Genomic DNA, 286,863 nt, shown 5'->3' with positions numbered 1-286,863 from the left:
GTTTGGTATATAAGCAAAATTATAAATATTTTAACTTTGGACTGGAGACTCTGCTAGGGGAAACTTGATGGCTGCTGATGAGAAAGGCAAAAGAGTTAGATGAAATGGAGGTTTTTGGCCAGGAAAGAGAGTTTCAAAGTCGATGGCCAAACTCCCCTGGCTGCTGCCAGCTTTCACTTGTTCTTTGCTTACTGCCTTGGGTTTTGTGCACGGTTAGTGTCGAGTGGGAGCTTTGTAAAAGTGCCCCTGAAATGCAGCTTCCTGCTAAGACCCATCAGTGATTCTCCCACAGAACCCAAATGTTGCTCCTGGAAGTCCCAAGATAACACCGTACCCTGCAAGCCAGCAGGGCACTTCTCAGTCTTTCACACTGCGTGTTGCTCCACTTTCAGAAGTGTGACAAGGTGATTACTGGATTTATCTTGTCCACATTATTTTCCTTTGCACTGCAGGAAGGAAGTCATCTGTCAAAACGCATTATTCAGTGGAAAACAGCATGTAGTTAGGAAACCCCCAATTAAGGGAGGAAAAGTTTTCTTGCCTAGATCCACGCGCAATGATATTGCAAAAACACAGTTTACATTTCCATTTGCTCAACTGTGTGGCTGCTGTGGTGTAGATACGATCTCAGAAATGCTACATGTGAATGGCAGTGAGCAGTTTCCATTTCATTAGGGCAAAGCAATGCTGCCGAGTCGGTGTGTGATGGGGTGGCCGCAGTGAGGGCCCGCAGGTTCAGCAGTTCTGCGGCTTTCCTCGCTGAGGTCAGCCGAGCGAGTTGGTGCAGGCCACTGCTGGAGGGGGACCACGTGTGAAGGTTGGGTGACGGAGAAAATGATAATGCCAGAAAAGGGTCATCTCCTCATACATAGCAGAGGCTATCCAGAGATGGTTACGCTTGTAAGGCCATCTTCTACTGGCAAAAGTCAAACACTACCTCCACTGTCCTGCTGCCAAGGGCCGTGGTGGCACTGGGAGGGCAGGTGGGCTCCGAGTCCAGCCTCATGCATGGGGGGTGATGTGCTGCTCCATCTGGACACTCTACTCTCAGGGCTGGGCTTTGGAGACAGGTGGACAGTCATCCTCAATGCTGTCGGACCAACGGTGTTCACCACAGAGTTTCTGTCGGAGCAGCAGGTCCAGGTGGAGCTGCATGTGTGAACCAACGCTGGTGGGACCCTGTGGTGGGCTGCCACTACATCTAGTGCTTGGGTAAACGTGTGGACCTCCCACCAGCAAAGCAGGCTTCCTCATGCATGCATTTATTTTGGAAAGTCGTTCTAGAGCCTCTTGCTCTCAAATCTTCTAACTTTAAGCCTAGATGTGTTTATGACAGACTTGCATCCTCCTTGCTGTTGCACCGGCATGGTGTTCCAGCAGAGCCATTCGCTTTCCTCTTGGCCTCTCCTCCTGTGCAGAGCCAGCCCAGCCTCTTCTTTCGAGGGGCCGAGTCCATCCTGTGGCTCTGCCCGTCTTGCCTGGCTGGTGACAGTCACTCTGACATGGTTACCAGATCATTCAAATGTTTCCAGGCCATGATATCGCTTAAAGTAAAGCAGAGCCAGTCCCCTTCAAGCAGGTATTTTCAGTCTAGCATTTTCTCCTATGCTTTTATTGGTGCTGTTTCAGCGATTTTCTGAACACCCATCCTGTTGTACTTCCATATGTAGCTGCACAAAATATTCTCTTATTTTGCTTAATTTCTAATTTAAATAATAGATTTGTCATGACCTTTATCTCTATTCCTATAGGGCCCATTTCTAACGAAAGCTAAATCTATCTTCACCTTGATCCCCAAAGCAATAACCAGCTTCTTCCGTGGAGCTACCAAATTTCCAAAACACAGCTCGAAGAGTGACAGGCGCTGATGGAGGGGAGAGGGCTGCGTCCGGGCACTCGGGAGCCGCTGCGCCGCCCGTTCGGCACGCTCAGGGCTAGCAGACCTTTGCGTGGGAACCCTGCGTGGAAACGCTGCGAGGTGGCACCGCGCGAAGCCGGGCCGCTTCCTCAGAGGGTGCGAGAGCGTCCTGCTAAAGCATGTGGGGTTTCTTTTTTTTTTTTTCTTTTTTTCTTTTCCCTCTAAGGTGAGTGGCAGCTGGTCTATGCAGGAGCCAGTACTGAAATTACTAAACTATTTTACTTTTTTTAACTTTAGAATAGTATCTAGAAAGGGTGTAAATCATTGCTTTGTTTTAAAGCAATCGCAATCAGAAGCTAAATTTGCATTTGAAATAAAAGCTGTGAATAAATAACAAAAGGCTGGGATAACAAAAGACACGAGTTCAACAGATTTAAATGTCTCTTTCACAGATTTCTGCGTAGACCAGTCTTAGGCAGAAAAGGTAGAAATTGTTCTGAGGTTAGTTAGAAATTCTTTCACAAGGAGGGAAGCAAAAAAAGACAAAGATACTCTAGTCCCTCTTCAATTTGAAATGCCTTTTGCTTAGTATGTGCAGTACAGCTCAGTTCTAGATTAACACCATTATGCAGATGATCTAAACCAAAATTATTTCCTGCAGAAATGTAACGTTCTGCGGAATGCTCAGAGCACCCCAGGGTGCCACCACGCCCCCCACGGCATTTGTTGGTTGGCTACAAACGGTTGCAGGAGCTACACGAGTAACCCGAAGCGCTCCGAAACATTGCAGTCTTTTGCATGGTGTTTTATTTGATTTTTATGATGTTTTCAGTGAGTTATCCCCCCTACACTCCACATAGCGCTGCTGTAGGACATATGCCCTGGGGAGACGACAGCCCTGCCGGCGATCCTGCGTTTTTATGACGATTATCGGCATTTTTGGTTGGCACGTTGGTCATTACTGCAGTTTTTGTACTTGGCCTGCGGTGATGCGGGGCCGGGGCGAGCGGCCGCGAGTAACCTCGGCGCGGCGCCCGCCCGGCCCAGCCGGCTTTTCTCGGGCGAAGCAAAGGCTTTGCGCGCCCCGCGCCGCTGGGAACGGCCCCGCGGCGGCCGGATCCGCCGCCGCGCTGATGCCAGCGCGCGAGCGAGTCCCTTCCGCTGGCAGGCTGCGCGAGGGCTTCGCTCCCCCAGTTAACTCTTGCAACCTCCTCCGCCGGCCTGGGGAGGGCCGGGAAGGAAGGAAGGGCTTAGCGCCGCGGCGGGCGAGGGCTGCCGGCGGAAAGCAGAAAGCTGCACGCGGGGAGCAGCGTGCGACACTCGGCACGAACGCGAGCGCTTTCTCGGTGCCCTGAAAATGCCGATGAAAACAGGGTTTTGATGAAAGCGGAGTTTCAGTAGCGTCGGGAACACGAGTGCGCCAGCGTGCTGGGTGCCACGAAACCCAGCCTGCAAAGGGGCTAGAAACCAAAATACCACTTGGCCTAATTTCTGCTTGCATTACTTCTAAAACCCCTAACTCAACAGCAAAGATCCTGAAATGGAAACTGTTTTAAAATATCTGAACAGTATAATTGCTGGTTGCTATTATCAAAAAAATTGCATTTATGTATATACAGAAATGCAGAGGTGTGAAGCCCCCCGCCTCCGCCTGTTTTTTCACATGAATGTTTTGCTACTGGTGCTGTCCTGGTCCGACTGCCACGATAGCTCTGCACCCTCCTCGCCGTAAGCCTCGCTATGATTAACGTCCAAACTTAACCTGCATTTCTCGTTAATATTTGATGAGGTGTAATAATAGCGTGGAGAAATGCGGTGTTTTTTTTTTTTTTTTTCCTCCTTCTGCAGAAATCTTTCGAACGGTGTTTGCTTGTGAATGCTTTAAACGCTGTGACTTTTTTGGGCTGGGTGGGGTCCCAGCCAAATCCCAGAAAAGCCCTTTGGAGTCTTTTCAGTGACTTTTCTTCTTTTTTTCTCTTAAACTGGCCGTTGGGGCTCGGGGGGCTGTAGCCTGAGCAGCGGCTGGCACGGGAGGGGGAGGCTGGTTTCCCTTGCAGAGCGCAGGTTTCCCCGGGGCGCTGGTGGAGCCCGGGCGGGAGCCGGGGGCGCCTGCGCCCCGCGGGGGGCCCGGGCCGGCGCTGCCCGCAGGGAGGCTCCCCGGCGCCGCTCCGCAGCCCGGGGCAGCGTAGTGGGTTAAACCCGCGGAAGGGCCAGCCCCGAGCCGCCCGCGTGAGGCCGGCCGAGCCCGCTGAGACCCCGCGCAGCGGCCGCCGCTCCGCGGCCGGGGCTGGCCCAGCCGGACAGGCCGCCGCAGGGGACTGCGCCGCCTTCGTGGCTGCGTCGGGAGCAGCGGCCGGAGTGAAGCCGCCGGTTAACCCGGCCCGGTTTTCGGCTCAGACGCCGGTTGCCCGCGCCCCTGCGCGCGCGCGGCTCCGCCGAGCCCGGGCGGTGCGCGGGGGCGGTGCGCGGGGGCGGTGCGCGGCGCGCGGGGGCGGTGCGCGGCAGCGCCGGGCCGTGCGCGGAGGCTGCGCGGAGCTGTAAGTGCCGCCGCGTTTTCGCGTGCGTTTTTGCAGCAGCAGGAGCCGGTTTCGGCGCGGAGGCAGCGGTGCGGGAGGCGCCCCGGCGCCGCGGGGATGGGCGCCCGCTCTCCGCCCCCTTCCCCCCCCCCCCCTCGCACAGGTCGCCGTTTGGTCGGGCGTTTCGAGCAGCCCTGGGAGGGGAGCGCGGCGGCGGGGGGGGAAGGGGGGGCCTCTGGCCGTGCACTGCAGCGAGGTCCCACCATGGGGAGGTTCTGGTTATGTGCTGTGGTGCCTCTGGCCGTGCACTGCAGCGAGGTCCCACCGTGGGGAGGTCCTGGTTACGTGCTGTGGTGCCTCTGGCCGTGCACTGCAGTGAGGTCCCACCATGGGGAGGTCCTGGTTACGTGCTGTGGTGCCTCTGGCCGTGCACTGCAGTGAGGTCCCACCGTGGGGAGGTCCTGGTTACGTGCTGTGGTGCCTCTGGCCGTGCACTGCAGCAAGGTCCCACCGTGGGGAGGTCCTGGTTACGTGCTGTGGTGCCTCTGGCCGTGCACTGCAGCAAGGTCCCACCGTGGGGAGGTCCTGGTTATGTGCTGTGGTGCCTCTGGCCATGCACTGCAGTGTGGTCCCACCATGGGGAGGGCCCAGCATGCTCCGTGGCAATTCCAGCCACGTGCCGAGCTCTGGCCATGCACTGCAGCGAGCTCCCTGGCCGTCACGGCTGGGGCTGGCCGCTTGGGCAGCGCTTCAGCAGGCGGAGGTGCGGGGAAGGGGGTTTCCTGCTTGCCCCCGAAACCTGCTCGCTGCAGGTGGGGCGACGCTGCTCGTGTCCCCGCCGTGCAAGTCGGCTGTGGCAGCCGAGTGCTGCTCTCCGCTCTGCGAGGGGGCTCGTCCTGCCGCGCTGTCCGTGTGTCTGTCCTCCCCAGTGGCCCTGGACGGCTGCCGCGCTGGAGAATCCGACCAGGCTTTCGAAACGCTGATGATGGAAACTCATCTTTGCCAAAGCTTCCAAGCGGTGCCGGGCTGGAAGCGTTGAACGCGATAGGGCTTCTCACCGAAACCCGTGGGCATCACCCGGCTGTCGGGCACACGGGCATCGCGTGAAGAGCCCGTCACCGCGTGGCCTCCGAAGGCCCCGTGGGCGCCCGAAGCTCCGCTTGCCCCGCCGCGGCGGGCAGCGCCGGCCCCGCAAGCGGCGACCGCTCCTGCGGCGAAGGCGCTGCTTTTCCTGGCTCCGCCTGCAAGGGGAAAACTCAAAACTACGTCGCTTCCAAAGCGTAGCGCTCTCCGCGCGGGCAGGAGCCTGGCGAGCGGCATCCGGCATAGACGGGGCCTCCGGGAAGCTCCCTGAGGAATTTGGAGGGCGCTTCGCTGGTAATTAATGGGCTCTAATTATGGAAAGCCTTAAGTGAAGGGCGCAGCTGCGTTTATGCCCGCGGGGTCGTGGAGGAGGCGGCGCAGCGCGAGCGGGGCTGCTCCCACCGGCCGTCGCTCCTGCACGGGCGCTGCCGCGGGCTCGGGCAGCCGAGGTAGTGCAGTTATTTAAGCTGTTTGTTCACCGCCTGTCACAAGGCATCTGGGAGCCACGCGGCACGTGGGACAGTCAGACCCCACCATCGCTCGGGAAAAGCCCCTTCGCAGGAGCGAAGGAGGTTTACAGGTAATCGCGGTCGCTCGGGGAAATAACTGGGATTTGCAGGCGCTCCGGAAGCATCCTCCAGAAGGGAAAGCCGGCAGGTGAAGCCACGGGTTGAGGTTTTTAAGACCCTGGTCAATAAAACCCTGTGACCGTTCATCACGTTCTAGCCCTGGGTAGCAAGTGTAGTGACGTGAGGCTTTTGATCACCATGTCCTAGGTGATTGATAGACTTCAGAGTTAACAGGGCTCCGAGCGGCTGAGTTTCCCCTTCTGGTAGGGGGCTTCCCGCTGCAGCGTGCCAGGCGCCCCATCCCGTCCCCAGCGTGACGCTGACCCCTTGGGGCGTCGCTCGCGGCTCGTCTGCTCGGTGCTGGGAAGGTATTTTTAGGTGCTGCTTGAAAATCTCTCCTGTCCGTGAGCCGCTACCGCTGGCAGCGAGGGGGGCGGGAAGGGGAAGCCACTTACTAGCGGACAGCGGGAGGGTTAATCCTCAGTCACCCTGAACACAGGGAAATGCATCTTTCTATATAAATAAATAAATACATTTATATGTGCACATATACGCTACACATTTTAAAATATATATATATATATGCATATATAGGCATGCATGTGTGTATATACACACACACATATATATGCGTGTGTGTATATATATATATATATATATATATATGTTTATATATAATGTTCCTGGTTAGTGCACTGGTGTTCTGCGCCCCAGCTGCCCTTCTCCGCTGCCCGCGCTCGTCTCGGGGGCACTCGATCCCCCGCCGGCTCCGCAGTTCAGGCTAAAGAGGCTTATGCGCGGCTGAACCCCCCTCTTTAATAGCCTTGCTGGCAGGGGGCCAGCTTAACAGATTGGACCGGCCTGATTCCCCCGGGAGGAGGGGAGCCGGCCTTTCTTTCCTTGGTAAAAACGAAATATGGAAATTCTATCCGCCATCGGCTGGATTTCCTGCTCGCCGGGTTTCCTCCGGGGTTTGCTCCCGGGGAGAGGCCGCGGCGGCCGCGAGGACCGCGTCGCTCGGCGCAGGGCCGGCGCCGGCGGCTCAAGCCGCTGCCCCGCGCAGGGCGCCTCTCGCACCTCCCCGGGCTCTCTAAATCCCTGCGTAATCGTCAGCACAGGCGGCTGCGTGCGTAACTAAGCTGGGTAATTTCTTTTAAATTACAGCTCCCTGAGTTACAGCGGAGCCGCGGCCAGTCAGGACTAATACTTTTGCTTGGACTCTAACATAAATGCAGCTATGCCTTGACCCTGCAGGGAATTAAGTGCAATCCAAGTAGCGTTCAGTAACGTGGATCGTTTCCCTCGCAGTGGGTGAAGTTAAGCACACGCAGGAGTTCGTTTCGGGCCGAGGGGGTGCTCGCCGATGGAAGTTGTCCCGTCCCAGCGAGCGAAGCAGCGATACGTTACCTGGGAGCCGTGAGCGGCCGAAGGGGAGGCACGTGTGATGGGAGAAGGGGTTGTAGCGACAGCCTCTCGCTTCGCAGGGGCCAAAGCTCGTGAAGTTTAGGAAAGTTTTAAGTACTGTTAGCCTGAGGTTGGCCGCTAAGCCCGAGAGCTGCCGAATCGCAAGCGGCCGCCTCTGATCAGCCGCCGCCGAGCGCAGCGGGTCGCTGCGGGCACGGCCGGGTGCGAGGCGGGCAGCGGGCGCACGGCGGGCGCTGGCGCCGCTGGGTTTCTGCTCCAGCGACGCGTGGTGAGGCCGCAGCTCCGTGCCTCGGGCCGGCGGCACGCGGGCTCTCCCAAAGCGTCGTGGGCCGGGTAAAGCCTCTCTTCCCTCTCGCTTCCGGGCTCTCTGCTGGGTTTCCCTGCGTCGCTTCTGCCGTGGTTTCTGGTGCTTCTCGTGCTCGTGTGTGTCCCTTGATGCTTCTCCCCCCCTTTCCTCTTTCTCAAGCAACTGGTAGCACTTGCAAGTGATTTAATTCTGTTGGAAGGTTTTCCGCAGTTCTCTGTTGCAGTGGATGTGTGTCTAAGCCTGTGTTTCCTCTCTGCGGTTAACGCCGTTAAGCTGGCTCTGCGCCTGCGAGGAGCTGTGGCGTTGCCCTTTCCATAAGCACCGCAGCTTAAATACATTACAGCAGCGACTACAGTCGCTTGAATTTCAAGCTAGCTGAAAATAGAAAGGTGGCTGTGTCATCCGAGTGCCCTGAGCTCCCCTACGCTTATCCCGTCTTTAGTTAAAACAAATGAGAAATAATTTCCGGGTTCTGAGCAAAGCGGGTTTCGCGTTTGTGGCTGAAAGGACGCCAAGACTGAAGCTGAGATTTTGTGGTGGATATCTCATGGGATCGTTTGTGCTCACAAAATTGCTTGTATCTCCACGTAACTGAGCTTCGGTACGAGCTAAGTGTGAGCCCCGGTAATCCGAGCCTGCGCACAGCCCGGACGGGCTCCGGGGAGCGAAGGTCCCGGCTCGGCTCCTCGCGGCTCTGCGCGGGCGAGCAACGTCTGCGGGGCGTCGTGGCAGAAACTCGCCGGCGTCGTCACCGGTTGCGGTTTCGGCAGCCGCGGGAATCCGCGGTCAGCGTGCCGAGGCAGCGGTTAGCGACTCCGGTCGCTCGCAGTGCCGTTATCCCGCGGGGCGGCGGCGGCGGCGGCGGCGTGCCTTTGCGCCCCGGCTCCCTGCAGGGCGTTGCAGCTTGCAGAGGGCAGGAGGGGGCAAAGGAGCCTCCGAAGGGGCGGCTCGCCCGGAGCGACGCGCGCGGGGCTGCCGGCTCTCGTGGCGAGGCCCTGGCGGGAGGCGCCTGCCGTGGTGCGGTCGGGGGGCGGAAGCCGGCGGGTGCCGGGTGTTTTACCCCGGACGCTTTCTGCCGGGGAAGCGCGGCCGTCTGGCGCTGCGAGAGGTGCAGGGCGCGGGGCTGTGCCGCGTCCGGCGGGATGCGGGGAGCCGGCGGCCCGGGAAGGCGGCTCGGCTGCCCGGGGCACATCAGTTACCTGCGCGTCTCGCGTTTAGCGTTTGAGCTGGCGGAAAATTTCGCACCTGCAGACGTTTGCTCAGAAACCCGCTGATCATTGCGCTTAACTTCCATGTACATTCCCAGAAGGTTTGCGGTTAGGCAGCTGGGGTGGTACCTGCCCGATTAAAGTGTCTGTTCGGACACAGCTGAAGGTCGGGAGATGCAACCAGGAGTTTGCAGCACTCGTCCTCGCCGCACCGAGCGGTTCCCTTTAGCTCCCGCTCCCGCGGCGGCGCGGGAGGCTGAGCGGCTCCCGCCTGCAGGCGTTTCCCGGCGGCGCTTCCCGTTGCTGCCGTGGTCTCCGTCGCTGCGGCGTCCTCGGAGATGCCTGCGGCGCTCTCGGCGCGGCGTGCGCGGGAAGCGCTTGCACGTGCCTTCGGCCTCAGAGGGGCCGCGCTGCTGGCGGGCTCTGCGCGCGCGCGGATCCCTTCGGTTTGCCGCTGCAACGCCCCGGCCGGCGCGCTCCGCGCCGCGCTCCTCCGGCCGAACCCCCGCGGCGGGCACGGGCGGTCGGCCGCGCTGCGCAGAGCGCCCCGCGGTTTAGGCGGCTGAGGAGGGCCCCGCGACAGGCTCCGGCGGGGCGCTGCGGGGCGCCCGCCGGCCCTCTCCGGGGCGAGGGCTCCTTCCGCGCCCCCCGCCCCGCGCGCGGGGCTTTTCCCGAGGGGCTTGGGCGGAGGTGTTGCTGCCCCTGCCAGCACCTCGCAGCCCCTCTCGGTGCCCCCCGGGGAGAGCCGGGACGCGAGCGGGGCCGGCGAGGGGCGGCGCGCCGCGGGGGGCCCCGCCGGCCCGTGTCCCCGAGCAGCAGCCCCGCGCCGTGCTCCAGGAAACTTGCACGTCGCGGAGCGGAGCGCTTTGGGCTTGAATCGCCTTGTGATTGACAGCGACACCGATCGTGAGGAACCTGATGTCACGAATGCAAAGCTACAAGAAGTGCAAAAAGTTGTGTCGCAGGGCAGCTCCGCACAGCACGGTGCGCGCGGCTGCGTGGTGCAGGGCAGCTCCATGCGGCTGCGGGATGCAGGGCAGGACTGCATGGCACGGTGCGTGCAGCTGCATGGTGCAGGGCAGGTCCGTGTGGCTGCGTGGTGCAGGGCAGGTCCGCGTGGCACGGTGTGCGTGGCTGCATGGTGCAGGGCAGGTCTGTGTGGCTGCAGGGTGCAGGGCAGGACTGCGTGGCACGGTGTACGTGGCTGCGTGGTGCAGGGCAGGTCCGTGTGGCTGCATGGTGCAGGGCAGGTCCGCGTGGCACGGTGTGCGTGGCTGCGTGGGGCAGGGCAGGTCCGTGTGGCTGCGTGGTGCAGGGCAGGACTGCGTGGCACGGTGTACGTGGCTGCGTGGTGCAGGGCAGCTCCATGTGGCACAGTGTATGTGGCTGCATGGTGCAGGGCAGGTCTGCATGGCACGGTGTGCGCAGCTGCATGTCGCAGGGCAGGTCTGTGCAGCCTGGTGCCCGTGGGCACATGCTGCAGGGCAGGTCTGTGTGGCATCTTGCCTGCAGGTGCATGTTTCAGGTGCTGTCCGTGCAGCGTATTACCCTGAGGTGCATGTTGCAGGGCAGGTCTGTGCACGCGTTGCCTGCGGGCGCGTTGCAGGTCCGGTCTGCACGGCGTGTTGCAGGGCAGGTCTGTGCACGCGTTGCCTGCGGGCACGTTGCAGGTCCGGTCTGCACGGCGTGTTGCAGGGCAGGTCTGTGCACGCGTTGCCTGCGGGCGCGTTGCAGGTCCGGTCTGCACGGCGTGTTGCAGGGCAGGTCTGTGCACGCGTTGCCTGCGGGCGTGTTGCAGGTCCTGTCTGCACGGCGTGTTGCAGGGCAGGTCTGTGCACGCGTTGCCTGCGGGCGCGTTGCAGGTCCGGTCTGCACGGCGTGTTGCAGGGCAGGTCTGTGCACGCGTTGCCTGCGGGCACGTTGCAGGTCCTGTCTGCACGGCGTGTTGCAGGGCAGGTCTGTGCACGCGTTGCCTGCGGGCATGTTGCAGGTCCTGTCTGCACGGCGTGTTGCAGGGCAGGTCTGGGCACGCGTTGCCTGCGGGCGCGTTGCAGGTCCTGTCTGCACGGCGTGTTGCAGGGCAGGTCTGTGCACGCGTTGCCTGCGGGCGCGTTGCAGGTCCGGTCTGCACGGCGTGTTGCAGGGCAGGTCTGTGCACGCGTTGCCTGTGGGCGCGTGTTGCAGGTCCTGTCTGCACGGCGTGTTGCAGGGCAGGTCTGGGCACGCGTTGCCTGCGGGCGCGTGTTGCAGGTCCGGTCTGCACGGCGTGTTGCAGGGCAGGTCTGTGCACGCGTTGCCTGCGGGCGTGTTGCAGGTCCTGTCTGCACGGCGTGTTGCAGGGCAGGTCTGTGCACGCGTTGCCTGCGGGCGCGTGTTGCAGGTCCGGTCTGCACGGCGTGTTGCAGGGCAGGTCTGTGCACGCGTTGCCTGCGGGCGTGTTGCAGGTCCTGTCTGCACGGCGTGTTGCAGGGCAGGTCTGGGCACGCGTTGCCTGCGGGCGCGTTGCAGGTCCGGTCTGCACGGCGTGTTGCAGGGCAGGTCTGGGCACGCGTTGCCTGCGGGCGTGTTGCAGGTCCGGTCTGCACGGCGTGTTGCAGGGCAGGTCTGTGCACGCGTTGCCTGCGGGCGCGTTGCAGGTCCTGTCTGCACGGCGTGTTGCAGGGCAGGTCTGGGCACGCGTTGCCTGCGGGCGTGTTGCAGGTCCTGTCTGCACGGCGTGTTGCAGGGCAGGTCTGTGCACGCGTTGCCTGCGGGCGCGTGTTGCAGGTCCGGTCTGCACGGCGTGTTGCAGGGCAGGTCTGTGCACGCGTTGCCTGCGGGCGTGTTGCAGGTCCTGTCTGCACGGCGTGTTGCAGGGCAGGACTGTGCACGCGTTGCCTGCGGGCGCGTTGCAGGTCCGGTCTGCACGGCGTGTTGCAGGGCAGGACTGTGCACGCGTTGCCTGCGGGCGCGTTGCAGGTCCTGTCTGCACGGCGTGTTGCAGGGCAGGTCTGGGCACGCGTTGCCTGCGGGCGCGTTGCAGGTCCGGTCTGCACGGCGTGTTGCAGGGCAGGTCTGGGCACGCGTTGCCTGCGGGCGCGTGTTGCAGGTCCGGTCTGCACGGCGTGTTGCAGGGCAGGTCTGGGCACGCGTTGCCTGCCGCACGTCCATCCCTGGGGCCCGGCTGACCGTGCCCCTTTGGCTCTTGCAGAGTTCGCCCTTTCCATCGCGGAGAAGATGCAAGTGCAGGACGTGCTGCGGGGCCTGCGTCTCCCCGAGCTCGACGACCTGGGCCAGCTCTTCCGCAGCCTGCCGGCCACGGCGCTGGTGGGCCTGGGCGCCTTCGCGGCCGTGGTGGCCTACTGGTTCGCGAGCCGGCCCAAAGCAGTGAAGCCGCCCTGCGACCTCTCCAGGCAGTCGGCAGAAGTGGAGGTAAGGACAGCGCCGCACGCCGGCGCCCGTTTCCCGCCGAGTTTACACGCCTGAGGATGCTGGAAGGTGACCTGATTTATTCTAAGGGCTTCCCAACCTCATCCTGACATCAGTTAGGTAGTCTGCTGTGCCAGGGAGCATTTCACTCCATCATTTGCTATTTTTTTTTAATTTCTCTCGGCCAGGAGAAATGCGTGGCAGGTCCTCGTCACAGCGAAGTCATCGTTGCACTCTGTTGCTCTACTCATGCTCTGTGCCTTGGGCAAGGGTGTACCAGAGCCGCTGTGAACCCGTTGTGCACAAGTGGGTAGATGTTGCCTGCACCCGGGGCCTCCTAAACCCTGCTGTGTTTGGTGACCCCGTGTCCATGAGCAGTTGGCCCATGGAGCAATGGACTGTCATCGCAGCGGGTGCAAAGTTGCATTTCCAGAGGCACAGTTGTGTCAGCCTGGATCAGGAACCGCCAGCGCAGCAGTAGCTTCTCCCCTACACCTCCCCGTTTGACAGCTGAAGCGAACCTCTGTGAAGAGGTGCCGACGTGGCAGTGTCTTCACCTGGGCGGCTGGTGCCCCTGGCCGTGGCCCGGCGGAGCAACGCTGCAGCAGAGCAAAGCTCAGTGTAGGACTTGTAAGGGGAAAGTGATTTTATTTTTAAACATAACCGACACTCATCACTCACATTGACGTTTTCTTCCCCATCGTTAACTCTGAGCCACCTGTGTTCGAGCAGTTCCTCCGCGATCACTTGCAGGGATGTGCACGTACCCGTTCCTCATCCCCCATCCCCTCGGCTGCCGCCAGGTCCTAGTTTCTGAATGTGCTTTCTGTGCCTGTGAGGAGCTGGCAGCATCTCCTGATCTTCCTTTCTCAGTCCTAAGTTACTAGTAGCTACACCCTGTCTTTCTTCTCCTTTTCTGTCCTTATCTATGGCTTCTCTCCTTGTTTTTATCTGCACTTAATGGCTTCAGTCTGGAGTCTGTCCTCTGTTTTGCTCTGTCCTGTGCTTTGGTCTGTCCTTTGTTTTTTCAGGACGTAGCTTGAGAAGGTGTCAGAAGATGCTGGGATGCTAAACAGGAGCCATCAGCACGTGGTGCTTCGCTGGTCCCCCGCTGAGTCCCTTCCTTCTCCTTCTTTCTTCAGGCCATTTTAACATTTCCATCACAATCTCTGCATCACCAAGCCCCCTACTAGCAATAGTTTCAGCCTAGCAAAAGTTGTCTTCTGTGTGATTTGCAAATTTTTTTACTCCTCTTCAAGTCTCTTTGGGAAAAGTAAATTGTCTCCTCTGGCAACAAGCAGGGTCAAGTCCTCTTCTATTCTGTGAAAAAGCAGTTTGCTGGTGTTATTTGGGCTCCTAAGGTTCATTTCACAAGCTCATGTCCGTCTTTGATCACCTCCGAATGACAGTGCAGGAATATGATGGCTCTAGTGTTGCAGAAGGCTTTCCAGGCAGCATCTTGGTGCGAGGAGAGACGAGAACGGCGCTGTAGCGGCCGGCCAAGCGTGCTCAGCTTTCCTCAGGCTGGAAATGTAGTTTCTTTCTATTTGGGAATCAATTTGCGGGGCAAATAAGCTGATGTTTTCTCTCTTAGCTGGATGTTGTAGGTTCAATACGACTTTCAATGGCTTGTTTATTTTCTGGATTTTTCCATTTTTAAAATGTAATTACCTTCAATGGCCCTGAAGTTCTTCCATTAATATAAGATGTATTTGGGCAATACTTTAGAATAGAAAGTGTACTTATTTTTAGTTTGTTCAGAAAAAAATGTGCTTGTCTAAAAATGTTGGAGTTGTGGTAAGTGCGTAAAGACCGTCGGGGAGCAGGCGGTGTCTTTGGGTCTGGAGGAAGGTGAAAGACCTGTGGCTGGACTTAGAAGTGCCATTGGGTGAAAGCAAGTGCAAAAACAAATACTCTTTTTCTTTGTTTTATTGGTGGAGTTTAAGCTTTTGTTGTGCACAGTATCAGAGCTAGTCGCAAAATATGTTTGCGACCAAACGATGAGGCCATCTAATGAGCTTTAGGTTTGCGACGTTGACAGCCTGAGCTCGTTGCAGGTAACCACAGCTGCGTCTCAGCTCCTAAAGGCAGCTTTTGAGCTGTTGGGCTACTTTTCTTGGCTCTGTTTTCCTGCTTACAGAGTTCCCGATGACTCTGTGCGGTTCTGGTCCCTGCAGGGCTTGGACGGCGCGCGGAGGTCCGTGATAGGCGACAGCACCCAGCTGCTCACTCACTACTACGACGATGCAAGAACCATGTATGAGGTCTTCAGAAGAGGATTTAATATATCTGGTGAGTGTTTGGTGTGGACACATGGGACACAGAGATCCCTGCGAAGCCTGAAAGTCGAGGGGGGTCCTGGTCCTACCGCCTGCATTCATCACTCATCTCCGTGCCATCTAGCCATCGGTATCTTCTTTCAGTTTTTAGTTTCACAAATGACTCCTACACTCTATTAAACGCCCTCAGACACAGAAGTGGTCTTGCTCCTCTTCCACTCATCCTTGTCATACGTCTCTGTGCCCCCTTCGTAGCACTGTGTTACCCTGTGGAGGTGAAGGTGCTGGACCTGCACTGATTAACCAGGACAGAGGCACCGTGGGTTTATTCAGAGGTGTTATGAAGTTTTCCAATTTGTTTTCTCTCCCTTTGTAAACATATTAGCAACAAAAGTATCAGCTGACGTTTTCAGAATTACCCAAACTAATTCCAAGGGCTCTTTTACTGATGGCTAAATAGTTGATTTATAAGTAATCATTATGTGTTTATAATTAAGATTATTACTCCCAATGTGCATTATTTTGCATATAATGGCATTAGATTTTACTATATGGTCTCTTGGTATCATGAGATGTTTTTGCTGCCATTGGCAGACAGCTTTAGCTTTCACCCTGAGTTTGTAACGTGAGCCAGCCTTGTCGTGCATTATTCATTCCCAGACCACTTAGGGATGTGCTCGGTGAGACTGATGTGAGCACAGGTCTCTGGCACTCGGCAGCACTCTTCCTCCACTGCAAAACCTGATATTCGTTCCTGCCTTTGCATGCTATCTTGCCATCAGTGGTTAATCTAACTTAATTTTTACACCACATCAGATTTTAAGAAATCTGGGTAAGGGGCTCTGGCAGAAGCTCTTTGGGACGTGAAGCACACCGTATCCGACTGAACTTGCCAACGTGACTGATGATACCTTCGGGAGAGTCCTAAGAGACTTGAGACGCAACGTCCCGCTCCCAAAGCTGTGACTCTTCCCTGTTATATCCATACCTGTTCATGCTTACGACAGCTTGTGTGGGAGGAGGTCAGTGCGCTTTCATACTGGCCATGAAAAGCAGAGAAGTGTGGTTGTGCCCTAGAAGCCTTACAGCCTCTGTGCCTCGGCACTGGGGCAACATTTTGGATAAGCTGTGAGATCCTGAAGGACCTGCCTGTTATTCGGATGTCCCGACTTCCTGAACACACCAGTTTCATTGATGGATCATTATTTGCAGTGCTGCCAAAAGCCTTGGTGGCACTGCAGTGCTCTGCACTGTGCCACTACATTAGCAGAAGTGTATAAAAATTAATTAAACTTCTCAAATATTCTTCCTGGCATGTGGTGCTATGTATTGTCGTACTCCCCTTTGGAGTGGGCATTGATATTAGTATCAGTTTTCACTTTGAAGACTTTAAAGCAAAGGGCAGCTACAGCAGTAGGAGCTTGTGCTTGGGATGGAAGCATTCACCAGACAGCGGCATTCGCCCTGTCTTAGGGGCAATATGTTTTTAATAAGGCTGTTTCTGCACAAATTATTGGGGTACTCTGCAGTTGGGAGAGGGGGCTGGAAGCGGCTGGGCTGGGGATCCCAGGAGCCGGTCTCCCGCCGCGCCAGGCCGTCTCGCCTTTGTGGGATGGCGCTCGACGGGCGCTTTGCCTCCCAAGCGAAGCCGACCTCGCTAACGGCGGATTTATCCCGGGGGGGCTCTGCTGCATCGCAGCAGCCGCGCTGTGCAGCGCGCGGACGCTTGGCACCGGCCCCCGCGACTTAGTAGTCTCCGCTTATGTCTTTCAGAAAACGGCCCCTGTCTGGGATTCAGAAAGCCCGAGCAGCCCTACCAGTGGCTGTCCTATAAAGAGGTGAGCTTGAAGCGAGTTCTGCTTGCAGGCTTCCCCCGTAGTCTCATGCTGCCCGTGGACTTTCAAGGTGAATTTTTGCCGTAAGCACCAGCCGGCTGGTGACGCGTTGCCCGTGCGCTCGCAGGTCTCCCGCTGGGAACGCCCCGGCGGGGCCCGGGCACGGCGCCGTTCGGGCACCCGCGCAGGGCGAGTTGCCACCACCCTGCTCGTGGGCGCCGCGGGTCTGCGGGACGCGGCCAGGCAGAGCTCCCGGCCCGGCCGCTCTGCTCCCGAGAGCAGTCCAGCTTTGGGGCAGCCAGCACGATGACTTGAGAGCTTCCCTGGGTCACTAAGTCTTTGAGTATTTGCTGTTGCTCATACTGCTCTTTTTTATGCTTTTGTTTTCTCTTCAACTCCCAGGTCTCTGAAAGAGCAGAAGCTTTGGGTTCGGGCTTGCTCCAGCAGGGATGTAAACCATCCACGGAGCAGTTCATCGGGGTCTTTGCTCAAAACCGGCCCGAGGTGAGATTTTCAGTTTAACTGCACGCTCTGTTAACAGTGTTCCCGACCCGTGAGACCCGCGAGCTTGCTTTATATTTTAAGCTTGTTCTCAAATGTGTGAAATCTGCTGCCACTGCCCCCTTCTTAGTTGTGGTTTTTGGTGCCTCCTCGCAGTGGATCATCTCCGAGCTGGCTTGCTACACTTACTCCATGGTGGTGGTTCCCCTGTACGATACCTTGGGCCCTGGAGCCATCCGCTACATTGTGAACACAGGTAAAACGAGCGTGGGCGTGACGTCCTCCGAAGCCGGTTTTGTCGCGGCGGGTGGGTCGTCGTCTTCTGCTCTCCGCAAGGCATCGTTTTGCTCCTCAAGCATCTTTGGCTGGCAGTCGCTAGCTGACTGCGCAGTGACTCTGTGTCCTGCTGCAAGACACTTTTTTTTAACCAGTTAGCCTCAGTTTTATTTTATTTTTCCTACACCCTCCGTTCTTGCACTCCGTATGCCTGTGCCCAGAGCAGTTGGGTGTCTTTAGTTGCTCTGTGTTGTTGGTTTACACCTAAGAGGCGACAGGCGAAGGCTGAGCCGAGGCGCTCGTCCCCTTTCCCGAAACGTCCTTCCCCTTCGCTGCTCCGCGCTCTTCCCCGAATTCCCGCGCCCCGCTCCGAGGGCCGGGCGCTGCTGCCGTGCGGGCCGGGGGGGCCTCTCGGCTGCCTTCGCTTGGGCTCCCGCCTCGCGCCGGGGCCGCCCCGCTCCTCGCTTCGACGTCCCCGCTGTCCTGGACGCGGTTCGGCTCGCGCGCCGTCGCGGCCCGCGCGCCCTGCCGCTTCGCTACCGAGCTAAACCCGAGGGTGGTCGTAGGCGCCGGCTGCGGCTTCGGAGCCGCTTCGCGTTAGCTGAAGTCGCGAGGATTTTGCCAGGAGAAATAAGTCTGAAATGAAGATTACGATAGCAACGAAGCAGCAGCTGCTGTTGCGCTAAGCCGGGCTTTACTAAAAACGGCGTGTTTGGCTGCTTTCTTCCAGTGGACATTTCCATAGTCATCTGCGACAAGCCGGAGAAGGCCCAGGTTCTCCTGGGCCACGTGGAGCGGGGGGAGACGCCGGGGCTGAGCACCATCATCGTGATGGACCCGTTCGAGACGGAGCTGCGGGCGAGAGGGGCGCGCTGCGGGGTGCGCGTGCGGGCCCTGCGCGACGTGGAGGCGAGTTGCCCCGGCCCCGGCGCAGTCCTTCCCGCCGAGGGGCCGTCGAGGCGTCCTCGGCCTCGCCAGCCCGCCGGGAAGTAACTCCCGTGTCGTCTCTTTCAGGAGCGCGGCCGCGAGGGTCGTCGCCCGCCCGCGGTGAGTGCGGGCTGCGCCTTTCCCCGCGGCCGCGGCGCCGCGGCGGGATCCCCCGGGAGGTGCAGCCGGCAGCAGCTCCCGAACGCTGCCCGGCGTCGTGGCTTAACCACGTCTTCCCAGAATTTGTATGGCAGTTATTGTGCCAGTTTTTTTCCGGACGCCTGCGGGCAGAGAGGGAGAATATCTTTGAAAATGTTAATTGCAACGTGCAGATTATGACTAGGTGACAGTAGCTGCACGTTTTCAAAGAGGTAAAAATGCCTAATTCATTTTTTTTTGGATGTGTTCCGGTCTGATGCTTCTCAAATGCATGTTAGAATAGACAGGGATGAGTACAATACAAGTATTTGCATATATTTAATATTTGTGTTTAATATTGGAGTATTTGTGTCTGCAATTTGTATTTGTTATTTGTTAAGTGTTGGTACAACACAAGTAAAGCTCTTTCGTTTTCCTCTTTGAAGAGACCGGTACTATGTGCCGTGTGAGCCCCAGCGCGTGCCACGAATAACAAACGGCGTATTTAAGAAAAAGAATTTCCAAACAACCAATAGTCGAAATATCATTTATTGCTGTTAGCAAATACCCGTGTTTAGCAAACACAGGTTGTTACTGCAACCTCTGCGAATGATTTTCCGACTCGAAAGGGGTTGTGTTAGTGATGAACGGTATCGAATACGTCACCGCTGAATACAGTAGGAACGAATGCTATTGCATCAGGCACGACGTGGATTCGTTATCAGAATAAGGGGTTTGGTTGGTTTTTGCATGTCTGAGACACAAGTATTTCATCAATCTTGTTACACTAAAGCATGTTCTTAGTGCGGATGGAGCAAAGCGTAAGGGAGAAGGGGAGTCTATATCAAGTGAAGAAACCTGATAAAAACAGTTTTATGATGGTCTTTATATCTGCCAAGGGGGATAAAAGGTTTTTATGGGAGAGTTGAAAAATAATTGCTTAGATCTTTAAATTAATACAATGACAAAATCCTACCGTTGACTGTATCACATGGGATTGATGCGATTTTCCCATCTTCCTTGTGCATTTCTAGCCTCCTCGACCAGAAGATCTGTCAATCGTCTGTTTTACTAGTGGCACTACAGGTAAAAGAGCAAGCGTTTCGATCGTGAGGCGTTAGACTAGATTATCACGTTGATTATTAGCACCACCTCGGTGTGCACAGATAGACTGTTACACTGACACGGCAATGGTATTTGTATGCATTTTTTAATATTTAAGTGCATGTATATATATGTACATATATTTCTGTAGATATGCAAATTAAAAACAGCAGTATTTTTATTTTTAACTAGAATTCTGTGGCATACATTTTGGCAGTACGATTTTGTGGTTGTCTGGAAATCTGCCCGCGTTTCTCTGGGCTCTCTCTTTCCCATCTTGCAGTGTAGATATGGAAAGCTTGATTGATCGCTTTTTATCTGCTGCAGATTGCAGATCTTAAAAAAAAAAAAAAAGAGGAAAGAAAGAAAAGAAAAGAAAAAGAAAAGAAAAGAAAAAAAGTGCTGGTGCCCAGCACTGCTTTCTCTGTGTCCTAACCACCCCAACGTCCTAGCTCCACCATGTCCATAGTGCCTCAGGCTCCCCCTGCTTGGAGGCATTTCATGCTCTCAGCAGTGTGACCCGCCTCTAAGATCCACCAAAAAACGATGAGAGCAGGCAACGGATGGGCAGAGAGCGCAAGCGCACAAGACGGGATTGCTTCGGAAACCGCTTTTGACATGGCTGCGGAGAAGGACCGTGCTGGCAGGCCCTGTGGAGCTGCTCTTGCAGCTCCCCTGGCTCCTCCCGGCGCTGCCCAGGCTGTCCCCGCACGCCTGGGCCCAGCCCGCGTAGCCAGACAGGAGGTGCCGTTTGCCCCCCAGGCTGCCCAGGAAGGGGATCGCTCTTCTGATCAGCACAGCTGGCCAGAGGTGGAGGGCTGATCATCATCTCTCACCTCCTGGAGAAGACCTGTGCTGCACAACAGGTGAGCAAATGCTGTATCCGCTTCCCATACAAACCCTTGCTGCTCAAAATGTATGAAGAGGCTTTGGGTTTTGCCCCTTCAGGCATCATTTTTGCTTTACTTGGTGGGGTTTTGCGTTTCTGAGGGTGCTTGCCAGCATGCCGTGGCTGCTCGGGTTGGGTGGAGATGTTTTTGAAGGCTTTTTCAAATCTAAGTGGTCCAAGTGTTGCTTTGTGCTCACTATAGAGTGAGCAACCTGCAAATGCAGAGTTGGGAACAATTTTAGCTGGTTTGCAATAATCTCGGAAGTGCATTTTAATGTGTGTTTTCCTCTGCGACTGATAGGATCAGACGTGCAGATGCCTTCGCAGAGCAAAGGCGGAGGTTGAGATCGCTGCGCTCCAATCTCACACCCAACCCTCACTCGTTTTCTTGAGTATCATCAGAACTCCTAAATGAGCCAGGGGCATGCAGGTGCCCCCGAGAGAACAGACTACACTCGTGCACGCTGACGGCTCCAAGAAAACAAGCCTGCGCTTCCCCAAGGACTCGCCTGCAGCTAACGGGATGAAAACTGCCTCCCCGCGGTACGGGCTGGCGTTTCTGCCTGGCTAGCAGTGTGTAACCCGGGAAGGCCAGCCTGATGGGAGGCTGCACATGGCCAGGAGCGCTGGTGGATCACACCGTTGTGTCACTACTGGAGTGAATATTTAAAATACACATTTAGTGACACGGAAAATATTCTTCTGGCGCTTATGAGAATTGTTGAATAAGCTTCATGCTGGCAAAACTGCCACACTCATTAACTATTGGGATTGCTGTGCACCTACTTCAGTAACAGGACACTTACAAAGTGTGTCTTTGTGAAGAAAAACTAGCTTAAGAATAGTGTCACAGATCTGGCATTGATTTTTTCTTTGAAGAAGAAGCACTTTTACTAACAACCTTTCTCTCTAGAAGTGATAAATTCTGGGAAAGGGCCAGTAGCAAGGAGCACCGATTCAGTTAGGTTGCCTCTCCAAAGAGTCTGAAGAGCTGAAGAAGGTCAAGACTTACTGGAATTCCCCAGCCCAGCCCAGAACGCTCCAGTTCCCCTTCCCAGCATGGCTTGTTCTGGATTTCTCCTGAAGGAGGGTTCTCTTGGCTCTGAGAACTGGAGCTCTGCTTTGAAACTCCCAGCGTCACAGGCTGCCGGGGCTGCTGACTCCTGCTATGTGCAAGAAACGGAGGGAGGAGAGGGCTGTGCCCACGGGCAAGCGATGGTTGTTTGGGCAGAGGTACTGGATCATCTCAATTTACAATCAAAAAAAGTCAGAGGTGGAGTAAATAAATGAGTCTGAGCTCTTGGTCAATCTGGGGAATGTTCTTCCTCCACAAAGCTAGACGATTTCTGCCGAGGCCCTGGGAGCCAGATCTGCCGTGACATCGCCAGAGCGTGCCATTTGGGACACCTGTTAGGAACCAAGCACACGGTTTCGCGGGGTTTCCCAGCAAGGATTGAACATGTCCCCTCACCTGGGGCGAGACTGGGCTGAGCTGGCTGGTGACGAAGAGAAACTTGTGCAACTTGGGGAAGTCGAGCTACCTGCCGCGTCGCAGCAGCTGAGCAGAGACTGTTGGCAAGACGCAGCTAAAATACTGGGAACCGTTTCTGGGTCATCAGCACGGATTTACGGCTGGCGCTGGTTCACGGGATTTTCTTGCAGTCTGGCTCTGCGTGTGCGCTCGGCTGTGGAAGTGAGTGTGCTAGCACGAGCCGCGTCTCCCCAGCAGGTCTCGGCAAGCCGGCCCGCTCAGCGTGTTAGGGCAGGAGCGGCGCGGCTGCGGAGGGCCGCAGCGCTCGCTTCGCTTGCGAGTTTTGGAAGAGGACAAGTGTAAGTCAGACCAAAATGACCCTCCGGGCACTGTGTTCGTTTGCAAGTGTTCGGGAGGGAATTACTCAGCGGCACTGGGAACACCAAACGCGGCTTTTCAGTAGAGTTCATTCTGTGTTCAAAACATCCTGTTTTAATGCAATAAATGTATGCAACAGTTAATATTTTTGTTTGGGCAGTTATTTAATTATTTGGGGGATTGGGCAGGACCTGCGTCTGTGAAGCTGGAGGCGCTGGTGGGCACGCAGGTCCTGGCAGTCGCGGCCCCCGGGCTGGGACCCAGGACATGTCTGCGTCGAGAGGGCAGCTGCTGAGAGCTGACCTGCCACTGAGTGAATTAAGCGTGTTTTTGTGTGCTGAACTTCACTCATTACATGCTACCGCCCCTTCCTGATTTGAGGAAGCCAGAACCACATTCTGGCTGATTTACAGTTTTGCAGGGCTGTTGATACACTGTTAATGTGGCAGAGCTCCTGGCAGGGCCCGGCATGCCCATCGAGCGGCACTGCTCCTCTGCTTTCCGGGAGCACCTCTCCGAGCCGGTGCCACACAGGGACTCCGTTACAGAGGTGTCATCTAATTAAGACAATCTGCTTTAAAAATATGCTGGAGAGAGAGACTGGTTCCGTAATCTTTATTCAAAGTGAGCTGCACCTTCTTTTCTGAAATAAGCCCTTGGAGGGTGATGGAAAGTGGCTCTGGTGAGCTGCTCATCACATGCTCTCATAGCTTCCAGCACGGCTACTGCTGGTGTCAACAGAAATACTCAGGTTATGCTGCCCTTACAGTATCATTTCGTTGAATTTTGAATATTCCAAGAAACGCCTCTACTAGATGTTACTGCACAGAGGTGAATGTGAAAACTACGCAAGTTTTAAAACTCAGAGAACTTGAAAATATTTTCTAAATTTCCATTCTTCCTTTTAAGCTTCTGGAAATTCAGCCCTCGGGTCAGCTTTTGCAACGGTGCTCTCTGTTTCCTTGCAGGCAACCCCAAAGGCGTTATGTTGACTCACGGCAACGTGGTTGCTGACTTCTCGGGCTTTCTCAAAGTGACAGAGGTGAATACCCAAACGTAGCCAGCGTTGGGCAGCGCGGCGCGCGCGGGGCGGGAGCTGGAGACAGCAGGGGAGAGCTCGCCTGCCCGGCGGCCCCGTCCGTTGGAACGGGAGCAGGTCGGAGCCTCCAGCGCTGAGCGGCACCAGACCCCTCTGTGCCTCCCGCGTCTCTGTCGGTAAGGTGCTGCGAGCGCTTTTGAGGGGCGCCGCTGGCTCCCGTGACTCGGGGAACTCGGCTCAGCGAGCTGAAAGCGGAAACGAGCCTCGCGCTGCTGCAGCTGGTGCTTTAGAAAGAGCGCGGTCCCTGCTGCCAGGGGCGCCCACGTGGCATCACCATCACTTATCTGGAAGCTTCATGCATATGAAGTGTGTGTGTATATATATATATACACAAATATACATATATATATATATATATGTACGTATGTATATGAGAACGTACAGGTATTTACAAGAATGGTTTATTGATACCAAAGTATGTCTCATTTTTATTGATACCAAAGTATGTCTCAGTTCCAGTTACATATGTTTTAAAAAACAGCACTGGCTGAGGAGATGTATAATGTTTCATGCAATGCGTAAGCTGCTGTTTAGAAGCAGTACAGGAGGCAGAGCGGCGGCTGCACAGCGTGCGAAGGTTATATGCCGCTGGTGCCTCACGCACGTAAAGAGTCTATTTTTACATGGCAAATAGGCAATTATACGAAGCAGCAGTGTCCACGTAGGATGCCCGGTTAATTACAGTACCCCTATTCTCCTCTTATGATGGATGCTGAAAACATCGCAGTCTTAATCCTTGATTTTTCTGAGACTTCCAGGCCACCTTTGTAAGCAAACTTGGACCTGCGGTAGGAGCAAACCCGCCGGGCTGGCGTGCGTAGGTACTTGCAGGACGGTGGCTCCGGGGGCCGGCGTTCTGCAGCGGCAGCCGGGCGGTGCAGCGCAGCAGGCATGGGGAGGGCGGCCCCTCCGGCGAGGTTTTGTGCGGTAGCGCAGAGGGAGCTGAGGGTGCTCAGCATCTTCCAGGACTGGCTCCAAGAAAAGGATTAAGTGCTTGTTAATTGGGAGGCCTCAGTCACCAGCACGGTGGAGGTGACGGTGTATAATGTCCTCGGCCAGTCCGCCCTAGTAGAGCGATGTCTAACCTCAGTAACAAAACTGAGCCAAGTGCAAAAGCCCTGGAAGTAATATCAGTAAATAAAATAAAAATACCCAAAGCAGAAAAATACTGCAGATTTGCTATACATACTTTTGTGCCAGTTTTGCATAATTCAGTGATTTTATAAGTAGAAGCTTTTTAAAATTAATGTAGAGCTTTATTATAATGTTATTTTCGAATGCCAAGAAGCCCTTTTTATTTTTTATGTGTTTAACAGGACAACCAGACCATGCTTGCCAACTGTGAAATACTACTAAATGCCATCATTGGGGGTCAATTAAAACCAAATCGCTTTATCTTGAGGGCACTTAAAAGGGTGCGAGAAAGACGCATAGCTGGCGGTGGTAATGGTTTTACGCTACTATGCTTGCAGATAAGGGGGCCAGTTTGAAGCGAGGTGTAAATACAGCTGCAGGCCCTAATAGTTTGATTCAGATCGTCACGTAAAACACCACGGGGTGAGCTGCCGACCGCCCCCGGGCCCGCGGCGGTTGGCGTCGCTGGGTGCTTCTCTGTGCGGGACGGCGCTCTGTGTGCATCCTCACGCTCTCCGCTAACGCAGCTCCATCGACGCCGTGCCATACCGCTTCCCTCCGCCGCCGCTGCCTCCTCTCCTGGCAACCTCTGCCCTGTCGCTCCTCTTGGTGCCGCTTCTCTTCTGATTGTTTTTATGACTCTCTTGTTGTCTTCCTGTCAGTGTTTCTTTCCTTTCTGTCTCCCATGCCCTTCACCTGCAGAAAGTGATCTTTCCGAGACAGGACGATGTGCTCATCTCCTTCCTGCCTCTGGCTCACATGTTTGAGAGAGTGATACAGGTAAGAAGAGAAGTCCCCACTGACGAGGCCTCGCGGGGCTCCTTGTGCTTTCTTCCAGAGTCAGTGGGCTCCTACTTGTGCGGATGTGCACATATCCTATTTGCCTTTAGCGCACATGTTTGAGTGAATGGTGCAGGTAAGGTCCGAGGGTCGGTGGAAATCGTCTCTTTCCACCCCCCAAAAATAAATAAATTACTAAATAACCAGTAATGTCTTGTCTAGCTAGAAAAGTTTGTACCGCAGAAGTGCCACGCGTGTAGCGCCGGGACCGGACTCTCATCTCAGCAGCACGGCTGCAAACCCGGAGCGATCCCAGGATGCTCAAGCGTCTCGAGCTCTCGGGCTTGCGCTGGTGGCACTGAGACTAGAGACGGACTGCCGGGAGCGAGCAGCAGTTGCTGCCGGTGTGATTTGGGGGCAGTTTTTCAATCACTGTCGGATCAGTAATCATGGGAGTAAAAAAAAAAAAAAAAAAAAAAAAGCGCCCTTTTCTGTAGCAGCTAAAATCCATTTATTGCGTAAATAACCCGCTCTGCAAGAGCTTGCAGAAACTGAGAAACAGGAACCTGCGCTCGCGGCAGGGCAGCACGCTCCGGCTGGCAGGGCCGCGCACCCCACGGGCAGCCGTCCTCCCTCCGAGGCGGCAGCAGGCAGCGTCGATAACTCGTGCCAGCCCGCAGGGCTGACTTTTTCCATCTTTTTTTCGGATGAGACAGGTGATAATCTGTGCGGAAATGGCGTGTTTGGCAAATCAGATTAGATGATCGCATCAGTTCTGGCCTGGAAAGCTGCGGGCTGAGAAGTGAGTGTGTGCGGATTGGATCTGGCTTCAGCCGCAGCCCTGCGCCTCCCAGGCGGGACAGTTTGGGGCTGAACGCGTACTTTTTGAGTCAGACAAGCATCTGAACATGAGCCTCCCACTTCTTAGTAACGTTTGTGCCAGAAGTAACTCCTTGTGCCGCGTGAAACACTTGCAGATTGGAAGTGAAAGTCCGTGACAGATTTGGAGAGCGGCAGCCTGGCAGATTTTCCCTCGGAAGTTTAACTTTAGCAGGCAAGTTGGTCAGGCTCCCCCCACTGCTCAGGCCAACCGCTCCGCCAGCGCTCTAGAATGTAATTATTAAAAATCCGTCCGATGGCGAGAATGCTTTAGAGCCATCTGGAATAGCCTTGTTTCGCAGGGTATTGAAAGGGACGGGCCTCCAAAACCCTCGGTGAGGAAGCATAGTCGGGTTTATCCTCTCTGCTGAAAATAATATAAAGGTTTATCCAAAGGGCTAAAAAGACATTTTCAAAATTACTTTGAACAGCACACACTGAGCCAACTTCCCTCACTTTATCCAGTGTTTCTAGTCCCCGGAACTGGCAGATAAAGTTATGCAGGTACATTCTTCAGCATTAAAAATGTCTAGTCGTTATTTATAATCCCTGATGACCATAAAGGGATTATCTTTTCCATCTTCCATTCATGTGTACATGCAGCGTAGGGTATAGATTTGGCAGAGTGATGTTGGTTAAACCCACAGCATGTGTAAAATTCTCGTGGTTTCAATCCATGGAGCAGCATTTTCCAGGCGGTGATAAAGCAGTGGAGCGTTCAGATTAACGGAGATTTGTAGGGGTAACACAAAAAGACCTAGATGTTTCTTAAGGTATTTTTAATTATCCTAGCTAATTAGGGTGCAAACTGGGCCAAAAGGAGCTGGACGTTCCTTGGACGTTCTCCATTTACATCTTGCAAAGCTGAGAAATGCCCGCGCTGCGGCCGGGCTCGGCTCCGCGGGCGCCATCCCAGCGCCGCGGCCGCTTTGCGGGGGAGCCCGCTCCCACGGGTGCCTCCGTGAGAGCGGGTCGGGATGCTGCTCTCCCAAAGCAAGAGCAGTAAAACTTCCATTTTAACAAATTCCTCACCAGTTCTCTGCGGTTTCTTGCTGCCAGCACTGCAGCTTCGGCTGCCGGTTGGCTCCCCACAGCCTGCGGTCTGCCCGGCCTCGGGCACCCACTGCCGGTCTGATTTGGTAAAAACGTGGCCTTTTCTCTTTCCAAATATGCGACTTCTAGATCTAAAAGCGGGCTCCTGCTTCTGGGGTGCAGAGTCGTACACTGTGTTGCTAACGTCATCTATGTGATTATGTTTAAACAAAACTAAGTTATTAACATCTAAAAGCTGGCCGCTGCCCGGTGCGTTGTGCAGTGCGTCTGAATACGCGCTTCTTTGTCGGCAGCAGGAGCTCACGCTGCGAGCTGCCCTGGTGGCTCTGGGCTCCAGAGCCTGGTCTTAGCCGAGACCCCTCGGTCCCCGTACGCAGGGATGCGAGGAAGATCCCCCCCCTGCCCCGGCGCCGTCGATTCCTTGTTCTTCCAGGAGCAGCGGCCAATTTGGGGCATGCTAAATTCCCAGTTCCGATAAGTTCCCCTGAGCTCGCCGTGTGTTTCTGCTCAGTGCGCTGTTACCTGTGTATCTATTTTGCAAGCCCCGCTTCTGCCATAGCGGACAGCGGGAGTTCAGGACAGGCCTTTCTGCACGGGGGGGATGCTCTGCCGGCAAAAAGCAAAAATGTTCCAGGCGTTGCATTTTTCTCCCATCCCAGTCCGTAGTGTACTGCCACGGCGGGCGGATCGGATTCTTCCAAGGAGACATCCGTCTCCTGTCGGACGACATGAAGGCGCTGCGCCCGACCATCTTCCCTGTTGTGCCAAGGCTGTTGAACAGGATGTACGATAAGGTGAGTTTGACTTTGTGCTTCTTCTAGTAACGGCGCCTATCGCTCGCTAGCACTTCTCTGGCAGCGCTCCTGTGGCCAGGGTGTTTTCCAGTGTTTCTGCCTTATTGCAAACACGTCCGTATCCTGCGTAACCGGCAGAGCTGCTCCAGTCTGTAGATCTATATTACGGTGACTACGTGGACCACAGACCTGGCTGTTGCCCACTAATAGGAAATCCCCCTGTAAGGGACACGCATCCTGGTCCTGCTGAGGTTGCTAGCGACATTGCCAGAGATGAGGGATTTCCACCACAAAAAAAACATTAATGGATGTACTAAGGCCTTTTTTGGATCTGAAAATCTTTAAAAGCAAGAGATGGTCTTGAAAGGAATTTAAGAAAGTCACGTGCCTGGTCACCGTGTTGACTCTGTTTGACTGGTGGGGAATATTTATTCCTCAGAAGATTTGTCCTTTAACGATGGGCCCAGGCACAACCTGCTGATTTTTTTTTCCCCCCGGATTTGGGCGTGTTTGGGTCAGGGCTCCTGGTGCCTCGTCAGACAGATGGGCACCGGCGGTTTCTCATTTGCGGAGATGCAGTTTGTGCCGGTGTCCACTGAAACCTTGGTGCCCGCAGCCCTTGGCACCGCGTCCGCAAGCCGCGGTACCTGGGCTAGCTGGGAATGAGCAACCTGGGTGTTGGCAACCAGTCTAGCCAAAGCCTGATCCTCTCTCTCCTTTATTTTTCTTTTTTCCCCAAAATCAACAGTAAGTCTAACAGCAAACGGAGTGAAACAAATTGGAATTTGTACTAATAAAGCCGTAGGGTCGTCTTATCTAAGCACATTGCTAATATGCCTCCGCCCTCGCCGGCGTGGGCAGAGGCAGGCGGCCGTGATGGGGGCACGGTCGTTGCTATTTCCTCTCTCTCCCGTGTCCGTCCCGGCTGCCCGCGGCCCCTAGATCTTCAGCCAGGCAGACACCTCCCTGAAGCGCTGGATGCTGGAGTTCGCTGCGAGACGGAAAAAGGCCGAAGTTCGAAACGGGATCGTTAGAAATGACAGTTTGTGGGACAAGCTCTTCTTTAATAAAATCCAGGTGAGGAATTTAAAACGGGTGATGCTGAGGTTGGAGCTGTAGTTCCCGCCTATCTCCGTAGAGCTGGCGTGGGCGGATCGGCGGCCCGGAGCAGCTCGGAAGTGTGGGGAGGTGACGGACACGGGGCCCGGTGTGTCATTTCCTTGATATTTGCCATTGACTTTGGTGGGCTCGTGCACCAAAGCCTCCCTTCGCTGCGGGAGTGCCCAGCCGGGAACGCGGGGTGGCAGTGGCAGCGGTCATCTGCCTTAAAAAGGGGGTCATCAGTATTTAGGTGGCTTGGGAAATGACTTATTGAAAACAACAAGGTGCAAAAAAAAAGCAAAGAAAATGGGGAGGGGGAGAGTGTGAGAGTGAGCAGTTAGTCTGGGGAGAGGAAGGGGATTCCCACAGCCAGGCACCTCGAATGCTCCTGGCGGAGGGAGAGCGGTTCTCCCGGGTGCTATTCCTTTTGGGGAGCTACCCTTACTGCTTTTAATAATTATTTAATAATTGTTTAATGGTTAGCAGACTGCCTTCATTGCTAGGAGCTTGGGGGCGGGCTCGTACTGCCTAGCGCAGCCCCCGCTGTGCTCGGGTGGGGCTAGCGCAGGATCCCGGGCGCTCGCGGAGCAAGCGCTGCCGGGCGCTGCGCCCGGCGCCGGGCTGTGATCTCCCTTCTGCTCTCTCGTCCCGTCGACAGGCGAGCCTCGGCGGCCGCGTCCGCATGATAGTGACGGGCGCCGCGCCCGCGTCGCCGGCGGTGCTGGGCTTCCTTCGCGCGGCGCTCGGCTGCCAGGTGCGCGCCGCCCGGCCGCCCGCGGGGAAGCGCGCGCTCGGGCTCAGGCGGGCCGCGAGCGCGGGGAGGGCGAGGCGCGGGGAGGGCTGCCTTCGGGGGGGCTGCGCCGGCCGGCCGCCCCCGCGCGGCACCTGGAGCCCCCGCGCTCCTCTCCCGCGTTCCCGCACTCGGCTCCCGCGCTCCTCTCCCGCGTTCCCGCACTCGGCCCCCGCGCTCCTCTCCCGCGTTCCCGCGCTCGGCTCTCGCGCTCCTCTCCTGTGCTCCTCTCCTGTGTTCCCGCGCTCGGCTCCTGCACTCCTGTCCTGCATTCCCGTGCTCCTCTCCCGCATTCCTGTGCTCAGCTCCCACACTCCTCTCCCGCATTCCCGCACTCCCCTCCTGCGCTTCCATGTGTTCGACGCAGCTCTGCTACTGCCTGTGGTTGCCCCCCACAAACACGGAGAGTCTCCCGGCCCATGCCCGCGTGTGCTCCGTCAGATACGCGGCTGCGTACGCTGAGGCCTTGGCGACCCCGGGTTAGTTCTGTACGTACGTGCAGAAAGGCAGTCCCCTCCGGAGGGCACCGCACCCCCCTAAGACCTCAGCTGCGCTATTTCTCTTTCCCTAGGAAGCATTGAGCAACTAGTTTCTAATGCAAAGGCCTCATTCAGAAGCCTAAAATTAGGTGAAAAAAAAAAATAAAGGGTGTATTTTGAAAGCTCCCACAAAAATATCTTTTTTTCCACAAATAAGAAGTTTCTCTCATAGAGCAGCACGCTGCTTGACTCAAAAGCTAAACGTTGAACTTGTCTTCTCACTGTTTTCAGCTCTACACGGTAATAGCAAAGCACAGTGAGGCGAATGTGGTTTTACATGCACTGAGGGCCCGAGAAAATGTCCCCGTGTTATTAAATGTGTGCCTGCGCGCTGGTGGGCTCTGTTTGTAGGTCTGTGCCACAAAGGCAGTTGCTGGAATTTTTATTCTGTAATCGTGAAGTATTGTGCAGTTTTCAAGCTCCCCATTTCTTTGTCAGGTCTATGAGGGTTATGGCCAAACAGAATGCACCGCCGGCTGCACCTTCACCACCCCCGGGGACTGGACATCAGGTACCTGCTTTCTTCTGCCGTCTCCAGAAAGAAAAGAAACGCGTGTTTCTTTAGAAGACTCTAGATTGCAACGTCACAGGGTGTTATGCAGGGTTTACCCTTTGTGTGAATGATTTCAAGCAAATGCAATGTTCTCGAAAATACTGCTAGTCCAGCGTAAGTCCGCACGGACCAGATGCTATGCAAGTTTGCCTGAGAAGATTGGGAATTGTCCCTTGAACGATACAATTTGCAATACACTTATCTCTGTATTCCCTGTGCTGTTAGCCTTGTCTAGATCACTAGTCTCGTTGGATTTAAGAGAACGCTTCTCATATTAAATATTGGAGCAATGTAGTTCAAAAGCTTAGATGAGGAGATTGCTTCTACTCACAGGCAAAATTGCTGAGCATCAAACTTCACAAAGTGCATCCACAATGTTCAAGCAAATAATAGTAAAATACAAATTATTTTTTATAGGAGAGATGACAAATGATTTACTGACTTTGATTTCCAGGTCACGTAGGAGCCCCTTTGCCCTGTAATTTGATCAAATTGAAGGATGTGGAAGAGCTGAATTATTTTGCTTCCAAAGGAGAAGGAGAGGTAGCAACTCACATTTCTGTATAAAGCTCTTGGCAGTTCATACTGTACTGGGCTGCAGCGATAGAAGCATTTTAGCTTTTTAAGGACTGTGGGTGTGGAGCTGTTCCATGTGACAGGACAGGCAAGCTGCAGTCAGCAGTAGAGCAGCAGTGCAGTAAGTAACCAGAGGGTATAACAGTGCTTCCAGCTGTTGCTACATCCGATTACTTTGGAAGGCCTCAGATTAGAGCAGCTGAATTGCTGCTATTCCTGCGTTGTTGTTATTTCTGCCTTGCACAGAAACTAAACTTCCTGCAATAACTTGCTTTCTTGGTAACTGCAACCTAGATAAAAACTACAGACAAATCAGTTCTGCACTCCCTGCTTCATGTATCTATTAGTGTGCAAAAAATTTGTAGATAGTTTTATGCTTTATTTATTTCAAGTTTCATAGAGCCCAGTCATTATGAAACCAATAAATAAAATATTTAAATTTTAATGAATTACTGTTTAACTTGTTATTACTTGTGGCAGAATAGTAAAATAATTTATTAGCATCTCCGACTATTTTGCAGATATGTGTGAAAGGACCAAATGTTTTCAAAGGTTATCTGAAAGATGAAGAGAAGACAGCCGAAGCGTTGGACGAGGAAGGCTGGCTTCACACAGGAGACATTGGGAAATGGTTACCCGTGTGTACTGCTCGCATGCTTAGCGCTTACGTAATTTGTGTCATCTCCTGTAAATTTTCAAGTTTCGAACTTAAGTTTTCAAGCAAATGCTTCTTTACAAACGAGTTTCTGTGGAATAAGCTCAGCATGTCAGTGGCCAATTCATTTCTACAAATGGGTTTACTTTTCACAGAACAAGCTCCGCATGTCAGTGAAGCATTTTCTGGCAATTTAAACAGCCCTTCTGAGTAGCGGTTTCATTCCTTTGTCCAGATATTACTGAGTGTAAAAGAGAAATTTCAACCTACTTAAGAGAGTATTTTGCAATTGGAGATGCCATTTGTTTTAAGAAACTATCTTACAGGAAATGCTCCTGCTGGCTCCATTTTCCAAATGAAAGGTGGTTACATGTTGTTGAACATCACCTCACCTCTTATTTTCAAATGCATAAAAACTTGTGTTCCCGCTTGTTCTTGCTTTGCATACTTCGCGCCTGCTGGCAGTGGGGCGTATTTCGCCGCTGTATCATTACCTTTGCAGTGTGGTGGAGCTGGAGAAAGCAGGCTGCCTACTGAGACCCTGCGGTTAAATAACTTCTCTGGGAACTCTCATTTCTTTCTCCTAACAGAACGGGACTCTTAAAATTATTGATCGGAAAAAGCATATATTTAAACTCGCTCAGGGAGAATATATTGCACCGGAGAAGATCGAGAATATCTATATCCGCAGTGACCCTGTTGCCCAGATATATGTCCATGGAGACAGCTTGCAGGTAAACGTTAACCTCTTGGAAAATCTTAACTGCTTGTTCTTTTTTGCCATGGCCACCCTTTGGGTCTCTACTGCTCTTCTTTACCATGGCCACCCTTTGGGTCTCTGCCGCTCTCCTTTGCCACGGCCACCCTTTGGGTCTCTGCCGCTCTCCTTTGCCACGGCCACTCTTTGTGTCTCTACTGCTCTTCTTTGCCATGGCCACCCTTTGGGTCTCTACTGCTCTCCTTTGCTATGCCTCCTGCAGCAAACCAGCCAAAGGCTAAGCTGCCACCGCTCAGTGACCACTGCCTCCCCATATTGCCCAATCTCACTGCATTTTTCCCCGGCAGTCCCTCATGGGATCACAGCCATGTTTTGGGCCCATTCACAGGCAGGAGGCCCTGTGCCGGTGGCGTCTATGTGCTGTGCTGTGGAAAGGGGAGATTTAGGCCCTTACTGAGACCACAAACTATAAAGCCATGAATTTTTAGAAGCAGAGGAGCTCCAAGAGTAAGTGCCAGAGTTGCAGGGTAGTTCCGAGGAGTGGTCGTCACTCCAAGCAGAAGGTGACTCGTAGCTCTTGGTTGGTGGAGGACTGCCCAGAGCACCGGCGCCACTTGCTCTGAGCAGTGCTGTGGTCTCATAGCATGGAGGTGGCCACAGAAAGCCCAGCGCACAGAGGTCCACATGGGAGAAAATTCAGCAGGGTTAATTACTTGAGTCAGCAAAGTGCTTAAATAGTGTTCAGACTTCAGCTGAAATTCATTTTCCTTCACCCGCAGGCCTTTTTGGTAGGGATTGTGGTACCTGATTCGGAAGTTATGCCAGGCTGGGCCAAGAAGAGAGGATTTGATGGAACGTATGCAGAACTCTGCAAAAATAAGGTTTGTCTTTGTATCTGTGTGCAGTAGGGGCATTTCTTTCCACTGCAGCGTAACCTAGTTAAAGCCAGCCTTTGTTATTCGTGATCCCAGTGACAAGAACTATTTCTCCATGGAAAATTAACCCCATTAGAGCAATCTCTTAAGCAGGATTGACCTGGATACGGCGACGTGTGCCTGCTGCCATGACAGAGCTCTGGGCTGGCGCCGGCGGTGTTGTCGCTGCCGTGTGCCAGCTGGGAGCCAAATTCCCGTGCAGGGAGACCGGGATGCGGTGAACACTCACCCAGGCCTCCTTAAAGGCTTGTTATGGTGAAGTTAGGCAACATACCCTTGTTGCCTGTTTAATTGCCAGTTACCTATAATAGCAAGAAATAATAGCTATGAAATAATCATATGCTCAGGAAAAAAAAAGAAAATAGGCAAGGCATGTCTGAACTCCCTAACTTGTTCCTATTTATATAGATTCAGTAATCGTCAGCCAAGAAAAGATTTATCTTTAATTCCCTATCGTTGGAACTTTTCCAAGCATAAAATCTACACTTTTAAAAAATCTCATGAAAAATAACACCCTCCAGGTTTTGTTGAATTCAGTTAATGATATGATAGGAATTACGATAAAAATGGCAAGTTACAGAGCTTGAGCATAAACTGCCTTCAGTATAGCATCACTGAATGCTGATGCCACAAAATCAGCTCGCTGGCGTCAGCGGGAAACAATTCTGCATCTAGAAGTGTGGCAAACGGTTGAAGGATTGCAAATGCAAACATTCAGACTTTGCCATCTAAACTTGAAAATACTAGCCTTTATATTTCAGAGGAAAGAGTTAACATCATTGTACTTATTTGACCATTTTTAAAAATAAATTTATTTTTTAAATTATATATAAGCTGTCAATAATGCACTTTACTCAGAAAAGTGTTTTCTTGCTGACCAACGCTATTTTTGTTGTGTAAAGTTGTATCTTGGTATTTCATGGAGAATTCATGTGTTTTAACTCAGGAATTGCAGCAAGCAATAATGGAAGATATGGTCCGGTTAGGTAAGGAGAGTGGACTTCACTCCTTTGAACAGGTAAAATGAAACAACTAACACATTATCTACTGTGGTCAGACATGCACTCTGTCCATTCGTAGTGAATGGAGAACTGTTAGCATTTGCTATTCTTATTGTGGTTGCATACAGTGTTTCTAAAAGAGAGCTTTATTGCTGGCAAGTTGTATTCATTCCTTCGAAGAATATACACTGGGATTCTGCCTTCGCTCATGCTGGAAATTTGAATTAAATTTGGTGGAAATTTTGCGTGCAGAGGTGAAAATCCACTCCATGGACATGGGTAATCTCTGTGGTTTGATAACCAATGGGCAAGATAAATCTCTGTCGGAGTCTGATTCTTTTCCTATTGAAGCACTGTGAGAAATTGGGTCTTTAATTATCCTTCTTACGAGTGACAAGAGGAAATGCTGTTTTATTTATTTTCAGTCTGTGCTCTGATCCTTTTCTATGCTTTGTAAATATTTCTGCAATAGAGCTACAGATGTTTCAGAGGGAGAGATCTGAAATCAGGATTGTACTTCATGGCATTAAAAACAAAGTTAAAAAAACCACATTTTAAAAAGTAAAATACTTATTGCACTTGTATTAAAAATCAGTATCTTAAGAATTAATCATTTAAATGTAATTATCAGTGGGATGTTTTGTTTTTATTGGGGCTGTTTCTGTGCAGCAGTTCTCATGAGTAATTCACCATATTTGAGTGATGCAGAAGCACTACTGAACTTAAACGAGTTTAAACCTTCATTTTCCTGTGATGTATGAAAATGAAATGATATTCAATGGAAATGAATTTTAAAATGAGATTCAGTATGAAGTATGGTTTGTAGTGCACATAATTGTCTGTGTTAATCAGTCTGGTTTGCTCCTGCTGTAGTCCTCACCGTGTGAAATATTCTCAGCTAATCGATTCTGCTAGCATTTTGCAATTAATGAAGTAGTGAGGAAAGCTTTGCCACCTTCCTAAAAGTCAAGGAGAAATGTCTTACACTTCAAAAACAAAGGGCTTTAAAACTGGATCTCTGTTGCAACAGGTTATCTCAAATTCTAGCATTGAGCCAGACATTATGGCCAATAATTGTATGGCTTGGGACCCCCTTTACACAGCCGAGAGTATTCCTGCAACTCCCAGCCTACCAAAATGCAGACAGACTGGTTTGGGGATCAAGAGAGCAGCAGATGGCTGGGGAATTTTCTCTAGACTCCGTGGATGGTGAGCAGCTGTGCAGCAGTTCCTGCCTTCTCCAGCGCTAGCCTGAGCCTGCTGGCCATGGGCACGCTCAGCGCCGCGCAAGGGCAGCCCTGCACTGCTCTGCTCACCTGTGAGCAGTTGTTCTCTTATTAGTCGTTTAAATTAGTAATGCACCAGTAATTCTCTTTCTTTAAAGATCGTCATCGTGTATATTCTTCATATCTGCAAAGCTTTGTGATAATTTTGCAGGGCTGAATTAGCACTGCTTTCTTTGCAGTTTGGATAAATGTTCAGACAGATGATGTTTCTTAGCATCCTCCCTGCAAGACAGGTCCCTGGGGAGCCAAGAGAAGAGCGGGAGAAGGTCCATGGGGGCCTCAAGGGGCTGGGGGTCATGGTGGCAGAGGGAATGTGGCCCACAAATCCATAGCATTTATGGCTGCAGTATGTCTGCTGCTCTTGGAACAACTCATTTCTGAAGGATGTGCCATGTTACGTGTGCCACCACAAGAAAAAAGAGCGTAACGCCATGGAGGTGCTCTTTCTGTAGTGCCAGCAGTTACTTTGCAGTATTGCAGCAGGTCGGATGGGCAAAGGGTTACGGTGCTGATTCAAGCAACCGGGAGTTACTAATAGCCGCTGTGGGCACCTGCCAATTCAAATTTCAACTTCCAGCCTGCAGCGCCGGCTTTTCACGGTCTCCAGAGTTTGGTTAAGCAAAGACAGGCACAGTGGCTTGTGGTGTGATAGGTCTGCGCTGGGACCGGTGGGCAGAGGTGACTGGAGCAAGGCTGCGGTGATAAGCTGCACTTACTGCCTGGGCTGCCTGTCATTCTGTGCTATAAATATTTTCCTTTTTTTTTTTTTTTTTATTATAGGTCAAAGCCATTTACATTCACTCTGATATGTTCTCAGTACAAAATGGTTTGTTGACACCTACATTAAAGGCTAAGAGACCAGAACTAAGGGATTACTTCAAAAGACAAATCGAAGAGCTGTATTCAAGCATCTCCATCTGAAGTCGCAGGAGGACTCCTCGGAGTGGCGGGCTTTGTAGCAACACTAGAATAACACTCAAAAGTGCAGAGCCAGAATGGCACGGCTGAAAGGGATAAGCACCTGAATCTTATATTTGAGCCTTTCATTTTTCCAGGATTTCACCACTAACCATAATTTCCATTTTCCTCCTTTTTTTTTCATCAGGTGTGGATACACTCTGTTTTTACTCTATGTACACAGTAGGAGACTACTAAAAATTATGTTCAATACCCACAAAATACACAGAAATTTCAATCCATGACTGAGTAAATTATGGAAACTGATTATTAACTCCAAATGTTTCTGATTAAACAGAGAGAAGAATTTTTGGTATGTCTGATATTTGATTGTATGTAACTTAATAGATTAGGAACTAAAATTGTTGATAATTCAATAATGTGGTCTACCTCAAACAATCAATGATTGGTGGTAAAAGTCTATTTTTCCTGGTCTGGAGCTTCAAGCTGGATATTGGTTTATATATTAAGTGTTAGATTTTATATGCTGCAGGTTATAAATTACATTGATTTGATTTAATTATTAATGACCTAATTAACAACCAGAATAGAAATAGGAACAGATCTCCTGGCATTTATACTTAATAGGTCTCTTAGTATATTACACTTAAAGGAAATGGCCAGATTAGTATGACCTTGAAATGACAAGAGCGTGTTAGGAAGCCGTAGGTAGAATTCCCTCTATTTCCTTTTCACCCAGACTCAGTTTATATGGAGCATGCTGCTTTTTCATTAGGGCCACACATGAACATCAGCACTACTCAAACTGGGAAGGTTGCTAAAGCATTGCTGACTCCTGGGAGCATTTGAAAAAACAAAAAAACAAAAACACACCAGGGAGAGAGCGTGCAAACGAGTTCACACTAACCCATACACTCCCTGTCCCTCTGCTATTACTTAATGTGCTGGTGGCTCTTGGTAGCCCAGTCAGACTCACTCTCTTCTAGAGACAGCAATAAAGAAAAGAAGGACAATGCAATTTGAATGGGGCTTAGCAAAACAAGTTTGTTTTGGAGAAAGGCTAGCCTCCACAGTCTGCTGAAATAGAGTAGTGGAGGGCATCCTTTGGGTAGCTGTGGAAAAGGAAGAGTGATTCCTCCCTATGGCCCAGGGTGCCAGGAAAGCTTTGTCACCCGTTTCCATTGCAAGGTGTCCCAAGCTGGTGAAACGTTGGATGTGACTGCAGAAAGGCCTCCTAGGACCCCATCTCTGCATTTGGACGTTCGGCAGCCTCAGCTCCCACTGCTGCCTCTTCCACTGGCCTCTTTGGATAAAAAGCAATGAGACTGGACAAAACCACGGATTTCAGAGCCGGTGAAGCCTTTGGGAAGGGGCAAGAGCCCGGTGGGATGGGACCAGACTCTCACACTCTGTCCTGATGTGACACGTGATACAACAAAATGAGAAAACTGTAGAAGTCAGGTAGCTTGAATATCTGGACTGTTGGTGGCCTCCTTCTGCTAAACAGGGTCCTAACTGTATGTGCATATTTTAACAGCTGCTGTTTGTTGCACTAGTGCATACTAGCATGGAGCTGTGCCTGCTAGATCTTCTTTGCTAGGGCAGAGAAAGCACACTTATCTTCTCTCTTAGACTGGAATCCATTGTAGACTTTCGAAGCTAAGAGAGTAAATTATTAATCTAAATTATCTCTTATTTTCCCTCTGAAGTTCCATTGCATGCTTTAAAAAATGAAATAAATTGAATTAATGCGTTAGTCTTACAGAAAGACTGATTTATTGCAGTACTTTCAAAACAAAGTAATACAAAGGAAACTTGTTAATATAATCACTCACATAAAGGAAGTGGTGATTGATTAATCAAATACGGAAGTCTTGGTCTGAATCCCTTTTGTGTTTGAGTCTTCATTTACTTCCTGTGTAATCATTCTTGTCACTCCAAAGCAAGTAAGAAATATCAATACTGTGATCTGATGGTATTTCACATCCATTTTTCACTGATGTAGACAGTGACAGGTTTACTGAGGAATTTGAGTGTGTCACATCTACGGAGGATATGAATTACTGTTGCCCGCTACAGAATCTGGCTCTTTAGGTCAAGTCATAAAGAATTTTAATCTTTGAGGAGTCTCATTCATCCTATTTTCATATCAGCTAAAAGACGGTCATTACATACATATGCTTCAAAGCAATGAGGAGTTAGTGCAATTTCTTCCCTGCTTTAATGCAACCTATTTAAAAAGAAAAGTAACTAGTTATTTAAATAAATATAAAAAGCTGTTTTGCACTGACCCTTTTCTTGATCACATGAATTTAGTTTACTTTTCTCCTAAGGTGATTTCAGTTTAACAGACTTTTCTCAATAACGGAACTGTAACTTTGTGTAAGTATGATTAATGAGTTAGGCACAAGCATGCTTCTCCTCAAATTCCAAGAATATTGTCTTTTCATATACTTATTTTGACCACCAAAGAAAATGCCCAGAGTTGTCGAATAACAAGTTTATTTTTTTCTCAAGGTAACTAGTTGCAAGATTTTTTTAATATTTATTTGTCTCGCTGAAAGATTCGCAACTCAAGTGCCATTGCATTAATGGCAATGCAAGTTACCCTTCTCTGTAAACAGAACTATTCTTGATGGCTTAAAAATGACTGTTTTCAACTAATCACTATCAGGTAGGGGTTCATTCTGCTATCAAGAAAATGAGAAAACACAGCACACCCGCAGAAATCGGCAGCTCTCAGTCGTGCTGTGGGTGGACTTAGACCGCTGGTCAGGGTTCAGAGCAATCCTACACCCACTGCCCCAGAAGACTACGTATTAAGTATGTGTGGTTAGTGATTTATTCTTTTACCTATTCAACACTGGAGATTCTTCCTGGGCCCGGTGCTACGCCTTTGAAATCACTGGAAGATTGTCTACAGTGCTCATATATGAAAAGCAGAATAAAATACATCTTCCGGGAAGAGACTATTGCTTAGTTACAGACTTTGTATGTTCTTCACTCAGTTTATGTTGCACAGACAACTCTGCTACGGAAATGGTCAAAGACACACAAAAACGTGAACAGAAATCATACACGAAATCAGTATTGGTCTTAACTCCCTGTTGGCAGGAGATAAATGGAATTTTTCTGTACTGAAAAGGACATGTGCAGGTTAAAATGGTTGATATACATCAGATGAGAGAGAGATGGTGAGTTCTCTATTGATAAAATACTATTTTGCAATCTGTCATCACTGTTAATAAGTATATATCAGCACCAGTAATATCCAGTGTCAATTTTGCCATAGATATAATTTTGTTGCATATAGCAGAAAATAATTTGACTTAAATGATCTGGAATGAAACAAGTTAAGAATAGAATTTTTATTTTCTGTATGTTAAAAGCACAAACTTGTGAACTATATGTAAATAAACTGCTACAAGATGAATGTAAACTGGGAAAGAATACACTATTTTTGCATGGTAATGGATTACTTAAAGACCTCTTGAAGCCTTACAGAAGATTTGGAAAATAATTTTATTTAGAGGCAATTGATTTGCATATCTTTTGTTTCTCTAGCTTACTTTGGTTTTGTCTATGAAAAACAAAGATATCAGAATTAGATCTTTCTTTCTCCTTGGAATTAACTTATTCTTCAGTACTTTTCACATTTATAGGTTTCTGTGCTATATTTACTGCAGTTATTTCATGAAGCTGAGGCTATTCAGTTTGGATGAGAAATCTGGAAACTTGTAGTAATTGGGAAGGAAACAGTTATACCCTTCTGGGGCTGTTAAAAATATTTTTTTTTTCTGAGGCATCCAGAGCCCCTTTAAGCCCTTCACTTTATTACAACTTTTTGTTATGTATTTTAGCAAGTACATGCAGCAAACAAATGAGGCATTTTCCTACACACTGCCTATTCTATTTTCAACAGAAGGTGAAAGGGGTTAAAATATAATATTTGTGTAAAAATAATTGAATTGTAATTAAATATTTTTTTTCAGTTTTCATATATTAGTATGTATATCAAAAAAGTCATCCACGGAGACTTTTTAAAGAATTAAATTGTCACATTTCTCAAAACTGCTCATAAAAATATTCTTGTCGACTGACATACAATAAAATCTCTTTTATAAAAGCTGTTGTTACTCCAGCACTCCGTCCGCCCCGTTGCGATGGAGTCATCCAGAACGCGTGCCTATACTCAACACGTCGTGGAAAATAAGTCAAATAAAACAACGACCAAAGGAATACTGGAACCCGCGATCCATTTTAGCAATCTTCTGCAAATAAGCCGTTTCAAAGTTCGCCGAAGATTGCCATACGGCAGTCTTTCTGCAATGGTTTCAGTTCTTATTTTAAAACAATAATAACATAACCAAATGTATATGCTTGTTTAATATAATTTGACAATTGGGAATGCATAGTATTTTTTCAAACTATGTATCTAAAACAATAAAGTCTAAAAGCGTTCAGTCTCCGCTCCGGTTTTTGTGTGCACTTCCATGCATCCCTTCACTGCTAATGCAGGAAATCTGAAGAACTGTCTGAATTTCTAATGCTGAGAAGTAATGAGATTCATCCCTATGGACATAAGCTGAAGGACTAGCAAGGTCTGATCAGAAAAAGGAATATAGTGTACGCTGTTTTGACTGCAAGAAATTGTATTATAAAACCAAGTCCATATGTGTGTTTATTAGTCAGAAGGAGCGAAACCCAGCAGCGATGTCCCGCACGGCCCTGCCCAGGGGGTGCGAAAAGGCGGATTATTCCCGGGGAAGGATACGCTGCCAGATGACTCATTTTTTCCTCAGAAACCCCTGCCTGGTGTTTTTCTCGTTTAAGGAAAACGGTCATTGCTGAAGCGGCCCGCCGTCATGTCTTAAAATCTCTCTTTTTTTTTTTTTTTTCCTTTTTCCCCTTGGCCTTCCCGTGAGCTGCCCCGGGCTGGAGAAGCCCTGTCCCGGGTAAGCCGCTCTTTCAGCGGCCGGCTCCCCAGGCCAGACGCGTTTGTCGCTGCAGCGGTTAACGGCAGGACGGGCAGGCAGCCCCCTCCCCTCGGCGGGCGCCGGCAGCCGCCGCGCCGCCTCCCTCACGGAGCCGCCGCCTTCGCCGGGCCGGGCTTTGGCCGCCTGCGAGCCGCGTTTTTCCCTTCCCGCAGAGAAGGGAGGAGCAGCAGTCACCGCCGCCGCCTCAGAGCGCCGCCTCAGAGCGCCGCGAGGGGCGGGGCGGGGCGGGGCGGGGCGGGGCTTCCCCGGCGGGCGGGCCCTTTCCCGCCCTTTTCACCGCCCCCAACGGCGCGGAGCGGCCGTTGGGGTCGCCGCGTCGCGCCGCTGTGACCTGCCCGCGCTGCTCGCTGAGGGGCGGCAGCGGCGGCGGCTCGCCATGGAGCGGCCCAAATGGCCGCCCGGCGCCCGCGGCAGGAAGGCGCCGCGGAAGAAGCGCCGCTCTTCCCCGCTGCCGGGGGCGGTCGCCCCCGCCGTCCGCAGCCGGGCGGGCAGCGCGGCCGGCGCCCTCCGGCCCTGCCGCCGCCGCCTCTTCGGCGGCGCTGGCCCCGCGGGGCTGCAGCCGCAGAGCAGTAAGCGCTTCTCCGTTCCCCGCCGGCACCGCGGTGGCCCGGGTGTTGCTGGGTCAGGCCCGCAGGGGCGAGGCAAGGCCTTGTGCCGTGTTTGCTGCAATATTTTGTTCGTTTGTTTGTTTTCGTGACATTTTGAGAAGTGACAATAAGGGTGCTGCTCAAGAGACTTCTGCTTGGGAGAGGGGTCTTTTTTTTTAAAAAAAGATGAAGTCTAAAATATGCAGCTTGAGTGTCTTCTCTGCAGTTGCGCATTGGCTGGTCTTTTATTTACTGCTGTGCCCAAGCTAAGCTGGCCCTGCGTGAGGCTTTAAGCGGTTTGTTGTTATCCAGGTCTCCTATGATGTGAAGAAAGGAGTCAGCTGTGTTGGTATCTGGGGAGTATTTCTTTTAGCCATTAGTTAGTAATAAATAGGGGATTTGCCCTTTGTGCCCTTTAGTTAACTTTCTGGCTAATCAATTCCTTTGGAAAAGACAAGGCAAAGCCCTAGCCTGCCTTTGGGAGGATACTTTAAATCTTTGTATAAAGTTATTCCACAAAAGGACCAGTTTTACAGCAGGATACTATTTAGCAGCTCTCAGGTTAGGAATTGGAGGCTTTGAAAAAGAGGAGAGGAGAAAAAGGGTCTGAGAAGAAGGTATATGGCACTGAAGGCTGACACTAGTGGTGTAACTTGCTTTAGTAAATGGGGAAGATCAGTGTGGGAGGTCTCTGTCCCCTAAAGGTGAGACTTTAAAATAGTGTAATAGTGTGCAATGAACCTTGGTGTCCATCTCAGTCCTGCTCTGCTGGCTCCTGCTCTTACCTGTAGATGTTTTAGTACTTTTGCATCCTGACTGGTACCACCAGCAACCATTGAGGTATGTGCTCTTAATGCTTAGATACATCTTGGAAGAAAGAGGGAAAGGGGATGAATCCTGCTCATGCAGTGTCCAGCAATCTCATGTTTGAGGTGACATCCAGTGATGACAGATCTATGTAAAAATATTTGTGATACTACTGATAAATTTCATTAAAAATCTTTGAGCCTTGGTGTATAAATAGTAAAGGTCATTCCAAGGCATTTGTCTTCCTTTTAATTGAGAGATTTCTAAAATGCCTGAAGTATTTATCAAACTCTACTATTTTTTTGTCCTTGTTGATATTCTGATAAATGAAGCTCAGTAAAAATAATAAGCTTTAGATCAGACTTTAGGATGTTTGTGGTATTAGGATCAAAGTTTATTATGGGAGTGAAAGAGAAAGAACAGTTAAAGATGAGAATTGTCTGAATGTTGGTGCCAAAACTAAAGTTACTTAACTAAATACTCATTCTTCTCTAGGCCTGAAGGGAAAATCCAATGTGAAAAGCTTACCAAAAATTAAAGAAAAGTTTGAAGTGACCCAAGTGAGCCATTCATCCAATCAGAGGTCTGTTAGAACACGTTCAAATACACTGTTATTAACTGTAGCTGGTACTTAACATCATTTTGCCTGCATGAGGTGTCTCTTAGAGTCTGAATTCCTTGTATACTGATGTTTTTCAGACTGTTTGTTGACATCTCATAACTTAAGTATTTTTTTTGTTGGTTTCTCATAGAATGATGTGACTTTATATACTGAACTTAACTCTGTTCTGTTCTTTCAACTGCAGCACTCTAGTGAATGTCGAAGAGGTGACCACCATGGAAAAAACTGAAGAGAAAATGGCAGAGAGCACAGTACTGCTGAAGGTTATAATGTTGTTTGGTTCTTTATCTGATAACAAGTTATGGGGAAATAAATCAAAAAACTGGATGTCAGTTACTTACTAAATTCTTTTTCTACCTAAGTAGAATTTCCTGTGAGCTATGCTTGCACACATGCATTTTTTTTTTCAGGCTGAACTTGATCCTGTAACTTGGTGTTCTTTTCCTCTGTGTTTTTGACCAAAATAAAAAATATTGGATCTATTGGTAGCATGGTAGTATATATCAATACTAATTATTTTTAATGAGGAAAGGCCTTAACAGTTGTGTTGTATGGTGTATATATAGCTCATTAGGCTGTGATTCCAGAGAATTGCTTAATTCTAGTTCAGACACAGGCCTACTGTTTAATCTTTGACAAGTCACTGTTGTGCTATTCCTCGTATTTGTACAACTGTAAAATTAAAGTATTTTGGAATAACAGAGCAGAAAAGTTATGTGACAGTACTGCAATTGCAAGAGAATTGCAGAACTGTTAGAACTGTGGAATTGTTAGAACTTAAATCTGATACAGCAGCTGACTTAACTGAAATTGATTGGAACTATTTTTCTTTAAAATATTAGTTCTTATTTAGACTCCACCAATTATTCACACTTTCTGGAAACAATTTCGTAATATAATATCTAAACCACCTAAAGTTGTTTGTATTTATAGGAGTGCTCTGGGCTTCTGAAAGGGAGTAACATGAATTGTGCTTCTAACTGAAAATCAAACAGATGTGGAGAGTGATTACTGGACTGCTGTCATAGATAAAACTTCTCTTGATATCAGTATGGCTTCACTGGAAGTCTCACCCAGCAAAGATTAGGATCAAATCAATGGGTGTCTGTTATGGATTTTAGAACTCTTAAGCCAGATTGCAGATTTTTCTTAGTGATACATGAAAAACAGTGGTGTAGATAATGCTGTGAATAGCAAATTTAAGTGGTGAAGTACACAACAGTAGATTTGAGTAGATGTCTAGAGTAATGTAGGAATATACTTAATTGGCTTTCTTTGTTTAGATCCAATTTCATTAAGTTGTTTGTATCTAATGTTTAATTTAGGAATCTTCGGTAATCAACTTTGAAAGTAAAGAAAGTTTGACAAATGCTGAAGTGACTTCAAGTGAGTGTAACTTGTAATGAATTTTAATAACAGTTCTGTAAAAGCACTGGTCTTGCAATGAAAGTGTGTGCTGTTCTTGTACTGATTTGGACTGCCAGGTTATCAAAATGAAAAAGCTCTAGTTGGATTTCTGCCTCTTATCAGTACATGCATAGTGCATACTCTGCTTTTAGAAAGTGTCTCTGAGAAAAAGTAATTCATCTTGCTTTTACTTAGCTCTTCACAAAATTAGTCGTCTACTTCTTTGTATTTATTTTCCAGATTCATTCATATAAGAATGTAATTTTGTGGCATTATTCATTAATAGGAGTGTAGAGTACTACTTAGTCTTTATTTTCTGTTATTGACTTTTCCAGCGAAAACTCTATTTTTAGTTCTTGTATAATCAGTGCCTTATTTTTGAAACTTTGGCACAGCAGTTATTTTTGGAGACACGTTCAACATAATGAATGACCACCTTTGAAATGGAAAATACTATTCAGTAAACTTAGTGAACTGAGACTAGCAGCCCAAACAGCATAGGAAATAATTTCAAGCAGGTTGCTATCACCCTACATTTAAGGGTAAAACTTTTGTTTGCCTAGAACACTTATAGTAATTAAAAGAAGTTACTGAGCTCAAATTTTTTGATGTTTGAAAATATGTTGAGAACTGTCTAGCTTATTAGAAGAAAGAGAGACTATTAATACTCCTTCATACGGACGGGAAGGATGCAAGGTGAATATGTCCCGTAACAGACCTGAGAACTTTGAGTCGAGTCTGTTGGAAACAACGTACAAAACAATTGGTTTTATTGTTCACAGAACTATTTGTTAAGATGGATTCTTGTGTTTACAAAAACCTGCACTTTTAAAACAATCCTAGCTGAGAATTATCTTATGAGAGGCTAAACCTGTCAGGCATTTTAGTGTACCTTGGACAAGGAACATATCTCCTGTTAGCTTTTAGCTTGTTTTAGTGTAAATTAGACTGCAGGATGCCCCTTGGTTTTTAATGCATTGTGAATTATATGAACTTATACCCATTGATAGAGAAATCACTGTGGCTTGTAAAAGAGGATCCTTTTCTCTCTCTCTCTCTCTCTCTCTCTCTCTCTCTTTTTTTTTTGTATACTATATTTTTTTTCTTTTTGTAGGTACAGGATTGACTCTTCCCACAGGTGTTTCAACCTATCTACTAGAGTGTTTAGATGTAGATTCCACTGCAGACTATAACACAGGCTCTAATGACAACACGAACAATTTCTCATCCCCTGAAACATTCAGATATGAAGATGGTTCAGGTGACACTTTTTTTTTTTCTTTTTTTTAAGGTCTGTTTGAATTCGAAATGATGGGGGGGGGGCAATGTGCAATAAGAATACTAGTGACAACTGTTGGCTTGGCTTACCAGGTCAGATCTTTGCCTTCAGCCAAGCTGTGCTTAACATGGAATCTCTATATCTGGTTCTCTAATCCAGAGTGAATCAGTTCCTGGTGTAATTTGAAGCATACTGTAAAACTGAAGTATTTCCAGTTTATTGGGGATGATCAACCAGTCTGCTTTCAGCTATCTGTTCTTCCCAAACTTTTCTGCAACCGTTTGGATAGGGCAATGCATTCCCTCTGTTGTAAAGTCTCTGTCCTGCAAATATGATGGCTGTCAGTTCGGTCAAAGCTTGAGTAACTCTTCTACGTCCAGACAGAAGTAACCCTTGCCCTGAGGACTGCATCAAATATAAAAACTCAACTCTCCTGGACTCTAGCAAAGCAATGGCCATAGATAAGATGCCACAGATCTCCAATCTGTCAGCAATATTAGGTAATTCTCTTCTGTAATACTTCAAAACACGTACATAAACGTATCTCTCTATAGTGCAAAGAACTCTGCAAAGTTTCTGATGATCGTTTTATTTAAGTATTTCTGTATAATGGGAAACAGCTCCTTGTTAGTGTTCTGTTTACTTCTAATATTTGCTGTATAATTTCATGTGCAATAAAACATTCAGGCCTGCTTAGCTTTTTCTTTTAAAGCTTAGCTTTTATGTTTTTTAGAACCAATGCTGGAGGATTTTCAAGACCAGTACACTAGAAGGTAATCTTTAACATACCTAAATGTTCAGGTTTTTCCTCTTCTAAGCAGTATTTTGGCTGGAATGAATAAACCTCTGATCCTGCAAATCCTTCTGGTGAATTTCAGCTGCCTGTGTCCCCCCTGACTTCACTGAAGATAGTGCACTGAGACAAGCAGGGAAGAGTTTGTCTTACAGACTTTTGTCGTAGTCTTGCAGCTGTAGGAAAATCAGTGTAACAAAATTCAGTGGAAGATCTTGTGGAAAGGGGAGGTGATGTTGTGATATGTTTACAAAATTTCTGAAGAAGTTGATTTTACCCACACTCATTCCCTTTCAGATTTCATTCACTTGCAAGCACCTGGGTATGTGTGCTCAGGTGGTCTGTCCAGGATTGCTTGTGTAATACAGGGGATGAGAGGTGCCTGTTGCCAAGTCTCTGTCGTATCTCTAGGATTCTAGGTTTGTCCATGACAAAAGCAGTTTTTAGACAGATCTTTCAGATCCTTTAGGAGTCATCAGCTGTTATGAGGTGGTCCTTTGCCACAGAAGCAAGGTCAGATTTTGCCCATGGTTTTGCTTTGGAATGCATGTCTGTATTCTGGATGGGTTAACAGGAAGAGGAATGATATATGTGACAACCTTGTTGTCATCTTGCTGTTGTTAGGATGTAGGGTTTTCTGTTGGCCAGGTGTCTGTGCTGTGGTTTTATCGGAATGCTTGGTCTTCTATTGAATGAGTCTCTCATACTCTGATCTTGTCATAGTGCAAGTCTCTTGGTCCTGAAATAAACAAACATTTCTCAGCTTTTGTCCTAGCAACAATGTCTTCTCTCTTAACCCCTTTCCTGCTGCTTATTCTGGTCTTAGACATTTCCATTAATACTTCATTCATATCAGTCTTACTATGTCACAAATCTCCACAGAATTCAATCTGTTTTTTTTCTGTGATCTCTGTTTTTGCTGCATCTTTCTTAAATATGTTGTGTCCTCATATATTTCAGTGCAGTTTAGTGACTGTTTTCTGTAGCTTTTAAGTTCCAGGTATCTTCAGAATAAGCGATGTGACTTGATGATACTGTCAGCAAACTGTGAAGTATGATTGACTAAGCTAAGTAACATTTTTTTTAAGGATAAGCTTTATCCATTTTCATTCAGTCTATAATTCTTATATGATTTTGTTTTATGTCGTTTTTATGAATTTTAACAGTTTTCATTGAAAGTAGCTGTTCATGTTTTTTCTCTTTTCCTAGAAATAAACCATCAAAATACAATTACAGTTCTTCAGAATTAAATGTTTCAACTGCTCTAGCAGGTAAAATATGATCTAAAACAGTTGTGTTAGCTATAAGACAACAGAATTTTCTAACCAAATTTAAATAATGGTAAAAATAACAGAGCCAGACTTCTACTTGGCCATTTGTCCCCCTGGCATAGGCTAAGCTCAACAGTGGCTAGAAGGGAAGCAAGATCTGCCCTCTAAATAAGACCTAGTTTAGCCATAACAGCCACTAACTTGTTAGGAGAAGACGTAAACCATAAACTATATTAATCCGTGTAAACACAAGTGATGCTCAATGAAAACACAATTAGCTTTTCTTGTTTAACTTATCCAGGAATGGAACTGTTTGAGTCATGCTGCTTACTTTTGCGTAGTTCCTATCAGCCTTCACAAGTACTATCAGGAGTCCCCCATGCAACTGCAGTTCTGAACTGTGACATGCAGTTCTGGCTGTGGCCCAGGTACCACATAATTTTCCCATGCTTAATTTGGACTGTAATAGCAGCAGAAGCTGCCACTGGTGAAGACTGCTGTGATGATGTAATTCCTCTTCTCACACAGTATGTGTGTCTAGTAGTAAATAACCAGGTGAGCATAAGATTAGTAAGCAACCGTATTTCCTCAGGGAAGGGGAGAGGAATAAAGCTGCCCTGTTGGAAAGGAGGGAGATGAGGAATGCTACATGTGTTGAAAGGAGGAAGTGTTTGTGTGGGTAGCTTTGGAATGATTGTTTTGAAAATTTGTACAATCATGTAAGATGTGGGTTGGAGAGTAGCTGTGGTCTTAAAGTTAATTAATTTATTGGAAATTTATCACAGGGAAACGAGTCTGTAAAATTACAGCTACAAGAGAGAGAACTCCAGACCTAAAAACTGGTATGCGCTGTTCTTCACCAATAGGACCAGAAAGAAAGGTGAAAGATTTTTAATATATTAATATAACAGGTTGAAACAGAAATGGCTTGCTGCACTCTCATACAGCTGAAAGAGTGCACCTGGATGTGTAGATGCTGGTTCTTTTGCTTGAAAGAGATGCCTGCAGACGGTGGTAAAGAGTGAAGACAGCTTGCCCGTGGCTCTAGATAGCTGTAATAGTAATGGGTACCCCATAAGCTGAGTGTTCCTCGGACTGATTGTTTTAGTGGTACCAAGCCAATTGTGTAGATCTTAGTCTGACAGTGTCCCTTTGTTAGTACTTAGCAGACTGTAAAGGCTCACTTTATAATATGAAGTGCAATTGTTTCGCACTTTAGCCTGACAATCAAACTGCTAAACCCAAGAAGCTGGAGTGCAAGAAAAAAGCTAAATTGTCTAGTCCTTTAGAAGATGTATCATCATTCAGTCAGCTTGAATCTGCCCCAGAAAACACTTCAGCCAAATCAGTGGAGTTGACAGCACAAGTACTGCCATCCAAACAGCCTGTTGCTATGGTAAGAATTTACTCTGTGATCTGCTGGTTAACAAAGGTATAGAATTTTGACTGATAACAGAAGCTACATGAGAATATGAGAAATATTAGAAAGTGTTTTATCTCCTAGTTATAATGATGACCTGAAATGTATCTTTTCTGTCCTATAAAAGTTTCTTTGTCTTAATTCTGAAGAGCATGAGACAAAGTAAACGTACTGGAATTCAGTACTTAAATTCTAAGAACGAAGAATAATTTGTAATGGAATATAAGTGATATTCTGTACTATAGGAATACTACAGGAATTAGTGATAAAAAGCACAGATTTTGAAACTGCTATTAAATTCTCTGTTTCCATTTAGCAAATGAGTTCCACCATGCTGGTCGTGGAGAATAACAAAGCTCTGCTAAAAAAACCTGGTTATGCTCAGTCTACAGAGCTACATGTGAGTGTCTAACCTGATACTTTTTAATGATTAAAACCAAACAAAGAAGTCATGGTATAACTCAGTTCTGGCTATTACCTATGTTATAACAAAATTATGAAGCAATTGTGTTATATTCAATTAGCTGGTTATATGTTAAAGGTGTAGTGTAAAATGTGTTAAATTCAATCAGCTGGACAGTTTAAAAAAAAAATCTGTTTTATGTTTTTAAAACGACATCTGATCGGGGAAAAAAAAAAGCCTACTAGCCTTACTCCATTATGTTGTCATTCCAGATAAACTTGATAGATAAATGCCAATTTGGATTCTTTATCAGTATTACCACTTCTCTCCATGCAGGAATAGCAGTGACATCTCTGTCACTTTCATGCCATAGTTCTTTGAACAGTGTAAGCAAACTGTATAGTTTTGGAGAAAAGGGAAACTTCTTCAATACAAAGATTGCTTAGTTTAGCACCAGTTTGGAGGGAAAACATGGGCTTTCCTTGTGATGTTAAACTTAAAAGTTTGTTTGCAGTAATATATTAATTTCTGAATACTAGATTAGCAAATGAAAAATATGAGAGAGGTTGGAGGCTAAGGGTAGTAATCACTTAGGATTTGGAGAGAGAAGTCCTAAGTCATATTTTTGAAGCAATAGAATATTTGTTGCATGAGCCAACAAATATTAGACAATTTGAATTATTGTCTGTTATTTAATTGGGTGGTTATTGCTGTATATTTTCTATTTTGACAAAACTGTAGCTTAGCTTGTCACCAGTGTGGAAAGCCTTATCTGGGGAAGACTTATTCTTGAATACAACAGGTCCACATGTAAATTCAGAAGAAATTGTTCCTGCGTCTCTGAGCTCAGAAATTCTTCTTGAAAGACCAGAAGAAAAGAATATCTTTCAGATTCTAATTTTATTGCACTTTTTAAATCCAGTTTTGGTATGCTAGTTTGTAGAGTACAATGTATTCAAGCTTTATGGTATGACACACAGCTGAAGAGAGCATATAAGCTTTGAATCTTTCAGTCGCCCTTTCTTATAGCATATTAAGTATACTTAAGTAGTCTTAAATATTTTTATGACACCCCTTGAAATCTGCATGTCATGTTTTTCCACGTTTTTTGAATTTCCTTAGAAAAAAACTAGAAGACTGTTTCTTCTGTGTAAATAGTTGTGTGAATTAGATGTCATTAATCTTTTCAGCCTCCATGTAACAGAGAAGAAATCTGCTCCATTGTTAGAACTTCACCAGGTCATAGGTCTTCCAGGCTTCCTCGAATTCCAGTTAATAGAAATGTATTCTGCCTTCCCAAAGGAGTGCCTGAAGGTAATGGAATATAGAACTGGTCCACTGTGCAGATGGTAACTGGCTATTTGAGTGTGTAAGGAATTATTTTTTAAGTCTGAATATTTGCAAAAATCACTAAGTGAAAGAGTAAAACAGCCTGAAAACTTAATTTCTGACTTAATAGTATTCTCCTTTTGAGCAACAGTACTTCACTAAAACTACAGTAACATTTTCTCTTCTAAGGATCTTTAACATATGAAATCATACATTCTTAGGAGTATAAAGGCTGTGTGTGTGCACATGCGTGTGTGGAACAGTAGAGGAAGAATTTGCCAAACTGTCCATATGCTTGGATTTGACTGTGGTTAGATAAATCTGTTTCCCTGACTGACCTCTAAGTGTCCCAGTATGGACAGGAAGATGATATTTTAATAAAATCTTTTGCCTGTGTAAGCCAGTAACTTCCAACCCGTCTTGGTTATCTGTTTATCTTGTCTTCAAGTACCTGAAGCTTCATCTCCTGCTTGCGCAGTCAGTAAGAGCATAACCTATTTTGCTAATTGCTTAGCTGACACCTGAACTTCTTTGTGAAACCTTTATATTTCTGTTTCACTATCATAGAAGTTACTTCTATTTGGCACTGCTAAGGTAGCAGCTGACTGATGCATTTAGTTATCTACTGAACTGTCTCTGTTCAAACAACCCTCTTTCCTTCCCCTAGTATTAGCTTCAGTCTCCCCATTGTTAAGCAAGATACTGACAAAACCTCTGTGGAGTGTTTCCTTGTAATGTATGACATTAGCCGAATCCTGTACAGGACTCGGCAGAATGAGACTCTAGGTCACTGAAGAGGCACTGAGGGTTATGCTACTCTTTACAGGTACAGTGCAAAATGAATTAAAGGTGAATCGTGCTGAAGTATATTCAAGCTTTGTTATTCAGTGTTTGTAAACCACTGCTTAATTTAAACTAAGGTATGAACTTCTGCAGAGACCAGAAAGATTCCTGTAGAAAGATTCTGTCCCTAGGCTATTTGGGGTGGGGATGGGGGAAACAAACTTTTACTTGGTCTGTCACAAAGCTTTTAGAACCACGAAGGTTGTACTGCACATCTTTGGGTTACTTTTTACATTTTTTTAAAAGACTACTTTGATTAAGCTTCAGTTTATTCAAACCTCTGTTAGCGATGTTGCTATTTTATAGGCTATATGATTAAGGCATGAAGGAGTTACCTAGTAACTCTGGGAATAGCTACACCTCTTCAAGTTACTCTAATACAACTTATAGGCTCAGAACTTGTATGAAGACTCTCTAGAAAAGAGATCAGCTTGTTTAGCAAATTATTGTCCTGTGCCTTATTTCTAGGATGAGTATGTCAGACTTCAGCTTTCAGCCACTGGTGGTTCTTGCATCTTTCTCAATTAAACTGAGCTCTACTATCCAGATTTTTTTTTTTCTCTGAAAGTTGTTCATGTGGTAGATTCTCTCTTTCTTTAAAGATTGTCAGCACCTATCTAAAGGCTTCTGTTCTTTTTATTTTATTTTATTTTATTTTTATTCTGAGACTCTTAAGTAACATGGGGGGGGGGCTCCTGTCTTTGTTAAACATATAAATGAGATCTATGTACAAAACTGATCATTGCCATAGAGAGGAGGTGAAATCATCTTCCTTCTCGGGCTCTCCTGAAGTTTCTCAGTGTACCACTGGATGGCGTATCTCTTCCTAAATTAGCTTTTGCAGACAGCGTGTGCAAATACTCTGCAAGTTATGTTCACTGGTCATTTATGGTATTTTAATTATTAATGCTATTTTATATGGAGAAAATATATAAGCATAATAGACTTTTTAAAAATACTGAATATACAAAAAACTTTCAATGGAATTGTAGGCTCCTAGGTCTAGATATTCTTGTACATTTTCTCAGATTGAGTACCTACAGTATCTAAAGTGCAGGGAAGTGCTCTTAAGTGTGTGTATGTGTTAACTAGTGACAAACATCTGATGCTTCTGTATAGAACTCAGTTTGACAGTGATAAATCTTGTGCCCAAGAGAATTGGGATAATACAGAACATAAGTCATATTTGATAGGCAAATGAAGTTCAGCAATCAGCAAATATTTTTGTCAGAACAAAAGTTTGTATTTTTATTACTAGGTCTCTGGAGGAGCCTGGGAATCTGGAATTAACTAAGGCTACCTAAAGGGGAGATTCTTTGTATGATAGATGCATCTTTCTCTGCTCAAGAAATCTTACAGAAGATACTCTTTTTCATTAGGAATGTAAATGCACTCAAAACCGTAGTCTTTTTTTTTTTCCTCGCTAGTGACTGACATTACAAGATCGAGATTCTTCCAAACAAATGATAACATGGATTTCTCCTAAGCATCTAAAAAAAAAATTGTCAGATTAATGAGCTTTCTCTCACATTTGAGAATATGCAATTTTATGGTAATACTTACCATTTTTTTCCCACAGATACTATTACAAGTACCAAAAATTGGGTCTACAATAAACATAGATGAGATTTCTGGTTTTCAGCAAGAGTCAAAAGAAGAAAAAAGGTCTTGCTTCTGTGGCAGGGAGGTGAAATGAGGGCAATAAGAAGAATTACTGGCTGAATATTTTTGGCTTATTCACTTTCTGAAATTTAGTATAATGCTTTGTGGTAAGCCTGTAAATGTTTTTCTTGAGCACTTTAATATTAAAATTTTTTGTACAAATGACTAGATTTTTTTGGGGGGCATTATTCTATAAGTATGCTACAAATATGATTCTTTAGTTTATTTATTATTATTATTATTTAGAAATTGATTTAAGGGCAGCAGACCAGGTAGCATTGATGGAATTGGTTTTGGCACTTGCTATGCCAAGACTTCTAGATTTCTTTAGTAGTATAAGCATTTAAAGATGTGACCTCCAATTGAGCTAAGTGTTAACATTGTTCATAAAGGTAACTATATGTCCTGAAAACATAAATACAAAGCATTTATGTATTCTCAGTGACTCAGAAGTCAATATAAGATATTAAGCTACAATTAAACTATTTGCATACTTAGGTCTACAGAACTTGGGGATGCAAGACTTTTTGTATTCTAATGTAAATTGATTAATAATCATGAAAATAGGTCATCTTTGCCTTACCGTCACTGCAGTACAGCTGTCTGCTTATGATCAGCACTAGCATCGTGTACGGTGCCCAATCACTGTCCCCCAATCACTGTCTTCCCATTTCATCTCCGTCGTTCTGTAATCCCACCTGTCTCCACACAGCCTCCTTTCAGCTCAAGTGTGCTCAGTTGCCCCCAGAATCCCTGGTGTTGGGGTAATTGTTTTGGTCATCTGTAACTTCTTGTCATTTCTTGCCTCCTGCCACCTTAAACTTCTTTTTCTTTTTTCTTTTCTTTTTTTTTTTTTTTTTTAAGAGAGAACTTCATCAAGGAGAGAATGCATGTATCATTAAAGTATTCTGATGCAGCTCTTCATGCTTTTGGCTTAAAAATTATTAAATTTGCAACCTGCAACTGCACTTTATGTATGTCACATCAACTGTCCTAATAAACTCTTTATTTTCTAGTGCAGACTTGAGGCTTACATAGCAATGGACCTCCCCAATGAAAGAGTGACTGTCTATTGAGCCTTATTTGTGTTGCAGGCAAAGTGCTTCAAGTTCAGTTTGTGTATTGTTAATCTGTAAATGTCATTCTTCAAAAGGGTGCTGAATGCCTCAACAAAAAGCACAAATAAGAGCATAGTCTTCTCTATTTGCATTTGTTGCAGACTAAGGTAGTTTGGATACCTAGAATGTTCTCACTAACAACAACCCTTACTCAGATTCTCTTTTGTAGTAATAAAAGAAGCTTTTCCACATTTTAAAATAATAATGCAGCTTTCCAGATCTCTTAAAGTCTGAATTTGTTTCTCAATATTATAAACCAGAATTTTCATGCCCTGGAAAGTATTTCCAAATTTCCCAAATGAGCACCTCAGGAAGACATAAAATCCAAAACTTTAATTAGTTTGACTGTATTTGGAAGTACCTGTGGAAGTTCAGACCCTGAACCTATTCCCATTGCTCTGGGATAGAAGCAGAGGCAAATATATACTGTTAGATTTAGTCTATAAGCAAATATTGCATAAATATACTATATGGCTCAAGGTTAAAAATAATACCATTAAATTATTTTCCCTTTAAGCATTAGTAGAGTGAGTTCTGCCAGTAACTCATTGGAGTCCCTTTGGGAATGCTTCTGATTACCGATATCCTTGTTTCTACAAATACTAAACCACTCGTAATTAAGTATGCAAGAACCTAGAGCCCCTGGGTGATAGAGGTTAGCACCTTGACTTAACTTTTTATTTTGCTTAAAGCTGTGTATCTAATAAGCTGTGATTACAATGACTATTCAGGTAACATTTCCCACTTAAAGGATGATCCAGAATAAAAGAGGTATCTACTGTAAAGGTATTCTAGAAGTCCTAGAAGAAAAAACTTACTTTGCCTCAAGGCGATTTATAGTGACTCTGTAACAAAACAGACTATTACTGACAAACTAGTTGGGGAATACAAGACAAGAAGGTATGGTCTGTAAACGTGGTCTTGGCTGTAGCAGCCTGAAATTTGTCGAGTTGTGCTTTTGTTTTTCTCAGTGCAATAGGAATATATAGGAGGACAGAAGTATCAGGAACCACAATCTCTGTTGCCCTTTCCTTCAGTTATGAAAGTGCTGCTTCTTATTTTCAGCTTTTGTCTGACTCCTAGAGAAAGTATAATTAATTATTAGGCTAGCTCTCTGCCCCAGGGAAGGAAACTTTATTTGTTTTGAGGCCACAACAATATCTACTCTTGTTCTACTTTTTTCAAAGGGTAGGCATTTTCCCATGTTTTGGTTTTAAACTGAAGAATGACTACATATAAAATTTTACTCAAAGTGGAAACTGGCTTTTCCATATTAGTGGATAAAGGTTATGGGTCACAGCCATTTAGCGGGTAGTGCAGAAGAGCCTATTTGTGCAGTGATTCAGGAGAGAAGTCTGGTCAGTGTCAATGGGGCTCTTGTGCCTCAGATCTAGACATGACGGAGTCTTAATGGTTTGAATGGAATCACTTAAAATGAACCAATCTATGCAAGAACTGTGTTAATACTTTATCACTAGGAACTGTGTATTGTAGTTGCATATTAGAGTATGTATTGTATGTAAACCTATTAAGAGTTTTTTTTATTAATATTTTCAGTTATTGTTATCTGAAGCGTACTTTTAGGAGACCGTAACTTAAAGTGCTTGGAGGGACTGAGAGACGTTGTGCTTCGAGGCCAGGAGTACTCCAGGGGTATGTGTACCAGCTGCTGGAGTGCAGAGAGACCTCGTATGCAAATAGCTCGGTCTGTTGCTTCACAGGCTCTGAAGGTTGAAAGTACAGGCTTGGGGCCCAAGGCAACGCATAGTGAGTAGACAGATAAGTTGAAATTAATATGCTTTCCTGAGGTGTGAGGATTTGCCTACAGGGAATTTTTTACAGGAAAATGGACCATTAAACTTGTATTTGTCCCTTTTTCTCTATCCTCCCCTACATTCCCTGATTAAATTATCTTAATCAGGCCTGTAAGAAACACTTGCTGTTAATTTAGGAGCTTTGGAACAGATTAATATTCAGTTTTAAATGGACTCTATCAACTTGAATTTTAATACACTTGAATCGGCTAAATTTTCTTCAGTACTGTAAATTGTGCAACTGTTAAAGTCACTTGCAGATTTTTGGCCAGAAAATACTATTTGGTAGGATTCCGTATTTATGAGGATTTCTTAAACTTGAAACTGTACGGCTATGCCCACCTCGAAGCTAGCTGGCTTTTTTTTTTCACATGGTGAAAGGATTCATCCATAAAGAGCTATCCATAGCAGGCAGGCCTGTGCTCCATACAGAACCAGGGAAAAAGACACAGCTAAACTTTCATTCCTGTTTTCCGTTATAATTATGTTCAACTTCCGGTGGCTGAAAAATCAAAAGTTCTTACAGCTGGCTGATGGAAAGGTGTCATTTTAAATAATACATTTATTTATAATATTTATATATAAATATATATTACACATGCTAAATTACACCTTTTAAAAGAATCTACTCAAACTATTATCATTAATTTAATCCCATTTTTCTAGGGAAAGCAAATGAGTGACTTCACTTTTTATTTAGTCAGTTTTAAATTTAACTTTCTACTAGTCTTTTATCTGCGCAGTGCCTTGTCTCAGACGTTGATGGAGAATGTTAGCTGTAACTTATGTTTAAGTACTTGCTAATAAAATTTCGCAAGCCCCGTAGATCCTTTTCATTTTTTATAAAATCTATTTTTTTTGTGCTTTGTTTAGTCTTAAGGTGTTTTGGAGGGGGGATGTTTCGCTCGCGTTTCCCCCGGCTTCCCGCGGCGGCGGGGAGGTCCCGGCCGCGGGTGTTCCCCGCGCGCGTGTCCGTGTCTCCGCCGGGCGCGCAGGTCGCGGAGCGCGTCCGCGCGGCGCTGCCTCCGCGCTGCGGACGGCGCGGGAGGTGCTAGGCCTGCGGTAGGGAGAGCTCCGCGCAGGGCTGCGCCGAGACGCAGTGGGGAAGCGCGGCGAGAGCGGGAGCCGGGCGCGAGGCAGCGGCCGGGTTAGCGCGGCCCGGCCCGGCCCCCGCCGCGGCCCCGCGCCCCGCCCCGCCGCCGGCCCGGCCCTCCGCCCCGCTCCGCTCCGCTCCGCTCCCCTCCCCTCCTGGCAGCGCCGAGTGACTAATTTCTGTCATATGACTGTGACACCGAATGGAGTCGGGCTGGCGGAACTAGCCGCTGCGCGGAGCCCAGCGCCTCGGCGGCGGCGGCCGGCGGCGGCGCGGCGCCCCACCATGCCGCCCACCCTCTTCCAGAAGCTCTTCAGCAAGAAGCACGGGCTCATCTGCCCCGCCAGGGACTCCCGCGACGACTGCGTCTTCAGGTGAGCCGGCGGCGGGCGGGACCCCGCTCCGCGGCCCCGGGCCGCCGCCGCCGCCCCCCTTCCCGCCGCCGCCGCCTCCTCACGGCGCTTCTGCCGGCGCCGCCGCCTCGCGGCGCGGCCTCCCCCGCGCCCGCCCGCCCGCCCGCCCCGGAGCCGGGCTCCCCGCGCCGCGCCGCGCCGGGCCGGGCCGCCCCGCTCCCGGCCGGCGGCGAGAGGCCCCCGGGGGTCGCTGCCGCCGCCGCTCCCCGGTGCGGCCGCGGTGCTCGGGGCGGGGGGGAGGAGGCGCCATTCCGCTCGGCGGGAGCAGCCGTAGAAGCGTGTGAGGAGGAGGAGGAGGAGGAGGAGGAGGGTGGCGGCGGGGGCCGGGAGGGGCGCAGGGGTGCTGCTGCGATCCGCCGGGGCGTGAGCGCGGCGAGCCTCGGAGCCCCCCGAGGGCTGGGGTCGGCGGGGAGGCCGCGGGCTGCGCCCAGCGCCGCTCCGCCGCGCCCGAGGAGCCGGGCAGGGCGCTCCGCTGCGGCCGGGCAGCGGTCGTCGTCCAGGCGCCGAGCAGCGGCTTCTGTCGCCCCAGTCGTGGCTGGAGCAGCGAAAAGGTGACTGGAAAAATCATGCGGGGATCGCACCGAGGTGCCCCCCAACCCCACCCCGCGCTTCGGTGGTGAGAAACACGCAGCTCTCGAAAGGCTCCTAGCGAAATGTCTTCGTCTCCCCCGCGACACGCGCGCCTTGAAACTTGTTGCCAGCTGGGGCTGCCCTGTGGAGGGATTTCTGACTGAGGGACCTAAATCTGCAGTCGTGCAAAAATTAACTGCAGGAGTATAATTCTGGAAGACGCCTTAGGCGATTGGTAGTCCGGTAATTTCGACACCGCCGTTTTACGGAATACGGACGGATCTCTTGTGGCCTTACACAGTCGGAAAAGGCTTCCGAGCGCCCCGCGAAGTCCGGTGCCGTAGCCGGCCGGTCACGGCCTCCCGCACGCCTCCCCGGCGCTTACCACGAGGGACCTTGTGCCTTTCTTGAACGATGCGTTTCAAGGGGCAAAACTTGTTTTAATTGCGGCTGGGTCGGGGTCATCTCTAAATGAGCTTAATGCTGGGGTCTGACCTCTCGGCTGGGAAAGGGCACTGGGGTTTTTGTGTGCAACTGCTCTGCATTTCCCACTCTGCTGAGACACTTCGTGATGAACTTGCGTGGAGACCGGGTGGTTAATTTAGCAGCTGCAGTGCAGGCCCTGGGGCAGAAACGTGGGGATCCCACCTGCGCTGAGAGAAGTGAAAGCCAGTGCTCTCCAGTGGCTTCCCTTCCTCTTAAGGTAGATCACTCTGTGCCAGGCTGGAAGTGATCTTTCCAAATCATATGACACTCTGTCTGCTCTTACCTTCCTCTATAGCGTATAGCGTTGTCCTCTTTCACTTGTGTAAAATCCAAAGAGGATGCTCACAGTTCTTACTTGCAAGGCTCAAATACTATTTTAAGGACCATTGCAGATGCCCTTAAGATGTTGCTTAACTTCATTTTCCAAATGGGGATAGGTCTTTAGTTAATCTCACTGTGTATGGTGTTACCAGCTGCTGGTGAGACTTCTGGATAATGTGCAAAATAAAGACCCTTGTTTATTACAGCTGGGTTTTTAGAAGTGGGAAACAAACATTCTGGATTTTTAGTTTCTTGTGTTTTAGGTGAAGCTGAGGGCAACAGTCTCATCAGTTTCAGTGTTACCAGATTATGTTTGTGTTATTGTTACCTGCCAATTGCCAGTACAGTATTTGGTAATGTCACTGTTTGTCAAGTTCTTGTACATATGAGCAGTTTACTTTGCAGAAGCAGTCTTAGGAAATCATAAAAGATATACTGCATGTTAGTATTGTAGCTCTTAACTGAGGACAATTGGCAGACTATTATTTATTTTCTAAAAAGCAGAACGTTTTCCAACTATTTTGAGCACTGCTATGTCTGCTTCCCTTCGCTTTGAAAACCTAGTACTCTTACTGAGGAAACTAGGTGGAACAACCATTAAAAATACATGAATTCACTTAATATGTTAGAGGATTAAGGTATTTAGAGACAAAAGCTCAACTAACCTGGAAATTACATCAGTATAACAGAACACTTAAGGATTTAAGGATGATTTTGTTTTTCTTTTCTTTTTTTGGGGACTAAGGGTACATTTTGCATTTCAGTCAGACTTACTGTGGAAATTTACTAAGGGGTAAATTCTACTTCTCTGCACTTGCACTATTTCAATAAAACACTACTTTTCCTTTTTTTCCTGCTCAGAATCTTTTCCATGTTGTAGGGGTGTGAAATTTTATGAGGCTTAATCAAGCCAAACTGTGGAAAATCTGTCAGAACTAGGTGTTAGCAAAGTTAAGAATTCTAGTGATGTGACCGATAAGTTAACCTGTAAAGTATTCGGTAATGTCCCAGTTTGTCAATTTTATATACATAAGCAGTTTATTTTTTCCAAAGCTGTCTTGGGAAATCACAGTAGGTGTACTGTATGTTAGTATTTTAGTTCTTTTACTTAACTGAGGACAATTGGCAGACTTGGCCCTTAGAATGAAATCACTCTGTACATCTTAAAGAAGGAGTAAAATTTTTTTGCAGCAATTATGGAAACACTAGTAAGTTCTTCATTATCTTCATCATAGATATAAAATAATGCAGTTCATTATCTTCATCATGGAAAGATATAAAATAATGAGGTATATTTAAATGTCATTAAAATAAGATAAAGTGTATAGAGGAATTAAGTTATTGTCTCAAATTCAAACTTGTTCTTATACTTTGCATAAAGCACAAACATAATACAAAATTTCATATAAAATGTTATTTGTTTCAAAATTCATGCAGGTAATACTTTAGTTCTGAGCTGTATTCTTTTATCTTTGAGAAATGAGCTAGGATTTTCAGAAGAGCACTAGGATTTGTGTAGCCAGTGAACACTGGCTTGCAGTGAGATTTTTGATACCCAGTTCCCTTAGACTTCTTCAAAATTATAACCGACATAATGAGAGGAGAGAGAAAATGGGGAATGGCACGAAGAAACATTGAACCAGGAGCTTCCGTTTACTATTTTTTCCTACTGTAGGAGCTGGGGGGTCGGAAATTTGAAAGGTCTTAGAAGAAAATCGAATTCATTTTAACACAATGCACAACTAATTTTGAGAGCTTTCTGGGAGGCCACCTAGGTCAAAAAAGATAGCAGTATTCCAAGAAGGAATAGGTGCCAGTATGGATAGCAAGGACATCCACAATTTTGCTAGTAAAAATGTGTTTAAAAGAAACAGCTGCGAAAATTCTAGAGAAGAAGCAAACAAGTCCTTGTGTTCTAAGGTGTAGAGTAACCTCTGGCTACTGCAAATAATACCCATGTGAGTGCATTTTCCCTGAGGGTAACTTCTTCTATAAATAGGATCTCTTGGCCATATTGAAACATTTGACATTGGGCACTCTTGGTGACAGGATATAGGACTGGCTGAACTCAAGTTTGGGTTGTTATTAGGTTTATAAGCATTCTGTTATGTTGCTTTCTAGAATTTTAAAATCAAAGTGTTCATGTAGTATAAATACACTTACAGCTGTTCATGTGAATTGTGTGTTGTACATGTGTTTAAAATGTATGTGAACTTTAAATAACCCTCAGATGAACCCTGTTACAGAATTTTCTAATCGATTTCCCCAGCAAAATGCAAGCCATCTTAGAAAAACTTCCTTTAACTAGTCAGAGTGAGCTGCACATTTCTGCTAAGTATCATGTACACATGACAATTTTCCTTGCATATTTATATTATTTGCTGCCAAATTACCAATCACAGACTAGGTATTTCTTTTGTGGATTTCTAGTGGTACATTACAGTGCTTTGGCAAAGAGGGAGCTGATAAAACATGGATAACTTGATTAGCTTTTCTTTCTTCAAAGTATGCTCAATACAATGAGCCCAAAGCTTAGTAAATTAAACTGATTACTGAGATGTTGCTCCTTCATTTATTAAATATATGGGCAGTATTTTCAATGGCAAACTGAACTGTGAGGAGCTGCAGCAGAGTGCTTGCCTGAGAATGAGTTCACTGAGATCCTAATGACGGTTGCAGCACTGTTAGTTAACCTGTGCAGTGCGAGTGTGTGTATTTATCTGGGAGGAAGAGCGAGAGATTGCCCTGTAATACCGAACGATGGGACTGATACGTTCTGGGGTCCTATGTAGGAGGGAAAGTCCCTGCTCCTTTCCATCTTATGTATAAGTTTCGAGTACTGTTTTTCTTGTACGTCTGGACGTCCTTCCCAACGGGCTGGAGGGTAGTAGGAATATAATTCAGGAGTTCTTGTTACACTGAAGCTCTATAAAAGTTTCAGTGTCTTGTTTTATCTAGGGAGCTCTAAATAATCATCTCACCCTGAGGGGCATTCCACATGTGTTTGCAAACTGTGTTTTGCTCTAGTTAAAGCACCTGTTGTAGAGGTACAGCTGTGTGGTGGTTGTTGAAGCTTGAAAGAACTCCTTCCAGCTTCTGGTCTTACCAGCAGCATGGAGCATCTCTGTGCACGTGCTTCCTGTAGGGGTTTGCTTTCATCGTTCATGTATTTCTGAGGGAGAACGCAGTTTTCCAAATGGTAAGATGCAGGACTAAATAACTTTAAATGTTCTCTTCTTTGTACATAGAGAAGGCAATTTTCAGTTATTCTGGAAACATGTTTTCTTGGAGCCTTTCTGTAATACGTGCTGTCCCTTTACTGAGAACAGTTTGCCAGGTTCCCAAGGCATGAAGGGCCTAAGGCTGGCTGCAAAGTAGCATTTCCTGAAATCTCTCTAGGCAAGTATCCCCCATCAGCCCAGACTGTTTCTGTTCTCTGTGACAATGACTTTAAATAGCATCTTGAGAGTTGTTTCCTTTCATACAAATTTTGTCAGCTAGATTCATCAAAGAAATCGCAATAAAACTAGAGTTGGAAATGGTAGCATGATACCAAGATGCTTTACAAGCCCAGTTCCTCTGCAGACCTATCATTCTTGCACAGTAAAAATGCTAGGTATAATTGTTTCTTGAATCAGGAGCTAATTTATTTTAGTTTGAAATAAGCTGCAGAGAGACTTCGAGATATCTAACGAGATGTTGCTGGGTACATTTTAAGGAGGGTGCTGAAGTAAGGTAGAGGAGGAACATAAAAGTCTTTACATTTATTCTCCAGTCAAAGTTTTACCCACAAATTTCTTGATAGGTTTTCACAGTATTTGTAAAGGTGCTGGCGTGGACGACAAAAATGACATGGTGTTGTTACAGAGACTGTGCTGTGGTTCCTCCTGTGCTTGGAGCAGGGTAACCAGCAGTGAATGCCACGTTGCTGTGCAATTTTTAAGGTATGGCTTCATTAGATGCTTAAGGAGTTTAGAGCTGGTGGTGTCTGGGTGTTGTAATATCATCAGCCTGAAGTTGGAGTGAGAATTTTTTTTTAAAAAAAGAACTATTGCCAAAATTCTTACTGAATTTACCTTTTACAGTAAACAAAATATCCCACTCCACCCAGGCAAATCCATCCAGGAAAGGCTTTTCTGTCTGTATCAACAGAAAGTAACTTTGTGCATAGCCTGCTGTAGCCCAGAGAATCAAATCTCCTATCAAGCCAGGTTACCCTTTGTGAACAATATAGCTAGCAAATTTATTAGCCTGGCAGCACCTCACATAGCTTTTCAAAGGTGTTCCTCAGCACAGCTGTTAATGAGTCAAGCCAGTCTGACCAAAAACTAGTATTAATGAAACACTGTGTTTTGATATTTGTTCACTTCTAACATTCTGCAAGTCTTTCACCAATGGTTGTAAAATTTGGACCTCAAAATCTGTCTTCAAAAAGAGCTTTAGCTAGACTTAATTTTATAATAGCTCCAGGTTTTCATCAGTTTCAGTTAATTACAGGAATTTTTAAATTCAGTAGTTATTTTAAGACTCTGTATACAAATTCTTAAACATCAGAAATGTTCTTGCTTTTTTATTAAGCTCATGCCTGCCCTTTAATGTCCCTTAAGCTTTTATTTAAATCTATCTTTCCTGTAATGTCATTGGAAGAGTGTTTAGCTTTTTTGTTTTATTAATTAGCTTGGGTTTAATATGTTTTAATAGATGTTTCCCTTCAAATTATGCTCAGATTTTTTTTCTCTTGCTTGATGACTTTGGCTTGTATTTTGAAATACGTTGCTGTTTTTCTAACGTACTTCTTTTTGCCAAATTCTATTTTGCATTTCCTGTCATCTGAGCTTTTACATACCTTCCAGTGCTTTAAGTCAAGTTTCATCTTGGAAGCAGAAACATAGAGTCTAATAGGTTCCAGTAAGCAACTTGAGAACATGGAGAAAGTTTTGACACTTTCTGCTAAAGGGGCCCTCCTCCAAGACTTCCTTTATACCTTTCTGTAGTCTCCAAGAGTTTGAATGCTTCTCCAACTAGGAGTAAGTGTTTCTGCTAAAAGTGATAATTGAAAATTTTATGTCAGTCCCCAAACTTTGGGGCTTGAGGAGACCCCATAAAATAACAGATTGAGAGCTACAGTTACTAAAACTGAGAGATGGAGGAAATTTATTTCACTTCTATATTGTCACGAGCACTTGTTGGCAGTTTGTGTGTAATCAGTTTTGTATGTCCTTGCTTAATTTGTTAGGTCTGAATTTTGGCAGTGCTGCAAGCTGGATCCGCAGGATAACATTACGCTGCCTGAAAGAGCAGAGTGTGACTCAGAATATCAGAGGGAGATTTCCAGTTGTCCAGCAGGTGATTGTTATTTACTTGTATTATCGTGAGGTTCCAGAGAATTAATTTGGATCAGTACCCCTGTAGTGCATGCAGGCAGGCAAACGGAGAGCTAACGAGGACCCAGCACTTCACTTGCTTTGACGGTTGTTGGGGTGCTTTTGCCTACCTGACTTCGTGCCTTGGAAAGTTCCTCTGCCCTCGTAGGAACACAGCCTGCCTCACACATGGAGTGAGGAACATCGACAGCGGAGCAGAAAAACCCTTCGCTTGTTTTTTTTTCTCTCTCTCTCTCTCTTTTTTAGAAGGAGGTAAAGTTTTAAAATGAGCTATGTATGCAGGATGAGGGTCACCCTTTGTGCCTTTCATAGTGGTGTCTCCCCTTTTGGTTGGGGTCCTGCACGGACTCCGAGCACGCGGCATGACGAGGTTGGGCTGCCTTTGGCAGAGCTTACGAGGCCTTTGCAGTCGGTGTGTTCGTCAGCTTCTTCCCGCTCTGCAAAGTCACTTCCTCACCCAGGGATGGCACGAGTTTTCTGCGGATGGCCTGCGGTCTCTGTTCCTCACTAAGCTGCCCTCGGAACAGTCACTTTCTTTGTTCCCCTTCCAGCATTTCAACTCCTTCCTCTAAATTAAAATTCTTTTTGAAGAGAGGCTGTAGTGAGTGAATCATGTGGTTCCTTTTTTACCACTGGGATCTCCGCTGATCAGGCCTTCGGCCTGCATGATCTGAAAGGGGCCCCACTGTAAAAGCGGGGCAATAAGAAAGTTCCTCACAGTTAACTCGCCTTTGAAAAGATAGCGTAGTGCCACGCTCAGGAAGTACTTCAGTACTAGTTAAGATCTTGTCAGCTGATCAGGTGAATCATTTGATGTCTTTTTAAGATTTCTGATTGTACTGGCTAGAAAGATGAGATCCTTCTCCTTTTCCCCTGTAGAAAGCATGGATGTCTGCTATCCTCTTCCCCTTTGGCTTTTGCCTAAAGAGAGTAATGTAGACCTTCTTCTCATACTTATTCTGTGGAGACAAGCTGTGCTGGAGCATTATTTCTACCGTGGGAGAAAGGGTATGTTGACTTCTTGTCACTATTTCTGTGTGGCTGAAAGAGTATGCATATGTATACTAGAATAAAAATGCCTCTTTACATTTGCATTAGGGTGGATTTGGCAAGTACTTTAAAAAGGTGTTTCTGCAGACTTAGGGGTGCTCCTTTTTCTCTTCCTCTTCTGTCGGAGGTCTTTGGGGCATGAAATGGAGCTGCAGTGTGAGTGTGTTTATCCACTGGGAGCTCTTCCTTCTCCGTTCTGGAAGCAATCCCATCGTTTGTTAGTTGGTGGCAGAAGGGATATTTACCTGATTCAGGTCATGAACCCAACCCTCGGAGTGATCTTTGGTGGACCCATGGGTTGTCCTTCGTGAGTTTTCAAAGAGATTTACCCTTTGTTGCTTGTATGCTTCAGAGTTAGCCTGCGCTCGGGGAGAGATTGGTTGAATTGAGGCTTCCTTTCTGGAATAAACTGGTCCAGTATGACATGGAGCCTGAATCTTCTGTTGTAATTTTGGCTAAATTCTAGAGGTGGCCACTTTATAAGCGTGTTTTACAAGTGGAAAATAACTCATATGGTGGTTTCATGCGCAGAGGCTGTGTTCCCTCCTGTTGCTACATCTGGAACAGTGTCTGCAAGATCACATGTTTGTGAGTAAGGTTAGGAAAAATGCAGAACTCAGTTACACTACTAAAGCCACAAAGTAGTTGTGCCGAACTTCTAGTAGAGTCAGCTGAGAACAGAATTTGTCTCCCAGGAAATACATACATACATACATATATGTATATATATATATGTATGTGTGTGTGTATGAAACCACGCACTTGTGGTATAGATAGGGAACATTGTTCTATAAAGTATCTGCTGGAGGAGAAAAAAAAGTTATGCTCATAAAAACAGGAAACAATTTTAGTCACTCATAAATGACTTGCAAATGCATCAGTTACTCCACCTTGTAGAGAGTAGTAGCAGAATTCATATATGGGAAATATTCCTTTGAAAAACCTCATTTGCACAAAATACATTTGGGATTTTGCTATGCTTAAGGGATTCAACCCTAAAGATTCCATTTAAAAGGGGCATTCTCTTCTGCAGGATTAATCACCTATTTCTAAAAATACTTACCCAAATGTGCTTCATTCTGTGGAAGTGTGAATGGTTATTATGTAGTCTTTGGATCAAAGAGGACTTATCTATTTTTGCAACAATGCATTGTGCTGTTGCTTGGTGCTCAACTGAAGCTTTTAGTTGAGGTAGTTCTGTACATTTGTGTAAGAAATCCGACCTTTTTATTTCCTGCAGCTGATAGCTTCTGTAGACATTGTTATTCAGAATACAACATACTACAGAGAAACTTGTCCAAACATGTGAATTGTAGCACAAAATGATACTCAAACTGCAGAGAGAATTTTTAAAGTGCATACATACTGCATGCGTCCACAAATACAATTCTTTTTAATTCAAAATTTCTTTTTTGAAGCATAATTTTATAGCCCTTGCCAAGTGATAAACTTCTAGACTTAAGTAGTTTGACTACATGTAAAAGCTCTTTATTTTAAGCAGTCTTGCTTGATGGTTTAGGGGCTATAATCTAGTTATCCTCATTCATAGCTTTTGTACATTATCCGTCTTTGAAACTATGGCTGTGAAGAAAAACCTCATTTTATATGGGTGAGAGGACTTTATGGTGATGCCAGTGTTGCCAGTAAGCAAGACCTGCAGTAGATACCCTCTGTCCTTCTGTTCTTCAGCGGAAGCAGGTGAATGAACCAGCCGTACCCTCTGGTCAGCAGCATTGTGGTGGCTTTCATGGGCAGCAGCTGGCTTGAAGCACAGAAGTCACATGCCACTGGTCCTGCTCCATTCCTCCACAATGTATCTGCAACATCTTCAGCACATTTCAGCGTGGTTTTGGCCTGAAACGAGTAGAATGTGTCATGGAAACAATCGTATTTCCTTTAGTACTGGTCCCGTTCAAGCCCTGCTCTTTCACGGTGTTTGAGACTCCTCCAGATCTGTGTGCGCTTTGTTAAGTGTCTTCAAATGCCTTTCCCCTGTTCCAGCCAAAGTGTCAACAAAACATACAGCTCTAATAGTATCACAAATGCACTGCCCTTTCAGTTTGTGAGATACATAACTGGAAAGAAATAGAAGCCAAACTGCCGTCTTCTGCCATCTGTTTTAGCTGATAAATGAAAAAACTTTGAGCTCAGTTCAGCACTGACTTAAGATCTTGGCATTGTGCCTGTTTAAGCCACAGCAACGTCTTCCTCCCAAATCCTGTTGTTTTCCGCTTAAGAGAGAAAGTGCATTGCCTGATGGAACATCACCTGGAAGAGTTCTGTAGTTAGATATGATATATATACACACACACACCCCTTGGTGCCTATGGCAGTGGTGGCTTACGCAGTGGTGCTCTGCCTCTCACTTCCCTCTTAGTAACTTCTGAACCTTTTGGCTGATTTCAGTCACATATCATAGAGAATGTGAGAGAAGAGAAGTCTTGAGTGAGCCAAGTTTCTGCAAGTTTAGTGGAAATCGCTGTGTATGCTGCTGGGTTTTCTCTCGGGCACCTGCTGGGCTGCCCATTTGTACCCAGCAGCTCTGTGGCAATGCTGGCTTAGCAAAACCCCCATTTGCTGAACTGTCCTTTCCAGCTGGCACTGGAATATATCCCATCTACTACATACCTGTATTTCTCTTGCCTGATGCACAGTCCTTGCATAGCTTTATCCTGAGGGAAAAACAGGTCTCTGAAGTTTGTGGACTCGGTCTGTCATATTTGGGGAAGCCGTAAGAGAGGAAGGTAAATCAAAAGGAAGTGCACTGGGGCAGTTAGATAACAAACGCACATCAAATAGGAAAGACTTCCTCATCATTTCTTTGCTATGATGCCCCACTGAAGCCTTACCTAGAAAATGTTGTTCTTGCTGTCTGGACAGTTCTGCTAAAGTGTTTCTCTATTTCTTTTCATGAAGCTTCATACCAGTAATTGGTAGAAAAAACAACAGCAGTTTAGGTGTTAATGAAAGCCAGATGACAAATATTATTACAGGTGATAAAATATGTGTGCAGGGAACCCAGGTTGCAAAACGGAGTGAGGGCTTTCTCCTTCTCGGCACTTCGGACTAGCTGTGATGTTCTCTTAACAGCTAAGAACCTGTTAAGGATTGTCTGCCAGAATTATCTTGTTATTACAGGAAAAATAACAGTATTATCCCCATAAGACAGAGTTAAAGAAATGCCTAAAATGTTAAGAGAGTGAATTGGCTTATAATGCTAACTGTGCTTCTATTTAAGGGCAGTCTGAACTTCAGCATATAACTGAAATAGTCAGACAGAAAAAGGTGGGGTTTTTTTTTCATTACTTAAACGTATTTCAGTTGCTATGAGTTACTGGAAACTACTCTACTTTCTTAGTAAGAAAAGGAAATTGCTTTAGTGACAGCATGAATGGTTAAGAAGAAGCTGAGAAAGCTAACATGTTGATTTCTTAGCTAAGCATATCTTCTAGCCATACATGAAGCACTGATCGTGAGCAAATGACCTCTTTTTTCCAAAACAAATGTAATTAGAAAGTAAGTGCAGAATTAAAACGACAAAACATCAAAACAAGTTAAAATAAATACTTACGATGTTGTAACAGAATTTAAAATGCATTTTATATTTTTATAAAACTAAAAATGTTTCTTAAGCTTTCTTTTCCAGATAAGCAAAAACACCACTTTGGTATAAGACTGACTTTAATATACTTGCATCTATTTTAGGATTTTTTTTCCATGGTACCTTATTGTAGTCATTTTCAAATAACTTAATTATTCAGATTAGCCTAATGTAAAAATATCTATTTTAAAATGTGTTGTCAGATTATCCTTTCAAATTAAACAATTGTCAGTATTCCACAGAGCTTCTAAAAAGCTTGTATTTGTGTGTTGTGTAAGACTTTTCATACTGGGGTAAGATATCAAATTTAAGCATCAATGTGTAAAATGCCGTTCCCCCCTCAACAATAAGTATTAGGTGATTTTTCACCATTATTTTGTATATATTAATGTAAAGACTAGTCTCTTCTGTTACTAGTCAGCAGGACAAATAGGCTAAATTAAACTCAGGAGACAACGTTAATCCCGAATACCCAAATTGGAGAAAAAGCCATGAAAGGTAAAGTGAAATTCAAGATTGGCAGTTAATCTCATCTGGATGGATAGCCAAAACAGAGAAAAGGAAATACACAGGGAACAGGGAGATTTTTTGACAGGAGATTGTTTCTATAGAAAACACAAAAATTGAGAAACAAATAGAAATGAAGGCAAACACCAGAAGGCCCAGTGCTGTAAAGTGCTGAGCATCTTCAGCTTTGGCGTAGCTCAGAGGGGTTTGAAGGCTTTCAGTGCCACAGCCTTGAGCTCTGCAAAAGCATATTTATGCCAGAAAGAAGGGATCCGAAAGTGCAAGAGACCCTACCCCCGAGCTGTATCCCAGTCCCCTACCCCTCTGTACTATTTTTCCAGAAATATACCCCATATCTTTCTTTTGCTGTTGCAGACATGATTAGCTATGTGCACTTATATGAATCTGTCGTTAAGCGGAAGATCATGAAGGAAAAATATACGTACCTTGTTCAGCAGAGGACTTACCTGCTGTGTTTAAAGTAAGGTCTTCTGTGTTTCACCGAACAGATACGTGTGTGTGAAGAGAAGCCTGAATTGTTCTGATATAATGCTAGGTGGACTTGTTTTCTTCTTAGATCAGAACCACAGTCCTGACACTTTCGTGTTAGGATTTTTGAGGGTAACAGGTGCTTTATAAATATAAGGTAAGATATTAACATATTAACAAGAAAAGAGATGGAAAGACTTCTGAAAGCATAATATTAATTTTCTTTCGGTTTTTCTTGTCCTTTCCCTGTGTTCCTCAGTGCAGTGCTGGTTGCACTGGGAGCAGCTTGTGCAACTGCTGGTGACGGAGAGGGGGGCCCTGGCCAGTGCATGGCCTGGCTCCACCTTCTGCATGTCGGCAGCGGAGCGGAGAAGAGCGGTGCTGTGGGCGCTTGTTTGGAAGGTACAACACGAACAATGACAGCTGCGCATGCAGCACAAAAAATAAGTCAGACTGGATGTGCTGAGTGTGAAGTGGGTGTGAGGAGTATCAAGTGGTAGCATTTTGGAGCCTGTCCTGTTTTCATAAACGTATGTGGGCAAGCGTAACTGGAAGCAGCGGAGGGGTGCTGCCATGATTTAACTCATTCGTTTACCCGTGTTGGCCAGGATTCTTTCTGCTTGAGATTCTCCGATCTGCTTGCACAGTTCTCCTTGGTCACATCATTGTTCGGGTTGTTTGGTCCTGTGCTTTGCAAAGTAATATTACACACACACACACACAGAGGCACAGAAGGGTTGAAGTCTAGGTCACTTTGCCATCCATCCTTCTGCCCTTTCTAAGGTGCATCCTGCCTCTGTGAGCTCCAGCTCCAGCCCCTCCTTTCCCATGCCCAGTGCTGTACCATTGCCCCCTCCTGCCTCTGGCAGTGGGGTGCCTCCTGTTTGGGGTCACTGCTGCATCTCATTCTAAATGGCACGCACTAGCATGGGAAAGGGAAGGGAAAAGAAGAGCCAAGTGGGTGATTACTGTGCCAACAGCTCCTTTCAAAACAAGGTTTGAAATGTCCTGGTGGCTCTGACAGCTCTTGCTCTCCAGCACGTGAGCCTTTCTTTCTTTCCTGTTGATGCAGCAGAATAAATAGCTTCGTGTGGTGCCGTTACTGATTCACAGCAGGATGCCCACAGCACTGCATTTCTTCAAGTTCCCACATCTTACAGATGCTCATGTGGACGGACTGACTAAGAAGCATTTCCTTGCCCCATCTTGTTTCTTCCGAGTGAGAGCAAAGCTCAATCAACCATTCCATAGGGATAAGAAGACAATAATTGTTTTTTTATGCAAGGCAGACTGTGGTATGTGAACTCCCGAAGACGCAAGTGCTGATGCTGAGCTGGTGGGAGCTGGATTGGAAACAGCTTGTTCTCCTGCAACCCCAGGAGAGTCCCTCTAGGAGACAGTCAGGAGTTGCTGTAGCCACGTCTGTTGGCCAGCTACGTGGGCTGGAAGTGTACTGAACTGTGCTCTCATCAAATCCATTAGCTGGCAAAAAGGAAAGGGTTTTCTTGAACATATATTTTTAGTGTATCTTGATTAAGTACAACCTCTCCCAGTGGAACAATGTAGCTTTTATCAGGTTTTTCCATTGACTCTGCCCTGTGAAGGCAGCAGTGATCAGTGTGTATATTCCAGGAGGACCCTGCGATAAAGAAGGCGTGCGCTTGGAAGGAGTGTCGTTACTGATACCCAGGGACGGCATGCTGGCCTAACCTGAAATGTCTTTATCACAGACCAAAGACTTTAACAGTAAGAAAAGCTATGTGGACATACAGCGTCTGCTTTCAAAAGATGCTCAAAATGTGCATATTTATGTCTAGTAGAATTTTCAGTAAGATTTGACTAGTTATTTTTGCAGTGGGGAATCCCTCTAGATAGGTAGTTGTATACTAAAAGGCTTTTAAGATATCTTAGGAATTCTTCTCCATAGGAATTTGTTACTGACTTTCAGAAGTTACTTTGGAGTCCCATTCTCCTGAAAAATCTGTGGAATGAACTTCTAACTCATGGAAGTACTTTTAACATGTGGCTAATTGCTAAACAATATCTACACAGAGTCTATTTTTTTTAAATCATACTGTGTATTCAGTTCAAGCCACCTTAAAAAGAGGTTGATTTTTCAGAGAGTGGATACTCTGCATTCTCTCATTGCCAGTCATTCCTCAGGTGTTTCAAATTTACTTAGCATTTTAAATTCTTGGTTTTACACGTTGTAATTTTTGCAATTCCATTTTTTTGTTGTTTGGAATCTTAAATCCTCTTTTAAAGTGTGTTTTTTGAAGTAATCTTCCTATTACTGCACTGTTGTGCATGGCATAATTTAGGAGTTCAAGGCTGAAACCACCAATCTAATGCTGCTGCGTTTTCCAGGCTGTGCAGCAGTGTATACTGCTCTCCATTTCTTCATGTTGGAGTTTGCAGTTGGCCGAGCTCAATGAAAGGATCATATGAGAGGGACAAAAGAAATGTTGAGTGCCTTTCAAAAGTAGATTGGAACAACATTGTGATTCCTTAAAACATGTTGCATAAAGCCCATTCTGGCCATGCTACGCTCTTGCTCAGCATGTTTGACATTCAAGTCTATTTTTATATAGCACTGATCTGAAGAGACTGGATCTGGGTTAGATTTGGATTAGGGTTTGGGATAGATAGTGCCAAAATTTCATTTTCTTTTAAGATTTTGCCCTAAAAGAGCCTCCTGAATGAAAAAGTTTAGCTTTAGCTCTTTTTGGTCTTGGAAACTAGGCCCCTTTCTATTTTGGATAAACATTATCTAAAAAAGAATAAAAATGGAGGTGCAAAATGCCTCTCAAGTACTTCAGTCTGCTAATTTGCAGGGCTCTTTTGAGGGTTTCTAATGTCTTATTTCCAGTAGAATAGATGATTCTATGTGGGTAAGTACTTACGTAGTTCTTCTGTGTACCTCCTGAACCGTACGTAATCAACAAAAAGGAAGGTATGTCTAAGAAGCCCTGAGCTACACAGCTACTGGTGTGCTAGAGACTATAATTCTCCTCTTTTTTTAACCATTACAAGACACTGGCCAGTCCTATAGTGTATTTTCCATTCCTGCTGTTCATGGAAAGCCAAGGCTGCTAGCACACAGTGAGAACTAGAAAATCTAAAGGGACACCAGAAAATATGGGAAAATATGGCAGTGAACTCGCTTTCCCAGAGCAGCTGAATAATTTGAGTTAAGCCAAGTTTGAAGATTGAATAACTCCTTCAAAATCAGTGGACCACAAGCTGGCTCCTAGCTAAAAGCATGCTTAAGTCCTCTTCTGCTTTGAGGAGCTAAAGTATTCAGGACCTTGCAACTTTAGTGCAATTCCTTTTTGTTAGCTGCCAGGCTATCTCAGTTTTCTAGCAGACTACATACATTTTGCAAATGTTAAGTTGTATGACAATGTGACTTGTTCATGCATCTGCTTTTTGTTTGTCCTCGTGTCCTTACAAGTTACATAAAAGTGAAGCCAAGCAATGCCTTTTAGTGTCTGCTCTATATAGATCCACCTGAAATAGTTTCAGGTCACCTTTGCATTCTTAATTTGGAAAACAATTGAGCAGCATGACTCTTGCCTTGGAGAATTGAGCGGTCTGGGCTCCTCACAGTCGTCTAAGGACTCTTGCAATATCTATGCAAATCAAGATCTCATCCCTTCTGCAGATTAAGCAGGGGCATGTTCAACTTGTAGAGCCAGTAAGGGAAAGATGTTTAGGCCGTGAGTTTGAAACAAACTAGAAAAGTCTTCCCTCTTGGAAGGCAGTTGTAGGATGGATCTACTCCACTATTTGCTGCCTTAGAGTTCATTAGTGTTATTCCATGTAGATCTGTGAAAGTATTTATAATTGCTCATTTATGGTTCAGAGCCTGGCAGTGGTCTTGGCAATTTTAACTTCCTGGTCAGTAGTTTGGATTGTTGACTATGAAGGTTAGGTAGAAGCATTGCAGCACAGAGCTGTCACTGAGGTCAGTGAGCACACGGTGTGCAGAAGGAGCTGGGCCAAGCATCACCTGGAGCTTCCTGGCGATGTTGGAGGATGCTCAGAGGATGACGAAAACTACTGTCCAGGGCTCGCTTTCAGTGGTAGCAGACAGTCACCGTTTCACATGGAGAACATGTATCCTTAGTGCCCGTGACATGTCTCTGCAAACGACAGTCGTGTCAATAGGCTGGGCTGGGGTTTCATTCCTTGGGTATTAATTTGTTACACTTGCTTTTATTCAAGCATCCCCTGGCTTTAGATTGCAGTTGTTCTTGTGTAACTGAGACTGATTTTGGTGAAATCTCAGGGGCAAATAAGACTAAGTCAGCACTCCAAAGCCACGTGCTTTACTATAAGTATGCAAGTAGTTTCATTGCCCCCAGTGAAACTGCTCATGTGCTTGGCATTAAGCATGTGTTTTAAATAAGTTGCTGATCCAGAGTCTTTCTGTGTGTGTGTGTGTGTAAAATCTACACAAATGAGGATAAGACTAGAAACACACAAATGTTTAAAATGTTACAGAAAAAGCCTTATGGTTGCATTCTTCAGGAAAAAGGCTTTCAGCATTTAATGTATTCAGCATTTAATATAATGTATTAATATATTTGATGACACACTGAGCTTAAACGTAGCCTTTGTTTGAAAGATGGTTGTCTTCTGTCAATTTTAAGTGACTGTTGTTATAAATGGCCTGATAACGTAAGAAGTTCAAGTTCCGTGTGTAGTCTTGTACAACAAAAGGTTTTAGACTGAAAGTAGTGTTTTGGGATTATCGGTTCTTCAAGCTTCAGTAGAACTGCATATATAAAAATAATTGTCCACCAGCATTTCCTGTTACAAATATGCACAGTTTGTAAAATGGGTTTACCATGTGCTGAAGATTTCTTTGATATTTTTAAAAGCCTGTTGCTATAGCAACTGGACCCCATAACAGAAAAGCTCTTTGGTAATAGGAAGGCTAAGAAATTCTGCTACACCCAGGAATAAAGCTACAGCAAAATAACTCAGTGGTCTTAAGGAAAATAACCGGGGGAGAGGGAGGAGCATCGAGCGGTTCGGAGCCGGGCTGCGAGGGAGCGCGGCGCAGCCCGCTCGGAGGGCTGCAGCGCTCAGCCTGGCTCTTACGGTGGAGAATACACGGCAAATTCACGAGCGTCTTGCTCCAAGATGCTCCAGATTTCTCTCCTTCCCCCCCCCCCCTTATGGAAAGGTTGGAGTGATCTGATGGTTGGCTTGTGAGCAAAGAAGCCGGAGTTTTGCTTTTCAGAACTGGATGTCCTCTTTGCACCCTGCTAATATAGAAACTGGCAGAACAGGCATTACTTTTTCTTTGACGTTAGGGCTTGCAGCCCCGTTTGCTTGTGTCTCATGACTGAGTGAATCAACACCTAATTAAGCAGTCACATGAGGGACAGAGTAAAATGCTGCTGATGCACTGATCCTTGTGAATCTTTGGAGAATAACTGCTTACATCTGTCTTCCTCCTTCTCCAAGGAACCCTGAAGAGCTTGCAGCTTTTATTTTCAAGAAAAAAAGTGAAGATCACAGAAACCTCTGATAGATCTGTGCCGTCTGTACAGATAAATGAGACCCGTGATAACAGGAGGAGAAGGATTAGAAATACCTGGCGGAATTTCTGAGTGATCCAGCTGGTTTGAGTTAATGTCGATGATGGCTCTAAGCCTGGCACTGTCCTCCTCGCGCAGCGGGTGCTCCTGGTGACTTCACTGAAAATGCTGGACGAGGAAGTCCCCTAGGCTATTCTGAGTTACCTGGGTGGTTTCTTGGTGTCTTTAAAATTAGTTGCAATTGTTCTGGTGGCAGCGTTTTGTGAAGAGGTGGCGGCGCCGCTGCCGTTGAGCCCCAGCGCTAGCGGTGGCGGCAGCTGGAGTGTTTCTGCACCGTGGTGGTTGCAGGTGGTGGACACCGACCAGGGATCGTCCCCAGCAGGCACCACCGCCTTCAGCAGCGCCCAGTGAAACACGCAGCTGGTGCCACGCTGCCTTGCCCAGCCTTCGCAGAGTTCCCTGTTTGTTATCCATCTAATGAAAAACGCGTGTTTAAATGCAGTTACTCAGTCTCGGTGCAGAAAGTACATGGTATGTCAGGCATAGCTAGAATACATGAGCAATTTTTAATGCACTTTTTCTTTTTAAAACTTGTATTCTGAAGTACTGCCTTTAGAATTGCAGATTGCTTTTGTTTGAAAAGAAGAAAATTGCCATAGTCCTTATAATTGTGGGGAAGTGCATGAAAATCTGAACCGGAAGGACTCTTTGGGTTGAAGATAAATACAGGGAATCCAGTATTAATTTATTAAAAATTGAAAACATAAGGCTTCCTCAACCAAAGCACTCTTGTTAAATTAGGTGTGGTTAGAGATTTTTTAATTATTATTATTTTCAAGATTGATAGCACTATTGGAGCTATGTTGATCCCCCTAAGATATCTCAGTTTCATGGCAGCAGAGTTTTTGTAGTTAACTTTGGCTCTAGTGTATCTTCCTGTCTCTTCATTAAATGTGTGAAGTTGTACATATGGGTGATTTCCAAAGGGTAAAGCATCAGTTCACCTTTATCTAAGCAATGAGCTTTGCAACTGCTGAAGCTCAGCTCCTGAGCTTGTTCTTGTTCTGTCCAGCAGCGTGAAACAGCCAAGGTTTTTTTCATATTAATAATTCACAGCAGTGGTAGTTCAGATGAGGTGTAGATGCTGGCTTTACTGGGGGAAGTACACTTTATTGCCTACTGGAAACCCTCATAAATCAAGCAAACAGGGATGCTGCGTGTCAGAGGCTGTCGCTGTCATTCCTGTTTTTAAGAGGGGATGGCAAGTAGCAGTTAGTTTTGTGCATAGATTTAAATATTATAGAACAGTAGATGTAGATCTAAACATTGCCAGAATTACACAGCATAAATGGGAGGGAGGAGAGATCCCACCCCCAGCAGCCCTCCTGTGCTGGACTAGATAATCTTGTGCGATTAAAAAAACAAACAACAAAAAACCCCACCAACCCAAAAAACCTTTATTTGCAACCTGTATCTGTGTATATGGAAAGTAGTGTGTACAGTGTGTATTGGAAATGTCTTCTCCTCAACTTTGCATTAAACACACGTAAAACTGAACTACTTATACATTATTTTTTATAGCTACAGGGAAAGATTATTCTGCTCTGAACGCCTGAGCGTGCACAATAAAATAACTGTTTGGCCGGGGGAAAATGCCCTGTTGTCTTGCAGTACCAGTTGGTATTATGGAGGTTTGTTTGGTGTCTTATTTATAGTAGATTGCAATTGGAAATGTGATACAAAACAAACACCAATGTTCCAGTAGCTTAACCATGCATCAGATTTTTACTTTGATAGTTATTTTTATTTTAGGCATCTTTTAACATGACTTAAAAATTGAGACAGCAAAGGGACAGTCAATCTCCTGAGGCCTGAACATCCACATTCTTAATATATTCCGCATAGCTTCCTTCAGGAATGCCCCAAGATAGATTATTTTTGCTAATGCTACTTAATGCTGCCCATATAGGCCACTTACTCCAATTGTGAGACCTGCTGATGTGAGAATCACACATATGAAGAGTTTTTTATAAGATTTGCTTCTGTGTGGGGCTTTTTGTTTGTTTATTTTGGGTTTTTTGCATATAAAAGGCACTTTTATTCAGTACTTAAGAATCTGGTTTCCATTAAAGAAGACAAATGGGGGCTTGGATTTTGAATAATCTGCAGACTGCTCGCAGTGGTCTTCCTCATCGTTCTGGCTCTTGCAGTCCTTTGGCTGTGCTTGTGTTTGTGCGTGTGTGTCCGTGGTACGTGCAGGTATGTGTGTGTGCTCCAGCGGTACAGGGGTGGTTTGTGCTCTTTACTGTCCACTCTTCTCTTTGAGCAGTGAGGAATTCAGTGGAATTTTTTGCAGGGATACAAAAATGCACAGAAAGCACATTTTTTGAAGTCTAGCTCAGTGGTAATTCCACTAAGGCGAATATTTTGTAAAGAAATGCTATCCAAGTATTTCTAGTCAGGTTTCAAGTAAAATCCTAATTGGTTTTCTCTCTTTTTGTCTGGTGTGGCTTCCAGCTCCTGTCTTTGTGCATTATTAAGCCATAAACATTTCTTGGCTTAGTGACTAGTTTTTTGTTGTGTGCATTTACAACATGTGTGAAGGAATCCTCTTGTAAGAGATAAATAGAAAAAGCTTATTAAGGCAGTGGAGAATAAAAATGATTCTATTTCATTTATTTTTTACAAATCATTGCCTGCTCACTTTAAAATCAGATGATTTGTACCAAAAAATTGCATGTGTACCTTGGCTGCAGTTTTGAAAGTTTTCAGAAAGGCCTTTGGATAAAATGAAGAAAATAAATTTTATTTTCTTTGGTGCTATTGTTTGCTTTGAGGATTCCTGTGGTTTGTGTGTGTTTAACAACATGCCACAACACCAGCCTAGTCCTGAGGTCCGTGCTGAACCCCGTGGGTTCGTCCTACAGAGCCTGACACCGTTGCCCATACGGTCCCCAGCAGAAATCAGGTGGATGTGCAGGGGTTTGAAATGCCTGGACCTCTCTAGAAGGTGATGGGCTAAGAAAGAGAAGAAATCTGATCTTTTCATTTTCTGCATTTGTTAATGTTATCTAGCTTCAGGAAGCATATATCAGCTTTGTTACTCGAGCTTAAGTTTTCACTTTAAGTTACTCGAGCTTAAGTTTTCACTTTAAAAAGAAAAAGGCTGTGTCCTTTTTAAAGAGATGGAGAGTATTTTTATTCCCTGATAAAGCCAAATATTTGCCTAAATGGTAAATGTGGCACTTCTTTGGAATACGAAAGAAAAGAGCTGCCTTTATGGAGACACCTTTCAGTGACAGATGCTGTGGGTTTGTTGAAAAACCTCATAAAGCATTCCCAGCATAGATGGAAGCAAGCTACTCTATCAGGAATACAACCAGTATTGTAATTATAACACTTTCTACTAACTGCAGGCCGAGTTTGGTTTTTATTTTAATTTTTTTCTACTAAACGCAGTGTAGATAAAGCAGTGAGCTGGAGTGGACTGTGGGGTATACCTTGGCCCTCTGTGTTGTAACCTGCTGCGCCAGTCGGCTAGTGTGAGTTAAAGTTTCATCCTCCATCCCCGGCTGGCCTGAATCTTGCCTGAGCATGGATTTATGTTTACCCAGGCAACCGCAAGGTTTGGGCTGGGTGCACGCTTGCACCCGAGTTTGAAGTCCTGTGTGTGCACGCTCGAGTGACCAGAAAATGTCTTTGTTCGCAGAATTTTATAACCAGACATCGTTTCTGGAAATGTGTCTGTTCTGTTCCACACTGGTGAGAAGGAAGCCTATTTCCCTGGATATACGCCTAGGGAAGAGGCTGGTGCATCTTCAATCATTCTTTCTTTTTTTAAGATTAGTTTCTTGGATATGGGAGATATAATGATGTGTTTGTACCAACACTGAACATATGAAGTCCTTCCTCAAACATGAAATATTCACTGTTCTGGCTAAAATACTATTTACTCTCCATATAATTTGAGCCTGTGTTTATTTGAAGGGAAATTCCTTCCAATATTTTTCCTGGTCAGTTGTTAGATGGAGACCAGGTCCTCTTTCAAAGCATTTGTCTTTAACGCGCATCAGGTTTCCCTGAGGTAAAATGGAAACTTTGGCTGTTACTCCTGTAAATAAATGTTTACATAATGCATTGCTCTGAACTTCTCACCATCGCAACTCTGAGGAAAAAAAGGTCACTTTTGACATCAGTAACCTTTAGAGAGCAGTGCGTTTGCTACGCAGGTAAAGAAAGTCACTGTGCCCGGCACATTCCTCCAACTAGATCAGCCAGGTAGCAGAGCTCAAACGTTACTGCTTGCAGCTCCCCCGTGCTTGGCATTTTAAGCTTTAAAGGTAAGATTTGGCTGTAAGACATGGGTCGTGTAGTCTTGCACATGCTTTTTCTACTCATGTAAATAATTCCATTAAGACCTCTGGTACTAGTAACGTATGAAAAGGCAGGTCTTTACATCATGGGATCAGGGCCTCGACTCCTGATTTTTAAATGAGAGGGTTCCTCAAAAACCACTTCTGCTCACAGAAGACTCTTCTCCTGGCTTTGTAAACAGCTAGGTATCTATGTCTTAATTTCACAGCTTTTTGCATCAAAACACTTGCACAGCACCAAAACCCAACCATCCTAGTTTGCATCCTGGGATAAAAATATCATAATTCAAGTCAGCGGCTGGTGTCAGATCCAGGCTTTCACCCTGGGCTCGGCCCCAGGGCCGCGCAGCCGGAGCGGGAGCTGCGTGTTCTCCTGTGGGATCTGTCCCCGAGGGCGAAGCCTCGTCCTGGCTGCTGGGGTGGGCGGTTCGGGGCCGAGGCGTGCGGAGAGGAGCGGTCTGTCGCCCTGAACGTGGTGCTGTGCAGCAGGAGATCCTGGTGAGGGAGAAACGGGTTCTGAGCTGCCTTTGTGTTAGAAACGTCGGGGAAAATCTTCAGGTTTTTAGACACTGAAGAACACTGGAAGTGGGGCTATGATGCTACGGTCTCCTGCCTTTATATATTTCATGGTCTTTGTCCAAAGATAATACAATAATGTGAATAATTAGCCCAGCATATGCCTGTGATAGTACTTGGTGACTTTTAATGTTACCCTGCTCTTTTTGATGACCGTTTCCTTCCTGCCCCTGAGGACTGAGGGGAAAAAGCTCTTTGAGTGGCAAGCCCTTTGCTTCTGCGCTACGTGGGACGGCCGCGCTGCGTGCCGGGGGCTCGCGCAAGAGCCGTCCCGCAGCCCTGGCTGCAGCTGTCGAGCTGCTCCGGGTCTCTTGGCGAGCCTTACTTCGCGTCTCCTGCTCTTGAGCCGTTCGCTGCCGCGCGCTTGTCCGCGGAGCTCCCGGCGCCTGCCGTGCGACGCGCGTGGGCCCGTGCGGGTGCCGCCCCGCTCGTTCGGGGGCGCGGGGCGAGCGGCCGCGGGCCGGCGCGCGGACGGGACCCCGTGCCGCGGGGCGTCCGGAGGCCCCGGTTCTCGTGGCGAAGGCCGCGCGCGCGTGCACGGATCCCGGGTCCCGGTGGCAATGCCCTGACAGCTCGGGGTCGCGCGATGGCCGGGCGCGGGCCGGGGGCCATCGCCCCCCTCCCCGGACCCACGGAGCCGAGTTCCTGACGGCCCTGGACGGCGGCGGCGGTGCAGGAGCGCGGCCGCGGCTGCCAGGGACTCGGGTCATGAGACTCGGCTCCGGTCGGCTCCGCCGGAGGAGGAGGGTAGGCTGAAGTGACATGCACGCCCGCCGGGGCCGGCCGAGGCGGCACTTAGCTCTCCCGTGAGTTAATTGACCTCTCGGCCGCCGCGAAGCGCTTGGCGAGACAAAGGAGCTGGGAAGACGGGCGGTATTTACGGAGTAGCGATCCCGGACTATGCAGCCGAAAGGAAGGGCAGGATTTGGGCTACAAAACTCCCGGGCGGTGTAAATGGATCCTCGTGCAAATGCCTATATTGCGCTGCAGCGAACTGATTTCTTTAAGGTGTTTTTCGTGATCCAGTTGCTGGGATTAAGCCTTTTGCATTGCAGCATGGAGAGTCTTTTGTTTGAGTTAAATTCAGACCTCTTGATATGTCACCTGACAGTCTTGTGGTTTTGGATGAATATGGCTCATTGCTATTATTAACCTGAGCTGGCAGCCAGGCACAACAGGAGTTTATAGGGATTTTGAAAAGTGGAACTGCTCGGAGGACAAAGATGCTTCCCAGGTACGATAAATACACGGTTTTCGAGATTATGTTAGTGTTTGAAAGGTTAATATTTTCAATGTGATGAAACCATTTCTTTCCCAGAAATGTGATGCTTTTAGAGAGATTTTTTTTTAATGATTCTTCTTCTAATTGTATTCTAAAAGGCACTAATTTTCTTTTTTTCCCCTAAATTAATTCTATCTGTTGTAATTTTGCAAAGAGGAGTTGCAGTCAATTTGAATAATATGAAGCATTGTTCTTTATGCTAGTGAATGTAACTGAAAGGAGCTGGTTTTCATTTGTGTGTGTGTGTGTTTTTATTAAAGTAGATAGAAGACTACACAAAGTTTGTGTGTGTGTATGTATATATGTTTGCATGTGTGTGTGTGCTTAAATCATCTAGAAACTGAGCAGGTGGATTTTTTGAAATGACATGCATGAAATAGTCCTGAAAATATTTTATGAAATGACAAGTGTTGACTGTAAACTCTGAAGCAGTGTAAATTGCAAACTTACTCAACATGTTATGTCTGTAACAAAATCTTTCAACCTACTTATTTTTAATATCACAATCCAGATTATGATTAATGTGGTGACTACACCTAACCTGTGTGCATTATGTCTTTTTGCTTGTGGAAAGGCATCTGGCTCATGTATTGGACTTCAGTGTGTAAATTATGAATTTTAATGAGAGCCAAGTGACTTAGAAGGAAGGAAAAAAATGAAAACAAACTGCAGTCAGCTTCATGTACAGTTAAAGAATTGAGCAGAGCCAAGGACAGTGGAGAAGCCAATTGAAGTTTAGGTCCAGGTTTGCTATACTGAGCACGAAATACCTGACTGCCTATGTAGCTAGTGTGCGATATGCGCTTAGTATAAGCAGCAGAAGTTTCCTGGAGCTCAAGTCGTGCAGCTATTCAAGGTGAGGATTGCTAAGCTGGTAAATGAATGAGACAGATTTATAGGTGTAACACAGAGCTGACCTCTACCCTGCTGCAGCGCCTGCCATTCCTGCTGGGGTTCAAGAAGTGAAAAGAGGAAGGCTTGGAGATATATATATATGTGTGTATATATATATATATATATATATATATTTAAAGAAGCATTGTTTCCTGGTGATAAACCATAAAAACGTAGCCTCTAAAGGCAGTGGCTAGTGATGGGTGGTTGTCATCCTACAGTGACTGGTTATCTAGCAGTTCTTTGAAGCGACCCGGAGTGCAGAATCTTTGACTTCTGGAAAGCCCCAGCTGAGGGCGAAGTGACAGAGGGCAGCGTCACCCGAAGGGCGTGGGTAAGTTCCTTCGCAATCAGTTGTCACAGGCTCCCTCGGTGGCCTTGGTCAAGTGGCAAACACCAGTTTTCTCTGCAGAATCAGCGTGCATTCACCACAACTGTCACACAACCCTGAAGTGACCTCAACTCTTATAAAGAAAATTGTCTTGCAGAATTTTTTCTAAGTATAGGCCCCGTGGTTTCTCTAGTTCTGGGATCCCCTTCCTCCTTGCAGCCTTATGGTCGTGTTGTGTCACTAGCATTTAAATGGAGCCTCTCACTGAAAATGCCAACTTAGGAAATCAGTGATGCAGTTTGGATCATCCTTATCACTTGAATCCTGATAATGTCCTTCTGCATTTCAGGTGTTATTAGTAGAATAAAATATAACCCTTCCAAATCTCTATTAAAAATGCTCTGCTAATTGATCCTCTTCCAAAACTGGAGGAACTGTATGGGTCATTAACATACCATACTTTCATGTTTTGGTTGGTTCCAAAACAGTTGTGCTCTTTCAGAAGTATCTGCACAGCTGTGTTTGCGCAGTAATGGTCAAATAAGTGAATTACTGAATCATAGTAAGAAGATACTCAAGTATATAGAATACCCTCACTGAGACCTATATACTCAACTTTTTTCATATCTTCTCAAAGCCAAAAGGAAATGAAAAGATCCAGTTAAAAGGTAGTAGAAACATGCACAGGAATTTGGAAGAGGGCTCTCAATCAGAGGTGAAAGTTGTGTAATATGATGGCTGGACCAGAGAAGGACCATTTGCCTTCTGCTACTATAATAAAATAAAACAGCTACAGGATCCTAATAGTATTGGGCCACAAAGTGAGTATACACCTGTATCGACATGCATCTCCATGGACCTTGGAAATAATCTGCATATGTAAGATCACAACAAGGGCATCAGAAGGGTCTCACACTTACGATGTTAACTCTTTGAGACAGTATTTCTGCCTCACGTTTCTGTGTGGCAGAGGTTGGGTGGTTCTAAGCACTCCCGTAACGCCAGTAATGGTAACGGATAAGGAAGTGCATCTGCAGGCTTTCCAGCAAGACTGGCGGGTCTCTGTGCCCAGTGCTCACCTACGGGGAGTCCAGGAAACATTTCCCTCTGTGCTGATGGAGGTTGCCAGTGCCTTCAAAGCCGGGGTGGTGGAGGGTTAGGTAGACCTGCCGTCTGCTCGGGGATGGCTGTTTCTGTCAGCCTTCTAAAAAGGTGCTAACATGAAAAACATGCAGAACAGATAAGCTAGCATAAACTATAAATATCATTTGCGTAGATGCTTTTAAAAATAGTTCGAAGTGATTCATCACCAGGCAGTTTTTAAAAGTATGAAACATGATGTAGGAAAACAATAGCTTGACTGATAGTTTCAAGTTACTTTTTCAATAGTTAGTCATATTCTTGTTTTGAGCATTTTTACTTTTTAGCAAACTCTTGCAATTTCTATCTGTTGAATATTTTAATTATTTTGCTTCAGTTGCTCTTCTTTTAGACTTAAAATCTATGTTAATTGTTAAAAAAAGAAATAGTTGGACACACGCCGGGTTGTGTTCATATGAAATTGTTTTAGAACTAAAGTCTTAGCCAAGAGGGGGGAAAAAAAAAGAAAAGTATTAAAATAAACCCTTACTGTAACAAAAAAGTTCCATTCATTTTGTAGTGGAAAGGAGGAAGGAATGTACTTGTTTCAATTATGGAGGAAGTCTTGTATTTTAATTGGTGGAGTGTTAATGGGGATTTGGGTGTCTGTTGTTTCATCTATTAGAGCTTGCAGGAGTTTAGTAATATCAATTTAAGAGCATTTGATTGCTTCTTACTGAGAAATGTCTGTGACAGCAATAAATCCCAGGAATTAGATATGTGACAAAATCCATCCTTGGAGAAAATCTGGAATTCTGGATTGCTGTGCACTCCTTGCAGTGCTGTCAGGAGGCGTTTAGTGGCTCTTCGAACTTGAACTACCAATAATTCTCCTGGTGGCTGAGTGCGGAAAGGCAGCAAAACCAAACAGATGAAAGAGGGCTGAACAACAATGTGGCCTAAGCGCAAACCTGCATTTAAATATTATTCTTCAGGCCATGGTTTCATTGTTATCAATTTCGAATAATTCCCTCGTCAGTCCTGTGCAACGGAGCCGTGAGCGGGAGCGCCTGGCCGAGCTGGGAGCGCACTCCGCCGCGGAAGGGCTGGTCACCATCCTGGGTCCTGCTCGCTCTGCGGCCACGTGCACGGCGCTGCTTGCTCGGCAGCGCTGGTGCACGTAAGGAGGGTGGGCAGGTCCCTGTAAGCTTGGGATGGATTTATGGCAGATTAAAGTGACTGTAAAGCCACAGCCTAATAAGATTTGCAAATATTTGTAACTTGCTGAAAATGCATTTGATTAGTGATCCATGCAGACTGGATTCTGCAGATTGCTTACACTCTGGCTGGTCCCATATTTATTCAGCAGCCAATAGGACTGAAATTTGGGTATTCTTTTCCAAATATTTGTTACACTCCATTTTAGCTACCTGTAAGATTTGATTGCAGCAATTTCCAACGAAATTCCCTCTGTTAGCTTGAAGTCTGCGAGGAGAACCTCACCATGCTCCGTTGCCAGGCTCTGGAGTCCAACTTGTTCTGCATAAAATCTAAAGAGAATTTATTTTCTGCTGCATTTTTCAGATTTAAAGAGATTGGTTTTACATTATTTGCTTCTGAAAAATCCCACCCAGCACTTACATTTCAATGATTTAGGAGAACCCCATTTCTTAACATCCCTTTCTGTATGTATGGTTATTTTGCACAGTAGAGATCTCCACAGGACTGACGTCCTGCTTAGAAGTAGTTTTACTTTTCAGTACTTCTCTTGCTCCATGCACAAGCTCGTAGTACTAACTTTGAGACAAAGTTGCACTTTCACCTGTAGAAGTGACAAGATTTTTTGTTTTGTTTTTTTTATAAATAAATAAAAGAATACACACACACACACACACAAAATCAGTTCCAAGGGAAGATCAAACAGCAGTAGATATAGGTCATGCAGGAAAAACACTGTCATTTCCAGAACAGTGTGGGAGATGGAGATTCACCTTTCATTAACGTTACTAGAACATGTGATGCTGCATCTCCTAGTTTGCCTGTGAAAATCTCAAGAAAACATCAGTTAAATGTCAACGTTAGTTTCCATTTATATACAGAACTAATTATATTCAGAAGATCTAGGTCACTTTCCATCCAGCTGAAGAGCAGTGCTGGAGCATTGCCCTGTTTTATTTGTTTTGAGAACGTGCCCTGCATATTGCACATGAGCATTAATATGTTTCTGGGGGTAATCTATCTAGATATAAGACTTAATGGTGCTTCAGAGCTGCTAAGAACAAAAGCAGAGCTCCTCTGCGGTGTTTCCGGCAGGAGCCCGTGCTGCGTGGCGAGGAGGTGCTGGTGGCGTGCTGGAGGTGCTCGGCTGCCTCTGTTTACTGTCTGCCTGGACAAACTTTCCCCCAGCTCTCCCGGCATGTCTTCTGGTTTGGGAAATGGCCCGCTCTTGCCAGGGAATATTTTTGCAAGGCTGAAATGTGCTTAAGGACTGTATTATGTAACCTAGATAACGCTTGCTTGGAATGATCACAAATTATGATTTATAGTATCTGCTGAATACTTGTCTAGAGAAAGTTAGAATGTCATATGAAGAAACTGAGAAGTAAACAGGCTCTTGTTACCTTGGTCAAATGTGTTGCCAAATACAGCAGGAGTTTTATATTTAGCTTTCTCTCCCCTTAGCGTGTAATCTGCTCTTGGAGCTCTTGGTGAGTGGACTTTCCTGAGATCTGGAACAGTGACTGCCCTTCTTTGCCACTAATTTCAAAGTCAAATATCAAAAGTACTAGGTAATGGAAGACGTGCTTTTGTCTGAGCGTGGAGGAAATTCAAATGTATTGCAAGGGTGGAGCGAGAGAGAGTACCTTTTTGGCAAGCACTCCGTTGTTATTATCACATGCCGTTTGTTTATAAGAACGGCAGCGGCCCAACTCACGGAACGAGTTTCCGGACTTCCACTGATTTCACTTAAACATAAGGAGGTGGTTCCTCCTGGAAGCCAGTTTATCCAGCAGTATCGCTTGCCCTCTTATCTCTAGCCAAAGTCAGGCCCTTCTCTAGGCCCTTTGAGCGTCTCGGTTAATAGCACTCTCCAAATAGGCATGGAGCAATATGGCTCTGGTTTATTATCTCTTCTGAAATGTGGGATTGGGCTGGTTAGCAGAGGCCCCTGCTGTATGTAAACTCTTCTCTGAGTTTTTTATCTTGCCAAATGCTTTTTTCTTCATATAGAACTTGTTTATTGCCAGTCTGCTCTTCATGTGACCTGGCCCCTACGGGATGGTGCTTGGCTTTAGGTGCCCTCCCAGCCAAATTGGAAGACTCCTTGCTCCTTGATCCAGACACTGAGTTATTTCAGTTTCAAATTGCTCAAGCTTTTTTCTTGTAATAAGTTGCTTTTGACATTTGTTGCACAGTGTCTTCTCTGCAGCTTCTGTTTTTCTCTTCTGTTGCTAAACGATGGGGCTGAGCAGATTAGGAAATGAATTTCCTCTTCCAAGAGAGTGAGTGACTGTTTGTGCTGACACTTAGTTTTACTCAGCTGGTACTACACAAGTTGTAAAGCCTGTGAATTTGGGTTGGACATTCTTAAAAATGTTTGGTAGGTGTTGGTGGCTTTGGCTATCAAAACTCTGCTACAACCACGTATACAACTTGTCGAGATGAGAATCTTCGTTAGCATACTGATCACGTAAAGTGCAGGCACAGGGAAGGAATTCATCCTTTTGGTCCGTGAATTAAAAGGACAGAGGAGAGTAAAGCTTACCATCATCTTGTGGCCAAGCATCCTAAATTTACCATGTTATCAATTCTGAGAGTCTTTTTGTTGAAAGAAATTACCACACAGCTCTTTGTCCAAAGCTGGGAGCCGGTATTCTTCGTTAAAGGCTGGAAAGTTCCAGGTTCTCATTCCGTGCTTCTTCGTGTTTGTTCCGTGCTAACTCGGCTTTCCTGATGGCCAAGGATAAGGAGATAAGAGTTTCATTTGATCTGGGAGAAAAGGTTCTTAATTCGCTGAAAGGTCATTCCTGTTATTTCACCTATAAAACAGGCATCTCATTTCTTAGCTACCAGGAACAGAGAACATATCAGTAAGCCTGGATGTCCAAGTCCTTGGCTAACAGTCTTTGCTGGGCTGGCTGATGATATTATAGGGTTGCCTGGTGTGAGATTGGTCTGGTTGTTCATTTTAATGTGTCCTATAATGTCATAGTACATGTCCTTTGCCGTTCTGCTTAGGATGCAAAGAATTTTGTTCTCAGCATTAAAAATTTAAGATCTATGATGCAACCATAAAATCAAGATCACATGCATTAACATTCAAGTATGAGCCCTGCGAGTTCTCTCTTTGCAGAGGAGTCTGTGGGGACTAGGGAAGGAAGAGGCTCGTGACAGGTCCTTTCCTGTTACTAGCTGCAAGAGTGGTTTGGGAGTAGGTATGCTAGAAGAGGACCACCGCATGTGTTCTCACATGCATTCTGCTGTCCCGTGTAGGAACATGGCTTTGCATCACAGTAGCCAAAGTGGAGATTATTCCTGTGTCTGAATATAGCAATTATATCATCTGTAGTCAGGACCAGATTACATCTGGCCATCCATTCCGACAATATCATGGCATACATATTGGAATAAATGTTGAAGTGCATATTAATGCAGTTATTTTTTAAATGTAAGTTATTGCAGTGTTTTGGATACCTGAGGCAGGGCAAGAGAGGTATTTTGTATTTTTTTCATATGTGAGGTTCACTGCTGATGGTGCTTTGACAACCCAGAGATCTAAAAATGATGACTGCAAATGAAAAAATTCATTATTATATATTAAAAAAAAACAATCATGTTGGCCTTTCAAGCTAGTCCTTGCAATGACAAGAGACTATTTTTTGTCTTTAAACACAGAAGCTGAGTTCTTCTGTGACTTTGATTCCATGAAGCTGGATCTTGAAGAAATCATTAAATATCGTAAGACAGAGCTAAACATCATTGCTGAATAGCTGCAGTGGAGTGGCACCCTTTATGCCAGTGTAATTTGTCTACTTACAAGCAATGTGTTTTCTTAAATAAATAAATAAATCCCAAATCTAATACAGGATCAAAGGGTCTGATGAAATGACATTGCATTTACTGGATTTTATGTTCAATAAAGTTGACTATACAGCTAATGTAGAAAGAGCAGTGTAGTAAAAAATTGTTGTAATTAATACTTCTAATCTCTGATTTTTCATTAAAGCTGGCCTTTGCCGGAGTTTGACCCAAGTCAGATCCGACTGATTGTGTATCAGGACTGTGAAAGAAGAGGGCGGAATGTCTTATTTGACTCCAGCACTAAAAGAAAAATAGAGGATGTTTCGGTGTCGGTGAGTATTTTAATAATTTACATGGTTACATTCTGTATGTTTTTTACAATTATGATTAGTAAGTCACAAATACTCTTTTATTCATATTAACATTTAAACTTTGATTATATTCAGGGCTAAATGTAGATGCATATTAAATTGCAAATTATTCAAGCTTCACTGATTTCACCCTAGCAGCTCTAAATATTGTAGTGAACTGTTTATTCTTGGGCTCTTCTACTTTCTGCCCTTTCAAAGAGAAGGTGTCTTCTGTGGCTGCAGCAGGCAGTGCTGGGAGGCCGAGGCAATGCAGAATTTGGTGTTTTTTGAAAGTTTTTTGTGGCACAGCCACTTTCTGTAGCCGGGAGACTGCCTTCTGAATTGGAAAGTCCTCCTAGTCCCATCTTGATCAGCTTTTACCAACTGTTGTTTCTGTGCTTTGCTGACACAAAGTTACTTGTAAACTTTTCTTTTGGGCTTTCTGTTTGGCGTGGTCTGCTTGATAATCTATTAATTGAAATTATAACTGATGCAGCCAGATGAGGATATTTCTGTGTAGGGACTCTGGCCAGAAGATCTCATTTCTAGCTACAGTGCTATTATAAGTGGTTTTGTGAACTTGGACACTGTATTTAACTGCTTTGAACTTCCTTTTCGCCATCTCTAAAAACATTTGCAAAGTGTTTTAAGCTCTACAAGCCGAAAGGATTGTGTAGATTGAATTTACGCTCACAGTTGCTTTTTCCCATAGGACCTCATGAAGTCCTGTAAGTAGGAATACACCAAATAACATTTTACCCCCAAGCCCTGATTTTCATGTTAGATATTGGAGTACAGCCAGAAGATTCTTCATCCAACATTGAAAACTCTTCAGGCTGTTGCTGAATGCTGCCGGCCTGGGGCTTCTCATCCTGATCCTCAGCCCTTCGTCCTTCCACGTACCTTATCCTCTGGGAGTCAATCTGTGCGTCACAGGCACTGACTTCCAGGATTCTCCATAGCTTACGTGAGCACATTTATAGACCCAAATCAAGATCTTATTTTCCTTGTTCTTTTTGAGAATTTGGGAGGTATGACAAATACTGAGCAAAATGCATCTTTTTTTTTTATATAATTTTAACTTGTTAGCACAGCTTTATTACTTCGCAAGGTCTTATTCTTCTAGATGTTCTTGCCAGGAAAACAGAGGTTTTTAAAGACCATCTAAAGATCTTTGAAGAGGTTTACTGGTATGAATTATTGGCCTTGCTTATTACTGCTTTATTAATAAAAAAGACTTTGTGTAGTATGAATCCTCTTGCCGTATTTCTATTGATTTCTTGAAGGCCTAAAACCTCTCTAAGATAGATCTGTACTTGCATAATGAATTTGAAGATTTGACTGCTTGGGTTTATTTCAGAAAGGTGGTTGACTGTGACAGCTTTCTCGCAGCAGAATAAATGGCTGATAAGTAATCTAATATGGTTCCATATGATTATCCTCTTCATTTTTCTTCATTAAAGGGGAGGGAGGGTGGGGAGGAATAATCAGGTACATTCACAGTCCCCATGAGATGACTATGTGAGGTTGGTGGAGGAAGACTGGTCTCAGACTAGTTGAAATGCTCAGTACGGGTCTATGGTAACTTGATATATTTCATTTTTTGCCATATTATCAGACTTTGAAACGGAATATGTTGAAATATTTTTTTGCCCTGATAGCCCTCTTCTGCAGTGCTCAGATAATGTCATCTCAGGCAAAACTGTCCTCATAAAACAAAACTTTGCAAGAGTAGAAGCATTATGCAGGTAAAAACGTGCAGGAGAGTCCTCTGCTGAGCTTGCTGTAAGCTTAGTACAGACTTGTACAGTTAGCAGTACATACTGGCCATTCTCAAGGAATTGCATTGTTTATTTTTCTCGCTCTTTATCATGATTTTCATTAACAAAGACACACCCTGCCTATACAAAGCCAGATCTTGGCTCTAAGCACATTCCAAGGCACTCTTGCCCTTTTTCAGCAAGATGTGTGTGGGCTGGGCGCTCTCCCTAGTGAAAGGGTATCTGTTAACAGCCTCACAAAAGCCAGTGCTTTCTGCATTTTACTCCCTCCAGTCTCCTGATGTGATTTATACCTTTAGATTTACAAATAGTCCAAGGGGGATATCTGCAGAAACTCCAAGCAGTGACCAAACTATTCTGATTGCAGTCTAATCAGTTTAATGCAGGGAATTTGTATGTAAGGTCCCATATTTTTGATATTGCTAGTTGTGCAGGAGCTCTTTGTTTTCTATTTTCTGTTGTTTCTGAGAAGTATAATGAAACAGTTTCACTGAAGGCAATTATTATTTAAGAATCGTATGCCTGAAGCTCTATTTTATATATCTATAATCTCAGTGTACGTCAAGAGTTCTGTGCAGTAGACCAAGGCTAAGTATGACTCAGCCATTCACATTCTGTAACTTACAAAATTTAAGGAGTATCAGAGGAAACTTTCCAGAGACATATTTCAAGATGCAAAACAACAGGTTTCAACTTTTAGATGGGTGAAAAATGCAGAGCTTGTCTTGAGATTTGTAGTGTCCACTAAGCTAGGCTCGTTACTGGGTGCACATGATTTTTGAAGGGCATGTGAATATAAAAGAAATGAGGATTTTGTGATTTCATTGCATATTAAATCAGCCTCTTTTCTTCTTGTCTTCAGTAAAGCTAAATATTGGGTAAAAAAGAATTTTGGGAGGGCATATTGCACAGAGAGACAGAAGGCAGTTGAGAGGTTTCCGGCATCTCCACTAAAATATTTTAGTTGTAACAAAAGTTGTGGTAAGGAAAAATGCAAATATTTTCATTAAATTTTCATTTAAATAAATAACTCTTTCATTATAGAGATTGTAGCTTTGTTGGAACTGTAATTCTGAAATGTACATAGCAACAATAAAATTCTTGGCTTTTCAGGATTTCAGAACTGGAGGGAGATACGAACAGTAAATAAGCCTGCTTCCCAGCTGGATCCTAATGCATGTTTCCGTATTTTGGGGGTCCTAATACAGTAGGTACGTAGGGTCCTCCTACAGAAGGGATGTTTTCCCTGTGTCTGGATGACGTTAAACTCAGGAGTGAAGCTCAGCAGCAGCCTGGTGACGGGGAGGCTGCGGGCACCAGAAGGGTCGGCCGCGTGCTGGGCCGGGCGAGCCACGCCGGGCTCCTGGGTGCTCGGCGTGCCGCGTGGGGCTCCCTTTGGCGAGGCCTGTTCCGTGTTGGTGCTAAGCACAAGAGGTTCTTCCCTCGGTTTTCAGGGGCGGCCGTTGCTTAGGCAGGCTCTGTGAGCAGGTGTGTGACGCAGGGTCTGCAGCAGACCGCTGCCTCTGCCTCGCAGGCACCGGGACGTGGGACAGCTCTCCCACCTGAGGTGTTTGCCAGGGCATCTCTTCACAGCCCTGTGACTCGAGATCATGAGCAAATGTATCAGAACAGGCGTTTGCATAGCGAGTGTGTGAGGGCAGCATGTGACAGAAGTGAGCATTACTAATGCCTTCACTGAACAGCCCTGGTCCACACCCAAACACCTACCTCCCTTGGATTTTCTCAGTTACTTGGATCTTGAAGTACTTTTGCTGGCAAGCTGGTGGGTCTGATCCACAGTTTCCTCTAGAGAATTATTTCGTTTTGTACCTCATACAAATGAGTGTCTAGTTTCTGATGGCGCTGTGTTACTGGGTGTGCAGGTGATGGTATTACACCCAGTGACTGATTTGTGCGGGTAGACTCATTTCTGAATTTGTCTGCTGCTCTTCCTATAGTATCTCCCCACCTGTTTCTGCCTGCATGTACCCACTAGTCCCGTCAGCTCCCCCAGCGGCCTGGTTCCTCGTGGCTGTGCGCGGCCCGCAGCAGGCCTTCTTGGGCAGGCGTGTCTTCGTTGAGTTGTACCGAGTGCTCAGGCCAAGAGATGTGTATGAACCCAGGTACTCCTTCAAGATCTGCACTACTGAGCCTGCTTTGAATTTCCCATCAAGCATGAGAAGCAACTCCTTTTCCTTTTTAAGGTGCAGACAGCAGGTGGCCCAGCCAATGCGGAGCTTTCAGCCTGCGTTTCCTGACACTTTGCCTGAGTGCTTGGCTTGTCAACCTTGACACTGTGCTCACGCTAGCCTGGTGCAAAGGCGGTACGGTATGGTACCGTGCCGCTGCTGCTGCCCTGTGGCGCGTGAGTTATGCAGCTGTAAACGCCAGTGTGCAAAGATGGGTTGAAACGGAGGCATTTACCTCAAGGGGCTGGCAGTCGAACGGGCGAGGATGCCACCGGAGCGGCGCCGCGGGAGAGAAGTGAGGAGTACACCAAAGAAGAAGCTGCGAGGGGAACAAGGCGTCCGTGCCTTCCTCCAAGCAGACTGAATGAGTTTCGTTTTTTTTTTTTTTTTTGGTGTATTTTTTTTTTTGGCTTTCTAGTTTAGCTACTCGTTTTGTGTTGTCTGCTGGTGATTTATGGCAAGAGATCAGTCACCCTTAGAGATTTGACTGAAGAGAGGTGCTGGCTGACATGTAAGAAGCTGAAAGATTTACTGAGTCTAAAGGTCAGCTTAGAGGAAGGTGTGGAGACCAGTGGGGAAGGAGGAGTGCAGAGAGACCAGAAAAAAAGAGAAAGAGTAGGGAGAAGGGGGAGCAAGAGCCCCCCAGTGCACGGTGCTGAGCTGGGATCAGGAGCCTGAGTATCATATGCTGCGAGTGGGAAAAGCCAAGGGATCGAAAAAGAGAAGCAGCTTGTTTCCATGAGGCAGAGAGAGATTTTCAGAAGCAGGTTTTTTTGGAAGAAATGAAAGAGATTTTTAAGGGGAACAGATAAGAAAAAGTTTCAATAGCCCAACCAAGGGATTTGAGATCGTAACCAAGAGTTAGTGTGGCAGAGCTGGAAGGTCTTTGCTGCTGTAGAGGGGGAGAAGAGAGATTTCAGCAGCAGAGCTGCAGAGGAGAATTACTTTGCAGCTGATGTTTCTTTAAAGATGCTTTTCTATAAATTATCTTCAGTGCTACCTCGTAGGTGGCCAAGATTTCCAGCAAATGGTGACCTTTAATGTAAGAACTGTGGCTGTCAGAAAGTCTCCAGGACTACGGCAGTATCTGCAGAGCTGGCAGAGAAAGCGCAAAGAGCTCGACCCTAACGGGGACTCCGGCGGGCTGCCTGCCACCTCCTGCCAGCCCGCGTTCCCCCGGCTCACAAAAATCTGCCTTTTGGGGTTCACCAGCAGCACTTTGCCCAGAGACCTGATTTATTGTAACATTTGGAAGGAAAATCCACAGTTCTGAATCTGTTCCTTGTACAGTTCTTAAATGATTTGGCTACCTTTTTATTTTTGAAAACTTGAATATGTTTGGAATATTTTACTGGAATACAAGTCATCCTGCTCCTGTGTTGCACAGTGTCTTGAGATATGCTGCATCTAAAATTACATTGATGTTTAGATGCAGTAACTACAGAAAAAAGGGACATTGCAGATACTCCATCTAATAGCCCAACAGGTTATTCTTACGTACACATGAAGTTTCCTAAAGAGCAAATATCAAAATTTGTCAGAGTCCTGCATTTTAGGAATGATTTACTGTTTGCAAGGTTCTGGCAGGTGGTACTGGAAAGAACCTGAACATCTGACCTCCTTTACAGGCTCCTGGCAGTAGTCTTGGTTCATTAAATTCCCCTGCGAAGACCTAACAGCCATTTCCCTCTAGTTTTTTAATTAAGCTACTATTACTGCAAGCCATCTTGCTCCCCAGTAAATCTAGGGGAAGCCGCTATGAGGAAAAATGCAGCACTAATGACAAGAAATTACCAAGAAGTCAATGGAATTCATGGAATTTTCTTTTTCACCTGTAGAAATGCATTTACTGGCCTCACAATCTCTAGAAAGCTCAAGTAAAATAGTATCTTTTTAAGGGAACTCTGAACACCCAATGAAAAATGCAAGCTGAAATGCGGTTCGCCTGCAAAAGCTTCTGTAACCATGTGGATTTTGTGTGGTTTTATCACATGATGCTTGCCTAGCCTAGGACATTGTTGTTTGTGTCAGAGATAAAATGCAATTCTGGTTCACGAGTTCCTACTAAAGTCATATGATTATCATTCACATGTTCCAGCCATTGTGTACTGTGCTCAAGCCACGGATATTAGCCATTAACAAATCTGCATATTGCAAGAGTTCAATCCTCGCCAGTCTGTCGTGCGGGGAGGATACCGCCAGGGAAGGGTGTAGATGTAGATAAAGCACAGGACACGGAGCCTGGTGCATGTTTCCTTTCCCCTCTGCCGCAGAATTACTGGCTTGTCTGCACATTTTTCCTGAAGGCTTTCTGTGGCAGCAGCTCTGTAATTGGAGCAGCAGTGCAAACTGCTGTGTAGAGCTAGATAATCCCTGACATTTTCTGCTGTTTTGTCTAGATCTCACCCACAGTTAGGGCCAAATTAAAGCCACCTGGTATCCAAGGTATTCCGCAGAAAAATGTAACTGGCACAGCCAAGGCCAGAGGCTTGGGATTCCCATCTTCTTCCTCAGCAAAATCTGCCATCCCTACAGGGCAGTGCAAGCTGTGGTCTTTTCTCACAAAAGTGAGGTTGGTAATACAGAAAACAGGAACGTGTCCACTAGATGCGGAGGTGCCTTTGCTGAGTGATTCGGGGTAGGGATTTTTTTTCATCCTGCCATATATACAGTAGCTGCTGACACTGTTGAGCAGTCATGAAGTTAACGCCCTCGTGAGATGCATGGGGGATTTCATGCTTTTCCTATTCTACCCTTTCCTTTTTTTCAGAGCTATTAAAGATTGTGCCGTACTTGCATTTTTGAATGAAGTGGGAGCTTGTGATGTAAACCTGTGAGTTCAGAGGCGAAGCCAGGCCATATAGCGCCTTTGTGTTTCTGTGCATCCCTGAACCTTGCTTCCAGCTCTCTTTGCTTCCAGTTTGCTCTTTCTGGTTAGGTGATTGTAGAGGAAATTTTAATTGAGAAAGTCTTGGGGAATAGTTAGTATGTAACTTTGTGCAGTGTAGATGTATTTCTGTCTCTTAATGCTGCCTACTAGTAAATGTGTGTAATGTCAACCTTGTGTAGGTGTTCTAAAGTTCAGCAAATATATGAAGAGTACTCTGAGATCTTTAAGTGGAGAGGATTACCTAATGTTAATAATGTTAATGGCATTGACAAATGTGTACTAGTTCTTGTTGGGATGCTGGGATTCACAGGTGAAATCACAAATGGTTTTAAATATTGAACAAAATAGTGGTGTTTCATCTCCAGTGACAGTAATTGGGAATGTTGTGTGTACGATGGTATACCTGCAAAGATCTGATGGTCCTGCATTTCAGTTCCAGTTCCTCTTCTGAGCCTTGTTTTCCTCTAAGTCCTATTTTTGCAACTCTTTGCCTGAATCACATGTCAGGAATGGACCTTTCCTGCTTGGACCTTCTTTCCTGTGCCCTTTTGTGAAACTTTTCTCACTTCTCCCTGCCCCTAAGTGTGGCTTTCAGCTTTGTCCATTTGCAGTGTCATGAAGCACTCATAGTGAAAATGAAATGGAAAATGTCACCTCTGTGCCATTCTTTTAAAAGACATGGGGATGTAGATACAGCTGGGAGGAGATCTACAAAAATGACTTTTCTCCCCACTTTTCCCCATAACATAAGTCTGTTCTGAATTCTCTGTTGCTCTTGCTCGATTATTCCTTATCTGTGATACAGTTTTCCAGTGCATAGTGGAAAGCTCCAGCCATGGTCTGGCTGACACCCCAGGGCCATGCACAGCGCAGAACTGTGCAAACTCTGCCCCACTGAGCACCCAGTGTGGCAAGTGCAGGTGGCACCCGTTGTCGCCACCCTCCACTGCATGCTTTCTTTCCTGCCGTCCTTTTTCCTAGTCCTGGGCCTAAAATTGAGGCTTGTAAAGCTTTAGAGGCAGGTATCTACTTAGGAGAATGGAGCTGGAGTGACCTATTAGCTCCTTGCTATGTGAAACAGCCCAACTTTCTTTTCTGCATCTGGGCTGCAAGAGACGCTAATAAATACTGTTAACTCTTCTCCTGAGTTACTTTTCTGCTGTTAAATGTCTTACCTAAAGAGGAAAGTGCAGCACTGCTAAGCAGTGATTTTCTGGTTGTAGGTCTTTGTGTCAACGCACGTGTTGTCTCTATTTCAGAAACTCTGCAGCGATGCTCAGGTGAGAGTTTTTGGGAAATGTTGCCAGCTGAAGCCCGGAGGAGATAGCTCTTCTTCCCTGGATAGTTCAATCAATTCATCCTCCTCATTCTCTGATGCAAAAGAACAATGTCCAAAATATCAGGTAAGACACCTTTCTTTTTTCTTTTTTGCTTAATGACGTCAAATTCTTACAACAGGTGAGGTACTGAATGTTTTAAAATGCCTGAAATTAGAGGTGGGTTGTGGAGAGCTCTGAGTCAGAATTAGATTTTGGTTCCAACTGAATCATGTTTTAATTTTATAGTTTGGGGTCTGAACAACTCTAAAACCAACTAGCTGGTTCTCTCAGATATGTCTTGGACAGGAGGAGTTTGTCTAGGGCGGTTATCACGTCTTGTGACCGTGGGGATGGCCTCCTTCAGTGTGGTTGGCCTTAGGCATGATGTTGGGCAGTCTGAAGGATGATTTTCTTTCTTGGAAGCAGCTGGCCCTAAATCTTCAGTAACTCCCTTTCTTAGGAACTAACTTCAGCAGTTTGAGGTGTAGTTTCGAGCAGCAAGTATCTATACATGGTATAGATGAGGTGATTCATTGCAAAGTACCAGGGAAGTAATAAATGCACTACCTATAGGGATGGGCTGGGTAACAGCTTTATGGCGAGGGATTCAGTGAACTTGGGTTATGTTTTACATAAGAGATTTTGGCCATGAGAGTAGCTGGAGTCATCTGACACAGATATATTCCTGTCATCTCTCCTTCCATGGATCACAAGTGTTTTATATTAAGCCAGCCTAAAATAGAACTAAGCCCTTCCACTCTCTGTAATGAAGTAGTTGTGCGTTTGAGGGAAGCTGCTATCTGCATGACATATTCTGAAGTACAGTACTACTGATGTCTTAATCTGCTGTAGATATAAATGAAGAACCTTTCAGGGTTGGCTTTCCCACTGTCACATTAGCTGTTGCTGTATTTGGTGAGCTGCATATTCTTCTTGTTTTCTCTTTCTCATCATGCTCTTTGCCACAGCTTTAGTAAGGTGGCTGAAGCTCTGTTTTCTATTCCTCCCTTCCTGGAAGGGTGTTCAGCTGTGGTTAGGAAAGGAAGAGGCATGTCATTTCTGTCAGCAGCTTCCTTCCAGCACAAAATAACCTCCTTCATGCATTGTGCGACCAAGAAAAACGATGCCCCCTCGCTAGCCAGAAATTATCCTTCCTACTGGGCAGGCTCTGTGTAAATAATGCTCAACATCATTAAAGGAAATTAATGTCCTTGGTTGGCATGACAACATCTTTCAAAGTTGTCTGAAGTTTTCCTGTGCAACTCCCTGTTTCCTCATGCATGTCACCTAGTCCAAATCTTGCTGAGCTGAGCTGTCGTGCGACTGCGACCATCCTAGCACAAGTGAGAGACTTCCAGCGTACGTTGGGCTTGCACTGTGCCCCCGCTGCGGGATCCCTGCTGCGTTCCCCGCACTCCTTCCGGGCTCCTCCAGGAAATGAGCAGAGATCCATAAAAACGAGACTTCTTCACTGCATGAAAAGATTTATATCATAACGTATCATGTATACAAAAGGGCCATAGTAAGTTTGTCCAGGTGTCAGCCAGCCTGGTATTTCGTATCTTCTATCTGCTTAACAGCTGGATTTTGAGACCTCAGAAAATGACTTATGTTTTAATGCATTTACAGTATGTATAAGGTATTTTTCTCTTCGTGTGTGTCGGGGGTGCGGGGGGAGTTAAGCTACAAAATGGAAATCACAATGTTACAGTGCTAATAGAACTTTTTAAGCAGTTCTTTGTATGCTTCTTTGTATGAATGCACATGACTGTACATGGGTTGTTCTAATTGTTCTGTGGAAGATGAAATACCGTGTTTTCTTCCAGGCTTCTATGTGGTATTTTTAATTATGCTCTATCCAGATATCTCACAAATGTGATTAGAATCCATTAAGATGAAGCTGAATCTGGTTCTGAACTTGTGTGCAGTTATTTGCATGTCATTACACCAGTATTACATCTGGATCTGCTTGTCAATATTTTCAGGACTGTAAATCTTTTCCAGGCTGACTAGTTGATCATGACATTTGAGATTTATTTCTGTATTGCATTTTTAATTTATATATGTACTTACTTATTGATAGGACAAACATGTACAGTAAGTGGAAGATTAAATGCTATGAATTTTATATTCAGAAATGTTAATTTCCAAATCATGTAAATTTTACTACCTCTAATATGCTAATGTGCAATAACAAACACTCGTGGGTATTTTATGATCAGTTTTTATGTGAGCTCATAAATATGACCTAGGGAGTTGGTTTGTGTCCAGCCTGTCAGTGCCTGGGGTTGTGCCCTTTTTGCCAGATGCTGTTTGGCTATTTTTCATTTGGGTTTTTAATTTTTAACCCCTTTTCTCAGTTGATTGCATTCTACTTTGGTCTTGAGCGACCTTTATTTTGTAGAAATAAAGGCTCAAAGAGTTGAGCTGTAGCGGTGTTTCCGTATTACGTATAGGCATCTCTCGTTATGCATGGTAAAATCATTGTCCTTAGGTGCAGACGAAATGCCAGACTGACACAGACGATGGCTGCCTTGTTGTCTTCAGTGTTGCTGATCTCTGTCTTTCAGAGGAAAGGAAAACCCCTGTAATTAAATTTGAAAGCAGCTGATTTGCACTTTTTTTTTAGTTCAGTTTCTTGATAAGGAGAATCGATAATTTATTTTTAAGTGTTTTTCTCCAGCTTTAGAATTAAATATTCACGCTAGCAGAAAGTTGAAACCAAAACCAGCCATCAAGGGCTTGACATTTATTCAGAATGACTTTTTCAATTTGTGATCTGCAACAGATTTAAAAATATTAATCATAATATTTGGCTGTAGTAATTGGCAATGTTCTTAATTTAAGATGCTCACAGAGCTATCATTTCCTAGAGCTGTTAACATCCATACTTATGTTTCCTTGGAGCTTCTGAGTTGTATTTTAAAGTCTGTTTTTTCCAGTACTACCTGCAGCGCACCTGGACAGTTAGGCAGTATGATATCTTGGAAGGTAAAGATGGGAATTTCTCTGTGACAGCTAGTGATCAGTTTTTGCCATGTCATAGGAACGCTAACAAAACTTGCAATTATATCCTCCTTTTTATAACTATGGCTGCTACTTTTCTTTCTCCCCTATCTTTTTGGTATTAGTAGCAGATTTCAGGGGTTGACTGTATGTCTGTTAAAGTACTATCACCTTAATTGAGAGTGCTTGTAAAGAAATAAAACCTGAGAGGTGTTTCAAATCTGTTGCCTTCTAGACTAGCATTTTCCTGCTCTTGCGCTTGCCCTGCGGGCTTGGGTGAGCAGGGACAGCGAGTGGCCGTTTCGTACCGGTCCTTATGCCTGGTAGGAATCGGTGGTGTGGACACCCTGTCCTTGACGGTGCTATGAGCTCACTGTATGAGTCGAGATAAAATATTTAGATATATTCCAAGCCTATTTAGGAATCTGGGTGAGGATTCTGGTTGTTCAGAGCTTGGATAAGGGACACGGAGTCATGGCACTTAGCACTTTCTGAATACGAGGTTATTTCTGTGGCTGATTTTAGGACTTCCTTTTGGAAGGGTTATTGCACACCACAAAGGCGATGTACTGCTGCCCTGCACAGTGCCAAAGTATCTCACCTATGAAGTATCTGAGAAGATACACCCTGGGTAAAGGGAGATGCAAAGCGTGCAAATAAGAAGCTGACCTCTGTCGGCTGGGCAGCCGTGTCCAGTTGGTCACTCTGAGTAACTTTTTAATTTTAGTCTGACGGTTCTTGCTCGCAGTGCTTGATGTGGCCCCCGATGCTGCGTAGCGACATTCCTCCTTTGTACTTGGCCAGCGCTGCTGACCACGAGCCCTCGCCACCCGAGCCGCAGGAAGCGCTCGGCTCGGCCGCGGCTTCGCTGTGCCACGACTCCTTCCTGCTGCTGGCACGAGAGCGGCAGGGGAAGCTATGTCACAAGTCAGCCAGCATCCGTGGGGAACTGCGAATCAGTCCGAGTCAAGGAACCGCTGGTCCAGCGTGGCTGCGGGCCGCACTCGGCGTAAGCAGATCACTAGGGAATTTGCAATTCTTGTTTCTGTTATCTCTGCTCAAGCAGATGCAAGGTTTCGGCTCAGTGGTTCTTACTCAGGAAAGTGTGTAATCATCCTCTAACGCTAAACTTTTTTGTCCTGCTGACTCAATGCAGTTTACGTCTGCAGCTCCCCGGTAGGTGGCTTAGTTTTGTTGGCAGATTTTAGTATTTAGTTTGCAGCCAATTTGAAGATCACTTTCTGAGCTAGTATTATTTTTGTTGAACCATTTAATTTAGGAGTACAAACAGTGTTAGAGCAAGAGAGTGAGTATATATTTTTTCTGAAACAGGAATATTTTCCTTAATCATATATTGCCTTAAATGGAAGTGTGCTCCTAAAATGCTTAACATCAGATGGATTTTTTTTTTTCAGGGTTCTCGGTGCTCCTCTGATGCTAATATGCTTGGAGAGATGATGTTTGGCTCTGTGGCCATGAGTTACAAGGGCTCCACATTGAAAATTCACCAGATTCGGTAAGATTCATTTATACAGCTAATCTTTTAAGAGGATTAACTCCTTAGTGCTAATATTTAATGAATTGAATGTGACAACTGCAGAATAAAAGGAATTTCTGGGTCTGCTTTAAAGTTATTCTGATGTCACTTTTGATGCAAAATGTGTTTGTGTCATGTTTAGGTCTGTATAATATGAGGATATATGAAATGGAAATGAAAGTCTGTCTCAGCACTGTGTTTCTGACCAACATCTTTCTTTTTGGCCCCTAGCTCACCTCCTCAGCTCATGCTCAGCAAGGTTTTCACAGCTCGCACTGGAAGTAGCATCTATGGCAGTCTAAATACGTGAGTACATTGGAAGTGATACTGGTAGATATGGGCAAAGGAATGTAAGAAAAACATTATTAATTAGGAGCCTCCAGATTCTTTTTCTAGAAAAGTAACTTCTGGTTTCCTATTCTGTTATACTCTGTCACTAGTGTCCTCACCTTTTCCTTGTAGTTGTCTTCATGTTGGTGTGCTTTAAGTGAAAGAATGGACCATTCCTTTAGAGCTGATATGGTAGAGCCTAATGTTGTAAGGTGCAAAGTACCTTCTCCTGCCAAGGGACAGGATGAGGACAAATGGCTCCAGCTGGGGGCTTCAGCTTGTGGTGATGAAGAAGATGTTAAAAAATGTCCATCTTCAGACTCTTCAATGTTTGATTTTCTGTATGTTAATCAGCCTAGCTCAGCATATGGTCTAGGCTTTGAAAGCTTCTTCTAGTGGAAGTCTGAGTTCTTATCTTGTGCGTTCCGCTGGGGGCAAAAAAAGAAGTAATGCTGTATTGTACTGAAATGCAAATTACTGGTTTTGTTGTGTGTTTTATTTTCTGGGTTTTTTTAGGCTGCAGGACAGTCTTGAGTTCATTAATCAAGACAGCAATACGTTAAAGCCTGACCACAGTACGATTATGAATGGACTTCTTGGAAATATAGGTAATTACAAACAGATTTGATTTCCTGGTATCTTTAACTGAGTAATCACAGATTCTAGAACATGAAAGTCTTCTTAAAAAAAGAACAAGAAGGAAAGCTAAAGACTCTACAGAAAATTAATGTTGGCAGGGCTTGGGGGACTGTAATTCAGACACTCCAGGGAATTAGCAGTGGCTTAGCATATACCCTCTTTTTATATACAGCTATATATACATGTGTATATAAAAATACAGTTAGATATATTTAAGTTCCAATACAGAAAAAGTTGGAAGACAACAGTCAGTAGAACTCTCTTCAAGCAGCACAGCTCAGATCAGGCAGGATTGATTCTGCCTAGCTGTTTCCAATTTTTACTGAGATTCTTCTATATTTTCAAAAAGGAAACAGAATTCTATTCTTGTTAATAATTTTTTGTGTGTCCTGTATTCTCTGTTGGCCACCTTGAGTGTATGTGGCCACATGTTCCATGCTAGTTAACCTTGCACAATTGTGCTTTAGTTTTTGATCAGATCAGACAGACTACCTTTTTGGGGTCTGATCTTAGAAGTTAAGATAACTTGAAAAACCATCTAGAATCTTAGGTTCTCAGCCTTTGTTGCAGAGCTGTGGATGAAGGCTGGCTGAGCATTAGATCACAGGAGGAGGAAAGTGTTGGGTTTTCCCCATGGAGACAGTGGGGCTGATAGAAAAGATGATGCCCTGAGGGCTCAGCTGTCCAGGGTAGCAGCCTGATAAGGTCTTCATCAGATTCTGCCTTTTCCTTGGTTTAGGTTGTATGCTTTCCAATCAAATGTCTTTAATTGTAGCTAGAATAAGAGACTTCTTTTTATCTTTGCTTTCTAGAATATTGCTGTATGTAAAGTATGCTTTTTTTTTACTAGGGTTTGAGGAAGTATCAAGTGAATTTGATTACTTCAGTATTCTAAGTGGGTTTCTGGCTTTGATATGGTCCTAATTCTTGTTGGGTCCAAGTGTTTACTTCTCTCCTTCCCGTTGACTTTGATAAGACAACACTGTTTTCAAGCTAAGCATGGGCGTAAACTCTTTCCGGGCTCAAAAGCTGCATACCTCCTTAAAATCATTCCCAATAGCTAAGTTATACAGGAAGCCAAATAATGTTGGAAGATACCGTTATCTGTTAAATACTTGCTGCCTTTACTGAACCAAGGAAGTTAAAAAGATACAATTAATAATCTCCTTAATAGTCACTATTCCCTTCAGACCTCAGTTGTGATTTTTCCCTGTGCCTAACCGAGTTTGGTGCCCAAATTTGTGAGGGTGAGGAAATAATTCATTCACTTCTAAGGGTTGTGCTATGTGGCTGTGGTGTGTGCCTGACAAAGATCAGTTTTATCGCTGAAATGACCTAAACTGCAAGTTCAAGTATGGCTGGTGCAACAAGTAGGCACGGGCTGGGTATGATACAGGCGGTGGCAAACGCTCGTACGTGTCCAGCTTTGTAGAGATGGTGACTTTTCCCCGCGTGCGGAAAAAGTAACTGGCCCGGGAGCGCTCGGGCGCTGGCGCCTGCACGGTACCCGGGGCCGCGCTCCGTTTCAGCGCGTTCGCAGTTCCCCTCGCAAAGCGGAGGGCAGCGCGGGGTGAAGTTAATCTGTAACTGCAGCGGTTCTGCCGCGGGGGCTGAAGGCGAAGGAATGCCCCTGGCTCGCGGCTCGACCTGCCCTACGAGCGTTCCTGTGTGCTTTGCTTGGGAACGATTTACAGGATGCTTTTTTTAGACGTGCTATTAAAAAAAACAACAACAAACAAAAAAAAGAAACCTCGCCAGTCTGTGTCCTTTCCCTTAATGAGGAATTAAGGCCTCAGGGACTCCGGGAGCGGAAGCGCAGCCTTCGTCTTTTCTGTAATCAGGGGGCTCTGAGTGAGCAGTAGCTTCAGATTTGGGAGAGACACTGGCAATTAACTCACTAAAAAAAAACCCATGCATTTTTTTTCTGGCTCTGTGTAGAGTAAATACACTCAATTTCCCGGATGTATCTGCAGTCCAAAATTATTTTTAATAGGGACTACTAAGGCTGCTGACATTGATTTTCTGTACGACCCCTTTGCTAACCTGATGTACCCACTCTGTTCTCAGAACAGCTACTTCAGCCTCTTAATTTTCTCATGGGTCTGCTAAGGCGAGTTTATGCCTGCCTCGTCTCCCTTCCTCCCTCCCCCATCTTCCTCAGTGACAGAGCTCCTCGGCCATCCGGCCAGCATGGATGTTAAAACAGACATTGTATTCCACGATGAATCTCCTGTTTGTGATCGAGTTAGGCTTTGAGCCTGCATAAATCAACCATTTTCCAAAAAAAAAAAAAAAAAAAAAGGCACTTGCACAGAAACCTCTCCTTGTATGGGAGACAGTGTAAAGTTGGGTCTATTATGATTTTAATTCTATAAATGCTATGTGTTTCAAGTGTGAGTTGTACTCCTTGAATCACCACTCTTGCTGAGTGCAAGGGCGATTCCCCCGTATATGCGAGTGCGCGTTTATGTTGGCTTCTTTCTCTCCCTGCCCTGGACCCTCCCTACGGACCGTTCTGCTTTACTAACCTCGTTCTCTCCTGTGTATTTTACATTTTGCCGTGTAGGTCTTTCGCAGCTTTGCAGCCCCAGGCGGGCGTTCTCTGAGCAAGGTCCGCTCCGCCTCATCCGGAGCGCCTCTTTCTTTGCAGGTTTGCAGTGTGCTGTGTGCTGTGCTGTGTGCCTAGGCTAGCTGGTGTGACACGACGGCGTGGGTTTGTAGTTCAGCCCTGGAAATAAGATTTTTATTATTACTGTTTTTTGGGGGAAACAAAACGGGTAGTGATGTCTGTTTCATGCCTTTTTACGTCTGGATACGTGTTTTAAATCCCCGGAGGACAGCAAGTGCTTTAATGGTCCTGTTTGGGGTTCTCTCTCTTTTTTTTTTTTTTTTTTTTTTTTGGTTGTTTTGTTTGGGAAACTCCTATGCTTGATGGTGGATTTCACATTTCTGGCAATAATAATTCACAGTAGTGTCAAGCTATTTTAATCTGGACTTGCCTCAACCAAACTAAAAACTAAACATAGCCTAGGTTCATATATAAAGTGGACATTTCTTGCTTTTAATGGCTGTCTCTTATTTCCATGGCTGAGTAGCTTTTATTTCACGGACATATTTGTAAAATGTATCACGTTTAAGCCTCAGACACTTTTGATCTACTCTGTATGCAGTCTGTGAATCCAGATAGCTTACAGCTTTGTTGAACAACCAATACACTGCTTATAGTTTAAAAATGTTTTTTCCTTCAAGACAGCATCGTAAAATCCTTCTTTAAATTGTGTGTACATATATCACCTGCTAAAGCTGGTGTATAAATGCAGCCTTGTTTATATTGTTTTCAGTGACAGTTTTTGGTCTGTACACTGAGTGCTACCTATGTGTTTAACACTCTTTCAATGCACTAAAATTTTACTGAAAAATATCTGTGTAAAGAAATAATGAATACCAGGCTGTGCTGAAATGGATGTGGGGACTTCCGAAGAACACATAAAGCTTTTCAAATAAGTGTTTTGGCTTGTTCAGCTTAGCAGCCTTTCTTGGTGATGGCCTTGTGCAGTGCTGTTGATCTGAATTAATGAGCATGTTTTTGTTTCATTAATTACATGGAGATCTGCAAACAAGAAAGGAACTATATATTCCCTTGCTAATTGGTATTCTGTGTTTTACAGTTCACAGCAACCCTATGGATATGCCCGGGAGGGAGCAGAACGAGGACAGAGACAGCGGTATAGCAAGATCTGGTAATGTCAGGTTCATGTGTTAACCCAATAGAAATTGGAAAATATTTAGTAACATTCACTAGATGTTCATCCATCTTGTCAACGATACCTCTAAAACGAAATCAGATAATAGTTCTGTGCTGCAATGTGAACAATTCTTTTTGTTACATACGTGCAGTAGCACATACCAGTATGGGTATGTATGAGTGTCCTAGGCATCAGGTTTTCCATGAGGAACCTCGCAGGGCTAATCTGAACAGCAGTGCAGTTTATCAAAGTGCACTGCAAAGGAACAAGTCACATTAAATATTGAAATCGATTTCCAGTATTTCCAAACAATACTCCATGTCATTGTTTCACAGTGATATGGAAAATAATGTTAAATTGTGAATTCCTCACCTCAAAGAAATCAAGATTTTAAATGATGTGATTAAAGTTACAGCTTCCGACAAAGAATTTATTTCCTGATACACATGGTTGATGGAACAGAGCAAGGTGTAGCCTGCCCTGTGCCTGTTACGTAAAGCTGCAGGACTGTCCCACCCTTGTAGTGCTTGTAGATCTTGTTATTGTTATTATAAACTGGTTATTTTTAGATAAGAAACATAGATATGCAAAAGAGAAGACACCTGATTAGCAACATCCAGTTATCTCATGGGGCTTCATTTAATTGCTGATATTATTTTCTAAATACTCTTTGTTCTGGAGAGATTTTTATTTATTCCTCTTATTATTGCAGCCTCTCTTAGCAGTCTGCTCATCACTCCGTTTCCATCTCCTGGCTCTTCGTTTAACAAAAGCTGTGCTAGCAGTTACCAGCGGCGTTGGCGTCGCAGTCAGACTACCAGCTTGGAGAATGGGGTCTTCCCTCGATGGTGAGCTGGGAATGATAATGCTGGTTGCTTCCCATGATTTTCCACCTTTGTCAGCTTGATTCTGCTCTTGCATACATACATCTGTTCTTGCCGTTGCTTTCTGTGGGGTATTTACAAAGGTGCAAGTCAGACTGCAGTTCAATGCCTGATCTTCTTAGTTTCTGTTCTTTGTGGCATTCATTGTTTTTCACTAACTAGAAAACCTTCAGCAAAATTTTTGAGGCTAACAAGCCCTAAAATCCTACTCGAAACACAAATCCTTGGCAGAAACAGGAGAGATTAGAAACTATATTCTAATCCCACCAATGTTTTGAATCTGTTTCCAGATTTTGTGATTGCAGGATCAATTAATGGTTGCTCTAAGAGTTGCAAAATGGATATTATCAAAGGTGATGATTTGACAACAGCTGAAAACAAAAGGTGTTCATTGATGTTAAATGTCCTAGAGCTTAATTACAGAAGAAACCAAGGTACCATTTTAAGCAGTGGATTACATTAACTTTCTATTTTTTCCATGCTTCAAGGTCCATGGATGAAAGCTTTAATTTGTCAGATGACAGCTCTGGTCCTAGCCCAGGAATTGTTAGGAAAAAAAAGATAGCCATTGGAGTCATTTTTTCACTCTCAAGAGATGAAGATGAAAATAACAAATTTAATGAATTCTTCTTCTCGCACTTTCCTCTTTTTGAGAGTCACATGAACAAACTGAAGAGTGCAATAGAACAGGTAAACACAGGGTTTTTTTGGATTTTTGCATTTGTAATTGTAATTTGCACTTTCATTGCCATGTGTTCCTCCTCAACCCTTTCAGATTTAATTTCTAACTCTTGCTACTTGCCTATAAAGTGAGATCAGCTTGGTCTCTGGTACTGGAATTGCACCAGAGAAGGGCTTTACTCAGTACCTTTGATGCTGCTTCTTATTGCTAGCAAAGGCACAGCATGGGTGGGGTAGATTGTGCTGTATTACACTACACAGACTGCTGAAAGCTCCAGCAGTCACTAGGCTTTGTTGGCTCCTGGCAGCCCTGGATCAGCCAGAGTGGAAGGGTGCTTTTAAGGCCACCTTTACCTCCTTGTTTCAGCTGTATCTGAGTCAAGTGGATTGCAGGATCAGAACTTATTTCTAGGCTATTCCAAACTGTGAACAAATATTGTGCTTCTTGCTTTCTCTCCCCATTCCCTGATTCTGATGTGTAGGAAGTTTTCAAAGACTGAATGAATGGTTTCAAATATGTAGTTAAATTTGCTTCAAATCCCTTCTCTAGGAAATACTTAGCAGTTAATTTGCCATTCCAGTGAAAACTTTGACCTCTTTTATGCATTGAATGAAAAGCACAGAAGAGAGTCTGCAAATGCATGTGCCTCACCTATCTTTCCTCAGATATGAAAGCTGGCACTTGTACCATCGTTTATCACTTAAAAAAAAAAACTATTTGCATGACTGGTTGCATGAAAGATAAAGTCAAGCACATGACTTTGTTTTCCATTTTCTGTGCTTCTGTAGCTATACCTGGTGTTACTTATCTGTTTAATGATTGTTTTCAAGGCTATGAAAATGAGTCGTAGATCAGCTGATGCCAGTCAGCGGAGTTTGGCATATAACAGAATTGTTGATGCCCTTAACGAATTCAGGTGAGTGGTTTGTTTTCTTTCTTTCTTATGTCTGTTTCTTCAAAAGCACTTGAGTCTGCTGTAGAAGGATCTTCTGCATAGTGTAGGTTTTCTTTGCCCTTGGAGGTCTTATCTGAAATGGAAGATGGTTTTGACCCTTTCTCTAGAAGTAACATATAATGTGTAATTATCTTCTGAGAAAGTAAGTATGATAAAGGTATTGGCTGGTAACAAGTTATAATCTGTTTGCATCTTGAAATTTTGAGAAGTGTTTGTGCAAACTTGAGGTACATAGGGCATAGATGATCAAGGGTTTTTTTGCTTTAGGTAGTATTGAAGTTTCCAGCAACCTCTTAAAATGTCTTGTATGTCCCACTAAGATGAGAAAAGAGGAACTGCAAACCCATGGTTGAAAAATCGTGCGCTAGTGTCTATTTTCCTGATGTGTGACTAAAGCAAGACCTTTACTCTACATTAAATTCTGCTCTAAAGGAATTTCAGATAACCAGCTACTATCTCGTTCACACAGAGAAGTGCAGTACCGTAATCTCCTGCTATCAGTACCTGCAGAGACGCCTCTATTCTACAGTTGATACACAGAGTAATGCAGATAAGCACATCCCTGGCATTTAACTCTGTTTTCTTTCCATAGTTTAAGTAATGGGGAGGGAATTAAAATGAAATCCGTCTGTTTCAAGTGATTCATCTCCTCTTGGATGGGAGTGGCAGGGTGCTTCCTTTCAAAACGGGGGTAGAGAAAGACGTTGTAGAGGGCAATGCTCTGATGTCTTGAAAAGAGAGTTCTGACGTATTTAGGTTGCAGGATGTGTTTTACCTGACAGTGAAGGATCCTGAGGGCTCCCTCAAGTTTCTGCAGTCCTACTTATTAACTGAACTCTGCGGATTAGGTGATGTTTCTGGATGAAGGCACGCTACTTTTTTTTTTTTAAGAGTCTCCCTTCTCCTCCAAGCACAGAGTAAGCCAAGAGTCCCAAAGTGGAGGGTGATGATTGCACGGCAGGGAAACTGGGAAGCAGGCAGAGGTTATGTTCAGGAGGAAACAGGAGGCGAGGAACGGGCAGTACATGGGCCTGCAGTGCAAGGCAGCTGGGAGAAGCCACGCCAAGGGTGGGAACAGAGGGAGCCGGTGACTGGCGAGAGCTGCGAGCTGCAGAGTCTGCCCAGGGGGCCTGAGACGAGTTCGGCAACTCAGCACAGCCACGGGCTCCTCTGCTCTCCTCCTCCTCTTCCTCCTCCCCTTTTCCACCCAGAGCGAGCGCTGCATTCCCATCCCCTGATAACACCCTCTTCCCAGCTGCTTTCCCCAAACCCCCCCAAAACCCCCTCAGGACATGTTCGGTGGACTTTATCCATTCTCCTTTGCCCTTCCAAGTTAAACAGTCTCAGAGTGGTGGGAGGGGAGCGTACGCCGAGTCGAGTGTCAGAAAAATAAGCCTGAGAGCTGCTGGCGTGGGCCGAAGAGCCCCCGACGGCTTTCCGCTGCGCGGAGGGAGGCTGGGCCCGGGACGCGCCGAGCCTGCGCTGCGCTGCGGCGACGGAGGCTGCTGGCAGCCGGGCCGGGAAGGAAAACACCGTCTCGCTCGGCGGCGCGAGGTTGGCAGCCTCCTCGTCTGGGCCATCGCAAGAGGCGATCGTTCACGTGACGCGGGGCTTGCGAAACCGCCGCTGGAAGCAGATGTGCAACTACCAGCTCCGTGCGGAGGTTTCCATGGCGATATAAATATTACTCTTTAATAGTGTAATGAGGTGAATTAAATCCAGTATAATTTAATGTAAATTAATTTCCTGGGGCAGCAGGCTTTGGCGATTCTGTTTTTAGCTCCGTCCGTTCGGAGCCGTGCGAGCAGGGAGCGCCCTCGACCCGGGCGGGCTGGCGGCCCTGCGCCGGGGCAGCATCTCCGGTGCGGCGCTCGCCCTCCTGGCAGGGAAGGCGTTTCTGCCGCGTGCAAGAGCCGCTCGCTTTTGAAAGCAAAGCGATACGAAAAAAAAAGCGTATTTAAATACTGAAGGCTGGACGCAAAGATGTTTTGGCACCGACTCAGCAGACCCATTTAGGCCGCTGTTATCGGCTCAGGCGCCTGCTGCCCCGCTGGAGTCACGGGGCAGTCAGGAGGCAGAGTCGTCCGGCGCACCTGAGACTCGCCTTCGTTTCTACCCTCTTAGCAAATTCTGCTGGAGGGAAGAAGGGCGCTGACTGCAGCGGGCTGGTGTTTCTAAAGCAACCACGTGCCGCTTTAACTCATTGTAGGCTCTTTCTGAAGGAGAAAACTTAAACTTGCTTTTCAGCAGTAAAGCTCCCGGGGCGCCGCGCGTGCTGGCCGGGCAGACCCCGTCCGTCGCCCCGTCGTCTCGGCCCGGCAAGGGCGAAGCTCTCCTCCGTGGGAGGCAGACCGGTGCCGTGGGTAAATACGCCGTCCTGGTCTACCCTGCATCGTTAGTCACTTGAAAGCGATTTTTAATTTTCGAGAGCGCTGATGAATTTAGCTAGTAACACTTGCCTCAGAGGCTCAAGGCTGTCTTTGGCTGTCAGATGTGCAGGCACATGACTTATGAAATAAGCTCCTGCACTTGCATAAACATTTCGGCTGCCTCCGTCCCCGAGGCCAGCGGAGTGCCCTGATAATCCTGACCGTGCAGCTGAGCAGGACCTGCGTGGCGAACGGGCAGGCTGGCAAGGCAACGCTGAGCGCGGGTCCGGGGGACACCTCTCTTTGCATGTCCCCCCGTTTTCTGCCAGTGATTTTTAAGCAGTTTGTATTGCTGTGAACTGAGCGGGGAGTTTTGCTCGGGGCTGTGGGCTGGCCCCTGGACCCGGCGTCTGCAGGGGTCCCTGCGTGGGCAGCCTCCCTCCTGCAGTCATTTTCTTTGCCCTGTATAGGAAAAAAAATCTATAGCATGAGGGAAGGAGGATAGGGAGCAAATTCATGTTCAGTTTTAAAAACCACTGGTGTTTTCTTTTCCCAGATAAAACAGTTCTTGAAGAGAGTTGGGATTTGCACTCGAGTTTCCGGGTAGCAGAGCGAGTCTGCTTTGGACGGAGAGCTGCTTTCTGCAGAGCTTCCCCGGGGGCCCGCAGGTCCTGCCGGGAGCCTCACGCCGCCGTGCGCTCCAGGCAGGAGCTCGGCCTCCCGGAGGCGTTTCCAAGCTTAAACCCTTTTTTGTGTGCTGGACCCTCTGCAGGAGCAGAGCGTCCTGCGGACGGCAGGTTCCCCGGCCGCCGGGGCCGCCGAGGGAAGGGGCTTCGGCTGCAGGCGGGCGAGCTGATTTCCCATCTGTTAGCTTTTTAAATCTGGTTAACTTCCCTGCTTTTGATTACTATTATTATTTTTTACACAAGGAGAGCGGTGCTGGGCGCCCGCCGAGCCGGGAAGCGGTTAATCCTCGCCCTTGCTCGCGGGGCCAGCGCCGCGCGCTGGCGTTGAGGGTTCCCTTTACTGCAGTCACATGCCTGCTGGCCGCCTGCCAGCCGAATCCGATCCCTCTCGGAGGAAACACTATCAGTTGCAGATGCAGCCAGGGTTACCAGAATAGTAAATAACGAATCACAAGACTCGGTCTATCTTTTCAACGAAAACAAATATTTTAATACGCTGGTTTCAGTATAGAAGTAGTTTCTCCTTTCAAAACAGTTGCGCTGCTGGCTGCAGGAGGCTCCGCTGGGGTTCGTGTGCACACGGAGCAGGATGAGCTGTGTTTCGCCTTCTTAGTTTTATCTTCAGCCTCTAAGGCCAGCCATGGCCGCAGCATGTGAACGTTGGTTCTGGCTTTGAAGCTCTGGCCGTGGGATTTCTCCCCGTCTTTGGGCCCCTCGTGCTGGGTGCCCAAAGCCGCCGATGCGCGGCGGGGCCGGCGTCGCGCGGGTCAAGCCTTCCTGCGGTGCGGGGAGCTGCGTGTCGTGCAGAGCAAAAATACTTCTGCTAGAAAAAGTAGCGGGGGGAAACCTGAACGGATCGGTTGTTTCCTTTGTTTTTTTTTATGACTTTACATTTTCAGTGTGATGAAAATGTAGGTTCCCACAGTGGCCTAATGTGGGCGTTGCATTTGAAACAAAACTAGTCGGGGTTAGACAAGGAGTTTAACAGTAATCTGTGGGATTTTAATCCGGTGGTTTGCTGCAGAGCCAAAGTTTCAATGTGACGTTTACTGTCCTCTGCAGAGTCAGAGAGGATGTGGGTAGGTGCGTCGTCCTTGAAACCGTGGTGGCACTTTGACTCTTGTACCGTGCGTTTAAAGATAAAGGAGCAACCCGGTCCCCTTTGGTAAACCAGAGGCACATAAAAATTGCCCTGGTCACGAATGAGGCAGGAAAAAGGGGGGATTTACGTGTTTGGAAGGTAGAGAAGGGAAAGCAGGGCAATAACAAGAAAGGAAGTGTTCGTTTCTCCCCACCTCGGGACAGGGCAGCTGTTGCGTTCTGACAGTGAACGCTGAGCCTGGGACCGGCCCAGCTGGGTGCCTGAAGGGTCTGCGGGGTTTAACTCTCCCAGGTGGAAAGGTGAATTCATACGATTTGATAGTCAACATGATGGTTGATGAGGGAAAGTTTCCTTCTGCCAGAAGCAGCAGCTGGAATTAAATATGCCAATAAAGTCTCTGAATAGCAATTTCTGCCTTCCATTATTTTAATTTTCTGGATTTTGTTTGCTTGTTTTTAGAACAACTATTTGCAATCTCTATACCATGCCACGGATCGGGGAACCCGTCTGGCTCACTATGATGTCCGGGACACCTGAAAAGAACCAGCTTTGCCATCGCTTCATGAAGGAGTTCACTTTCTTGATGGAAAATGCTGCGAAAAACCAGTATGGTGGATTTTAGTTTTAAATGCGTATCTATTCATGCCTTTTTACTTAACGTCAGTTAATTTTTTTTTTAATCCTAATAATAATGTGAGAAAGAGGCAAAAGCCCCTACATGTGTTAGTTTTAAAACTAAAATGAAATAAGAAAGTATCTCATTGAGTGCCTGCTTCCTCACGGTCCTGTGAGTCCTGGTAAGGGCTAAACCTTTGAAACGCGTCCCCAGGGAGCACGTGATGGGTGCGGATGGCTGGAAAGGGGCGAGCACACCTGGTGAGGTGCGTTCAGCTACCTTTCAGAGTCAGTTGTCGTACGACGAGCAAGGCTAGGCAGTCGGTAAGGGCTGCGTGTGTAATACTGTCTTGCCACAAACTGCCAGTAAACCCGACGTGTGTGAAGCACCACCAAAGAAATTGTGCACTTCGTTAATACTTGCCATTTGCCCGCAGGGTGTAGGCAAGGGCCAAGCTGTTAAAAATCGAGAAGGAAGCTGTTCTTGATCAACTCTGTGCAATCTGATAAATCCACTCTTTTGTCAACGCTTCAATCTCTTTGCCCAAGGCGGAGGGGACGGTTTTAGAGCGTTTGGCCGTACTGAAACCCGAAAAGGAGCACAAGCGGGCAAAACTGGAGCAGGAATGGAAATGCCAGAGCGGCTGTTGGGGGAGGAAAGGTGCTGCAGCGCGGCCGCGAGGGGCCGGGGACCGGCTGCGCCCGGCGGCTTGGCGGGCTCGTTCCCCGCGGGACGGTCAGCGTGCAGGTCCTCAGCCCTGCCTTTGGGTTCGTTTCAAGCTTCTCCGCTTCAAGTAGAGCGAGACTCGCACTGCTGGAAGCAAAGAGGGAATCGGCGGCGGGGCTGCGTCCTAGCCTGGCTTTAGCTCCCCTTCCCTGGGGCGGCCTTCGGTCCGGGAGCCTTTGCGGGGCTGCGTGCCCCCCGCAGCGGAGCGTTACCCTGGGCCTCGTGCCCCACGTGGCACCGCGCGGCAGCCGCCAGCTCCGTCTGCCGGTGCGCAGACGGGCTGAAGGGGCAAAAGCTGCCTGCACCCGGCAGCCAACACTGCGTGCTGGGGCTGCAGCGAGTCGCAACGTTCACGTCTTTCGGGAAGCTTTCCAGCTTAGTCGCGTGGCCAGTGAAACCTGTTTTTGCCCCTGAAAGGACACAGCGGGCCCATAGCCTCGGCCGTCGCTGACTTTCTCTTCTTGCTGCTATTTCAGAATATGGGAGGGGTATTTACCTTTGAAAAGGAGCCGCTGTATGTGCCTGAATTGCCTAACAGTTGCAGAGAAGAGCGCAGCACCTAGCTGCCTTAGAGGTTTGGTGGCAAAGCGCTTAGCCTCCCTTGCCATCGATGCTCTCTGGTTGTAAGGATAGGGGATCTGCTGCGAGAAACCTGGCACGTAATCAAGGCCGCAGAGTGTCACCTTCTTCTTAGAATAAGCAAACTATTTTTTTTCAGATGTTTTACAATACAAAGCTTGCAAAATAGGAAGTCTTGTGATGCTTGCCAAACTGAGGAAATGAGATGGCCGCAGGTTTAAAATATTTCATTTTACTTTAAACATGTGTTCAGTGCAGGGGTTAGGGGTGGGGAATACAGCCCCCCCCCCCCCCAAGAAGAAAAGAAGATGACAGACAGAAGGAACAGTCTCTGCTGTGCTCGTTGGGTTGTTTTGGTATTTCTGATCCATGCGTGTTGTAGAGTTGCTGTCACTTCCCCATGTTGAACATGTCCCTGGAAAGAATGACGCTGAGTGTTTTGTTTCCAGGTTTTTACCAGCTTTGCTGACTGCAGTCCTGACTAACCACCTGGCCTGGGTCCCTACCGTCATGCCCAACGGGCAGCCGCCTATCAGAATCTTCCTGGAAAAGCACTCTTCGCAGAGCGTGGACATGTTGGCCAAAACTCATCCATACAACCCGCTGTGGGCACAGCTAGGTATGTGGCAAGCGTCTCTGGATGATGGTATAGCTTTACATAAATGGGTATGAATGTGGTGATTTTTACTGATGTGCGTTACTTCCTTCTCCCAAGTTAAAACTCCTTTTTTTTTTTTTATTCCTTTTTTTATTCAAAACGAGGCAAAACTCTGCATTTCAAGGTTAAGGCAGGTACAGTATTTATTATACATGCTGTAATTTCTTAAGGCAGTGCCAATTATAAAATGACAGCCCAAAAATAAAGCCTTCTTTTTAGTCATTTACAGCAGGTTTCTTGAGATCACCTGCCTGGTGGTGATGGAGGACTCTGGTCCTCTTGCTATATGGAAACTCTATTTTTTTTTACTTTTTGGGGTGCTGCTATCAACAAGCCCTATTCTAGGAAGAGCCAATCAAGGAAATCATCTTTTTGATGGGAAGTGGACTACTGGCAGCACAACAGACAAGGAGTGACACAGTGCAGGAAAACATGAATAGGTGGAGCCCCTGGGTAGTGTTTCAAAGCCTCGCTGCTCATACTGCCTTCTAAGGGCTGCTGAGGAGAGGAGAGGAGCTTCCTACTTCTGGTCAGATTGTCTTGTCCTGTGCACAAGCTCTCGTGGAATTTGGTTCGAGAAGGGAGCAGACAGTTTTATGAGGTTGCCCTTTCCTGATACAGGCAGGGCTGGCCAATGACTTGGCAAGGAGACACCTTTCCAAAACTCATGTGACTCAAGGGATCCACTGTTTCTGAGTAGGCTTTCAGTGCCTCTTGCATCCCTTGTCCCCCATCCTTGCATTCACACAGTGCCCTTGTACCTCCAAAATAAAACACAAGCACTGGTTCTTCCATACGCAGATGTAGAATACGGTCTTAGAAGCTGTCAGAAACCACCTATCCAACCTGTAGTGGGGTTCAAGGGGAGGGAAGAGAAAAGTTGCTTTCATCTCTGCATCCTCCTTGCCCCTTTTTGCCTTTGGTCTTGGCAAAGGTTTGCTTCTGCTTGCAGCTTTCCTTAATAGTTAAAAGTTCAGCCCATTTTCCAGACTATCCAAGGTAATTCAGAGCAGATGCCTCCTCTCTCCCATGACTATATAAGGAACCTAGGAGTCTAGCCTCTAAAGCTAGGGACTGAAGTAAGGTGGTGTGAATACTCCCTAATATGTGAGATCAGATGTCTCCCTGACCAGCGGGTCATCTTACATACGATACCAACAGCATCATTAGGATTCTCTGTATTAAAAACAAAATACCAGCACAGCCCTCCTCGCTCTTTTGCTTCAGTGTTTTCCCGTTATAGACCTGCCCTTTGAAAGCTTGTTCAAGTTTTGTTCCCGACATTGTCTGTCTGAAGCATGATTCAAACAGAGAAAGATGAAAAATACTGGTTGTTTTATTTCCTATTCTAGGTGACTTGTATGGGGCTATTGGATCACCTGTGAGATTAGCAAAAACGGTTGTGGTTGGCAAAAGGCATGACCTGGTACAGAGACTGCTTTATTTCCTCACTTACTTCATCAGATGCTCTGAACTTCAAGAGACGCACCTTCTAGAAAACGGGGAAGATGAAGCCATTGTCATGCCTGGAACTGTTATAACGACTACGCTGGAGAAAGGAGAAGTAGAAGAATCTGAGTATGTGCTTGTCACAATGCACAAGAACAGGGGCAACTTGCTACCAAGGGAATCTGAAGAAATGAGAACTTCTAACTGTAGCTGTAAATATTGCAAATGTCCGATTGCCCTTGCACAAAACACGGAAAGTGTCTCACAGCAAGAGAGAGAAGATGCACAAAGCACTCCTAAGGCAGAGCTGGAAACATCTTCAGATGAGAACAGAACTGTTGTTTCTAATGATTGCCAGGAAGATACTCTTGATGTTCAGCAGCCCAGAACCTGCCTGGACACTAAGCTAGAGACTGTAGTCTGCACAGGGTCAGCTTCACCAGAAAAATGTGTATTGACAGAATCTGGTTTAGAGCCAACAGCAAACACGTGGAGGAATGAAGACTCGCTGGAATCCAGCAGCCAGGTCATCAGTGTAGCAAGGTCACCTGGTATAGCTGTGGAAAAAAAGCCTCCAGATAAGCTCTTCTGTGATGCCTTTCCTTGCAATGCTGCTGAAGCTCAGACAAAAGTGACTTTTCTTATTGGAGATTCCATGTCGCCTGATTCAGACATCGAACTCAGAAGTCAAGCGGTAGTGGAACAAATTGCTAGGCATCACAGCCAGCCAGCGATGGAGGGAGGAGTGTCCGCTGATCAGAACTGTGAAGCTAAACAAACTGTTGAGGACCAAAACAGAGACTGTGGGACAGCTGAACCCTTTCCCCAAGTTGCTAGTGAGCATCAGAGCTGGAATCCAAATCCATACAATGCTGAGAGCATGAGTCTGTTTGATGAGTATTTTACTGATGACAGTTCAGTTGAAACCCGGACTATTGATGATATTCCAGGGCAAGCAGCTACAGACCTCCTTGCTCACAGCAGTAGCTTAGACTTTTCTAAAAAGCTGTGCATAAAGACTAGCAAACCACCCAGCGAATTTTGTAAGTTTATGGACTCTGTTCAACAGGAGACCTACAAAAACTGCTTTGCTGAGCAGGACCAAAGAGAGAAAATCTCTATTCGTGTCCCCCATGGGGATAGAGAAAACATAGAGAAAAAAGTTGCTGCAGGAATTGATTGGGACATTCCAAGAAATGAGAGCTCAGATAGTGCCCTGGGTGACAGCGAAAGTGAGGATACAGGTCATGATCTAACTAGACCAAGCAGTAACTATTATGCAGGAGAGCAAGAAGACTGGGCAGAAGAATATGAGATCCCTTTTCCTGGGTAAGTACTATTCGGCAGTTAGATTCCAAAACACACAACCTCTTCTCATGTCACATGTTTGGAGGAATGTAGCCTAACTTGGCATCAGTGGTTGGAAAAGTGTCTTGAGCTTGTTGGTTGTAAAAGAATATAAAGAAATCAGTCGTCTGGAAAAAAATATTATTTGTGCATTGCCATTTTGGCGCAAATCCTTTTCTTCCACAGTGTGCTGACTGTGAAAGCTGACTTGAAAATGTTTCTTTTTTAAAACTGCTTGGATGGGAGATAGAGGAGATGCAATAAATATGAAAATGCAACCTCTTTGTAAGCTGCATTTTGTGTTTTCTATTGTGTATCTCCATGATATGCCTTTCTTGCAGGTCAAAATTAGTTGAAGTGAACTCTGTCCAGCCCAGTATTGCCAATTTTGGAAGATCTTTACTAGGTGGCTACTGTTCGTCATACGTCCCTGACTTTGTTTTGCAAGGAATAGGAAGTGATGAAAAGCTGAGACACTGTTTGGTGTCAGATTTGTCGCATGCTGTTCAGGTAATTAAGCTATATTTGGTAAATGTATTTCTCACAGTAGGGAAAGGCAAATGTTTTTGAATCAACAAACACACAGGAAGTGAAAATATTTACTGTCACAGCTCTCTTCAGGTTTCTCCAGTCCCAGGCCACCAATTCTTTTCTCTTCGCTCAATTAATGATCTGAAAAGCATGGTTAATTTTGCGTGGCTGCAGGTTCCCAGTGCAACTTAGACTCCCACTGAAGCCACTTGTGAGAGGCTCGTGCCCTTGGGAAGACAGATCCCGGTGCTAAGCCTTAGAGAAATTACAGTCTCTTGTAGACATTGCAGCCTGCTGGCGCTGGCATGCCCCAAGCCTGAAAAGATGTTAAGACTAAACATTGAGATTGCTGCGTATCTCTTCCTGGGCACGTCGTCTTGGTACAGCGGTTGCGCTGAGGCACCCTTTGCTCCCGCAGTTCATTTTCCCCCGTCGATGCGTGTCTAACCACCACACAACGTGTCCTCTGTGGAGAAGCCATCAGGAGTGCTCGCTGCTGCAGGGACGTTACTTCTTTTTCAGGAGTGTAAGCAAAGGGTTCAACAGTGCTGACTTTGTGGGGAAAGGAGAGACTAGAAGATAAGTGCACTTTTTATAGCTGCAGGAATTCAACTCTTCCTCTCTGAACCTTTTCCAGAGATGAATTGGGGCAGGGCTGGGAAGGGCGGTATTTACTACCCCTTTTCTAGCTCTCAGGAAATGAGTGGAAAACACCGAGAGAGGCAAAGGGTACCAGCTGGCCCTGAAAAGCGTGTTTCTGCTCCCCACTACTCTACTACTCTCTCCCGAGGGAGTGAGGAGAGACACACAGCCAGGTTGCAGAGCAGTTTCTCCGAGGGCTCTCCATGGATCCTCTGCAATGTCTCCTTCTTCCATAGCTCCTGAGTTAGCAACGTGCATCGCTTCTTACGCAGTCGGCACATCCACCATCTCTGTGGCCATTCCCCAAGTTACTATCTATCCCTTTTCCTCGCACACAACCCTCTGAGGTGGAGTTTCACTCAAGGAGCGATCCTGTGTGTCTGTTTTGGGGGGTGTCTCACGTTAAGCCATTTGTGAAGCATCGAAGTTCAAGCACCAGCGGCAGCAGTAGGAGGTAGCTGCTGCTATGAAACAGATATGTCCGGAGTATCGCCTGATAACGGTGCATTTTCACCAGGAGACTTGCGCTTCAGCTGCAAAAGTCAAAGACTGAGAGGATACAAAAAAGGACTGTGCAAGGTTTTATATGCTGACTTTCAAGCAAAATAAGATGGCCTCCTGGCCCTGCGTGAAGTGAGACTCTCCGGAGAGAGATGGTTTCTAGGAGCTCAGCCCCAAAGGTGCAGCAGGGAAAGGACAGTGGCTTCCAAACACTCCCTTTTTAAAAACAAACACGTGCGTGCGGCTTTAGAGAGGACTTGAAACACTGCTTGAAGGGAAGGGAAGAGTTGAGTGCTTTAGTTAGTTGTTTGCTCCCTCTGCTGGTCCTCCTGTAAAGGAAAAGCAGTGACAAAGGGGAATAAACCCGACCTCGTTAACGCAGCCATGTTGAAAAGCAAATGAGATTTTTGGTGCTTTTAGTTTTAGGGGTTTAAAATATACTTTTAATAGATGTTCATTTTTATCTTACCATATAAAGAGTTCTGACTGAATATGAAATATCAAAAGATAAAACCACTAGCCAGTGACACACTTTCAAGCTTGGAAAAAAATGTGAAATAGTGACTATCCTGCTAAGACTCTGCCTCATTTAAAACCAGTTTTGAGAGGTTGAATGTGACTCCTACAGATGTTACCGTAGTTTAAATGAGGCAGCAGCTGGGATGCCGACCTGGCTATCCAGGACGGCAGCGTTTTGTAAACAGACCGTTGTCCTTTGTCGTTCTCAGACTTGTGCTATTAATTTTTTGTTTCTAGCATCCTGTTCTGGATGAGCCTATTGCAGAAGCTGTCTGCATTATTGCAGACACAGATAAATGGACTGTGCAAGTGGCCAGTAGCCAGAGACGAATGATTGATAACAAGCTGGGAAAAGAAGTGTTAGTCTCTAGCCTCGTCTCCAACCTGCTTCATTCCACTCTTCAGCTTTACAAGCATAATTTATCTCCAAACTTTGTAAGTATGCAAGTCGAAAGAGCTATGTTCTTAAAGCATCCTTTCACGTTGTAGGTTAATGTTTTGTAAGCTTCTGCCTGGTTTATTTACCCCTAGCCATGACATCAGTAGCCGGTGCATCCCCTGCTGTAGCTCTTTGAGCAGCCCCTTTAAGCACTGCTCAAGACAGCTGTCTCGTTAATTCTGATTTAACGTGCAATCAAAAACTTCTGCTCAGAAGTGGGAATCTTGCCAGCGAAAGCAAATTGCTAATAACTAAATAACTGTTCACCTAGACACAGCTGAGGAAGAGGCGGTAGGTGCATGGGTCTGTTCTGCTTTGCTTTGACGCTGGCTGCAGCTCGGGTGAAGCACTGTGTCCTGTCCCTGATGCGATGTCTTCTCTGCTTTCTAGTGTGTGATGCACCTGGAGGACCGGCTGCAGGAGCTGTATTTCAAAAGCAAGATGCTGTCTGAGTATCTCAAGGGCCAGATGAGAGTTCACGTCAAAGAGCTGGGCGTGGTGCTGGGGTACGCTCACAGCGCGGGGTTCCTGCTGCAAACCGCTGCCGAGGCTGCTCTGAGCCCAGCAAAGCCGATTCCGAAGCGGGGCTGGAGCCTCAGGGCGGCATAAATCGCCTGTGGCTGCGGGCTGCTCCGTAGCCATTACTTGATCCAAAGGATGCCCCGGCCTTTTGCCCATCCCTTCCGGCGGGAGGGGGCTCAGCACCACAGGGCTTGTCAGGATTGTCCCGCCTGGTTCCTCCAGGCTGGCTTTTCCGTGCCTGGCAGAAAACACCCTCTGGGTCACGTCAGGCACGTAATACCTCTCTGGGTGGGGGCACCTGCAGAGCAGCTACTCGAGGGGTGGTCATAGGGAGGCTCTGACTGCCTTACTGTGCACGGATGAGCAGGAAAGCACCCGGAGCCCAGGTGGAGCTGGGGGCTGGGAGCAGCTGTGCCAGGCGAGCTGCCGTGCCACCCCAGCGCCTCCTCGGTGGCTGCAAAACGGTGCAGCCTCGTCCCCTCTGCTCCCGTGCCTCCTCGTGCCCCAGCGAACGCTCCCTGTGCCTAGAGGATGGGAAGGACTCTGCTGCTTTTTCTCCCTCAAGCTGTTCTCTCAGCAGTTAGTTGGCCCTTTGGAGGAGGGAGGGGAAGGCAGGGAGGTAGGTAGGAGCCGAGCATGGTGCAGACTCATCCCCGTCTGTCCGGGCAGGCCCGTCTGGAGCAGGTGTTAGAAGCAGTCTGATGGCTGCAGTTTGTAGCCCGGCTGGCAGGACTGCAACTACACGCTTGGCTTGAACTTTGCCTGAGGAATACGCTGCCGCTCAGGGCTGCGAGTCGTCCCCGTCCCGACACTTCGGCAATGCGGTCACTAACGCGCGTTCGGCCCCGCTGCGTTTTGGGATAGATTAAATGTGATTCTTTTGCTTCCTTTTAGGATTGAATCCAGTGACCTCCCTTTACTGGCAGCTGTAGCAAGCACTCACTCTCCGTATGTTGCCCAGATACTACTTTAAAATGCCAGAGGGCATAGTTGACTTTTTTTTCCCCTGGAAACAAAATGGAAGGCAACTTGTTCTGGCTCCTTTCTCTTGGAAGCAACTGAAACAAACTGCTCACTGAGCTGCAGCATCTCCATATATGACTACATATTATGCAAACATTTGGAGACTTTTCCTCTCCCACATGGCCCTTTATAAAAAAGGATAAAGAAAGGAAAAAGAAAAATGGATAAGCCTGAGGTTCCAAGCACAGAAAATCCAAGATTTTAGCAAAAGCTGAAGATCTACATCTTTTATCAATTTCTGCCACAACGGCTAACTGTAATTTGTATTTGGGAATGCAAGGAAAAACTACTTTGAACTATATCATGCTATCACCAATTACAAGCTTAACAGGAGAAGGCAGCAGCTGTCTCCAGACTGGCTTGTACTGAGCAGGATCCTGTTAAGCTCTTCAATTCTTGAGCTGCAATGATTTGTAAACAACTTCTGCTTTTTCATGTAATAGTCAAATTCTGGATACTTCCCAGAGGAAGAACGGGGTTTGGGGGGTTTTGTTTTGTTTTGTAAAAAGCTTATTAATGACACTCAGCTCCAAAGTTTATTTATAATCTTTCTCCTGGGGAGAGGGACTGGCGGAGGGGGGACGACCAGGAGGGTGGAGGAAGAGGCCAACGGACAAACTAGCAAATGAGATTCTCTTTCCCTTTCTTGGCCTGATGTTGTAACCAGTATTAAATGTTTATAATGTTTAAATGTTGCTTTATACTAAGTGAGGCTTTTCTTTCAGAACTTAATCAAAATGTAAAGAGAAGAAGAAGAAAAAAAAAAAAAAAGCTAAAGACACCTAAAGCGAGAACGTTGGCTGACATTTCCCCAAGGGGTCCCCAGAACGGCATGACTATTACCTCTAATTTTTTATGGTCGGTAATGTTCTTGCAACACCATATTCTTTTTACAGCAGTCGGTCACCTATTGAAATAATGAGCTAGAAGTAATTGTACCAAAGCACTGGGGAAAAAAACACATAGAATATGACCCTTAATTGCTCAGGTAACTAATTGATATCTTTTTTAAAACCATTCTACAAAAAATGAACACTGATTACACCATAGTATAGTAATATCAACATTATTTTTTGACAAAATATACCCTTGATGCAGAAGACTCTAATCCCTTTTCTACTCACTTGTGTAATTACTAGCAGGAAATGTTGTTTATTTTATTCTCAGCATTTCTCCTTTACTCAGCCATCGCTGTTTTGTCATTGTATATACAATAGTTGTAAGAATAGCTGATGGAACCAATCTGGTGTAAGTAATGTAAATATACAGTGGTAGGTGGATTATGTTTTCAAAGGCTCTACTACCTCAGTTTAACTGGACACTTCATTACAGGCTTTTCTTTGCTTATTTGTCCTAGCAGCCAATTAATGTTGCTAATTTTAGATTCTGTTTCCATCAGTTGCCTTCAACATATTGAAATCCATGGATTATCCACAATAAAAGTAGGAGATACTTGGTCACTAAACTATGTAAACAGTTCTATAAATATCTCATTCTGTAATCATTTTTTCAATAATATAGCACGCCTTCTATTGTTTGCAGAGTTATTTTAAATACAAGCCTATTTTAACTATTTGATAAACTTGAAAACGATAGGCGAGATCCCTGCCCCGCTGCTGCCAGTGACGAAACTCTCCTTCCTTCTTCACTTGGGTCAGGATTTCACCCAGCGTCTTTTTCAATAACATTTAAAAGCTGTAACTTAAGACTCTTCCAGGAAAGATCTACATGGGCAAACCCTCACCATCTGCCACGTAGGACCGAGTCTGCATTAGCAAGTGAACCAAGCTTTAATATAGGCAGTGCCATTTGAAACTCTCTTGTATGTAAAATCTATTGCTGACTGCTGCAGGGAAGAAACTCGTGTTTAATATAGTCATCGAAGGATACGTTTCTCCCCTGTTCTTTGAATGTCCCCTCTCTACCAGCCGATTATACTGCATCTGCCTTTTGGAATGAGCACAAAATGCAGGGGCCCAGTTCTGTAAACCCATTTTTAATGAAATAGGGGATTGAGCTCTATGATTTTTTTAACCCTTTGCTATACTACATTATGTAGCCAATAGTCACCGTTCAGGCACTGTACCTGTGTCTGCAGTCGTAAGCTGACGACGCTCGCGCCCCTCGGCCCGGCGCGGTGGCGCTGGGCGGCAGCGGCCCGAGGGTGCGCTCCGGCCGGGCACGCGCCGGCAGCTCGGGAGCTCTGCCCCGTAATCGTGGCGCCGCGTGCAGCCGCGCTCGTCGCCTGCCGCCTCGCAGGAAGATGCTGCGTTCCCCTCCGATGGCGAGCGAGCTGCGGGTAGCGCTGCGGAGCGGATCTGGCGCTGCGGGAGAGAGGCCCTTGCGCAGCCTGAAGTTGGTACCACCCTGGGGCGGGAGGGCTGTTGAGAGGAATCCTCCTCTGCTGTCTTCTGCCTAACGCGACTCGGAAACGCGTTTCGTGGGATGATTTGTCCCCGGCGAAGCAGCCGCGGATGCGGCTTCCTCGTTGCCCGAGCCCGAGGGGGTTCCCGTGAGCGCCGCGGTCTGAGCCGCCAGCGCGGGCGCCCTGTCGAGCAGCGCTGCCCTTACGGTGAAAACGCAAACAGCAGTGGGGTACGAGGGGGAGGTTCGCTCCAAGGGAGCTTTTAGGGTACAGCAGCACTGTGGTGCACGTGTCTGTTTGCTAACTAACGCAAAAAGGGATCTTTTACAGGACTACAGCATTGACTTATAAAAAGTATATCATGACCGTTTTATGTGAATAGGAAATTGATGTGCTTGATTTGTTTTCCACTATTCCCAATCTCCTTTAACATGTCTTAATTTTCTGGCTGAAAACTAAGTGTACTAGTCATACAAATTAGAAAATTTATTTTTATTGCGATTGGCAAACACTGGGCTGCTAAGAACAAAAAAAAAATATTTAAAAGAAAGGATTTTACACCTTGCATATTTTTTCCCTATTAGTTATTATAGATATTTTATGACAATTTTTTGCTTTCTCTAAATTATTTAGATGGTGGTACTTGTAAAATGCTGGGTAAAATGTACATACTTGTTATCTCTTCTGTTTTTGTATATATCTCCCAAGATGTGCACTTGTATTATAATAACCATTCCCAATTTTAGGGGAAATTTGTGCAATAAATACAGTATGTCAATTTACTTCTTGTACATTTTCCTCGTCTCTTTTTTTCCACTTGCAGAAAGGGAGTGTTGGTGAATATATAAACCGTAACCATCCCAAGACTGAAATCCAGGTGCCTTTCCAGAGATGCTTTGTAGTACTCAGAGGTGCTGCAACCAATTACTTGGGGTCTGTTAGAGGTGGTTATTCCAAATAGGAACCTGCGCTGGGACTTGCTTCTCTTCAGCTGCGAACCTTGTTGGCCCAAGAAGCGATCGTGCGACGGGAAGGGAGTCCTGACCGTCCTCATCGGTACCTGACTTTGCTGGAGGCGAGCGGGCGCGTGCGGGAAGCGGAGGTATCCGCGCTGGTCCGGGCATCACTCCGCGATGCGCCTGCCGAGCGGTCCGTCACGGCAGCAGTGTTCGTGATTGCTCTCTTGTAAATTATCATCTCTATGGCTGTCGCCCCTCCTAAAATCCCAGCAAAAACAGAGACCTTGCTTCATCTGAAGTAGCTGCATCTGCTATTTTTTAACAAGCTTTCTCAGCGTTTCCTTCCCCGGCTGGCGCGAGGCGGCCAGCGGCTCCGACCGCAGCTGCAGCGTGGGGAGGCTCTGCCAGCGCCGCCCCAGAGCGATGCTGCTCTACCTGCCCGTCAGACCTCCGAAATGCTCTGCTCGCAGTGGGCTGGGGCCGCCGGCTGCTGGAGGAGCCCCTGCCCACCACGGAGCGCGGAGAATTCCCTGTTACCGGAGTAGAGGATCATGAGGTTCCTCCCAACACGGCTGGCCGAGGCTAGCCAGCGATCAGCTGTCCCTGCACAGGTATTCAGCAAGAGACTACGCTAGCAGTAAATGCAGCAGTATAATCACTGCAGCATCTAGAAAATGCCGAGGCTAATGCACAGAATGGATTTCCTTTTCAGCACTCTAGCTAGACCAGGGTATAACAGTCATCAGTATTTTTTTAATGCATCGTTCCTCCTTTTCTGTAATTCCCTGCATTTTCCTGAAAAGTAGGGGAAGACTACTTAACTTTTTGCCTCGCCCAAGCATGCAAGCAAGCCAGGAGCACGCATGCACCACAGCAGCTCGCCCCCCGCGTGACTGCCAGGGTCTGCAGGAGCGTCGGTGATTATTTTGTGTGGCTGACTGCAGAATGAGCCCAGTGCTATTTATGGACCCACAGGATGAGAAGCAGCTCACGGCGTCTCCGTGCTCTCTGCAAATGCAAAGAACTGAGAGGCTTGTTGCTGTTCTGCTGTTATGCTCTGGTCTCTCTGCAAATGTAATGTTCAAGCTTTAAGACTTGCCACTAAAAAACAGTGGCTATGCACCTAGAGTTAGAAATGAGCAACGTGAGATAACACACGTCTGTTCGAGCCAGTGTTGCAAGTAATGCCTCTGTTCACGTGTGCACATTCTTTTCCTGATTTTTCTCTTATCTCAGTTAGCTCCTGATTTTTTTCATAGTCTACGCTAACAGTTACAGGCTTTTTAGATGAACTGTATGTTTTTCCTGTTTTGCCTGTGTAGGATAAAGTAATCTTTGCTATTGCCACATTTTTGGAAAGTGCTGCTAGAGCTCATTGGAGCTTCTGGCTTAATGGAATCGGCACTTCTCAGCTTTGACAGTCGAAGACCCACAAGTCGAAATCCTTGTAGGATCAATCTGGGCCTTTATAACATAATCCGATCCCCTGGCAGCGTGGCCCTTGCTGCAAGACCTCTGCTTCCAGAGCAGCTACAGCGCAAACTGGCTGACTGATGTGCCTGCGCTTGGTGCTCCGGTGAAGGCCCTCTGTCTTCGTACAGCCCCGCTCCTCCCATGGAGCACAGTAGCAGGCGGAAGCATGCTATTCCCCTTTCCTTGTTTATTTTCATTACTGAAAATATTTGTACAGAGGCAGAATTTAATTTCTAAATGTCCGCCTGTTCCAGCTGTTTGTTCCCCAGCTGGAGCTGAAAACATCTGCTCTGACGAGCACAAAGTGATGGCGCAGGGCTTTGGCTTCAGCAGCCAGATGCAACGGGGCCACACTCTTCGTGTGAATCGTCAGTAATTGCTGCAAAGAAGAAAAAGGTGTAGAAACAGCATAGCAGTTAGCGGCTATTCCTGTGGTTTGAGACGTGCCCAGTGATGCAAAGGCTGCGACCGGATGAGCACTCGGAGGCAGCGACACCCCCGCTCCCGGAGCGCCGCGTTTCCTGCAACTGGGCTCTTTTGGTTGCATTTTGCTCCTTACGTGCCTCTTTCTAGCAACCTGAGGAAAGCTTCGTCACTTCAATCATCGCTGCCGAGGGGAGAGGAGGGAGGGAAACTTCCCGTCGTTGCTAACGCTCTTCCTATTGCAAAATGAGCCCCATGCGTGAGCTAAAGGGCAGCGTTTCCCCCAGTGCGTGGCGCAGGCGGCGGCAGCCTCGGCCCCTTGCTGCCTCCGGAGCGGGGCCGCAGCCGCCAGAGGTCGGGGCCGGCCCGCGCGGCGGCCTTCCCGCTCCCCGGCTGCCGAGGCGTCGCTCCGCGCTGCCGGGTTTTGCTTTAAGATCTCCCATGCGCTGCGCGTCCTAAACCACAGGAAAGGAGGCGCGTCTTCCGAGCGCCGTGGGGCTGGCTGGGCTTTCCGTTCGGTTTCCAGCCGCCGCAGCCAGAGCCTCTGTTTAATCTGTCGAGTGCTTTTCCCCCGCGCTAGCTCCTCTTCCCCAGCTCCGACGCTCCAAGCGAAGAGCCTCAGCGTTTCCCTGGAGCCAAACGGCGGCGGAGGAGGACGGGGAGGGCTGCAGGAGCGTGGCGTCCCTGTGCCTCTGCTCCCACGACAGGCTGCTGGGCCCCCTCCGCGGCCGCCGCTCACGCTGCAGGGCTCGACGGGCCCCTCTGAGTAGTTACCTTTGGTGGAACCCAGGGCAGTTTTGTATTCCGTCCCTTCTCAAGTAGGATGGGCGAAATTCACGGCCCCGGTGGGCGCGCACGTCACTAGTGACATCACGTGGGCTGTGCCGATGAGCTGACGGGGGAGCTTGTCCAAGCCTGTTAATAAAAAACAAATGTTTTCCTTAAATGTCATGGAAAATGAAACTGGTGATTGCTTATGGAAGTGTATGTAGTCAGGCTGAGAAAGGTGGAGTGAGAATATTTATTTAAAAATGAGTGTCTTATTTGCTAAAGGACAATTATCCAAGTTTTCTTGACAAATAAAATGAATTTATAGAAAGTTTCCAGTGATCGTGTGCTGTGTTGTCACTTATGCCAGAAAGAGGTTTTATAAACTGCCCAGAGCAAATGCAAAAAGCAGTGGTGGGATCTCCTGGAGAAAAGCCTGAACAAGGTAATCACGACAAAGTCGCTCAGTCGGCTCTCGATGCTCATATCAAACCACTCCAATTTGCAACTGAACTTTGCATGGGACCACTTCTTAATGAACGTTACCATCATTTAAAAGTTCAGGTGTGGGGATTAAGGTATGTCATTGCTTAATTAAGGGTTTATAAACACCGACTTTTGGGAAGAGAATACAAATCAGTTTGTGCATTTGATTTTCTTAGTAGAGATACTTTTTACCTTACAGAATTTAGATTCATTTGCAAATAATACATTCAGCGATTCTGCTATAATTGCTTCAAAATTACAACCATGGGCAATTATGCTTTTCAGTAGCTCACTAAGTGCACTGAATGCTAAGAAATTAACTACCACATTTTCAAGGAGTAGATTTATTAATAGCAGCTGTAACTGGAAATCTTGGATAATTTTGATCACCACCAGAAGAGCAGAGAAAGCATAAGGGCTCCGTTTGCATGTATTAACAATATAACTGATAAAATTTGAGGGAGACGTTCTCAGAGAACAAGATAATTACAGCTGTGTTGCTTGTGCTGCAATAATTAATGATCATGCAATTTTTTCTAAGGGCTTGTTTTTCTTTAAAAGCTCAAATGCTTTAAATAAAAGGTCTTGATCTCTTGTCATTTCAAATGACATTGTTCTGAAGCTGGTTGGGCTGAAAAAGCCATCAGCCTGGAGGCAAATTTATTTTTCAAAATATAGTTTAAATCTGTTAACCATTTCTTAAATTATAGGTTAGTGAAAAACAGGCTCTTCCCATGGTAACAAATATACTTTTTAAAGAACTGTAGGCTTGAACTAATTTAGTATTAAAATTAAGGGCCCTATTCTCAGTGCCTGTGAGCTCATGTTGCTTCTGGGTAATTACATCTCTTTACAGCTGTGAATTCAGACCCCCAGGTTTAGGAGGGAAATAGTCCTTAACCTAAATATAACTTTTGAAATACGTTGTATTTGATTGTCACATCCACATGGGTTTTTTTGCCAGGCTTGCCGTTGGGGACCTTGCTGTTGTTAGATCACAGCTTCCCCGGGCAGGTTCCCCTTTCGCCTGTGGAAGAATCACGCACTCCAGCGACACTCTACGGGAGACCAAATGGGCAAAGTGTGAGAACTCATTAAGTGTTTGTAATTAATTTGTGCTTTGGCTGTTTCCTGTTCAGACTGTCAACAAGAGGCAGCTGAGCATCATTACTTGAGCACGTGGTGGTCTTGGTATCTGACTGATGAAAATATTCTCTTTAAACAGAACTGTAGCCCCTCCTTGCTAGAAACGTGCTCATGATACTGCTGGTAGTTTCATCTTCTTCACCACCTTTCCTGGCAGCCTGGGCAATAGTCACCACACCTTCACTTTTGCGTTGTCACCAGTGCTCATCTCCAGTCACAACTGAGTGCCAGCTGCTGGCTAGACCCCAGCAGATGCCTTTGCTGTTGCTGGTGACTCCCACCTTCTCTGTCTCGCGGCCCTCTGGGTGCAGGCTTCTGGGGAACTCTATTTCCCTAGCTCTCTTACTATAACAGTGTTACTGCCATTTTTTGGCTGCTGGATTCTTCACTCACTTGTGTGCCCCTCTTACTTTTAGATCACAGTTGGAAAAATCTCTGCCTGGTTCCTGCTACCTCAAGATCTCCTTAACTAAAAGCCCAGAAATTGTTTCCATTTATCTTAGAACCTTCTTAAAAAGTGCAGTACATTTATAATACCTCCTGGAGACAGACTCAATTAGTAGTTCACAAAATAGCAACTACTACAGAGACTGATTTATATATATATATATATATATATGTGTGTGTGTGTGTGTGTGTGTGTATAAATTTATTGCAAAGGCAATTTTGCTTTGGAAGAAGAGAGCAATGAAAGCCAATTGTTTAAATGTAATGCAGATTTCCATGTAAATAATCTGCCCACTAGCCAAAGCTCTAAGAAATGTTATTCACTAAAACAATTTGAAAAACTCAGATGTGCAAGGAGATATGTGTTGTAACATCCATGGCTTTTAGCATGTTGGTTTGCATCTTACAGTATTCCTAATGGTTTTCAGTGAAGCACTTGGAAGCCAACTTATTTGTGATGTGTCAATATAGTGAGCCTGATTCAGCCTTGTAGAAAAAGTCATAGTTTGCTGGTTCAAGCTGCACAATCATTTTTTAAGCAGTTATTAAAAATTCTCTTTCCTTGACCATATTGTTCTTGGTGTCACAGTGTCTCTGGAATTCAACGTATTTCCTTCAGGCCAGACAGGATCTCTGTATGACTTTCTTTGGGTTTCCCTTCTAATGGAACGAGTAAATACATTTCCAGACATACCTCCACTGACATCCAAATACCAACCTCCATCACTTTTTGAATATTTCAAAATTGGGATCTCAACTTTCACTTAGCTGGAATTAAATGCCTAAAAAGTCTAAAGAAATGCTTTCTGGCTCAATGTCATTACTGCCATCCCACCTGATAGATCATTTCTGATTTTTAAATTCCCAGTATCACTGTAAGAAACAAAAAGCAAAAGCAGCCCATTCTGTTCTGAGCAAGAGAAATTATTGGCATCTAAGGTAAGCGACAGTAGGAGTATATTTGTGTACTTAGGTGGCATCTGGTTTTAGTGGGTGGTGCACTGAGCTGCACGTTTGATAACTTGCATCAGCATATGATTCATACAGTCAGCTGACCTTCATCTAGCTTCTGCTTCTATTTCCCGTGTTCATTACCAGTTACAGGAATGGAAATTCTTCCTGTGTTTCACACACAATGCTTCCTTTCACTCAGGGAAGACCACAAATGGCTGCACTTCTAGCGTTTAAAAAACCCCAACCGATACAATCATCTGCTTGAAAAGCACAGTATGGAGTAACACTTCCCTTTCCCCTCGCATCCGTATCTACCCACGCACACCATCTGAGCCCCAGGAGCTGCTTTGTGTTAGTCATCACATCTCCTGGGTGAAATTCCTCTGAGGGAGACACTGTTCCTGCTACAGACTCTTGGGGTGGGATGACAGGGTTTGCAGTGAGGGTCGTGCCAAATCCTGTGAGCTGCGAGAAGCGAGACAGTCAAACAGGAGGAGGCTGTAACTCCACGCGCTGCCTGTTGCTGTTGCAGTACCTTCAGCCCCCTTGTTCCGTTCCTGGGGTCCCACTTGTGTCCCTCCCCCGGAATTGGGAAAGGGCGGCACGAGTCCCTGGCTGTCTTGGCTTTTTGATGAATTTACGTGGTAGGTAAAAGAGAGTCTGTTAGTCTCTCAGCAGGCAATTTTCAGTTCTTTACTGCAGGAGAGGTTCTGGACTGTGGGAAAGGGCCACCACAGGCTCTGGGATACTGCTGTGAATCACAGGGATTATTATCCACTACTATTACATCTACTGCGATATAGAATTACTGTGTGACTTCAACAAGGCCCAGGCCTCCGGAGGGAGTGGAGGAAGGGAGAAAAACCACACAGAGTGGAAAAAGAGTCTTGCAGATCCTTTTGGAGTTAAAAATAAACAGAATTTTGCATGCAGACAGTTTGTTCTTTTATGCTGCTGACATCATGTGAGCATACTGTATGCTTCTGCATTTGAAGACTAAATGAGCACACTGAAAACAGGAACTTTCTGGATATTCTGCATGCCTGAGATTTAATGGTTTCACTGAGCTGCCCGGTATTATCTTATCCATATGGTTGTGCCTGGGTGGGGGAACTAAACAGCTTGTTAGCTCTATAAGGTCAAGAAAAGCTGGAGAACAGATCATAAGGAATAAAAAGGATGCATGTCATCCTGCAAAGATAGATGATAAAAGCAATTGTCTCTCACAATGACTGTGTCAATGCTGGGTACCCAGCTTAAAAGTGCGGAGCTGCTGCTTGGAGGAGCTGACCGCTTGCTGCCTCTCTTATGTCAGTGGGAGCTGTTTATACTCCGTTCCTCAGAAAAATCAGGCCCACCGCATCTAAATGTGACTGAAACCAGAGGATGATACAGGGAATTTTGGCCTACATAACTTTGCAATGAGTTCACAGTACATTCCTGGCTCCCAGGCCTCTACCGAGTCTACTAAACTATGAAACATTTCTTTGTAACCAAATTATAGTTCATGCAAACACACAGAGAAACACCAACACACATGCACATATCTTCCTACAAACACATTAAATATGTACATGCAGTGGAATGCTGATGAGATGCTGGCTAAACTGCTACGCCGGTATCAGATGTGATAGCAGTAACCACAAAGTACCCTGTGACCCTGACGCCAGCAGCAAGGAAATTGTTAAAAGCATTCCCTTGCCCTGGTCTTTACTCAGGTGTTGTAATGGTTCTTCATAGGATTTCACAAGTAAGTAGCATGTATTCTATTGCATAAAGCAGAAAAGTAGTATGTATGTCAGGCACTTATTAGTAATTTCTTAATCTAGTTGACTGTAAATTAAAAAGTTGTCTAGACTGCTTGCCTATTATTCGGTGATAGAGGTTGTTTATTATTTTTCCACATACTCAAAGAATTATTCCATTTACTTAAAAAAAAAAAAAGAGGTAGGACTGAAATTCTGTTTACTTTAATCTTGGTCTTATTTAAACTGGCTCCTCTCTGTAGGCATACCCTGTTCTTTTACTAGTTCAACATTGCCAAATGAAGTGTTGTCCACTTAAAAATGTCAGAGATACACAGAATGATAATATTCTGTTATGCAAGTGTTTGGCTTTTTGCCTCTGTAAATAACCACTTGATAGGAGAATACAAATAACATTGCATGTTCTCTCTGGGTTATGGCAGGTCATAGTCACACACAAAAAAAGTGTCTGTGAAATTATCTTGCAATTTATAATTGTACTATTTTAATGGGACACCAGAGATTAATGAAAGAGACCCTATATTTCTGCAGTAAGGTGTGTTAAACTGGCTACTGGATGCCAGATTACTGGTGGAGAACTATCCATGGAAAAACTGTCCATTCATTTTTTTAATATGCATATTTATCTATGCCAAGCCCGTTTTCTTAACCAGTCTTCCTTTTCTAGTGTTTTTGGCATGAAATTTCCTATGCGCAAATGAAAATCTTTCAGGTAAGGTTAAACCTGACTTTAACAGTAAAGAAAATGCAAATGATATAGTCAATAGACTCCAGATTGTTTCCTATCTGTGCAGGTTTTCCCCCCTCCTCCACCACCTTTAATTTTTCCAGGCTAGGGATTGGACATCTGTATACTGTTGCTGGATACCTCAATTATCTAGACAGGTCCATATGCTCTTTTAGGTTTTGCCAACAAAATGCTGAGGCTGGAATCAAATATTTGAAGGTTTTGTGTAGTAAAATTAAATGGCAGAAAACAAATCATTTGATAAAAAAGCCTGTTTCAGACAAAAGAAACAGAATTGTTCCATTACGATGTGTGTATCTCTGTTAGGGCAGAACTTCTGGATTTGAGCAAATCAGCTAGTTTTATTTTAGATAGTATTTTATAACATCTTTAAATATTTTTGTCAGTCCTTTTCCTGTTTTATCAGACACTTTTGATAACGTGGTATACTATAACATGCCTTGGGCAGATTGGATGATTTGGGTAATTGGCAATAGTCCTTTCACTAGTTATCCCACTCATTTAAATTTGACAGAGCTTGGTAATTCAGCAGCAAGGTGTTGGTAAGTATGTAGTGGGCAGATGGCCATTTTTCAGTTACAGTTGCAATTTTACTTTTGATTGACTCATCAAAGGACAAGAGAGACTAATACACTCCTTGATACTTGTCTTTTCACATTTGGACATGCAAGGAAAATAGTAAGATAGATGGGAATATACGTGTAAACAAGTAGTATTGGTCGTAAGATAGCCAGTACTGTTTCAATACAGATAGTTTTCACTGTCCTCCCTGGCAATTTGCAGACAGTCTGCATCATTGGGCATCTTTGCCTTCATGGAAACATTAGTAGGTGAATAACACATAACCTAATTCACTGTTTGCTTTAACAGATTGCTGCTGACTTGAAAACTATTATTTAAAAAACAATTCACTACATGATTGAATAACTGTTACCTTAAACAATGACCAGAGTGTTATATTCCTAATCTGCTATGCATTCTCAAGTACAGCCATTTGTTACTCCGTAATTTCCACCTGTCCTGCTGGAAGCCTGGGACACGCCACATACTGCCCTCAGCCTAGAGGATACATTTCCTTCTCTCAGAAACTATGATGTATGAAATGGTTAATCACTCCGTGCCAGAGTATGGTTTATTCTTCTTCCAGTGAGCAGCTGCAGCTTATCATCCCTGTCTCTTTGCATATTAATATGGTTTTAAGACCTTTCAATCCTAAAGCTTGCGGTATTCACAGTACATTCACACCAGCAGTCAGCACATGAGAGAACTTTAAGAATGTGTGAAAGGGAACATGAAAAGCAAGCAAAATTGCCACTGGAGGTAAAGCGTAAGTACAGAAAGCATTGAGTGCCAAATATTTAAGAGTTGTTAGGCCTCCCATTTGTTTCAGTTTTATTGATAAAGGCTAAGAATAAGGGTTTGACTGTAATGATGACTTCCATAATTGCTTAGATGTAAATGGCTTCCTAGTTTTACTCTTCAGGAAAAATCTGTATCTGGAAGGAAAACTCTGTACTGTTCAGCTAAACAGAAGAAAAGAGAGGGATTTTTAATTTTAGAAAGTTTATTATGATACGGCTGAAAGACAATGTTAAAGGTCTCACAATTCTAATGCCTTTTTTTCTACATTTTATCATTATTCTTTGCACTGAAACTCAAAGAACCTATGCATGAGAATAACCTTGTTTTATGAGATCCAGTTGTACCTAAATGAGGTAAGGAAGAATACTTACATGCAGTTACTTGCCTGATTTTGGTTTCTGCACTGACTGCTGTGTGTTTCATTTTTAAGACATTTTGCCTGTTGACTCTCATACTAACATTGTCCATCACATCTGTGAGCTTGTATGTCCACAAATAAAAGACAAATAAAGAAAAGGACTGTGAGCTGCAGAACTCCCTCCTTAAAGGTTTTTGTTCTCTACCTTAACTAGTTGTAACTGAATGAATCTTTGAAGGAGAAATTTTGTTCAAAGCTAAGAAGTCAAGAAGAATAGCATCACAGCCTAATTGGGGAGAGGAAGGAAATTGCCAGACTATAATAAAACTCATGGGAACAGAAATACATAGAATACATAAAAATACATGTAAAAATATTTTGGTATATGATGAATGTGTGTTTTTCCCACTGGGAGAGGCAAGGAAGTTGTGTCTTACCCTTAAGAATCTGGGATGTGTGCTTGATGCTGAAAGGCGTGAGATTTAAAAGACATCATTGAGAGTGTCAGAGAAACTGAACAACTGAAGGAACATAAGTCCTATTCTGTCGGGAGATGCCTACCAGGGTGAGGACATGTACTTCATAATTCAGCTGATCTTCTCAGATTTGCAACCATCTGAAGCAGAAAAACTTAATCTCTTGATATTGTGATCCATCCACGTACACATAGCAAGACATCCTTGTATGTAAGAAGACTACAGATACTACTCTTTATTTTTCAGTAAGTACAGATTAAAATGATAACTAATGATGCGTTATTAGCATCATTATTAGTTATTAGATTGATACAATCCAGAAAAAGGGAAGTAATTTTGCCCTCTACACAAACAACAGGCATCCTGCTTGGCCACATCCTTTAATCTCAGCCCTGAAATTACTCTCTTATGAAAGCATCTTAGTTGTAGTTAGATATCTAGTCCTTCCTATGTGGACATATATGCTTTATATCAGTAAGCAATTAAAGACTATGACACTCATTTCCATTGTTCACAAGATATTTGGAAAAATAACCTCAACAGCTAAAATAGTCCCTGGAATAATTGCAGCTATTATTAGAGCCATTACCTATACAAATTCAGGTATTTTTGCAGTAATGAAACCTTTGTTTCACATGTAAGTTGAGGCAAGTAACTAAATTGAAACATAAGCTTTTCTTCCTCTTGAGTACTTCTACATACCCACTCAACGATGCGTCTGTTGGCTGATGTACGCAAAGTAACATAATTTGTCTGCAAAAGAAAAAAAAAGAATTCTTAGGCTATTCATTTTATTCCTATGTTGACTGCCCATTTCCACGGTAGTTTGATCGCAGGAATGCCAATCAGCTAGAATAGGTGATAGAAAGACTTAAATTCTAAAAGTCAGGATTAGGATTAAAACTATTATAGATTCATGGGAACTTTCAGAGTATAGATTTCAATTAACCCTTGTTCTAGTCCTCCATTAAGATTTTTCTAGTCACTTGCACTTGGGGAATGTTAACTAACTTTTTACGTGATACTTTTTAACTATAAATTAAACTGACAAAGAAGAATTATTTGATTCACTATTACTTCTCTGGTTAAAAAAAAGAAGTACGAGGAGGAAAAACAGGAAAGAACAGATCACTTCATAAAGGAGGAGTCATGTTTCAGTTCTTTTCCACTTGTTTCTTCACAATTACTTAGGAGCATTCTTTTTATCTACAGCTTTTAGATTTGGGCTTCTGGCACGAAATCTTAGATGAATCCCACAGTACTGGAAATAATGTTTTATGTATTAAAGTTGAAAAAGGATAGTATGTTCTGCCAAATAACTTGTACAAACTTCTGACCTTTAGAAGAATAATAGACATGGTAATTGGAAGTTTTAATTTCACCACTGCAGTACAAAAGCAAAAAAGTCTTTCACTTTACAGCAGTGAAACTGTGTCCTTACCTGATTGTAATTTCAGTGTGTCTTATATTGCCCTTCTCTAGCAGGAACAGTGTAATGACTTTACGGTGTTATGAATGGTTGCTTTTAAGATCAGGGCTATCAATTCAACTGTTGCTGTGCTTGCAGTGATACTAGGCAGAATACCAAAAAAAGTCTACAGTTAAGGAAATGTCAAATTTCCTCAGATTTTTCTTAGAGGAAAGCCTAGAAATATTATAAAATAACTTGGGATGACCAGTAAAGTCCTTCAGTATAACAAAGGCAATTGTGCCATAAAGGGCAAATGATAAAAGAGAACTGGAAGGAATAGCAAGAGAAAGGGGAGAAACAAAAACGCTCTTGTTTATTAGGAAGGAAAGAGAAAAAAAATAGCAAAGGACAAACACAAGTTGTATGCCTGCATAGCTTTGATCTCAAATTTACAAAATTGGACTTTGTGCAGTGAAGGAAATTTTCTCAGCGATCTTTGAAATACTGCTGTTTCCCGTTGTCCCTCGGGAGCAGCAGTCACTGGAGATGCAGGTCTTGAGGACTTAGAGCATAATCCAAGTCTGCTTTGCAGAAACCTCACAACACTTTTGAGCAAGGTAGCTGCTTTTTATATAAGGTGAAACTCCAAATTTGGTAGGTATGGTCTTCTTGCTTTTCACCCCGAAGCAATGTTCTGCATACTTGAACTGTGCGTGTTCCTCTGAAGAGGCAGGCGCATTTCTGCAAGGGCCTGAGCTTATCTTGATATAGCTGATACCAGCCACTTGTGCCTACATAGAGCGACACGCTGAAGCATCTTGAGAAATGTGAACATGTTGATGCCTCAGTACCACAAGGAGGCTCTTAAAATACTCAAAGATGACAACTATTTTATGAACTATGGGGCGGGAACTCACTCGAAATATAGGGGACCGCGAGGAAGCCGCGCGCAGCCTGAGCGGGAAGGGGTCAGTTCTGGGCCGGAGGCCGCGCCGGGCGCTGCGGCCTGAGGGGAAGGCGCGTGCTGACAGGCGGCGCCGCGCGCGAGGCGCCCCCGGCTGCGGCCGCGGCCCCTGCCCCGCGCCCGCCCGCTGCGGGACCCGCCCGGCCCCCTCCGGGGCCCGTTTGTTCCGCCCGAGTCCTGGCCGAGCCCCGCAGCCCCACAGCACCCCCCGCCCGAGCCGCGCCCCGCCTCAGCAGCGGCGCGATCCCCGCCCCGCCCCGCCCCGCCGGGCGCATGCGCAGAGCCCCGCCCCGACCCTCGCGGGCCTTCCCGCCGCGCGCCTGCGCGAGCCGACCCTCCCGCCCCACCCCGCCGAGCCGCGGGGCGGGGCTTGCGGGAGCCACGCCCCGCTCCGGCTGATACTCTGGGTTAAAGAGCCCGCTCTCGGCCTTTTCTGTGGCAGTGGGCTTTGCGGTGGGCGAGCGGGGGCGGGGGCGGGGGCGGGGGCCCGACGCTGCGGTGGTGGCCGGCCGGCCCCCTAAGGGGGCGACTGCGTCGGGCCCGGGGCGCGGCGCGGAGCGGAGCGGCGGAGCCGCCGGCGCCGCTGCGCGAAACTCTTCGCCCGCCCTCGTGGCTTCTGGCGGGCGGGGCGGGAGGAGCCGCTCGGCGGAGGGGCCAACCGCCCTGTGCGAGCGGGCGGGCGGGCGCGGCGAGTCGCGCTCCGGCCGGTAACTTCCCCGCGCGGGACTTCGCCTCAGCGGCAGGGCCGCGGCGGCGGCGTGGGCAGCGGCGGCGGCGGGAGGAGGAGGAGGAGGAGGAGGAGGAATGCGGCGGCCCCCGGCGCCACCTGCCCCGCGCGCCGCTGCTGAGCCGCGCCGCGAGCCGGCGGAGCCGCCCGCCTGGTGAGGAGCCCGCGCGGGCCGGCGGCGGCGCGGCCTTGGCCCTGCCCCTGCCCCGCCGCGGCGGCGCGGCCCGCCGAGGGGGCGAGGCGGCCGCGGACCGCGGGGGCTCCGCACCGGCTCCGCGCTCGGCCTGCGCCTTTTCCGCCGCGAGGGATCGCGGCCCGCCGGCTGCTTCCGAGGAGTTGCGTAACTGGGGGAGCCGAGCAGTAGGATGAGCTCTCCTGTGGATCCCAGGATCAAACAGGCGCTGCGGAAGAAACCTTCGGAGAGGACCCAGGAGGTAACGCGGCTTCTGCTCCGCGCCCCGGGCTCGGACCGGCCGCCCCGCGCGGCGCCGCGTGTCTGCTGCGCGGCGTGCGGGCGCGCTCGGGCTCGCTCCCGCGAGCTCCTGGTTCTCTTCTCGGTGATTATTTAATTTCGCGAAGTTGGACCTTCCATTTCAAACGTGAAAGAGACTTAAAACCCCTCAGAAATAACTTAGGCAAGTGTAGGAAGAAGGACGTGCGTGTCGCTGGGGAGCAGACGTGTCTCAGCGATGCAGAACTGGGGGCAGTTAGCGAGCTGGAAAACTTTGCTTACCTGTGCCGCGATGCAGACTTCTGCAAAACCGAGTAATTATGTTCTACAGACTTCATAAAGACATGTTTCCCCAGTGAGTGGGAGTGTAGAAACGTGCATTGGTAGCTACAATAAAATGTATTTTCCAATTAACTCCTTCCTCTGTCCCCTCTGTAGTCCCATAATCAACCATATGTTTTAGAAATGGCAATGCCACGGAGCTAACACTAACTTAGTAGTGAAATGTATTTCATAGCCTTCACATTTCACTGAAAGGCGGGGATGGAGTGAGTTTGCTTGCATTTGCCTTTTTTGTTTGTTTGTTTTCCTTACTGTGATTTTTTTTTTTTGTGCTCAGGAATTAGTGGCATGAGACGATAGGCTCTTGAGTTTGTCCCTTTGAGACAGGAAAACATCTGTTCTCCCTTGATACTTAATGGAGAGCAAAATATCCTGCCTAGTCTTGCCTATAAGCTAATTATCAAAAGGCTCCTCAAGGAGAGCTGAGATTGACTGGGAATGTTTGGTGGCAGGGCAGAGACCCCAGTGCCCCTTCAGGGCACTCTTTGGAGTCTTCATCTTCAGCTCCAATGTTTAGCTGTATTGGGATATCTGATACATTCCTGCTTCTGCCTCTGCTTCCTTAAATAAATGATGAGGCAGCTTCTAAGAAAACTCTCTCTGTTCTCTCTCTCTCTTTTTTTTTTCCACTCGTTTCTTGCTTCTGACTTTTTTTTTTTTTTTTCTGTTCTGCGCTAGTCTTCACTTCCAACATTACTTTTCTAGTATGGTTTACAGTATTGGGCAACTTAGCTGATCACAGAAGTGTCATTCATAAGCTAGCAAGCCATGCGTCATGTAGTCTACCTTTGGGAATAGATAGCCTGCCATGGGCTGCAATATTTAAAGATTTTTTTTTTCTTGCAATATTAAAGTCTAATATCTGTGTTCCTGCCTGCCCCATCCCTAATTTTTCCCTCCTCCAATAATTGTTAATGATTTTTTTTTTGTTATTGTCACATCATTTTGGCCAATGCTGTCATCTGAGGTTAGACAAAATCTGTATTTTAACATTAAACCAAACTTGGGTATAATCTATGGCTAGATTGGACTGTGCTCATGGATTCTTGTGGTGGTGTATAGATTCCCATTGATCTGACATCAGAGTTGCGCAGATTTGAACTTTCCATGGTATCTTAATAGTGCAAAAAATCCAATCCTTTGCTAATCGATCTAATAGCAACTTGAAAAATGCTTTTTAAAATCTTAATTTCCTTATCATTCCGGTTCTTTTTTGGCAAGTGCTTGGAGGCACTTAACAGTGAGACTGTTCATGATGAAAGTTAAACAGGTACTTACAACTTGGCAAGATTGGGGCCTCTGTTCTTATTGCTTGTTGCAGAGTGGATAATTACAATCAAATTGTTTTTTTTTTTTTTTTTTTTTCTTTAGGTGGGTTTGTTTTTTTATGTATTTAGAAACTGATCTAATTTCAGGAAGGGTTCCCTTTTTTAATAGGGCAGTGCTACTAGTAGCACTCTTTGTGGATCTGTTACCTGTTCAGGCACAAAGCCAAAAAACTACCCACTGCCTGCCCCCCTCTGTCAGGTTTCCCAAGCATATGCTCTAAAATGAGATGATAGATGGATACAGGCTCTTGAGGGAACAGAGGAAACAATTGCAAAAGTTTTCTTTGTTTGTTTGTTTTTTTTCCTGTAGGAACCAAGATGTAGGCTGGAGAGGTAAAAACTTGCTTATTGTAGCCATGACTGTTAGATCCCAGTTTCAGGTCTTTGCACAGGGTACATGAGCTGGTGACTCCTCTCCTGAAGTATCAGGTTCTGCACAGGCAAAAAGCGTGACTTCATTTCTTCATTCCTACTCATGTAGAGAGGTATCATCAACTCCTCCCAGATGAAGTCAGCTGCATGTGGCTGGTCATGTATTTTGACTACTTTTTAGTAAGTTTTTAAACAAGTTCCCTTTCCCTCTCCTATCAAAAATCCCAATGATGGTTTATATTTCTTTTCTTTTTTTCTTTTTTTTTGATGATGACTCTAAGCTCTTTGTACTGATTTGTTTCAATTGCTTTTAGTCCCTTTCTGCCCTCTCCCTTCCATTTTTGTTCTTGCAGTTTACATGAACAGTTTACTTGGGTATTACAAATTACAGGGTTGGGACCGCACTGATTAGTAGCGTGGTCTTATGCTTCATAACCATCATCTGTACAGCAGTTTCTGGAAAAACTCACAGACAAATAATTATCTGCATAAATAATCCACATGTCAATTTTAGCTTATGAGTGGTATGATTGTGTGGTATGTGTGTTTTTAAGTCTGTCTTGATTGAAGTGTTTTAATTTGTAATTGCAAAGATACCTTGCATGGAGATATTAAGGTATTTCTGTAATTATTTTTGAGATTTATCTCAATGGCTTGTTGAAGTATTTTAATTATTGATGCTACAAATACAATTTTTTTGGAAAAATTTGTTAGAGCAAGTTCTTGGTGCTGTGGTAACATTCCAATGTTTGTTAATTATTGAAGTGTATAAATTATGCATATTAGACATGTAGGTACTTGATTTCTGTTGTTGTAGCTCAGATACTTCGTGTATGATAATCTTTAATTTCTTTGTGTAGGGCAGAGGGGTTATTTTGAGCTCCTGGAGATCAATGTTAACACTTCATGATACACATTTTTATTTAATGGGTGTTCTGCTACTCTGTTTAGAAACTTTCCTGATAACACCCAGATCAGGAAGACCTTTTGGGTTGCTTTCCCTTCCCATAGTACATTGTAAAATTATATAGATACGTGATGCAAGCCAGCCTTTCTTATGGAAAGTCTCTTTGAAAGTTTAATCATAGACTGATACTCATATGTGGAAGATTACTGAAGTGGGAGATGTGTGCTAGAGTGGTAAAACTTAGGATTCCAAGATTCCAAAGGATTTACTTTAGCAGTTCAGATGTGTGTTGTGTGTGTATTTAAAAAAAAATCAATCTAATATCTACTATACTAGATATCTACTAAACTGTACTATATCTGATACTGTGTAGTATCAATATGCTATATAGGTAATGTGTATGTAAAATAGATATATAAAATCTGTGTGCAGGGGGGGATTTAGGTATTGTGTATGTGCACACGCATGTGTTCTGATTATCCCAACAAATGTTCTTTTTAACATCTGACAGAACTCTAATGAATCACTTCTAGGTAGAACATTGAGTAAATATATATCACCCCACACTTATATGCACTCATATACGCCTCCATACTCTCTGTATTTTTGTTTTTATCTATATAAATTCTTGTATGTATGTGTATATAATAGTACGTGTATATAGTATCAGATTATATATAGTATATATACTGATGTGGGGTGTGTGTATATATGAGTGTATATTTTTCTTAAGGTTCAGCCTGAAGGTACTGAAGAATTTGTTAGTGTTCTGAAAGTGTTATAGATATCATTTGTTGGAATAATTTATTTAAATTGTGAGTACCATCTCATCAAATGGATGAAACCTTTGCAGTAGTGGATGCTTCTTTGCTTATAAATCATATCTGTATTCAAACTAAAATATTAAGTGTATGAAATCTTAAATATCTGAATGAGTATTGCAGGGTTACACTGATAGCTCTCTGGTTTGAAAAGTGGGACTATCTATTTATGTGGATACTGTAATTCTTGGAAGTACATTAAAGGCCATACTCTCAACTTCCATGTAGTGTTTTAGCTTTTAGTCTAGCACGTAATCATGCATGTTTCTTATGTCACAGGTGGGACTATTAAATTAGCAATTCGAGAATATTTTAATAGAAGGAAAACACTTCTTCAAAATAGAAGGAAGGGAGGACAAACGTTTATGGCACCATGTGTGCTCTCTCATTGAAGGTTTAAATTTTTGAGGCCCAGGGTTCCGTATCTGATCCATACAAAGGCTGTGATGTTAATCAAAGTCTGTTGGGGAGTGGTTTAATGGCTGCAGCAGATAGGCTAAAATAGCATATGATTATGCTACTTGTGTATTCTTTTTCTTTCTCTTTTTTTTTTCTGTGAGCATGCTCTCTTCCATTTGTAATGGATCCTCTTCCCAATGTAGTCTCCTCTGAGTTCTTCATGACTCTGTTCTAGACAGCATTTCCTTCCATTTCCTTTGCCTTTATTGGACTTCAAAGACTTAGAGTTTATTTTTATACTGTAAGCTGTTGTATTTTCCTAACTTTTCAGTATGTCTTGTTTCAGTAATTCTCAACTAATGTTAATTCAACTGATTTTGGCAATAACTCCTCCTACTCTTCCTGTTCCCTTTTTACTATGACAGTGGAAAAGGAAAAAACCTAATTTGCACAACTGTGTCATAACAGTCTGCTGTTTGGAGTGTGTATATAATGCTTTTTGTAACTCTTAGAATATATCTGCATTAATCTAAATCATGCACAGATACTGCAGTGATGGGCATTATAAAATGGCTGTAATAAATAAAAATAAATTATTGCTGACAGTATAACAAAGGCACTCTTGTGCTGTAGCACAGCTGAACCAAACAGAGGAGAACATCTGCTTCTTGTTTCCAGAAATAACTGGTATTTTGAAGTGGTTTTTTCATCCTTTTAATAATTTTCTGTAAACTCAGTAGGTGGAACAGGAGATTAGCCTTTGCTAAAAATCCATTGTTTCTGCAGTTCACACTGAGCTCTTAGCAGTGTTAATGTAACTTATTGTTGTTGAATAGCCATGTAGCATAATTACAATTGTAGAATACTTACAAAAAAAGGATGCTTGCAATTATCTTAAAACCAAACTGAAATTGTTATTAAATGAAGTAGCAGATGCTGGTTTGTATTTAATAAAAATTCCTTACTGTTAGTTTGGGGGCCTCCAAAACAGGGAGAGAGTAATGATGGAAACCTGACTCCTGCCGTAATTTTCTGCTACCTACCCTCTGTCTTATGGTTTCCTTCCCATTTTTCGGTTAATGATATGTTCTTCTGTATCCTTCTAAAGCTTTATCATGCATGTTACAACTTAGGAGCTCAGACTGAAGAAGACAGGCAATTATCTAGTGTGGCAACTCTAGAGATTTTTCTGTAGTTAAGTATCTTTGCTATATAGATGGGAGAGCCCCTATTGCAAAGAAGAACTAACCAGTGCTGCTTAACCTTTAATCCTTACTCTGCAGAGGCTTGGGTCCGCATTTATCTTTGCATGTGCCTGAGCAGCCCTGTCTGTATATACAGCTGAGGGTATGAATTTCTCACTGGAAATGTACGACTTGGTTATATTTTGGAATGATGTCAAGTCAGCAGGATTACTTCCATAGGCAGGTCCTCCGTTTGTAACTCCCTTGGTCAAAGTTTTGTTGTAGGTAAGCTCCAAATCTGTGAAAAGGATGTGTGCAGTGCTTGGCTTGTTCCTGTACGTGTGCTGAATCTATTTGGCTTAAAGGAATGTTTTTTGTTTTAGCTGTCAAAATTTTGTAGAAACCCCCCTTTCTTTCCTCGTACAATCTATAACCGGGGAATGTATGACTTCAAAACCTCCTATGTTTAATATTTATCTGTAAGCCAGTTTGTCACTATGGCACAAAGTGTTTTGTAACCAATATGGCTTGAAGTCTGTGGATTACTTTCTTTCAATGATTGTGTTCACTGAAATGTATTTGGCAACATTTAAGTACTTGGGACTTGGAAGAAACCTTTCAGATTGTGTTGGTTATCACTGGGTTAAGAAAGTGATTGCTAATGTATACTGATATGCCTGCAATTTACTACTAATAAATTCCTGGCAGGGTTGTTCTGTACCATATGTGGATTGCCTTTCTTTACTTCTATGACAACAACTATTATTTACAGCTACAAGAACATAAAACCTTGTAGTATAATAACGAATACTTTACAAGCAGCTTTGTGAAGGTGACAGATACAATTTTTATTTTATTCTGTATGATTGGAAGACCAAACACAAATTGTATTAGCAAAACTGTTAGGTAGCTGCAACTTCAGAGAAAGACAGTGCGTGTACTCCAGTCTTGTTCTCCCTCTAGTAGATGCTATAGTCTCTCAGTATCTTTCCAAGGCATAAGTAAACATCTAGATTTGTGGGGTTTCTTTAATATCAGATTAATTCCTTATAATGCTTTTTTTTAAAGCTTTTCTTTTTTACAATGTTCAGAATGGAAGCACATGCAAAGGGACATCCTAGATGCGTACTGTATTGATAGCTGACAACTATTAAGATTCTTTGACCAAGTCATGAGAAGAATGTAGTTTCCCAGTGAATTGTCTTGAAATTCGTCATAACTTTAATGAAACATTTATAAATCTTCTCTTTCCCTTCCATATTTGTTCCACAGTTAATTGTTAATGCAGTGTTTACCATAAACTTAAATACATTAAATCAGTCTTGGAGACTGACCACAGTTCAATAAAACACTGGATTGGAGCTTTGGTAAACCTGAATCTCTGTCAGCTTGATTTGTTAGGAAGGCTTTTTTGTCTACACTTTCTTGTATCTTTTCTTGGGTAACTAGATGTAGATGTCTATTACTGTTCTTTTTTTATATATATTTTATTTATTTATTTATTTATTTATGGCTTAGTATTTTAAGTCTGCATCTCAATTGGATCTGTGGTTTTCCTGTAACTGAAAAAAAGCTAGGTATGCAAACTCTTGTACTGCCTCACTAAACTTCCTCTTGGTAATTCAGTTTTGATAAACTATTTTGCATCTTGTTTTCTGAGATGATCAAGAAGGGTGTTCTCTGGTAAATACTTTCCAATCTTTTAGTTTTGGTTTAAACATTTGAAATAATCAATGAATGGTTGCTGCTAATGAATCTTGTTTAGCATCCGTTGGAAACCAATGAAGGTGTTGCACAGTCTCCATCACTATCCCTGTAAAATTGGGTAGGGACAAATTTATATTCTGGATAACTAAAATTAACCTTTTTTTGCATTATTAGTTTGTTGTGGTTCATATACTACCAATCTCAATGAATTCACGAGGACAGAGTGCAAAGTCAGTGTAATTCTGCTATTTTTCTTCAGTCTTTCATTCGTATCTAGACTTGCCTTCTTGCTTGTGTCAATAATAGAATTTATTTGCCTGCTTCTTAGTCAGAAGTATTTTTAACATTAAATCTAGCATATGTTTCAGTACTCAAAAAAATTCAGATTATAACTGATTACAACCTTAAGTAAAATACATGTTCTGAAGCTATAATAAACTGTTAACTAGGTAAAAAAGAAAAAACCCTGCCTAAACTAAAATAAAACATTTGAACATCTACCACTTTAACTCTTTTACACATTAATATTGTTTTGTGTCTTGCTTCGACTTTTTTAGTCTTGCTACTGAAGAAAGCCAACAAGAACAAGCTTAAACTGTCAAAGAAAAAGTGTTCCTCATTAGTCTTCTGATAATTTATGTCTTAGAGACACAAATAATGTTATGTTGAGACTTGGACAAGGTACCGTGTTCATAGAAGAAGCTTTATGGCTGTTTTGCAGCTGTTGTCTGTCTGGAATACCTGCAAGGAAACTTTGCTAGTGGTTCACAGAAATAAATATTTTTTCCAGCTTTCTTAACAGTTAAGGCCTGTTGAGTTCAGTCAAATATAGATTCAAGGTTCTAACCAAACAAATCGGATTTCAGAGCACTGTTTTAGCTGTGAGTACATATACTGGCTTTACTGAAGTGTCATTGATAAATAGCTATTTCTTAAATTTAGTTTGTCTAACAAAGTTTCCTTGTTTAAGGAATTCAGTGTTAAACAAGCAGATAATGTGGATGTTGCTAGTTAGCTGAGTGTGGTTTTTTTTTTTTTTTTTTGGTGACTTTCCATATTAGCTTGTATTATGGGTGATCACGTAGAAGGAAAAAACAAACTTGGAGACATTGTGACTCTTAAAGTTCCCTGAAGTAGGAGTGCAAATTCTAATTTTTTTTATTTATATATAGTTCTGTAAACAGTGTTACAAATGAAAACTTTTTTTTTTTAAATGAACCAGAATAAAACTGTCCATTTTATTTACACTTTGGGTGAAAAGCCAAAGAAAGTAAACTTGTAATATAAACTCAGAAAAGTAAATTAGAGCGAAAATTCTTTATTCATCACTTAAGGAAGTACTGGTAACTTGGGAGCACACTTGAAGAGTTCTTTCATGCAGCAGCTGTGACTACTAGGTTTTCTGATGCTCCTGGCACCTGAGGTCCTACCAAGACCTTTTCACTGGCTAAATAGATACTCAGTGCTTACTTCCAGAAGTATTGTTGATTACTTTAAGCTGAACTGTCACAGAGGTTGGTCTGGTATGATGTGTTAGAACTACCTAGGACCATATGACTGACACTGGTTTCTAGAATAACTTCCTTTTAAGTACAGTTCCGTAAGGAGTCATTGGAATAACTTTGCCGCTACTTTCCCTGGCTTACAGGGAGCCCTGGGTTTTCTTCTCCCCTCCCTTGAACTTCTCTGTAGTTCCCCCCGGCCCCTTCCCTCCAAACTGTTGCAGTCTGTGTCTAGGCAGCTAGAATCAGTTGTTAAGTCACTTTTTAGTGTTTGATTCCTAACTGCTGCTCTTCTGTCATGACTGTTGCCAATTCCTTCAAGTAATGTGAAGTCTGCTCTACAGAGTATGTATGTATTTTAAGAGGAGATCGAGTTACGGTGCACTAGTAACTCTCTGGACGGTGGCTTGCGTGCATCGGCGTTGTCTGCAGAAAGGACAGGCTTTGGGCTTACTGAGTCACTGAGCTCCCCGTGACAAGGTGAAGAGTCTTTTGACCACGCTTGTTTGTCTGCTGGATGCAATTTCCAATTCTGATTCATTAAAATGAAGTGGTGAGCAAGAATGTGGTTCTGTTACAGGATGCAAGTGGATAATATCTTCAGGCGTTTTCTTGCATCTTTTGAAACTTAGTTGCTTCTGTCTCCAAATGCTGTCCTCTCTTACCTGACAAAAAGAGTGCTCGGTTAAATCTAGCCTAGCTAGAATTACAGTTCTGAGCCCCAGTGAGTTTGAGGAATGATGCTAATAAGAACTATTAACACATGTTGTTGCTTACTGGCTGATCTCACGGCTTTAAGCACTTCTTGCTTTTAAAATATCATGAAATTCTGGAATCTGAACATCCTAATTAAGTATAATGAAAATGTGGTATTTCTCTTCTGTGTATACTTGCACAGAAATATCTGAGGCTATTACTGCCTGATCTTTCTCTGCTCCTGCTTGTTGAAGTTCACTTGAAGGATGGCCACAACAAATGCAGTATCAAAAGCATTTTAGCTTTATAATTTGTGTGGAAATATCATTTGCTTTGTTTGATCGATGTGTGCACACGTACAGGTATCTTATGTGCTTTGTATATGTAACATTTCAAGTACCTTTTCTGAAAGGTGTATATAAAAATGGATTTTAAAGGAAATTCTACTCATAAGATTCTTCCATAGAAGAAAGTCATAATGGAAGGAAGAAATGTGTTATGTTATTTGATGGAAAATGTTTTACTTAGCCATACAAAAAGTTGAATTTGTAAATCACTTCCTGCTAACATTTGTTAGAAATAAGCTTGTATTTTTCTGACATTTAAGCTGTGATTAGTTTATAAAAGTATTCTTGAAACAAATGTTATATTTATCTTTGCTTCTGGAGTATTTGAGCAACAACTGATCTTAGGTGGACTTTACCTAGTGTTTAGACACATACTGTATTTCCTGAATTTCTAAGGTTTAAAAAAAGTGTGTGTGTATGTAATAATATGTACACATATATGTATATATAATCATAATACCTTACTGATTCTATGAAGGATAATGTTCCCTTTGCTTGGATGCATAGAATGAACTTCAGTATTTTGATTAAAATAACTTTTATAGCAGTTCTGCACTGGATAGTGTGTATAGTATAGTAGTAGTATAGATAAATTCAAATTTGGATCGTCTGAGGGCGGGCATGCACTGGTGCTGGCAGTGCTGCTAGGAGATGGTTCAGGTCTCTGTGCCTTGACACTTCTGCTGCTGGAACTCATGGGTCTGCCTGGGGAACTGAAGCGAGAGCGCTTGCGGCGTCTCTTCGCCCGGATCCGCGGGGGAGTAACTTCCAGCTAGGCAGTGGCAACAGGTGGCAGCTTCTTCCTTCAGATCCTCTAGTTCTGGAAGATGTGTGTCCGTACTCTAAAAGAAATGCTCCTGAGCTGTGGTATTGTGCTTTGCTGTGTTTGGAACGTGAGGCCGTGTAGAAAGACTGTAGTCTGTTTTGAAACTCCTATCAGGTGCACTTTATTTTCTCCCTAAACTTCATGCTCTTACACCCTGAATACAGGGGGATACGCTAGCTCCAGTTTCACTTGCGTTGTGGCTATTTATTCAGCGTTGTTTGTTTGTTTAGGGAATTTGAGAAATAGGTGTGGGTAAGAATATTTAATTAGAAGTTCTTAGTCCTTTTATGAAATTACTTTTATGTGTCAAAATACTAAAATTTCTCTAAGTTTACCCTCTGTTAGTCCTTTTTTTTTTTTTTTTTTTTTTTTCCTGCTTCACTTTGCTTCAGGAAGTGTCTCTGTGAGGTTTAATGTTGCAGCCTGATTTTTGACAAAGGGGGTGCCTTATTTTGCTCAGTCCCATACTGCAGCTGGACAGGGGAATTTCTGGTGATCCATGTGGTGTCTTGCTCTCCTTGCTTGGTCTTCCTAGTGGCCTCTGCTTTGGCTGTGTCCTCCGACTTGGAGGCTGTGACAGCATTATTGTGCTCCTGCCTTCAGATGTGAAGCCTCTTTCTCTGTAGTAACAAGCTTTTTGCTCGTGGTCAGGATGCTGTTAAAGTGAGGCACAGTCTTCCAAATTTTTTTGGTTGTTGTTGTTCCAAGCAGCTGTCTAAGATCCACTTGGTGGTTCTGGGGTTTTCTGCCCTAACTGTGCAGCTAGTTCAGGTCAGAATAAGCCTTGATAGCAACTCATTGTTTTCATGAAGTGACTGTGTTGCAGTCTACTGGAATCTCCCACAAACTGTATTATTATTTTTCTTCCAAGCTGTTGGCAAAGGTGACAGTTTGATCACAAAACTCTGACTGTAAAGAACAGATCACAGCATCTTGGATCATAATCTTCAGAGTAAATGTGGGATTTAGGGCTCAACAGTCATGATTTTACATATTCAGTGCATCTGGAAAGGGCCTAGATCCAAAGTTATTGTTGATCAAATACTTCGAGGCCCAGTTCCACAAACTGTATAATGACAGGGTGGCTATAAGTTTAGTTTGTAGAAGGTTGAAAAGTGATGTACGTTTTCTGAACGTTATTATCACCAAAAATATTGGCTGCGAAACAATTTAGGGCATCCTGTACACTGCTGAGTATGGTAATACCAGAATTATTAGTAGGCACTAGTGTCATTTGTATTCCAGTCTAAAGATAAACTGGTGACCAGGTAATGCAGTATCTGAAACTTTCAAGCTCTGAAGTTCTATTTGATTCTTCTTAGTAGATACCAAGGTTTCTACTCCTGTGAGCCTTAAACATTGCTAAAGGAGCAAATGAAGTTGAGAGACTCAAGATTGCTCTTTGCTGATGATCTTCCAGGGAGCACATGAAGTATTGCTGCTGTAAGATTACTTTTCCTATTCCATGTTTCCACATAACTGTTCCTGGAAAAACTGGTTTTTCATTTTAGTGGCAGCTATAAGTGACAGCTCTGAGAGTCAAACCAGAAGTTACCATTGAGCCCTGGAATTCTTTATTGGAACTTTATTTCCCTTAATACGTGTCTTTCCCTATGCTGTAGGGTCATGCACTTAAATTGTTACTCCACAGATATAACTAAAAGTCTTCTGTGATGAATAAAAATCAACTATGTAATGTAACATCACCCCACCCCACCCCCATATCCCCCCCCCAACCCACTTATTTCCTGTTGTGTTATCCAAATGTAAACAACAAATTTCAGGGACTTCTTACTGTCTAAGGGTGTGTTTTACGGAACTGTTCATTTGAACTAAAAGGAGAGTCTGGGGCCTCATTACTGACTTTGGAATAAGAACTCCTTAGTGATATTAGAATAGTAAAGAAGGGCAAGAAAAGGGTGTGGAAGGAGGTGGAGGAGTACTTCAAGTACTGTTGGCATTCTGAAGAGTTGCTAAATAGAAATATGCGGTTCTGTTCTGCTTCGGTTCTCCAAGACTGCAAAGGGATTTGGAGGTGGAGGGCAAGTGGTGAATATACGTAGATGTTTAATTCATTATAGAAACAGTATTAAAGCCCTAGAATAATTCAGCAAATTCAAACCATAATAAAAATGAAAAGCTCTCCTTTTAAGAGTATTTACAAGTTGTGTGGAAAAATATTGTGCAGGTTTTGCAGAGGAGTCTTTCCATAGCATTATTTTGACAAAACTAATTCTATTATCACTTTTATTAAAAAACAACTGTGTACCTGTTTTTAGCACAAATACTATAAAAATAATAGTCTTAATGAGCTTCTGTGTATGCATTTGGAGAAAGCTGGGGAGCAAATGCCCAGCTATTGCTCACGTAGGCTTCTGTAGCACTGTTTCTGAGGATGGAAAAGAAGCAAGCCATGTGTCTTAAAGCAGTTGTCCATAGATGACATGCTGCTGGTATTGTCCCATTGAATGGCACTGTCTAGTAAGACTTGTTATGCAGGTGTATTTGTACTCCCATCCCAAGAGTGTGGAGGGCTGGGAATCTTAAGGTGGAAACAAGTTTGTGGTCTTGTAAATGATAAAGCTAAACATCTCTGAGAAATGTACATCCTGGATGAATTTTAGTTTGCAGACTTTTTTCTTTTCTTTTCTTTTCTCTCTCTCTCTTTTTTTTTTTTTTTTTAAGCATGTGTGAAAATTTGTGTTTTCATTGAGAAGTAAATTGAAGACAGATCTGTAAGAGGTGTCAGGAATCCTGCTCTCTTTTTAAGAGGCCTGCTGTTGCCATAAGATCAATTTTGCTACTAGTAGATTGCCAGACAAGCTGTTTCTAAAACAAGAGGTCGTCTTGTTCCAATGTCCTCAGGCTTAATTTTTCTTTGTTTGATGAAACTGTGATACACCCTTCTTCCCCTTTTGATGATTTCAAGACAGTATTTTGGAAATACCCTTATTTCAGGGAAGCATACACAAATTATGTAGTATTTTGCATTGGGCTTCTCTAGGTTCCTTAGTCCTGCTCATTATTGGTTATCTTTTTAGCATGTTAAGAGTGTCTAGCGAATTCTTCCAGAATAGAAGGAAAATTACCTGCCTTAAGGGATTCTCTATTTTTAATCTTTCTGTGCCTGGTTAAACCATCAACATTTAAGCAGTACAGTCCTCCAAAGACTGATTAATGATGAGCCTCCGATGTTGGTTCTTTTCATCTGGAGAAAAAGAATTCTTGCGTTGTGTTGCAGGTACATACAGCCAGTGAGGGTCTTCTGACCAAATATAAATTCCTACAAAGAGATAAGTTTGAGTCACATGTAGTTCCAGAACTGCCTTTAATATTTTTCACCATGACAATTTGTGTTTGGAAGAGCTGGAGAATGATGACTTCCGCCTTAAACTGTGGTGTGAACTTGGCATTAAAAGGCCATGCATTAGCTTCTGTTGCTGAACACTGACTCTGGGAGGTTTTTTACCCTTTAGTCAGAGTTGTTCTTGCCAGTGACCGCTAGATATTGTGGCTTATGTAACAAGGATGTTCTTAAGTCTGATTTTGTCTAGCCTGTATTTTCAGGGCCCTGCATAACATTGCCAAGCTGAGCAAGCCGCTATTCCTACTGAAGGCTGGATAAAGTAGAAGTTGTCTTTCCAGATTGTTGTAGAAGGAGGTTTCTGTTCCTGTTTCCCACTTGAAGTAGGGAGGAAATTGGCTGTCCTATGTTAGACTCCTGACCTTCCGTCAAACCAATACGTTGCTTCCATTTCTGTCAGATGGTAGTGCTTCCTTCAGAAAACTCTTCTGTAAATACCATTTTATGTGACTTACAAGATGGCTCGTGGAGGCTTCACATTGTGCTCTCCAGACGTAATGGTCTGTTGCTTCTGAAAGAGAGAGTCCTTCTGCCTGCTGGCTCCTTGACAGCCTAGGTCTACTGCCTCACACAGCTGAGAACTACCCACACCTTTGAGAGGGTTTTCTGCCTGTTTACCAAGCTAGCTATTGACAGTGCTGGTGTGAAGGAGGAGGCAACAAAACCTGGCACTGAGGATGGGATGTGGTAGGCTGGCCCCTTAGCATGGCAGTAAATTGTTAGACCATTTCAACTATGCTGTGAAATCTTGGTCTTATTTCTTTGTGGGAATTAATTGATTCATCACATGAGAGAGATCTCTTCCGTGGTCAAGATTTTGGTATTAATTCAGAGTCCAATCTTACAGTTACTCTAAGTTGGGGAAGAAAAAACCACCTAAAATGAACTCAATATGAGTACCAAACCTAAGTTTCTAAGAAACAATGCAATGCATTAATTTAAGAAACAGACTTAGTAGGAGATTCCCTGATATCTCTTTGATAGCAGCTTCCTTGTCTTTATTTGGTTTATTAACAAAGAATAAGAGCTATTTGGAAACAAATTTTCATGGTGGGACCATTCAGTGGTGTATTCAGACTCCTGAATCTTCATGCTTTGGCATTGTATTTCTGTGCTGCTGTAGTATCAAATACTTGGCTAATACCTGTTTTATCTCCTAGTCAGAGGTCAATTGTTACTATTTTTCTTAAATATCTGTCCCTCATGCAGCTGAGACTTTAAAAGAATGCACTCTTATGTCTGTCTGCTACCTAAACCTTACTCAATGTGAGATTTTTTTCATACATTTTAGTGGTATGTGAATTTATGGCGTTATAGTCCATTTCTCTAAAACAGCATGTTTAGCATCATGTTTTTTCCTCTAGTCTTAAAATAAATTAGATGCTAGCTGCAAGAAAGCCTCCGTAAGCATAAAACTTAAAGCTTTGTTATAGGAAAAAGTCTATTTTCATATCATTGCTCTCCTTATAAAATTAAGGCCTTTGAAACAACAAGAACAGCAATATAATTGATAGCGTCATGTATCCAGTAAATTCTAGTTGTGCCTCTCATTTTGTGTCCCCCCCCCTTATAAAGCCATACTACTATGTCAGTGAGTATTACCCAAGAAAAATGAGGCTATGCTCAATTTCTGAATTTTAGTGTTGAGGACTTTAGAAATTTCAATTAGTTCGTTTCAGGTATGTGTATACCTGAATTGAAGACACAATGGCTCTTCCTAACTAATGGACAGTCTTAATCCAGAGGTGAGAGGCATAATTCAGCTACTGCGATCGTTAGGAGAAATGTCTTAGCTTGCATGTCTGTGCTAGCCTGCTATGTCAGACTGACTTGAGTCCATAGGTTACCCTTCTGGGTGGAGCTCGCAGCTCGAGAAGAGCTGGGATTTTTTTTCTGCGCACATTAGCTAAAAGGGAATTATGTGGCACGATAGACCTATAGGTAACAGTCTGGGCAGCATGATGCTGCATAGGCAGTCACAAAGCCAATCACCGATCCTATTAAGAAAAGCTGAAAAATTCCTTTGTACCTAGCTTAGGTCTCTTATCTTGCAGATTTGACTATGTAGAATTCAGAGGTCAGAGTTCAGCTTTTAACACTGCCAGTGGTAATGTTACTTTGTTTTCCCAAGCTCTAGTCAAACATGTCTTTATATATTTTTATCTGAAATAATTACGTAGCTTTAATAGTAATGAATGCTTATGCAAAACAGAAACTTTAGATAATAGGTCTTCCAGTTATTCTTGCATTTGTTCAGATGCACCTAGAAGATGCTTAAGTCTGGAGTTCAGTTGACTAGGTATTTGAATGAGACTCATATGTTATAAATGCACTGCTTTTCAGCAGTGCAGACAGCAGAGCCACGTAACCTTCAATGTTGTTATGTAAAGTGTCTGAATTGCAGTATTGAATCTTCATCTTAAAGGGGTCTAGTATGTGTATATTCTCCATTTATGCAGGCACATGCATTACTGTCCAGAGATTGTTATGTTGTAATCTTTTTATTGCAGCATTCTGCTCCTGGTTCTAGACTTTGCCTTTTTTGCTGTGTATGTATCTTTTTCTTTAATGTGAGCTGATGAGTCAAAAGTCTGTTTCTTGAATGAATGCATTGCATTGTTTCTTAGAAACTTACGTTTGATACTTGCATTAAGTTTGTATTAGGTGTGGTTCTTTTTCCAACTGATGATGATAAGTTTTGCTATCTAAAAGCAGAAATCATGTTTTTAGCATTGTGTTCAAACACTCTTGATATTTATTTTAATTCCATATAGGGTATATTTGAGTAACACTGAAAAAGTGAGGAATTGTAGAAATCTGTGGGGTATTGCAGTGCAAATTAGTGTTGATTATGGTTTCAGAAGAATGACAAAGCTGAACGTGGCTTGTTTCGGGCTTGTATTTGTAAGTAATTACAGCCTTGGTAGTTTCTGGCCTCCTTGATGAGGATGGAATGGTTGATTAGAGAAGAGATTTCCACATTATTGAGTATACTGTAACTCAACCAACAGCCCATGTCTCGCATGCAATCAGTTAGTGTGTGCTTGTGATGCAGTACTGGAGGTGGGGCAGGCAGTGGCTCTGCGTCTCGCTTGCAGTCCTTTGCACGCTATTCATCGGGTATGTCTTGCGTTGGGAAGCAGGTTGTCTAGCGGGCAGGCTGCAGGATTTAGAGCTGGAAATTCCTGAGTACCAAGCTTGTTGCGGAGCCAGTTTCTGGAAGTACGTGTCTCTTGTTTTTTCTGAGGTTGAGGCTGCTAAGTTGTTTTATTAGGATTATTTCTTTTGTAACATTTTCCATAAATGAGCAGTCAAGTATTCTTCTCTCTCTTGGTCTTTTTCTCTATTTGAGGTGTCTGTCGAACAGTAGCTGTTGCTATTCTGGAACCTTGGTAGTAGTGTTCACTGCCTGCCAGTGTGTACTGGATAAAGCACATTTAGAAAGAATGAGGAAAACGCGTATGATGCATTTTTTGTCTGCGTTAAACATCACGGAACAGTTAGTTCATGCTTTATTTGTGAAATAAAGCAAGCAGTGGTGGCTATTAGAGTAGCGTATCTTCCTGCCTTTGTGTGCATTACTTTCTAGTGATATTTGTACCTGATCTGGTAAATGCCATATTTGCCACGCTGCTATGAAAAGAGGAGTCCTCGCTGCCTTATAGAAAGGAGTGTTAAGGTATTAGCTATAACCTTCAATCTGAGTACCACCTAGGTGTATGTTTTGGTCTTTGCTATCTCTGCTGGTAGTGTGCTGTTGCAAGTGTTATCAACTTCTAGCCCTGTTCTTCAGCATCTTCTTGCTAATACCACCAAAGGCGAGAGTTTAGCTTTGAAGGAGTCTGTAATAGGTATAGCACATCTCACTTGCACACACATACAGAAATTTTACAGGATGCACAAGAGAGCACAGATCCACATTGGAATCCTGTGCTCATCAGTCTAGCTCTTTTTTCTGTAACAAACTCAAATATTTAAGATCATCAAGTTGCATATAGATATGCTCCCAAGCCCCCAAGAGTTGATTTGAGCTTTTGGATTTCATTTTTCATCTCCTCTTTCCTCATCCCCATGTTTCTGATACGAATATTTCTTAAAATAAGAACGGATTTTTCTTAGTGTCTCAGTGTTCTGACCTCCCCTATCGTAATTTCCTCTACTTTTTTTTCCCCTTTAAAAGGAAAATTTCAGATGTTAGTACTTTCTTCCTGATTACTTTTAGAAGAGCAGACAGTTTCTTTTTGAATCACGTGAGCTGATGTTTCTGGAGTTATGACCAAACCCAAATATTGCTATTTGATGGATGCTGGTCCTCTGGAAGAGAAGTTGTTTGCAAGTGGTCAGTTCCTCAGCTAGCAGAGCCTCTTTTGAACTTAAAGTGGGAAATTGCAAGCTTTACTTGTTGATTTCAGGGGACTCTTCAAGAGTTTCAGTTAAGTGTGCTGCTTTTATGGTCTTTAATCTCATAGTGGAAGATCTTTGATAAAAAATTCTGCTCGTTGACAGATGCTGCCCATGTGATCACTTCTGGATATTCTGAGCTTCCCATCCTGCTGAAGTCTAAGACTGCAGTCTTTTCAAGACTGCTTGTTTTTAGTTTTCTAGTATTAATGTTTAAGTCTGAAATGTTTTTTAAAACTGAAGTAATGAGTGTCTGGGAACTTTATGGTAATGTTTTACTTAAAGATGCTTTTTCATAACTATACTTTTGTGCTGAACTAGGATAAAGGCTGAACTCTGCTTCAGATATTCAAAACTCTTTATAAGCCGCTCACATTGAAGACATGAGATTTAAAGATTTTGACTCTCCAGTTCAGGGTCCTTGGTATTCAGTCTGCAAAATCAGCTTTTCCAGAGGAAGTTCTTTCTCTGACTGAGACAGAGTTGCAGAAATGCTGACTCAGTGTGATGAATCAGCAGTAAAAATAACTTAAATTCTCTCCCTCATTCCTGCAAATGCCTTTCCTTCTACCAAACTCTTATATCAACATAGTCCAGGGTCCTTAGATGGAAGGTGTTTATCTGCATTGGGTGTGGGGAGCTATTGATGAGTAGAGAAAACTTTTTGTTTCGTTTTCGTGTATAAGCATTTTGCTTTTTTTATTTTCAGAATTATTTTGCTGAATAGTGGTACTCTTAGTTTATAAATAAACTGTAATAGGGGGTCCAGGGCCAAGGTTCTTAAATCAGATCTGCCTTTTTCTGCTTTTGTTATGGAGACTTCTATTCCTTGGGGCAAAATGGAATTTTTCAGTCTGTGCTTGTAACCATGTGTGTATGTTATAAGGAACTACATTTAAGACATAGGAACAGTGTATTAGACTCATCTAGAGATGTGGTACTTCTGCAGTTTAAAAAAAAAAAAAAAAAAAAAAATCCAAGCCTGTAAATGTAACTTTTGACAGTCTGAAAAACCAAAGCCAGAATTAGGATTCCTCTTTGTGACTATACAGTTATTAATTGTTGTTGTCAATTGTAATTGCTTGCTCAATTTACAAAAGAGTAAAATGAAGTTCACGTTTTGTTTTTTCTCCTGTATTAAGATACTCTAACTAGGCTGATGTTTCCTCAGTTGGAAAAAAAAAAAAAAATCTGTCGTCTATGGATAAATGTAAAGTTGAGAAGTAGTAGTAGTAATGCTTGCATATTCAGGCTAGAACATAGTTTGCCCCTGTAACAGGTTGTTGCTGGTACTAACTAGCAAATTCAAGCTAGCAAACCTTTATGTTGCCATCTTATTTTCTTAATTTCTGCTTTCAGAGCTTTTAAAAAGTCAGCTAAAGCACTTGCAAAGTGTAAGCAAGGACATGGTGCATGGTGTATACCCAAATCACTAGATATCCCAAAAGCATAGTGCCAAACCCACCCATCTTCGAGTGATGTGAGAACACGAATGTTCTCCAGTTAATATGTGAAATTGGTCGTATTTGAAAGAAAGTGGAAGTATACGATGAAAATATTCCTGAGTAACATTCATTTCAGTGCCATACGTGGGCAGCAGTAGTGGTGTAGGTTCCTAGCTCCTATCTTCCATTACTTTTTCCCCTCAGCCCAATAGAAATAGGTGGAAGCCGGGCAAGTTTGTGCAATGTTGTACTCGCTTTTTGTGGATCACCAGCTGTTGTATGACTCACATGCGTTTGTGTGTACATTGCCTTCCAGAAGCGTGATAGTCTAGCTAGAGATTGCATTATTTTTTGATACAGTTTAGGTTTTGACTCAGAAATTAATAAGATGTGAGCATTTAATTGGGAGAGAAAAACGTAAGGGAGGCAATACTGCTTTTTGGAGTTTTATTCTTTGTGCTGATAACTTATAATCACTGGATATACGTCTCTTAAAGTATCTGCTATAGAGATCAATGTTCCTGGGTTTTTTCCTCAATAATGGAACATGGCTTTGAAGTGGCTGAACCAGTTTATTTTACACAAATGGTATTGGGTGGAGTCTCGGGCAGTGATTTAAGACCATACTGGAGTTTATTGCTAGTATGTTTTATGAGAGGTACTTTGATACCATAAATTCAAAAAGCCAAATTACTTCTTATTTTTTGAGTTCTATGGCATGATAGTGCTTAATTCCTTATTAGTGCTACATAAGCCTCAGTATTTATATTTCAATATGCTTTAAAAAAAGGCTTCCAGATAAATAGGAGGATGTTTTAAGGAAACTGTCACTCTGTGTTATCCAGCTCTGGGGGAAGAGCTGTTGTTCTTTTGCACTACTTATACTTTTATTAATGTCAAATACTTACACCATGGCACCTCTTGTGCTTTTTATGTCTGTGCCACTGAACAGGGAGAGTAAATAATTAACATGTAGGGTGAAGGAGTTTGAGATGAACCAGAAAGTTCCTTTTAATCAAGAGATAGTATTATCTGCTACGTGTGCTTAGATGTAGTTGACTGCTCCTCTGGCAAACTTAAGGGGCAGCTGACAGTGTGTGTCTCTGGCGCGGGGTGTGTAGGTTAGGCTTCTTGAGCTAGCATCGCTAAGGCTTGTTGGTTTGCTACATAGATATCATAGAATCAGTAAGGTTACCAGGGACCTCTGGAGATCATCTGGTCCAACCCCTCTGCTCAGCAGGGTCACCTAGAGCATGTTAGTCAGGGTCGCATCCAGGCGGGCCTTGAACAGCTCCAGAGAAGGAGACTCCACAACCTCTCTGGACAACCTGGTCCAGTGCTCTGTCACTCTCACGGGGAAGAAATTCCCCCTCACGTTCAGGCGGAGCTTCCTGTGCTTCAATTTCTGCCCATTGCCTCTTGTCCTGTCACACGGGGCAACTGAAAAGAGTTTGTCCCCGTCTCCTTGACACCCTCCCTTCAGGGACTTGTACACATTGATAAGATCCCCCCTCAGTCTCTTCCCCAGGCTGAAGAGGCCCAGCTCTCGCAGGGCAGATGCTCCAGCCCTCTGATCATCCTCGTAGCCCTACGCTGGACTCTCTCCAGTAGCTCCATGTCTCTCTCATGCTGGGGAGCCCAGAACTGGACACAGTACTCAATGAGGCCTCCTCAGGGCTGAGTAGAGGGGCAGGATCACCTCCCTTGACCTGCTGGCAACACTCTTCCCAATGCACCCCAGGATACAATTGGCCTTCCTGGCCACAAGGGCACGTTGCTGCCTCATGGTCAGCTTGCAATCCACCAGCACTCCCAGGTCCTTCTCTGCAGAGCTGCTTTCTAGCAGGTCAGCCCCCAGCTTGTACTGGTGCCTATGGTTATTTTTTCCTAGGTGCAGGACTCTACACTTGCCCTTGTTGAACCTCATGAGGTTCCTCTCCACCCAGCTCTCCAGCCTGTCCAGGTTTCTCTGAATGGCAGCACAGTCCTGTGGTGTGTCACCCACTCCTCCCAGCTTGGTATCATCAGCAAACTTGCTGAGATGCACTCTGTCCCCTCATCCAGGTCATTGATGAAGAAGTTGAACAGGATGGGACCCAGTACTGAGGCCTGGGGGACACCACAGGCCTCCAACTAAACTCTGTGCCACTGATGACAACTCTCTGAGCGCTGCTTTTCAGCCAGTTCTCAATCCACCTCACTGTCCACTCGTCTAGCCCACACTTGTGGAGCTTCTTTAGGACGGTGTTATGGGAGACAGTGTCAAAAGCCTTGCTGAAGTCAAGGTACACAGCATCCACTACTCTCCCCTCATCTACCCAGCCAGTCAGTCCATCACAGAAGGCTGTCAGATTGGTTAAGCAGGATTTCCCCGTGGTGAATCCGTGCTGGCTACTCCTGATCACCTTCTTATCCTCCATATGTCTGGAGATGACATCCAGAATATCTGAATAACTAAAGTGTGGATCAGAGAATGTAAATGAGCATGTTTCTATTTTTATTTCTGGTATTATATTATCAGGAAAGAATTTGGGAGGACTATTTTTACAATTGGCCTTAAACAGGGGAAAAAAGGAAACAGGGCAGATTCCACCCTTCAGTGAAGTAACAGGAAGGGAAGCAATGAGAACCATAAACCATGCTGAGCAACATTTCCTCTCTGCTGCTACACCCCCCGAAGGGTGACAAAGTCTTTATTGAGGCTGATGGGACTGCCAATAAAAGATGCATTCAAGCTATGTAAGCCTGCTGAATCACTGTAAAGCAAGTAATATGAGCAGACTGGAGGAAAGTTTGCTTTTTGCAATTTATATAACCTACTATCTGTGTTCCACGAACTATTTTTATTTGCTTTACTGAAATATCTGCATTAAAATAAGGAATTTAATACAGAGAAGTTCAGCCACTGTCTAAGAGCATGTTAGATGCTTGATAGAAAATGAATATTTGATTCAGCTGAAGTTTGTTTCCAGTCTTGTTTCCTGCTTGGTACTTTTTCTGATCAAAGCATGGAAGAAAAGGAACCAGCAAAATAGGGAGGCTATGGCAGCTTTCAGCTGTGTAACTTCCTTCCCAGGAAGGTTTCCTACCTGGTGATAGTCTTGAATGCCAGTGGAGTTGATTACTCTGTGGCTTAACCTTTGTTTTTTAAAGGCAGAAACGTATGTTTTTTCTTACCTTGTTCTTTGAAGTATATAAGCTGTAATACAGTTGTATCTGTAACAGATTTTAGAAAAAGCAAATATTTCTTTGCTCTTTAGGCATATAAAATCATGTGTCTTGGCAACTGTATTTTCATACCTTGGAAGAAGTATAGATGCAAAATCCTGTCAGACATTCTTTGTGCTTCCTTAAAAAGCAGGTTGTCTGTGCAGTAGGGAATCCTGGTGGCTTGGCAACCTCACTTGGGTTGGGTGTGGAGAGCCTTAAATGAGCCCAGCATATGTTCTTGCAACAGGAATTTAATGTTTGGGGTGGAATCGAGAGACAGGTTTTGCATAGCTCTCTGGGACAGGTTTGCAGGCGCGAGCAATCTGTCTGGAACTTGCTGACACAGCTGTTTCTCGTGTGGTGCTTTGAAGTGCTCTTACTGCTCTGCAAGTTTCTGCTGCTTTCGCATTCCCTGTTCAGAACTTTGGCTTAATACATGCTAGTCTTCTCGTGCTCATTTTTGAGACCCTTCATTTGCTTCTTGGTGTGGATCTAAGCAATGACTGAAGCCCAAAGCTGTAGGGACCTAGTGAGTTGGAAGGAATCTACTGGATCATTGAGTCCAGCCCCACGCTGCTGCAAGCAAGTGCTGCATGGTCAGCGTGGTGTCATGGCTGGAGGCAGCTGGCTCGGACTGTGCTGCCTCTCCCCTTGCATGTGACACAAAGCACATGACATACTGGATAGCACTAAAAGGACTCTTAAGGGATTTATAGTTTCCTCAGCGTTCTTCCTATCTCTTTTCAGTTGCTTAGGATGACTCTTTTTTGAGATTTATCAGAACTTGCACCTGGGAGGTCACTTTGGAACAACTTACTCTTTTAAAATACTGAGCAGGAAATCTATTGTATTTCTAAGTAAAATAATCCTGTGTTCCCATCCAGGTGTTCCAGCAACACTTCATGTAAAGCATCAGGACTTCATTTAATGTTTAGCTTTGATAGACTGCAAAGTTATATGCAATAATTTCATCCTCATTCCAAAGCATCATACTTCTCTTGCCCACTGTAAGACTACATGTGAATTTGTTTTGGAAACCTTATTGCTAACCTATAGCATATCAGTATGACTCATGATTTACAGTTGTGCTGGCTGTTTTTTCTTCTGGTTCGTTGTGAACAAATATTGTGTGCAGATGTATATAAACAAGACCTACACCCTTTCCATTAGATTCTTTACTTCCAAATTTTGAAGTTACTCACCAGATCAAAGACGAAAGATAGGGAGAGAAAAGGGTGAAGAGGGAAAAAAATGATATAAATTCACCAATGTTGGGCATGCTCATGTGGCTAGGCAATGGTGAGGCAGGGATACACCCCTCAGTACTGAGAGGGAGCCTCACTACTGAGGGGAGACATTAAACTGTTAACTTGAAAAAAAACTTTGAAGAAGGTTGCCTAAATCACTTTAGCTATAGGGCACTAACAGCCTATGCTTCAGCGAGTTTCCTGGTTTAACAAAAACGTACACGCGCCGTTCTGTGCTGCTCGGCCCGCCGCTGAAGCCGAGGTGACCGTGGCGTGAAAGCATCGCTTCCCGCAGCGCTTGTTGCTTCTGCATTACTGTACTTGTTCTGATGATTCTTGGTCATATAGTTTAAAGAAGATGCTGATAGTTAACTCTCTAGTTACTCTAGATGCAATTTTGAGGTTTGATTTTTAGTCTCTTGATGAGTTTTGCTATTTTCTAAAGTTACAGCTTGGCAACTAAAATTAACCTGTTTCACCATCCTTGTGAAAATTAGAAGTAGCAAATTATTTTTCAGATGAAATGTTTTGGGGTAAATAGGCACAACCTTCCACTACAGGTGATTGTAATAGTTATCTGGTTTGTTTTCATATGATGAGTTTTCAATTAATGCTGCTGGTGGTGCTTTTGTTTTTCTCTAATGTTCAGTTGCAGTATCTTGTGGTAATTATGTGAGCTCACATCTGGCCGGAAAAATAGACCGAATGATAAGTGGTCTTGTTACATTGCCTGCTGATAACGGTACTATCAACAGAGTGATCCCTTGCTTCGTGCGCTCCTGCCTTGTGCACGTTGTTTCAGACAGCACGACTCTTCGCGTGAAGAATAGCAAGAAGCGAGCGTCTTGCGCTTTTTAAACGTAGCAGATGTTTTGCAGCCTTCCAGCTCCTGCTTGTGTTTGCACTCTCCAGTCCGGGTAGTCGCTGGCTTCTTGCGCCTTCAGCGACGGGCACGGCGCGTGATGCGGTGGGTCGGCAGCCGGCGGTCTGCCGCGGCCGCAGCGAGGCGCGAGGGCGGTGGAAGTCAGCCGTGCCGAGCAGCTCGGGGCAGGATCGCCGCAGTTGCGGAGTTCGGCCTTCGGCTCTCTTTAGTCCAGAAAACCTCCTTCCTGACGAGATTAACCACTGCTTCCCTCCACCCCTTCACCAATTCCCTTCATTCTGTCAGCTCACTGGAACTGTAACTTTTGCTGTTTCCTGATCTAGCTGGATAGAAAACGTGAGCTAATTTATCCGCTACTAACCTAGGCAGGCAGTATTCTGTGGCAGGTTGAGCGTTATGTGCGGGCATAGTATTTAAAGGCAGGTAACAGGCATCGTGCTTTAGTTTCAGTGCCTGAAAGCACGGGAAATGGACAGACTGCAAAATAAAAGAACTTTAACCTTCTTGATTTTGTGTATATGGAAAAATTTTTCATCAGTAATTATTTCAGTTGTTCTGAACGTAAAGAGATTCAGTTGTTCAGTATGTGAAGGTATTACAGAGAAGGATATGGGAAGACTTAGCTTTTTAGCAGGTACATTGAGTTCCACTGTTGTGACATTTATTATTGCCCTCTGGTATGCTCATTTTTATAGTAGTCTTGTTTCATAATGGGTGTCTCCTTGAAAATAATCTCTGTCCTTTGTACTATGGTTACATGATCGTCTGGCATATATAACTGATGTATGTTCCAATGTACAAAATTCATTAAAAAAAAATAACAGCTTCTAATCCTGCTTTCAGTTTTATAAAGATTGAATAGATGAAATGAATATTTTCGTATCTGAATAAAGTTTACTTTTATGCGTTTGGGTGCCCTGTTTAAGAAACTCAGCATCCAGACAGACAGCTTATTTCCACTAGGTGGCCACACAAACTGTAATTAATCTATAGTTTACTTCCTTGAATAAAAGTGTAATTAAATTATGTTCTTCACTTACAGGAATACAAAATGAACCTTTAAGTGTAGTCTCCCAAACACAGTTTGAGTGCTATTATGGCAATAGCAGAAGAAAGTTTGCAAAACATGGCTGAAGTAGTATTTCATTTTGTCGGGGAAAGATTAGTGTAGACAAGGTGCATGTCAACCTCACTTATCAGACTTTGATGTGGATATGCAAGGGAGAGGAGAAATTCCCCTGCCCCCCCCCCTTTTTTTAAGCAATGTTTTATAAAGATGACATTTAGAGCGTGTTGAGTCAGTACATGCAGTATAGCTTAGCCAAAGAGAGTTTGCCTAATTCCATGGAAGATGTGCTCTGTAGGTTAACTTCTGTGCTCTGTAGCATCCCATAAAATTGCCTGCTATATACACTTAGGAGAGATGATTCTTTTTAAAATAGGTTAGTCTTAAGGGAGGGTGTGATAGATGCCGATCTAAAAATTAGCTTGTAGGAACTTATGAGTAGCTGATATGTATAGCTCGCTGAAATGTTGCTTAGTTTTGTAGTAAACAATGTTTCTTAGTTTAAGAGGTAGTTCTGGCCACCTGAATTTAGATTTTCTGCTGTAATGATACTGAGAGAACCAGAAGTTTTGCTTTCTTTCTCTGTTCTGTGCTCTGGCACAGCTGTTCACATCTCTGCAGCCGTATAGCTCAACATCTAAAATCTTAAAGTTAGTCTGGGTGCATCTGAGATAAGGCATGTTTTACAGGCTTCTTTTTCAGGCTTCTCTCCTTTTAAGCAGTTTCTCATCAATTTGCCCACTGTTTATCCAGCTCCTAAATTAGCAAGGTAGGATGGTTTGCACAGGGGTATAGTAGATCTGTTCTGGCGCTCTGTTATTCTCTGAGCATCTGGCTGAGCCTTTGCAGTGCCAGTGTGTATCTGGTTGGGGGCTGAAGTAGGCTGGATGGAAGTGGAATGAAGGAACCAGCCCAGGCTTTCAGCGCGTGGGGTAGAGGGAAGTGGTGAATGTAGCAGGAGGAAGGGGCAATGAGGACAAATATCCTGCCAAGTTCAAATACTCCTTGTGTCTTGGAAGAAATGTGCTGAATTAAGCTGCTAAGAAGCTGTAGCTCTGTAGCATTCCAGAAAACTCTGAAGAAAGGATGTGGTAATTTCTCATCTGTATCACTTAAGCTTTTTCATAAATGCAAGCTTTTAATCTGGTTAAAATTTTCCGTTACTGATGCCAGTAAGACTGTTAGTGTAAAATGTATTTTAACAACGTATTCTGTTATATCTTAACATAAACAAAATTTAGAAAAAAATCAAACTTGGGGAACAGTGTATAGACACAACGAGTAATGAAGAGTGAAAAAAAATTAGCTTTACTTAATTGTAACACCTACTACTAATACCATCCTGGTTGCCTACCAGCCCAGCTCCAGCAGAAGTTGAGCATCCACACCTCATCTCCTTCAGTCATCTTGTCTGAGCACTCTTCTGGCCTGCGAGATGCAGACCTTAGGATGGTGGAGAAAGGACTGAACACAGGTTTTTCAGTTGCATGAAATCTTCAACTACCAAGATATTTAGAGTAGCAGGTGGATATTGTTGCCACTTACCCACCTTATTTTTTTAAGAAACATTGAAACTACTCAGCTAGTCTTCATGAGTAGACTCATGCTTCTAGGAAATGCATATGTTGATTACAGTTGCTTAACATGTATGTCAGTGCTGGATGATGAAATTCCAGAGAGTCATGGGAATTTCTACCCCTCCTTCCCAGCCCCCAGTCCATTCCTGTGCCTGGTATTTTACGATGGTTAAGCCTAGATAGTTCTCTGCTCAGAACGTAGGAGGCCTAAATAACCTCTCTGGAGACCCCTGACTTCTTAAAAAGCCTTGAATGACCCAGTGACCACCCACTCCTGTCCCTTACAGACTCTGGCGTTCATATTTGATCATGACAAGTTGGTGTTATATTTGGATTCTGATTCATAACTAGGATTCTTGGACATTACAGTAAGAAAATCAAGTAATTCAGATCTGGAGGGTTAAAGTAAGATTGAACTGTGTGAAGTGGATGTTTTATCTTTAAGTATATAAGTGTTAAGCCATCAGACCTTAATTTCTATGGGTTTTGGTAGTAACGTTTAAATAAAAAAATCTGAGTTTTATTGGTTTTGATATCCTGCAATTTATGTATGACCTTTCATTTGGTATAGCAGTCTATATTCATTATATTGCTAAACATTAACCAAAGAACTTTCCTAGTGTAAATTCTGAGGCTAGCATTTGTATTGCTTTCTCTTTTGTAAATGTTACATAAACGCAGTACGGGGAAAGTCCAGAGCATATTTTCCAATGCCAGGCTGGAGGAACTACTCTGATTTATAATGATTTTGTTGTGCATGTATTTAATGCTAACAGCCCACCTGTTCAGGATAGTAAATTAAATGATGAATAGCTCTAGCGAGCTCTTTTCTTAGTATGTGGTCTCCACTATAAGCACAAATATTTTTGTGATGAAAGAGGATTCTGTATAGTGAGAAGCTTAAACAGTTGTATTTCCTAATTGCTATTTCTGTATAAAGTCCAACTGCTGAAGTGAAACAATCTACATGTTTTAATGCTGTTGCTTCCAAAAAAGGTCATCTACTTCAGATATATAATTTCTTTTAATTAAAAATACAAGAGTCCTCAGTGAAGAACACTGACAATGTAGTAATTTTTTAGGAGAACTGAATTTAAAAGCGAGTGATTTATTTTGAACTGTATTTGGCCCAAACTCTGTCTGGGAGAAGATTGCTTGCTTCAGTGGTTGCTAAGGAATGGGACTGGTGTAATCCTGAGTCTTAGTAGCAGGAGGTGGGAGGAGGATCTGAAGCAGCCTTGTTTTGGCCTTTGCTGAAGACTTCCAGTATCTTCGAGTGCTCTTCTCCCAGCAAGGGCTGGACTGAGTTGGAGAGGAAGCAGTAAGGAGCAGAGTTTGTTAGGGGACTGCCAGCTGGGTCTCGGATGGACACGAGGTAACCGGTTCCCTCCACATAAGGCTCCCTATAAAAAGGGGTTGTAGTCCTCTGCACTGTGTGTAGTGGATAGACTGTGAGGCTTAGGTTTTCTCATAGGTTGCTAGCAAACTGATTTTGATAGCTGTTAGCAAACTGACTTTGCAAAATCTCCTTTTTCCATTTTAAAGAGGTATTACAAGGTTTCAGCAATTTTTGATGTTGGATGAATAGAACCGTCTTAGCTGGTGTATTCCGCGTGACATGTGCTGCAGTCTGTCCATGCAAGTGATCTATTCACAGATACTTTTAATAATAATCTAATTCAAAATCTGGTGCAGGTAAGTGCTTGTGCATCAGTTGGGATTCAGTTATCGCTTCAGCAAGTTAACCATGGACAGGATTCTTCAAGTCTGTATCTGTCCTGACCTAGTTCTAATCCATAATTTGTTTGTCTCGAATTATGTCTTAAGTCTGAGGAACTATATTGCAGAATTTGAGGAAGTACGGCAAAGTAATTGCATGCTGTGAATGAAGTTGCTCATGTAATCTTTTTTTTTCTCTCCTCCCCCCCCCCCTTTTTTTTTAAAGGACTTAAATACTATCTATTCTTTCCTTCATGGACTGGACATACTCTCACATTTCAGGGAACATCAACTAAGGTAAAGCAGGATGAAGCTAGTTAGTGTTGCATAGTACAACCAGTATCTATGAATGTATTCTTGTGAAGATAAGCAAAGCTTTTCTTTGCCCGTGCTTTGGGGTGGTAAAGTGTGAACCAAGCCCAGTTGCTGAGCCAAGTTGTTGCAAGGGCACTGCAAATGCTTTTTAATAATTAAGACATTCAGATGATTTCGGAATATATAAAGTGGAAGGCCAGCAAAGCACAAAAGGAGCATTGAAAGTATTTTAGTTCTTCAGTTCTGTTGCTATGGGTAATTCCAGTGTGTAGGAGTGATTTAAAGACTTGGAGAACATGCTGTATATTATCTATCTGGATAATGAAGAATGCCGAAATAATTTGGATTTTTATAGTTAAGCATGTCCTTTGTTTAAATCAAAAAATAGTTGAATTTGACATCTTAAAGCCTTAAAGTAATTCTGCTGAAATGTGGTGATTAATGGCTTGTGATCTTTGTGGATTCACATTGAAATTAAACTTCTCCTCTTCCCTCAGAATAATGTCATCAAGTGCCCGCTATGAAAGGTACAAGGGCAACCAAGTTCTCTTTTGGTAAGTACATGTAACCTGTTAGAATTCTCCAGTAAAACTGTAAACAAAAACAATATTTTGCATGCAGGTGATGAATCTTTTAGTCTTTCAGTAGCTGTACATATAAGACTTTAGAATGGTTAAAGCTGGCCAGACTGGTTAAAAGCTTTGCTGAGTGCTGATTGTAACAGCAGCATGATGCTGAGGTTTCAGAGGTGGCCCCACAATTAACAGCATGGCTTCCACTGGCAGCAGAGGAGCCAGTGCACGTGCAAGGTAGACGGAGGCATGCACTGACAGCTTGTAAAGCATCCAGAACGTTTATGGAAGTGGTATTGGTGACTCAGTAGGTGGCACTCTTCCCCTGGAGTTGGTACCAACTGTATTGCCAGGGACTTAATTACTTTGGAGGAGTGTCCTCCATTGGAAGAGGGATGGAGCTCAAATTTGCTTCAAATTGCCAGAATTGGCATTTTAGTCATGAGGGCTTTCCTTAGGTTCCTGTTGGGTGACAAATACACCTTTTTCCTCATGTTTTAGCATTGCTTATGGTGTATTTTTCCTCTCAGCAAATCCTAGCCTTCTGTATAAAGCATGTCTTATACACTCATGCTTAAATTAGAGATACCACGTATTAGTTCATGTTGCAGGCGGACTATCAGGAACCCGTTCCAGTAGCAGATGGCTGTCCGTGTGTGGGGTTGCGTGCTGGAAAATAAAATTGATGTTAGGCTGTAGCTGGGAAGCGCGAATACAAGTGCTCTGTGAAGAGGCACACAGTCAACTGCCGTAAAACGCCGTAGCTTTGTCCTGGTCTGCAGCTCCAGGCTGCGGGTTAAATGGTTGTCAGGTCACCTCCCAGGCCATCTAGGACTGTTTGTCACCTGAAAGACAGCACCGCATCTGCGTGCGACACGAGTGCAAGGGTAGAGGAGGGCAACGCAGCGGTCGAATGTATGAGTCTTGTATCTTATCCGTAAGACTGGACAGGTCTATGTAGTGTTGCTGTATGTGTTGAAATGATGATCAACTTAGGCATTTGATAAAGGCATTCCTATATTTTTAGTTTTATATGTTTTCATTGAAAGGAAAACTTTTCATTGAAAATTAATAACTTTATTTTGTTAAATGTCTTAAATTTGACAAAAATATCATTGTGAAGTGTAAGAAACATTCTGGATGTAGATACTGAAAAATGTTAATTATTGGTATTGTTCCGTTAAAGTTCTTAGCCTTACAGTCTACAAGTGGAATTGGCAGCCTGGTAGATCATTATTTTACTGCACTAATGTTTAGATAATGTATTTTTGAGTCACTTTAAAAGGAGTCTATTTCTAAGACTTGGTGCCCTTTCTTACAGCTCAGAAACTATTGCAAGATGCTGGTATATACTGCTTTCGGGATCTGTGCTGATGAAGGATTCCATGTTTTTACCACCTTGCAGGTATGTACAGGATTTTTTTGCACACCATGATCATATTTTGGATTTAAAATGTTACATATTAATATTACTGTAACTTTTTCACAATTTTAAGATCAGTTTTTCATTATTTTGTTTTTCTGAGGTTGAATAATAGAAGCAAAAAATGTTCCATTAATTTCATTTAAATTCCTTTTCATTTTCCTTGCGTGTTGGGATTCCTATATGCATTTTGATTTTTTGTTTTTGCTTTAAAAAAAAAAAAAAAAGGCAAAAACAAAGTTCCTTAATAAGGACCTTATGAGGAATTCTTGTTGTGGAACAGTTTAATACAAAGGACTAGATTATATAGCTTATAGCTTTATACTATTTGGTCTGAGTCTGTTTAATGGCATATGCTTTTTTTTTTTTTTTAAAACAAAGCAGGAGGATAGATGCCAATAGTATTGGTTACAGAGAATGTATGACAAGATTTTGCATTTCATAGTTGCAGAACAGTGAACATTGTCACATGCTTTAATTGAAGCACAATACTGAACTTAAGTTGGACCTTGCTGCACTATAGTACTCTGACCTTGTATGTCATTCTGAATTTTTGCTTCACTATATTTTGAAACTGCACATTGTGTATTTATGTTCAAGTTACATTTCTAGGCTTTGTTGTTCCAAAACAAAACAAAAATGTTTGGATGAGGAGGAGGTAGACTTAGAGTAACCACTTCTGTGTTTTTATTTATTTTATTTATTTATTTATTTATTTTTATTTTATTTATTTTCTAAAGTATTTTGAACTTAGGTTTCGGAAAGAGTAAATACTTCTGCTGCTGCTAAGATGCTTTTGTATATCAAAGATCTTGAGTTCAATCACAATGACACAATGCCAGCATGAAATGGGAGAATCTTTAGATATTATTGTTGCTGTAGCAACATGTCAGAATAAGTCCAGGAAGGCTGTACTGGGAAAGGATAAAAGTTATATCAGTGCAAGGTCTCTTACCGCTTCTTTATTTTTATTGTTTGTTTGTTTATTTTTAAGAAAGCATGTTTATTGAAACAAATGGAAAGTATTCTGAGGTTTTACTCATTTAAAAAGTTTCTAGTGTTGGCATGATCTGTTTTGTGACCACTAATATCCATCGGCAGTTAAGATACTGGGCCCTACTCTAGCAAACCGATAAACATGAACTTCAATATAAAAGAATTTCTGATTTTTGGCCAAGCTTGGTTCACTTGAAAAAAAATGTTAGAGATGCATTTGTCTTAATGACTTTTTGAGACTATAAAAAGTAAAAATATGGAATGCTAACCCCCCATTTTTTGAGTTTGTCAACTTGAGCTGCTGAGTTCATTAAAATAGAATGTGTTTATTAATATAGTTACGATTATCTCAAATTACATTTTACTTTATTACTTTATTCTGGTGAGTTCTTTTGGTATTTCTGTTGGTGGAAAAGGTTTACTAATTATAACAATTACAAATTTAAATCTGTAATTTAGTTTGTCCTTTTTCCCCCCACAAGAGAAATGCTACCAATGTCAAAGTTTGATAGATGTAGACTTGTCTGTGTGCCCAATTTGGATAGCTTTTGATAAGGATAATAAAGGGAAGTGCTGCTATGCCTCTTGTAAAGAGGGCAAATGGAAGAAAGACTTCCCTTATGGTGTGGTTGCTCGCTGATGAACTCCTCATCTCCTATGGTCAGTTGGGTGTTAACTGACCTAATCTGCAGTGATCGGTGCCTTTCACACTCTCTGGTGTTGTCTCATTTCTTGCTTTCTGCTGGTGCCTGGTCTGGGACAAGAATGCTTCACTTGTGACTGTAAAACAGTATGCTAAGATAAGTAAACAACATGTACGGATCCAATGCACGTGTCTTCCTTCACGAATGCAAACATACCCAGTTACTTATGAAACTTGGATTAAGTAATCAGGCAGCACTTTACTCAGCATGAATTGGCCATGATTTGATAGGCTTAAAAAAGGTTACTGTGGTTCAAATATGTATCCATATACTTGAATTTCATGTTAAGTGCCAATAAGAAAACATAGGACTGAAATTTTCAGCTCAGTTGTTGATTAGCTCTAGGCTGGATGTCACGCTCTTAACCCTCCTAGAGAGACTGAAGTTCAGAAGTGCTAAAAGTAAGGATGTGGCAAGATGATCTTTTCGTAAAGCCAAGTTAGATCTTTATTTACCTAAACTTTAGAAGCATAGGATTTAAGTGCATCATTAAGTGTTGTTTTTTTTTGTTTAAGAAAAAGGTGTGTGGAGAAAACAAATCTGTTGCTAGTTTACACGATTTCACCTGGCTATATTGTGGATAATGAGCAAAAATAGCTCTTTGATGATAAGTATCCCAAAGTTTTGTTAAATGAAAACCCCTGGAACCACACCAGTTTATTGCTCACTTACATAGCAAGATCACGTGAAAAGGAAGTACACTTCTGGATAACCAAATTCTTCTCTAACCACATTTTCATAATGTGAGTGGTAAGGGGTGGGGGGGTGGAAAAATTCAAACATGAGGAGTCTTGATGTGTGAATATTTGGAGGAGAAATGCACATCCTTATAACTAGATAAACTAAATTTATTGGTAATTAGTCAAGAGTTAAGGTGTGCAAAAGGATGCTGAAATTCTTTGAACCTTTCTGTTTTTCACCCTTGCTTCGCTCTTGGACCACCTGTGCTACTCCCCTCGCATTCGCTTCCCCCCAGGACTCCGGCATCGCACCCGCCTATGGAGAGGGAGAGGTGCCGCTTGGACAAATGAATTTACACAGCCAGCTTTCCGCTTTTTTCTAATGTACTTGTATGGTTGAACCTCAGTTTATAATTTAAAATGAAATGCTATTTGTGATTTTGGTGTCCTATAGTCATGTGATACGCTTGGGTCGCTCTTCCTAGTCTGAATACTTCACGTCATGCTTTTCCAGTTGAAGGGGCTGCACAGGCACCAGTCCTTTACAGGCTATTGAATGAAATGGTGCCTTGGATAATGTAGCATTATTCTTTTATAATTGTAATTAGCAGCATTTTAATTACATTTAAAGCAATACTTAATGTTCTGCATTATTCCTTATCCCCAACCAAGTTTCTGATTGCATGAGTCATTCTCAAATGAGGTTTAAATCAGCACATGTAAGAAAAAACATAGCATTGCCTTCATTCTTGTTGCATTAGATACTACAAAGCTGTTCCTCTTTTGACAGAATTTTACACAAAAACATGGTTTTATGTTTTTATTTAAGCTGTAACAGTGGAAATGACCTGTAGTATAACAGTAGGTGTAAATCATCTTTCAAATACAACTTTTTATATCCTTTCTTGAAAAGTGTCTATTCAAAGTTGATAACATAATGAAAATAATTGCCTGAAATGATTGCTGTAAAGTTATTATTGCTATTTATTTATTTATTTATTTATTACAAAACCTCTTGCTGCATTTTGATATTCTCTGTGCTTTCATGATTTAGGAGTAAAACAGTAGTGAAAACATTTACCATAATAGGGGGAAAAAAAGTGTGAGTTTATCACTTAAAGATGAACTCTTTAAATTGACAAGTGTCCTTTATGTCCTGTTTTAAACAGCTTGATGCTATGCTCTGTATGCTTAATGAACATGTGATGTTTTACTTGTTCATTATTAATAAACTTTATGAAAGACTACTGTGTTCAGAGTACTGATTTATCTGTGCTTTTCCTCTATGGAAATAAAAAAAAAAAAAAAAAAAGGAGGATAGATATAGAGAATTAAAGTCAGGCTTGAAGAGGGGAATGGGGGTGTTGTTTCAGCCAGCTGTGTTTGTGGTAGGACACTGTCTGGACACTGGCATCAGATAAAGCTTAGTTTGATTTGTTGAATGTGTGGTGTAAGTGCATCAACACACAAGCGGAGGTGAGAGATGTTAGAGATGGGTGTCATCTGCACAAAAGTGATGTAGGAGACTGCTGATAGTTTTGAGTCATCCCATGAAGAAAGTGGATGAGAACCAAACTAGAATCCTTAATGTGAGGAAGATTATAAGTACCATGGGTAAGAAATCAGGCTCTGATCTGGAGATCAGCCTTGTTCTTTGAGTTGGTCAAGAGCCAAATTTGAAGTAATTCCTTCTGGAAGAACTGGGTAAGCAGAGACATTTTCTAAGATAATAGTTAGCAAGTGGATTCTAGCTTGAAACTCAATTCTTGCATATACTTCATTAAACTGTTGTATAGGTGTGTGTTTGTATGCTGGAGGAAAAAAGGTACTAGCGTTTCTCGGTTGAAGTGAAAGCTGTTTTTCTGCTCAATGGGAAATTTAAGTCCCCCTTTTTTGTGAAATTGTTTTTATCTTCTATTATCCTTTGTTTGGCATTAATTCTAAAGATTCTTTCAAAATTCAGGATTGTTTTGTCAACTAAGTGCCTAGCAACTATTGTTTGAGAATTGTATGTGCAACTACTGTTAAGTTGTTTATTAGCGAGATGTTTTCAGTCTATATAAGTAAAACTAAAAGATGGTGGGTTATTGACCTTTTCGTCTTGCCTTCTTATAATACCTGTCCTTTTCTTATCTGCCCTAGCAGTTACCTTGACAGATACAACACTTTAGACAGCTGTAAACTTAACCTTGTTAAGATGTTGCTTAAGCTCTCCTTCTCTTGCATGCCTTGTTTCATCCATTACCCAACATACAGCCGTTTCAGAACTGGAGCTCAGGAAAAGCTTCCTTTTTGTACTGTAGTGCTTTTTGTAAAATGTTCATATATTCCAACTTGACAGAGCTATAGCCCCACTGAAACATAAGAATGTGGGTGGGCACTGCTTCATTCACCTCCTTACAGGCTGGGTTTTCTGTTGGACTTAAACGAAGTAGTAAGCAAGCTGCAATTCAGAAATAGGCTAAAAATTGGAGGAGCAAAACCTGTATTCAGGTAGGATAATGTTGAATCTTATCTAGTCAATATGATGATACGGGTGAAGAAAGCCCTGTAGGATTAAGGGAAGCAGCAGATGAGTAAGTAGTGTTTGGTACAAAGATGGTATCATCTTGATTACCCTATTATCTGGATTTATCAATAGATTTGGTATAGTAGGAAAAGAATATACATCTAACATGGCAATGATGACCATAACAAAAGATCAGGAACGGAGGGTTTTGTGTAAAGAAAACCATTTCAGGAAGTCAGAGGTTTTTTGTGTTAACTTTGCTTGTTAATCAAGGTAATTCATGTGAACAGGATATTTGAAGGAGATTACTCACAGCAAGACTAGCCCTAAGAAATATATCAAGGGCCTGGGGAAGCTTTTGAAGCCAATTATTTGGATGACAGCCTCCTACAGATGTGAGAATTGAACCTTGACGGGAAAAATACAGAGTCTTGAAACATTCAAGATGTGGTTTTATTGAAAACAAACACTTCCCTTTTCCTATCGCCTCCAAGAAATTCATGAGCAGCCCTTCCAAAATCTTGCAAGTGGAGAAAACTGGAATTACTCTCCTGTTAAGGTAGTGCATTTGTTGACTAATTTTTTTTTCTTTTTTTTTTTTTAAGCCAGAGACCTGTTAACTTAAAAGGGACTGCTTTGGAAATACAGTTGTTCAAGGATATCTGGTAGGAAAAAGGAGTGATTTTTAACCACATGGAGAAGTGGATAGAATTGGCAGTTAATGAGGCCACAAGCAGTGAGTAGGCAGCTCTGGAGATGTCTGCCTTACTGTGCTGTGAACTCTGGAAATGAGGAGCAGTAACACTGATGGCATCTGAGAAACTCTGAACTGCCTTTTGAAGCTTTTAGCATTGCTGCAGAGTCAGGTGATGTGAGCGGCTGGGCTAGCTGTCTGATTTGTGTGGTGCTATCTTTCATGTGAGTTATAAAAACATTGGTGGCTCGATTGGCCCGTCTTTCTCTTGTCTTGGGCAAAATTAGAAAACTGAAATTCTTGGTTTGAGAAAATTGTCATAATAAGAGGAACTCCATTTTTACATCTTAAACAGTGGCTTGGGTTGAAACTATTTTAGCTTATTTTGTATTAATATTTGTGGATAACGATCTTTTAATATAATGTGCAATTCACTGTGACTGCCAGTGTTTCAGTCCATTCTGTGTGACAATATGGGAAGTGCAGAAAACTTTGTATGTGCACAGGACTATGTATTGGTGAATAAGAATACAGGATTAAAGACTTGCAATTTGAACAATTTAAATTTCCTGTATTCTAGAAATCTTAATATCATGTATTAAATTTTGGTTTTGAATATATTTAATTTATTTAATCTGATTGTAGATGATATATTCAGTTCTATTTCTGTATTACTCTTTCCCTGAACTGCACAAATGCAGGAGAGTTTTCAGAGAGGAAAAAAAAAAAAGCAAGTTGGAAGCTCAGAGTTGTTCCATTCCCAGCCTCTGAGAATGAAAACTATACTGACACTATTTCCTGCTACGGATCTTCTCTCCCAATTTAACTTTCTTAAATAATGCTTTCTGCTTTGATTGTACCTGCTGTGTCCAAGCTCTGTCCCAGAGTTGCTTAGTCTGCACTTTCTTTTCTTTCACATCCTGATCGCAGTCTCTAGCTGCAGTATGGAATATACTCATTTTCTCCGCTGAGCTCTAAGATTTAGGTAAATATGCATGCTTTGTCCACTATAGGAATATACTAAACTTAATTTTTGACAGATCTGCAGTTGCCACTAAGGTTCAGAATTGTGATGCTCATTGAAACTGTTGAAACTTAAGAGATTTAAGTTTTTGTGACTGTTGCAAAAATTTTTGGGATAGAAACTACATAAATACATGTTCATTTTACACTCAAAAGCTCTTCGCAACCAGCTTTCCAAGAACTATTTTTCTACTTTCAAGAAGAGAGCCTAAGGCTTATGGCCCTGTGCTTATCAAGGCTAGATAGACTTTTCTACTCACCATTACATAAGAAGAGATGATTAATTCAATGCATCTGTGGTTCTAGATGAGGTGCTGTTTCTCTGAAAACTTCTGAGTGGTTCCTGTAAAGTCAGTATTGCTGGATATCGATGAATAAATTAAAACTAAAATACAATTTGATAATGCCACTAATGAATGTATTTGGTAAAATTAATTCCTGTATGTGGCTGCTTACACTGAAATTCTTCAGGCAGTGCTAATGCTGTGAAGGAAGTAGACGGTGCGAAGCAAGGAACGTGTCTGCGAAGGCGGCGTGCCAGTGGCAGAGTGCGTGGCCTGGTTTGCTGAAGTGCAGGGCTTCTTACTAGAAGTACTGCTGCCGATTTAAAAAAAAAAAAAAAAAAAAAAAAAAAAAAAAAAAAACGGAAGGGTGTTACAAAGTAAGACAGCGCACGGTGCGTCTTTTTGGACATGGACTAATGCTCTAAGGAAGCCGAAAGAATAAGTAGTGAGGAAAGAAGACGATGTTTAGATGGACCTGACACGAGTACGTGATCAGATAGTCCTGTCCGCTGCTCCTCCCTTAGCAGTCGCCTCTGCTTCTGTTTGTAGTTTCGTTAGCAGCTGTCCTTTAGCGCTTTTGTAGAATGCAGCGGATACTGCGTGGGCCACAGAAGTGGCTTTTTATTAACTAAACAAAAAAAGCATGAGATGCAAGATTGGAAGCCAAAGGTAACGTGCAGTTTGTCTACATCTAAGTGTAATTTATTCTAGGCCACGTGACTTAGCCTTAATAAAAGTTGCACAGCTTCACACAAAGTGCTAGGTAAGATACAGACTCCCTCAAAGCAGCATCTTTTTCAGAGGAAAAAGTAATTATTATAGATACCTTGAGTCTGCAGCCTGCAAATAATGTAGCATGTATGCAGCCTCCAACTTCAGCCCCAATTAAAACTTTCAGCAGGCTTAAGAGAAACTTGCTAAACTTACTATTTTTTGAGAGCTAATGCAAAAATTGTTTTGATGACCCAGCATTAAATGAAATTGATATTTTATATTCAGCCTTAAGTCTTGTAGTTTCAGGCCTTAAACACTTTTCTGATGGAGTTAAGTGTTCTAATAATTTAGAATTAAATTACTTTGAAATGCTCAGAACTTAGTATCTTGAAAAACCTGTCACATGCATTTGCTGACTTTTCAAAAATAACAAATATATGAAGAAGAAAACACTTTGACCTTTATTAACCCTAGTCTTCTATTGAATTATCTGTTAAAAGTGAAGTATTTAGATTCTTATTTGTCACTCCATTTTTTTTTCCTTTGGAAGGGATATAAGAGTAAGTTTGATTCTTTGAAACTTTTGACTTAGTCATGCAACTTTTCCCCATCTAGTTATGCTGTTTTGCAAACAGTGCTTATGGGGCTCTGCAGCAGTTGGAAATGCAGTGGGAAGTGCCAAGCTTTCATTGCTTTGCGTCTCTGCCAGGATTTCTGACGCAGTAGAACGCAGGCTCTCGTTCTGTGTACTCTCAAAGTCAGGTTAGAGATTTCACAGCAACCTGGTTTCTCAGGTGACTGTAGAGCTGATAAACCTGGAAAAATCAAGACCTCTGTGCAGATGCCCAGAAATGGGGTCCCCCGCCCCACTTTGTTATTCCCTGCCTAATGGCAAAGAAATTAAGCTTAAAATTACTTTGTTTTAGACTGTTTAAGCTGATGTTTAATAATACAAATGGCTGTTTCAAGACATTCATAATATGCTTGTATAGGATATTTGGTGTTAGCCCCACCACCACCTTTTGAAGTTATCTTGGGTGTGAGAACGGCTACGTTGCAGCAGGTGTCCTGGATGTGCACGGGGACGGACGGCTGTTCTGTGTCAGAAGCACTCTGAGGAGAATAAAAATGATATACTTCTCAAATGAAGACTGAGCTCTGACTTGGGGAAAAACTTTTCTTTATTTAAGAGCCTAACAACAGAGAACACTTGCATTTCATATGCAACTCGTATCTTCCAGGGCAGAGTGTGCACCTGTGTGAGAAATGCTTTTGCGTTTGAGAAATCCATGCGGGCTACTGGCTGAGATGATTGAATGTGTGGGGTCACTGGGTTCTCGTTGCAACGGCAAAAAGTACAGCTCGTCCTCATCTGAGGGGTTTTTTTTGTTTGTTTTTCTTTGCTTGTCAAGCTGCTTTCAGAACAGGCAGATTGAGAGGCAAAAATATATCCATAAAAACATAATAGTTGCAGAAAATTACAAGCCTTCTGTTTGTTATGCTGCTGTAGAGCTGTATCGCGTCCTACCCCAGTCCTGCGTCTAATACAGTGCAGATCGCTGCAGATAGCTTTCCGTTGTTGTTGATAAGCTATTGGCAATATTGATGCCAGCTTGCAGAGCCTGTAGAGTTTTATGATTTTTGTAGTTCCTGGACAATAGAGAATGAACTTTTAAAGTGCCGGACATCCCTACATTGAAGGATTTGATGCACCAGATATCTGAAAATACTCTTTCACAATGTAACCAAACCAATTTTGCCAGTTACGTGGTGCTCAACCAATTAACATGGTCTCCAGTCTTAATTTCCATCTGTGTTTATAGGCTCAGAGTTTCTCAGGACAAGCTGTGTGTGTGTTTTTTCTTACTTCAAAGATTAAAAAAAAAAAAAGAAAGATCTATTATGTTTTGATAATTGCATATGAAAATTAGTAATGAAGAATTTCAACACACTAGTATTAATAAATTTCAGTGTTAATGTGGTTGCTATTCCTTAAACTTGTAATTCTTGAAATTCCAGGTGTTTTAGGACCAAATAACTAATTTAACAGCTAAGTATTAAGCATTTTTGAATATTTGTATGTAGAAAACTGTAAACGTTTATACACACTCAGTTTTAAATAAATAAATTACATTCAAAATAAGATATTTTGAAGGATTTTAAAGGCAGCTTACCTTATAAAAGCAAGGTTTGCTGTAACAGTTCCTATGCCTTATATTATAAAAGTTATAAAGCTTTTTCTTGTGAAGTTTAAGGTTATGTCAGAATGCCAGCAGTTTTGGGAGTGGGCACAAGTTTGAAACTGCAGTATTCTCAAATATCAAAGGCTCTATCCAGAGAGTAATTTTGGTCAATGAAGTTGTCTTGGTTAAGTCAAGCCTTTCTGCAACTACTTGCAAGTTTAAGATTTTACAGTTCCGGTTCTAGTTTTGAATGGTTATATCTGTATTAGCAAATCATGCAGTGGAAAAAGAGCATATGTACAAAGTGAAACAGTTGATACTAATAACCGCATTATGTGTAGTTCTGGGATTTTACTTTTCAGTAGCTCTAGTCTGATCCCATGGCCTGAATGCCTGTTAGTGGTTGATGTATGATATAATGCTGGTTTAGCTTACATTCCTTTCTCATATGATATGTTTGCTTAAGCATTTTTAATTACAAGTAGCAGTGAATCTGGAGGGAAAAACAAGATTTCTTACAAATGAAGCATACATAAATCAAGGGAAAAGAAAGCCTTCTTTGGTATGTGGAAGACATTTTTCTTGTGACAGTGTTGCAAGCCAGTGACTGAGTGCCTGCGAATTTAATGATGCAGATGTAATAGATGGATGTTAAGTGACAGGAACACACATTATAAATTCAAAAATGCAATCAAGTTTACAGTATTCCCTCTTCTGGGCTTCAGAGGGCGAGAAACTGTAGAATAACTATGTCAGATTTAAGACCCTGCAAAAATAAGTTTGATTAAAATATCTACAGAAAGCAAAGTGTGTGTGTGTGTGTGTGTGTGTGTAAATCTGATGTAAATACTGAAGACTATGATGCCTGGATTACATGCTGAATGGAAAAAGCATGAAAGACCTGAAAGCTTTGGCAATCAATTGCTTAGTCTAAGTGCCTTTAAGTGTTTAGGTGTCCTGAAGGTAGTACCTTCTTGAAGTGAATCAGCTAAAGCCTTATCTGATTGACTTTAGCCTCTTTCCCTCTCGTTTTGTTACTCTTTATAATATGTTACTTAGATTTTTTTTTTAAAAAAAAAAGCAGAGTTCATGATGGTATGCTTATGGTGACGATACAAGAACCAACATACAGACAGAAATCACAAGTTTAAGGCTAAAATTTACGGAAGATTTTTCCTGGAGGAATGAATGGTGGATGTGAAGTTAAGGGAACTGACTAAAAATACAGTGTAAAAGAAATAGTACACAGTCCACCAGGAGTTCTTGAAATTTGTCTGTTTGTTTTTACAAAGCCTGTATCATGCCTAATTAACACTTACTAATATGTTCTTGTCAACAGTGAAATGCACTGTGAATGTTTTTGAGTATCTGCAAATAATAATGATCTTGCAGAAGAATATTGTTTATGTTTAGGCTTTCTATAATAGGCTGTGATAGGAGGTGCGGAGTATTTTAAAAATCATAATGGTGTACTATAGTGTTAGAGTTTTTAGCACAATAGCTTTCATAGTTCCTCTCCTTTTTTGGGGAGGAGGAGTCGATATTGTAATATGCACCATTGTCAATTACTTTTATTACTGAAAAGGTAAATTAAACTGTCTGTCTCATTCTTTTTGTGTGTTTTTCTTTTGTCCCACTCTAGTTTTGGCAAGCAGTCTGGAGGAAAACGAGGATGCGAATGTATCATATTGGAGCCTTCAGAAATGATTGTGGTAAGACAGATTTTTTTTCAAGTATATTTAAATCTATTGCAAGTTTCAGCAGATTCTTTCTGTGTCTTGTAGCAGAGAGCTTACTGTAAAGTATTTTATAAAAACTGCAACAAAATTGCCTTGATTTCAATTATACTTAGGGCTACTTTTGTAACAGCAATAGATATGTAAATTTAATCTAGATGGGTAATGATGATGAGGACGATTGTGTCATTCTTTCTGAAATTATTTACTACTTGAGTTTCAGAAGCCGATCAGCTACGACTGACTTAAGTATTCCTGAGTCAGGCAGCAGTAGTGTGCTATCTTCAATATTTACACCCTCATCTCACTGTTTTTTGCTAGACGTGCCAGTAGTGCTGGGTCTGGTGGGAAAGGCACTCTGAGCTTTTGCAGTTCTACCTAGTGTGAAGGCTTTTACATGAGGGAAGGTTCCTTCTACTTTAAAGGAAATTCTGTGGGAAATTTCCATAGGAAGTTCTTTAGACTTGTTAATATTGCCAAGTTCATATGTGCTTACAGATTATAATTCAGTTCTCTGTAGATTGATGTACATATACTATCAGCAGCTGGAATACTAGGATTGCTTTTTCCGTAGTACATAACTACATTGTATTCTAGCAGAGTGCAGCTGGTCATACTTGTGACTCAGGAAGGTCTCTGTCAACTTGGACCTAATATGCTGCTACTGACAGAGCTGGAACAAAAATGTTCATTGTACTGAGAAGCAGCATGCCTATTAAGTAGGCTTAGGTCTCCAAACTGCTATTTATTTAGCTTCCTTCTTTCTTAATACAGCATTATTAAAAGTAGGATTTGATGGTGCCTCTTACTGACTATGTGAATATTCCGCTTCTGTGAGAAATTAATTCAGTTTTTACAGTACAGTAACAGCAGTGGACATCGCAGATGTCCAGTATTCAGTACACTTGCAGTCCTCTGTGCTTTCCTTTCTGTGCAGTGCCAGTCTGATTCTGCTCATCGGCTTTGATAGCATCAGTAATATTCTTTGCTGTAGCAGATAGTTTTAAGCTACAGTCTGACATGTTGTGAAGCTAATACCATAAAATCAAAGATGTACCTTAAGCTTATCATACCATGTAGTGCTTTGTTAGTCCACCTCAACTATTTACCCCATTTTAAACTAGGCATAGAAAATGGATCTGGGCAGCATGCCGCAGCAGCTATTGTACCGTGAGGAACCACTTACCTGACTGTCGGGGAGGTCTCTTACCCATGTTGTCATGAGCTGATTTTTGACAGTTAGGTGGTGTTGAAGCAGAAGTAGATCTGTCTGCTACCTTCTGCAGCACCTGCTTGAGAGCTCTGAGACTATGTTGTAGTTGGTGCTAGCTCCTGTGAAGTAGACAGCTATGGGACTTCAGTACTCTGCTCATGCAGACGTGGCCTTTAACAAGCAGTGCCGCATCATAGGAGCGGTTCCTAGAGTGAAAGGGTTGGTACTGAGGATCCAGTGGCCATGTCCCTTTTGTTTCGGGATGTTTTGCCTCTGACTAGTCTAATCTAGCCTCACGTATTGAATGGCTGTTAATGGCTGGGAGCATGGTAAATGTGCCTCTGAAGAGCATCTTCCAGCTTAATTTTATCCAAAGGGGAATCGAGCTTGTGTTCTCAGAGACTGCTTTGCAGTGTGAATCATAGCTTTGCAAGTTGAGAAAATAGAGAGATTTGCTTCAAATGACACTCCAAGCTAAACTGCTAATACAGGTGCGATCAGAGGTGTTGAACAGATTAATAAACAGCTCATGACAGTTACTAGGATTTCTTTTCAAACAGTTCACTGCATTTTGAAACACTTTGGTTTCACTGAGGATGATTTCAGTGCAGTAGACTTGTTAAGCTTTTGCAGAGTGTTTGAGTCTCTCCTGTTTGCAGGTTCCTGGAACACTTCTGTTTTTCCTGCCCACTGTTTTTCTTTCATGGTGTGAAGCATGCCATGCTACATGCCATGCATGCCACATGGTAAGCAGCTTGAAGTATATGGGCATGGGCAAAATTTATGTAATATTGTAAAATTCTTAAGAAATGCTAAAATTATTATTAGACCTTATGGCCATTTTCTTTATTAAAAAACCCACACCCGTGAAGATATATGTAGGAGTAGCTTCTCTGTAGAACGTGCTATGACCTTGTCAAAATACCTTGTGAAGAACATAAAGGGATGTGTGCATATGTAAGTGTGTAAGCTAAAACACTGAGGATTTTTGGAGAGAAATGTATAGTCACAGGCAAAAGGAGAAGTCAGTGTTGTCAATGTCAAGATCTCAAAAGTTATGAGTTAAGCCCTAGCACAAAGAGATTAGAAAGTAAACAAACAAAACTTCCCATCAATTTGTGTGTCATTTGAATGAAACACTTTCAAAGATGGTAGTTGTTGCTGGAGACATATGCAACCTGACTGTCTTCTGTGCTTTGAAACTCTTTATTGAATTTTCTGTAATTAATTCCACTTCAGAGTATAGAGACACTTAAAAATATCCTGAATTCTTTTCTGGATCTTCAGTGTATTTTTTCCAAGAAAAATGGAGAGTAGTTTCTTCATTATTTTTAAATTCATATTTTACAGGTAAATGTGGCTAAAGCAACTAATTACTGTCACTTTTCTTTGTAGGGCTTCAAATGGGGAGAGAAAAGGATATTAGGCTGGTGGTGTGCATATTGCTAATGAGTTGCTCTGACACCAAGAGTTTCATTTCCCCGATTAATTCTTACTAATTTCTTGTTAATTTCTTTAATTTCTCTGTTTCTTTCCCCCAGGAGATAAGCTTTTTAATTTGCAACATACTGATTGAGGTATAATATATGATGAATATTTATTTTCAAGCAAAAGAATTAGCCATTTTAGCATAGTTAGTGCACATTAGTTCACTGATTTCACATCATATATATATATATATATGATTTTTTTTCATCTTCTTTCTCTCTTTGCTTTTAGAATGTAAAGCAGTTTTGTAATGGGAATCCCCTGGAAACTGACCCATTTTTTGAGAGCCATAAAATGTGGTCAGCTTATGTTAATGAGAATAACAGATAGTATGGGAACAGGCATTGTAGCTCGTATTTTGGAGACTGAACAATATATTGAATTAATAGGCCTGTTTATCATTTAAGTAAATGGCCCAAAATTGCAGCATATTTCAGTGTATTGAAGTCTCTCTTTTCCTTGCTGCTTTTATTTTCTTCTATAGATTCAAGCAGAAGATTTCAAAGAGCAGCATAGCGTTTGGAGATTAAAATATTTCATTGCTAGTATTGAACACAGAATGAAATTGAGAAGAATCATATGATCCTACCCATTTTTACATGGCAGCACGCGTTGTGGCTGAAGCTGTTTGTACCGAAGGATTCTGCAGATGTCAGTATTCAAGATTAATAAAACACCCTGGATAAGAAACTAGCCAGTTAGTATGTAACAAAAAGCCTGGAATAAAATATTAAAATACTGGGAAGTGTATTGGGACATCAGTTCACCAGGACAGGAGAAAAGGTGTGTCCTTAGGAACGCAGCACTGAGAGTGAGCTGGGAAGACGAGCACAGTTCCTTGCTATTGCACCTGCATTTTAGCATCCCTTCTTTTTTTAACTTAGAGCCTGTGCCAGAATAGGATGCAGAAATCAAAACATGCCAGGTTAAAAGTGAGGCTTTTCTGTGATGAGTTTGCCCTCCGTTACCTGTGCTGTTTTGATAAATGCTTGTAACTGGCTCTTACTCATTTTTGCATATCTCTATGATAACTATATCATGATATATCAAGCTGCTCTCGGCACCCGCGGAGATGCTTCGTATCCCTGTGGCAGCATCGGTCCTGCCCGGGGCGCTGAGGACCTGATGCGTTAAAGGAGTTTGTAAGCTGATGGCGTCCCGCGTTCCTGCCGCCCCGGGCCGCTCCGCCTGCGGCACCGCCGCTCCTCGCGGCTTTGGTCTCCGAACAGGCAGAAAAGCTCTGTGAAAAGCCCGGGGGTGCATCCAGCCAGAGCTGACGGCTTTGGGGAGAACGGTAGCGCTATTACTCCGTTGGCTAAACCCGACTCAGAACGGGGCCGAATAACGAGAAATGCCGCGGAGCCCTAAGCTGCCCGTGTCGCTTCTGTGCTGTTAGCATGCTGCGAGTCGGCGAGTGTTGTGCAGGTCGCGGATCTGAATGATCTGACGGTCAGCTGGACTCAATGCTGATGAAACGTCTTCAAAACCTTCGTTAGCAAGCTACAAGTGAAAGCTCATGTAACGCGGGACACGTGCCTATTCTGAGACCTCTGCAGCTTGTGCTGGAATTGATTCAGTAGGAAATAACACCACATACATGTTCTAATAGTACATCTCAGGTTATGTAGTATAAAGGTCTTTTTCTGTGTGCGTGTTGCTCTTTTTTCCTTTTTGTCAGTTATACAGTAGCGGTAGTAACTGAAGGAAGCAGGTGGTCTCAGTTTCTTAGTTTCCACTAGCAGTTGGTTGTTTTGACTTTTGCGCTAACAAATAATACATTTATGTTCACTTCTTAGTTTTCAGTTAGAGTTGTGGGAGGAAGAATAGCTTTATCTTATAGTAAGTACCGTAGCCTTAAAAACAGGAGGGTCTGCAGGGTTGGAATAGTACCGACCTGGCCGTTCCAGAGAGCCTTCGGCTTCCAGCTTAGCTCGTTCGGTCGGAGGAGCTCGGCACTTGGTTTAGTTTCTATGACCCTGTAAGATTGGACCCGAAGAAAAAAGTAACGCACTTTTTGAAGCAGTTCTCCTTACTGTAGCACACTTGTGCAGAAAATTAAAAGGGAGATCAACATCATTTCTGTTACTTCAGTAACTCTAAGACACCCAACTTAACCCATCCTAAAAGAAGGAGAGTTCTGTATAATTCGGGAGCAACGTTGTTGCTAACTAGTCCATATTCTGTTAGCGAAGAAGGGCTTCCATGCACAGGGTGATTACTTTGTATGATGATACTAAATGGCCTATTTAAAGTTATTTTGTCAACCCACAGGCCTTGCGTTTTTCTACATCCTTATACCATCATGCTTGCTGCAGCGCTGCTGCTAGATAGTTTCTGCTGCTTGTTGTCCTAGGCCTTTGCAAATATGTAGTAAAATTCTAGTGCAGTGTTGCTCTTGCTTGCTAGTGGAACTCAGCTTTGCTGCTTTCCTTTTGATGAAGCTGTGATGTGCAGTTAGCTTCTCTTTTTTAACTAGTGTATTTTTAAGCTGCATTGTCTGTATATATTCTTTGCGAAATTAAAAATAACCAAGAAGGCTCTGCATCTTCTTCTGACCTCAGATAGTCCTATCTGCTTAGAAAAAGCAATATAGAAAGTAGTGAGATTGTTGCTTCTGTGGATGGTTTAGGTATTTGTCATTATGCTTATTACTATCTGTTAATTCTTTTTTCATGCTTTTATAGCTTTTGAATTTGAGTTTTGAGCTAACTTACCCAAATATCTTAGGTGAGGGCTGCATAAGACGGAACAGAGGTTCTTTTCCTATTTCAGTACAAATATCAAGTCTATGATTTTTTTTTTCAACTAATTTTTTTAAAAAAAATCACATAAGACAGTAGAAACTCCCATACAGTAAATATATTACAGAGAAAGTTCTTGCCTGGATGCAGCCTATTTGTATGCATTGTCTGCTCTGTTTCCTGCTAGGATATATTTTTCCAACACATCAGAAGGAAATGTGGAAGGATGGGACTGCTTTTTATAGAAAAAAGGAATTTGAACTAGTCAGATAAGTGTTTCATGTTGACTTTTACTGACAAGGTAGATTTACCTCGCTTTTAATGTTTAGTCATGAATAAAGTTGAACATCAACAGATGAACCAGATTTCAGTCATTTCTTTATAATCTTTTGGAAGTGATCAGAAATAAATATGACATAGGTGAAGTAGGGCTGAAGATTATTTATAAATAGCTAAGACTTTAAAGTTGTTTGTCTGTGACTGGTACTAGGAATATCTTTTGCCTTTTTTTTTAAAAAAAAGTGATTACATAAATAAAGTTTAATTCAGAGGCTTTAATTCAGAGGCTTTACTGCATTGGAGGTATTCAAACAAACCTAATTTTTTATGTTGAAGCTATCCTTGAAATGAGCCATATATCTATCTCTTGTTATAGAGGAGGTGTGGGTACAAAAGGGTTTCTGCTGGTAAGTGACATTGTTCAGAAGATACGTGTGCACGCTTTTTTTTTTTTTTTTTTTAAAAAAAAAAGACTGTTTCCTGGAAGGAAGTTGTGGCCTCTAGCTCATTGTAATAACATAGTTTTGAGACATGTAGCGCTGCTTTTCTGAGGCCTTTGTAGTCTGTTTCTCAAGAAAAGCTTAACTGTTCTGAACTTATGTTAGTTCCTTCCTCATGAGCTTAATAAGACTCCATCGGCTCTCGGTGATATGGAAGAACTGGATGTTTAACCAGGAGCCTGAACATGTGTTTCAGGTTGAGAACTCCAAAGACAATGAAGAAAGCATCTTGCAAAGAGAGGTTCCTCTCAGGCAGTCTCGCCGACGGTTCAGGAAGATCAACCAGCGGGGAGAGCGGCAGACCATCACCGACAATGTGGATTCCAGTAGTTACCTCTCGGTGAGTCCGCTCTCTGCTTCGGGTTTGAACACCTTTGGTGGTGGTGAAGAATGGAGCGAGTGCTCTACTGAAAAAGAGGTATTTGGCTCATGGTTTTTCAGTTGAGCATTGCAGTGATGAAACTTCCATCTTTGGCCAGAGAAATTTTCATTCTTGATTAGTGTTTGTTACAGTTAACTGAAACTCTCTTAGCAAGATGTAGTGTGTTTTTTTTTTTTTCTCCCTCCTCCCCATAGTTACTTGACTCTGTTGAAATTGAATTAATCACAGATTCAGTTCAGTACAGTATTAACATTATCTTGATACTTCACCTCATGTTTACTGGCTTAAAAATAGAATGTTAATTCAAGCATTGAAAAGAGTAACGGCAACTCATTTGCTACTCTTAAATAACCTCGCAAACTCTACAATCTGTACTGTGTGAAGGCATGTATAGCTGTGGTTTGAAAGCTGCAGGGCTTTTTTGAAGGTTTTTTTCTTTGCTGTTAACTATTTTTTTGCATGTAAACTTCCTGTTAGTAGCAGGATATGTATCTGCTTTAGACAAATTATTTCCATTGAAGTAATTGTTATGGATATTTTAATTTGCCTTGAAAATCAAAGGCTAAAACATGATATTAACTTTGAAATATACAAACCTTCATACCCAGAAAAGCAAAAAAAAAAAACCCACCCAAATCTAATTTCTCTTTATTTTACCCTCTGTTCTCTTCATCTCCCTGAGAACTACAAAAACTCTCCTAGTTAATATACTTCAAAATATACCTGCGTGCACATGAAGCATGCAATTAGTTAAAGGCTTAATTTTTCTCTGTTTTGGAATAAACTGCTATTTTTTGCATGTTACTAATTGTTGGCATGCAGGAGGTGATTTTAGACTCCCCAGAGCATTAGCGTTTCTGGCAGCAGAGGTTATTGGCATTTGTCTTCCAAGCAGAAAGGCTCTCCCTGCTGTAACACAACATGAATATGCTTCTCAAGGTTCAGCATCCTCTGCCATCTCATTTCAAGAACTGTCACATGTGTTGGTTTTATCATTAGTGTGTAATCTGAATTAGTTACTGTAGAAATGAGATATTGTATCCTCTAGCTTTGGGCAGTCATGCAGAAGGCTTCATTGGGAATTAAATTCAATCCTTGTATGACAAAATTTCTTATCTCTTCTCCACTCCCACCTTGGTATTTCAGTAGCTTTGAATAAATGCCCAGTAATTCGTAGGCTTCAGGTCTTTGGGCTATTTGATAGGGGAAGAAGGTCTCAGGGACAGCTGAGGCTGGTGTTAGCTGTGTGTCTTGTCTGTGGGAAACTTCATTCTGAGAACTAGCATGTTACATGACTTCTAAATGATTTCAGAAATTGTCAGTTAGTGATGCAAGGTGTCAGTGGGGTACACTTGCCAATTGTGATTAGTCAACATGTTATGTCCTTGTTAGGGTTTTTCTTCATGTTGACTTTTTCCTACATGTTAACTGCCACAGGGAGTGTGTGCCTATTTCTGCACTTACAGTTTCTTATTGTGAATCTGACTTTTCTCCAGTTTATAAGTGTATAGATAATTTGATCAGTATTTGATGGAAAGTGGTATGAACTTCATAAATCACCACCATGTTCCTAAATCTGTTTTTATATCAGGAATGTATAAAAAAAATGTCCTATTAACAATGCTAGATGTTTTCCTAGATGTGGCAAGGAGTAAACAACGACATTTCTGATACAAAAATCTGCAAGCTCTTTGGCTCTCAGTTGTCTGAATTGCAATACCATTTTTTTTAAGACCGTAAGCTCCTAATTGTGAAGTGTCATACTCGCAGTACTTTGTGTAGTGAAAAGTAATTTGTAACTCCACAGATGACTAAGAAATCAAAACAAGATAACCAGCTGCATATTTGATGAACAAACAAGAAGGGTGCATGTATTTTTTTTTTCCCCCATATTCCATCGTAATCTGGTAAAATAATGAATTTGTCAGAGGCTTGGTTTGCTTGCTGTGTCTAGGTTTAACTCTTACCTATGTTAGCCTGCTTATCTGTGATCATTGGTTCCCAGTGGTTTTGAAAAACTCAGGCTTTATAATGTAGCCCTGGATTTCAACCCATTGAGCATGGCCAGGATAAGGAAGAGGGACTCTGAATGAAGCTTTTATTTGACGCATTCTTGCAGTAATGTTTCTGGCAGAGTGGGAAAACTGTTTACAAACTCACCAGCAGATTTCCTCCCTGGTATAATGCTCATGAATAAATGCAGTGATGTATTTTGCTCTCTGGCCTGTTGCTAAAGGCTGCTGACAGATGCTGAATGTGGCTTGATAGACCTTTTGTGAGGCCTTTTTGCTCAGAGTGGGTCACTGCAGTACAGCTAGTCCATAAATGGGTCCTTCGGGTGCCAGTGGTATGATCCTATAGAGTTCACCGCAAACGTTATCCGAGTTTTTAATGCACAATCTCTCTGGTGCAGGTAGTTCTCTGATTTCTGAGGAAAACTGAAGTCTTGTGGGTATCAAACACAATGTTCCTTCATCCCTGCTTAGAATTCTTCTGCGCATGATTGATTAGAGGCTTTCTTTTCCCCCTTTTTAAGGGGAATTTAAGGGAACAGTTGTGTATTGATACATCAGATAATATTTTAAAATAGTTATTACAATATTTGAAGCTCTTTCTTTCCCTTATGCCTATCATTTAGGAAAAGAGCCTTAATACTTAGTTTATCTTTAGAATAACTGGCACTGAAATTACTGTTGGTATTCCCCACTCAAAATGAAGGCTAACTCAGTAATGTTAAAAGTGCACCATCTGTTTGGTTTCCTTGTTGGTGAAGGAGTTGCTGTTTAAATTCTTGTGCTATCTTTTGTGATTTTGTAAGAATATTGGTTTCCTACAGTATAAGTATTTTTTCTGCAGAAAGAAAAACACAGTGACCATATGCTCACAATGTTATTCCTTTCTTCCCCCCTCACTCAAACTGAACAGGTTTATGTTACTGTTTGTCTTCAAAGTGGATAATGACACGCATTTGTTCTCGCAGTACATATGCAAAGTATGGTAGACTTGCTCCCGTAGGCCAGTGAAGACTCTGAGGGCCGGCTGGCCCTTGAAAAGTTCCCTGTACAGCCGCGAGGGTCAGGCTTCTACAGGCAGTGGGTTTTCTCCTTCTACAGCGTAGCGAGCCCAGCAAAGTCCTGGGAGTACATGTATGTTTAGTGAAAAAAAGTTCAGATTTTTAAAATTTAATTTTTTAATACAAAAGATAAAACAGCTGCCGATCAAGTGAGTGATGGGGGATGCCTCTGACGTGCTAGGTCACACGGAGGCAGTTCGGAGCATCTGCAGTGGTTATATGGTGTCTCTGTATCCCCCGTGCATTTCAGGCTTGTGTTGCCTCCTCCATTTTGTCACTTGATAATATCTGCATCTTCATGCACACTATGGAGGGCCCTGACTGCAGGAAACATGAGGCTCCAACACTTGGTGAAAGCTCTTGCTCAATCTTACTGCATTAGAAAGACTTGTGCTCGTGGTGTTCATTGTCCTTGCTCTTGCTTTCAAGAGCTTGCTTGCTTGTACTTTGCTTTGAGGCAAGATTGGCAATATTGCTCTTCCACCAAACTCTTGCTGATGTAGGTAAGAATCCAGGCAGGAACTGGAATCATGCAGCAGGTCGTCATCAAACTGAGATGAATATTTAGTCATTTCTGTTTTAGATTTGTGTTCAAGCCAATAAACAATGCAACTGTGGGGGCTTAAAAAAAAAAAAAAAAGCCAAAGAAGGAAGTGAGTGTGGTGTGATCATTCAGCTATGCTCCAAACTGTAGTTTGATTTACAGCCTCATTACACTACCTGTTGTGAACTTTCAACAGGTACTTAACAGCACCAAAGCCAGTCTAGAAACAGGTGGCTATTTTCTTACATCAACACCTTTATGGAAAAAATATTTATTTAATGGTAACTTTGGTGCTTTATAAAAGTTATACTGCTGTGTCATTCTTGGATCAAGTATTGAGCACGTTAGCAGTGCAGGTATTTTATCTTCACAATTAAAAAATAAAAACCTGAGCTAGCAAGTTTCATACTTACCTGTCTTGCAATAAGCAAAAACAAATGAAGTTTAAGTCTGATGTAAATTCTGATATGACAGTCAAGCTTGTGAGCTCAGATCTCTTAACTTCTTTTAGTAAGATTTTTCTAATTTATTATATACATAAGTTTTTGTTTTTGTTTTCCTTCTCTGATTTTTTTTTAATTGTAGAACAGAGTTGTCCCCCCCCCCGCCTCAAACTTTAGTAGTAATTCACTTCCTCAGAGATGCAAAGTTACCTTTTTTTAAACTCTTGTAAGGGGATGATGAGGTTTAAGAGATTTATTAAAAAATTAAGTTTTGAGGGCAGTTTCTTAATACTTGCATCATGCAAAAAATTTTCAGGAGCCTTGTAGAAACATTTATCTTCAGAGGAGTCTGTCATTGAAGATTGCTTGAGTGGCAAGTTTCTTGTTCTTTGATCATTACTTAATGTAATCCTGTTGGAGGCTGGAGTTAGTATAGGATATCTCACAATTGAAAGGAGCTAAGGCACATTTTAATATGCTGGATCAGACCCGTTAGATTCTAATTCTTTCCTGTTTAAATGCTATAAAACACTATGGGTGTTCTATAATCTATTTTTAACTACCAGGTAAATTTGCAGAGATACCTTTACTGATCTAAAACAAGTAAAATGATTTACAGCATGCCTCCAGACAAATTTTCTTGAACTTTGATGCCGCATTTGCTAGCATCTGTTTATTGGGAATATTGGTTAGTTTTAATGAGTGATGTGGCTAATCTGTGAGGGGCTAGATCACTTATTCTTAAGCTCTTTTAGAGCTGGATGGCTATTCTGCTTGCATCTTTAATGTGTTTTTATACTCTCAGTTCCTCTTTTTGACACTTAAAGAATTTGACAGAATCTTAGCTTTATGTGAGGAATCAGAATGAAATTTGAGTGCGGTTGAAGTCTGTGAGCCTTGCTGTTTACTTAAGGATACCAAAACTTTGTTGTTTATAGCTTCCTTAGAGATGATGTATGATGCAGAGAAATAATTTCAAGTTCCTTTTTTTTCTGATCCTGCCTTTAAAATTCCCCTGTTGTAAAAACAGTCCAGCCTGTTTGTCTGTTCTGCCTTCAGCTCCGTGCCGCAGCTCGTCTCCCGTTTGCAGCCTGTATATCCTGATGAACAGCGGAGCGTACGTGTTCCGTCCTCGCCGGGTTGTCTGGGGAGAGCTTCTGCCAAAGCCTGTGCCCGCCCTCACCTGTGTGCCGTGGCGCCGTACTCTGCCGTTCTGCAGGTTGCTCCTCTTCTCGTGATCTGGAAGGAGCAGACTGCTTCCGGTGGTTGAGCCCTACGTCTAAATAAAGCCCGCAGCGCTGCACGCTGTGCTGGCGCTCGGAGGGGAGCGACTGCCTTGTACGTGTGGTCACAGGGCCTTTGGCAGAAATGCCAAGAAAGAGAGGGGAGCCAGCAGCCGGAACCTCTGAGCTTCCTGAAAACTAGGATTGCTGTCAAACTGGCACAGCTGTCCGTGGGGACAGGGGAAGAGGATGGGCGAGCGTCGTGTCACCTGAGCAATTCTCTTAGCTGATGGCGTCGAATGCGAGAGGAGACCGCTGCTGGCTCCACGCCAGCTCACGGGCTGAGCAGAGAGGCAAACGCCACGGGCCTAAAATGGCATCGAGCGCGAGAAACCGGGCTCGTGTCTAGCGCTCGCGACGAGTGTGCTGAGGTGGCTTCCTCGACGTGCTTTTGTTTGCCTCTGCAAGCCGGGGTAAACCACCGAAGGCACGTCTGCTCGCGTTTTGTTGGCATCGATGGTGTGTGCTGCCTTTGTCAGCCACGCTGCTGTCGAAGGCTTCCTGAGAGAGCGTCTGTCACCCGTTCCGGTGGTCGCTAGCAAAAACTCCAATATTCAGTGCGAACAGTACATTACAGTTCTTCCTGGTAGTTTCTGTAGCTGACCGGTGCTTCCCAAACCAGTGAGTGAGTGTCTTCAGTTCCCAAAGGGTAGTAATTTTGATATGACTCGTGTGGTATGTATAATATGTAAGCAATCAGGAAAACATGCACTAAAAATGTATGTTGCAGTTCTAAAATCTGTAACCTCAGATTTGAATTGTGTTTTAAAAAATAACAGCATACACAATTTGTAGCCCTGACATCCATAATGAAAGTGGCAGTAGTTAGTAAAAACTTCTGTTCAGGAGTTTCCCCTCAAGACTTTACAGACTTGACAAGCAGACTATATATAAATTGAATTACAGAAATCTCCTCAGCTTTGAGGTGAATTGTGCAGCTGTTCAGCAGCATTTAAGAATGGTGCACAAATGAACCTGAAACTACAGAGGGTTTATTTTAAGTAAGCACCTGTATTTACTGAGATTTGGTCAGGTTGCTGACAGTTTTGTATAACCATTCCTTTTTTCTTTTTTTTTTCTTTTTTTTCCCCCTTTCACCTATGAGAAAGCACGTGGCGGTAAAAGACGGCACAGTTTGCGACATGCCGTGTTTGAGGTGTCGTTCTCCTGCAGGACATTGATGGTCTTTATGGTTTGCCAGATTAGTAACTTCAGTTCTTGAAAAATATATTAGGTTGCTTTTAGTAAAAGGAGCTACGTTCCAAAATTGCTAAGAGGGCGAGCTTTACCGCTCTCACCTCGGCGCTTTGTCCGCAGTGTATGTATAAAATAACCTTTTATGTAGCTGAAGAAAAAGCTAATTTTTGCCACGTGGACGTGCATCCTGCCACCTGCTTTAAGGGAGAGCAGCTTTTCCTCCTTTCTGTTTGTACCGGCTAAGCGCCGCGGCGCGCCGGGGCGCGGGGAAGCAGCGGGTCGGCCGGGACCCCGCGTCCCCTCGCAGGCGGTCCTGCGCTCCTGCGCGGTGCTCCCCGCCGCCGCTCGCGGGAGAGTTGCCTGAACGGTAACGCGAGCGGAAGCGGTGGGCGTTTTTGCACCGATTTCCGCCCCGTGTTCGGAGCACGCTAGCGTTCCCACAGCCGAGCGCTTTCACCAGGAAGTCGGGAACTGTTTGGAAATTCCCTGAGCGCCGAGTCCTCCGGAGAGCTTCGCGCTCGGGTGCTCGCGGCGGGACTAGCGAGCTGCTCGCGCCCGCGTTGCTGCGGCGGGCTCGGCCCCGGGGCCTCGTCCTGTTCCGCGGCCGCTTGTGCCCGAGTCACCGTTCAAAGACGCTACGTGGCCTTGTAAATTAAAGTGCCTAAGAAATAAACTCATGTCGTTACTAATGCGCTGTCCGCACAATAATTAGTTATCTATTTCTCCCTCCGCCTTTCACCAAATAGATAAATTTACACCATCGTAGGAATTAACTAACTTCCTTGGAAAAATCCCTGAGAAAATATTTTATGTAGCATATCCAGAAAGTTAATCTTTGTTTTGATGGCCCCTGAGGGGTTGGGTGGCAGTTCCAAAATCATTAATTCTTTATAAGCAGCCTCTTAGGCAGAATATACTGACACTGTGTGGGTGTGAGTGTTGTCCCCACTGATCATCGCAGTATTATGTCATTCTGGTTGTAAGTGGTAAAAAGCAGTGCTCTACACCTGATAAATGTGTTGTCAGCCTTTTATGGGACTTTAAACCTTTCATGTATTTGTTGTCATTTTTTTCCAGATCCTTCTCATTACTTTTTTGTATTTTTAAATGGCATCTGAGTGGCTTTTGTAGAGGACGGTGATGGGGTAGCAGCCATCAAGCTGATAGCCTGTATGCGGTGAGGGAATATGGATCTGGTTTTGGTTTCGTATCTTCAGCCTGGGCTGTTTCTGTTCAATAAATTATGTTGAACTACACCAGCCTAATAATAATCTCATTTATAGCCAGCTCAATCTTACACTTATGTACAGGCTTAGCATACCTTAACGGGAAGTTACCATGTGAGAAATTATTTTGTATTTTGACCTAATGAACTGGAAATTCGGGTTGTTGAGCTGAGCATTACCTGACGTTGAAGGGCTGTGTTAAAGGACTGTGATATTGTTGTCTTCAACTTTAAATAAGAATGTTTCTTTTACAACTTAGAATATGAAAATATTGTATTAAAATTTAACCCAGTAATGCTCTTCTGAGACCTTCTGGACCAAACTTGAGACTCAAGTTATTCTGTTCAATTTTCAGTTAAAATCACCCTTCAGAAAGTAGGTCAGTCTCTACGCAAGCATTTGGATGCCCTGCTTTGCTTAAACTTGGCATGAAAACCACTACCTGTATGGTGAATAGCTAGAAGAGTATCTTTTGGTTTTTGGCATAGAACTGATCACTGTTTCCAATGAATTTTAATAGCAAACCTAATTTTATATTTGATATGGAGAAACTCTGTTAATGGGGAAATAGTTGACAGATGAAATAGTTGAAATATTTGATTAAAGGAACTCCTGTCAGTAAACGGGACAATCGGTGTAGCTTAATTCCTTGTTGATACTTACTTGTTTTCTTTCAAGTCAGAGTTGCTTATTGTTAACTATTTTATTAAAGCTTTGGGTTTTTTTGTTGGGTTTGACGTAAGTTTTGTTTGAGGCACTGTAGCCTCAAACTATGCATTGCTGTTAAAATTTTCATTTATTTTTTTTAAAAGTTTTGTTAACGGTTGTGATGAAATACCTGCAAAGGTTTATCAATTTGAAGCATAGCTAATTGTCTAGCCGCTCTTGCTTTATCTGTTTTGATCAGTTTTTTAGATTTGGTATGAATAACTTGTTGTTTGTTTTCAGTTCTCAACAGAGGGAGGGAAACTGAACTATGCCGGAGCGATTTCTGCGAGTGCACCAATCTTTCCATTTTGAAGGCAATAGGGGCTGGATCACAGCAGCTGATGGGCAAGCTTGGGAGCTGCTGTGCTGAAATCGGTGATCAGAGGCAGTAAGCCCTATTTTGGGGGCTGTGCTATGCTACCTTGCAGCTTTGGGGAGCGAAGGCTGGACTCCAGACTGATCCATGCTTTGTGCTGTGGTTGCCCAGCTAGTCCAGCTGTTGAAGGTCAGGGAATATAGCACAGCCGTGCAGCGTGCTCTCTCTTCTCCCCTCCTGGTCTTGGGGACACTCTTGTCAGTGCTTCTCCCTCTTTCTCATCCACCCTTTTCTCTACTGTTTTTACCACTCAAGATAGTAGGCCTGGCTGATCCCAACATGAAGCTAGAGACAGCTCAAATTCTTGTGCATGAGGCAAGCTTGAGCCCAAACAAGTCTACTGATTTAGATTCTAATAGGGAAAAAAAAAAGGAAAAAAAAAAAAAAAAAGAAAAACCAGGGGGGTGTGTTGCTTCCAGACGTGGATCTGTTGATCTGTTCCTGGAAAAAACATGTCCATGAGATCTCAAGCCTGAGGTAATGCTCACATATATAGTACTCACATATATATAATCTTTACATACTTGCAAATCTTCAGCGTGGATAACCTGTCTATTAATAATGAAAGTTGACTGTTCAAAATCACCCATGCTTAGAAATTTCGAAATGTTGCCGATAGTGGTAGAAGCAATCAAATCCCTACCCCCCTCTTCTGCTTTCAGGCTTTCAGCATGGTATTAATCCTTAAGAAAAATGATAGAGAAAATATTTGAAGTGGCATTTTAATGATTTTAACCTCATCTGTGGAGTTAATGTATTGCTCTCAAGGTCATTTAGTCAGGAGGCTTTTTCTTCCAAGGGATGTGCTGGTACCTTATGTTCTAAAATACTCTGAATCTGCTCATTTTATCTTGAGACAGTTTTTATAAATGGGGCAGAAAAAGTGGTATTTTATATTTGCTCTCAAGCTTAAAAATAAGTGACTCTATACAATGGTGGTTTTTGCTGTTTCCAGTTCTGAAACTGTAGCTACTCTACCAGGTAGATGGGAGCTCAGGAAATTCTGTTCGGACCTGTATTAGGTTTGGGCTGTGGCTTCAGCTCCGAGACTACGTCAAGGTAATGTTTTAGGTGAGCAAAACTGTGAATGTGTTTGAGATTCTCGTGTGGGATCTGTGAGTTTTCAGCGTCTGGGGGGATTCAGTTGCACAAACCAGCCCTTCTGCTCTCTGGGTTTGGCCTGGTGTCTGCCCATGCCTCCACTTCTCACTGGGGGGGGATTTTTTGGTTGTGTGTCTTCTCGAACTTCACCCCACCCCACCGAAGCGAGGTGTCAGGAAGGAAGGGAGGAGTGTGAGCTGAATCATCTCTGTTCAAACTGCATAAGTGAACTTTTTATTTGACCCCGTAGCTGAGGGGCTTCCCCCAGCGCCGGCATTGCTGGTGTTTGTTATGCTGATCATGCCGCCGCTGGGCTGTGCGGAGGGAGCATGTGTGCACGCCGGGGGGCTGCAGGAGGGCCGTAATTCACAAGCATGTGTAAGTAAGTATTATAAAATACATAAATCTGAAATGCTGCAAATAGGAGGTGACCTTTCCATGCTTAACACAACAGCTGAAAAAGGGTGGTTAGGGCAGTGCTAGAGCAAGGGGGAAATTGAATCCACGGTGCCTTTTTATTGTTCCTTCTGTATTGCTGCTGCTAAATTTAGAAGCTTACATCACTTTAGTTATGATGACAGGCTGCCTCCCTCCGCCTGCCTCGCCGGCTCCCTCCCCGGCTCCCTCCCTCCTTCCCTGAGGATGCATCATATTTTCATACTCCTTATGAATCCTGCAGATCTTTCAGTTGGATTTTTCTACAGCCTGTTAGTAAGTGCTACTGTGGAAAGTGCTGTACGCAAGTAAGCAATGGCACTCCCTAATGTCACCCTAAAAGAGGAATCGAGGGCACCTTACAGTGCTCCTTCCATTCCCTTCATTTGTTTAAAAGGGTCAGGAACAGGGTGGAGAGGGTTCTTCTTTCTTTTTTTCTTTTCCTTTTTCTTTAAAAAACCAGGAATTCCTGAGAAGCCCTAATGAGGGCTAACCTTGCCGCAGAAGTACAGTAATGCTTAAGTTAAATGGCAGGGAAAAATCTGACAAGCGTGCCAGTGGTACTAAATCAAGGAAGCTTTGCCAGGGTAGCGGGGGGATGCATCCAGCTCGCGTTGCAGCTGGCACTGCATGCAGCACTCCACGGCTGTCGTTACCTTCCTTTAGAAAAAGGCTGAAAGTACGCAAATATATTCAAGTAATTGCCTAATGCAGGTACTGTTGATGCTGAAATATTTCTGTATTAGGGTGTTGTATTGGGAAATTCCCACGTGCAAAATGGGATCAAAATGAATTATTTTAACCTGAAACGTTTTTGCTTCAGTGTGTGTGAAATGACAGCTTGCTTTCCAGGCAGCTGCTCTCATTCCCCAGCCCCCACCCTGTGCTTAGAGTCACAGTGCTGCATTAGCTACTGCCTTTAAAAAAGGAGGGGGCACACGGAGAAGGTGCCTGCTTGGAGCTGGGCGCCGTGGCAGCGTCCTCGCGCTTGCACGGGAGCCCAGGCGCACCGGCAGTCATCTTGGTCCGCGGACAAAAGGGGATGGGAAAAGCCAGCAAGTCCCGCAGCCGGCCCCGGCTTGCTGCTGGCGGAGGGCAGCTCTGTGCCTTCGCAGTCGCTGCGAGCTCGCTTCTCGATCCGCTGCTCGTCTTCACTGCAGTATTTGCACAACGGGCTTTCTTTTTGTTTAATTATTATTTTATTTTTTTTATTGATCAGGAAAAAAGTAGGGCTGTCTGATCAGGTGTCTTCTGCTGGCAGTCGTGAATGATTTACGATTCTGCAGAACTTCAGTTTGTGGCTCTTTAATTTAGAGAAGTCTCTAAGGCTGTTTAACTGAACATACATTTAAATTATGAAAAGGCCTTACAGTCCTCCTCTTAAAAAAAAAAAAAAAAAATCCAATTTTCAGTGTGTTAGTCCTTAGACAATTAGGACATGTGGATTCAGGAGGCTTCTGATAGTGTTATGGGAGGATAAAGAGAAGATGATGCATAGAAACATCAGGAGTGGTACTTCAGGCATAGAAAGAAAGCGGTATTAAGAAACAAAGATAATTTTTTTTCAGACTGTAGACCAAAGGTGTGCGTATTTCCCCCCTTCCCCCCCCCCCCCCCCCCCAACATTCTGTGAAAACAAAATCCAGCTTAAAATGAGAATAGCAGTTCAGTGTTCCTGCCTGGGACCGCAATTATTTTGATTGAGATCCTCATGGAACTGTTTTTATATCAGATTTTTTTCATCTGCGGGTTGCTTTAGTTTTGAGATCTGACGTTTACTCCTTCAAGCAATTATTTATGAAAACTTTCCGCGCTGTGCTGGGGGGAGCCGGCGGGACACAACCTGCGCCCGAGACCCCGAAGTGGGGCGGCGGTGCCGGCGGAGCCGCGGCGGAGCCGGGCCAGGTTTGCTGGGCGGCGCGGCGGGATGCTGGCGGGCCCGCGCGCGGTGGGTGCCGAGCCGAGCTGGGCCGGGCCGGGCCAGGCCAGCGCTCGCCCCGGCCCCCCGGGAAGCGCGGCCGCCGCGGCCCCATTGGCGGCGAGCGAAAGGGATGATGTCATCCGCACTTAAAGGCAAAACTAGAAGGAAATAGAATTTTGTTCCCATTATTGAGCTGGTGTTTACAGTAGTTGTAAAATATGGCACCCACGCCAAAACCTTCAGCGGATTGGATTTCATGCACAATGCAGCGGCTTTAAAATGCAGTTGGGAGATGAATATCTGCCCGGTTTAGCTGACGGATAGAATTGGTGTGCTATCAGTGTGCGTGCAGGCGGGGGGAGAGGTTTCCTTTAGCTGATTTTTATGTTTTGTTTTTATTTAAATTGTGGTAACTTTAATAAAACAGGTAATGGCACCTTAAAAGTAGCTGGACACTAGTTACTGCTGAAGATTTATCTGTTTGTCTGTATTTGATATTTAAAATGCTTCTGAGTAAAATTTTGTGAGTTATCTGGAAAGATGTAAGGCAGTTGCATGTAAGGTGAAGCTGAGATTCAGCCTATTGTATTGTGTAACACTGAAAGAACAGTAAATGAAAATGGCATTTATGTAGTTTGACCATAATATATTTTTAAAAACTGAAGTAATTATTTAAAATCCTGATTTTAGAATCGGAATAGACTTTGGGTTTACCTTGTGTTGTAAGTGGAGGAAAGAAATTTAGTTTTTCCTCTTATGCTTAAATATGAATTAATAACAATTTTATGAAGCCTGGTTGCATCCATTATTTTCATTGTCATGCAGCGGTTAATAAATTCATACATCTATGCTGACTTCTAAGACAGTGTTGGAAGGTGATGCAGGAATTTTTTCTTAAGGTCAGACTCTAGTCAGACCTTGGATTATACTATGTGGAAAAACATTACTTCTAGATGACTACCAAAGATTAACTTGGCTTTCAAAATGTAAGACTCTTCTTCCGTGTGCCACTGGCACAGTAGATGGAAAAGGAGCTTTCTGTGGATCCCTCAAAGCCCAGTTCAGCTTTCAGGAACGATGACAACAAGCAAGGGATTTTGGCCCTTGCTGCCACCAGGCTCCTCTCTGAAGCTCTTCTCTGCAGAAGGCATGACCTTCAAGTTGTAGTTCAGTTTAGGAGAACTAACCTCAAGTCTGGTGAACACTGGGAACAATGAAACATAGAAATGAAAATTCTTCCCAAAGAGAGCAGAGTGGAAACAGTGAATGCCCCTTCTTGCTGAAGAAGTAAAATAACAGCTTTAGCAGGGCGGGCATGCTTCTGCTCCCTCTCCTGTTCTCCCTTTCTGTTTTCTTCGCGTTTCCTTGCACCTTAGCAGGAGTTGATTGCCTTCTAGGAATGGAAAGCATCCCAGCAGTCCCAGCTCCAAGGTGTGGGTTCTCATAGGTGCTTCCTCAGAGTAGCTTTCTAGCAGCCTGGGCTGCCATCCAAGACACTAAGCTGCTGACAAATATTTCATTTTTTTAGTTGCAGAAAGAAATTAGTGTACTAAGATGACTACTGGCAATTTTGGTTATTAACAGAATCGGTCTTGATTGGAAAAATATAATACAACTTTCAAAATGCTTATCATTCTCATTAGTTTTAGGGGTTCTGAAACATCACTTTTCAATAAGAAATTTATTCTAGGCAGAAGTGTCTTCATGAGTGCATAGGGTGAGATAGAAATGTTGAGATTCTTGTATCACATACACATGTAAAAGCAGAAATTATTTTATTGTGACTTGATAATTGATGTATTTGTATGCAAGCATGTGAGTGTTTGCAGATGCATATTTTACCTTTCCTTTCTTCTAAATTTGAATAGAAAGATGAGAAATGACCTGCCTAAATACTGTTAAAAATGTTAATAGACATATGAGCTTCATTTTTAAAAGAATGATTCAGAAAAGAAAAATATTCAGAGCATTATATTATCATTATATGCATCATAAAATGATACAAAATATAATGCAGAAGAGGGGTGTTTTGCTAAGCAGTTGTTGTACTGATATGTGTGTTTATATTAGGTCAATAAAGATGCTCTGTTGGCTGCATCTGCAGATACAGTAGCCAATTGATCTAATGCAGTTTCTAAAGGCTTTCTATACAGGTGATGTCATCCTTTTAGCTCAGTTCCCCTCCCACTCTCTTTCCTCCTTATTAGATATTTCATCTTGCTGCGGAGCATCCAATCGATGGGAGCTTCTCCTGAGGGAGCTGCTGAGAAGCAAGCAAAGATAGTAGGAATTAGGACTCCAGCAGTCAGTCTTGCTGTAGCCATGGACGTGCTGTTTTGTTGTGCATTACAGAAATGTTTTAATTGGAAAAGCTAGGCGTGGATTAACCATGGTATCTGACTGATGCATTAGAATACTAAGCAACACTGCAGAGTTGTAAACTGCATAAAAAGAGGAGGGGGGCAAAAGAGAAAAGGGTTTGTATTGCAGAGGCTTTTAATACATTCCATAGTGCAAACCTGTTAGAGCATATATCCTGCAGCTACAGTCTGGACAATAATTCAATTTTTGCAGCTGTGATGGACAAGAGTATAAAGAAGAAACTTTAATATCCTGGGTGTGGGATTCCTGAATTGCCTAAGATGCTGAAGAACCTTTGCAAAATTTGATCTGCAATACGAATGTGAAGTTTCTGAAAAGTGGACCTGAAGATAAGCCACTCTTAACTGCGTTTTAGTGAAGAGAAAAAAGGAATTGGAAGAATTCATATCTCACCTTTTTAATGTCTTATTGCTTTAACCTGTAATTCTGATCTATTTCAGAATTAATTCAATTTTAGCAGCACTTTTCAAGTACATGCCTCTTGCCTGGGGGAATCTATGGATATTTATATTTGAAAAGCTAGGAAGCATTCACCTTTGAATTTATGTGCTTGTTAAAACTGGAACATTTCTATAGGAATTGCTGCTGCTGCTAACTCACTGCAACACTGAAAACTAATCAGATATAGTAGAAGCTATAATCAAATTCAGTGTGAAAATCAAGCCTGAGAAGTTGCATACATGTACGTTTACTGCTTTGATTTATGATTTTTAAAGAGAATCCAGAAAGGGTTTTACTGAATGTTTTTCTTCTGTGGCTTTTAATTGAGAAAGGAAACTTTTCTTCCTAGCCTGAGAAATGGCTTTTCTTGTTCGATGTTATGCCAACTGTCTGCAACCGTGGGCCTCCAAAGTAAGTAAAATTTTGTCTAATGCATTTCTCTGAAATGTATTGACAACTATGCTGCTATTCGAATGTTTACTTCTCAAAAGCCTTAAATGCTGTTTGGATGAAATGCTGGACTCCTGACTGTGCATACACTATTCTTGTGGAATAATTTCTAAATGGGAAAGGGAGACAGAAATCTTGAAATTGTTTTATATATTGATAGCTGATAAATTAATAGGAAGTATATAAAAAAATCTCACTTGGTTATGAAATCTGTAAAGCTTCCCTTTTAGCCTATAAATATATAAAGCAAATATTGTTTAAGTGTAACATTTTTATGACTGCTTGTACATATTACTAACTTGAAAATACTGGTGTACCAACCCACTGATGTTCTTAATTTTCAAGGTATATTAAGCTCTGCTGCTTATTTCCTTTGTGTAGAATGGTGGAATTGGTTAATTATTTAGCTGAACTGTGTAACTGCAACTTTAAATGGCATAAATTATTTTGTGTTTTTTGGAGATGCAGCATTTGTGTGAAACTGGGAAGGCAAGGGTGCTCCTTTTAAAGGAGGTAATGCAATCTAGAACATTCGAGCAAACTAACCTACTGAGATAAAAGTCTTTAAAAATATATGTGTGTGTGTGTGTCTGTGTGTGTGTATATGCATATTATATATACAGTTTGTCAGGCTCTTGCAATTTGGTATGCTCTTTCAGAAAATTACTTGAGTTACTGGTGTTTTGTTAGTGTGACTGCCTATAAGATTGAAATAATCATCCTAGACACAGGAATTGCCTTATAAACCTGAGATCAGACACATATATTTATTATTATTTATTACAGTTTTGTATATGTAATGCAGAAGCTCATACAGGCTAGAATGAGGATTGTGAACTTTCTTGCCCAGTAAAGTACCCAGTGTTTGAAGGCGTTCGGGGAAATCCTTGTGCCATTGAAATCAGGAGATGTGGCATTGACTTTGGAGCAAGCAATTGCTCTTGACTTCCGTCCCCTGAAGTTTAGAGTCTCCGTGACACTGGAGCATGGAGAGGCATGAGAGAGAAACGCAGTTAGTTGTGGACAGTGTTAACGTGCACCATGGTTTTCCCTGTTTGTTTTTCTGCCTGACAAAGTATAAATGAAAGGTCCCTGTGTTTAAAATAGGGGGGAGGGGGGAGAAGGGAGAGTGCTGGGGTTTAGGGTTTCCATATGGGATCCGTGGAATGAACACGGAAATGCATGTGTGTACCCGTGGCCCAACTTTGGCACTTCCAGGTGCGCCGAGCACCCCTGCCATCGGTTCCAGTGTCAAGAGCTGCAGGTACTGGTTACCTTTGAGAGATGGGTCAGCTTCATGTGCTGCTGTAGGTAAGCAGGGTTCCTCACCTTAGCGCTCACCTGGCAAATTTTGGCCTATTGGGATCATCATCAGTGTCTCTAGTGTACGTGTATACTAAGGGATGTATAATCCTCTAGTATATAGCAACACCCTTATTAAGAAGGTCTGAACATGTAATACTGCTTAAAAAACGGGAACACTTAGTCACATTTTGTACTTCAACTGAGATTAGTCTTTCAGTACAATTTGGATCTAGGTGAGAAACTTGGGGGACTGGGGGGGAGTACCCTTGTTGGTTGAATAAGGGTTCAAAAGAAGATACAGGGAGCCAACAGCCCTTCTATGAGCCCTGTGGACGGTACCCAGAGGATTGCTGCAGTATCAGTTGAGCTGTTTATTCACTTATTTATTGGTCCAGAAAGAAATAGTGTAGAAGTTGGAGAGAAGGGGGAAAGGGGTGTGTGTATGTGTGTTTTCTTTAAATGATGCAAGCTTTCTAACTGATTTTGCGTTCTAGCTGCAGCTCAAAGGTGCTTGCCTCTAACCTGCAGCCCTCCACCCCATTTACACTACAGCTATTACAACAACACGTATTACAACAAGCTAACTGACTTCCGAATTTTAAATGTACAAGTTCTTACCTTTTAACTTGAGAAGTCAAGTATTTTATAATATTGTTTTGAAACCTGAACCATTTCTTGCTGTTGAGTAGTGAACATCTGATTTTTCGTTTACTTTCTCAGTGATTAAATTTAAAAATCTTAAATGTATACGGTTATCTACAAGCTTTTTCCTTAGTTGTTTTAAACTAAGGTATAGGTACGTCTGTAAATGGACTGCTGACTCGATTGTAATTATAGCTGTGCTGAATGTGACAGTGTAGTGTTACATCTATTTAATTAGAGCAAAATGAAGTCATGTTTTGTATGACTAATCAGAAAGGCAAGCTTTCTTGAAGATTCCTAAAGGAGAACATTTCTGAAGGTTAACCTTAACTTAAGGAGATGAATTTTTATGGTTTTCTAGTGACCCACAGAGAAAGTGGCTTTAGGAGCTCTGAATCGCCTCCGGGAGGAGGTGCTCTCAGGGATGTCCACGCAGGTTGGCTTTTGCACTTCCCCTCATCTCCCGGAGTCCGTTCCTTTTGATTCCTGAAAGTAAAAGGGATGGAGTAGACATCCATAAAATAATCAATGCAAACTATTTAACTGCGTAAAGAGCTGCCCAAAGGAGAATATAATGAGAGAGAAAACTGAACATTGTGCATATCTGACATTCACCTGAAGATGGATTATGTGAGCTGTTCAGCAACTCATGTGAATTCTTTTAGAGGTCACCAGTATTTCTCAGGCCTGTGTCTAACAGAGATCACTGGTTCCTCTGCAGGATGGTAGCAGCTGTTGCTTGCATCTGTTGAGTCTAGAAGCACCAATAAAGGATGAGAATCTGTCAATGGAAGCACATTAGAAATGGTCTCTGCCCTGGGGACTGTACACTTCTGAGAACAACGGACTGAAGAAGAAAAATAGATGCAGGCATCTTTAAGCAAACGTGGTGGATGAGATGAGCAGTGACGGTCTGGTAATCGGTGATCAAAGCAGTACCAGATGCCAAACTGCTTAGACTTTGTAGGAGTTAGGACACAGGAGAGTTCCTAGGAGGAATATGAAGTTAGGAGATTTTTGTATGGATTTTGTGGAGAAGTCCTCCAAAACTAAATGCATCTATAGAAGATATTTTAAAAAGGATGCTTCCTGAGATAATACGCTTTTTGTAGAAAGTAAAGATTTTGGACTTAACATCCAAACTTCTAAAATGTTTGATCATGAAGGAAGAGTTTCATTTAAGATCCAGATGCATTTTAAGCTTGTAAAGTAGATAACTTATTTTTCTGCTTTTTATAGCTTTCTGTGTTCTTTTCCCTCTTTGCTGTTTAAATAAAATCTAATCAAACTAAGGTTAATAACAAAAGATCTAGTTGCTGTGTAGAAATTTGTCTTGTATTTAGAGTGGAAGACTTGGAGTCTTCTCATTTCTGTTTTTGCTGTTGTCACAGGATCTTTTGCAAGTTCACTTAAATTCTGTGTCTTGTTACTTGTTAGCAAAATAAGTACGACATCTTCCTATTCCAAAGGCCATAAATTTAATCTTTGAGATCTTGAGTTGAAACCTTCATGCAATTACAGATTATTTTCAGCTCATGAAAAGGAAAACAGAGCTTGGATAGTGTGTCCTTGATTTGATTTGATGTCATCCTTGTCTCAGCTAATGCACTTGGTTAGTTACATGGAAAGTAGTCCTGATGGTATGAATTTTTAATGTTTTCAGTGCAAATAGAGTAACTGACCCTTACAGTTTATTTTCTTCAGACTCTTTTAAGTGTTTGTCCCTTCCTCTTGGCCTCACCTCATCCCCCAGCCTTGGAGTGTATGTGTGTGCGTGTGTATGAACGTACAGCTGTCAGTCCAAGTTTCAGAAGTGCTGAGCAGCCCTGGCATTAGGTAAAGCTGATAGGAGCTGCTGGTGCCCATGACCTGAGCACACGCGTTCTTGTGTGGATGGGCAGACACAACAGGCCTTTGCCCTGCAAGCTCCTCTTCCTCAATTCTTGATGATTCTCTTTGCTCCTGTAACTTTGCTTTGGCATGTTTTAGCGCTGTCCAGAGTTTTTGGAGTTTCAGCCAGCTCTTCAGAATATGTAGCGGATTTTCTTCTCTTTTCTGATCATCTTCTCCTTCCATCCTCTGCAAGAGAATTGCCTTGTTTCTCTATTTTAATTGATTTGTACAAGCACAGCCTCTTAGTTACTCAATACTCTTCGATCTCTAAGCAGTCTGAGAGTGACCTTCAAGTGCTTGGACTGACGTGTGCCAATTTCTGTTACACGTCATTAGCATTTAACTTTGTTTTCTAAAACAATTTATATGATACCAGCTATAAAACTTTCATGCACTCTTTGCCTGATTGTTTATTAAGATAAAAAGAGCTTAGTATCAGTTGTGTGCCCATTTACTCTAGAAAGCTTGAATCATGCTTATGCTCCAGCTTACAATAAGCTGAGGTTAAATGCAAGTACAAACCTCCCTACTTTTCATCAGAAAAAACTTTTCACTGAATGCTCTTTTTATCTGGAGTTGGCTCTTAATATGCAAATAAACATCTATGTTTTCTTTTTGTCTTCTAGACTCCGCTTGTTTTAAACCTATTATGATTATAATTCTGCCTGCAGCTACATCCTAGTTCAGGACCACCTAGTTCAGGACCACCCTGTTTTCTTACTCTTGTTTCCATGCATACTTTTTTATGAATGCAGGAAGAAAAGGTGGATGTAGAATTTGTACTTCCTTTGTTTTTTGCATATGTATGGTCTGAAGGCCTCATTATGCTAGGGAACAAGTCCGTAACTGAGATGCAATGCGCTGAAGGCAACCTGTCCTTGAAGAATCAAGATGTTTGCATTATGGTATGTGAAAGTTCATAGCTGTAGATGTACATTCCCGTAGCTGATTGTCACTTGCATGTTATTACAGGGGAGTGAAGTTGTAGCAGCCTGAGGATGTGTAAAGAGTGACTATCATCACTGTGATATTTTACCAATTGGTGTATATAAGGGTTTATAAATTGTTTAGTGAAGGTGAAACTTCAAAAAATCTTATGTGTTGTGATCAGAAGGAGAGTTCCCCAAACATCACAACTACAGTCTCCTCCTCGGCTACTGCAGTTCTAATAATTTAAAATTCAGGTTCCATGTAGAGCTCCACATTAATAACCTTTGCCACAGCTTTTCTGCTGTAACTGTTCAGACAAGGGTTGTTTTAGCCTTTTAATGTGTTTTCAGTGGCAAGAAGTAATATTTGAACTGTGGCTTTGAAAATAAGTCTTTCTGAACATCTATGTTTTGATAACAAAATCTTTGTCTTTTTAATTTGTTTTATTCTGAATAGACCAGAGAAGTTATCTGTATGAGTTGACGGTTGCTTCCTTATAAAAATATGAAAGCTATGCTTTCAGGTCAGAGTTTCTCAGTGTAATTGAGTTATCATTGACAGGTAGCTTTTTTTTCTTTTTGTACTGAAGGTGAATTTTCACAGCTGAAGTCCTGCCTTCTCCATAGCTGAGACATTTGTGTCAGATGCTCAGCATTATCATGAGTTAAAGTACAGCAGTAATCTATAATTTAGACATATGAAAACCAAGTTAAAATTGCATTATGTATGTGGTTTAAGCCAACACTAGAATTTAGTTTGAAATTCTGTCCTTATGCCACCTTGTTGTAACTAAGGAAACATAATACTTCTGAGGATTGTATATGCTGCATGCTGTATGAGCCATGAAGACCAAGAAAGCTCTTGACTATTGGGGGCATAGAGCAGTCTTTACAGATTTTAAATTCAGAATTGCTTTTTAGCTGTTTCTTTTTTATATATATATTGGAGAAAAAAAAGTCAATATTTGTGCGTCGTGTAGGAAGGCTACAAGGATGACTGAGGGCGCTGCAAGCTGGCGTGCGTGGTCCTTGCTCCTTGGAGGGGCATGCTGCGAGCGCTGGCGGGGTTTGGAATGAGTGCAGGCTGCAGCTGGGGAGTTGAATGAGTTTTGAAATCAAACCATACTGTCAGGAAGCACATCCTCTGTACACTAACTGGAGAGCTGTCTGAAGCTTGTATAGCTGGACAGGCACTCTTATTCTTTGCATCATGTTATTGACGATGACAGAATTGTATCGGAACCTCTTAGGCAAATATTTGATCCAGCACTTGACTGATGATATTCCCTGAGTTGAATTCACCTCTGTGGCTGCTATCAGTTAGTAAGAAGGTTAGATGCACTGGGAATTTAATTTGGGGCTCTTATTTTCATAGAGTCCCAACAAAATCATTGCTGCTGTTTACAAAGGGGAAGAAGTCTTTGTTTGTGCTATTGGTGGAACATCTGTGTTCTTGAAGGATGAAATGTTTTTTTTCTTTTCTTTTCTTTTCTTTTCTTTTTTTTTTTTTTTTTTTTTTTTTACATCCAGTTAGTTAGTGACTGATGTCAGCATATGTTATTCAGCTGGGCTCATGTTACATTTGTGTGGATAAGCAAGTGGCCTGTCTGTGAATCTCAGCAGAGCAACTTACCGTTAAGACAGCTCCTGAGTGAATTTTAAACTTGCAGATTTCTAAACTGGAGCAAATCGTGGCTTGTACAGAAAAGGGGAACATTAACCAGAGTTAACTCATGTAAAACCTTAATTAAAAAAAATGCTAATGAAAATACTGATAACGAAAATAGCTTCTGAGAACTTCAGTTATGGTTATATAGGATATATGAGAAGAGTAAAATATTTGACTTACTGATGCCAAGAAAAGTTTTCTTGTTTTTCTTACATGGAGTGAATGGGATGAGAACAAAAATAGTATGCAGAAAAACTTGCTTGGTAAGAGACTGAGTGCATATGTATGAGAGTAAACATCACTGTTCTTTTTTTGGTAGGTTGTAGAAAGAAAAAATAGAACTAGCTAAAGAAATTAGTTAGCTCTCTTGTAGACATTAGGTGTGAAAATAAACTGAAGATGGAATATCAGGGATATAATAAGGCTGTCAAAATAACTGGCAAATAAAATGCTAGCATTGAGAGTTTGCTCAAGTTGGAGGCAAAGCGAAACAGCATTCGAGGAGTCTGAATGCGGAACTGCAGAAGTACCCGTTCGACTCCGGATTCCCCAGTAACGCTGGTGAGCGGAGCAGGACGGGTCTGCTGCCTCCTGGAAGTTGTTACAGATCAAGGAAAGCTAAACGACAGTATCAGGAGTTTCTTATAGCTAGTCTTTGTACCATGGTAGAGTCTTTGATCATGAAGCATTTAAAATAATCAGATATTGATTGTAGTAACTGTAACGTCTAAGGAATGAAACACGTACGTGGGAGCAGAGTCCAAGTGCCGTTTCACGCGGGTCGTGGGTGTCCTGCGGGGTCTGGCAGCGACTGGGGAGGGTGTACCAGGTCAGTGTGTTTGCCAGTTCCAAGTCCGTTGTTTGATCATCTTAGTTTGGCAGCTTTATTTAACTTTAGTTGTAAAAATGAAGGCAAATACCCTTTTTAAACTGGCTGCTCATAACACACCAAACTTTCTTTCTGAGCTGAGAAAGGCAATTTGGTACCATTAAAGCACTTGGGTGTGATGGAGGTTGAGTGCCAGCGTTTCCTAAATCTTGGAGGTTGCCAAATATAATCACAGGAAATGCTCCAAAGTCTGTTATTGGGATTCTGGCTTAAAATTGTGAAAACGTCTTGATGGAAAACTTCAGCTAATAAATATATAAATAATATATTAAAACAATATTATTTACACATATTACAATATTATTACTATATGTATGCCTTAAAATTGGGATTGTTAGACTTGAAGCTCAAGAGTAGTTTTTGAGGCGGAAGGGTTGCAGGGGCAGAGCAATATGCATTGGTTTTGACGGTGGTGGGACAAGTGTCTGTGCGCCTGTGCCCTGCTTTTCCTTACGGGCGTTTTGCTGTCCAAGAGGGTTGAAGAAAGAGTGAGACTTCCTTATTGTCAGTTTTTTTTTTCCAGTTAACTTGAATTTTAAAAAGACACTGTACACTGGCTGAATCGTACACATGTTGCTTTAAGAATTTTATTTCTGATTTATAAATGCTTTAGTTAGTGGCCCCTTGTTCCAGGATGTTTCTGACTGTGTTTAATAAACATGTCACCTACCAGGGTGAAATGCAATGGGTGCGAGGCTTCCTTACGCATTGCAAAAGATAACTTATAGATCCGGCTTCCCTTGTTTCAAGACTCTTTGTTAATTCATATTGTATATGCTTTTCCTATTTTCCAGTGTGTATTCCTACACCAGTTTGGATAACCTTGGAAACATCCTCTTTCTTCCTCCTCTTTCAAAACTTGTGGAGCAAACCTACAAATGAGCCTTTCCATTAAAAAAAAAAATAAAATAAAGCCTGTAAAATCTGGAATTGGTCAAAGAAAATGTAGCATAGCAGCAAGAAGGGCGTAGCGTTCTGCTCTAAAGGAAATTCTTACCGCTTCTTCTGCTGTAAAGAGTAGGAAATAGGCAAAGTTCTTAAACTGGCCCTTCTACATCACAACTTCTGCTCGTTACTTGGGTTTATGTAGTTGCTTTTTCTGTGTATAAGCTTCACAGTATCTTTTTATATAGCCTTAATCTTTCTTGGGGACCAAATCCCAAGTCTTCTTGAGGAGCACATGTAGCAAACATGATTATTAGCCTAAGCATAACTTTGCTTTCTGGTCTGTGGAAGTTGGCTGTTAGCTTGTGAAGCCTGCAATATATAGGTGTTGCTACTCCAATTAATTTCAAAAGTAGAAGCATAACACTTAAGTTGGCAAATCACTTCTTGTAGAGCATGTGTAGCCATAGGTGTAGATATGATTATAAATGCAGCGCTAAATTAATTATTAGATAATTTTAAATTATTAATTAACTCTAGAAAATGAGTGCTAGTTGGGAAATCTCCATTCAGACATGTGTGTCCTTAATAGCTTGACAATTTTTGATATCTTCCTTCATCTTTGATTATCAGACACCCCCCCACCCCCAAGCCAGGTATCTTGAAGAAAATTAGGTGCTTTCAAATGTGACTGAGCATGCAATTCAGTCTGTCGAACTGGAGAGCTTGAAAATGGGGTGACAGTTCGTTCTTTTTAAAGGTCAGTGTGGTCACAGAGGCTGCAAAGTGTTTTGTGGCTGGAGGGAAAGTGCTCCCCAGGGTGACTTTGCAGGACGGTAGTCGCGATGAATGCTACATCCCCCTTGCTGGAAAGGGAGCTAACCGGCCACTTTCACACATAGTGATTTGTTCACTTCTGATGTTCCTCGGTCCCCGAGAAACCTGAATACGCCACGGGTTTCTGGTCACTGCACAGCCGGGTCGGTACCGCGGCCCGTGGTCAGCAGCGGCAGCACTGGGCTCCTCGCCTGTCGCGGGCACTTCAGAGCAGTCAAATGCTTACTCGCATTCGGGGAGTGTTACTTCTGTCAGAATTAACTGCTGCTGTCTCTTTACAAGACAGGATTATGACGACTCCTTAGTTTTGGAAAATCTAGAATTAAATTGTTATATGGACTTCAACTGAATTTTTCTTCTAGATTATGGTTCGTTTTAGTGTAGTACTTAACCATTCATGAAAGTTGAACTATAAACAAAGAGGCAACATCTGGCTACATATAAATAAGCAGCAATTAAAGCACATGTTTGCTTAATATTTTTTGGAACTGTTGGAATTACCATTATTGCTTTACTTTGAACAAAGTAAGCTTATTAAACTTTTCAGGAAGATGCAGAAAGCAATGATTTAAATGTGAAAATGTACTTAATCTTCATTGAAAAATACTGTAGCTAATTGCCTTATTGCTGTAGTAAAATCTATAAGCAGAATTATTTCCAAAAAACATTTTAGATGAAAATGTTTTAAGTACACTTTTAAAATACAGTAATTTTTACAATCTGTGTGTGTATGTGTGTATATATGTATGTATATTTTTATATATATACATACATATATATATATAGCTTTTCTTTCAATGATGACGAATGTTTGCCTTTATGCTCAGCATTGTAGCTGAGGAGCACATATGGTTAAATGAATAATTTAGACGAAGGGTTTACTTTGTAGACCTAGCAAATGCCACAGTGCTGTGAAATCTCTCCACTTTGAGATGGAAATCAGTTCTTTTAACCCACTTTTTTATGACATGAAAAACGTTTTGGATGTCATTGATTATACGAAAAGCCAATGCAAAGCTGAAGAAAATGAAGTCTGAGTAGATTAGCCCTTCCTATAGACTGACACTCTCGCTGTCTTGCTCACTCTCTCAGTATAGATATTTGTAGGTGGCTGTTAGATTTGGAGGATAAGTCTGAGGATTTTATTATTATTATTGTTTGGGACAGGGGAGAAGCAGCTGCACGTCTCTTTAAGAGTTTGTGTTGTGTGAAATACAACATAGTGGCTCTGTTTGCGCCAGAAGAGCATCTCCGGGCACATTTGGTGCACTAGCGCATTAGTCTTTTGGCTAGGAACCCAAAAACTCGTCAGCAGTCTCCAATCCTTGTGTCATTGTTCTGCCCTTGTTTGCAAACTAGTTTTAGAAAGCTGTAATTTGATATTAGACCAAGATGTCCTGATTGCCTGTTGAGGGCAGGGGGGAAATCAAGTATCCTTTGCAATATACCTTGTTGAAAAGTGAAAAGGTAGAGGTAGACTCAGGGGAGGATCGGCTCACCAGACCTTGCATTTTCACAAGTAATCCTGAGTTACTGCTGCTCACTTCCTCCATGCCATTCCGTAGTCTGAATGAGAAAAGTATTATTTACAATAAATAATTGAAATGCATCACGTTTTGAATGGTTAAGTAGGAAATCAATAATTTTGGAACAGAATATTGGATTTATGAATCTGACAAATTTATGTGCTGTTAGACTATAAATTGCTTGCATTTAAAGAGCCCTGCTTACAGCTTTTATGTTGTATTACTCAGCTTTCTCGTATTCTTTGATTATTCTTTCCTCTTTAACCATTTCTAGCTAACAATAACAATTTTCCCTAACAAAGTGGTCCGTACGGCTTTGTTTTGTTATGGTCAGGCTGATGCGCCCCCCTGAAGGGAGAAGTTGAGATAGATGGTGCCCATAGCAAAAGCCTCAGCAGGTATCCAAGGAAAATGAGAACAGGTCTGCTTCTCTCCCATGGCCCGTTTTTATGCTGTCCCACTGCTGTTTGTCATTCCAGGGAGTCCTTTTCCTCTGCTCCGTCCCTTTGGCAGACAGCTCCAGCACTGCTCCTCAGCCTTGTCTCCCTCCATTGGCACCTGTCAGTGGACTGGCCCCTGCGATCTCCTGCCCGCAGGACCTGAGCTTTCCTCCCGTCCCAATAGCAGAAACGGCTCTTACACATACTGCTCCTGGACTTTGGGAGGCTCTGTATGGCGTTTTCAGCGAGGGGCGTGAGAGGTTTGGGGCTTCTGGAGGTTTTTCACGTGACCCTGGTTTAACGGGCCAGCGTTGGGGAGCAGAGGGTGCTCTGGCACGGCTCCGTGCTCGTGTAACACGGGAGCGCTGCTGCCCGTTGCTTTAGTGCTTGATTGCTGTGTTCATAAAACTGACAGCCAAAGCCAGGCTCCTGGTGGACCTTGGGGCATCTTCACCTTGAGGCGTTTTCCAGGTGGCCGTGGGCAGAGTGCAGCGTTCTGTGCATGTCGTTCTCAGTAACTGTAACTCGGGGCTGGTTTCCGCTCTGATTTCCTCCGCCTTCTCCCTGTTTTCCCAGCGTTACGGCTCCGTTAGCAGGCCTCAGCTGTTGTCCCAGCGCATGGGATGCGATGCCAGTTTTCATCTCCGAGCACCATGTGTACCAGCTTCAGAAAGCTCGTGTGCATATGTTTAGTGGAAAGAAGTCCAGGCTGCTGTCACTTTGGGATTCGCGTGGCAAAGCGCAATGCTGTTACCATTAGGACAAGCTTCGAGAGATGCAGTGTGTCTTCCTTTCCTTTTCTCAGTAGCTCACATAAGGAATTTTAAAAAAGATGCTGCAAATTGCAGCATTGACTCATTTTTTTTCAGAGTAATCACCGATTGTATTTTCCTAACTCTGTGGGAGGGCAGCAGAAGTAGGTGGTTGTGCAGACTGTAACTTCTATTTTCTTGACTTCCTTTCACATGCGACTCTGAACCACAATATGGCATTTTTATTGTGTGTGTGTGTGTGTGTGTGTGTGTGTTAAATATCTATTTGTTAGAAAAGGTCAGTAACTGTAATGTACATAAGAGCAAATTAAGGACCAGGTGTTTTAAGAAATCAGATGCATTCATATTTTTATTCCAAATTGTGACTTTAGAAAAACAATATTATTGTTTAATGTGACATGTAAATAGTCCACTTTTGTATGAGACCTTATCAGAATTTCATGAATATCCAGGTTTTTCGTATTGGTGGCTATTAGGCCCACAACTAGTCAGAGCGCGATGGAGGTATTTACATCTGCTTCTAGAAGTTTACAGTGTGGACATGTAGGTGAACATTACTATTTTGAACTTGATTCCTTAATGCACAATTTTTAAAGATACTGACGTTTCTCTAAGTTTCTCTCATAAACAATTCTAACTGGGTAATGAGTGAGTATTTTTTCACCCGTAGCTTAGAGAATTTTAAAGCACTTTCAGCAACTTTATTACTGCAGCCAGCAAGTCGTTCCTGCATCCGCTTTCATGTTGCTGCAAAAACACCGTGTCCGTGGATTGCTGCTTAGCGAGCTCTGAAAGAAGGAACAATCAGTTTGGGTAATAAAAATGACATCCAGGAGACGGAAGCTGTGATTTATTCTGGGAGATTGAGTAGAGTGGCAAGCAGCACTTTAAAGGTCACTTGGCTCAAATAAAGCTTCTCTCTCTCAAATTTCAAGAGAGATTGCACTGTTTCCTTACATATAACCTGCATTAAGTGTCTTTTGAAACACGCTGTTGCAGAGTCCAGCACGAACATCACAAATGCCTGCGTGCTGTATGAGCAGTGGACACTAATGTGACTGCCGGCAGGAGGGACGCATAGCTGTTGCGATGCGGTTTACGACTCTGTTAGGGCTCGTTTGGGGAGGGTGTCGGTGCCTTGAGTTGGTCCTCAAGGCGTATTGTGAAAGTTGCATGCCCGCAAAACTTCTTCGGTGGCGCTGAGCAGCCGGGTCAGGCGTTTGCTAGCAGCTGCGAGGTCACCGCTGGATTCCGCCCCGCGTGGTGAGCGCGCGGCTGCCCGCGGCCCGCGCAGGGCTCTGCGGCGCGGAGCGGCGCGCGGGAGCGACCCCGCAGCGTGCGCGGCCAGGGAGAGGCTCTCTGAGCCCCGCGCTCGGTGGTCGCCGAGACGTCAGCGGCTTAGCTAACGTCCGGGTCTTGGGGGACGTGTAAGGAAGATAACGTAACGGGATAATGTAACCCGTTCTCCCACGTGCCCCTGAGAAGTAGTAAACTGAATTTTGATGGTTTTTTTCTGTATATGATGCAGAAAAAGTGCCCTGTAAGAAGTATTCATTTGGATTTAAAAAGTGACTGTCTAGTGCCCTATACTGAAATGAAACCTCTACTTTCCTGCTCCACTTCTAATACTTCTTGCTGCTGCTGTTGAAGAGGTCGTGTCGCAGCGTACACGAGCTGGCAGCCAGCACGCGTACCTTTGGCCAGTGTGCTGGGTTTTGTCAGCTGAGTGGTTTGACCTTCTTACCGTTCCCAAATACTGAAAATAGATCTTTCGGTCTATAAAACTTTTTGATACCTAAACATAGTCTTCAAAGTGCAATGTTTCCTTTATATTTGGAGCAAGTTCACTATTTAGCAATATTTTGAGTTTTCTTTTCAAATTAAAAAAAAAAAAAAAAGAAGAAGAAATAATCCTTTCCAAAAACATGTGAATAGAAAGATACTAATTTACAGGTCAGATATTTTATGCTTTTTTTTTTTTTTTGCAAATAAAACATATATAAAACCAGAATAACATAACTGTTGTCATGTTAAAAAGCAGGATTAGAGTCTTTCATGTCGTTACCTTGGAGGTAGTGGGGTTGGTTGTTTTAGGGCCCATAGGCTAATCGGGCTTGAACAGAAATATGCAATTGGGTATTACAGGTGTCACAGCATCCCCCATGCTCTTCATAACAATTTTGAAAATCCAAATATGTTTAATATGTTGGAGGGTACTCTTGACTTTATTTGGGGGCTGGAGAGAGCAATTGCACCACTTAAGATTTCAGTGAATATGTGAACATACATTTAGTATCTGTGAGCTCTTTAAAAATGGACATCAGAAGTGTGATTCCAAGGTCTGGTTTCCACTTCTCCTAAGTTAATATTTACAAAGCTGATATTGGACTAATAACATTTGTACAATGCTATCTTTTAATTAGTAGGACTGAATATCTAGAGAATGATATGTTTGTTTGGAGTTTTGTTTGTTTTGCAAGAGAACAAACTTTGCGTTTTGATTGTAACTTGGTGCTGTCATAGTGGCATTTTTTTGCTCTTGTGTCACAACACTTTTTAAAGGAAAACCTTGTAAAAATAATAAAACTTTTTTCCATGTGATTGAATGTAAATTTAAACAATACTGGAAAAATAAATGAAAAAATAAATGAACAACTGAATTAGAGGCCTGGTTATTTTCTAGTATTCCATGTGGCTCTGATTCTTCAAATCATACTACTAATTCTTGCAGCTTTTTTGGTTAAAAAGAACATGTTTGTGAGCTTCAGTCATGCACTAACGTTTGTCTATCTGTATACATGTGCTCACTTACAGATAGATGTATAAAATAGTACTGTAGTGCATACTGGAAATGCATAATGTTCCTCCTGTGTACTCATTTTCTTAAAGGCAATTTAAAGCATTTTATAGACTATAGCTTTTATTTAAAGTACACTATGCTTTGTTTTGGATTGATGTTTTTTTAAGGTTATTCTTAGTTAAAAGACATTTAACTCTTATTTGTAGACATGAATTCTATTTTTTTGTTGTTGTTGTTGAAACTAATGTTTTTTCCAGATTGTGAGCTATTTGGCTGCCATTGGCTATTTGCCATTTTATGCACTCTTAATAGTGTTGGTGTATGCCACCTGGCTGCAAAGAGCCTAGACCATTGCTTGAGATGCATACTAAAGATGTGTACGTTTATCTGTAATATGTTACGAAAAGTGGTTGGGCAAGTTTCGTCTAATTTGACATTTCCTCAAAATATACATCAAGTTGTAGGAGGATATTCCAATGTGTAACAATAGTTTTATGAATAATGATGTCTTCAGATCAGATTTGTACATCATGTTTCTCTTTCTTCCCTTTCCCCAAATCCATTTTATTTACAGCTTCCAGCTGATCTTACCAAGATGCATCTTACAGACAATCCTCACCCTCAGGTGACTCATGTCCCTTCGAGCCAGTCTGGATGCAGCATCGCCAGTGACTCTGGGAGCAGCAGCCTGTCTGATATTTATCAGGTAAAATTGCATTTTTCTTTCCAATTGTTATTTTTTTTTTCTTTCTCTCTTTTTCCAGTTGGAAAATGCATTTTGCTGTTCCTGATTGGTATGGGTAACATTGTGCGTTGCTGTAGTTCCAGGTGTTTATCAGGAAAAGTGAGGTCAAACTTCCCCTGCACACATTTGTTTTTTGCTGCTGTCTGCTGGAGTTTTGTTGAAGTTTGTACCCTTTTGCACAGAACCTTTAAAACTGTTTCTGTAATAAGTGTATGTTCTTCTGATGGCAAGTCATACTTTATTTTTAATTTCATTTTTCTTCCCTGCCACAGATGTCTTTAGCAATGGGTTAGGTGCGAGTGACCAGACCATAGTGATCAAAGGATTTGGAGCTTAAGATTAGTGATCTGCTTCATTATAGTCTTACTACATACTAATAAATTGTCATTTATATTGTTTAAAAATACGTTGCAATGAAAAATGAGTGGAATACAATACAGCATACAATAAAATAAATGTGCCGCTAGCAGATCTCTATGCTGTTTCATGTCAGACTTGCATATGGAAAGAATTTTTCTAGTTTGTTCAGTGCCATATTACACACAGTGAAGACTTATTTTTACTTTGCAGCTTGTATTTTTCCCTAGTTTTTCCCCCCCTTTTGCTAGTTTATTTCCCTGATAATATTGGGAATATCTTGTTTCCATTAAATTTTGGCTGGAAGCAAGAAAACTGTTTCAAAATGTTCTAAATAAGAACAGTGGCTGTTTAACCAAGATTCCCTCCTTGACACTTCCGCGTATGTCTGTCTTGCTTGGCTGATTTACCACCGCAGGAGCTGGGAAGAAGTGAAACAAACTCATAAGGCTCTTTTTAGAGAGGCATGCACGTTTGCTCTTCACATCTTTATACGCAGGGAGGGGGGCTTTCTGAAATGGAACAATTTTCATGAAATTCTCACATTTCAGTCAAATACGTTCCTTGACTATTTGCTTTTATTGTTAATAAAATGTTCTGTTCTAAAAACAAAAGCATGGTAACAAATGTACTTTCTGCAGAGGCTGACTGTAAAGATTCTAGTGCTGCTTCTTATGAATTAGAAGTTGAGTAAAATCCAGAGACAACTTCCTCAGCACGTGAATTCATGATTTTCTGATCCTTAATCCTCTGTAAAGGAACAAAAGCTGCCTGGGCAGGGCGAGTTTTGGGGGTTTGCTCTTTCTGGTTGAGGAAGGTGCGTGTCTTGGGCTTGTTTTGATTGGTGCTTGTGCTGCTTTTCCACTTCTAAACTGGGATTTGGCTTTAATACTGAGTATGTAGCAACTGTTTAGTATCATGCGGATGTAACTGGGTTTTAGATACCTGTTCCCTTTCTTTGCATACTTCTGATTAGTGTTTTTGTATCAGAAACAGAGGTTAGTGATACAGCTGATTTACAGCAAACTGTTGCTATTTAGTTTTAAAGATAAAACATTAAAACCAAAAAATCTTTTAGAATATTGACCATCTGTATGAGTTTCTGTTCAGTTTAATGTATTATCTCATGCCAGTGTAGGTCTTAATTCTTTAGATTTGTTTGCTGATGGAGAGTTCTGGAATAACTTGCATCCCTGAGAGTCCCTTTAAAATGCTCCCTGAATGCTCTGATTTCGCAGTGTTGGGAGACTGTGCAGTATCGTGGCTTTTCAAATTAGTTTTGTAGGCTCAGAAAATAATTAGTCAGAACCACCAGAACTAGTCTGGGTATGGTTCCTTGAAATTTCGTATATGGAAGCTGATAGACTGTTTTCTTTGACCATCCTTTGCTGTGATTTGGAGAGGCTGTTCCAAGTGAAAAAGTGCTTAAAATACAGTATAGGTAAAGAAAATATCAATCCAGTAATAAGTGAATGCTCTGTCCTGAGTAGTTAGCATGTTTGAAATGTTATACATTTACTTCTCAGAAAATGCCGAAAAAGCATAGCTGTTAGATAAGAATTACGTTAATAAAAGAAATAGAGTAGTGTATTAAACAACTAAGTGGCACTATAAACAGTGGTGAAATGTGTTTGGTATACTTAGACAAATTAATAATTTATTAGTGTAAAAACAAGCGTGGACTTCCATTAACTGGACTTTTCAGGTAGGAGTCGCCTTTTCAGTGGCACAGGCTCACCCTGCCCTGCGTCCTGGCGGGAGCCCCGATGACGGGGGGTTTGCTGGCCGTGCCGGCCAGCCGGGGGGATATCTGAGGCGGCTTCACCACTGTCAGTCTCATGAGAAGTCTTCAAAAGTGGTGGTACACTGCAGCAATATATGATGTTTTGAAGAGCATTTGCTGAACTCTATAGATGAAGAAACAGATGCAGCGGACATGCCAATAAATAAATAAATGAAAAACCCAGATTTTTTTTTTTACCCCTTTAATTTTTCTGTGTATTTTTCACATGTAGCCCTTGTATGTTTAATGTGCAAATATTAACTTAGGAAAAGATGCTGTGTTCTTTATGGGGTTTATTGCCCTAATTATAACAGTTACAAAGCTTTGGGAGAAGCTATTCATTGTTTGTCATCCAGTTTTAAGTATATTGATGCATATGGCTTAATGTTGTGGCATGGTATTTCAGACAGCATTATGTGCAGTGATGCGCATAATTTACATACGGCAAATTTTGAAATCTGAAAGAATAAAAAGGGATGTTCTCCTCAAAATTCATATTTATATTAAGATGATAGAGAAACTCTCTTGACGGTCAATAAGAGTATGTTTTAAGTATAGTGTATTGGCTCATTAGCAGAAAATATTTTTGGTACCTTAAAATACAGCTTTTCATAAAAGTATTTGGAAAATGATGCTTTGCTTTTGCAGTCAGCTTCATATCTATTACATGACAAATTCTGTAGATGTATCATTAATGTTAGCAAAGGAAAAGTATTTTTGAGTAATTTTATGATTAATATAGACTTGAAATGTCTTTTTGAATTAGTAGTATGTTAATATTAATTTATGCAGTAAGAAGTGCAAATGTGATTTCAGAAATTAGGAAATATGATCAGAGTGGTAGAATAATAAATGAAACAGTGTTTTTAATTCAAATCTGAAAAGATTTCTGTTCATCCTATATACACTGTATTCATCAATAGTGTGAAATGTGGCTTCAGTTATTCCAGCTGCTTCTCGGTCCAGGATGTTAAGCAGGAAATGACCATAAAGCATAAGGTGAGGTCAGCAGAAAAAGAGGACTGCCTTCAACACTGCTGTGAACATATTATATTAAACCCTGACTTAATTGCACAAACCAATGAAAACAAATGAATGAAGGTATCTTCCCCTCCGCGCTTCCTCATGGAGCTTTCAGTCTGTAAAACTTCCAAACATGTGCATTGCAAATCCAACTTGCTTAGAAAACTGTAGAGCGGTGAATTTTTTATTGTTAAAGGATTTTTTTAAAAAAATAAATACAATATGTATGCTTTTAATTTTAAAAACAATTTATTAAATTTGCATATAGGTTTTTTTTTAGATTCTATCACTATAGGTTGTTTGCAACCCATATCTTAAAATATGCTTAGTTTCAAAATATATGCAATATTTTGAAAAAAATAGCAAAAACATGCTATAGTGTATAGACGGAAACAGGGGAGGCTATGTGGTTACATGCAATGGTTGAAATGAGAGATTGTAACTTCTGCAAACTGCCCCTGTGATGTGTAATAGGTGTCTTCAGGGGGGAAAATAATTCAACAGGTATTACATAGAGAAAACACCTGTCTTTTGCTCTTTCGTAGTTTAATGAATTAGTTGTTTGTATCAACACATTGCAATGCCTTTCTCTGCTGCCCTTCTTAGACTGACAAATTCTCATTTATTTTTTCTTACCTATTTGGTTTTGTCAATTTTGATTTCGTTTTTTTTTTTATTCTTGCTGTCGCTTTGGTAGTGAATATTATTTGTGGGCAGCAACAATAGGGCACAGCAATAATTCCAGTTGTGATTAAGATTTTGGTACTAAAATGGATCATCTATAAAACATACATCAGGGAGGGGACCTTACTCAAGATTTTTCCGCCAGCTCTGAAAAAAGGTTTAGGCACTTTTCCACCTGATAGAACTGGCATGAGAGAAGGAAAAATGCTCTTGATAGCAGGTCTCATCAGGAATCATGAGCACTAAAATACGTAATCAAAGCCGTGTGTTTGTCACACAAAGTTATTAAAGAACAGAATTAAGATGCCTAAGTCTCAATTAGGCAATTCCTTATTTGGTCTGCAATAATTAAAATCTTAAGTCTTTTTAGATTTTTTTTTTTTGAGGAGTATGTTCTCGTATAGTTTATATTTCTGTACTTTATTGTCGTACCCTTTTCATAAGTGTTAATCATCTGCGAGCCCTGCCCGAGCTCCCGGGAGCGGCGGAGTCGCGCCAGCGCGGCGTTCGAGGGGGAGGCTCGCTCTGCGTCGCGTAGCCCCGTGCCCACTGCGGCCTGTCCCGGGCCCTGGGTGCCACCGTGTTCCTAAGAACGGTGTTTCTTGGTAGGAAGAGCCTCTTTAGTGACTAGGAAATGCATTTTGCCTCTCTAGAAACCAAATGTCTGTGGTGTTTAAAGGCTATATTCTACAAAAAAATAATTGTAGCAAACTGACAGCTGAATTCTTTCTATGAAGAGCTGAGTTTGCCTTAAAAAAAAAAAAAATCTATTACCCATAGTAAATTGCAGGGTGCTTTAAGGTGATTTCATTACTACTTTTGACTCTGAGTTTTCTGGAATTAGTCTAGCTTTGACTAAAGGAACCGTACCCTTTGCAACTAGTTTAAATTTTAGCTTAAATTTTTCATAATTGACCTGGCGTTGCTCAGCTACTCCAGGCAAGGAAACAGTGTGACACCTGGGGACCACCTTGTGCTGGACAGAAGCTTGTGATCGTTTATTTACGTGCCTTTTTGCCGGCTGAGAAGTCCTACCGGCTATGAAATAAGAGCTCCTCATGGAGTACATGTAGCTGGTGCTTTCTTCTGCCAATGTGTGTTCTTGCACAATTTGTAGTGGAATGCGTAACTATACGTGTGTGTGTATATATATAAAAATTGAAAAAGCTACTCTTGAGGTCAGTCTGCAGGACATCTGCATGATCAGATTTTGGCAAACGTTTTTTGGTCTAGTTAAACACGTTAATTTGCGTATCACATGGGTATCACTTGAGTCTGTTCCCACTGCCTTGTTAATAGATGGTTTTGCCCTGTAGACCCAATCCTGAAAACCTGTACTGGCGTAAAATCAGCGGATTGGAGCCTTTGGGGGCATTGCGTAGATTAGAGGCTCGTGAACCTCTCTGCTGAGGACAAGGTTGGTATCAGACCGTGGCGGCGCTGGCGCCTTGTGCTTGGGAGCCGCCGCTGCGGCCTGCTCGCCCGCCTCGGGGCCACCTCTGCGCTCGGGGCCCGTTCTGCCGGTGTCCGTGAACGCGCGCGTGGCCCGGTGGAAACGCAGGGATCTGCTCTTGCTCCCGGCGGGCAAATACCTAACTAATACCAAATAGCTGACTGCTCGCCGGTGGTGGCCCTCCGGGAGGGGTCATCACGTAGCCGTCGAGACGCGGGGGGCTCTCGCCGCCGCCGCCGCGCGCCCGCCGCGCTGGGGAGGCCGGGACGGCGCCGGCCGTCCCGCCGGTCCCCTGTACCGCGGCCCTCGCCGAACGGGCTGTTTCATCCGTGCCCTGCTGGAGGACAGGAAAGCGCTCGTTTCCTGTGGTCTTGCGTCCTTGAAGTAGCTTGAAAAGGAGGAAGAGAGAAGATTGGTTTAGCATCCCGGGCTAGATGCACAGGGACGTCTTTTAAAACCACTTTTCTGAAGAACCTTCATGCCTAAACTCTGTTACCTTTGCTTGGGGTTGTCAAAGTGGGAATTAGTGCTGTGCTCGGGCTTAACTCTGCCTGGAAAAGCTAATACGAATTGTGGCTCTTCAGATGAAGAAACGCTAGGAAAGTCCTTGAATAAAAAGCTGTGCTGATCACGTGCTGCTGAGACTCTCCAAGCACAATTTGCACTTGGGCTTAATTCCAAGACTGTTAGTGTGAGCTACATAAGCTGCTGAAGTGATGTAATAGGAAAAGGATTTAACCCTATATATCGTTACCTTCCTTTGAAGAAAATATTTGTTAAATCATTCAAGCCTCCTTTCTCAGATTTAATAGATAATTATTAAAATGAAGAAGCTGAAAGTCCCAAGATTTTGTTTGAAAAACAGTATCTTTCTGTCCAGTGAAAGAAAAATGCTGCTTAATCTCTCAAAGAATTGAGTTGCATTAACAGATCAACATAAAGTATGTGAGAATATGGAGTGGGAATTGCAACACAGTCTGTTGTGATTAAATCACTGAAAATCAGTGTTTTCCATGATGTAGCTGTCCTCCAAACCAGTTACTAGCTTGTGATCAGATCCCTTAAAATGGTGGGCAAGCTATAAGCTAAATAAATTTTATTGAGTTAATGGTTCAGTTTGAAATATTTCTAGCTTAAGAGTGAAATAATTCTTCTGAATTTTATTTACTACTTAACATTCAGCCATTGAAGTAGGTTCACAGTGGTTATTTATTTGTACCTGATGGACTTAGACCTCAAAAGGCTCTGCTCCAGGGTATCATCGTTTTCTTACTGCTGTTCTTTCTCCGATTGTACCCAAGAAGCGTTTGGAAATAAAACGCTACAGGTACGTCAGGGAGTTGGTGTTAGTGGCCAGTGTTCAAATCTACTGTGGGAGACGGTGCAACTCTTCTGATACTTGCAGAGATGTCTGAAAATGAAGTGTATAGGCACAGTTCAGATCTGAGCCTCTAAAATTTTACCAAGACTGACATGTATCAGGATATATGGTGATACTAATGGTGTTTTTTGCAATAAAATTATGTAAATTACTGTGTAAAAAAAACTTGTTCACCACTTCATAATTTATGCCAATGCTAGTGGGAATTTCTGTATAGAAGGTTAGAATAGGTTTCTATTAATTTAGTGCAAAAATACAGTTGCTAGAAATACTACTGTGTTAAGCCCTAATACTTTGTCATCTTCTGTTCAAGTCATTGTATTTGCTACTGTTCATGTATGGCTTTGCTTGACCTTTTATGGGTTTTTATGGTTCAGGAAAATGAATATTTTGGATATTTAGTTGAGGGGATTACCTTTAAGAGAATAAAAATTCAATAAACTTGATTAATGGATAATGAAAATAAATAAAATGCAGAGGTTTAGCTGTTGTTGCCAGGAACATATCAGAAATACCAGTGACAAGCAAGTTAGAAAATAGCATAATCTAGTAATGGAAATTCTACCATTGCCCATATTATTGTGCCTTTTTCAAACTCAATCCTTTATTTGTAGGGACTTGTGGACATGCAGAGTGATGCATTAGTTTATCTTCAGTGCATCCTGAGGATTTGTCTTATTTTCTTTTCTTTTAAGGCAAAACCAAATATTATAAACTTTTTTCTTTAAAAAGCATGCATTTTTCTGCATGTCTCCTTGATTGCCTTATACTTTACCCTGGCGTATCTTGTTCAAATCCAGAAAATGTAAGCCAAACAGAAAAATGATTTGCATGCTGGCTTAAATTAAAAAGAAATGATTAAGAAAATATTCTGTAGAAATTGAAAATTTCAAAGTACTTTTTTTTTCCTTTGCCATCCATCTGTTTGGAAAGTTATTTTCATGCAATTAAATCATTTAACCTTTACATGAGTCTTGTGTGACTGTTTCCTGTTGCCAGTGCTGCTTTCTCTTTCACTGTTGCTTCATGTGTCTTCTCAGTGTGATGTCTCTATTGCCATCTATTGATGACAGTGGAAATATTTCTACAGACACTGGGTAACCAGTGTTGTTACTGAACTATATTATTTTTTGATTAATAATGTTATTGACTCTCAAGAATTATGGAAAAATTATTTTGTTTGTATAAATTCGTGAGAGAGACTAAATCCTATAGACTGAGAATTGGCCAATAGAAGAAAAAACAGTCCTCATTCCCCCCCTTTCAGATGCATCTACAGAACCTGACATACATATAATATGGATTTTAATTCTGGGATATAACTAGACTGAAATGAAAAGCAAGATCAAATCCCTTTAATTTTAGTCACTCAGTCTGGTCATTTTTCCTCAGTGTCCCACAGTTAATATTAATGGGATTATGTTGCTTCTAGTTCAGTGGGGGGAGAGGGATGAAGAAGGAAAGAGTGAGATACAAATAAAGAGAGAGAACAAATGGTCCAATTCTGTTTTCAAAAGTCATGATCATAATTCATGTAACGTGGTGTTACTTTATGCTAGTGGTATATATTTATACAGCCTTCCTTTCTCCATGGACTTCAGTACAACTTTTAATTTTTTAAAGTATTTGCTAAGGGAGCATGTTTAGCTATTATTTCTAATTTAAATTGTTGGTCACAGAATTTAATTTTTGTGGTATTAGCTACCTAAAATAAGACCATAAATCATGAAACTGGAGGCATTGAACTCTTTGTCTGATGAATGTCTTCTCTATAGGCTACAGAAAGTGAGATGGGAGATGTTGATTTAACAGGTCTTCCAGAAGCACCTGTAGATTCTGAAGATGAAGAAGAAGAAGAAGATGAAGATATTGACAGAACTTCAGATCCACTTCTAGGGAGAGATGTTGTACGAGAGTGCCTTGAGAAAGAGCCTGCGGATAAAACAGATGATGATATTGGTGAGGGAAAAAGAAAATCTTTATGTAAAACTAAATATGGTAACATCAGTAAGAGACGTGTATCTGATATTTGTTTAATGCATAATGTTAAATATATATCCTCGTAATTATGAGTGATTGCTTTTAGAGAAGGTCTTACTCTAGTGATATTGTTAATTGAATGATTTTCTTCTAATACCTGAGAGAAGTTTTGTTTGGAGAAACTAAATATTTTAAAAGAACAGACTTTGAGACTGTTCAGATGTTGAGTATTACAGTGATCCTATCTATTGAGATAGGGATGGAATTAGTAGCGAGGTAATTTTGACTGCCTGAAACTGCTGAATTTGTTATGAAATATCGAAGAGGACATACTAATACTGCAGTTCAGGCATACTTAATTTTAAACTGCAAAAGACTTAAATAATTTACTGCAAAGTCTAACCAGAAATTGACATTAGTTTAATGGTAAAATTTGGGTTATGCTGTACTTTTTTTCTCTGATTTCTTCTCTAAACATCAGGAAATCATTTCACGCTATTAACAAGCTTATAATTACCATATAGTAACAATATTTTTAATTCTTCCAAAAGTTTGAAGTTGAAGTGCTTTTACATTTAGCTAAATTATTACTATAATAGTCAATCCTAGCATGATCAAGACAGCAGAGCAAAGTTAGCTCTGTTGATGATAACTTGCCTACTGCGCTAATTTAGCCACAGGCACAAATACCAGTTGTATTGCCACGGAGCAGTTTCTTCTGTGAATTTAGCTAAGAAGTTTAATATACCTGTTGAGAATAAGGTATATTGAAATGTATGTGAATTTAATATTCTTGTCAAGGTAAGAGTGTAAGGAGGCACTGGGCCTTGCAGTCTTCATATCAATGTTTCTTTTGTCTAATAGAACAATTATTGGAATTTATGCATCAGCTCCCTGCCTTTGCAAACATGACTATGTCTGTAAGAAGAGAACTTTGTTCTGTGATGATATTTGAAGTGGTAGAACAAGCGGGAGCCATCATACTGGAAGATGGGCAAGAAGTAAGTTACTGCACACAACATAATTTGAGCATCATAGGTAGTAGGTTAGCAAGGACATTTGGGGGTGGGGGACTCTATTTCCTGTCTCTGCACCTCTCCAACACCTGAAAAATAGAGAAATCTTCTGTTACCCTGATCCCTATCCAAACTCTGCAGACTGCAACCTATCCACTTGACAGGTTCTGCCGGTCCTTATTAACTTTAAGACTTCAATATGATCAAATATAGACATAAAGTAGCATTCTGTAGTTTGTGCTGCAGGTGGTCAGGCTCCTGTGTTAGGTGCTCTGAACTGCTATCTCAAGATACCTCTCTCTGTCCTTTGATTTAAAACAAAACAAAAAAAAAAAAAAAAAAACACGGAATGGCCAGAAATGCCACTGGATTGTGTAGTCCAGCCTCTCCTCTGTGGTGACTAGGTGGATGCACTGTGGGGAAGAGTGTAAGAACAGGGCAAGACCATGGTTTTAACTCCTTCACAGTCTTGTTCAAAACTGTGATACAATTCGTATTGAGGGCCGGATGGTGTGAATCTCTTTTCTGTGACTTTCATTTTGATTGTAAAATTTTAGTCTTTTCTCTGACGTTGACTATTCAATTGTCCTGTTTTAATAGCTGTATAGCTTCGTTCTCACTAAATAGTATAAATATTTTGCAGTGATTATTCTAGCTATTTCAAAAACAATACATTTATCATCATTACTCCCTATAAATTAGTACTGGAACTTTTGAAGTTGAATGCATTCTTGTTAGTCATCTTGCTTGCATTACACTACACGATTTAACGAGTTAGATACTGCAAAATACTTATGCTGTAATAACAGACCTGCAACTGCAAGGATAAACCTCTCTGAGAAAAGAGCATTGAAAAGTAAAGAGCATATAAAAGTTGTTGAATGAGCTGCATGCTTTTAAAATTTATTTTTTATTCCCTCTAGCTCGATTCTTGGTACGTTATTTTAAATGGCACAGTGGAAATCAGCTATCCTGATGGGAAAAGCGAGAGTCTCTGTATGGGTAATAGTTTTGGAATTACTCCCTCTCTGGACAAACAGTACATGAATGGCGTGGTTAGAACCAAAGTCGATGATTGTCAGGTAAGGTTACAATTTTATACAATTATCTCATGTTTTTAAGCCTCTGAGAAAAGAAAATGGAATACTCTCATCTAAAGTATGATCTTTATCCCAAGAGCAGAGAAAAAGGAAGTGGGTATTTAAACTCTTCTAGTAGCTGTGATTTATTTCATACCACTGTTTCTCAGAAAGAGGAACTTCTGTTTTGTGCTGAAGTGTAAGCTCGTAGTCCACCCTAGTGATGCTGTGTAAGCGTGCTTGACATGCAGTAAGAGTAGTTAAATAGAAAATATCCGTTTCTGCTTTTTACAGACTTTAATGTTCTCTATATGTTTAGTCCATTTAGCTCAAACTTTTGGAGACTGAAATTCATGATCGGTTCTATTTGTTTTCTGTTTAAAACTCTTTGTAGGTGGGCAGAAGGACTGGGGTTGATATCAGATGCTACTGAGGTGGTGCTGAAGCAACCCACAGATGGGTTGGGGGAATACATTCATGTTCTGGATTTTTATTAACAATCCTGTGTTGCTGGGGGGCAGTTTGTGTGTATAGCGCAGCAAGACTACTGGAGGATACTGAACCATGTGGAAAAAAACACTCATAAAGTGGAGGAAGAAGGAGAAATTGTTATGGTAAAAGAACACAGGGAGCTGGATCGCAGCGGGACCAGGAAAGGGCACATAGTTATCAAGGTGATTTTCTTTAGTTCTTTATTTTCTATTAAGCTATTAAACCTTCTTTTATTAATAAAAAATAAATAAAATGTTGGTTTAAATGTAGAATGCATGTTCAACTTTGTCTGTCTTAGCACAATAGATTTGATTAGAGAGAATTTACATTATACAAATATTGTTTTATCACCCCTTTAACAAAGCAAGATCTGTTCAGCAAATGTATTTAGATTTTGTTTAGGGAGCACCACTTGTACCTCTCTAATCTGGAAGAGGAACTTAACCATTTAATTAAAATAAAATTATGGAACATTACTAATTTTTCTAGCCAGATATTACCCATGCGCAACATATGGAGTGGAAGAAATACAAAAGTGTAGTTTAACCACCTTAGTATTTTTTCTCTGAGTTTACAATAACTGAAATTTGAAAAGAGAGTACACTGTGGCTTAGTGCTTAGATATGCTAGAGAATGTAGTAGGAAATGTCAATCACTACTTGTATTTAATTTTTTAAGGCAACACCTGAGCGACTCATCATGCATTTAATAGAAGAGCATTCTATTGTGGATCCAACTTACATAGAAGATTTCCTTTTAACGTACAGAACGTTTCTAACAAGCCCCTTAGAAGTTGGGAATAAACTCCTGGAGTGGTTCAAAGTGGACAGCCTCAGGGATAAGGTTTGTTTCAAATTAAGAGATTATTCTTTGTAGTGACAATGTCTCCAAATATAAATAGTATACTGCAGCTATTTAAAATTATTTTAAAGCAAAATATTTTTATGTAGTACCAAGAGAGATTCCTCCATATTGTTGTATGCGTATAGTGTATTGTTCTAAATTAGGTATATCACTGTTCCTCCTCTCTGAAATGTTTTTTTTTTTTTTTTTTTTTTTTTTTCTATTTAATTTTAAAATGTAAATGCCAGTCTCTGATCCTTTTCTGCTAGAAATTCAGGGGAATTCAATATTTATGGTCCGGACATACCACCTTTGTTCTTGCCAGCAGCATTATGTTTGTTTTGCATAATTTTATTTGGTAGGGCTTTTCAGTGTATGGAGCACACTTTGTTTGAGCAGATGTTTGTTTCTATTTATTTATTTTTATTTATTTATTTTACAAACTGTGTACTTGAAATAAACTATGACCAAGGCAGGTACAGCTGTAAATAGGTGCTTCCGTAAATCAGGTTCAGCTCTATGTGTGTGCGTATGTGCATACGCATGGAAAGTTTTAATGGTTTGGAACTTTTCTCTGTATACATTTTGTTGAAAATTATGACAGTAAAGCTCTTAGCCAGCAGTTTTATATGTTCCAGCTTTGAACTGAGGGAAACTGAATGGACTATCAAAACAGTTAGTGCACTGAAAATTGTCTGGGGTCTTTTTTTATGGTTACTGTTTCTCTTATTCCTTTTTTTTCCATGCTGTTCATTTTGGTAGTTACTGTTTTCTTTTAATATTATAATTTCTCATATTTTAAGCTAGAAAAGATAGCGTAGTTCTTAGTAAAGCTTTTTTGCTAAATGTCTACATGATGTAAATGAATAATTTACCCGTAGGGAAATCTCAAAACAGAAGTGCTTTGGAGCTGTTTTTCTCTTTGTGTAAAATTGGCGGCTACTTACATCGATTTTTAGCACCTTAGATATGAGACACCTTGATTTCCAAACAGGCAATTAGTGGTATATTGGGTAATATTTTTAGCAAGTTGAAGTTTGGCACTTTGCATGAGGGGAAAAAAGGGAAGGAAAATAAATCTATCTCAGCAAATAAAACTGGAGGTTATTTTTAGAAGGGAGAAACTGCTATAGATAAGCATTTTTGTATAACATGGATGGATAGAATAGTTGGCAAACTGCCTTTATTATGAATGGTAAAATAATTCTGTAGCACATACAAAAGCAGCCAGAAAATTTAACTGAAAAATCTGACAAGATGATTTTTTGTTATCACAATATATTTCCTAGAATTTTCCTTAAGGAGATATTCCTTGTATCTCTGAGACGCTTTAAAAAGATGCATTTAATAAATGACATGAAGAAAAGATAACTGAAGATGGATTTGTACAGCTGTAGGTACTAGGTGATGTGACCAGTTTGTTGTTGCTGTTGTATTTTTTTTAATCCATTAAACTCCAATTAAAGACAAAGAGATGATTTCAGGTATAAATGACTACTACTGCTTAAATCTGAAAAGCTGGGCCATTAATCCAGAAAGAGAATAGAATGATGGTTATTCCTCGTTAAACCGATTAGTCTGTGTTGAGCAGCGTGTTGTCATGTTCTTGTATTCTTATTTACTTACAGATTAAAACAAAGATACCGGTGTTTATTTCTTCTTTATATAAATCCTTTTTCACAGGTTACCAGAGTCGTCTTACTGTGGGTGAACAACCATTTTAATGATTTTGAAGGAGATCCTGCTATGACTCGATTTCTGGAAGAATTTGAAAAAAACTTAGAAAATACGGTAAGACCAATAAAGAATGACTATCATGCTTTCTAATGCTAAGCATTTTTGTTTCCTTGTGTTACAAGTAGCTAAAGCATTGTGGTCTGTAAGAAAGCTGTCTAGAGGTGACTTTTAACATGGGTATGTTTATTCTTAAATACACATTTAGATACAAAGCCCACATAAAATGACACAAGGTGCTCATTTATGTGTCTTGGTATTACTGCAGAAGAGGACGAGGCTTATTTAGTAAGATTTGGATACTTGGGATCATAAGTTCTTTCTCTGTCACTTTTTTCCCTCCCAACTTGTTTTTTCCATTCCTAGTAAAAGGAACATTACATTCCTTTTGTGTGTCTTCTGGGTTACAGAAAATGAAAGGACATCTCAGATTACTGAATATTGCTTGTGCTGCCAAGGCAAAATGGAGACAAATTACCCTGCAAAAACCTTCTAGAGACTCGCCGCTCTTCTTCAGCCTCCTTGGAGGAAGTGACAAAGGTTTTGGTATTTTTGTAGAGACTGTAGAAATGGGCAGTAAAGCAGCAGAAGCTGGACTGAAGCGTGGTGATCAGGTAAAAAGAAAAAAGAAAATAAAATACTAATCCCTTAATTAAAAAAATACATATTCTAGCTTACCAACCGTGGTGTTTCCAACAAAAAGATTAGACTGTTTACTTAGCAGTAAACATGTGACTAATATGTAAATTTAAGGCTGAACAAAAGTATTCAAAATAAAATACATATTAACTATTCTCTATATATAAATATTTCAAAATATTTCAAAATATTTCAACAGTTCAAACAATAGAATGGGAAAAGAAACCAAACTGTGCTTAATTTAGGAAACTTTCTTAAATGAGATGTGGTAAGTAGAAGCCATTGAACTGCTTTGTATTTTACTTAATAGAGGCTCTGATTCTCATCAAATGTAAATCATCAGTGTGATGCTGGTGAAGCAGTGACACTTCACACCACCTGCAGATCTGGCCTTGGATTCTAGTATCAGTTCTACAGCTCCTGATGCACCATTTCTGATTAAGGTGCAATTCCTAATTACAAGAGTGTCAAGCTATCACAGAAGATAAATTTGGTAAAAACATTTGGCATGTAGAAATGCAGTACTTCGCTTATTTGTGATCTCTTGGAAGTGATCAAAATATTTTTTTTGCAAGGAATGTTTTCATGCTACAGGTCTTATAAAGGTGATATAATTTCTGGAAATGTTCTTACTGTATCTGTATCATCACATTTGGTTTTGTAACTCTATGATAGTAACTCCTAATAGTTCGATTTTTAATTTTCTTTAAAAGATAATGGAAGTAAATGGACAGAATTTTGAGAACATTACGTTTGTAAAAGCTCTGGAAATCTTAAGGAACAATACACATCTCTCCATTACTGTAAAAACAAACATTTTTGGTGAGTAGACTGTGTGTGTGTGTGAAGTAAAAGAAAGATTCCAGTCTTTATAACCTTAGAACTACGTTAGGATACCATCCATCTTTCAACTTGCTCTAGGAGTGCAAAATTGCACAGGAGTCCTCTAGTTGTCCCTCTGTGTGCTTGGATATATTCTTATGTGCCAAGGACTGCACAGTGGGTGGCACAAAGCCAGCATAACCAGCTCTTTACTCCCTGAGAAATCCTCAAATGACTGTTTAAGCGGCTTTAGTGTCCCTTCATGTGATACAGCTGAAACGGAGCCAAGGGATCTGGGCCAAAATATTTTGCCAAGAAACGGCAAAAATGTAAAATCTGGCTTTCATAAAACTTTTTATAATGGCTGTGAGAATGATAGGATAAATCGCCTTTAAGTCTAAAATAGAAAATGGGATATAAAAAGCAGTATGATATATAAATGTTGGCTTTTAATTGTCGATGCAAATATAAACACATAAATACCTCTCTAAAATCTCAGTCAAACCATCTGCTCTTTTTCTATAATCCTGTTCAGGCAAGAAAATAACCATAGCTGCAGAAAGAACAAGGCTGTGTGTACAAGACAGATCCTTTCTTTATAGTTATATTTGAGACCCTCTGACGGTCTCGTGTCTTAATGTTCCTCCAGCTACCTTACTATGTAACTTCTTTGTTTAATTACAGTTTTCTGCTTATTACTAGGCAAATAGAAGATATTTCAAGATCTCAGCAGTTGTTTATTATCACAACCTAATATCATGATTTCAAATAAGTTTAAAACAAAAGTGGTAATAGTGATCTAGACTAACATGAAATAGCATAAATCGTAACTATAACTGAGACAGTGGTAGTTTGCTCATCTTGCTTAATAAATGTAAGCAATGTACATTTATGAGTGGATTGTGAGCTCTCTTCTTCCTGTTCATTGTTATAATACCAAAGTGATTTCTGTGATGTATTTTAATGACTTCACTCTTGTTTTTTTCCAACAATGATATTTACTATTACCTCTTTTTCATTGTCAGCATCAGATACTTAGCACTCTGTGAACAATCCCAGTTGTTATATTTGAATTTATGCTGTGAAGGCTTGTAGTTTAAATTTTGTAACATAGTGGAAATGCACAATTTGACTGGAAATTTCTATACAGAAAGCACAGGTTGCTGTGTTTGTAGGGACAATTTGAAAAATCAGCTCTGTACAACTCTATTTTCCTATCATCACTATTTGTTTTCAACAGAAAATACCGCATTTCTGATTTGAGTGACCTCAAAGATGTATTAAAAAAAACCCAGGATTTTCATGACTTGATATATCAATTTGAACAATATGTTTTTACCATTTATATGTAGAAAAAAACTTGATGTAAATATTACTTTTTCCATGGAATGAGACCTTCTGGAAATGTCAGTAATAGACTAGCACAGATTGGTAAATGCAACAGAAGATTTGATACTGCTTCAGTAGTATTGCTAAAAGCAAAGAAAGGTGGTTGCAGAAAATATCAATCCCTTTTGCAGTTATTCTTGAGGAAGCATTTGCATTCCATTACCTAAAAGACTGAAAAACAAAACAAAGAAACCCAATCAATAAATACATTGTGCTGATTGATATGAATGTAACATTGGCTGCCTTTAGTGAACGGTGGTTTAGCCCTATTAAATTTGCTGTAAAATTTACTAATTTCAAAAGTAGCTGGGTGAGCCAAGCTGTGCAGAATGTTTGTTTTCATTAAATGTGTAGGGCTTCTCTTTCTGCCATTGAACCTAACAGCAAAACCCTTAGATGGAAATGACTCCCACCTATAGAATCAAAATTAAAGCACAGTGCACTGCCTAGTTTGTAACTTTTTGGCTTTTTTTTTTTTTTTTTTTTTGGGGGGGGGGGGCGATATGTGGGAAGCAAAAGAGTTGAGGAGGAAGATACAGTGTGAAGTTTTCACGATGTGGTGGGAAATCACAATGTTTCTATTGTCTCTTACAGTGTTCAAAGAGCTGCTTTGCAGGATAGGACAAGAAAAGAATGGAATTCCACATATTCCCAAAATTGCTGAAAAGAAAAACAACCGTTATTCCATCCCAGATATGCCTGGAGATGTGGAGCAGATGTTTCCACGTGAAAAAGGGAACAAGAAAATCAAAGCAAACACTGTATCTGGTGGGAGAAACAGAATCAGGAAAATTTTAGACAAGACACGGTTCAGCATCTTGCCTCCAAAACTGTTTAGGTGTGTCAGACTCTTTTGGTAAAACAGTAGTGTTTTTCCTGTTAAACTGTTATATTGCTGCTTAGTATCTTCAGTTGTTATATGCACATTGCTTGTGTGTTTTTTTTGTTTTTTTTTAATGCAGCACATCCTACCATAACTGTAGAAAAAGACCAAAATATATTTTCCCTACCAGTGAACACTTTTTCAAATGTGCTTTTCTCTGTGCATTTTCTGAAAGTTGGTCTGCAACGTGTAATTAAAACACAAGTTGAGTGAAACTTGAGATGAATATGTGCATCAGGTTCCTTATAACAGAAGCAAACCTGTTTTGCAGTGACGGTAGCGTGAGCCAGTCGCAGGACGATAGCATCGTTGGAACGCGGCAGTGCAGGCACAGCCTGGCGATCATGCCTATTCCTGGGACCCTCTCGTCTAGCAGCCCTGATCTGTTGCAGCCTACGACTAGCATTCTGGATTTCTCTAATCCTTCAGGTAAAACAGCAGCATTAACTTGATTCAAATGATGACTAAGGCAACTAATTCAGGAGGAAAATTGCATCTTTTACCGGCTGCAAACACGCACAATGCAGTTACCTGTTTATCTTGTGACCCTAATGGATATAAACTGGAGATTCACTGAAAGCATAAACTCTCCAAACTCTTCTGCCTACTATTTTAGCCTCTTTTTCTATAATGTGAGACTTATGCTTCTTTGTAAGAAGAAGCAATCTTGCCACCAAAAGTGTCTTTTTATATACTGGAATTTACCAGAGCTCCAGCGGAAGCGGGTTGGCCGTATCTGCACCTTTCTCATTGTATCACCTCTTCCTGATGCCAGTACTCCTGATGACTTGACCTGTCCACCTATCTTCTTTGAGTATATATTTCAAGTAGCATTGTGGGTAGCATAGGACTACTATTGCTACCAAGGTAACAAGATTAATGCCTCCTTTATTGCAGACATTTTGTTCAATTATATTTCTGAAAAAATAAAAGCTGTTTTGAGGTTTATGGTCTGTTGCTGCCATTTTTGCTACTGTGGGAAAAAACAGTGGGGAAAAAAATAATGGAGTGGCTGCAGGAGGTATTTGCTGTTATATGCAGCTATATGTAAACATGTCAAGTCAGAATCATGTTTCTCTATTCCAGGTTTTAGGCATAATTATATATTCTGTAAACTGCCTTGTGGCTAAGACTTATCTTCATGTAAACTTCAATATTTCCCCCTGAAAAAGGATGTGCACAAATATATCCTGTTTTGTGCATAAATATTTGTGGCAAATAAGTTCCTTTTTTACTGAAAATACATTTTCTTGTTGTCTGCATGAGAGCGCTACACACGTTCTCTAAGAATCTTCCCTGAATATTTGTGCAGGTAACTGCATAATTATGAGCTGTGGATAATTAGTCTTACCTCTGCTCTGTTAAGCTTGCTTTAACAAATGTGCAGTTATTTTAGGGAGGGAAAAAAAAAAAACTTTGATGTGACACTGTATTACTTCTTGATAAGTTTTTTTTTTAAAAAAATCTAAATCTTGATTTGGTGTTGACACAGTTTTTCTCTTTTCTGCCTGCAGCTGTTGGGTTTTACTGTAAGTATCTTGATGTATAACATCCTCAAGACTTTAATATTGCATGGCTTGCCTGTTAAACTTAACATGTTTTCATATGTTGTATTGGTGCAGGTATTACTGTTAGGGCATTAGAAAGTGAGTGTCCTGTAAACTTCCCTTAACGAAACAAATCTGTAGACTTTCTTTGTGGCTGTTGTAATCTCACAGCAGAGTGCTGCGCTGAGGTTTGGAAGACCGACGCTTTATTCTCCCTCCTGCCCCTGACATACTGAATCTCCTTCAGCAGGTTACTTCACTACTCCGTGAGTGACCTTGCTGTAAAGGAGTGAAGTCTCTTATATCTGTTTTATAGAAACTGAAGTTTTAGATGATAGTAAAGATTTAGTAGTTGTTGTTGTTCTGTTGGACTCTGCATAACTAAAATTTCGTGCATGCTAACTTGAGATGTCCATCTTTGTGTTGTAGCCACACAGAGTCATGAGTAGGAAAGTAATTTTTAATATTTACTTGCTTAAAAGAGAAAGACAAATGCAGACATGCTTGTAATATGTTTCTATCATCTGTCACTCGTAAGTTGCACTGAGTTTTGGTTGCAAAGTGATTTTTTTCAAAATTACATTTCAATTTTGGTGTTAGATCTTGAATGTATTCTGATTTTTAGGTGTGTTAATATCGTTATGGCATTAGGATCTGATTTCTTCAGTCAGATCTTCAGCACAGGTTGTAAGGCTTCATGACCATGCCAGAGTTGTAGTTTGGCTCATGTGTTGATTCGATTTTTGTCAGTACATGTCAGATTTTTTTTTGTCATTTCCCAAAATATTCAAAGCATCATCGTCACGACTTCACTCCGAAATGAGTGCATGATACACATTACTCCTTACCGTCCTCACTTGTGTACATGTAGAGCACTTCAGATTTGTGTGGTGCCCACTGATTAATATGACCCTACTGGCAACGTTGCGGTCCCGGTAATGAAGCAGTTAGTAGGACTAGTTTTTGATCAGAACTTTTTTTGACTGCTGTTTTCATAGCACTGCCTTTCCTCCCGTTTATGATCTTTCTTATGCCTGCTGTGAGTGATGCTGCTTCCTCCCCCCCCCCCCGTGGAGTGAAACTTTTGGCATGGGATCATAAATGACCTGCAGTCTTTTTGCCCCAAAGTTCCTGTTACCCCCCCTAAAACACACTCGAGTGCTGCTGCAAGGAAGAGTAGCCCTGAGGTCGCTGTCCCTCAGCGTTGTTCCTCCGTGAGTTCTTCCCAAGCCTGCTGAGGCTTGGTCTTCAGAGCTGGCGGGAGGGAAACGAGCAAATGAAAAACCCTCCCTTGTGCTCCCTTGAATTTTAATTAACAGGGCGCTTTTGACCCTTTTTTTTCCTAGTCAGCTTTACTTTAAAAATCAAGCATTTTATAATAGTAACAGAGTGAATTATCAGCAAGCATCAAGCTGTAAATTAAATGTTTGATGCATGAGAATTTATTACCTGCTCTAATCTGCTTCAGATGAAGCTGTTGTCTGAGTTAAAACATGTTTTTAAAACATCAAACGTGTTCTAAGTGAGGACAGTAGCGCAAGAGTTGCGTGCTGGCAGCAGCTCCGTTCCTTCAGGTTGAGGAAGCGAGTGGCAGGATCTGCAGGCAGGATCGGCAGGCAGGATCGGCAGGCAGGATCGGCAGGCAGGATCTGCAGGCAGGATCTGCAGGCGGTATCGGGTGCAGGCAAGGCCCCGGAGGAAGGGGCCCCTCGCCCCTGCCCGCCCCGGCCCTCCCCAGCAGCCGGAAGGGAGTCGTGCTTCTCGCACTGAGAAGGACCGTGCACAAAATAGTACTGTGATGGTACCGCAGGCGTACGGGGGCCTTGGGCCTCGCTCATGGCCACGACGTAATATGCAGATTAATTCCCTTGTGGAAAGGCAGAGAGAAGAGAAATCCTCTTTTAATTCACAGCTGAGGGAAAAGACTGGATATTTTAATTAATATTAATAGGTGTTTATCACATCCAGCGTGTTTTTTCTTCCTTGCTGGGGTTTTTTGTTTGTTTTATATCAAATAGTGCAGTAAGTGACCTTTTGTCTTGTCAAGGGAAAAGTAACTTTAAAGACGTTTTTCTGTTGTTTTTAGATATTCCAGATCAAGTAATCAGAGTTTTCAAAGCAGATCAACAGAGCTGTTACATTATCATCAGCAAAGACACTACAGCCAAAGAAGTTGTGAGCCACGCTGTGCATGAGTTCAACCTGACGGGAGCCCCGGACACCTACTCGCTCTGTGAAGTGTCTGTCAGCCCGGAGGGGGTCATAAAGCAAAGGAGGCTTCCGGATCAGTTCTCAAAACTGGCGGACAGGATTCAACTCAATGGACGGTAAATGCACTCTTATTTTAATTTTAGTTTGTGTTTATTTGACTTTGCCTTTTAGGATTGAAACATATGAAAGGAACATTGAGGAGTGAGTGCTTTTAAATTAAAATAGGAGCAAAATGCCTAGATTTACTTCTGCATTACAGAGGACGGCTAAAGACATAATTTGCTTATAAAACATAACAGAATTACTGATCCTGGTTATGTGCAAATGAGTAACCTTAATTTTTTTAGGTTATCATTATAGAAGTTTATCTATTCTTTGTGTTCATTGGAAACAGCTCCTGTGGCTGCTTTTGTGACCAAGAGCAGTGTTTGCAGTTAGTATGTAAATACCAGGTTCTGTTGGGGTGTATGAGAGAGGATTTCTGCCAGAGGGTGCGAGCAAGGCATTTCTTGCTCTCTGCATGTGTGGTTTCCAAGCGTGCACCTGTAATCACACTGAATTTCAGTGACATCTATCAATGCTGGAGAAAAGGTTTCCTTCTACTTCGAAGTCTGGAGGGACAGGAGTAACACCTACCTCTCTCCTAAATGCCAGTAGTTCTGAAAACAGCCATGTATTGGGTCAAGAGTTAGCAAGAGTCTTTCCAGAACACAGTGATTCTTACAGTGTGTTTGTGGAAGGTTCATAAATAACTGCTTTCCTCTCTGGATGCACAAACGGAGTTTCCTTAAAGGTGCGTTTGCTAAGAGTTATGGGGTTACACATTGCTCCAGAGAGGAGGTGCTAGGACAGCTCTCTGTTAGAAGAATAGGCAAATAAATGCTAGTATTTTATTTTTCCCTCTTCTTTTCTCTTTTTTGCTCTTTCATGTTCCCCTTCTACTCTTAAAACCAACCAACCAAACAAAAAAACTCTCGAAACCTACCCCAGCTCACTTGATGACAAATAAATTTAGCCAATCAGGATAATGTATATAGTAGCTTGTTCTTGAAAGGAAAACATTTTTTTCTTTTTTTGACATTGTTTTCTTTTTTTGACAGTTTCCATATGTACTTTGTGGTTAAAGGATACAAGTAGTATCTTTCTCTATGATATAATACTGCAGTGAACTGATACTAACCTGAGATAAATTCTTCTATTTTTGTGAGCTATTATGAATGTTTTCTGAAAATTTAAGTGCTTCCTTTTTATCTGATGACCTGATCCATACTGGAAGAAGGTTTATTAAGTAAAAAAAATTCTTTAGTCCTCTTTTCTAGGCAACAAAGAGAATTTATGAGGAATAGACTTTGCTGCATTTAAGTTATCTGCTTTAGACCATGAAAATGAATTTTCCAGATACCTTTTCATTTCCTGAATATTGTGTACTTCATGTATATATTAATATGCTATGCTAAATTTATGTAAGAAATGGAGAAATGCATTAATAACAGATTTCAAATTTCTCAGAGCTAATGTGTGCTTTAAATGTTATTTCACTACTGAATTTACAAATAGAAAAGTAACTGACCTTTTTCTGAAGGTGAAAGCTACTGCCTGTTACCAAGTACTACATAGAAATAATACTAGCAGAGAGGTATAAAAGATCAAAATGACTTTGAATTCTGGAGAGCTAGATCTTACTTAGATAACAACAACATCTTGTGCTGAAGTACAAGGTTATGCTGTCCATTCTTACCTCTGTCATTGCCTCTTGCTCCGGGTTGTCCTCTGTCACCCAGAAGTACTCTTGTGTGTGCACTTCTATGGTGTCAGCAGCGACTAAGCTGATTGGGGCAGTTCAGCATCTCTTTGCTCACAGACCCTCAGAAGACCATCTCTAATGTTTTGTTATACTTCAATTGTTCTTTAGGTATTACCTGAAAAACAATATGGAGACGGAGACACTATGCTCCGATGAGGATGCTCAAGAGTTACTGAGAGAAAGCCAAATCTCCCTTCTGCAGCTTAGCACCATTGAGGTTGCCACGCAGCTTTCTATGAGAGACTTTGAGTTATTTCGTAATATTGAGCCTACAGAATACATTGATGACCTTTACAAGCTGGACTCCAAAACAGGAAACGCTCGCCTAAAACAGTTTGAGGATGTCATAAATCAAGAGACGTTCTGGGTTGCCATGGAAATTTTAGCAGAGCCCAACCAACTCAAAAGAATGAAGATTATTAAGCATTTCATTAAAATTGCCCTCCACTGTCGAGAATGCAAGAATTTCAATTCCATGTTTGCAGTTATAAGGTAAAGTACTTTCCACTTGTCAGATCTGACTTACGGTGTCAAAAGCAATTTCGTTAAACTGAACAGAAAGAAAGTGTTTTCTGAACAAATTACTGATGGCGCTGGATAGCTTTAAGGGAGTTACCAGGCTTTTCAACACACCAGATGTAGAAGAGCTGCATTTTCATTGTGTTCTTTTCCTCCCACGACCTCAGAAGAGGTTCAGCGTTGTTACAGTGGTTTGTGTGACTGCCTCGTCTTTAATGGCTAGCAGGGAAAGAGGTGATTTGCACGAAAGCACTGTTTGAACTTCAGAAACCTGCTTATATGTTGCTGCCTTTTTCTTTTTTTATGATTCTGGTGTCAAACTTTCCTCCCTTTTCCAATCACTTTAGCAGGCTGAGTACGGTTTTCCTTTATTCACAATTATGTAATATCCAAGTTTAATTTACTACTAATAACTCCACGATTCATCAGACAAAGATCTGGATTCACGCTGTATCCCAATATCAGTAATGTCTCTGCAAATACCATTTTAAAATATGTTCTTGTGTCTAGCTGATTTAGCAAATATTTTTGTTTCTGTTTAACCATAAGTTAAAAGACTTCACAGCAGAGGCCCTCAGTGCTGCTCTTAGTGATTACTATTAAGTTCAACTTTAAAAGAAAATCTTTGAGATTGCTTTAGTGCTAGATACTTCACTCCAGTTTGTTGCCCATGTCTTTTGTACTTCATAAAACTTAAGCTAATACCAAACCGTTCAGTTCCTTTCTGGAATTTGGAGGCTTCAGTGACATTCTTGTCCTGAGAGGAAAATGCGCAAGTTGAGTTGAACTCTCTAGATACCACTTACCAAGATATACCTCCACCAAGAGTAAGATCATTCAACTTAAAAGTTTGTTTGAGTAACTACTGAAGAGAATTTCCCGTAGAAGAAAGGATATGTGGGTGTGGAGAGAAAGATGCGAAACACCTTCTCTTTTCACATGGCGGTTTTGTTTTTCTGCTCTTTATGTGAAATAACTCACTTATCTTCCCAGAGATGCTCAATCAAAATCAGATTTTCTTAACTATAAGACAGGCAAATATGAATAGCTATGCAAAATCAAGCTGAAAGTGTTCTCAGTCGTGAATCTATTAAGATTTTGGAGAATTAGGTTTGACCTTGCAACGTGTTAATACGTGCTGGAGAGTAGAACGCGCTTTGTAGTTCTACAGCTACAAAAATGTTGCAATCCTTGCAAACCTCATTGAACTAACCTGGTGAAAAGTTATGATAGGGTGACTGAATATATTTAATTAAATTTCTAATTTATACCCAGCTAAATCTGGATATATTTTTACAGTGACTTAGAGAGAATGATGGCACGATAACAAGTTTCAGCATATATATTACTTTCAGTTTTCAGTCTACTGGAGCTTGCTTACAAATACTCTAAACATGATGTTTTTAAGTCTTTTCACTTTTGTTTGTGATGAGCTCTGTGTAGTGTTCTCAATTGCTACTATAACTGTATAATCAGCTCATAAATTTTTCACTCTTTTTGTCCCTACCATGGTATAGATTTTTACAGGACTTAGGTTAGATGGGCGTCTGTACTACGCTGCAGGTAGATTGCATTGGCAGGCTGACTTACCTTCTGTACACTGTGAATAGGAAACAGTCGTGTTCTTTAAGTTTCTTATTTTCGCTCCTTCGTGAGAGGGAACAGCAGTGGTTTATTGTGATGAGCTTGCTTTGCAGCCAGGCATTTACCCCACTTTACAGTTAACCTTGTGAAAAATATTTTTAGTTCTTGAAACAGAAAACAACTTTTTACTTCTTTATGAAATGTAGTGACCCCTTTAACAGCTAATAATAAAATATGTTTTGCAGTGGGTTAAATCTAGCACCAGTAGCACGTCTCAGAGGTACTTGGGAGAAGTTACCAAGCAAGTATGAAAAACACCTTAGAGACCTTCAAGATCTTTTTGATCCATCTAGAAACATGGCAAAATACCGCAACATCCTTAGCAGTCAGAGCATGCAGCCTCCAATTATTCCACTCTTTCCCGTTGTCAAGAAGGATATTACATTTCTACACGAAGGTAATGTCAAACATAGAGGAAAAATAAACTAAGCATTGAGTGTATTTAAGCCCTTGCTTAAGTGATCCAGCAAATGACTAAAAGGAAGCTGCCACCAGTATAATGCTTTTGATATGTCCTTTGTAGGAGTAAAGTGAAATGTAATTCTGAATGCGTAATGGAAGAGACTGATCCTAGACAAAAATAAAAAAAAAAGTGCATATTTTTAATGCTTTATAAACAGTGTTTAATCTTCAGTTTTCCTGAGGTTAGTATGGTGGAGTTGGTGAGTGTGCTGACTAGAAATTAGACTATTTTAAATGTATTTCTATTACAGAAATTTGTAGCTGCAGTGTTTCTAGGTTTAGCTCTGTGTTGTGGCTTTCAGAGAGCTACAATGATACAACACCTCCTACTCTTGCTTTCAGCATTTTCATTAAAAAAAATCAATTTTTTTCTTTTACATAAAGTTCTGCTCACAGTTGGTTAAGATTATGGCTTTCTAAATGTGCCAAATTCTTGGTCAGGATGTCTCAAAACTATTTCAACTAGCTTCAGAATATGACTGTTGTTGTTTTCAGTTCTATATTTATCTTATTTTAACATCTATGATAATGAATTTGGGCATAGTTCATTTACTACTTTTTCTTCCAACAAATACTACATTAGAATTAGATTAGCAAAGGCAAAGCTAGGTAGCTTGAATGGACCTGGCTGGCATTTGTATTTTGCCCTGATGCCGTTTCGTGTTTTCCTGATGTTTCGATTAAAACAGTCTTGGGAGGGGAGCGTGTCCGTGTGTTTAGTGTAGGAGGCTAGTAACATCACTCATTTAAAAAAAAAAAATAATATATATATATATATAGTATTTCTTATTTCATTTTGGTACATGTTTAAATTATACAGGAAATGATTCAAAAGTGGATGGCCTGGTAAATTTTGAGAAACTCAGAATGATCGCCAAAGAAATCCGCCAAGTTGTCAGGATGACCTCGGCGAACATGGATCCGGCCGTGATGTTCAGACAAAGGTGCGCAATTTAAAAAGCTGGTAGGATCGAAGCTGCCTAACAGTGGGTAGGGACCTGAGCTTGTGTGTGCATAAATACATTAATATTTCATCGTGTAACTTACCATTAACATTTACCATGAGAACTGAAATCTTCATCCAATTGTGGAAATACCGTCAATGCTTCTAAGAGTTGCTTTCAATGACTACTAAACCAATTTGTTGGTTTAAAAATCAAAGAAAAATAGGCTCCCGTATTTTTGCTAAATAAAATATTAGTGTCAGTAGAGTTTCAGGAGAGATGTAAGTGCTTGAGGAAAATCATACATTTTAAAAAAAAACCCTTAATTCCCCTTGTAAAATCTGAAATGTTACTTTTAAAGCAACCTCTGGTAACATGAAAAAAAAGTCACCAAAAAAATTTATTTATTTTTTTTATTCGTGACCAGCACAGCTCAGTCCACCTGCATACAGTGTGGTATGGTCAGGCTGGAGGGCTGTGGCCTTTTTGGTGTCTTCCCTCGTGTATACTCTCATGAGGCTCTGTGTTAGCAGAATGCAGAATAAAAGTACCACTGTTCCTATTCTGGTGCTCCAGACTACGTTTAATGCCACTAAATAATTTCCCGCATCTGCTTGCTTCCCAGTGGCTGAAATAAGAGCATCGGTCCCTCTGTTGTATCCCCCTCTAGATCCCTGCCGGTCGGGGTTGTGCTGCCTTCCTCTCCCTGCCCCGGGAGCTGGCCGGGGCGAACCAGGCACGAGCCCTGCGGCGGCCTCAACGTGCCGTTCAAATGCGGAGGCGCAAGGCGATGTCCCGTACTGAATCACTACCGAGCCCCTACTTTGAGTCACAAATAACAGATCCCTTGTAAACGCTGTTTAAAGGACACCTTTTAAAGTGGAGATTAGCCTTCACACTGTTGTATTTGACCTAGCAAAATTCCCTATTTAATGTAAAATTATAAAACTAATTATTTGATAAGTTCTAACTGCTTTTCAGAAATTGTGGCATTTTCAGATGAAATCTTTCTATAAGTACATTTCCCTGATACCCTTTGCACTTTAAGACCTAATGAGCTCAAATCATTAAAGGAATTTGATACTAAGTAAATAGCTTACCTTTAGTATGTTTTTCAGAATTACAAAACACATTTTAAAGACCACGTCAATTTAAAGTAAATGTGCTCACATAAAATGCTTAGCCATCTAATATTAGAGATAGTGCTAAAGATTAAAAGAAAATCATTCTATGTTTTCACATCATTTATATTCATTTTCATTGCCTCTGGTGTTTGATCTATCAGTTTGTTTGTGATGAACTACCAATAAAATCTTTTTTGAAGAAGACTAAAAATGAAGAAGAAAAGACATTTTAGTGGTAACATGAGACTTGCTAACAAGTTCATTACCAATTAATATAGGGCATCCAGTTTTTCAGTGTATTTTTAGCAAACAGCTTGTTTTCCAGCAAGCAATCAAGAGAAAACAACATCTTAAACTTGAATACTGATGATGATTTCTCATACATGTACTGTGGTCCTAATGCATAGAATAAATTAAGTTAATTATGGTTTTTGCAATATGAATAAGTTGAAAAGCTTTCACTCACTCCATCAAAGTTAAATTTGACTTATACAAAATAATTAACAAGAAAATTTAAAAAGAGTTTGACTTCTAAATTTATAGCTTCAACTTAAAAATGAAATAAAAAACTGATAGATGTTCTTCCATATTGAAGTATTGTAGCAAGTCCTGCCCTTGCATTCCATTAAGGCATTGTGTTACTGTTTGAGAAGATTTTTACTGTATAGAAAATTTTTCTTTTCTGTTCTTTCCTGTCTACATCTTTCTTCCTGACTCTCAACTGTTTTTTTTTTTTCCTGTGCTTTTCTGTTCAAATACATGCTTCAATGTATATGGCTCTTGCTTACAGGAAGAAGAGGTGGAGAAGTTTGGGGTAAGTGTAGAGATGAATGCAACTAAGATAAAGACTATGCAACTCTTAACATACTGCATCCTCCTTATTAGTGCATGCATCTGAAATACAGCATGCATTTTATTAACCCTGCAATACGTATTTTTTGGAAAAGAGGAGTAGGGGGTTTACAGTCAACTTCATACTGCAGCTGTGAAGATTGAGTTGCTTTTGTGTGTTAGATAAGTTGTTTCTCTTTTGCCTTAATAAAATAAGCTGATAAATGTTTATATTGAAAGACAGACTATCTCTAAAAAAAGATAATTTGCTTTTTAATGTGTGTCTGAAAAATTTAAGTCAGTATGCATACACTGAAATCCTCATTGATTTCCCAGGGAGTTTTGTGCAAGGACTAACATCAGAACGATGGCAAATGAGTAATAAGATTGGCTAATAATCTTGTGCCAACTGATGCTCTCAGATTACAGTGATTAGATGACAGTTTAGCCATATTTAATGTATTCCTATGTGTGTTTTTGCCCAAACACTGTCACCTGTGTACCTGAGCCCACATGCCTTTGCACTTTCAAGTTACGCGTTTTTTGGAGACGTGGTCCAAAGCCGGCCCTGCTCTAGTGTGTCTGCCCTGGAAGTGCAATGGAGGCACTTTGCGGCGCTTTGCAATTGCCTTGCAAGTGGCAGAGCAAGTCTGGTGCAGCAAAGTGATTCACCAGCAAAGAGTCTCCAGTCGTCTTGGCCCGAAGAACGCATTTATCCCCACAAGCAGCGAGGGCAGAAATGCCTAGGGAGACAGATGTTAGTGTTTATGCTAGACAAGCTGGAGCGAACACGTGTGGATGCTGGTCAGTGGAGCTAACTTTGCAACGTGGCCATGCCCTTGGGGGCTGAGAGCTTGATGAGCTGCGTTGCATAGTCCGTGATTGGCCACTCGTGCTGCAGATTCCCCGGAGATGTCCGCAGGACCCTGCTGAGCCACCTTCCCTAGGGCTAGCGCTTCCTACGGCCTTAAGCACGATGGAAGGCCGTGCTGGGGCTAGTCATTTCTAACCTTAGGGATTACTGGGAGCAGTTGAATGAGGAAAAACTATTTTAAAAAGTAATTGACTAAGTATAAGTCAAGATTTAAAAAGAAATGGCATGTATGTAAAAAGTATAACTTTTATATCACTAAAAATAAATTTAGTGTAATATACCCTATTTTCTTACGTAATAGAAACTAGCTTTGTTATCCATAGTAGACACAAGTGCCCCCTTGTTTGGGGGAGTGCACACAGTCCACCATGCCATGTGTGATCTTTGCCTAGAATAGTGTTAGTTTTCTGTTTAATTAAGCTGTGCAGTTCTGCCACACTTTCTAAGTGTATATTTTTCTCCGAATTTGCTTTAATTTCTTAAACTTTGTAAATGTGGCTAGTAGCTGTTGTCTACTCCTTAGTTTTTAAGCTCGATATGCTCAATTCCTTAAGCTTCCTAAAACAGTAAGTTTTAATTCTGACTCCTAGACTCCTAGCTGTTAGGATTCTTATGTTGGATCTGGTTTGTGCCACTTGCGATTCTGTAAACACATCTAAGATCTTGATAAGTATCTTTATGCAGAATTTATCTTTTTAAAATTTATTCCTTTGTATATTTACAAAAACTTGAAACAATTTTACTGAAATTTTCCATTAAAGTTTACTTGTAATATATGCCATGACCTTCATTTATCAAAAAAAAAATGATTAGGACTAGTGCATCTGTAGTAATTTGATAGTAGAAGCAGAGGTGATGGGTATATTTGAATTATATTAAGAATATATTTGAATATATTAAGAATATATTTGAATTATAGCAAGATCAGTCCTTTGGTCACTAACTGAGCACTAAAATGAGGGGAGGATAAGAATGACCATCATGGATAGTAATTAGTGGAAGTTAAACAATTTGATTTATCTATTTTTGGTGCAGTTGTTGATAAAATTGGCAGTGTAAAGTGGGAATATTCAGTTGTTGGTCATGCTCTTTCATAGATGCAAGTCTACAAGTCTGAGCGTATGTGTGTTATCACTGTCTCCCTGACTTGTAGGATACTTCACAAGTAATTTCTCTTTTGTAGATGTGTTTACTTAATTGGAGAAAGGAATTAAGTGCATAATAAAATGTACTTTGCATATTTAACATAGGTTTTTCTCTTACTTAAGCATTATCAGAAGCTGAGTATCCTAAGAGGATTACACTAGTCACTCACTTCTGTGGTCAGTTAACTGCAAGAAGCTTCTGCTTTAAGCCTGAAACATACAGTGGGTAGCAAATTGCTTGAACCGACTGACCCAAAGTTAGCAAGTTGGTCTGCTGTTGCAGTCTAGAGGTAGTATGGGTTTTGCAGAACAAGACTAACATCCATTAGCAGAGCTAGATGGTGGGGGGGGGAGTTTATGTAGCATTGTGCCTCATTCCTGCTAGTTCCACGCTTTCATGAGCAATTCCTTCCTAGACTCAAAATGCTGCTATCAGTTTTACCAGGGCATTTTAAGACAAATGTTATTTTAATGCTGTTCATCTTCTTAACTCATTTGCATCAGCATGTACTAGCCCTAACTGAAGAGTTTTGGTATTAATCTGCTTCAGCATATGCTACTTTTGCTCCTCATCGCTGATGAGAACCAAAAATTTACTTATTTGCTCTCTTCTTTTATAGGTCTCTGAGCCAGGGCAGTACAAACTCAAACATGCTCGATGTACAGGGAGGCGCTCACAAGAAACGTGCCCGACGCAGCTCGCTTCTGAATGCCAAGAAACTGTATGAGGATGCCCAGATGGCAAGGAAGGTGAAGCAGTACTTGTCCAACCTGAATGTAGAAACAGATGAAGAAAAGATCCAAATACTGTCACTTCAGTGTGAGCCTGCATATAGCACTCGTGAGTACAGCGATCTGTTAGTGTGACATAATCTACACTCACTTTTTAAAAATCTTGTTCCTTTCTATTTAAGGTCTTTCTTAGAGACAATATTTGTCACAATATTTAATATTTAAGAGACAATATTTAAGGTCTTTCTCTTCTCCAACAAAAAATACCGAAGTAAGCAGCTTGTTTGTCATTTCATGTACTAACAGACTAACTAAAACAGTTTCAGCAAGCCAGCATTCATCCTCTCGTCTTGACTGAACTCGCAAAATTTAGGAGTGAAGCTTTTTATTTTATTTATTTATTTATTTATTTTTCAAATTTGACCTTCAGTTCTTAAACTGTGTGTTTTTTCATCCGACTGGAAGGAAATTCAATAGAACATTAGATCTATTCTTGCCCTGCTGTCCTTGTACGGAATTAGGAAGGATAAAAGTAACGTTTACCATGTGAACAGCAAGAAAATGAAAAGAGACAAAATCAATACAGAAAGTGCAATGGATTACAGCTTAGAATAAAAGAAGATTGTTGAGAAGGGGAAGTCAGGCCAGTACTGACAGATAGGATTGACATGGCTTGACAGCCCAAAATTGAGGGCTGCAACAGGACAGTTTTTCATATATTGAGCTTCTGTTAAACTGCCTAACTAAACACACTGTTACATGATCTGTCTTTTGTCTTGCACAGTTCAGTAAATTCTTACTTAAACAATTGTAACTGCATGTGATTTTTTCATAATAAATTTTCAAGTGCTTGAAAAGTTTTTAGGATGGTTTTAAAAGAGGACAAGTAATAATCTTGCTAGCAAAATAACATCTCATGTTTGTCTGTTGTCCAGATACAGTATACTACATTTTTTGTTGTTGTTTTTGTTGTTTTCAAAGACCATTCGGTCCATTAAGGAGATGTGTTAAAAGTACAAGTAAGAGGTGACAACTTGAAGATAAAACTTTAAGTCTTTTTCATTATTCAGTATTGAAGACTGTAAATTCCTATTATTTCCCAAGGTGGCTTTTAATGCAAATTTTTAACTTTCTTTTTAAATAGTAGTGATATAGACTTCTGGAATCGGCCATACTTGATTCCATTTTTAAAAATGTTAATCTGTGTTCACGTCAACTGTGCGCCTGAGGATGTGAGGAATCACAGGTAGCTCTGAAGGGGACAGTGCAGAGTGTGCACAGTTATGTGTGTTCTGCTTATGCCATGTTCAGCCAGAGATGTAATAGCAGGGAATGCTTCCACTTAGAGGTAGCACCATTGGGTGTTTTTGTTTTGTTTTTGTGTTTTTTATCCTGTAGAAACAACAAATTAAAGCATGTAAAGATGACTTCTTAGTAGATGATTTATGTGCAAACATGACAAATGGCCATACTATGCCCAGGAGAGAAACACATGTTATAAGGCAGTTTTTCAAATCTTTTGAATAAATCATATGTCTGTATTATGAATACTGTTTGTACGATGCTAGCCATAGATATTTGGGTGTAAAAATCAGGAATATACACCGATGTTAACTCCTTGTGTGTATCGTACTCCTTGTACGATCAAGTACTTTTTTTTAACAGTAAAAAAGATGACTGAAGGTCAAATGGACACAAATAAATATAGTAGAGTGGCATAGTATTAAAATACTTTTTTTTTTTTTTTTTTTTTTTTTTTAAGACTGAAGTGTGGTGCATGTCACTGATCTGGCTGATCAGTTGAGTTGAATTGAGAACACAGTGGACTCGTTGAGCTGGCAGAAATGATGGAGCCCTCTTAGAGCAAGGGAAGCAGCAGCCTCTTTGCAGTCTCTGCTCTGGTGGAGTTAGAGCACAGAACCACTCAGACTGGGGGCTCCTTTGCACTCAGTGGGTTTGACTACAGTCTGATATTCAAAATTTGACAAAGTACCTTTTGAATCAGGAAGCTTGTTACATGCCTTTGTAGGCTCTTTATGTAGATAATTTTTTTTTGCTCATGTTCAGAGTAGTAGGAGGTGCAGCTTCCTAATCCCTTACCTCAGTAGCAAGATTCTCCTGGCTTTGCTTGCAGAAAGAGCAAGCAGCAGGTATTTTGCAATCCAAGTATTTCGACAGTAATTTAAGAAGTCAGATGGCCTTAACTCCACAAAGGGTTTATTAATTGCTCTGTAATTAAAGCAGAGATTGTGTCCTGTGTTGCAAGTCAATTGTGCCATCTAGTGAAAGCTTTGCCAGTTGCAAAACAAGCTTTTCTTTTCCCTTGTGTGACATTACATATTTTTGAAAGAGAAACTATTACGTCTTCAGATGTTTGTACAAACAGTGCGAAGTATGGAATTTAATTGTGGTGGAAATAAATCATGTGATTTCTGTCTTTGGATAAAGTACTTCTGTAACACTTTAAAGCACTTAACAGTGGGTTTTTATGTATCTCTTTGTGTAACTGCCTCTTCAGTGCTGCAAGATAGGAATGCTTGGAATAGAAGACATCTTGAATGTTTTATCTGAATGTTTTTGTCTGGATGATTGTGCTTAGAATGATTGTAATAATACTGTAATTCATAGTACAAGATACTTATATACTGTTTTTCCGTAACAGTGACCAAGAATTTAAGTGAGAGAAGAGGGACAAAATCCTCAGAAATGTCTCCAGTACCAATGAGATCAACTGGCCAAACCACCAAAACCCATCAGCATCAACAAAACAGAATGAGTCAAGTGCTTCAGGTTCCCTCTGTGAACTTGTACCCCAGCAGGAAAAAGGGACTAACGAAGGAGCATGTCACATTCAGTGAGTATCTGCAGTTCAGCCATGGAGAGCTCAATAAATTAAAGAGAAGCTGGATGGATTATTGGAGATATTGTTATGCAGGTGTCAAAGTTAGCTTCACACTTCAAGGCTTCATTTATGTTCTCACTTAAAAATAGCTGAATCATGTTGCAATGTGTTTCAAGAGTGTGTAATTTACTCTACTGTTTGCACAAATAAGTATTTACTACATTTTCTTAAAAGAGCTAATTGCATGGTGCTGTCTAAATACACTCGCTTGCTGTAGTTTCATAGGCCATTAATTGTTGCTTGTCATTTTCTATGATAGTGGCTGTTTTCTGGTATATACCTGAAAAGTGTACAGACCCATTCCCTGAATGGGTCTAGCTAAAGCAATCCTGTTATCTATATTTTGAACAGGTCAGATGTACAGTGTTAATTCTTTGATGCATATTTCTGCATTCTAAATGGCTCTTGCACAATCTGAGCAGAATAATATTGCTTATATGTCTTCCTGACAAAATGACGTGTAATGTATTGTGAAATCCTTGAAACAAATCATATTTAGTGCTTTAAGCTTTGTAACAGCATTATAACAACATCATTGTCAAATGGAGCAGCGTATGTATCACTGTTGTTAGTTGCTCCCAGTGAGCACCATTTTTTTTGTTTCTAAATTTACCAGTTGCAAAGCAGTATTTAGTATTAAAAGCTTTTTGACCTGTTTGCATAATTGCTGTATCATTTGAAAGCTATAATAGTTTTAAACATTAAAAGATTAGTTGCAGTTAATAAATGATATGAAATGATTGTATGATAGATTGAAATAGCATCTACAATAGTTTCAGGAAACACTATATTGCAGCATATATATTATCATAATGTTTGCAGTCGACAAAGTCTTAAACAATTTAGTTCAAGTCTCTTCTCAAAAGCCCCTACCACTTGATCTGTTCCAGAAGTTTTATTTGTGATGCTACTGCTGAGAGGTATTTGTCCTTTGCTGTGTGTTCAGTATTAATCTAATCAACCTATCAGGAACTCAAACAAATTCTTTATCATGCATCTGCAACATGTTCCAACAGTGAACAAGAAATACCAAATTAACAGCTCTGCTAAGTACGGAGGTATACTGGTTTGCTGAGTGCTATATTGTGCCTTTAAGTATTGATCTGACGATTCCTGATTCAGAAGATATTCTTCTCTTAAACTTTTATTTGCTGTGATGCAACTAGTTTTTAACGCTGCCTCGAAAGTGTTGTGGGCGAGGATTTCCTCCAGGTTTCGTGCACTGTTTAGCCCTTTGTCAAAGCCCTGACTAGTGTTTCTGTTGTAATGGTTCCAGTTGTGACCTGTATGTTTCAACACATTTCAGATATCACCAAACAACCAACAGTAGCAGTAACAGCGGCCACTAGCTTGCAAGAAGAATACATGGTAAATGATTTTGCTGTTTTCACAGGTACAGGCTCCCCACAGAAGTCATTAAGCTTGTCTGAGGAAGTAAGTAGTAAGAAACAAACAGATGACACTATGTCTATGGCATCTTCTTTGCACTCCAGCCCTCCTGCTTCTCCTCAGGGCTCTCCCCGCAAAGGTATGTGTGATTACAAACCCCTGTGTAAACATCTGTCTGAGGGACCATCCCTCTGTGCTGTGGCAAAAACAGGGTGGACTGTGGCAGGAGTATTTTTTTGGTGATTAAACGTACTCTGAGAAATAACACTTGAGAACCTTCATGTAAAGAAGCATCACAACTTTCTGTGAATTGCTGATGAAAATTGTTTTCCAGTGCATTTGTTTTTCACCCTTAAAAGTTACCTGTTCTGTAAAAGGTAGAATAATTTTGTTCTTAAAACCTATCGGGAATTCTGCCAGAAGCATTTAAGCAATTTTTAAGTGCTTTGATACCTATCAGCATATCAGTTCAGATTCAGGTGGCCACTTAGGTACGGGGGAATCGCAGAACTGCAGATATCCTGAAGACAGTGTTGCTCAGAAATTGCAGCTGTTAAGACAACTTTTTTTTTTCCTCAAGGTTGCTGAAATATCAGCTGATTAGATAGTCTTTTTAGTACACTTAAGCGTTAGCTGCAGATGCAAGTCTGTTTGTGAATCTTGCCACCATTATCTCTTTCCCATTGAACGTCAGTGCTCTCCTTCACTCACTTGGTTTCGCAAGTGTTTAGCATATACAAGGCAAAGCAAATCAGAAGTCTGTCATTAAATTCATCATTCTGGAAATCTGCTACTTCTGTTCCTAATCCTGTTATAGTTTTAAGTTACGCTTTTGTTTTTAATGCTTTAATATATTTTATTATTACAATGAACCTAGCACGATGCTTTGAATAACCCTTTTCCCTCACTTACCAAGAATAATTTTAATCAAACTGGGTTTTTTATATCTATATGAAAATCTGCTGATATTGAAGCTTAAGAGAAAATAATTCTATGGAACAGTTTTGATAGGTACAGAAGTAATGCATCCTTCCAAATCCTGGAGACGCTATTCATATTTTTTGTTCTTGTGTACAGGGCTTTGCATACGTCCCTGTCTATCATGATGCCCTGAATCCCTTTGTTTTTGATACCTTCATCTTGAAAGACCAGCATCATTTCATCATTAGCCAAGCTTGGATGGGAGTTCATTTGCAATCTCTTACCACCACTGTGTAGTCAGCCAGTGTGGTCGGTGTTGAACAGCGTAAGGCATTTCTCCCTCCAGTGCTGCTTTCCGACTCACTGATGACCCAAAGCCACTGGATTGGCATGGCATGGCATGGCGACTTAATGCATCTTCTCACTTTTTTTAGTGGGAGATCAGGCTTGTCAGGTTTCATGTGAATCCACTTCTGCTGTCACAAGATGCTGTTTCCTTTAGGAGAATGTCACTTATTTTACTTAGACACGGTATATGTATAACAAATCCGATTACTTAGATCGTCAAAACGAGTTCCACTGAGATTTTTGAAATCACTTTTTTTTTTCAAGTGTGCTATTTTTGTGACTTTCATCTGGTTCTAAGAAAATAATACTTTGTTTCTTCGAGGATTATTTCATTAATTCAACTTGCTTTTAGTATATTTTAGCACTGATCGAATTGCATTAAGATAATAGTGCTAACAACTCATTGAACTAAAATTAGGTGCTTCACAGGCAGCTGAAATATCTAATTTTAGGCATGAACACATTTTATTGAATCTATAAGCAAATATGAAGAAAAAAGTTTAAAAATGAACACATTATTTTTACTGTTATTTGTCTTGTTATTTATCAAGATCTGCGTGTGTATACTTTCTTGCAGTTGGTAACATCCAGAGGTCTGATAACTGCAGTCAGATGAACCTGTCTGGGTCTTCCTCATCACTTGCCAGTGAGGCCAGCAACAAGAACAGTGGACAGCGCAGCTATGGAATAGGTGGGGCTTATTTGCAAAAGAAAATTCAGGAGATGATTATCAAAACAAGAGACAGTTCTGACATAAGTGAACAGGCAGAAAGCAAGGATTTGAGTGAAAAGGCAGACCTTGAGCATGAGCACAAGAGAAAGAAGGGAACCCTGTTTGGAAGACTTAGGGAAAGAAGTTTCTCCAGGGAAAGAACAGCTTTTACAGCAAAAAGGGAAGCAGAGCACATTCAAGCTTCAGAGAGGAGTGAAAACCAAAAGGACATAGACAGTGATACTCTGAGTACAGCAAGTATCTATGGCAACAGCAGTCTACTGACATTTTACTGTCTACAGAGGAGGCCTAGAAGAAGGAGGAAGACTATCTGATGTATTTTTGGAGGGAAGACTGATATCCATTTTATGTTGGATATACCAGTATAATCTAAGTTACATTAGCATTATGCATTTGCATACAGATTCATTAAAACATGTTTTAAGCTATTTAATGTACCTCCCTTCCATTCATATTTTCAAAAATAGAAGATAAATTTGTGTCAGTTGGACGTAATAAATTGCCCTTACAATGCAGTAAGGAAAATCAAGGAACAGGTATAGTGAAAGTTCTGCAGCTTAGCACTTTGCGAATGCTACTGAAGCAGTTTTAGGATGGTACCGCAGTAACTTCAAGCATTCTTTTGTTTGCCTCGATGGTGCTATTTTTGATCGTCCAAAGAATTTGCAGTGTGATGTAAATCAAATGCCCACTGACAGCATTGGTGGGTTTTGTTTGTATGTTTTGTATGTTTGTATGCATTTTCCTCTTTATTGGCCACATCTATTTTGCCCTTCAGCCAAGCTAAGATTAACATTTAGTCTGTTTATATACCTTTGCCGTGATTTAATAAGCCCAGTTTTCAGATAGTGCTAATCTCTTTAACAAAAATCAATCAGTCTTTTGGTCTCAAAGGCTTTGAGGTTGATGAAGAGTATCTTATAAGATGCACTGTGAAGACATTTCTTACTGCAGTTGCAATTATTTTGCTTCTTTGGAGTCTGTAAGACAAAATAAGTAGTATGAGGTATTAAGGTTTTTAATTAAGGGTTCTCAGTTCTTTAGTTTGATAAAACTTACAATTTTTAATGCTCACTGTTGTCAAATCTTATAGCCATAATATAGCTTAAAAACAGTAAAGTCTCTCAAGTTATGAGCTATATGCTCAGTGGTAGGAATACCTGGCTGCAGATGCCATGGTATATGATCTTTGTGTGTGTTGTGCGTGTTTTTTTTTTCTTTCTTTTTGGTGGGTTTAATAGCATCACTTTTTGTACTGATTTCTGTGTTTCACTAAGACTGTTTTTACAAAGCCTAGTCATGTCACATTTTCATGTAATCTTGAAGTAGATATATCACAGTCCAGCTCAAAGGCACATGAGGCACATGAAGGTATAGATGAAGTGAGAAGTTGAGTGATTGGCAGGATTTTAGGAAAAAATGCTTATTTGAGGGCTGTGCATCAATTATGTATTAATATGGTCTCCTGTAAGGAAAGATGACAAGGCTTTAATTCCAGACTCGTTCTACTATAAATGAAGTAGCTATTGATCTAATGTTTTCCAATAAAGGTTCTAATTGTGTATGTTTATGCACATGATGTAAGATATATCAGTCTGTTATCTCCCACTGAAGGCAGGGATGTATTTTTCCTGAGATGCAGTGCATTTGATACAGACAAACCCAATGGGAACTTTAAGGGAAGAAATAAACCAAATTTAAAGAAAAAAAATCATTTGAAGTTTATTGCCCTCAGTCTGCATAATAGGAACAACCCACAACTAGTATGTCAGATAGTTCTTTTAGGCAAAATGTTAACAAGGGCAAGTTTAACAGAGACCTGTTGATAGTTGTCTAATGATATTCTTTCATTTAAATAAATTAGGACAAAATAAATAGGACTGAAAAACCAGGAGATGATATAATGCACTTAAAAGTATGTCATGATCTTATGTAATGTACCTCTTTGGGCTAGTTCAATCATATCGTTACTTGAAGTAAAAGGAAACATCAGCAGCCAACTCTGTGCTTAGGGAATAGTTCCAGGTAGTGATCATGGCCTGGTATCACCTTGTGAAAGAACCTCCCAGTGTCCTGTGAGAGTTTTGTAGAGGTCCACTGACATCAGGCATGAGTGAGGGTCAGCGAGTCTCGAGGTAGTGCATGTTGCAAGGTCTTTCCTTCAGGGGAACAGCAAAAAAGTCATAGTTATCAAATAGGCTGCTCCTTCACCACTTGTGCACTGGTTGCTGGTTTCTTTAACATCATGTTCTGGTCAAGAAGGCTTCTGCAAGCCGGTATGGTAGGGGCATGTGGCAGGAGCTCTTCCATAGTAAAGTGGATGACTTTTGTGCTCAAAACCGTTTTTCAGGCCTTATTTTGTGCGAAGAGAGCTTGGGTTAATCACCGTGTAACATGCCATCAGACAACATTTATTGCCATGACAAGAAAGGAACAACTTGAAAAGGCAGTTTAATGCCTCTCGGGTCAGATGGGATCACTCGAATTTAATCGTTCCCTGCTAGGCTGCCATTTGCTTTCTGTAGCCTCACGGCGTGGAAAGATGAATTAAAATCTCTTGTGTAATGTAATTACAAATTTTCCTCTTAACTGGCCAAAGCTATATCTAGAACTAAAAAACTTAAAACTGACTTGAAAATGAGTATGATGAGAAATGCAATAATGTATGATCACGTTTGGGGTGGTTAAACTAGTTTGGATTATAGGAGCATTTGCCAGTCAGCGTCAAGCCCTAGTGTGCCGTTATTCCAGATTCTTTCGGGGAAAGCCTGACGGGTACGTGTGCACGCAGCCCTGCCGATGGATGGGGCCTCGTGCTGCTGGGGTTCCCCAGGGACAGGGTGCAAACCAGTCTGAGCCAGGAGCTGGGTGAGCGTGTTTGCACAGTATGAAACGTTTTGCAAGGTTCAACACCGTGCACACGTACTTGCACTGACAGCGTTTTGTTGTCCCACAGCATGACAGAATGAGCTTGGATCTTCCCGTAAGGTAGTGTGTGGATGTATCCAAAGAGATAAATACAGGCAGCTTGAAGTCTAAGCAGTCTAAATTTAGGATGTAGGAGGCCAGTTAGACACTTCAGTGGAGGAAAGTCTTGCAGCCTTCCTGAATTATAAGCCCTTCCTCACTGGAGGGAGATCAGTAACTAAACCTGCAAGGGCTCCCAAGCGTTGGTGCCTTCATAGCAGCAAAGATGCACTTGGCCAAGTTTGATTCATTTCAGTTCTTTCTCTGCTTCTCAAAAATGAGCAAAGTAAAGGGCCGAAGCAAGTTATTGATATAGTATTGTCCGTAGTAAAGACCCATCTATGGACAAGTACTTTTGCATCCTGAATTGAAGTAGCTATGCCAGCAAAAATCCAGGTTAGGCTACACCTAGCTAGAGCCTATGGAAATCTCTGATATAGTAGTTGCTTATGTGTTGGATGTATGGGGCTTTTATATGCAACTTGTGTTTGAAAAGTTATTTGAGGGCAAGGGTAAGCCAAGCAGAAAAAGTGCTTACGTATTTTGGTGAGGTCTTTAGCTGCTTTCCTTCTGTGGAATTAATGTCGTCGTGTGGTCCAGCTCCTGCCAAAGTTCCTCTCGCTTTTTCCTTCCTGATTTGTTAATTTTGGAACAAACAGTAAAGCTGAACTGGACCATATGGCCTGTACCCGAGCACTAACAGCTCACTTCTTACCTTAGTCAGCATCTCCTTCTCCACTGCCAAAATCTTTTGACTCAGTCACACACCAGTAGGGCAGAGGAAAGTGTGGGAAATGTGTCGGGCTTATATTATGGGACTTGGCGATTGCAAGGTTGGACCTGATTTATCCCCCCACTGCAGATACTGTTAGTGTTGGCTCAGCATTATGGTTTGGATAGCTGTGGAGGTCCATCTAGGTTATTGGTGTTACTTGATTACCTTAATAAATTACAGTGCTAGATACTGACTGATGATAAAAGCTTTAGTGCCATAAAAACTTGAGTGGGCTGATCCATTTAAGAATGGTAGGGGGTTGTTTTTGTTGCTTTTATTTATTTACTTTTATTTTAAATATCTTTGAAATATGTGCGTTAGTACTTCATTGTCATACCTAGTAAACTAAAATTGCTCATTACCTTAAATCTTCTCTTTTTCCCTCAGGCTATGCCCTCATACCTTCCACTAAGTCTGATAACTTCTCGGATTCCAGTCACAGCGAGATTTCCTCCCGCTCCAGCATAGTGAGTAACTGCTCGGTGGACTCCATGTCCGCAGCGCTGCAGGATGAGAGGAGTTTGCCCCAGTCTCTCATCGTCGTGGACTCGATGGGGGCAGAAAGGAAGGAGCATCCGCAGCCGCTAGCCGATTACACCCAGCCTTGCCCGGGGTAAGAAGCGGTTTGTTTTGGTTGGACTTGATGTAAGGAAGGTTCTTCAGTCTAGGGGACAGCTACAAACTTCACTGTGATTATTAAGCTATTGATAGATGCTGGGGAACTGGCTGCTCTAAAATACATGGGAAGAGCATACTTTCCCAAGAAACTCGTGGTATCTTTCAGACTGAAAGCAGCTTGCTCATGTCAGTAGGGTTCAGATGGACGTCTCTTGCAGGGAACTGCAAATGTGTTAAAAGCTGGTATAATATTTACCAAATTCCTTGCTGTGCAGTGCTGAGAGAGACTGCACAGTAAGAACAGGACGCTAGCAATTATCTGAGTCAGCAGTACCAGTCACCAGAATACTTCAGTGTGATTATTTTGGGCTTGCTTTTTAGGATTTTTTTTAATCCTCGCTACGGCAGACTGAGAGCTAGCTGCCACACTCTTGCAGAGGGTTTCTGTAGAGCAAGTGCTGTGATCACCTTAGCACCATCAGAACTTGTCCTGCGATGCCATTCTTGGTTCTGTTTCACAGACAGATCTTCAGCCTGGACCCACAGAATCCGAGTTGTAGGAATCTTTCTGGGATAGCCTATTCCGTCTTCAGATGTAGTAGGTTTTAGTCAATGAGAGATTCTCCTTACATTTCTAATCTCTACAGACCATCTGTAGAATAGTATTTTCTTATAGTCAAACACCATAAAGAGCTGTACCTTGTTTCTATTTATTTGACTTTAATGAACCAGTATTCTCTGGTATTTACTGTAAGAAGGATTAGTAGCATATGCTTTGCTAAGATAATACAGCTTTTAAGTAATTAGTTATTCATCTTATTTCTGTATACTAAAATGGGAATTTAAAGGCGTACTTAAACTAAAATAGTTCTCTTTTAGAAAAGGCAGAATGCAGATACTGAGATTTTAGTCAGCAAAGATGCAGTGTAATGAACTAAATGCCCCTTTGTACTGCGTTATTGTGGCACCTTCAACACTGGCTATAAAAAGCCAGGCTTAGTAATGAAGTACAGTGAATTGACTGAGGCCCTTGCTGTGTTCTGAACTCACTATTTTTTTGTAAATTAGAAGCAGATTGTTCAAAGTTTGTGGCTGTTTTATTATGCCTTAGTGAATTTTGGTGGGAACAAAAGAGTTTGTGTGCTGGAATTCATAAAATAGAAAAGCAAAGGAACAGTGAAGTTGTTTGCACGTATCTTAAGAAATGTTCCTAGATCCCATTATGTGTCAGTAAACTACAGAGGGGTAGTGTTGAGTTTTAATGTTACGCTTGCTGTGCGTTTTTAGTGCAACCAGAAAGACACTTCACAATAATGTCTGGCAATCATGTTTTTGTTTTCTAAATCCATTTAAACCTGTCTTTATTCTTTGATTATATGTTAATAGTGATTAGAGCTTTTAGAAGCTATTTTTTTAAGAAAAAAAAGCATTTTTGTTCTTGAGATTTCAGAATTTCTGCTGCTCAAGATCTTCCCACAAATGTTACCTATGCCTAGTAATTCCAAATATCATTGAAATATAACTACCTCTTCTCTTTGCCTGCACAAGTTTTTGTTGCTACAACCAAAAATGTTTTTATCCTAATTACAAGTACTTATTTTGTTTGTTTTGTAAATGAAAAGAAAAAGCTTAGTAGTCTGGAACTGAACTGTAATTACTCCTCTGCCGTAAGCTTTCTCTCAGGCCCGGTCTTGCTGTGGTTGGTAGAGGAAAGCCTCTAAGGACCGGATTTTTCTGACTCCGCAGTCAGGCCCCTAAGTGCTAGCGGCGGACTTAATCCCTTTGGGATGACGGCCCTACGGCAGTCAGGAATGATGATGGTCTTTGTTTTCAGTGCTCCTGTGTGTTTGACCTTGTCGCGTACATCTTTGAAACTCAGAGTTTGGTTGCCTTTAAAGCCAAATGATTATCTCTGAGTACATCGCTGCTATTTTAAAACCTAGTGAGCTTTTCTCTGATTTCTGTTGTTTTTGAACGTAGCTGGTCCCTCAGTAGGCCTGCCCTAATCAGAGGGATGGCTTTCACCTCGTCCATGAGCAGTGAGGAGATCTCCCACGAACACATCATGGTCGAGGCGGCAGACAGCGGCCGGGGAAGCTGGACTTCGTGCTCAAGTAGTTCTCACGATAACTTCCAGAATATCCCAAACCAGAAGAGCTGGGATCTCCTCAATTCTTACCGTCACACCCAGCTGGACGGACCTATAGCTGAAGTTGATCCCACAAATTGTTACTCTGAGGAGGCTTATTTATATTCTGAACCCTTTTCCAAAAATAACAGGCAGTCGAAAGCCAACCTGGAAGTCGATCAGTCTCGGCAGAGCTGGGCCTCCTCCAGCTCCCTCTCAGACACGTACGAGACAAACTATGGGACGATTAAGCGGAGGGGGCTGGAGAACTCTACAGCGGAGCAGACAGAGGTTTTGGACTCTAAACCAGGCTCCGATACAACTTACAAAACTGTTACTTCAAGTACCGAAAAAGGCCTAATAGGTAAGCCAAACCAACAGCTTATGGAAGCTTCCACATCTGTTTTGCATTTTGATATTAAGTTGTTAAGAAATGACATCAGCAGATCAGGGGACTGGATTGCATGTTAAATTCAGCTTTATCATGTGGTTTTAATCAGAACTGTCCTCAGACAATGTGGTTTTTAAACCACCTTCTTTTGGATTAGGAAAATTAAACTAATAAAACACTATACTTCCCAGTCACTTTACAGGTGTGCAGGAGAACTGTGTTCATGGAAATGTCAGGCAGTTCCTCTCTGCAGTACGACTTTCTGTTTTTTGGATTATTTGGAAACCCTCATCACTGCAGGCTTTCTTCTGGCAAGAAGCAATGAGCAGGGCTCCTTTAAGCATCCACGTAATACAGACCTTGCATGAACTAAAAAGGGAAGAGCATGATGACGGAGCGGTGCAGAGCATTCCCACCTCTCCAGCACTGTGGCACGTTTCATCTGCAGTACCTCTCTCTAGAAGCTCAGGGTTGAAGCAAATTCCCTTCCCCTCTTTCCTATGCTGCACTGCCATTTAGTTATACAACTGTAGTTTGGCTACAAAGGAAAAATTTATAAGATACCTTATTCAGAGATGCTGTTTTACTGAGCAGCATGCTCTTTTACTGTCGTAGTGAGGTCAGCTGCCAAACTGCCAAAACTAAAGGAACTAGGTTATGAACAAGATAAAACATGGAGTGCAAAGCTCTCTAAGCTTTCAGGCAAGGGCGCAACTGAAATGCAATTTAATTACTGAGTAGTTTGCTAAAGGGGTTTGTTATCAAAGGTAATTGCCTGAATAAATATCACATGTAGGATGCAGGTCTTTTGATTTCTGTCTTTCTTCTTGGCTTTGCAGAAGAAAGGTAACACAGTGAAGCCTGGCAGAAAACTTGCTCACAGCTCACTCTTGTGCGTGTTTTTGCCCTTCTATCCTTTCAAAACAGCTCATGAGCTCTTAAGCTATTTTAGGATATGGTGTTAGCTATTCAGTCTATTTTTCCTCAGACACAACTTTTCACTTGCTCTTGGTTTTGTTTACGTACTGCACCATATAGCTTTTCTTCCTTATGTGGTCATAGCACACTGGTAAGAAACACTTCGTGCCATAATTCAATAGAGTACGTATATATTCCATTTAAACACCGATCTAATATAGATAGATATGATTTCTGGTTTGCAGATGCAAATCTGCTAGTTAGGCATCATATAGTATGCCAAAGATAATTTAGCTTTATTTCACCATTTGCTTATTCTCTATGAACAGCTTGTTACCATAGTCTGTAATGACTACGTGAATTTGTAATATTGTAAACAAAATGAGAATCTTCAGTTCGTTTGCTTAATGAGTGCTAGTGTTGAACAGGCCCCAAAAGAATTGGCACAAGCTTTGCTGCCTGAAACCTTTAGAACAGTGCTGGAAAACCACGTCCCACATGCTAACGGAGGAACGTGGCCTTGGCAGAATCGGCAAGCGCGGTGGCTTCCTAATTTCCTCGGCGCTTCTACATTCTGCAGCACTGAACGTTTCTTAGTGCAACCTCTGCTGTTCAAGAAGAGTGTGGAATGATGACGTGCCGTTGCAGGACATCAAAATGAGAAAGCTTTTTCGTAGCTTTTCCCTCCAAAAGACTTTTGTAGCATATATTGTACCTTAGCTCTTCTGTGTTTGTGTGGTCTGTTTTTTGTTTTCCCCCAAATTTATATTGCTGCTGCTTAGTTCTATTTCCCTTAGCCGCTGTGTGGAACTTCACCATATTTGAGTAGATAAACAGCTGCTTTGGAGGGAGGATCTGTGATGTACTTGGTTTACGTCTGCAGTAGGTTGTTCTGTTTAAAAGGCAAGAAACACAATTATAACATTATTGTTCTAATTTTAGTGCTATATAAATAACTCTTATTCAGCAACGAAGAGGGTACTCAAGTTCAGATTTTAATTATTAGATAAAAATTTTTAACTAGCAGCAATTGTAAGAGAATTCCCAAGTAACGATCTAAATTTCAGATGATCACATCTTGCACTCCAGTGTTTTTGTCTGGGGACACCATTACATGGAGAGAGAGCAGCTTTATTTCTGATTGTCAGTAGGCTGGGAGCAAGAAAACAGTTGAGAATCGGTTTTAAGAAGAGAGTCTGATACGGTTTTTAAAAGGGAGAACACCTTGGTGGGAGCAGGACAGGCTAAAGGAGTCTCGCCAAGAAGGCGCTGCTTCGGCAGAGCCGATGCTCAGTTCCTCATGAAAGGTTTTCACAACCTCCCAAGGTTGTGGGTAGATGGCAGAAATTAGGGAGACATAATGGTGTAGATATTAAGTACTATTAAAATGCTTTATTTTGACAATATTTATAAAATAGTATGAATTAGAACTTTGTAAAAGTGCAAGTTATTTAGTTTTCTGCAGTAATAGAAGTAGGAATATTAGCTCATTTTTCCTTAAAATTGCGTCCACCCTTGAGAGTATTACTTCAGAACTAATGAAGATCAAAGATGAGGGAGGACCAGTCATTCTTCATCTCTTCAGGGAGAACAGAACTTCCTTTTACTTCATAGAGGCCCAGTGCTATTTAAATGAAATGTTTTCTTTAAATTAATAGTGTAAATCTTTGCATGTATACACACATAGCTGTTAAAACTCAGACTATGAATTTAGTTTTGTTTATTTTACATAAGACCAAGGTTTCTGAGCTCATCAAGTACAAACCGACTCTCCTTGCTTTAACTAATGCCCAGAATCTCACAAGTCCAGAACACAAAATAAGAAAATACTGCTTTATTTTGATTCTTTCATATGCTTGTAAGAACAGAAAATACCACAATTGTTGAAATTAATGGAAGTGTAATGAACATAAAGTATTTCAAATGCATCTGCATTTACATGGATGTAAATTCACTCAGCTAATAGTTTTAAAATTATCCTAGCTTTGAAATTATCTTGTTGCAACACGTACATGGGAAAAGCCCGATTTAACATGCATATTGGCCCTAAAATTGGGGAGGGGATTTACCAAAAAAAAAAAAAAAAAAAAAAAAGGAATGTAGAAGAGAGGTTGTGGAGATCTTCTCTGGAGATCTTCAAGGCCTGCCTGGACACAACCCTGTCTACCGTGCTCTAGGTGACCCTGCTGAGTGGGGAGGTTGGACTAGATGATCTCCAGAGGTCCCTTCCAACCTTACTGATTCTATGATTAATTTTGTGGAATGGACATTGCAAATAAATACTATTGGTTGTATTTTTTTTATGACTGTATAAGGTGTAATGGAGCTTTCCAAGGCATGTGTTATTATGACTATTCATGTTTATTCCTCACTTGTAAACAGAAAACTCAAACTTTAGGTTGCCAGTCAAAAAATTTGAAAATATAGTATAAGCCATTGTTTAATATTAGAAAATGCAAAATAATGAATGCAGGCTCTATGTATAGTTTGACTCATCGGAGCAGTTTCATATGATAGTAATTTTTTTTTCCTATAGCACAGGTGAGCAGATGGTTTAATACCAACTGATGCAACAGTATCTCTGTTACGAGGGCTTTGCGCTAAGCCGCAGACCTCTCTTTTGGTTGGTGAAGTGGATGTTGTTGACACGCAAGTCCACAGACGGTTCTTACTATCGGCCTGGGGCACGCTGTGCAAAATAGCTCTGGGCAAGTCGCCTCGTTTGCTCGGCGTCCGATGGGCAGGCTGCGAAGCGGAGCCGGGGCACCCGCGCGGCACCGGCGCCCGCGCGTGGGGCTGTGTCCGCCTCACTGGCGTTTTGCCTAACGAGTTCACTGGTTCTGTTGCTACTCTTGACTTCTCAATATAAGCGCGAAGCGTAAATGAAAGCATAAATATTTGCTCCTGACGTTATAACCAGTGTTTTCTGCATTTGCATTTTGTTATCAGTTTCTGTTTTGCCATTGTAACATTTCATGATTTTTTAACGTTTTGTTTTCTTTGTTTTCTTCTTTAACATTTCCATGGCTTATTTCTCGTGCCAGTGTACTGTGTCACCTCACCTAAGAAGGACGATAGGTATAGGGAGCCACCGCCCACCCCTCCGGGATACATGGGGATTTCTTTAGCAGACATAAAGGAAGGATCGCCCCATCACCCGCACCTCAAACCTCCAGACTATAGTGTGGCAGTGCAGAGGTCAAAGATGCTGCACGGTGACCTCTCTAGACTTTCATCGGCTTCTCTCGGTAGTGACCCGGTGGCCTGTATGTCCTCGAAGACGCCTCAGTGGCATGGTCGGCAGCCGTCCAGCCCCAAGCTAGCAGATGTGACTGACGCAGATAGTGAAGAGGATGGTACGTGCAACGTCTAACTCGGTAGATGTTAAGTGAACTGCTGTGTGGCTCTGGTCTGTGCAGTGTTTCCTTCACTATGATGTGCTCGGGTTTCTCTTAGTCGCCCTGCGCGATTGAAGCTTTCTTTAAATATACGCGTATGTGTTCGTGTCTGTGTGTGTATGTGTGTGTGTACATATACACATACACACACACCTGTGCACACATGTTAAAAAGAAGGCCTTCCATTTAGAAGAAGCATGCTGACACAAAACAGACTTTTATGTCCCAAAGTATAACCGAGACACTGAAGAGAGTGCCGATGCTATTTTCCCATAAATTCTGTCCCCTTTGAGTGGTGATGACAATTTAAGAGACGCTCTCAGGCTATAAACTACATGCCAGAAAACTCCAGTCTATTTGGCTTGATTAATTCATGTCCCACAGTTTAAGGTGGTGTTGGGATAGTGACCTAAAACATTTTGTTGTTGTTTTTAATAAATTTGGTGGGATTTTGTTCAACTCTTGATTCACTTCAGGTCCCTGTTCTCACATACTAGCATGAAGCTGCAGTGTTCCTGAACGTGCTTTTGGGGCACGAATGTAAAAAGCATTGAACAAAGAGCAGTAAACTTCTGATCTTGTGAACAATACCTTTAAAATTTGACATCTCAGCCTAACTTGACCTGACAGTGTCTCTTCCCATTAAGTTCTTCTTGACCTTGTTTGAAGCAACAGCCAGTGCTGCCCAGCACAGACTGTATCATGTGATCAAACTGCAAGCGATTTTTCTGGAAAAGATCGCTCTTACTGTGTGTCAGGACTATCTTCAGGCTTGGGGATTTGCCACTTAATTATCTGCTGATTTGCTTTAATACTTGTGCACTGATGTGATCTCTCCATACCGTTCGCTAGTGAACTGATTTTTTTAATAGAATATTGTGACTGTCTGCTTGAATTTCAGTCTGGCTTAAAATGAACATGAATTTTGATTTAAAACAATTTCTGAATCAAAATGATCCTATTTTGGTCTCTGTAATACTTCAACAGTATTTAACATATATGTTAGTATTGCAGTTCAAACTTACCTGGTAAAACCTAAAATTACCCAGCATTCATTCAGTTATGATGATAAATGTTTCTGATGATAAGGAAGTAATTGCTTCAAACACTATAATCTAATTTTTTTCAAAATTGAATGTACCTTTAGGTATACCTTTCTTACTATTTTTGAAGTGTCTGGTTAATTTTATCTGGAGTTCCTTTGCAAAGATTGCTGCATGTTGGAAAGTAATTTACTGGCTTTTCTTCCAAGTCGCTAGGTTTTGGGGTGTTGGGAGTTGCATGCTAAGTAGTATTTGGAGCGTGTAGGATTTTAGCTGTCTCTTTTGCAATGTATCTTTATTGTATAATAGCTCAGATGACCTAGGGAATTTTTTTAAATGGTTGTAATTAATATGTTGTGGTCAGTTAAGACGTTGGAACATCCAGTGAAGTAGTAGGCTTCACAAGGTCGCTGTAACCGAGTAGTGGGGCTCGGTGCTGTTCTGTGCAGGCAGTACTGAAGGTGGGTGACTGATGGAGTAATTTAAAGTTTCTCCTTTTTTTGCAGAAGACGAACAAGTATCAGCAGTGTAACGATTGGGCTATCTGTGTAAACCACTTCGAACCCGCAGGGCGTGGGAAGAAGGACCACACGATTCTGTTAGCTAACGCTAACAACTTGCTGCTACTAACCTCAGATGTTGTGTTTGCCTCTGCCATGGACAAGATGCAACTGGCTGGCTCATACAGCTCTGCCTTGCTTCAGTCTGCCACAGCCGAAGAGAAGTATTTCTGCCCGTGAAATGGGCAACAGTTTTCAAAGCACGGACGGACCAGCTGGGTACTGAAACCAGTATCACGAGATGGACCAGTCTTCATGCTTTTGGGGGGGGTCTAGTCGTTGACACCACTTGAAGCTTGGAAGCTTTCTTCTGTATAATACCGTATAATCCTTTGGTAGTTTTCCATCATCATCATTTTCTACGTTATAAATCTAAGAGTATTATTTTATGAACTTCAGAAAAATATCACAATGTCAGCAAAACTGAGGGACACTGCTGCAGTATCTAAAAGTAATTTATTAATTTAAAAATGTTTTGGGGAATTTCCTTTATTTTTTGTTGAGCGTGCTCTGGTTGGCTAATACGCATTTAATCGATGTGAGAGTAAGCTGGCTACATGTAAACCCTTGTGCTCTCAAAATAACCACAGAGAACTAGGGGCCCATGCAATGGGACGTTATCAGGTGCAGAAAGACTTGGAGTTTAGGGCGTTGGGGGGGTTGAATACTAAACCTTAAAGGAAGTAGTAGTCTGGTACAGCCTGTCCGCGCTGGGCGTGGAGGCACTGCCGCCTGCTGGTCCTCTCTGCGAAGGACGAAGCCAAACCCTGCAGCCCTGCGCCTCCTCCTTGGAGATGTTCTGATTGCCAGCTGAGGAGGCTGCTGGCCTTCTCCTCCCACCTGGAGTGATCCTTCGGGCTGTGGAAGCTGGAGCTCAGAGGGAGCTGCTGGGGAAGTCTGAAGCGTCCTCAGAAGAGCTTCAGCCAGATCTTCCCTGCAGAGTTCAGCGTGCAAAGCGTCTGGCTAGAAATCCAGACTAGGCGGGGTTGTGGGTTTTAAGATCATCCCATGCAATCTGGCCTTTTACCAGAGTTTACCCAGGATTTAGGTGCAAAGGTTACCTAAAATAAAATCATCACCTCCTTTGCACAGGAAAATTTACAAAACTGAACATTAAATGACACAATACTCATATATCTATATAATAAACTGTATGATTGAGTCCCCAGATCTGTTGTGCTCATCTGGAGAATACAGGTGGTCTCAAGGCCACCTTTAGTTTTTAATCTTAGGTTAAAATCCTGATGTTGCTCATGTCAATGAAAGTTTTGACTTCAAGTCAGTATTAACATGTGATAATGTAGTTTGATAGGGTCAGATAAATTGCTTATTTGATTTTACCTAGCCAACCAGAGTGCGTAGGGGTAAAACTGGAAATACCCGCATTTTCTTTCTTCTAGCACATGATGCCCCATTCTAGTGTTAAAATCAGACATGAATGTGTGAATATGTATTTAAACATTTAATTGTAAATCTTTGTTGTGATGTTTACAGCCTAAGCTAGAAAGAAGATGTTTGTCATTTTTACAGTGCCTCAAAAATTATTTTTACATCCTAAGTTGTGAAGAGCTTTAAGGTTTTTTTTTTTCTTTTTTTGTATGTGTATGTGGGGTGCAAGGTGAATGCAGCATTTTCTGCAAATGCTACAAGTACCAAAAACGACCCAAAGCCTTTGATGTGCTTTCCCCGTATCAGGTTGGGTGAATGCGCGTGACCACCCTGTGCTCGCGTTCATGACTGTGCCGGGTTCAATACCGCCCTGAAGCTGAACTTACCCTGTATTGATTATTACTCTGAAGTCCTAAATCAGCCGTGAGCTGCAACCCTGACAAAGGGGGGCCTAATTCATAATTAATTAGTTGGCTATGTTAATTTTTGGCACAAGCATCTGAGGAGTAGATGGTTTAAAAAAAAGAGCAATCATAGTAAAAAGGAGTGGAGGTTTTTCATTAAAAAATGCATTTTGCTTTCTTGAGGCCTTAATGAATATAACAAATTTGCACAGGCCTTAATGAGTAAAAATTAATCTAAGTGTCGAAACAGTGCAAGCAGAACAACTGTTTTCAACACATGCAATGCTGATATTACTGTTAAACTGGTATTTTGTGGGATATAAATCAAAAGTTCTAGCAATCCCACTGTAAGCTGCTGCTTAACTTTTTGAAGTGCAGTGCACAAGCTTAATGATTCATCAGAAGATCACGTGTTTTGTGCCAGGTAAATTAAATGATAACCTTTCCGTGACCTCAGATTTTGAACTGTAGTTTTTCAGCCTCTTGGACACGAGTAGAAGGGATAAAGGGTGGCTGTTAAAGTGACTTCCGTCTCCCCAGCGAGCCTCGGAGGGCTTTCCTCGCCGTCGCGCTGCGATCCCCGGGACCCCGGCCCCAGCGGCTGGCGGCCCGCGCGAGCCGCGTCTGCGGAAATTGCCCGTTTAAGCCCGATGTTTGCCCATCAGCAGCATCAGTCTGTTCTGCAGTACTTTTCAGGACACTGAAAAGTTTTTAAAGTGAGCGAAAGTCTTGCTAATCATATTTTCCTAATGTCCAATACAGCTGATGTAAATAAATCACGCGTAAACTATTGACAGACGCGCTCCTCCTCCTGCTTCTCCGCACTTGCACAGTGTGGCTTGCCTTTGCTTGTCCTGGCTGTGATATTTTTTGTTTGTTTGTTTGTTTTTTTAAATCAACCGATCACATTGATCGGGGCTGATAGCCAAATGTAGTGTGTCTGGTATGGGTTTGAAGAGACATTGTCCCTTTCTTCAGTAATTAAAAGGGAAGTCAGACTGTGGCTAGTACTGGTTATACACTGCTTTATTGAAGTGATGTCTTCTGGATCACAGGTTTTTTTAATTAGTACCTGCGCTGGGTTCCCTCAATTCCTTTCCTCTTTCCTCGTCTGACTTGTGATGGATGATTAAGATGCCTGAAGTGATGCTCTTCCACTGCCATGCCGGGATTTGCTGCTTTTCTCCTGTTCGTTTGCTTGTGGCTTGTTGTGGGTGAAAGATTTGTTTCAACTATTTGTGGTTTAAACATTAAGTATTTCCTCGTGCTATTTAAACCATGATCTTCAAATAATTCACAAAGAGACGTCGCAGCTCTGTGAACTGAACTGGCCTCTGCAGTTGCCGAAAAGGGAAAATTAGATCAGTGAGTCTCCGCGGACTGGTTTCACCTCCCATACGTACGATATAATGAAAAAGAAATTTCTGCAGATACTTGCAGTATGTTTTCTTTGAGATGCGTACGTGTAGGAAGGGAGGGGGATTTGCTAACGACTGGCACCGTGATGCTTTCCTTGGCTCGCTTGTTCTGCCCTTACTGGCGCGAGCGGTGTCGTAGTGGCCGCAGCGGGAGGAAATACAAATTTGTTGTTTAAGTTTTTATAAAGCATCAGAATTATATATATATTTTTTGAGATATACTTACCACAGCCTTCCCCAAAACAGAAGAAGAAAGGGATACTCTCTCTTCAGAAAAGCTTTACACATTATATTTTAGGGCGCTTGTATATAGGGTGATCTACCTGGGATTCCCATTGCAGCTTCCGCTTACGTTGTGCTTTTCATTGTTTTATCTTTATTTTTGATATCCCTGGAATGCAGTTTAGCTTGGTATTAATTAAATTTTAAATGTGTGAGCATATTGGCAAAACTGCACAGATGTAATGATATTCCAATAGCAATTGTACTGCACAAGTCAGTGATTGTAAAGTATTCTGTAACAAGCAATGTTTGTCTCCTATTTTTTGATACCTCTTACACTTATGTCTTTTAGAAAGACAGTGCCTCTGTATGCTTTTTGTATTTTTACTGAGTGATTGTAAATATTTGTTATATTTTTGGTTAAGAGAATGTTTAAAAGTACTGTTTATTATCCAATCTATTAATATGTTGGAATCAATAAACGATCTACGTACGTTAGCTGGTTCGGGCGGATCCTTCCCGGCGGCCGGGCGGCAGCGGGCGCGAGAGGAGGCGGGAGGACAGCGGCGCCCTGGGAAAGCCCCCTTCGGTCGCCTCTTCTCCCGGGGTCCCGCTTCGCCCCTCGGCGGCCGAGGCCCCGGGTCTGCTCGCAGCGTGTCCCGGCCGGGGACGAGCCCCGCCATTTATTCCATAAAATCAAATCAAGAGGAGGCAGCTTTGCTAGCGGGCGAGTTTCATCTCGGGCTTTTCTCCTGCTCCCTTTTTCCCGCCCCCCTCTTCTCAGCTGAGCCGAGAGCCCCTCTGCTCCGGGCAGCATCCCGGGGCGTCCGCCTCGATGGGCGGCGAGCGGCGTCCACCGGCGCTCCTGCTCGTTCCTCCGCATTCGTCAGAGCGGGAGAGCGATCACCAGTGTGACAATTTTGTAAGTCGATCTTGGCTGGGGAGAGATGAAGAAAGATGATAACTGAATTTCAGATGTGGATCTAGCTGAATTTAACGCTCATGAGCAGCAATAAAAATGAAGGTTGTAACTGCACCTGCAATTTCAAACCTCACAACCTAATTTTATATGCTCGAACATCTGTTTTAGGATCACGGCTGAGTGTCAGGCAATTGGCTTTTCTTGTTGTTTCTTTTTTCTTTCCCCCCCCCCTTAGACCCATCGGGCGTTTCTGGAGCCGTGGCCCTTGCAGCGGCGGTAGGTGAACGCACCTGAAGATGCGGCCCCTAAACGAGGCCGTAGGTCCGACGTTCGTGTCTGGTGCCTGCTGCCGGCTGTCGGGGGTCATGTGGCTGAAAGCGGTAAATGGGAGATTGGGAAGCGGAGGAGGCGCTCGGCAGCTATTAAGAGTTTCTCTCCTATTCCTAGAGAAATAAGCCGTGGATCGAGAACGCAATCCTTTTATATTGCAATATCTTCTGTGAGCTTCAGGGAATTTGCCTGCCTTATGGACAGGATCTGCTGTAAGCTCCTTTTCCACTTAGACCGATGATATTTGCCATGCGTCGGAGCAATATTTGATCCCTATCCGTGCTTTTTTCATCCCCCAGCAGATGCACTTCTTGCATTTATGTTTATGAAATTCAAATGAGCAGTGAGTCAAGCAAAAAGATCTGGTGGCCTAAAGTCTGTGCACAGCTTGCAGGGGAGTTGTTTGCTGCTCATTCCAGATGATGTGTTTGATTCGGTGTAATGCTGCCTCTCCTGAAGACTGCTTTTTCCAAAAAAACTTGACATATTCTAGCCAGAGAACAAATAGTGCAATATTTAAAATGACTAAGTTACTGCCGCAGCTTGGTTTTCCTTTCTGTCTTTTTGTATTTTAGTTTTTCTGGTTTCTGTTTTTTTTTTTCATAAGCTAATGGCATTTTTTAAGTTTCGAGTCTGTGTGGGAATGAAATGCCTAGGGAGCAATTTAAATATCCCTTTTTCCAGCTGTTAGGAAACAAAGGTTAAGGCAGATGATCAGGCACTGGGTAGAGCTGGCAGATGACAGCCATTACGGATAGGAAAAGCTGGGATCAGCCGTGATGGGTTTTAGCGTTGTAGCGGTAGTAAAAGCAGCGCGGTGTCATTAGGGATTTATGGGACAACGCCGCCAAAGCCGGCTCCCTGTCCCAGCGGTGCTGGGCGAACGCTCCTGCTCGCTCCTAAAGCTGGAATAAGAGCCCAGGTGATTGCTAAGCGAGTTGTAATATCCCCAAGGTCGAAGGAAATTCCCCACGTGGGCTTGTGCGCGTGCAGGCAGAAAGGAGATCGCACCCTGCAAGCAGCCGACCTAACCCGAACGCCTAGAAAAGCAGCGGAGCCGGCGGCGAGGGGGCGGTCGGGGAGAGCCGGGGCGGGTGAGGAGGGCGCGCGGGCCCCCCGGCTCCCGCGGCCTCGCTCCGCTCGGCGGCAGATCTCGCGAAGGCGCCGTGAGGCTGAGTTAATGCAGGCTGGTTTCAGCGTGGCTGCAATAAATACGCGTTTGCGCCGTGTCTTTTTCTCCCGTGGGATGTGAACCGCTAGCTCGTGTCTGCAGAGCGCAGCATGTGCAAGGGCGCTGCTGGATACCTGCTGGCTCCTGTCCTTACCTCGTTCTGTCCTCGTTACACCTCCAGGCATCTCCTCATCTCCATAACGTGATGCACGTTTATCTGTTCGGACTCCCGCAGCCCCCGCCCGGGAGTCGCCCGCCCTTGAGCCCGGAGGCTCTCCTGGGTGGCCGCTCTCCACCGCCCTTGCCGACCCGTCGGGACGGGGCTTTGCCCGCTCCTGGAGCCGGAGGATGTTTGTGCAGCTCCGCAAGGTCTTGTCGTTTGTTCGGGTGCTCTGCGCGACGTCGGGCGCGTGTTGCCCGCAGCAGCGTTTGGTAGGCTGCCTGGTGCCCGTTCGGAGTCGGTTCGGTAACTCAGGGTCCGGACTGTGGGACCTGCCTGGGGTTAATCCCGGCAATTTGCTGCAGATCCCCCGAAGCCGGTGCCTCGGTAAGGAGAAGCGAGGCGCTGGCGGATTTCGGGGGGGAAACGGCCGAACGCGGCGGTGATGGGCGAACCCTCGGCTGCTGCTGGAGGCCGAAGCCCCCGGCCGGCCTCCGCGCAGGAGGACCTCAACCACGAGTCGCGAGCGGGCACGAAGCGGTGGACGAGGGCAACTGCTTTTTAAAGAAAGCAGTTCAGGGAGAGGTGACCCGGTCTGAAAAGAAGGGAAATGGCTGTTAGCATTCCTGTGATCCTCTGCCCCCTAAGTCCCTTTAATTAAAAATAAGTAAGAATTGGGGTTTTTTTTAGTTTTAGTATGAGAAGATCTGGTTCGACCTAGTCTCATTTTTCCGGAGTACTCCATGAGCGAAGTAGCAATTTCATGGCATGAAAAGGAAACATTTCTTTAAAAATTAAGAGGAAAATATTTTTAAACTCCCTTGCTGTTGTTAAAAACTTCTTCTCTGATAAACCCCTGTGAAGGCGCTGGGAGACTTTGCATGCTGGTAACCACTCACGGTGTCTGCCCTTTTGGTTTGCAGCTGGAATCTCGGTCAGTCAAGATCCCAGGGAAAAAAAGTTTCCTTTCTGCTCCTGCAATGCCTTTTAAAGTATTTGCACAAGTGCACGGTAAGACACGAGCCCCGGGGCAGCTGGGCACGCGGGGAGAACGAGGAGCAGAGCACGGGCCTCTAGGATGGAGGCTCCTTCCGGACTTGCTGAATCCGGGAGATATTGAGGCTTTAGGAAAACCAAGCTGGAGCAGCCCGAGAGATGGCACTATTCCACCGCTGCAGGTGCAGCCGGCTCCCGGCCGGGCCCCTTCGCCGCGGAGCCTCCCTCGCAAACATCCTTTTTCCAAAGCTTTGCACACAGCAAAGTACATTATTGTGAAGGCCAAATTGCTGCCAAATTAAGAAAAAGAAGCCTTCAGCTAAAAAATATATATCTACACATCATTCTGATGAAAAAATAACACGGAGGGAAGGAGTTTTTCTCAATTATTAATGGCCAATGTTGGTTGTATCACGGTGCTCCGTCCAAGGAGCCTTGGTGGAGAGAGGCAGCTCCGGAGGGCAAATGGCCTTTCAACCAGCTTTTTAGAAATTTTATAAAAAACCGAGCTCCTACTATATTAGAAACGTCGCTAGGAAGGAGGGGAGGTGGGGGTGCAGCAGCGGCGCCGCCGTCCCGTGGCGCGTCCCCTCTGCTCGGACGCAGATGGAGGGTTTGGGGTCGGAGCGTGATTTACACCCTCGCTCAGGAGTTACGAGGATCCGCCCGTTCCCTTCCCGTGGGAAAGGCGCTGGTGAAGCCCCTGGAGAGCCGGGCCCCTGCCCGTTCCCCGGCCGGAGGAGCCGGTTTTGAAGGAAGAAATTTGGGGAGTGTCCGTGTGGGATGAGGCCCCAGAAATCAGATCCAGGCACTTTGGCCTCCCTAATTGGATCCCTTTTGGAGGCTATTTTACAGCTGAGATGTTTCCGCTCTTTCAGACTGCCACGGATGAGAACATCGGATTTGCTGGTGGGTCGTTCCCAGCTCCGGAGCTGCCCCAACATCGCTGTCAGCGGCCGGAGAGATGGGAAGCTGCAGTGACCGGGTGGCTGGGGACCTTCACCGGCAGCTGGATCATGGAGGAGAAACCCCGCAGGGGGCTGGCGGTGCTGAGAGCATGGAAAAAAGCCAAGACAGGGAGAAAAATGATGCCCAAAGAAATGCGCTCCCGCTCCCTGGCGAACTCGCTCAGCCGAATGCAGCACGTTCGGTCTGGCAGCAGCTGCGCTGCAGCTTATGAAATGGGCTGAAAAGCTCACGAACAGTTGAGCAGCAGACGAAAGAGCCCAGCAAAGAAGGCTGGACGAGAACAAACTTTGTTTCTTAAAGAAAATGCAAGAATAAAGGGCTAGAGCTTTTCAGAGCAGCCTCATTAGAAACCTGGACAAATTAGTGATGTTATGGCTTATTAAATATGATTTTCCCAAGGATTTTCCTAAACTCAACTTGTATTCTGAATGCAAGCGAGGAATTTCATTATTTTGTGCTGATTTTGACTGGCAGCGCCCTGCCGATGCGCTTGAGCGGCAGGCGGCGGAGGGCTTTGGGCTTGTTGCTGCAACAGGCTCTTAACTGACACTGGTGATGAGACATTTAGTCCCTAGTAAATATTTTCAGGTTTATCCCTCAAGTACATAATTCTGGGGAAAGACCTGGACAGAGCTGCCCCAAAGGTGGCCAGTAGCTGAAGCTGCCGGGGCTTTGCAGAAGCCACGTGCCCCAGCGGAGCCCCCTTCCGCGGGTAACTCTGCGGGTGCGCGGAGGAGCCGGGGCTGCTTCGAAGGCGGTGCGGGGCGAGCACAGTTGGACGGGAAGCGAAGCTGAGGTCCTGGGCCGTTTTAACTTGTTAAAGCTGCCTGCATATCTGTGGAGGAAGGGAAATGGGTTCCCGTTCCTTGGTCTGGAGACTGAGCTGTTGCCTGGCCGCAGGGCTGAGCGCGGAGCATTAACAGCGTACCCTGGGGGCTGATGACCCATGCATACAGCAAACATCTTCAAGGCTTTCCGTTTTGCAACAACAGTGGCCTTTCCAGGCGTCCTTTGTAGAGAGGATAAAGCTCCGGTACTCTGTTGGATATCTGCCACTCTCATGTTTTTCAGCTTTGTCTCTGAGCTGTGGAGTTGAAGGACCAACTAATGATGCTGAACATCCAGGAACACAGAAGTCCTGAATGTCCCCCAAAGGTGTCATCAAAAGAAAGGTGAATTAGGTAATCTGAAGGGCACAGTGCAGTACTCGAATCGGCTGTGTCGGGGCAGCTGTGGGCAGCAGGAGCGATGCTGCTTCGCAACAGCACCAGGCCCCCAGGAGCCCTTGGGAGGGCCACAGAGATCCATCCCTGCCACTAGCAGCAAACTCGGCCTGAAACCTCCCAGCCAAAGAAGTCTTAAGGGAAACTTGTGATACCAAAAGGGTGTTCAGCTCTTCAGCAAACAAGGTGGTGAACTGGTGGTGCTTCCGCACCCTAATAAATCTTCAGGGAGCTGATTCATTTGCAGAGCTTTGTGCACAGAAAAGGAGAGGAAGTAACTTAAAGCCAGTACCATAGTGCATGCCAGGGAATGAAGCGAGATGGATGTGCACAGCCCTACAGTCTTCCCCTGTTGCAATGCTTTGCTAGAAAATTATATTTTTGCTTTCTTAATCATGCTTATGTGTAACGCAGGTCATTGGGGATCTGTCTAAATCTTACATCTGCAAGTCTTGGCTTTGGTTCGAATGTGTTCCTACCTTTTCTTTGTGAGTATGGATGTTGTAACTGTTTGGCTGAGCCACTGGGTGTACTGCGCACCACCAGCCTCCAGATGGACAGCAGAGTGGCACCAGCAGCTGATGTTAGGCACCAGAAAAGACACGGGTTACGCTGAGCTGGGCATTGAGGTCACCACCAGGCTGAAGACCATCGCAGAAGTGCTGCAAGGAGTGGGCTGCCAGGAGATGGAGAGGATGTGAACATGATGAGCAGTTTGCTCTGTGTGGGGCAAGCGTGGGCCAGTGCTTAGCTGCCTTTACCAACCTGCACCAGCTCCCCCAGCGCGGGCAAAGCCATCAGGCCCTCAGCCTCTAGGGAGACCTTCTGCCACCAGACTGCTAGCAGCTATAAAGCCCAGGTATACTCTTAAAGGTTGACAAAAATAGCTCAGTTCCCTTTTATTTTGAAACCCATGGGGAGCCTACCTTCATTTTTAGGAACTTAAATACTTCTGCAGATTTCGCTTTTAGGGCTTTATGAGCTGAGAACTGCTAGGACATATCAAACTTCAGCTACAGCAGCAACATTTCCAGCTCCCACTGGCTCAATCACAGAACAGTTTCTGAACTGAGAACAGAAACTTCTCAGACCAGGGATGAATTCAAAATCACTCATACCAATGAGAAAATAATTTCTGGATATTTGCTGGTTTTTTTAAAAAAAATTTTTTTTGTATTGCACATATTTTAAAGAGCTTTTGTTGTGGTTGTTTTTTCATTTATGCTAAACTGAGAGGCAGGAGAGAGATTTCTATCAGCAGTAACATATAAAGCATATTAGGAATTGTTTGGGTCAAATAATTCTGCCCTTTGGTAAAACGATACTTCTGGAATATTATCACGTATATTGGTTATATTAGCAATCTGTTTACCCAGGTAACTGAGAGGCAAGTGTAGCCTGCTGGTTTCGTAGGGAGACAAAGACAGAGTGGAGAGTGTTTATACGATTCTGCATATAAATGACTTATTTATTTTGATAAGATTTTGCTGAAATCCAGAAGAGACATTTGTCATATAACTGTAAAATACCTATCAGCGTGAAATAATGCCCACTTCTTGTGCCTTACGTGCTGAATAGTTGGTACCTATCTGGATAGGTGACTTTATTAGATAGATAACCTATATTATCTTCCGTGTGTACCTACGTATGGATAATTTCAAAGGATTTGGACCTTTTCTTCTCAGTCAGGCCCAACAGAAATAGCAACACGTCCACCGAGCAGATCAGCCACATGAGTCCTTGAAGAGGTTTTGCTTGGGGTTTGTCTCCTTTGAGCTTCATACTGGGACTTAGCAAAAATCTTATTCTGCCATGAGAGACAACACGTTGCTCTGCGCGTGGGGAAGCGCGTCACCACCCTTGGTTTTCCCACGGCATCGTCCAAAAAAGCAACGTCCTGGGAGTCCTCTGGGGAGAGAGTGGCTATTGCCTCCGTGCAAGGCACCAGAAAAAATTTAAGCTACAAAATGAAGCAATTTGTTTTTAGACAGATTTGCAAATTCAAATCAGTATCTGCAAGTGGGACAGAGTTAAACGTTGAAAATGGGTTTCTACGGAATTTTTTTATTTTTATTTTTTTCTAAGGAAAAGAAAAATGAGTGTGAACAAGGGGCTGATGCTCCAAGAACACCACTTTTCCAAGCTCTTTTGCACTCTGTCCTTGCTGGAGAGCTTTGGCCACCACCCAGCAGCACGAGATGGTCTCTGCCACTGACCGTGTGTAGTGGTTCTGCTGCCCAAGAGCAGGGTTGCTTGATGGAAAGGTGGGATCTCAGGCATCACAGCCTAGCCCTGGCATCGTGGGGAGCAAGAAACTCTGCCTTGATTTTCACCAGAGCTTGGTGGGGTTACTTCTGCTGCCCCTGCTTAATGACCCCAGGGTTTTCGAGGTGCCACGTCATGTTGGCAAGAGCAGAGGAAGTGGATGTACATCCGAGACATTTCTGCATGAGGAGGTTTTGACAGATAAGACAAATGAGTGTGCTTGTGTGCAGAAGGGAAGAAAAAGTCCAGGAAGAGTGGGCTGCACCGCTCACTGGGAGAGAGCACGCCTGACCACGTCCAGCAGCGTGCAGGGGAGGTGTCGCAGCAGACCACAGCCTCGTGCTCCTGTTTTGTGGCCCTAAAGAGGACCCTGCCGTGTGCCTGGGGGCAAGGGCGTTGCAGGGGAATGGAGAGCAGCTGATTTGAGGAGCCTAACATGACCTGGGGCAGCTTCCAGCACGAATGGGAATCCAGACCACAAAAAAGCTCTCTCCTCCAGCCAGGGGGACAGAAGGTTGAGTTTGAAATGCATTCCTCAAGCTGGGTTTTAATCTGCACCTTGGCAGTTGAGCACGGTGCAAGCTCTCTTTCTTTCCCCATTTCTGCTCTTGGATTGCCATCTCCTTCAGCGATTCTGGTCTTCCACGGCCTTTCCTTTTCCGCTTTCCAGCCGAGCAGCTCAGGACGGTCACGCAGTTCTCCTTCATGACCAGGTGAGGTTCTTGCTTGTTCAGTCTGGTTATAAAATCTCCCAGCTCTTTACTTCAGGGAATCCAGGGCGACTCACTGTGGGCAGCAGAGGTAACAAAAAACACAGGTGCTGTCCCAAACCGAGGATTTTAGGGACATTGCCGTGCCTGGCTGTTCAGCCCCTGCTTTTGGAAGGAACAGGACACCACATTAACCTGGCAGGGATTTCTACCAGCTCCATCTCTAAGGAGGTGGAATTGTCCCAGCTTATACTGGTGTTGTTAGCCAAGAGGTGCCACCCTGGGGCACGTCATCCAGGAGAAATGTCAGCAAGGGAGAGCAGCCAGAGGGGACATTTCTATCACCTTTAAAGCCAAGAGCAAGGGGCTGGGAAGAAATAGGCACTGCTGTGGTTGGATCCAGGGGTTATATCCTCGGCCGAGGAGGAGATGGGAAAGCAGGTGTTGACCTGGCAGCAGCAGCCCGTAGGGCAAACGGTTCTTCCCAGCTTTCTTTCAGAGCCCGGCAGAAATGTCCCTCCTCACCTCTTGCATTTTTTCTCCCTCTTTCTTGCACAGTGCTGCAGCTGTTTTGCCCTGGAGGTGGCAAGTAGCTACTGCCCGTGCAGGGCTCCTTGTTGTCCATCCACGTTGTTCCCATTGGGGCATCCCCAAAAGACAGACCTCAGCTTTGGGAGATGGCACAGCAATGCTGGAGGAGATCTGTTAATTGGCACTGTTTTGTACATTCCTAGAAGCACTGGATAATGAGTTATTAGGTTTGACTTACTTAAAAAAAAAATCTTCCAGAGAATGAAAAATTACTTGAGATATGCTGTCAAAATAGCAGTGCTGTGTTTCCACTTCTGCAATTACATGCATCATGCATGCATGAGTGATGAGACTTTTACATATATGAGAAATGAAGGAAAGGTCTTTCAAAATACACTTCAGTTTTACTTTATAATTATGTGGATCTAGGATGATGCATCACAGAGATATCACTGTGCTGAAGTACAAAATTATTTGAACATTTATTTTTATCCAGCAGCAATGCCATGAGCAATACTTCAGGATATTCTGAATTGACTGGAATTATATTAGCCATATCTTTGTTATAAAAATGATAATTTATTCAGTAGATGCAGGAGATTTTGATGTTCATATCTGAAAAGTTGAAGGGTCAAAACAGAAATTAGAATATCACAGGACAGTGAAAATCCTTGTTATTTACATACAGAGAGTGCTACTGTGTTTTAGTAAACTAATAAAATGTGTTGTATGAAATGGAAATTTTGTACTCCTGGGAAAAGTGATCCTGAAATTAGCTGAATAGCACGGAGGAATTAAGTAATAAAATGACAGTAATCAATGAAAGATAAGCTATTTTAAGAGTAGGCTCGGGAACCTGAGCCACAGCATGAGAACGCAGCTCGTGATCATGTCCCTGGTACCACCGCTCTCTGCCGCCCTGGCTGAAGAAGTTGAACGCAGCTTTTGCCTCACTTTGCCTGTTTGTAAAGGGAAGATAAAATATCCCACTGGAGGGATTTTTAATAGTTACTGTTTGTGAAGAACTTTGAATTCCTCAGCCGAAAGGCACTGAATGATGTAAGCAACATTATTATTCTGCATACTGCTGTGTCAAGGCTGAGAATTGCCCTCCGTCTGGAGCGTAACAGACTGCACTTACCGTTCACACCCATCGACTGCTAAGTGCAATCTTGAAGATCAACGTCCATAATAAAAATAATTAATCCCAGAGAAGAGGTAGTCAAGGTAAGCCTGAATTTCTTGCATTAAGCTCAATGGCATAAAGATTTGATAGCCTTTAGCATTATTTTTTTGTTGTTACCTTAAGGAGCAG

At 42.9% G+C, this 286,863-nt stretch overlaps 4 protein-coding genes and 1 long non-coding RNA gene across 10 annotated transcripts; all 5 read left to right on the top strand.

The window, feature by feature from the left end:
* The first annotated feature begins 12,155 nt into the window (after nt 1–12,155).
* ACSL6 (acyl-CoA synthetase long chain family member 6) lies at nt 12,156–37,461 on the top strand. Its single transcript, XM_062586972.1, has 20 exons — nt 12,156–12,377; nt 14,552–14,666; nt 16,427–16,491; nt 16,891–16,992; nt 17,146–17,245; nt 17,996–18,174; nt 18,280–18,312; nt 19,365–19,416; nt 23,141–23,214; nt 25,108–25,185; nt 27,777–27,911; nt 28,854–28,988; nt 29,671–29,766; nt 30,780–30,852; nt 31,349–31,437; nt 31,992–32,108; nt 32,716–32,859; nt 33,623–33,724; nt 34,725–34,796; nt 36,846–37,461. Exons 1-20 carry the CDS (start codon nt 12,183–12,185, stop codon nt 36,984–36,986), a joined length of 2,097 nt encoding a protein of 698 aa, XP_062442956.1. The 5' UTR covers nt 12,156–12,182; the 3' UTR covers nt 36,987–37,461.
* A 4,895-nt stretch (nt 37,462–42,356) lies between these two features.
* On the top strand, nt 42,357–55,500 carry MEIKIN (meiotic kinetochore factor). Its single transcript, XM_062587731.1, has 14 exons — nt 42,357–42,549; nt 43,870–43,957; nt 44,181–44,259; nt 45,322–45,382; nt 46,518–46,664; nt 47,063–47,182; nt 47,416–47,455; nt 48,685–48,746; nt 49,532–49,626; nt 49,966–50,142; nt 50,483–50,566; nt 51,760–51,883; nt 54,321–54,510; nt 55,268–55,500. The coding sequence occupies exons 1-13, from the start codon at nt 42,357–42,359 to the stop codon at nt 54,365–54,367; spliced, it is 1,317 nt and encodes a 438-aa protein (XP_062443715.1). The 3' UTR covers nt 54,368–54,510; nt 55,268–55,500.
* Nucleotides 55,501–58,553: 3,053 nt separating this feature from the next.
* On the top strand, nt 58,554–127,523 carry FNIP1 (folliculin interacting protein 1). Of its 4 annotated transcripts, none has more exons than XM_062587802.1 (18): nt 58,554–58,802; nt 90,565–90,691; nt 98,829–98,972; nt 103,310–103,410; nt 103,663–103,737; nt 104,278–104,369; nt 106,967–107,050; nt 108,069–108,140; nt 108,859–108,994; nt 109,519–109,720; nt 110,543–110,628; nt 115,284–115,430; nt 117,195–117,364; nt 118,756–120,181; nt 120,541–120,709; nt 122,630–122,827; nt 123,222–123,337; nt 124,248–127,523. In XM_062587802.1, the coding sequence occupies exons 1-18, from the start codon at nt 58,615–58,617 to the stop codon at nt 124,324–124,326; spliced, it is 3,612 nt and encodes a 1,203-aa protein (XP_062443786.1). In that variant the 5' UTR covers nt 58,554–58,614; the 3' UTR covers nt 124,327–127,523. The 4 variants fall into 4 exon arrangements, with proteins under 4 accessions (XP_062443786.1, XP_062443787.1, XP_062443789.1 ...); XM_062587804.1 differs by lacking the exon at nt 58,554–58,802 and adding an exon at nt 82,538–82,984; XM_062587803.1 differs by lacking the exon at nt 106,967–107,050.
* LOC134146730 (uncharacterized) lies at nt 59,294–66,713 on the top strand. Its single transcript, XR_009959871.1, has 3 exons — nt 59,294–60,114; nt 65,455–65,564; nt 66,482–66,713. It is a non-coding gene; the product is annotated as an uncharacterized LOC134146730 (long non-coding RNA).
* A 13,923-nt stretch (nt 127,524–141,446) lies between the features above and the next one.
* RAPGEF6 (Rap guanine nucleotide exchange factor 6) lies at nt 141,447–276,684 on the top strand. Of its 3 annotated transcripts, none has more exons than XM_062587799.1 (30): nt 141,447–141,643; nt 171,230–171,300; nt 171,816–171,872; nt 173,212–173,295; nt 184,743–184,812; nt 191,254–191,397; nt 222,182–222,313; nt 230,809–230,992; nt 231,878–232,014; nt 232,953–233,111; nt 233,630–233,782; nt 234,279–234,443; nt 236,127–236,234; nt 236,588–236,791; nt 237,530–237,638; nt 239,622–239,865; nt 240,182–240,339; nt 243,544–243,784; nt 245,581–245,964; nt 247,821–248,032; nt 248,918–249,041; nt 250,956–250,979; nt 253,636–253,856; nt 256,410–256,601; nt 258,043–258,177; nt 259,885–259,998; nt 264,170–264,395; nt 266,381–266,892; nt 270,882–271,193; nt 272,785–276,684. In XM_062587799.1, the coding sequence occupies exons 1-30, from the start codon at nt 141,575–141,577 to the stop codon at nt 272,808–272,810; spliced, it is 4,971 nt and encodes a 1,656-aa protein (XP_062443783.1). In that variant the 5' UTR covers nt 141,447–141,574; the 3' UTR covers nt 272,811–276,684. The 3 variants fall into 3 exon arrangements, with proteins under 3 accessions (XP_062443783.1, XP_062443784.1, XP_062443785.1); XM_062587801.1 differs by lacking the exon at nt 141,447–141,643 and adding an exon at nt 170,547–170,659; XM_062587800.1 differs by lacking the exon at nt 250,956–250,979.
* Nucleotides 276,685–286,863: the final 10,179 nt, after the last annotated feature.

Source organism: Rhea pennata, chromosome 14 (assembly GCF_028389875.1).
Source record: "Rhea pennata isolate bPtePen1 chromosome 14, bPtePen1.pri, whole genome shotgun sequence".
In the NCBI taxonomy this organism is placed as follows: Eukaryota; Metazoa; Chordata; class Aves; order Rheiformes; family Rheidae; genus Rhea; species Rhea pennata.
This window is presented reverse-complemented; position numbering and strand designations above follow the sequence as displayed.

Coding starts and splice junctions, on each gene's coding strand:
- RAPGEF6 (XM_062587799.1), top strand. CDS start 141,575: ATGAGCTCTCCTGTGGATCCCAGGATCAAACAGGCGCTGCGGAAGAAA. Junction 184,813..191,253: donor AGCCTTCAGAAATGATTGTG/GTAAGACAGATT, acceptor CATGTGTTTCAG/GTTGAGAACTCCAAAGACAA. Junction 264,396..266,380: donor TACACCCAGCCTTGCCCGGG/GTAAGAAGCGGT, acceptor TTTTGAACGTAG/CTGGTCCCTCAGTAGGCCTG.
- FNIP1 (XM_062587802.1), top strand. CDS start 58,615: ATGACTGTGACACCGAATGGAGTCGGGCTGGCGGAACTAGCCGCTGCG. Junction 58,803..90,564: donor CGCGACGACTGCGTCTTCAG/GTGAGCCGGCGG, acceptor TTTTCATTAAAG/CTGGCCTTTGCCGGAGTTTG. Junction 104,370..106,966: donor TGGACTTCTTGGAAATATAG/GTAATTACAAAC, acceptor TTTGCCGTGTAG/GTCTTTCGCAGCTTTGCAGC.
- ACSL6 (XM_062586972.1), top strand. CDS start 12,183: ATGCAAGTGCAGGACGTGCTGCGGGGCCTGCGTCTCCCCGAGCTCGAC. Junction 29,767..30,779: donor GCGCGGCGCTCGGCTGCCAG/GTGCGCGCCGCC, acceptor TTTCTTTGTCAG/GTCTATGAGGGTTATGGCCA. Junction 30,853..31,348: donor CCCCGGGGACTGGACATCAG/GTACCTGCTTTC, acceptor TTTGATTTCCAG/GTCACGTAGGAGCCCCTTTG.
- MEIKIN (XM_062587731.1), top strand. CDS start 42,357: ATGGAGCGGCCCAAATGGCCGCCCGGCGCCCGCGGCAGGAAGGCGCCG. Junction 47,456..48,684: donor CAAGACCAGTACACTAGAAG/GTAATCTTTAAC, acceptor CTCTTTTCCTAG/AAATAAACCATCAAAATACA. Junction 50,143..50,482: donor CCAAACAGCCTGTTGCTATG/GTAAGAATTTAC, acceptor GTTTCCATTTAG/CAAATGAGTTCCACCATGCT.